The sequence below is a fragment of the Phyllobates terribilis genome, unplaced genomic scaffold (assembly GCF_046119375.1).
Source record: "Phyllobates terribilis strain yellow unplaced genomic scaffold, ASM4611937v1 Scaffold_7__3_contigs__length_470593459, whole genome shotgun sequence".
Classification (NCBI taxonomy): Eukaryota; Metazoa; Chordata; class Amphibia; order Anura; family Dendrobatidae; genus Phyllobates; species Phyllobates terribilis.
The window spans coordinates 335937629-336225986 of record NW_027362767.1 but is presented as its reverse complement, the minus strand read 5'-3'; positions in this window follow the sequence as shown (position 1 = coordinate 336225986).

Genomic DNA, 288358 nt, shown 5'->3' with positions numbered 1-288358 from the left:
GGGTTACCAAACTCCCCGAGTCTAACAGAGCAGTCACTTGTTCTCCATTTACTGATACAAGGCATGCCTGCAGTCCCTCGCTTGGTTGAGGAACAGCACTGCAGGCTGGATATGCAAAGTACGAACAGCGCCATCCTGCGCTGCAGTCCATTGGCTCGTTGGTCATGGGGCAACGGGCAGCTATGTGACCTGGGGTGTGACATCACCAACATAATATGCTATGGGGCGGGACCTTTGGCAGCAACTCAGACCTCTCCTGCGCTCTAGGACGCCTCCCAGGTGTGTCACTAGCTCCCCTCTTTTGGGTGTCCGTCCCCTTTTGGTAACCCCAGTATGGAGAGGCTACGACCCCTTGTTTCCCCAAGGAACTCTCAACCGCCTGGTACCTTTCCACCAACCCCACCAAGTCATCGGCATTATTGGGATCTCCCTGGGCAACCCAGGATTGCATCGACCTCGGAAGGGAGTGTATGAACCTGTCTATGACGACTCTCCACCATCTGTGCTGGGTATTTTGCAACTACTTTTGGACCAGGTGTAGGAGGTCGAACATTTGGGACTGGGGAGGTTTGTCACTGCAGTAGGACCAGTGGTGCATCCGACAATCAGAGTCACTCCCAAGAGCGGCAAGATCTTCGTTTTTAATTTGGCAGATTCTTTTGCATCCTGCAAGGCCAATTCATAATAGACTTTCTTCAACTCGCCTATTAAATATGGCGCCAAAACCTCCACCCACTGCTCCGGAAGCAATTTCTCCCACTCTGCCACCCTCTCAAACACCGTCAGGAACGGATCGACGTCATCACCCGGGGTCATCTTTTGTAATGCTCTTACTGTCTTCCTCACGTGAGAGTCATCACCTGGAGTTTGGGGCAGGGCAGTTGCTCTGCCACGGATTACCTCGGCTAGGAGCTCCATCTGCTGCTTGTGCTGCAGTTGTCGCATCTGCTGCTGTTGCCACTGCTGCTGCTGCTGTTGATGCTACTGCTGCTGCTGCTGTTGCCATTGCTGCTGCTGCTGTTGATGCTGCTGGAGATTAGCCTGCACGAGTTCCTTTATCACCTCCTCCATGCTGCCGGACGTCCCTGGCTGGTGGCCTTCACTCATGACATAAACGGTTTCCTGTAGCAGTCACAGTGCCCCTTGCCTGTGCTTCTAGCACCAATTGTCGGGTTTGGTACTCACTCAGCTACTTTTGAGGTAGGCAGAGGAGTCAGTTTCTTAGAAATGTCCAAGGCAGGTTTATTCAGGCCTCTTAAACCGCCCTTGCAAGGTAAACAAAAGACAGCCTTTTCCAGCACAAAGTAACAAAGCAGGAAAATAACTAGTCCATAAAATACTGCGGGTTTGCCCACTCACAGTCAGTGTCCTGTAGCACAGACACTCTGGAGGTCTCCACACCTCAAGCCACAGACACTGAATGAGACACTTGGTCTCCATTTTATACAAACACCCTGGGGTGGGGATATGCGAGCAGCCAATCCCACCCATCTCTTATGTCTGCTCGTATAAACTGGCCCTGCTATGCCCTATTAACCCTCTCAGCACTATGTGTGCGGGAGCATGCTTTCCCGGTTTTACATCACTGAAGCTACCAACCTCAGCGATCCATATCCCCCTCAAGGACATGTCCGGCGATATGTCCTTCAGGACCTTTTGACTTATGTACACATGCACTTGTGTGTGTATGAATACAATTCAAAGCTGTAATATAGTGGCAATTTCTTACCTACAAACTTTGGCATCCATGCATCTAGTTCCCTTTGCAAGTTCCAGTCCCGGGTGTTTGCTTGTCCAGAGTTCCCAGTGTTAATCTATTATCCAAAGGTTGATAAACACATTGAGCCAGTCTTAAAGAGGATATCTGTCACTTTTCTTATTTTTGTCTTTTAGTCTAAGTTAGCAACTACCTGCCTGTTCTACCTGGCGCCGATCTCTGCCAGCTCAGAGCCATCACAGATCAATCCTGCCTGCTATTCTGCTGCTTCATTTGACCTCACATCAATAGAGAAGCTCTTCCTTTGCCGAGGAATCACAGTGATTGACATTGGGCTTTCCGAAGTTAGGCAGCGTGGAGTCGGCTATCAGTCAACAGGACAGCGGCAGTGACACCCCATTAACAGAGCAGAGCAGAAGAGAAGTTGCTGGTCTGTCGACGTGACATAATCACCAGAGGATAAGCCATGATCACTCTGAGCCAACAGAGATTGGTCCCGGGAAGAACAGGCAGTTGCCAACTACTAGCCTGTAAATTCTTAGCCCCATTGAGAAAAATAAGCAAAGTCCCTGATAAAGAGAATATGTAGGTAGAAAATAATTAAAAACAAGACTGTATTGCCTTTTTATTTATGCTTGGTTGTCCTTAAGAAGGAGTCGGTGGACTCTGAAACGCCTTGACAATAAACCTACAATTTTATCATGCCGCTAATTGTGTCGTATTCTGAAGAGCGTTGAAACACTTCCAAACCTGCTACTCAAATCTACTGTTTCATCTGAGCTGCTGCATCTGGTTTTACAGGCTTTATAAGTGTTGTGTCTCACACAACCACATAAGGTGAGCGGTTCTAACTTTAATTATCAATCTTTTTAAGTGGATAAGATCATATTGCGCTTTTGCATTTCTTTACATTTCTTCCATTATTGCACATTTGAGAATCATGTTTCAAATACATTTAAAAGAATGTTAGAAACCGAAGTAAAAAGAAAAATAATAAGATGCTTATGATGCATAGCACTCACCATGAACTGGAATGACCACTACATGTTCAAGATCCTTTATTCTACATCTTTCTTTATTCTATATCTCTACCTATGTGATGCTTGGCTTTGATCAGTAGACTGACTCCACAAGCAGAAGAGACATCTTGAATGAATTAATACATTATAAAGCATTTAAACTCAAAGGAATAACAGAAGAAATAAGTGATAATTAGTGTATAGTTAGAAGATACAAATAATAGAGTGAAATTACTGGAGGCTTGGGATCTGCAGCTGTGAAACATGATTACTATGGGTTTAAACATCTTATTGTGAAAGAAAAATGTTTATTGGAATATGCTAATATTCCCACATTAATTCCCCATGAGTGTACAGTAGATTTCAAACACATATCAGTTACAATGACAAACATATGAATTGCAGTATTTTGAATATGTTTTTGTAAAGGTGATGGTAGTGCATCTATAAATGTCATGTTCTATTGTGCGAAAATGGACATATTACAATAAATAGAGCAATATATTCCTGAATGTACTCAGATAGCACTAGTGTGATATATTCTATTGCTTTCAGTGATATTTGTTCATTTACTCTTCGCCACTAAAGCTCCGGTCATAGACTACTCTTTTCAGTGATTGAAAAGATATTGTAAGAAGTTAGAGGTTGTAACGTGAGGAATCTTGCAAACCTTAATAGCACAGCAATGAAAAAGTATGATCCAGAGAAAATAAGGCACAAAACTACATGTATAGGGTACTGACTGTGAAATATGGTTTTATGTGGAATAAGCTTTTTTGGTATCTGCTCCTGTTGGCTCTCATCTATGACGCAATATCCACAGCAAGAAAATTCGAATTCTTTAGAGTAGCAGAACTGGAAGCAAAATTTTGTTCCTTTGTGACAGATTCCATCTCAATGCTAATGATTGTTTCCATTTAGTGCCACTTATTATTAATTGTTTAAATCTAGAGAATTATCAGGATTGTCTACTCTACCTACTCTTAGTTCTATCCTTGATTGATTACACAACAGTACAAGATTCAGGAAGTCACATTCAAAATAAATATCTAAAGCTATCTGAGAAGTACATTTATGACATCTGAACAGAATATGTCATAAATGTTCTATAGATAGATTGATGTAATATTTTGAAACTCAAATTCAACAGATTTGTCAAAACTTAAAAAAAAATATGATTTGCAGCAAATCACTTTGCCATAAACAACAATACTGCAAAGCCTCATATTGCCTGGAAAGTATTTGTATAACATTGTGTAGTCTTCTTGGACTGTATTGAATCCCGATCAAGCTCTTTAACACAACACAGTCTTAGTACTGTGAAATTGATCTCACCATAGAAGCAGATAGTAACTGTCACGGGTGTGTCAGATGTGACAGACAGTCGCCCTGCAGTTGGTTGCAGAATATCTCTTTGTTTGGCATTACAGACACCTTCTTAGATCTTTCTCACTCTAGGACCCAGCAGCTACTTCCCTCCTTCTAATTGACACCTAGGGATGGGTGTTTAAATACTTGCAACAGGGAGGCGTCAGTAATATTCACATGTTCCCTTGTGAAGGCTTGGAGCTATTGAAGTCTGCTTACTTCCTCTCAGGAGCTATGAGGACGTGTGGTGTAATCTCTCTGAAGTCGGTTCAAGCTAAGCTACTTTCCCCGGTGTTTGTCTCCCTTGTTGTCTTTAGTTGTTAGTGGGGACTGACTAGTGTTCACGCCCCCTTCCCTACCCAGGGCCAATCTCTAGGGAAATAGAGGGTTTAGGTTCCTGTGCAGCGATTGGTGAGGAACCAATATATGGAAGTTTTTTTGAGAGACGCTTTAACGTGGCTATCAGGTACACATGAATTGGCCAATTTATGCACTAAGATTTCTCATTTATTTCTATTTTCTACAGCAGTAATGCTATTCAAATTTCATATATTTCATATTCGCATACTTAGCGTTACAGTGTGCTGCTTTGTTAGTTTTGAGAGATGCCTTAACGTGGCTACCAGGTACACATGAATTGGCCAATTTGTGCACTAAGATTTCTCATTTATTTAATCTGGTAGAAACAAAAAGCCTGTTTACTAAAACAACACACTGACAGACTTTTCATGTTTTTCAAAATTAATAAATGGTCCAAAAATTATCCCTCATAGTAATTTGTGATCACGCAGATTGTTCTGTGCAGTATACTGACTCAAATGATAATGCTGTCACTGAGCTTAAGTGATGGGCCTTCTATTCTATAGTGCCTTCTACTTCCTCCTCATTAATACATTTACCACAAACAAAGGATCAAAATTGTGGCCTGTATTTGATAGTACTATTGCCAGGATCTCAGTGATGGCACTTCTGCTGCTGCATTCTTACCAATTATATATTTTTTTCCCTTTTACACTACCCAGTCAATTGCCAGAACGATTTTCTCTTTTATCATACATTTTTACAACATTACAATAAATTTTTGACAATTACCGTATTTTCGGACTATAAGACAAACCGGACCATAAGACGTACCCGAAACTTTGGGGTGGAAAATAGGATTAAAATATTTTTTATAACATGGCGGTCCATCTTATAGTCTGAATAGCAGGCAGGAGTCACAGGAGGCAAGGTCCTTCAGGAAGCCAGGCCTGACGCTGGTGTCCTAGACCTGGGGGCCTAGTGGCTGACACTAGGGGCCTGGTGCCTGGTGGCCTGGGTGCCTGGTGCTGGTGGCATGTAGCTGGGGCCTGGGTGCCTGGCAGTGGTGTTCTGGGGCTGGAGGCCTGGTGTCCTGGCACTGGTGGGCTGGGGGCCTGGCACTGGTGGGCTGGGGGCCTGGTGGCTGGCGCTGGTGGCCTGGGTGCTTGGTGCTGGGGGCATGAGACTGGGGGCCTGGAGGCTGGCGCTGGGGTCTTGGGTACCTGGCACTGGTTGCCTGAGGCTGGGGGCCCTGTGACTGGTGCTGGTGGCCTGGTGGCTGGTGCTGGGAGCCTGACACTGGTGGGCTAGGGGCCTGGTGGCTGGTGCTGGGGGCCTGGGGTTGGGGTTGAGGCTGGGGCCTGGTACAGGGGCCGGTGTCTTGCTGTGAGTGGCGTGGCAGAGCAGAGTGAGCGGCTTCCGGTACACGCAGCCATTTTCGGAAGCTGTGATCTACAGGAAAATGGCCGTTGGCATGGAAGAGCACATGCCCCTGCTCCGGCAGCCATTTTCCTGTAGATCACAGCTTCAGAAAGATGGCCACATGCACTGGAAGCCACTCATGCCGCTCACATCAAGACACCGGCCCCAGTAATCCCTAGGCAGATACCTGCCATCCTCACCTCCTCTTCTGCTGATGCCTGCTGCTGCTACCGCTACCTGCATCTGCTGCCGCAATCCCACTCCACCACTACCGGTAAGTTACTTTCGGACTATAAGACACACCCACCATTTTCCTCCCAAATTTAGGGGGGAAAAAGTGCATCTTATGGTCCAAAAAATACAGTATTTAAATCCCAAATATTCAACCTTTTCCAAAAAGGAGGTAATTAGAGATTCTGGATAGGTAAGTACATGTATAGAAAGCGAAATGTGGCAATAGGTTGTAGTATAGGTGTGATATGTAGAGTATATTTGTCAAATTGGATGAGTAAAATTGGTGTGCAAAACACCTTTTTTTCTACTTTTTTTTATAATAGAATTCAACCCCATTCCAAAACATGACAAAAAATGCTTGGTAATGTAGGTAAGCAATAGAGATGAGCGGTGTTCGATTCAAACTGTTCGCCAATCTCAAATTCGAGCTGTTTTGGGCGGTGTTCCAGCCGTTCGACGAACCCGAACGATTTGAAAAAAATTTGGCTGTTGGAGGTTATGTTCGATAACTGTTCGTGCACCAAATTCATAGCTGGATTTTTTCTCACTAATGCTGAAAATTAATGTTAATACACAGTTTGAGTGTACTGCGGGGCGGGCGGAGGGGCAGGGGATGGATCTCTGCATAAATAATGAAGATCTCCATTTTTTTTTTCTCTTTCCCGCATATACAGTGGGGAGGTGCAATCTGTCAGCCTATCAGCAGCGCACACACGGAGCGAAATGCTTTTTTTCACACAAGCAAGAGCATGTGTCATTGGCAGTGTATGTCACGTCCTTGCCCTATGAGACCCAGCCATTTTCCACGTAGCCACCATTTTATCACTGCTGCAGCAGCGTGTTAGACGGCACCGCTGTTGCTGTGTGCGCTATACTTTGAGTGTTAATTTCAAGCCAATTTTCTCTGAAATCTACAGATAGCTTGGGAATAGGGAATAGTTGTGATTGCAGTCCTTTTGAGGACTAGGTTACATCATTTCCTGCGACTTTTATCAGGCAGGTCTGTGCTCTTAAATAGATAGGTTGGGAGTAGGGACTAATTGCAATTGCAGTCCTTTTGAGGGCTAGGTTACATCAGTTCCTATCACTTTCTGCCAGCCAGGTCTGTGCCAGTGCTGTGCAAGTTTTTTTCACAGCATTTGGCTAAATCTAGCTAAGCAAATCCTTTTTGGCCTCTTGCAGTGTGTGTTAGTCAGTGGAGTAGCCTATCTGTGTTGCAAGCTACACCACCTGTGTATAGAATACAAATTTTTTTACTGCACATAGCCAAGTAAAATCTTTTGGGCATAGCATCATTCTATTAGTCCATCTATACTAACCTCCACCAGGTTGCAAATTCAAAATAATTTTTATCTGCATCTAGCTCTGAAAAAATATTTGGGCTCGTAGCAGTGTGTGGGACTGGTTCTATTAGTCCATCTATACTAACCACCACCAGGTTGCAAATTCAAAATAATTTTTATCTGCATCTAGCTCTGAAATAATATTTGGGCTTGTAGCAGTGTGTGGGACTTGTTCTATTAGTCCATCTATACTAACTGCCACCAGGTTGCAAATTCAAAATAATTTTTAACTGCATCTAGCTCTGAAAAAATATTTGGGCTTGTAGCATTGTGTGGGACTTGTTCTATTAGTCCATCTATACTTACGGCCACCAGGTTGCAAATTCAAAATATTTTTTATCTGCATCTAGCTCTGAAAAAATATTTGGGCTTGTAGCAGTGTGTGGGACTTGTTCTATTAGTCCATCTATACTAACCTCCACCAGGTTGCAAATTCAAAATAATTTTTATCTGCATCTTGCTCTGAAAAAATATTTGGGCTTGTAGCAGTGTGTGGGACTTGTTCTATTAGTCCATCTATACTAACCGCCACCACCAGTGCATGTAATAAAACTGTTTTACTGCATCTAACCCAGCCAATACTTTTGGGCTAATACCACAGTTTGGCCACTCAGCGCTGCTCGGTTCCCATCCATTGTTTTTTGTGCAAACAACTCCAGAGTTGTCAATTAGTTAACCACCAAAATGAGTGGAAAAAGGCCTGCTGCTGGTGGAAAGGGGAATAGGCATGTTGGGAAGGGAAAAAAAGGTTGTGTCCGTGGGTAGGTGTTAAAGCAACAGTAACATCAGCAGAAGAAAGACCATCTTCCAGCCAAACTAAGATGTCTACTTCTTTTAGCGGACAATGTGATAAGATCCCTTTCTCACGGCTACGCCAATCGCTACAAATTCCAGATGAGGCACAAAAACAGCAGGTGCTTCAACGGATATCAAGTGCTCCTTTAAGTGGGCTCTCATCCACCTCAACTTCAACATCACAAATACTCCAGTCCTCAGAGGTGTCACCCCAATCGCACTTGATTCCTCACAGCTCCCAAGTCTCCAGCTGCCCATCTAAGTATGGGGTAGAACAGACGGTTGAGTCTGCAGAGCTGTTTACTCATACTATAGCCTGGGAATCAGAGGATGCTCCAGAGCTTCTGTGAATCCAGATGAGGAAATGATCTGCACTGATGCCCAGATTCTTTATGAGTCGGATCCAGGACCAGACTCAGAAGTTTCTGACCATAATGGAGACCCTCGTTCCCAAACTGTAACTCCTGTTGGTGGAGACAATGAGGAAGACAATGATGAGACTCAAATACCTGATGGTAGCGACAACTTTAGTTTTTTGTCAGGGCAGGAAGAGGTTGGCTCTGAGGACGACGGGTGTGATAACACACAGGGTGATGATGATGAGGTTGGAGATCCCACTTACTGTCAACCCACAGTCAGCCAGTCGATGAGGTCAGCAGAGGAGGTGGAGGAGGATGCTAGTGACGATGAGGTCAGGTTGCGCCTTCCTGGACAGAGACGTAGTACTGGAAGCACGTCAACAACTGCATCCTCAAACACAACTCTGCCTCTCACCACAAGTCGTGGTGGCTCTTCAGGTCGCATGGGTGCTAAGCCTTGCATAGCCTGGGCATTTTTTCAGATCGATAAGGATGACCCAACTCGTGTTATCTGTAACATTTGCCAGCAAAAGCTAAGTAGAGGCCAAAAAATACATAGTTTGAGTTCTTCATGCATGAACCGGCACAAGGATATGAAGCATAAGTTGTAGTGGGAAGCTCACTGTGCTACAATGCGGCCTAGCCGGCCGGGCCAACCACCGTCTGCCACATCTTGTGCATCCGCGGCCTCTTCATCCTCTGTGTCTGGGGGGACAGCAGTCACACCTGTTTTGGTACAAAGACCTGCCACCTCTTTACCCGCAACAGCCAGCGTGATTGGCAGGTCATCATTTTCTTTGGAGCTGGAAACACGAGCTGGTGTTCAGCGCTCTCCGACATCGATAGCACCACCTTTGGATCAAGGCAACCTAACATATCCGCCTGCATCTTCCTCACAGACCGGCAGTTTGCCGCGGACACCCTTCTCAACCCCGTCTAAGCACAACAGCCAGCCCTCGGTCCTTCAGATGTGGACATGTAAAAGACCATTTCCTCCTAGCCATGAGAAAGCTAAGAGGTTGAATTTCACCATCTGCAAGCTCTTGGGTACAGAATTGCTGCCTTTCCGCCTTGCGGACACAGAGGATTTTCGAAACCTTATGTCCGTCGCAGTGCCCCAGTACCAGATGCCCAGTCGCCACTACTTCTCAAAGAAAGGTGTGCCTGCGCTCCACCAGCATGTCGCACACAACATCACCGCTTCTTTGAGAAACTCTGTGTGTGACAGGGTGCATTTCACCACAGACACTTGGACGAGTAGGCATGGACAGGGGCGTTACATGTCACTGACTGGGCACTGGGTGACTATGGTGACAGCAGGACAAGGGGCTGCTGTCCAAGTCTTACCGTCCCCACGAGTTGTGCGTCAATCCTCTTTATCTCGAAGTTCCTCCACTGATTCTGCCTCCTCAACCTCCTCTCGGTCCTCCACCTGCACCCAAAGCCTGTCTAGTCATGCCACAAGCTTTCTAACTGCGCAGAAGGGATCCTGCACACCTCCTTACTATGCTGGCAGCAGGGCTCAACGTCATCAGACGGTTTTTACATTGAAATGTCTGGGAGATGTGAGTCACACAGCTGAGGAGTTGTGGTTAGCTCTGGAGAACCAGTTTCATAAATGGTTGTCTCCACTGGACCTGAAACCAGGGAAGGCTGTGTGCGACAATGCTGCAAACCTGGGTGCGGCCCTTTGCCGGGGCAATGTCACACACGTGCCTTGTATGGCTCACGTGTTGAACCTGGTTGCCAGCAATTTTTAGCCAACTATACCGGACTAGATGGCCTTCTGCAGAGGACACGGTCGCTGTGTGCTCACTTCCGCCATTTGCATCCCGCAGCTCAGCGAGTTACATCTCTACAGAAGTCGTTGGGCCTGCCACTTCACCGGCTAAAATGCGATGTTCCTACCTGGTGGAATTCAGCTCTGCACATGTTTCAGCGACTGTGGCAGCACCAACAAGCCCTGGTGCAATATGTTCTGACGTATAGCCTGGGCCAACGAGATCCAGAGTTGGGGCAAATCACGCTGGAGGAGTGGTCTCAGATCAGGGACCTATGCACCCTACTGTACAGTTTTGAAATGGCGACGAAGATGTTTAGTGCTGACGATGCCATTATCAGCATGACTATTCCGGTGATTTACTTGCTGGAGCACATGTTAAACAGAATTCGGAGTCAGGTGGTGGCACAAGAGGAGGTGGAGGAAGTAGAGGAGGAGGAGTTGTATGCGGAAGGGCTAACATCTGCAAGGTCCAGACGATTGGCTGCACCAAGGCGGCAGGCATGTGAGGGTGGGGGAGATGGTTTTATCAGGGTGCATGGTAGCTGCCAAACTAGTGAGAAAGGTGCAGGAGCCCAGCAAGAAGTGGAGGGCGAACTGATGGAAGACTCATCAGATGAGGGAGACCTTGATCACATTTCTGTTGTGCGAGGTTGGGGGGAGAGGGTAGAGGAAGGAAGCATGATTGTTACCTCGCCACCAACACAACAGGGACTTGGTGCTCCTGGATGTGCAAGACACATGAGTGCCTTCTTGCTGCACTACCTGCAGCATGACCCTTGAATTGTGAGAATTAGAAATAATCCTGACTACTGGGTTGCCACACTGTTAGATCCCCGGTACAAAAGTAAATTTGCAGAAATTTTTCCTGCCATAGAAGGGGATGCACGCATGCAGGAGTATCAGCAGAGACTGTTGCAGAATCTTACATGTGTTTTTCCACAAAACACCAGTGGTGCACGTAGTGAATCTCACAGTTCCAACTTGCCAACCGTGGGACCGTCGAGTGTTCAGCACTCAAAACGTAACAGAAACACAGTATCTGCTGGTAACATCAATTTTGCGGAATCATTTCACCACTTTTTTAGCCCATTCTTTGCAAGGCCACAGGAGACAAGAAGTCTGACACATAGTCAACGCCTAGAGACGATGGTGCAGGAGTATCTCCAAGAAAACATTGAAGCCATGACTGTGTCAGTGGACCCTTGCTCTTTTTGGGCTTCCAATCTGGATAAAAGGCCGGAGCTCGCCACTTACGCCTTGGAGATCTTGTCATGCCCCGCAGCCAGCGTTCTGTCTGAACGTGTGTTCAGCGCTGCTGGTGGTGTGCTGACAGATAAGCGCACGCGGCTCTCCACTTATAATGTAGACAGACTCACGTTCATAAAGATGAACAAATCATAGATCCGTAAGGACTTTTCTACCCCTGTGTCATCCTGGGGAGAGTAAAAGCTTGATGATTTGCTAAAATCACCTCACCAACCGTTTTAAGCTTTCAAATTACTAATCATGTTTATCTGTATCTTGGCTGGAAAATAATTTGGGCCTTGTAGCAGTGTGCAGTACTGATTCTTTTAGACCATCTATACTAAACTCCACCAGATTTAAAATTACTAATCTTGTTTATCTGTATCTTGGCTGGAAAATAATTTGGGCCTTGCAGCAGTTTGCAGTACTGATTCTATTAGGCCATCTATACTAAACTCCACCAGATTTAAAATTACTAATCATGTTTATCTGTATCTTGGCTGGAAAATAATTTGGGCCTTGCAGCAGTTTGCAGTACTGATTCTATTAGGCCATCTATACTAAGCTCCACCAGATTTGAAATTAGACTGGTCAACGCAATTTTTCTGTCAAAAGGTTTTAAAACATATTTTAAGTCAATGTTGGCTGCTGATTACTAATATGAACTTCGTTTTTAGCTATCACATCAGGATTTCGAGATATTTTTGATGGAAATTACTCCTATCGAATGTTTTTTGATAAAAACCTCATGATTTTCGTTACTACATGTTGTATATTTTTAATCAAGTAATAACAAAAATTACAAAGGTTATGTACAGCAAATCAAATATACTTACAAAATTAAACTACAAAATATAAAAACACATATATATGGCACACAGATGAATGGCAAATGGCAGTTATTTGAACTTTCTTTTCTTGGCTGATCTGTGATGTACTGCTTCTGGGTTGTCTCTCATCAAGCTCCAGCAATAGTCAGCCATCATATGTGAGTCCCACCGGCCTTGATACCGTTCTTCCATTGTTTTAATGTCCTGATGAAAACGCTCCCCTTGTTCCTCGCTCACATCCCCAAAGTTCTCTGGAAAAAAGTCCAAATGGCTGTGTAAATAGTGAATCTTGATACTCATTCTACATCCAAGATTTTGCAGACTCATTAGTAGCTCTTCCACAATCTCTTCATAGTTGTCTGCTTTCTTATTCCCTAGAAAATTCTGCACCACATTACAAAATGCATTCCAAGCTCTTCTTCTGTCTCATTCATTTATGTGATAAAGTTTGGGTCTCTCATAAGTGTTCTTATTTGAGGTACATCAAATATACCAGCCTTTTTCTTCTCTTCACTAAGACAAGGAAAAGTTGAACATATATAGTTAAAGCATTCTCCACTGTGATTGAGTGCTTTGACAAACAGCTTCATCAATCCAAGTTTTATGTGCAAGGGAGGAAAGACAATGTTCATCCTATCCACTAGAGGATCATGGATGACATTCTTATCGCCAGATGCCAAACTCTGTCGCTGAGGCCATTCAGTTTTCACCCAATGCTCTGCTGTAGCTCTACTGTCCCAGTAGCACAGAAAACAAGGGTGTTTGAAAACTGTTTTTTTACTTTCTTATCATAACAAATGGGAATTATGCATGTTCAAAGAAAGCAAAGATATTCTCACATTTATTGGGAGACTAAATGAAAACTAAATTTACCTTAGTGAACCGTATAAACCGGAACTTTTCATACACTACTTATATTTTTCTTGGAATTATTGAAAATGGGCTATATACCTATAGCGCAAAAACGTGATGTGATAGAGAAATTATAAGATCAGATTTGAATTCAGCACCCTCAAATTAGTCTTAAACTGTTCTTAAAGTCCACGCCAGAAATTTTTTTTTTTTGTACACCAGTGTTATTAATAAAAAATCCTGTTTATCTGTATCTTGCCTGTAAAATAATTTTGGCCTTGTAGCAGTTTGCAGTACTGATTCTATTAGGCCATCTATACTAAACTCCACCAGCTTTCAAATTAATAATAATTTTTAGCTGCATCTAGCCCAGAAAAAAATGTTGGGGCTCCTAGATGCGCAAGACACATGAGTGACTTCTTACTGCACTACCTGCAACATGACCCTCAGATTGTCAGAATTCGAAATAATCCTGACTACTGGGTTGCCACACTCTTAGATCCCCCACACTCTTCGATCAACCTTTTCATTTTAATAAAGAACAAAAAAAATGGTCATTTTTGAAATTATAAGCATTAGCAGGTTATTAGAAACTGAAATCAAACAGTTTTCAACTCAAAACTTTATTCTAGATGATGTTACATTTGCACATAGGACCCCTTGTTCGAAAGGAGCTTCTGAACTCTCTCGTCCATTGAATTTGTCAGGTTTTTGATGGTTTCTGCTTCAATTGTTTTGCATGAGGACAGAATACCCTCCCAGAGCTGTGGCTTAGATGTGAACTGCCTCCTGCCATCATAGAAACTCCTTTTGATGATGCTCCAGAGGATCGGAATGGGGTTGAGGTCAGGGGAGCATGGGGGTCACACCATAAGTTTGTCCCCTTTTATGCCCATATCAGCCATAGATGCAGATGTGTTATGTGCAGCATGACACGGTGCATTATCATGCATGAAAATGATCTTTCTGCGGAATACACGGTTCTTCTTCTTGAACCATGGCAGGAAGTGCTGTTTGAGAAACTCCACATACATTATGGAGTTCATCTTTACCCCTTCAGGGATCCTAAAGGGGCTGACAATCTCTCTCCCCATGATTCCAGCCCAAAACATTACTCCACCTCCTCCTTGTTGGCGCCGTAGCCGTGTTTGCATGGGGTGTCCATCAACCAGCCATCCTCCACTCCATCCATCTGGACCATTGAGCGTTGCACGGCACTCATCGGTGAACAAAACAGTTTTGAAGTCAGTCTTCATGTATTGTTTGGCCCACAGGAGCCGTTTCTGCTTGTGTACAGTGGATAGAGGAGGTAGACAGGATGGCTTACGCACAGCTGCAAACCTCTGAAGGACCCTGCATCTTGTTGCTTGGGGGACGTTGGAGGCACCAGCAGCTTCAAATACTTGTCTGCTGCTATGACAAGGCTTTTTTGACACTGCTCTTTTAACCTGACGTATTTGCCTGTAGGAAAGAGTCCTCAATTTTCCCTTATCAGCACGCACACATGTGTACTGTGATTCAGCTACATACTTCTTGATTGTGCGATGATCAGGATAAAGTGTCTTGGCAATGTTGATTGTAGTCATGCTTTGACCTAAACACTCCACAATTTGTTGTTTCTCCGCAGCCGACACATCCTTTTTCTTTCCCATTTTGGCAGAAAATGTAGGCTGCTTAATAATGTGGGACAGCCTTCTTAAGTAGTCTTGCCTTTCATTGGACACACCTGCCAAACTAATTATCACAGGTGTCTGCAATTGCTTACAGTGATATAAAGAGCCCTGACACACCTCACCATCAATGAGTTTAACTGACAAACAAAAAAAATCTTACCTTATCACTCCTAAACACTTTTTGCATAATAATTTGGAACACAGTGTACATGTGCTTTTCCACAAAACACCAGTGGTTCACGTAGTGAATCTTACAGTTCTAACTTGCCAACCATGGTCTGTATGGAGTTGTTAAAAAAAGGGCCCAAAATTAAGATAACATAGACGGGAGAGGTCTCTATGAATATGAATTCCTAAGTATTTGATACCCTGTGAGGGCCAGGCAAAGGGAAAGTTGGACTGGATGGAATCCTGTATGGATTTGGGGAGGAATACATTGAGGGCCTCAGACTTCGCTGCATTGATTTTAAAATTTGACCATGTAACAAAGTGATCTATTTCAGCCATAACAGCATGGATGGATATATGTGATAGAGTGATATATACTAGGACATTATCAGCAAATAGAGAGCACTTGTACTCGGTGCCTCCCACCTCAATCCACCTAATATTGGGGTTATGGCGAATTGATGAGAGCAGGTGCTCCGTCACTAGGATGGATGTATAAGAGAGGGGACAGAGGACATCCCTGCCTTGTCCCATTGGTGATTATGAAAGGTGATGAAAATGCTCCATTTATCTTCAGCCTAGGTGACGTATTGCGATACAGGGCCATGATTTTGGCTATAAAAGGGTCCCCTAGACCCCTACCCCAAGCTTTTTAAGAGAATAATGTATGGCGTGCCAGGAGACTCTATGGAATGCTTTCTCAGCATCCAACGAGAGTATCTAATTACAAATTTTTAACTGCATCTAGCCCAGGAAATACCTTGTGCCTAGTAGCAGTGTCTGCTGGTCAGCGGATTATCCCAGATTTTAAGCAAGCTACACCACCTGCAGTTTGGACACTTAATTTTTTCAAAGGAAATGGTTCGGGCCCCCAGGACACTCAGTGAAGAGCATCAGGGAGGCACCCCAAGGCACAGGGCTGGGACTGGCGGTAGGACGCCTTGCGGTGGACCGCCAAGCTCAATCCTTATAAAAGCTTTTTTACTGCAGCAGCTTTAGTGGACGCTACTGGAGCTGGAATTACCGTGGCTGCTGGCATGAGACTTGCTCTCCAATAGATCCTTGTAAAAGGATTTAAAGTGTACTCATTCAAATTACAGAGACACTTTAAATTAAAAAGATTAGACCTGCCTCCACCGCAGGGGGGCTCGCTCGACCCACCAGCGGACAGGAAAGTGATCGTATCACATTGTCCATGAAAAGAAGAAGACATCTTAGTTTGGCTGGAAGATGGTCTTTCTTCTGCAGATGTTACTCCCCCACCACCACGGGGGGCTCGACCCACCAGTGGACAGGCCCCAGTATGGGGAGAGGGGGGCTGGCCATCAGGGTCCACCGCGGCTCTGGCATAAACCCTGCGACACGGAGGTCGCACGGGCAGGAACGGAGTGGCCGTGTCGGCTTTGCACTTTTTTGGTTTTAGAAGGGCATGACATGCCTATATCTGTGTCTCCCCCTCCTTTTACTCCTCCACCTCTTTTCTTTTCACATGACTATATGTACTTGTCACTTTTCCATGTGTTAGTTGTGTCTTCTGAGCAGTTTGTCACCTTTGATGTGTTTTCTATGTGTTTTCTATGTGTTTCTATGTGTTTTTGTTTGCCTGCTATTGGTTTTAACGGTGTTCGAAGGTGGTCGATGAACAGTTCGACGAATAGTTCGGCTAACATATGGGTGTTCGACGAACCGAACCTAACTCGAACACTACGGGGGTGGCTCAACACTAGTAAACAACCAAAAAGTCAGCACATTCAACGCGAGGCAGTATGGGTGTAGCATATATGGATGTAAATTTTAACTAGTAAAACAAGTGTTCAAAAGAAGCCCCAATTTTGTTTACAAGCATACTTTGTAAGGTAGACAATCACAGATAAATGTCTAGAATTTAGGGAACTTTCTTTTTTTGTATATTTTGCAACAAAAAAAACTATTATTCTAATCCTTTACAAAAATGATTGTGCAAGATATGCAGAAGCTCAATTTAGCTTGTAAAAGCAAGTTCATCCATGTGACACTGATTTCTGATATTTTTCAAATTAATATAATTGAGTTCTATTTAATCCCTTAACAACCATCGTAACTCATTTTCACGGCGGCAGTAAAAGTGCACCCGTCAGCAGGATTGTGCGCAGTAAACCACATACACTGCCAGGTGGGCGCCGTTATGCTGATTAATATGATACCTTGCTTGATGAAATCTGTCCTGTGGTTCTTTAATAATCTTTATTTTCATTTCTGACATGATGAGATGCTCATGCTTCAGGGCGGCCTTTGGGGAGGGGCTTTTACTGGTGCTCTGCTTATAAATTTCTATTTCTGCCTTTTGATAGGTCACAGTGCCTTCAGTGACCTGCCTACTATTTTAAATGTTACATGTGTAATTGTGTTCCAAACCTGAAATTTACTTGCAGCAAAACAGCCCCCCGCGCATGTGCAGTAGCATTATCAGTCATATACTGATGCAATAACATATTAAGACATATAAAGTATATATGATGTTACAAAAATTATTACTAGTATGGAGCTAAATAAAATGTATTAAATATTAAATAGTAAGCAAATAACATAACAGCAATATGCAACAAAGGAAACATGCATTCAATAAGAAGTCATATAATACCTGATAATGGCAGTGAAGCAGATAATGCCTGGGGCAATATATCCCCACACGTATCGCTACCGTGTGGTAGCTTCATCAAGGGTGCTATCTACAGTATAGCTAGCTGTGTATGTACAGGTGCTTTAGAGCGCTTCATGCTTCCCTCTGCCGATAAGCTTTTTGGAGATGGAAATGTCATTCTCCAGCAGGAATTGGCTCCGGTCCTCACTGCCAAAAGTACCAATACCTGGTTTAAAAACAACAGTATCACTGTGCTTGATTGGCCACCAAACTCGTCTGACCTTAACCCCATAGAGAATCCAAGGGGTATTGTCAAGAGGAAGATGAGAGACACCAAACCCAACAATGCAGACAAGCTGAAGGCTGCTATCAAAGCAACCTGGGCTTCGTTAACACCTCAGCAGTGCCACAGGCTGATCGCCTCCATGCCACATTGCCACATTGATGCAGTAATTCATGCAAAAGGAGCCCCGACCAAGTTTTGAGTGCATTTACTGAACATACATTTCAGTAGGACAACATTTCAGATTTTAAAAACATTTTTCAAGCAGTTGTTATAAAATATTCTAATTTACTGAGATAATGACTTTTGTGTTTTCATTGGCTGTAAGCCATAATCATCAACATTAACAGAAATAAACACTTGAAATAGATCACTCTGTTTGTAATGACTCTATATAATATATAAGTTTCACTTTTTTGTATTAAAGAACTGAAATAAATTAACTTTTTGATAGTATTCTAGCACCTGTATATTGGTCACATAGCATATTTGTGCACCTCTACATAAATGTAATACTAAAGGTGTGAGGGTCCTATTTTTTCTGTTTTGAAGACCATACCTGAAATTATGTGAGCCCTTTCGGGATAATCAGCCTTCAGAACTATCTTAACATCGCCCTGGATACTTATTTTAGAGACTTGTGCAAATTGAATGGAAAAATTGATTGATGCCGCTGTGACTTGCAAATTTCATTTTTATTGAAAAGATTAACTTATTTCTACTGGATTCTCATCCACTGTGAAAATAGAATCCATCGTGTGGCATACTTTCTTTTCTATGAGAGCTCTGAAAATTGGCACGCACAGTTGCTCTGCAATTTTAGGAGCTCCATTTTAAAGTTATGTTCCCATCTGGGACATTTTTGGACATTTTTTACATATCAACAGGATATACTTTAATTTTCTGATGGATATGGGTGATACCTTTTGAGGCCTTGTTGTCTTGTGTCAGATATAGAGAAATGAGTTCCAAAAACTGGAGAGCAAGTTCGCCTTTTTAAACATTTATAAATAGAAAACAAATAACATGTATAATCAATATATTAACATGTATGCTCTATTTATTTGTTTTATGAAGATAAAAATAATTCAATTTATTAAAAATTGGCAACAAATTCTAAGCTCATCTGAACCTACTAAGATATGTCTTCTGCGCACATCTTGACATGGCCTTGCAATTATAAACACAATAAAAATCAAGAAAAGAGAGAAAGAGGAAGAAGGTGGACCCAGGGAACTATAGGCCGGTGAGTCTGACTTCTATACCAGGAAAGATCTTTGAACAAATTATTAAACAACATGTATGTAAGTACATGGATAAGAATGAAGTGATTAACCAGAGTCAGCATGGGTTTGTAACTAACAAGTCATGTCAGACTAACTTAATTTCCTTCTATGACAGAATCACTGACTGGGTGGATCACGGAAATGCTGTAGATATAGTATATCTTGACTTCAGCAAAGCATTTGACAAAGTATCTCACACCATCCTTATTGAAAAAATGACCAAGTATGCAATGGACCAGGCAACTGTTAGGTGGATTCATAACTGGCTTAGTGATCGGACTCAAAGGGTGGTTGTAAATGGCTTCACATCCAGCTGGATGAATGTCTCAAGTAGGGTACCACAGGGCTCCGTCCTGGGACCTGTATTGTTCAACATCTTTATCAATGATTTAGATGAAGGAATTGAGGGTAAGCTGATTAAATTTGCTGATGACACAAAGCTAGGAGGGATAGCTAATACTAGAGAAGAGAGAGAGAGGATTCAAAAAGACCTAAATAAACTGGAGCAGTGGGCAGCAACCAACAGAATGGTTTTTAACAGGGAAAAATGCAAAGTACTACATCTGGGCAATAAAAATGAAAAAAGCATATACAGAATGGGAGGAATAGAGCTAAGCAACAGTACATGTGAAAAAGACTTAGGTATACTAATAGATCATAGACTGAACATGAGTCAACAGTGTGATGCAGCAGCAAAAAAGGCAAATACAATTCTGGGATGTATTAACAGAAGCATACAGTCTAGATCACGTGAAGTCATTATCGGTCTTTACTCCTCTTTGGTCAGACCTCATCTGGAATACTGTGTACAGTTTTGGGCACCACATTTTAAAAAAGACATAGACAAACTGGAGCAAGTTCAGAGAAGAGCGACCAGAATGGTGACTGGTCTGCAAACCATGTCCTATGAGGAACGGTTGCAGGATTTGGGAATGTTTAGCTTGCAAAAAAGAAGACTGAGAGGAGACTTAATAGCTGTCTACAAATATGTCAAGGGCTGTCACATTGTAGAAGGATCATCTTTATTCTCATTTGCACAAGGAAAGACTAGAAGCAATGGGATGAAACTAAATGGGAGGAGACACAGATTAGATATTCGAAAAAACTTTTTGACAGTTAGGGTGATTAATGAGTGGAACAGGCTGCCACGAGAGGTGGTGAGTTCCCCTTCAATGGACGTCTTCAAACAGAGGCTGGACAGACATCTGTCTGAGATGATCTAGTGAATCCTGCTTTGAGCAGGGGGTTGGACCAGATGACCCAGGAGGTCCCTTCCAACTCTACCATTCTATGATTCTATGATTCTATGATAATCTGCAAACAAGTTGACAGCTACTTAATATTAACATGTGGGCAAATCCAGAAAACAAAGTTGCTAAGCATCAGACAGCTAACAATAAGTATGGGGAAAAACAAATTAGATTTAAATGAGGTTCTATTATCTATCTTAAATGAAAATGATGGGAGATAAAAGATGGATGAAATTTCATTAGAAAAATGGTTTTGATTTTGGTTTACCTAGAATATCTGCAAACAAGTGACCTTTCCTTTTAACATTTTTATCTTTTAAAGGAATAATTCCTGTCACTCATATTTGTAATAATAAATTAAAATATTCCCTAACTATTATATAGTTATACTAGTCATTTTATTGGCTTAAAGTGTTGCCATGAATCCATTTACTTGAAATATCTGTTAATAACATATTACATATTACATAGTTTGAATTTAAAGAGTAGACACAGGAACGTTTTTTGTCAGCAGGTTTATTTAACATAGCATAAAGCACTGCAGGTTCAACAACATAAACACAGCCTTGCTGACATAATGGTAAAAAGATAAAGTATAGCACAGTCCTTAGATAGCAACCTCCGTGAAACATATCTCCCCTCACATACATCACCAGTGACTCTGTCACATATTCCCCCCATTTGCCCAAAGTCCGGGGTTTGGGCACCTTCAGACACCAAGCAGGGAATTCTAGAGAGGGCATCTGCGTTAAGGTGTAACTTTCCGGGTCTATGTTCTACGTGAATGCTAAAGTTCTGGAGGCCTAAAAACCACCTAGTCACCAGGGCATACTTACCCTTTTTCTCCATTAACCATTTTAGAGGGGTATAGTCTGATACTAGTTTAAACATCCGGCCTAGTAGGTAATACTTCAGCGTATCTACAGCCATTTTATGGCTAAGCATTCTTTCTTTTCGTCATCGTCGTTTTTCTCACAGGAAGAAAGCTTCCTGCTCAGATACAGGATGGGATGTTCCTCCCCATTTATCTCTTGAGACAGCACGGCTCCTTGGCCAACTTCTGAAGCATCTGTCTGGACCACAAGAGTTTGATGTGACCAGAACCGGTTGTTTATATAGTGCTAGATTCAGCTCTTGGAATGCCATCTCCGTTTTAGCCGACCATTTGGTCATTGTTGATTTGGTACCTTTAAGATCTTTAGGTGGTGCGACCATCATGACAAAATTTTGGATAAACCACAGGTAATGTCCCACAATTCCAAGGAACGCTCTAACCTGCTTCTTGGAGAGCGGTTGCTGCCATTTCTGGATTGCCTCGACCTTATTTACTTGCAGCTTAATTTTACCTCTCCCGACGATATAGCTTAAGTACTTGACCTCTCCCTTCCCAATGGAACATTTTTTTGAATTTATAGTAAACCCTGCCTTTCTCAGAGCATCCAGAATCACTTGTACCTTTTGGTAGATGACTACCCTAGTATGGGCTAAAGACCACAATGTCATCATGTTAGGCTGTATCATACTTCTTATGTAGAGTTAGGATCCGATCCATGGCCCTCTGGAAAGTAGATGGGGCCCCCTGCAGACCGAACTGCATTCTAGTGTGCTGGGAACACCCATCAGGTGTTGAGAATGCTGTCTTCTCCTTAGTAGTGTTGAGCCACCCCTGTAGTGTTCGGGTTTGGTTCGGTTCGTCGAACAATGGGATGTTCGTGGAACTGTTCGTGGAACACCTTAGAACACCGTCGAACACCGTTAAAACCAATGGCAGACAAACAAAAACACATAGAAACACATAGAAAACACCTTCAAAGGTGTCCAAAAGCTGACAAACTGCTCAGAAGACACTCTTTATAAAAGCCAGCCGGCAATTCAGCAGCGGCATACACCGGTACCCGACAATTTAGAACAGAAAGAATAGAGTATCACACATAGATTAGATAGATAGAAACATGTCAGTCACATATATAAGAAGTACAGTGACAGTGTTGCTTACTGTACTTGTCATTTAGTGTTAAAGGATTTATTAAAAAAAATAATAGTGTTTTCATGCACCGTCTCTTTAAAAAAGCCAGCCGGCAATTCAGCATCGGTACCCGACAATTTATAACAGAAAGAATAGAGCATCACACATAGATTAGATACATAGAAACATGTCAGTCACATATATAAGAAGTACAGTGATAGTGTTGATTACTGTACTTGTCATTAAGTGTTAAAATAAAGGATTTATTAAAAAAAAAAAATTGGCGTGGGGTTTCCCATAATTTTAGTCTTTAGCGGAGATTAAGCAGACGGCTGGGGCAGATGTTTGAAGCCTGGGAAGGGAAAATACTCACGGAGCTTCCCAGGCTACTAATATCAGCCCCCAGCTGAATGCCTAGCTTTTACTAGCTATTAAAATGGGGGACCCCCCAAAAAATGACGTGGGGTCCCCCCTATTTTAATAACTAGCAAAGGCTAGGCAGACAGCTGGGGACTGATATTAATAGCCCAGGAAGGGTGCCATGAATATTGGCCCCCTCCCAAGCTAGAAACACCAGGCGTCAGCCGCCCCAGAAATGGCGCATCCATCAAGCCCAGGTTAGTAATGGAGAGGCGTCTATAAGACACCCCCATTACTAACCCCATAGTCAAAGTTAAAAAAAAACACAACACCCAGAATAAAGTCCTTTAATTGAAATAAACACACAATTCTTTATTGTTCTAAATTAAACCATACTTACCATCACGCCCATTCCAGCTGAAGCCAATGTCTTCTGCAATAAAAGTAAAATAACAAAGCAACATCATCCTTACCTTTCCATGTTTCCCACGACAGCTTCAGCTCTGCTACACTGACATGACAGGCTGGATCGCAGCCGAAAGCTGCCATCCAGCTTGCCATGCTTCAGACACTGAGAAGCACAGGCATGCTTGTGCTCCTCAGTGTCTGGCTGTGACGGCATCCAGATGAGCCGAGGTCATGTCCAATGAACTCGGCTCGCCTCATGCACGTCACTGACAGCGTGGGAAAATTTTCCTGCGCTCAGTGCTTGAGCAGGAGAATTCTCCCACGCTGGGATGGCATTGGGATGACAGGCTGGATGGCTGCTGAGCGCTGCCATCCAGCATGCCATCCTTCATAGACACTGCAGAGCGCAGGCATGCTTGCGCTCTGCAGTGTCTCTAAAGTATGACAAGCTGGATGGCAGCGCTCAGCTGTGATCCAGCCTGTCATCTCAATGCCATCCCAGCGTGGGAGAATTCTCCTGCTCAAGCGCTGAGCGCAGGAGAAGTCTCCCACGCTGTCAGTGACGTGCATGAGGTGAGCTGAGATCATTGGACATGACCTCGACTCATCTTTATGCCGTCACAGCGAGACACTGAGGAGCACAAGCATGCCTACGCTTCTCAGTGTCTGCGGCATGACAAGCTGGATGGCAGCTTTCGGCTGCGATCCAGCCTGTCATGTGAATGTAGCAGAGCTGAAGCTGTCGTGGGAAACATAGAAAGGTAAGGATGATGTTGCTTTATTATTTTACTTTTATTGCAGAAGACATTGGCTTCAGATGGAATGGGCGTGATGGTAAATATGGTTTAATCTAGAACAATAAAGAATTGTGTGTTTATTTCAATTAAAGGACTTTATTCTGGGTGTTTGTGTTTTTTTTAACTTTGACTATGGGGTTAGTAATGGGGGTGTCTTATAGACGCTTCTCCACTACTAACCTGGGCTTGATGTCAGCTGGCATTATAAGCTGACATCAACCCCAGCCCTTTTGCCCCACTGCCACCGCTACAGGGCAGTAGGAAGAGCAAGGTTAAGTGCCAGAATTGGAGCATCCAACGGATGCGCCATTTCTGGGGCGGTTGACGGCTGGTGTTTCAAGCCTGGGAGGGGGCCAATATTCATGGCACCGTTCCTGGGCTATTAATATCAGCCCCCAGCTGTCTGCCTAGCCTTTGCTAGATATTAAAATAGGGGGGACCCCACGTCATTTTTTTGGGGGTCCCCCATTTTAATAGCTAGTAAAGGCTAGGTATTCAGCTGAGGGCTGATATTAGTAGCCTGGGAAGCTACGTGGGTATTACCCCGTTCCCAGGCTTCAAACATCTGCCCCAGCCGTCTGCTTAACCTCCGCTAAAGACTACAATTACGGGGAACCCCGCGCCAATTTTTTTTTTTAATAAATCCTTTATTTTAACACTTAATGACAAGTACAGTAATCAACACTATCACTGTACTTCTTATATATGTGACTGACATGTTTCTATCTATCTAATCTATGTGTGATGCTCTATTCTTTCTGTTGTAAATTGTCGGGTACCGATGCTGAATTGCCAGTTGGCTTTTTTAAAGAGACGGTGCATGAAAACACTAATACTTTTTTAAATAAATCCTTTAACACTAAATGACAAGTACAGTAAGCAACACTGTCACAGTACTTCTTATATATGTGACTGACATGTTTCTATCTATCTAATCTATATGTGATACTCTATTCTTTCTGTTCTAAATTGTCGGGTACCGGTGTATGCCGCTGCTGAATTGCCGGCTTTTCATGTTTCACTGTGAGCACTGTTCCCATCGATTTGGGCAACCACTGTAATGCCACAACCACCATGGCTGTGGCATTACAGTGAGTGGCAGACAATCCCTGCATGATAGGTGCTCTAAATAGCGCCAGACATGCAGGACACGCTTTTGGTGCACGAACAGTTATCGAACATAACCTCGAACAGCCGAATTTTTTGCAAATCGTTTGCGTTCGTCGAACGACTCGAACACCGCACAAAACAGCTAGTATTTGAGATTGGCGAACAGTTCTAGTCGAACACCGCTTATCTCTACTCCTTATCCCTCAGTACCAGTACCCCTTCATCAGTTCGAGGATGGTAATGTCCTTCACAGGTCCAAGTCTGTCAATGAGTCCATCGATGTGGGGCATCGGGTATACATAACACTTGGATACTTCACTCAATCTGCAGAAGTCATTGCAAAATCTCTAATTCTTATCATGCTTTGATACGAGAATTATGGGACTCGACCATCCACTCTTTGATCACACAAAGGTCTAGCATCCTCTTCACCTCGGTTGAGATCACCTCACAGCGTGCTTCAGGAATCCTATAGGGCTTAAGGTTCACCCTAATATGTGGATCTGTCAACACATCATGCTCCGCCACCTGCGAACGCCCCGGCAACTCCGACAATCAGACATAGTTCCATTGCAGCAGTTCTCGACAATGTTGCTTCTGGGTCAGCGATAGAGCCCCTGCTGTCATGATAACCTCCACGACGCCATCCATCTGCGGATGGTAAAGTGAGGTTCACAGTTGGGCAATCTGGAGGACCTTACTCACCTCCTTCATCACTTTATTCATGAAGGGGGCTCCCTGGTCTGTCAATATTTCCTTAGGCAGGCCCGTCCTGGAAAAAATATGGACAAGTTACCGGGCTATACTTTCGGCCGACGAGTTCCTTAGTGGCACAGCTTCAGGGTATCGGGTCACATTGTCCATGACCACTGAAATGTATTGATACCCCCGTGCAGATTTAACTAGGGGACCCACTAGGTCCATGGCCATCCTCTCAAATGGGACCTCTATCATGGGTAAAGGGAGTAGGGGACTGCAGACGTGAGAAGAGGGAGCGGTTATTTGGCAGGTAGGGCAGGATCTACAATAATTTTGGATCTCCCTGTAGCATCCGGGCCAGTAGAACCTCCACACTAACCTCTCCTGAGTTTTCTCTACCCCCAGTTGTCAGGAACTGCAAATTTTCTAGAATAATCCGCAAATTTGATTTACATCAAATTGATAAGCTCTTCTTTAATGTACATTCCTCAACATTGAAATTGCAAGACCAGGAAGGAAAATTCACAGAATTATGGAAATCACAGATTAAATAGACAATTTAATGAAATATAATTGCTGAAAAAATGGAAACAAAATTTTCAAAACATTTTGATTTGTTCAGTATCGAGTATAAGCACCATGTACAAAAATACATGCATGTAGACTCCTTGACATGCTATCGGTAAGTTTATTAATGTTTTGAGGTCTGTTCTGCCACAATGGACTTGGGAATACAAATAATCAAGATCCACTTTGTAATTGCCACCAATGACATTCCAGAAGTGTTCGATGGGAGACAAGTCTGGAGATGTTATGGGCCACAGTAGGACATTTAGGCCATGCAGGTTGTTCACAATTGAAGCATTATGCAATTTAGCATTGCCATGTTGAAAAATGGCTCCTGAGATACATTGTAGAAAAGGACATACCTCTGGTTCCTTGATTGATAAAATTGAATGTCACATTCAAGTGTAAGATCTCAAATAGTGATGAACGAGCATGCTTGCCACTATTTGTTGCTTGCTCAAGCAGCACAGTGTTCTGCTTGAGATGCTCGGTGCTCGGCGAGTAATTTTAAAATGCTCGGGGGGGAGCTCGAGTCCTCACCCCGCATGTTGGGCGCATTTTAGGTAGCTAATTAACCTGCAGCGATTCTGTGACAGTCACTGTAATGCCGTAGCCATGTTGGTTGTGGTATAACAGTGATTGGCTGGCCGCATAGCGTCATCGGGTCTATATAAGACCCTATGCTCGTCACAGTTTACCGGTCAAACAGGCAGAGTAGGGAGAGGTGCTGCTGAGTGAGGGAGAGAATTGGCGGTTATTTTAAACAGAGTTTCCACACCACATTTAGAAATCTACCCTAATAGTTCTTGTAAGGGCTCATTCTGAAGAAAATATTAATCCTGCTGATAGCACTAGTTAGACAGTCTGTGGAGACCTAGCATAGTACAGAATAGGGTATATTGCACTTTCTTTCTGCTGCTGGAACTCCTATTAATAGCCCTAGAAGCTGATAATATTCTTTATGCTCTTAATCCAGCTAATTTTAGTGAAAAGCAATATAATACACCATTTTTACTTCTCCATTTGCTTGTTAGCAGCATACTGCCAGATTTGGTTAATTTGAATAGCATTGCTGTATTGTGGAAGCAGAGAAACTTGTCCATCATCTCAGGCAGTCAAATATTACTTCAGTATTAATCTTGTTTATTTTTTTGCAATCTGCAAAATATTATAGTCCATTTAAAGTTTGCTACATGTGTGTCAAAAATATAATCACACTTGTTCGCTGACCAGTAGCATCGCTATGTCCCTCATTGGGCAAAATAATTGGTCATCAGATGTGATCAAATACTGCAGTTTTAATCCTGATTTTTTTGGCAAGCTGCAAAATATTATAGCCCATTTAAAGTTTGCTACTTGTGTGTCAAAAATATATTCACACTTGTTCGCTGACCAATAGCATTGCTATATCCCTCACTGGGCAAAAGAATTGGTCATCAGACTTGATCAAATAATGCGGTATTAATCCTGATTTTTTTTTGCAAGCTGCAAAATATTATAGCCCTTTTAAAATGGGCAAGGCGCGTGGCAAGGGACGGAGAAGTGGACGTGATGCTGATGGGGCATGCAGAGACCGAGTCAATGGGCAAGATAAAACTATGCCTGCTGAGGGAGCCCAACAAACACCCACATCATGTTGTCCTACCTTCCTATCCCAATTTCTAAGGGGACGCGGAACACAACTCTTGAAGCCACAGCAGTGTTAAAAGGTTGTTGGTTCGATAGCAGATAATGCTTTCAGTCAGTTTGCCACCACCACCACCCTGTCTTCCACACAGTCAAGTTTAAGTAGCCGTGAGTCTGGACCGCATATTCCTCAACCTGATCCTCCTTCCTCCCACCATACAGAGTGCCCGGAGACAAGTGATCCCACACTTGGACACTAAAAAAATTTGTTCATATTTCCATTTATAGATTCAGGCCTCTTTCTCGATCCGCCTTAAGCGGGGCAAGAGGAGATCGCATGTAGCGATGCCAAAATATTTTAGCAGCCACGGTCACACAAAGGCGATGGTGGGAAAGTGCATTTACTGTTGCAAAAGGAGGATGATGATGACACACAATTGCCAGCAAGTCAGGAGGAAGCCCAGGGTGCATATGTGGTGGTGGACGATGAAGTCACTGACCCAACCTGGCAAGGTGACATGCATAGCGAGGACAGCAGAACAGAGGGGGAGGGAGGCCTATCACCACAATAGGCAGGAAGAAGTAGTGTGATGGCCACAGACTCAATGTGGGCAACTGTTCCCCAAAACACCAATACGAGTGAAGTTGCCAGTCCAACAGCTATTTCATCCAGAGTCTGGCTCTTTTTTAAAGTCCATCCAGTTAACCCAAAAAAGGCCATTTGCAACATCTGACATGCAAGAATAAGTAGGGGCAGCAAAATTACCGGCCAGACCACTATTAGAATGTTCAGGCACATGACAGCAAAGCACCCGACTAGTTGGGCCGAATTCCAGGGTCCAGAAACAGTGTCTGCGGGTCACACATCTACCTCTTCCCTGTTGTATGTGCACACCAAGCCTCCACCTATAATGCAGGCAAAGATGCCTTCCACCTGTACCTGTCATTGCACACTTGTAACCATCAGAGTCAGCAACCACGTCCATGTCCTTTTACCAGCGCAGCGTCCAGTTGTCCCTACCCCATTCTTTTGAACGCAAGTGCAATACGCAGTCAATCACTCACCGTCTACAGCACTAAACTGCCACATTTCTCAACTGGTTGCACTGGAAATGTTGCCTTTTAGGCACGTGGAGACACAAGCTTTCCCCAACCTCATGGTGGCAGCCGTCCCTTGGTACTCTGTCCCCAGCCGCCACTATTTCTCTCGGTGTGCTGTCCCTGCCTTACAAGAGCAGGTGTCCCAGAACATTACCAATGCCCTCAACAATGCAGTCTCTGAGAAGGTCCACCACACCACAGACACGTGGACAAATGCTTGTGGCCATGGACGGTACAGCCCACAGATGGCACATTGGGTTAATACTGTGACAGCCGGAACCCAGTCGGACCCTGGTATGGAACATGTTCTCCCGATGCTAAAGATTGCGGGCCCTGGGTCAATCAGGGTTGCACCCACATTCTACAGCTCCTGCACCTCCTTCTCCTCCTCAGCCTCCATCTCCAAAATGAGCACATCAGTCGGAAGCTGGAAGCACTGCAGCACTGCCTCGGCCAAGCAGCAACTGGCAGTGCTGAAGCTAATAAGCTTTGGTGACAAACCACACACTGCTGAAAAGTTGTTGAATGCTGTAACAGATCAAGCAGATCTGTGGCTGTCAATGCTGAACCTACAGTCAGGCATGGTCATGTGTGGCAATAGCCGGAACCTGGTGGCGGCTCTGAAGTTTGGCAACCTTGCACACGTAACAAGTCTGGCCCATGTTCTTAACCTATAGGTTCAGCGGTTTCTCAAAACCTCCCCAGATCTGCCTGAGATGCTTGTAAAAGTATGCTGCATGTGTGCCAATTTCAGAAAGTCAGCTACAGCTTCCACTGCCCTCGCTGTGCTTCAGCATTGTTTGCAGCTTCCATCTCACTGACTGTTGTGCGATGTTACCACACGTTGGAACTCAAATTTGCATATGTTGGGAAGAATTTGTGAAAAGCAGAGGGCAGTTGTTGAGTACCAGCTTCAACACGCCCGTCGGTATCCAGGTCAGCCTCCGCACATAAGAACTGATGAGTGGGCTTGGATGTCCGACATCTGTGCAGTCCTCCAAAACTTTGAGGACTCCACCAATATGAGGAGCAGTGATGACACCATAATTAGCATCACCATCCCACTTCTCTGTCTACTGAAATGCTCACTGCTCGCAATTATAGAGGAGGCAATGCAGGGTGAGCACGATGAGATGGAGCAAGGAACTATATAGGGTGATGCTACATAGCCCAGCCTCATCTCATCTCAACATGGTTTAGGTGATAATGAGGAGGAGAAGGAAGAAAAGGAGGAACAGGAGCTGGTTTTCTGTGCTACTGTCACGGGTGTGTCAGGTTTGACAGACAGTCATACGGGGTAAGGCTGTAGAAGGTCGCTGCACTTGACCTTGCAAACATCCTCATGATCCCTCTCCGTTTACAGCAAAAAAATGTTATTTGAGAAGTGAAATACATAGAATAGACTTAGACATAAGTTCGATTCATGGAGGTCACAGTAACAAAACTGTAGTAAGCTTCCATATAAATACTTTTTATGGCTAAAAGAAAAGAGGGACCATAAAGGAAAATGGAGTAAAAAAGGAAGCTACAGAAGACATAAGAGTAGGAGGAGCGTACTTGTATGGCTGTGTGATAAGAGGAAAAAATGTGGGACTCAGTGCCTCACATACATGAAGTTGTTCTGCAAAATAATATAGTATCAAGTAAGTGTCCCAAGATGTTGTTGACAGCCCCAGAGAGGTGAGAGGTAAACACCTACCGGAAGGTTTAAGTTGAGGTGCCTCTTTGATGTCTGGCATCCTAACGCGGTATCCACCGCTTGTTAGCATGTGGCGCCCTCAGTGAGAAGCACCCGGAAGTCATAAAAGCAGGTCAGAGAGTGGGCATGCGCAGACTGGAGCCAATAGTAAAATCAGCACCCGCAGCATAAGTGACGCGGATAGTTGCTAGGTAGCTTTGGTTAAGTCATGTGATCACTGTATTGCGTTCCATACAAGAGGAAATGTGCGCTCCAAGGTTGTATGCGTGCCACCAATGCCAGTGCCTGCGTTTCAAGGCTGTATACAACTGAGGAAGTGGGTATAGGTGGATATAGAAGGCGGAGTGAGGTGAAAAAAAGGAGTTCCTTATCAATAGGACCAACAGGAGATATGTATGATGACCAAAGGTGAGAAATGGGGTGGATGACAATAGAATATTAATTCTGGGTCTATAAAAGAGAAGAGAACATATCACTATTTTTTTGAATAAATACATAATACACTGTTCATATAGGATACATTGCAATATGGATAAAGACAATATTTACAATGAGAATATCTCAAATTCCGCAGTAAGGTCAAACAGCAGACCCCCAAGTCAAACAAATGATAGCAGGTCATATTCCCTATTTAGGCCTTTTGGAGCCAGGATCTGTAACACATGGATCCAAAAGGCCTCATGGGAGGAAAGGATGTGAAAAACACTGGTGTATTCTGAGCACCGCATTCCCCCATATTAAGGAATTTTCACATCCTTTCCTCCCATGTTTCCAAGGGCTCCTAATCTTAGGGACAACCTGGTGCGGATTTTGGCACCACACAAAGTAGGAGACAGAGGGTCCTACAGACACAGAGGACGGGAACCTTTCCATATCTACAATGTAGACATTGTAATAAAGTACAAAGGGGCAACCAGATTTGTCATCCCCACACAGGCAAAAAATATTTGATTAGGGACTTTACCACATGCGACGCGTCCTACGTAGTATACCTTATTAAATGCCCATGCGGCCTCCTGTACGTAGGGGAAACTACGCTACCTGTGAAGGAAAGGATTTCAAAACATAAATCCACAATCAGGTGCAAGAAAACCCTGCTACTAGTCCCACACCACTTAATTTCATCAGGCCACAATGTGTCACAATTGAAATTTCAGGTGATAGAACATGTCCCCCCACTGAGAAGGGAGGGGATCGGGTCCGGTTTTTGAAATATAGGGAGGTCTTTTGGATCCATGAGTTACAGATCCTGGCTCCAAAAGGCCTAAATAGGGAATAGGACCTGCTATCATTTGTTTGACTTGGGGGTCAGCTGTTTGACCTTACTGCGGAATTTGAGATATTCTCATTGTAAATATTGTCTTTATCCATAATGCAATGTATCTTATATGCACTAACAGTGTATTATGTATTTATTCAAAAAAATAATGACATGTTCTCTTCTCTTTTATAGACCCAGAATTAATATTCTATTGTTATCCACCCCATTTCTCACCTTTGGGGATCATCATACATTTCTCCTGTTGGTCCTATTGATAAGGAACTCCTTTTTTCACCTCACTCCGCCTTCTATATCCACCTATATCCACTTGCTCAGTTGTATACAGCCTTGGAACGCAGGCACTGGCATTGGTGGCACGCATACAACCTTGGAGCGCACATTTCCTCTTGTATGGAACGCAATACAGTGATCACATGACTTAACCAAATCTACCTAGCAACTAACCGCGTCACTTATGCTGCGGGCGCTGATTTTACTATTGGCCGCGGTCTGCGCACACCCACTCTCTGACCGGCTTTTATGACTTCCGGGTGCTTCTCACTGATGGTGCCACATGCTAACAAGCGGTGGATACCGCGTTAGGACACCAGACATCAAAGAGGCACCTCAACTTAAACCTTCTGGTAGGTGTTTACCTCTCACCTCTCTGGGGCTGTCAACAACATCTTGGACACTTACTTGATACTATATTATTTTGCAGAATAACTTCATGTATGTGAGGCACTGAGTCCCACATTTTTCCTCTTATCACACAGCCATACAGGTACACTCCTCCTACTCCTATATCTCCTGTATCTTCCTTTTTTACTCCCTTTTCCTTTATGGTCCCTCCTTTCCTTTAGCCATAAAATGTATTTTTATGGAAGCTTACTACAGCTTTGTTACTGTGACCTCCATGAATTGAACTTATGTCTAAGTCTATTCTATGTACAGTATTTCACTCCTCAAACATACAATTTTTTTTGAGGTATCAGAAAATATGCATGACTGAAATGTAATTTTCGTACACAATTTATTTATTTTGTTTTCTTTTGATTCTATTATTGTACAGTGTACTGATGAAGGTCTATATGACCAAAACGTTGCTGTTTAAACACTCTTGATTTACTGGCTTATTACATTTTTGAAAATTTACCTTGAGTGCCGAGTTTTACATCATACGCCTACTGGCGTTGGACCCTGCTCGAGCACCATGTATAGGAAGTGCAGTGATTCATTACTTTATCTAAACCCTCTCCATTTAAGACCCAGGGGTGAGCCTCACCTTGCTTAATGATTCTACCTTTAGGACCCAGCGGTGATCCTCACCTTCTGCTGCTAATTAGCATGCCCTTGCTGTATCCTTCAATACACTCAGCTCTCCAGAGAGTTGCTGGTGATAGAGTGATTCTTATCTATTCAGGCCAGAAATTCTAGGAGTCGGCTAGATTTTTCTTTGAGTTCCCTTCTAGATTGTTGCCATGTGCTCTCAGGTGTCATCTTGAACCTAAGTGTAATCCCTTGTTCTTTTCCCTTCTGTGAACTTTAGTTTGCAGTGGGGCTGACTAGTGCTCACCCCTCCCCCTCCCTACCTAGGGCCTAGCTTTAGGGTTAGCAAGGGCCAGGTTTGCTCCTCGGCAATAGGGGCAGAACCTATATTAGGTCCATAGGGGAGACAGAGTTTGTAATTTGAGCTGTTTAGGGGTCTCCACTCCCCTTTCCCCTACTTTTAGGACACCCTTCCCTTTGCCTGCCATTATATGCTGGTTTCTCCCCATACCCAGCATGAAAAGTTTTGGAAGATGCTGAAGGAGTACCTTGCTATCAATACCAGCATCCTCCATGATTCCTTTGTGCCTTATAACTATTGAGTATCGAAGCTGGACACATGGCATACATTGACTCTCTACGCCTTGGAGGTCCTGGCCTGCCCTTTCGCTAGCGTTTTGTCGCAGCAGGTTTTTAGTGCCGCCAGGGGTATTATAACTGATAGGCACATCCGCCAATCAACTAAAAATGCTGACAGGCTGACTCTTATCAAAATGAACAAGGGCTGGATTGGGCCAGACTTCTTGGCACCACCGGATGATAGCAGCAGAACATAAAGTCAACTACAGTGGTTATTTTTGGGGGGTCTATTCCCATGCACCTCTTCACACCAAGACATGGGTATGCGACTCATTATTTTGTCTATTTTATGTCACCCTTCTCCTTCTCCTCATCCTCCACCACCATATCAACAGGATGACCATCATGCAACACACACATAATTTTTTATTAAGGGTGTTTTTATTATGCCCGTAGGAAATATTTTTCGAGGCCTACCTCTAACATTCTGTATGTTATACAGTATGTTCATCAATACATTTTGTTCATGTATACCCCCCAGGGGTAGATGTTTTTCAGCCCATGCACTTAGTTCATGGGCATTACCAATATATGAGACCCACTCCTTAATAATGGGAACAATTTTTTTAATGAGGCCCAACTCTACATATATTGAAAGGGTTATTGGAGTGTGTCCTAATTTTTATAGCCCTTGCAGTCACTGCATACGCAATAGCAGTGTAGGAGACCCACTCTTTTATAATGGGAACATTTTTTTTAATGAACCCTTCCTCTATGACTCTTCAAATGGGTATTTGAGTGTGTCCTAATTTTGAGCAGTCCTTGAAATGGCTACATATTCAATAACAGTACAGGAGACCACCTCCTATGTTTTATGTTGCAGTACCAGATGGCCCTTGTTGAAGAATTATTAAAAAAAATCCCATCTGACAACAATGGCGCCAGAGGTCACAGTGTTTTGGACAACCAAGGAGTACAGGGAAGGGAGAAACAAAGTAGATACAGAAGAGGCAAGGGAATGCTGTCAAAGGTCTGGGACAGTTTTCTCAGACCCTCCCAATGCCCAGGCCCTGCACAGGTTACTCTGACAAGGACGGAAAAGTTTTGGAAGATGTCGAAGGACTACCTTGGCGAATGTACCAGCGTCCTCTGTGATTCCTCTGTGCCTAGCATCTATTGGGTATCCAACCTGGACATGGGCAGGAACTGGCTCTCTACACCTTGGAGGTCCTGGCTGCAAGCGTTTTGTCAGAGATGGGTTTTTAGTGCCACTGGGGGTATTATAACATATATAAAGTACAGACCAAAAGTTTGGACACACCTCATTTAAAGATTTTTCTGTATTTTCATGACTATGAAAATTGTACAATCACACTGAAGGCATCAAAACTATGAATTACCACATGTGGAATTATACACTTACCAAATAAGAGTGAAACAACAGAAAATATGTCTTATATTCTAGGTTCTTCAAAGTAGCCACCTTTTGCTTTGATGACTGATTTGCACACTCTTGGCATTCTCTTGATGAGCTTCAAGAGGTAGTCAATGGAAATGGTCTTCCAACAATCTTGAAGGAGTTCCCAGAGTTGCTTAGCACTTGTTGGACCTTTTGCCTTCACTCTGCGGTCCAGCTCACCCCAAACCATCTCGATTGGGTTCTGGTCTGGTGACTGTGGAGGCCAGGTCATCTCGCGTAGCACCCCATCACTCTCCTTCTTGGTCAAATAGCCCTTACACAGCCTGAAGGTGTGTTTGAGGTCATTGTCCTGTAGAAAAATAAATGATGGTCCAACTAAACGCAAACCGGATGGAATAGCATGCCGCTGCAAGATGCTGTGGTAGCCATGCTGGTTCAGTATGCATTCAATTTTGAATAAATCCCCAACAGTGTCACCAGCAAAGAACCCCCACACCATCACACCTCCTCCTCCATGCTTCACAGTGGGAACCAGGCATGTAGAGTTCATCCGTTCACCTTTTCTGCGTCGCACAAAGACACGGTGGTTGGAACCGAAAATCTCAAATTTGGACTCATCAGACCAAAGCACAGATTTCCACTGGTCTAATGTCCATTCCTTGTGTTCTTTAGCCCAAACAAGTCTCTTCTGCTTGTTGCCTGTCCTTAGCAGTGGTTTCCAAGCAGCTATTTTACCACGAAGGCCTGCTGCACAAAGTCTCCTCTTAACAATTGTTGTAGAGATGTGTCTGCTGATAGAACTCTGTGTGGCATTGACCTGGTCTCTAATCTGAGCTGCTTTTAACCTGCGATTTCTGAGGCTGGTGACTCGGATAATCTTATCCTCAGAAGCAGAGGTGACTCTTGGTCTTCCTTTCCTGAGGCAATCCTCATGTGAGCCAGATTCTTTGTAGCGCTTGATGGTTTTTGCAACTGCACTTGGGGACACTTTCAAAGTTTTCCCAATTTTTTGGACTGATTGACCTTTATTTCTTTAAGTAATGATGGCCACTCATTTTTGTTTACTTAGCTGCTTTTTTCTTGCCATAATGCAAATTCTAACAGTCTATTCAGTAGGACTATCAGCCTTGTATCCACCAGACTTCTCCACAACACAACTGATGGTCCCAACCCCATTTATAAGGCAAGAAATCCCACTTATTAAACCTGACAGGCCACACCTATGAAGTGAAAACCATTTCCGATGACTACCTCTTGAAGCTCATAAAGAGAATGCCAAGAGTGTGCAAAGCAGTCATCAAAGCAAAAGGTGGCTACTTTGAAGAACCTAGAATATAAGACATATTTTCAACAGGACAATGAGACCAAACACACCTCCAGGCTGCGTAAGGGCTATTTGACCAGAAGCGAGAGTGATGGGGTGGACGCCAGATGACCTGTCCTCCACAGTCACCAGACCTGAACCCAATCGAGATGGTTTGGGGTGAGCTGGACCGCAGAGTCAAGGCAAAAGGGCCAACAAGTGCTAAGCATCTCTGGGAACTCCTTCAAGATTGTTGGAAGACCATTTCCGGTGACTACCTCTTGAAGCTCATCAAGAGAATGCCAAGAGTGTGTAAAGCAGTCATCAAAGCAAAAAGTTGCTACTTTGAAGAACCTCGACTATAAGACATAAGTTGTTTCACACTTTTTTGTTAAGTATATAATTCCACATGTGTTAATTCATAGTTTTGATGCCTTCAGTGTGAATGTACAATTTTCATAGTCATGAAAATACAGAAAAATCTTTAAATGAGAAGGTGTGTCCAAACTTTTGGTCTGTACCGTATGCAATAACAGTATAGGAGACCCACGCCTTAATAATGGGAAGGCCAATTCAAATTGATTCTATATTCTACAATATTCCCTCTCTTATCAGAAATTTGCTTACGGGTGAGCTATCGCAGTATGGATAGCGTATTACATCAATCCAGCCAGATATTATTGCCATATACTGGGTACAGCAAAAAAAAAACAACTATTCTATTCCCTATTGATACCGCTGTTAGCAGCATTTACAATAGGGACAGGTTCAAGGTATCATCAGCTGGAGATGAGTGTTAACTGTTGTCGAATACATTTCTTCCACAGTGGATTAATTGATATGTTCCATGCACTCATTGACTGATTCATAATTTTTAACAGTGATCTGTAATTAGAAAATGATGAAAGCAGAAAGGGTTGCTTGTGTTTCTTCACAGTTTGGTGGTGCAACGTAGCAAAAAAACCTCTTTGGAGCCTGTTAAATTCTATTTTCTATTGTACTATATTACCTCTCTTATCTGAGATTTGTGTACTGGTGACATATAGTAGTTGGGATACCGTCTTACAGGCATCTTATCAGGGATTATTGTATTATACTTCGTGCTGAAAAAAAAAATTCCCTATTGATAACACTGGATTGATGGTATTATGAGCTGGAAATGAATGTTCATTCTGGTTGTATACATCCCTACAACAAATCATAACTTGATAGATTTTTTCTATGCGCTCGTTGACTGATTCATAATATTTAACAGTGATCTGTAATTAGAAAATGATGAAAGCAGACATCGTTGCTTGCATTTCTTCACAGTTTGGTGGTGCAACGTAGCAAAAAAAAACCTTTTCGCATCCAGTTAAATTCTATTTTCTATTGTACTACATTATCTGACATTCATATATGGGTGACTTATAGCAGCTGGGATAGCGTCTTACAGGCATCTTGTTAGGGATTATTGTATTATACTCCGTGCTAAAAAAAAAATATTCTATTCCCTATTGACAACGCTGTTATCTGCTTTTAAAATAGGGACAGGTGCTAGATTGTATTATCAGCTGTAAATGAGTGTTCATTCTGGATGTGTCTGATCATGTCTCACACATCGCATGGCCAGATAAGGTAGTAAAATGTTAAAATTACATTTACTGGTGAATGTATTTACCACTGAAAGAAATGCAAAAGTGCAAAAAAGCATCAAAAACTCTACGTGTGAACATAGCCCAGGGCATGGAGGAGCATTTTTGTTTTTGAATATTTATTTTGCCCTATATATGTCATTACCCTGGAAAGAATATTTCTTAACATTTTTTCCAGGAAAATCCATTTTTGCTTAGTTTTTGTATGTTTTATTGTCAGTCTGTAAAAGTGGCGTAATACTCTGACAACATTGTTCACAGCAGTGACCTGGGAGTCTGACATGCTTAGAGGGGTCTTCCCCATGCTGATGTCATTTGAGCACTGTTTTCATTGACTTGACCAATTTTTAGGCCTCCTCCAGACCTCCGGGGGAGGCCGCTGGAAAAATGGTGGAGTTTCCCATTGACTTACATTGGATTCGTTATTCAGGTCGAGCACCAGAGAATTACGATTTGCTTGACCCGAGCAATGAGCACCCAAGCATTTTAATGCTCGCTCATCACTAATCTCAAACTAAACAATGTCTGCACAAACCATCAGATTAAATTCAGTTACAAGTGTTACACTAACCTCATGCCACCATTCTCAAAGAATCTATATTTCCAAAGATTGAACATTTTGCAATTCGATTTGAAAGGATTAGCCAAAAAAATGTCCAGCGACATTTTACTCACTTGTGAAGACTCAGAGAGCTAGTTAATGGAGTCAGGCCCGGTAAAACAGGTTTCCCAAAATGTGCTGCAGCTTTCACATCACGCTGTGTAGCACAGTCATTAATGAGGCTATCGCAGTCAGTATAAATGATGGAAGCCGGCAAAGGAATGCAATTTTATGCTTGCAAGTGTCCTGGGGATACTGCAACAGAGAAGGGCCAGAAGATCACAGCGTCTGGTTATCCGAACTCCTGTACTGGTTAGAAGTGCTTCACCATCATACTAAACACTGCAGGTTTTCTTTGCTCTGGCATTGATAGGAGTAATCAGGTCAGTTGGTCTCCTGGAGCTCTCCATCATGGATTTCCTCAGCAGTTCTGTGTTGGACACTCCCCTCTGGTATATATGTTTGTCACTGGCATTTGGGAATTGCCAGTTATAGTTAATTCTGTCTGGTTTGGAGTTGGAGGACTTGTTTGACCTTTGAAGTTGGAAGTTGGAGAGTTGTTCTGGAGATTTCTGCGTGGAGTTTGTTTTTATGTTTATCCTCATCCTCTCCTATTTGGTTTCACCTACCTTACCCACCCCTGTGTTCCACTTGGTTGTTTCGTGAGTGTATTTTCTGTGATTGCAGTTTTCATTTATCCCTGTCTGTCTTCCATTGTCTGTCTGGTTAATGTATTCCTATACACTTTGGTCTCACACCTTCCTAGGTGGGGGAGGGAACAGATAAAGATAAGTCAAGAGCATAGCAAGGCACGTGACCCTGTCGTCTCCACCTTCCAGGGAATCCGGGGAACAAGGATTCACTAGGGCGCCCCTAGTGTAAGGGATAAGGAAGGAGCCCCTTGCCCTGAGAGATCCTACAATAGTACTGTGACAGCAAGTATAAGAAGTCATAACACACAGTTCATTCCACTTATGGGTAGAAAAAGGCCTAAACTGATTATGTTGTACTATTGTCAGTGTGCAAGCTGATTGAGAATTGGAGTGATAGTCTCAGTCTGTGAATACTAATTTAAAGATTATATCAATATAGGAAAGTTTTGTATTTATATATCCACTTACTGTGACTGATTTAATTGATCTGAGATATATTACAGTAACAGAACCTTAATAATAGCCTCTATTTTATTCTTCACACACTGCAAACACTGCCTCGGGGTAACCCTGGACTCTAATCTCTCCTTCAAACCACATATCTATGCCCTTTCCACTTTCTGCCAACTCCAACTCAAAAATATCTACCGGATTAGCACATTCCTTAACCACGTATCTGCAAAAACACTAGTGTACACCCTCATCATCTCCCACCTCGATGCCTGTAACTTCCTGCTCTTCCTCCCCTGTAACACTCTTGCACCCCTCCAAGCTATCTTAAACTCTGCTGCCCGACTAATCCACCTGTCCCCCTGCTATTCTCCAGCCTCTCCTCTGTCAATCCCTTCACTGGCTCCCCATTACCCAGAGACTCCAGTTCAAAACCCTAACCATGGCATACAAAGCCATCCACAACCTGTCTCCTCCATACATCTGTGATCTAGACTCCTGGTACTTACCTGCACGCAGCCACCGATCCTCATAAGATCTCTTTCTCTACTCCCCTCTTATCTCCTCTTCCCACAATCATATACAAGATTTCTCCCGTGCATCCCCCTACTCTAGAACTCTCTAGCCCAACACATCAGACTCTCGTCTACCATGGATATCTTCAAAAGTAACCTAAAGACCCACCTCTTCCAACAAGCCTACAACATGCAGTAGCCCTCGCTCAACCATACCGCTACATGACCAGCTCTACCCTCACCTACCCTATCCTCATCCATCCCTTGTAGATTGTGAGCCCTCACGGGCAGGATCCTCTATCCTCCTGTACCAGTCTCTGACTTGTATTGTTCAAAATTATTGTAATTGTTTGTGCTTTGTATACCCCTTTCACATGTAAAGCGCCATGGAATAAATGGCGCTATAATAGTAAATAATAATAATAATTAATAATAATATAGACATAAGATTACCACAATCAGAAAGTGATGGCAGAACCTAGCGATATGCCTTTTCCATGATTGGGAAACACTTCTAATGTAATTTTCCTATTAGTGATTAGAAGACAGAAATCCTCCCCACCTGTTTTATCTCTTTGTTATCAATTTTTACTAAAAAAAATGCAGAAACGCAGAGTCGTCACAGAAATCATGATGACAGTGTTATTAAATGTGATGGAATCTTGGCTAGGCTAGAGCTACAATAATTACCATTATCATGTACACATTTACACATGGAATTTCAGACTTTTGGCAGGAAAACTTAATGCTGAGCTGAGGATTTTCAGTAATGCTTATAGTGCTCCTTTTAGCCAAGCACAAAGCATGTAAATAGGATTAGGCTTTATCTGTTAATATTGTGTACACTGGTACTAGCATGATACAGGCAATACGGGCATTGTTTTTTACATGATCATGACAGTTTTTATTTTCCAATGGAGCTTTATTTAGGGAATGAGGCAAGCAAAAAGTGTACTTTTGCAATTTTTGATACTCATTGTGAGACTAACAGGCATCCTTGTAAAAAATTGCTCTGGCCACCATAACAAATCATTGGCACCCAAGATTAAGTCACAAGGGTCAGTGGGGGATAGAAAGAGCACCTACCCTCTTTCTAACTATCTACAGTTGTGCTCAAAAGTTTACATACCCCGGTAGAATTTTTCCTTTCTTGGCTTTGTTTCAAAGAATATGAATGATAACAGAAAAACTTTTTCTCCACTCATGATTATTGGTTGGGTAAAGCCATTTATTGTCAAACTACTGTGTTTTCAGAAAGCCTTTACTGCGCAAATGCCACAACGTATCTTGCCTACAATATGCTAAACAGCACAGAGACAAGCCTCAAAACTTCTGGGTAATTTGGAGTGATGAGACCAAAATTGAACTTTTTGGACACCACCATAAGCGTTACATTTGGAGAGAGGTCAACAAGTCCTATGATGAAAGGAACACAATTCCTACAGTAAAGCACGGAGGTGGATTGCTGATGTTTTGGGGATTTGTGAGCTACAGAGGCACAGGAAACTTGGTAAAAGTTGAAGGAAAAATTAATGCAGCACGCTATCAGCAAATACTGAAGGCAAATTTGCACTCATCAGCCCAGAAACTACGCAAGGGACGTACTTAGACGTTCCAACATGACAACGATCCAAAACACAAGGCCAAGTCAACCTGTCATTGGCTAAAGCAGAACAAAGTGAAGTTTCTAGAGTGGCTATCTCAGTCTCCTGACCTCAATATCATTGAGCCACTCTGGGGAGATCTCAAGCGTGCAGTTCATGCTAGACAGCCAAGGAATTTACAGGAACTGGAGGCTTTTTGCCAAGAAGAATGGGCAGCTTTACCATCTGAGAAAATAAAGAACCTCATCCACAACTACCACAAAAGACTTCAAGCTATCACTGATGTTAGAGGGGGCAATACACGGTACTAAGAACTGGGGTATGTGAACTTTTGTTCAGGGTCATTTGGATGTTTTTGGTTGTCATTTAAGATTTAAAAAGAGAAAACACAGCAGTTTGACAATAATTGGCTTCACCCAACCAATAACCATGAGTGAAGAAAAAGGTTTTTTGTTATCATTCATATTCTCTGAAACAAGGCCAAGAAAGGAAAAACTCTGCCGAGGTATGCAAACTTTTGAGCACAACTGTATACAATGTTATTGACTGTGGCATGTAATGTTTCCTTAGATGCCTGTTGCATCTAAAATAAATGTAATCAGCACCTAAGAATATCAATACAGTTTTGTTAAGGCCAAATAACAGGAAGTTTTAAAAACAAAGCAGCTTTATTTAAAGCATGACACACCAAAAAGAAACAAAAAATGCAGCAAAAAAAACACGATAAAAAGCATGTTAAAAACTGCACATAAAAAGTATTGAAAAACTGCCAGTAACCTAATTTACATAATAGGTGTAGAAATTGTGCAGAAATTCTACAACGTCAGAAACTCACCAAAAGTTCATTGTGGGAACATAGCCTAAAATGTGTTTTAGGCACCATGCAATTGGGATATCTAAATTGATATGTGCCTGCATGCTTTTCATTTACGGTATAGATAAGTGTAGTCTGCTTTAATATTCTAAACAGTGTATTGCAGTAAAAAAAACAATTGTTGCACATTATACATCTTTTTGCCTAAAAGCCTACCCTTAATGTAAGACCCCATTTTTTATGTATTTTTATGGTTTAAAAAAATGTCATTTTATTTGAAAAAAAATAGATCAAAACTACAATGTTCATCTCAGAAATGCAGTGCACAGGAAATATTCTCTTCATAAAACAGCTCAGCAGTCAACACACTGGTAGTTTGTCAGACACTGTTCAGTCAGCAAGCTCAATGTCAATATAAAAGCATAAAACGTTTCCTACGGCGTGCAGAAGGATGGAAAAATATATCACCCATTAATTCATACATTAACACTTTCATGTCAATACTGTAAAAATTTATGTTATTCATGCATCTCAGTGTTGTACTTGCTCTATACATCTTACTAAGTGGAATGGTGTCTGGTCTTAGTTGAATAAAAACATTTGTACTCAAGGTTATTTCCATTTGTCACACAATGTCACTCTTCAAGCTTCCACTTAGTACAGAGAAAGAAAAAAAAACTTCTAATCTTACTTGCTTTGCCCTTTTTACATTTTCTTACATATTTACATATATTCTGAACATTTTTTTTATATTTCTGTCAACATAGCCGTATGAAGGCTTTTTTAAGAGTAGAGTTGAAGCATTGAATTACAGCGTTTAAGTTCAATTGAAATGTGTTGAGAAACTTAAAAAATAAATGAAGCGGCATAAAACGGCGTAAAAGATACAATTCTGTCTTTTTTGTTTTTCTTTGTGTTTTTTTTACAGCATTCATTGGATGGTAACAATGACCTGGACACATGATCTTCCATAGTTTTTTTTACACACCAATTAGTCATTAGGGCAAAGAACCTTATAGACACCAATAAGAGACAAAAATACCCTTAGCCCAAATGTGCCAAAGCTTTAATAAAGACATATACAGATAAATACACACAATAAAAAACAATCAAAGACACACCAAAGAAAGAAAAAGGTGGAGAGTCTAGACCAATAAAAGTATCAGGTATAATAGTGTCTACAGTTTTTTTTACTTAAATTGTGAAAACAAATTAGTTTGTTTGTAAAAATAATTTTGGATTTTGTCACGATTTTTCAAGACCCATAATGTTTTTAATTTTTCTTTCATATGAGGGCTTATATGGTGCAATATTGAGAGTAAATAATTGTCTCCTATGAAACCTGGCATGTTCCCGAGCTTTATAGATGTACCAAGATGGCAGCCATGGGGGCTTTCAGCAGGTCCCCAATGGCCATGTTAACCAATTAGTTACCCATTATCATGTGATTCATAAACATGGACCGAGACATCTCACTGTTGTTGGAGACAGTGTAACACAACCGTCATCTGCCACATATGGAGTGGACTAAATAATAAGTCCGGCAGGATGGATTAGCCCCTGAAGTACGGGCACAGGAACATTTTCAGCCTTCAAGAATCACAAAAGGAGGGAATTGTGGGAAATCAGAATCCATTTTGTCTTCTCAGCTCCCATTTTATGCTCTAAAATCTATCACGCAGAACTTTTGCACAGAAACATTCCCCCTACACATTCCAAGTCCCTGAAATTCTGGATCGAACCAGACACTTAGACACAACTATCTCTGAATCCCACAAACCAGTTCATGGTTGTTGGAAAAAAAGCCCTTTCAAACCAAGGGGCATATAAACCACTTCTACACTTAATTAAAGTGGAATCTTATGCTGGACACTACGTGTGTGTGTGTACTGTATTGATTCTCCGAGCTTGTTCTTTCCACCTCTAATCCAGCCTCACACATCAACTCTGGTGGGCCCATTGCACCCACAGTAAATTTGGTGCCCGAGAACAGGGACCGGACAACAACTACTCCCATTCGGATTACTTTTGATTGATGTCTCCTGGAATGGACAGATAAAGCCGCCGCTTACAAACAGCAAGGTAAGAAACTATTTCTTACAATTTATTTGTTCTTTCCTGGTGATGTTTTCCAAGACCAGGTGAGTTGTATACTAAGTCCAAGTCATTTATTGTATATAAAAAGATTTGATGTTTGAGTAAATTACGCTGTTCTCACAGGAAGTTGATAGCTGTTGTTTGAATGTGTTGTTTTTTCACTGCACTAGCAATGTTTTTTTGTGGCTGGTCTGTAAAGTATGTAAAAGAATAGTTGAGCTGGTGATTCCCACCCCATAGAAGTTCTGCATTAGTTGTGAGCAAAGGGTAAAAGCACCTCCTTCTGATCCCCATTGAACCAGATGGAATTAAAGAGTTAAATTCCTAGGTAGGACGTGAAAGGGGAGAGATAGGGGGCCATAGCCCGCAACTGTTTGCCTTGCTGTGAGAGCCTGGAATCAAAAGGTATTGTGCAATCAAGGTCAGAAGAGCACTTTGTGCTCAAGTAAAGAATCCAGAATAAAGTAGTACTTTTGCAATCAAAGTCAGAAGAGGATTTTGTGCATTATTAAATCAGAGCGAGCAAGATGGGAAACAACCTGCAGAAAGAAGAAGATGGGGAGGAGAAAAAAATTGTTGGAACCGCATATCAGATACTGTAGTTGAGAGCAGAGAAGGAAAATGTGCAGTGGAAAAATGTGGAAATTGGTTGAGAAGGGCAGGAATGCCATCGAGTGGTGTTTTAAGTGAAGTTAAATGGGAAAGGTTTATAAAGAATAATAGTGGTTGGTTGAAAGATCACGGTTTGGAAGGCACTGCCAAGGGTTGGTTGAAAGTTTCAAAGGATGTGATGAAGAGTGGTTACAAGGAAGTTAAGAAAGGCAATAAGTATTATCATGTGTATGACCCTCAAACAATTCAGCTGACTTCCACTCCCGAGTAGTCTTGTTGCCAGCCCTACTCCTCAGGTGCCTTCTTCGTTCAATGGACCTGTAGGATGGACATGTTGCAACTGTGGACAACAGATCCCAAACTGTAGAGACATTTGCTTTGCCTGTGGTGCTCCTCGACACAAGATGGCAAAAGGTGCATAACTGACAAATACTGGACGTACTGCCCACATGTACCCTCAAGACCCATGGCATAAAAAGATTCCCCACAGCGTGGACTAGACGTTTTCTCCCCCACTGCTGCAAAAATGACTACCCTGGATCAGACGGGACATCCGATAGATTACGGAGAGATAAAGGGTGAGACCTCGACCTCTTTTGAGACACCAAAACCGCTGTGGGGTAGGGGTGACACAAGAGAGGTTAGGGTGCCTGAATACTGACCATGGAGCCCAGGGGACCAGCTTGCCATGCTAAAATAGCTCCCTACAGGAGATACGAGTGACCTATAACTGTACCTGGAGAGATTTCAAAGCTTTGACTAAAGCAAAGGCAGGAGATGTGATGGGACACATCATTTTAAGTTATGTGACTGCCAACACTCGAACACTAACCTACGTCGGGCATGATCTGAAGAGAGAAAGTGGGGAAGACTTTTGCGAACTAATGGAGTGAGTGGAAGAAAAACAGATGGAACAATCCGTGACTTTGACTGACATTACACAAGGAAAGGACGAAACAGTTGAAAAATACTTTGCTAGACTGCAGTTGGATTGGTCGGACATGGGATTTTCAGCTCTTAATCTTTTAGAGATGAAAATACTGACTTCAGCGTTTGTTGATGGACTCAATGATAGGATCAGGACAGATCTATTATTGTCCCAACCAGAATGGAGGGGGATGACAGCAAAAGATCTTGTAAAAGTTGCAAAGGGAGTAGAATCCACCCACGCTAATGCCAGAGGAATAAGGTAAGGTGGACAAAGGATAGGAATCAATTTCCAGGCAGCCACGGATGGGAACTATAGACGTATGCCAGTAATCTACTTTAACTTTGGCAAACCAGGGCACATGAAAAGAAATTGTAGGCTGCCCTCACAACCAAAGCTGCACGCAGACACAGATGTGCCCCCTCCTCCTCACCCTTCATCTGCCCAGCAGCAGCTATAGGAAGTTGGCAATTTAGTATGCATGCACCCCCTAGTGGTCCCTGACAATCCAGGACCGACGCCTATGGTAACTTTTGCCTAGGAGGATGGTAAACCACTAGATTTTTTAATTGATACTGGAGCAGCCAAATCTATGGTGCATGCATAAAATGTTGATCCACTGGACATTTCTGATGACTATTTTGATGTAGTGGGCATAGAGGGGAAACCAGAAAATACTTATTTGATTAAGCCAATGACATTGCACATCTCACCCCAACACAAGCTTCTAACAATATTTTTAGTCAGCCACAACTCTCTCAAAAACATCATAGAGGCCGACATTTTAAAATCATTGAAAACCTCCCTTCAATTCTGACCCAATGGGTCATTGGGAATAGAAGTGTTCCAAAATTAAGAAAAAAATTGTCTTGTACAAGCCATGATTGCTTTCCCTGACTTAGATTCCATGACGTACAATGAAGAACAACTGACAGAAGTACCAGACAGTCTATGGGCTAGGGGAAAAGTAGAAATTGGCAGGATTCCAGTAGCCCCCGCTAGAGTGGAATTGAAGAATGGAGTCAAACCACCACGCTTCCCTCAGTAACCTCTCTCCCCAGCACAGGAGGATGTGATATATCACTCAGTTACTTCAGGCTGGTGCTTTGATCACTATGAAGTCTCCCTGTAACATGCCCCTTTATCCAATCAAGAAAAAAACACCCCTGGCCAGCCCTCCACTTATAGGATGGTCCATGATTTGAGAGAAGTGAATAAAGCTACAAAGTCAATCACGCCCATCGTCTAAAGGCCCTATAACATTTTGGCACAAATCCCAGCAAACACGCAAGTGTGCACAGTCATTGACCTTGCTAACTCTTATTTTCTCTGTACCATTACATTCAGACTGTCAATATCTTTTTGCTTTTACCTTTCAGGGAAAATAATATGCTTGGACAGTGGTACCACAGGGTGCACAAAATTCCCCAACACAATACTCAACAGCACTGCAGTCAGTCCTTCATAACTGGATCCCCACATAGTCCTCAGTTGTGCTGTTACAGTATGTGGATGATTTACTGATTTGTGCACCAGATGCTGAGAGCTATAGGACTGCTTCCCTAAGTCTCCTGCAGTTTCTAGCACAAAATGGATGTAATGCCTTAAAGGATAAACTTCAATTTTGTAAAGCAAAGGTTGTTTTTTTGGGTCACTGCCTGCATGGACCTACCAGGCACCTCACTCCTGATCGCATTCAGGCAATACAATCCATTTCTGTCCCGACAACTGTCAATCCGCTTCGTACCTTTCTGGGCCTAGTCTGCTTGTTGATAATGGATCCCTAATGCAGCTTCACACATGCAGCCTCTCTACAATTCAATTAAGTTACCCTTTCATTTGTCCAAAGATGTTCTTGATAGCTTTTACGCCCTTAAACATGCCATCATGTCTGCACCAGCACTGGGTATCCCCAATTATGAGATTCCTTTATTGTGCTGAGCCCCAAGGCTTTGCATCAGCAGTTTTGACCCAAAATCCATGGTTCCCAACCCCTCCCACACTTAATTATAGTGGAATCTTATGCTGGATACTATGTGTGCCTGTACTGTATTGATTCTCCATGCTTGTTCTTTCCACCTCTAATCCAACCTCACACATCAACTCTGCGCCCACAATGAGGGCTTATATGTTGCAGTATTGAGTGTAAATAATTGTCTCCTATGAAACCTAGCATGTTCCTGGGCTTCATAGACGTACCAAGATAGCAGCTATGGGGGCATTCAGCAGTCCCCCTATGGCCATATTAACCAATTAGTTCCCCATGATCATGTGATTAATAAACATGGACAGCGACATCTCACTGTTGTTAGAGACAGTGTAGCACAACTGTTATCTGCCACATATGGAGTGGACTCAACTTCTGAGTTCAGATAGGAAATTACTTTACATACTGTATACTCAAACAATGATCATTATTACAATTCATGTAGGCGTTGACCAATGTAAACTATTTTACATCTTTGAGAAAATTCTAAAAGAGAGTACCAAAAAGACATATAAATATTAATTTTGAACAGCTATGTTAAAATATTATACTGGGCCTACCCAGTCATCATGGTACTGTGAGGCTATATACTTACAGAACTAAAAATTGCCTAAAATTGCTTGGAAAATGCTTAAAAAACTCTTCTTATTCATTTCTAACGTAAAACCACTTTACTGGTAAAAAGTTCTAAGCACTTATTTTCCCATTTCAGATAAGAAAGAAAGAAAGAAAGAAAGAAAGAAGGAGAGAATGAAAGAAAGAAGTAAAAGAATGAGAGAAAGAAAGAAAATGAAAGAAAGAGAAAACGAGAGAAACAAATCAAGACAAGAAAGAAGAAACAGAGAAAGAAAGTCAGAAAGAAAGAAAAAAGAAAGGAAGAGAGAGAAAGAAAGGGAGAGAGAAAGAAAATGAATGAAAGAGGAAACGAGAAACAGAGAAAGAAAGAGAAAGAAAATGAAAAAAAGAAAGAAAGAAGAAACAGACAAAGAGAGAAAAAATAAATGAGAGAAACAGAGAAAGAAAGAAAATGAAATACGTAGGAAATGAGAGAAACAGAGAAAGAAAGAAAGAAAAAAGAAAGAAGGAACAAAGAAAGAGAGAATGAAAGAGAAAGAGAAAGAAAGGGAGAAAAAGAAATGCGGAAAGAAAGAAAGAAAGAAAGAAAAAGGAATGAAAGAAAGACAAAGAAAAAAAAGAAAGTAAGAAATAAACAAAAAGAGAGGGAGAAATGCTTAAAAAAACTCTTCCTATTCATTTCTATTGTAAAACCACTATATTGGAAAAAGTTCAGTGTTCTGAGCACTTTTTCTTTCCCACTTCAGGTTTTGAAAAATGAAAGAAAGAAAGGAAGAGAGAGAGAAAGAAAGACAGAAAGAAAGAGTATGTCACTTGTTTGAAGCAGTTCCTAGTGGAAATTAAGCACTGTCAAATTTAAAGGATACAGTGGCCAGTCCTCTTGACCAGGATTAAAATCTTAAATCTCACAGTTTAATCCTTTAATTGTTCATGAAATAGCCAATATTTCTATGGGGTGGTCCATCTTTTCAGAGGGTGGCCATACTATGCACAAGTATTAGGCAAGTGAGAATTTTGACCATGTTATGATTTTAGGCAGATTTTCCAGCTCCAAGCTGTAAAAACTTGAATGCCTATTGGATGAAGCAGATCAGGTGATGTACAGTATATTTGTGTAATGAGGGAGGGTGCGGCCTAAGAATAGTAATACCCTTTATCAAGGTGTGCAGAATTATTAGGCAGCTTGTTTTCCTCAGACAAAATGGGCAAACAGAGATGTAATTGTCTCTGAAAAGTCAACAATTGTTAGGAGTCCTACAGAGAGATGCAGCACGTTTGAATCGGCCAAAATATTAAGTTGTTGTCATAAAACCATCAAAGGTTTCATTTCAAATAGTCAACAGGATTGCCAAGAACGCGTTGAAAAAAAAAGATGCACATTAACTACCAAAGATTTGAGAAGCATAAAACATGATGCAACCAGGAACCCATTATCCTCCAGTGTTGTCATATTCCAGTACTTACCTGTAGGATATTATATGGAGGCCCATGCGGCAACACAAAATAACATTAGCCCACTCTCTGATGCTTTAGCAGAGTGGGAATTGGTACATGGAAAGGTTTTCCCAAAATGATTGACTTCACCTGAAATTGCTAATTTCAGGAATTTGACTCAAACTCGATCCTTCATAGATTAATGTGTTCATCTCTAGTTACTTGCATTTTTACATTGTGTTTTTGAGTGTTGTTTTACGTGTTCTATGAGGAAAATTCACTCATAAAGCTCACCATGCGCGCAAGAGAAATTTGAAATGTTACAGATTTTAGCAATACTACACGTCAGTTTACACTGTGTAAAAATAAGCGCAGTGAGATAAGCTTTCTATAAATCAAATCCACTTTGTTAGAATTGTAAGACATTGCATCTTTTGCATAGCAAAAATAAGCAGCATAAAAAACTCATCAAAAGCTCATCGTGGGAACTTTACATCAGTATGCCTATTGCTTGATACATTTGGACTTGACTCAAACTGTTAATCGACTTAATTTTAATTTTCTGTAGCATAAGTCATGAGGTCCGTTGCCTTAGAATAAAAAATCAATACAGCCTTGAGGAAAATGCCCACAAAGGCGAAAAAAAAAGAATTATAAGTATTGCCAAAGGATTCTATCTCTTCCTCGAGCAATGTGAAACTTTTATAAGCTTAAAGAATTTTCAGATAATGATGCAAGAGACTCATAAATATGGCATTTGGACCAAAAATACCATATTGTTTCCTTATACTTATGTCAGAATTTAGCAATAGGAAAACAATAATAAATCTACCATTAAGTGTGCAAAAAACTTCAAATTCTCCTGTTGACTAAAAGTAATTAGAGATGGCCAAATTTATTCGAGTGGAATTGAGTTTTACTCGAATTTTGCAAGAAGCTAGAGACTACAGATTTTTTGTAATTCATTCCATGCGAATCCTACAAAATGGCAGTCAGCTACGAACACCATCTTGCTGAAGAGTAAAGTGCTGGCAAAAGGTTTAAAAGAAAAAAACTTACCTCATGGCCCAACTCTCAAACCACTCCTGCTGCTTCCAGCCTGCTGATTGCTCCTCTGCACTTCTGTTGCATCTCTGGCACATAATTCATTCTAGGATGCTGGCAAGAAGCAGGTCCTAGAGTTTAATGTGCATGCTCCTGGTCCTACTAATGGCCGGGAGACCCAGCCTTGATTGAACATCATACTAGGGATACAACGTGAAGTTGGTACTGAAGACCAGACAATAGCCGAGGAGTAGCGGGGGCTGCCAAAGAGGTGGGCGGTTGAGGTGAATATGAGTATTTTTTTAATTTCTATACGTTTTACATTTATTATGCTCTGAAATCTGGAGACCACAGAGCATAATAAGGGACATTCAATTCACAGACAATAACTTCTCTACAAATTGGGTTTCCCGGTATAATTTGCGCAAACAGTCAAATATGAATCTTAAATCCAAAATTAGCCAGTAACATGACAGAAAGAGTGAGTCACGGCTCCAAAATGGGAGCCGCTTGAGTCACTAGTAAAACCAATTCTGATTGGGAAGTTATTGCATGATATTTAGGAGGAAGGACAGAGTGCAAAGGTTTAGGAATATACAAAAGTTTATTTATTAGATGACATTAAAATTTTAGAAATTGATAAACAGTATACCATATAGAAAGTAGACAGTAGTTCCACCCAACATACAGCATCACCGCCACAAGATGAATAATTTATAAGGCAAGTGCTCCAAAGAAGTCGAGAGTAAAATGGCAAGTGCAAAAATGGAATCCCAATTGGGAGTAAGGTATGGGGCATAGAGAGGGGGGTGGAGAGAAAGTCTTACCAGTGTCAGGCTGCAGTTGCTGGCAGTGGATAATTGAGGGGAGGGTGGAATGCCAGGAGATACAGCCTCACACTGGTAATACTCCCCCACCACACTCTGATATGATACCTTATCATAAGGGCTCAGGCAGATGACCATATTTTTCAGTGTAAGTATGATCTGACAAAACATCAGATCGCATTCAATGTTATTTTATGGGGCCGTGCACATGTCCGATTTTTTTTATCAGACAGACTCTGTCTAAAGAAAAAAATCACAGCATGCTTTATTTGCATCCAATATTCGGATCGCACTCAGCCATGCAAGTCAATGAGTCCATGGAAAAAAGTGGACTGCATTCGGATGATATCTGAGTGCAGTCTAATTTTCAAGGACTGACACAATGGAGAAGCTGTAGATTTTTTTTTCATCCTCTCCTCATCTGAGAATGTGGGTTCACACTATAATCACACTCTGATCAAACTCTGACCAGAGTTTGATTAGAGAGTCACTAGCATAATCAGCCTTATTCTCGCAGATGAGAAAAAATACAATGGTGACCCTAGCCTAACGCTGTGTTTGAATCGAGGCTAATACTGCTGTCAGTAATTTTTCCAGACTTAGTACATTTGGGTTTATCTGTGAATGGACAGAAGAACTAAAATATTATTATTAAATGCATTACAGTTATCAAACAGAAAAACACATAAAAGTATAAAAGCTATAATTATGATTTTGCAGATTGCTATTGTGTCTGAGTAATAACCTGAACATAATTCCATCAGATACATAATATTGTTTATCAATCCATTCTAGAGATAAAATGCAGATAGTAAAATAAGATGTTCACCCTTGTGTGCAGCATCTCCTGTTATTATTTGGAAAATTATGTAGAATTAAATCAAGAAAATCTTCTTATTCTTACAACTACAATCAATGGTTTAGAATTTACAGGTACACAGATTAATGTATATTCGATTGAACATCGGGGAATTGTCTGATTATAAAGCATTCCCGAACCATGGATGAGGATCTTTTTGGAAATCTCTTTTTCTGAAAGCCTCCTGGATATTTGAGAGTTATCATCTATGAAAGAAACCACCCCGTAATAAATTATACATTACAACCCCCATGAACATGTATTTACTAGTATATCTAACTAGTGTTCAAGGCATAAAGTGAACCTATAGAGAAGCGACAGTTACCGTATTTTTCAGACTAAAATAAGCACCGGACCTTAAGACGCACCCCAAATTTTGGGGTGGAAAACAGGAAAAAAATATTTTTTTATAAGATAGGGGTCTGTCCTGTAGTCTGAATAGGTATCTTACTTGGGGGGCGATGGAGCGGGGGTCACAGGAGGCATGGTCCCTCAGGAAGCTGGCGGCGGCAGAACTGGAGCAATGTTATGGGCCCACGGTTGGAGAAGGGGGTGCCCCAGCAGTGGAGGGTTGCAGTGATGGTCAAGCGGGATCGCAGGAAGCAGGGACCCTACCTCAGGAACCCGGTGGTGACAGAAGTGGTGAGATGAGGCGGGGCAGGTGTCGAAGAGAAGTGCATTGCTTTTCCGGCGGCCACAATCATCTTCCTGAAGCCGTGATCTACAGGTAAAGGGTTGCCTGAGCAGGCACATGTGCAGACTGTGAGCTCAGCAGCCATTTCCCTGAGGCCCACAGCTTCAGGAAGATGGCCATGGCCACGGAAAAGCAATGCACTGCGCTCTGCCTGACAGCTGACACCTGCCCCGTAGCACCTCACCAATACTGCCACTGCCAGGTTCCTGAGGGAGGGTCCCTGCTTCCTGCAATCCTGCTCAACTACCACTGCAACCCCCCGCTGCTGGGGCACCCCTTTCTCCAACTTAGGGCCCACAGAATTGCTCTACTTCTGCCGCCACCAGTTTCCTGAGGGACCATGCCTCCCGTGACCACCGCTCCACCGCCCCCCTGTGAAGCTGTGGGCCTGAGGGAAATGGCCATCAAGCTCCCAGACTGCACATGCACTGGCTCGGGAAACTATTTCCCTGTAGATCACGGCTTCAGGAAGAAGGCCGCAGCTGCCTAAAAAGCAATGCACTCCACTCTGCCTGACCGCTGACACTGGCCCCGCAGCACCTCACTGCTTCTGCTGCCACTGGGTTCCTGAGGGAGGGACCTTGCTTCCTGCGATACCACTCCACCATTGCCGCAACTCCACGGTAAGCTACGTTTGGACCATAACACGCACCCCCCATTTTCCTCCCAAGTTTAGGGGGAAAAAAGTGTTTTTATGGTCAGAAAAATGCGGTACTTAGTTTTTTTTTTGTCTGTCTGGTTGAAATTTCTTTGCTATGCATTTGAGGAAAACTTCTGTGATAATGCACCATTGAGTGAAGTGTGAATTGTTAATTTAAGGTATATGATTACATTTAAAAAGTGTTTCTTGTTAGAGATAGATATTAGTGTGTTCTGTTTTAAGTAAGAACGTGAACTAATTTCCCTGGGACATTTGCATAATTTTTTGCTGAACATGCATCCAGATGCCAGCAGCTGATGTTGGCGTGCCCATTACTGGCAGTACACTATTACAGGAAGGGTAAGATTATTCCAGAATGGCGAACATTGTATATATATATTGTATTTGGGACCCAGGACAGAAAACATTATTACTGGAAGGGGCCAGGGCAGGAGACATTATTACAGGAATGGGAAAGGACAGAGTACATTATGAAAAAAAAGGGGCTAGGATGGGGGACATTATTGCAGAAAGGGGGCCAGGTCAGTGAAAATTATTACAGTATGGGAGCCAGGATGGAAGATATTATTACAGGTTGGAGGCCAGAACAGAGGACACTATTACAGGATAGAGGCCTAGAAGAAGGACATTATTACTTCTGACCAACATGCTGGTGATCCAAATTTTGTACCATGACCTATAGGACTATAGTTACCTCACTGTGTGTGAACATTTAGTTTACAGTGTGATATAAAAGTGCCAGATTGAATCCATCTACAGTATTTGTGGATTGCAGTCTGCACACAGCACTTGAAGTTTATTAAAGGATCACATAATAAAATGTTCCTTATAGTTACTATACATTACCAATTGCATATTATTCATAAGTATCAGTTTGGCACAATATCACTCTGTTCACAATGATATGTGAAGATATGCTGTTCATAAAGATGACAGATCATCTAACCATAGAAGTCAATTCCTGACAGCCATGGCAATGTCACTAATGGACAAATGGCACAGTGATGGGCAGAATTTGAGCATCATGGTGATATAATGTGTCTGCATTATTGTCATACTGTGATTTTCTGGTATTTAATATTCAAAGTGGTGATAACTGGCAAAAGGACTTTTTGTTTATTTAATGTGTGCCTGGCCACAAAGAAAATTTCATATTACAGATCTAAGTAGAATAGTAATTCAATAACTGAATCATATATTTTTGCATGCCACAAAGGCCTCAGTATTTACGCAATGGTAGGAAAGCAACACCTATGAATATTGGATGCAAATTGAAAATTCTCCAACTTTTATTATTTGCTTTAGTATGGGAATTTCCCATGCTGCCTCATATCTCACTAGTAACACCAGCATCCTTAGCCTGCTGGGTGCAATTGAAAACAACAATTTTGTTAAATTATTCCATGTTGACTAAAAATACATATTCCTATGTATTTAATTTATCTCATTGTTCATAATTAGTGTTGAGCGAGCATGTTCGCTATTGCTCAGTGCTCGCCCGAGCATCTCACTGCTCGAGATGCTTGGCGCTCGCCGGGTATTTCCGGGTTGCTTGGGCGGGAACTCGGGTCCCCTCCCTGCATGTTTGGCGCTCTTTAGAGAGCCAATGAACATGCAGGGATTGCCTGCCATGCACTGTAATGCCGTAGCCATGTTGGTTGTGGGCATAACAGTGATTGTCTGGCCGCACAGCATCATCAGGTCTATATCAGACCTGGCGCCGCCATGCTCATCACAGTCACTCCGGATCAGACAGTGGAGGGAGAGGTGCTGCTGCTGTGTCAGGTAGAGATTTGATCGTGTATTAGGTAGTGTAGGGAGAAAAACCGTACATTACACATATCCATCTTAACAAACAGTCCTTCTGAGGTCTAATCTATCTGCAGAGATATCAGGCAGGCAGGATGCATAGGCAGGCAGTGTATATAGCAGACTGCAGTGCATTAAGCACAAGAGGCTCCATTCCAATTCTGCCTTCTGCTGCTGTTAGATATTTTTATACAAAGGCCCAGGTCTCAGGGGCCAGGAATACTTTTCTTTGGATCTTAATCCTCATTATTTGCTTAAAAAGCAATCCAGAGAACACCATTTTTTCTGCGCCATTTGTTTGTTGGCACTGCAGAATACAGACAGGTCCTTTCCATATTAGAGCACTAGAAATCCAGCTATTTAAAACTGTGTTTTCTCCATCAAACGGATCACATATACGTTGTCAGAAAATACTGCCATTTCTGGCCTCCATTAAAGATTTCCTTTAGTGTGTCATTGAAGCAATTCACCGCAGTTTCCTGGTCAAACTACTTACCTACAGGCCAGGTATTTAAATTAAAACTCTGTATTCTCTATCACACGGATCACGTATAAGTTCGCTCCAAACTCAGTCATTTGTAGTGAGCGTGGAATATACTATCCTCCATTTAAAATGGGCAAGGCACAAGGCAAGGGACGGGGAACTGGATGTGATGGTAATGGTGCATGCAGAGGCCGAGAACAAGGCCGTGGGTAAGCCGAAATTGTGCCACAACAAACACCCACATCTTCTCGCCTGATCTTCCTGTCCCAATTTCTAGGGGACAGCAGCACACCACTATTTAGCCCAGAGCAGTGTCAAAAGGTTGTTGGTTGGATATTGGATAATGCTTCCAGTCACTTAGCCACCACCACCACCCTGTCTTCCCAAGTCTCAGTAGCCGTGAGTCTGGACCGCATATTCCTCACCCTGATCCTCCATCCTCCTACCATACTGAGTACCCAGAGACAACTGATACCACACTTGGATATTCTGAAGAGCTGTTCACTTTTCCATTTATAAATTCGGGCCTCACGCCCGGTCCACTTAAAGCGGGGCAAGAGGAGATCGCGTGTAGCGATGCCCAAATATTTGAGCAGGCACGGTCACACGAAGGCGACGGTGGGAAAGTGTCACAAGAGTGGACGATTATGAGACACAATTGCCAGAAAGTCAAGAGGAGCACGAAGGCGCGGAAGTGGAAGACGAGGTGGTGGATGATATAGTAACTGACCCAACCTGGCAGGAGGACAAGCAGAGCGAGGACAGCAGTACACAGGGGGGAGGGAGACGTAGCACCTGCGCCCCAGCAGGCAGGAAGAAGCAGTGTGGTGGCCGTAGACAGAAGGCAGGCAACCATTCCCCATAACACCAACATGAAGGAAGTTGCCAGTACAACTATTAGGTCTTCCAGAGTCTGGTTGTTTTTTAAAGACTCTGCTGATAACCCCAAAAAGGCCATTGGCACCATCGGCCAGGCCAGCATCAGCAGGGATGGCAAAACGGCCAGCCAGACCATCATAAGCATGATCAGGCACATGGCAGCAAAGCACCCGACTTTGTGGAGCGAACCTCAGGGTCTAAGAACAATGTCTGAGAGTGGCACCATTGCTTCTTCTGCTATTGTGCATGCAAGCCAATCCCCTGTCCATGGTGCATGCAAAGATGCCTCCTGCCCTGCACCTGTCATTGCACACTCTCAAGTAGCAGCATCAGGAAGCACGTCCATTTCCTTGTCCCAATGCAGCGTTCAGTTGTCCATACCCCAGTCCTTGGAATGCAAACGCAAATATGCAGCCAATGCCCCACAGTCCACACTACTAAATTCTCACATTTCACGACTGCTTGCGCTCGAAATGATGCCTTTTAGGCTCGTGGAGACGGAAGAATTACGCAACCTGATGGGGGCAGACGTCCCTCGATACTTGGTCCCCAGCCACCACTTTTTCTCCCGGTGTGCCGTCCCCGCATTTCACAAGCACGTGTCCCAAAACATTAGCCGCGCTCTCAACAATGCAGTTACCGGTAAAGTCCACCTAACCACGGACACGTGGACAAATGCTTGTGGGCAGGGATGGTACATCTCGCTGATGGCACACTGGGTTAACAGAGTGGAAGCCAAGACCCAGTCGGACCTTGGGACGGAATACGTCCTCCCGACGCCAAGGATTGCGGGCCCTAGGTCAATCAGGGTTGCCCCCATGGTCTACACCTCCTGCACCTCATCCTCCTCAGCCTCCTCCTCCTCTTCATCCTCCATCTCCGAAATGACCACATCAGTCACAAGCTGGAAGCACTGCAGCACTGCCTCGGCCAAGCGGCAACAGACTGTGCTGAAGCTAAAATGCTTAGGTGAAAAAACGCACAATGCTGAAGAGTTGTGGACTGCTCTGAAAGAGCAGGCAGATCTGTGGCTCACACCGCTGAACCTACAGGCAGGCATGGTCGTGTGTGACAATGGCCGGAACCTGGTGGTGGCTCTGAGGCGAGGCGAGCTCACACATGTACTATGCCTTGCCCATGTGCTTAACCTCGTGGTTCAGCGGTTTCTCAAAACCTACCCGGAGCTGCCGCATCTGCTTGTTAAAGTACGCCGCCTGTGTGCCCATTTTAGAAAGTCAGCTACAGCTTCCGCCGCCCTTGCAGTGTTGCAGCAGCGTATGCAGCTTCCGGCTCACAGACTGGTGTGTGATGTCCCCACACGTTGGAACTCTACACTGCAGATGTTGGGAAGGATTTGTGAACAGAAGAGGGCAGTTGTTGAGTACCAGCATCAACAAGGCCATAGGTATTCAGTTCAGACTCCAGACATAAGACCTCAGGAGTGGACATGAATGTCAGACATATGTTCCATCCTCCAAAACTTTGAGGGCTCCACCAAGATGGTGAGTGGCGATGATGCCATAATTAGCGTCACCATCCCACTTCTCTGTCTTCTGAAATGCTCTCTGCTCATAATCAAAGAGGAAGCATTGCAGGCGGAGCACTATGAGATGGAGCAAGGAACCATACAGGGTGATAACACACAGCCTAGCCTGATCTCTTCCCAACGTGGATTGGGTGACAATGAGGAAGAGGAGGAGGAGGAGGAAGGACAGGAGCTAATTTCATGCACTATACACGGTACTACCTGCACAGCTGTCATACCGTCTGTTCAGCATGGATAGCCATGGGAAAGAGAGGAGGAGGAGGAGGAGAGCATGGTCAGTCATCCTCTTAGTGAGGGCACAGAAGTCTTTCCTGTTAGTAGTCTGGCACGCATGGCTGAGATTATGTTACGCTGCCTTTCCCATGACCCTTGCGTTCACAAAATTTTGGGTGACAGTCATTACTGGTTGGTGACACTTCTAGACCCACGCTGCAAGGAGAACTTTATATTTCTTATTCCTGACGTTGAGAGGTCTACAAAAATGGGGCAGTATCAGAAGGCCCTTGTTGCGGAACTATTAAAATAATTCCCATCTGAGGGCGGAGGGCACACTTCGTTGGACAACCAAGGAGTACAGGCGAAAGAGACACAACTTCAATCCAGCAGAGGCAGGGGAACACTGTCAAAGTTCTGGGAGAGTTTTCTCAGGCCCTGAGGCGCGGGGTACTCTCACAAGGAGTGCAAAGTTTGGGAAGAAGCTGACGGAGTACCTTGCCGACCGTACCAACATCCTCCGTGATACCTCTGTGCCTTATAAATATTGTGTATCCAATCTGGATAGTGGAATGAACTGGCTCTCTATGCCTTGGAAGTCCTGGCCTGCCCTGCCGCCAGCGTTTTATCAGAGCGGGTTTTTAGTGCAGCTGGTGGAATTATAACTGATAAGCGCATCCGCCTGTCAACTGAAAATGCTGAAAGGCTGACTCATATAAAAATGAACAAGGGCTTTATTGGGCCAGACTTCTCAACACAACCGAATGATAGCAGCGTAACATAAACTCAAATTCAGTGTCTTTTCTTGGTAGGTGTATTCCCATGCACCTTTTCACACCCACACATGGGTATACTCTTCCTGATTTTGTATATTTGCTCTTGTCCTCCTCCTTCTCCTCATCCTCCACCACTGTATCACCAGGGTGACCGTTGTCCTTGATGCAACACCCACATAATTTTTTTAAAGGGTGTTTATGATGCCCATGAAATTTTTTTTTTTATACATTATGTTCATGTACCCAGGGGTAAATGTTTGTCAGCCAATACACTTAGTGCATGGGCATTTCAAGTATAGGAGGCCAGCTCCTTTCTAATGGGAACATTTTTTTATGAGGCCCTCCTTCACGTCTCTTCCAAGGGGCATTAAAGTGCCTCCAAATTTTTGGCAGCCCTTGCATTCACTGCATAGGCCAGCACTATGGGAAACTCTCTCCTTTCTAATGGGAATTTGTCATTACTGTGGCCCTGCTCTGTGTGTCTTTAAATTCTTTGTGGGGTTTTTCCTAAAATTGGTCAGCCGTGGGACTCACTGCATACCCTATAACTGTATAGCAGACCCTCTCCTTTCTAATGGGAACATGTCGTACCTTGTTACTGTGGCCCTACTCCATGTGTCTAAATTCTTTGTGGGGTTTTTCATAAAATTGGTCAGCCGTTGGACTCACTGCATACCCTATAACTGTATAGGAGACCCTCTCCATTCTTATGGGAACATGTCGTACTTGTTACTGTGGCCCTGCTCTGTGTGTCTTTAAATACTTAGTGGGGTTTTTCTTAAAATTGGTCAGCCGTTGGACTCACTGCATACCCTATAACTGTATAGCAGACCCTCTCCTTTCTAATGGGAACATGTCGTACCTTGTTACTGTGGCCCTACTTCATGTGTCTTTAAATTCTTAGTGGGGTTTTTCCTAAAATTGGTCAGCCGTTGGACTCACTGCATACCCTATAACTGAATAGGAAACCCTCTCCTTTCTTATGGGAACATGTCGTACTTGTTACTGTGGCCCTGCTCTGTGTGTCTTTAAATTCTTAGTGGGGTTTTTCCTAAAATTGGTCAGCCGTTGGACTCACTGCATACCCTATAACTGTATAGCACACCCTCTCCTTTCTAATGGGAACATGTCGTACCTTGTTACTGTGGCCCTGCTCCATGTGTCTTTAAATTCTTAGTGGGGTTTTTCCTAAAATTGGTCAGCCGTTGGACTCACTGCATACCCTATAACTATATAGCAGAACCACTCCTTTATATTGGGAACATGTCGTACCTTTTTATTGTGACCCTGCTCTATGTGTCTTTAAATTCTTAGTGGGGTTTTTCCTAAAATTGGTCAGCCGTTGGACTCACTGCATACCCTATAACTGTATAGCAGACCCACTCCTTTTTAATATAAAGATGTCGTAACTTGTTACTGTGGCCCTGCTCCATGTGTCTTTAATTTCTTAGTGGGGTTTTTCCCAAATTTTGGCAGCCCTTGCAATCACAGCATAGTCATTACCACTATAGGAGACCCACTCCTTTATAATGGGAACATTTTTTTTACTGAGACCCTCCTCTGTGTCTCTTCAAAGGGGTATTGGGTTGCGTCCAAATTTTTGGCAGCCCTTGCAGTCACTGGATACGCAATAAAAGTATAGGAGACTCACTTGTTAATAATGGGAACAACAAAGCATAGCCTTCTGATGGCTCTCTAACAATAACTAGGGCCGACTGCTGGCCTTTTAAGAATAGCAAGGGCCATCTGATGTCCCTGTAAAAATAGGCTTTATGACTTTCAGAGTCCCTCCATCATAAATAAAAAATGTTGTGTCTGATGATGTGTCCACACCACATTGCCAGATAAGGTTGTAAAATGTTAAAATGACATTTCTCGGTGAATGCATTTGTCTTAAAAAATAATGTAAAAAAAACAAAACAATAGGATCTTTCTTTCATATAAAAAACAGTGTCACCAATTTAACCTCAATGTAATCACATTGTTCAGCTCATGCACCTCCTCCTCCATCTCCGAAATGATCACATCAGTCACAAGCTGACAGCACTGCAGCACTGCCTTGGCCAAGCGGCAACAGGCTGTGCTGAAGATAACATGCTTAATGCTTAATTGACAAACTACCCAGCGCTGCAGAGTTGTTTAAAGCTGTAACACAGCAGCCTGATCTGTGGATCTCACCGCTGAACATACAGCCGGTCATGGTTGTGTGTGACAATGGGCAGAACCTGGTGATGGAGAAATGACAGCTGGGGTAGATACGGTTTCCCTCTATGCCAGTCCTTTCACCGAGCTAAAGAATATGGCTGTGGTGAAATACTACTCCTACTGAGAAGCTGTTTCAGTTTGAAAAACATTGTGCCCACCAGAGGATTTGATTCTGAGGGCTAACCTTTCTCACCCGCTCAAGAGCCCCATAGCAGCTGCAAAGTTACCGCTATCATGAACTCTCCTGAGGTAGAAGCCAAGGCACACCAGAGGATTCTCTGGTGGGAAAGTCCAACCCTGCCGAGAAGCACTCCTGGCTAAGAAAAGTGTGTGGGAAGGTTCCCGGACACTCTATGGCTGCTTTTTTACTGAGGAGGAAACACACGCAAACACGGGGAGAACATACAAAGTTCTTGCAGATGTTGTCCTTGCAGGGATTTCAACCCAGGATCCCAGCGCTCCAAGGCTTCAGTGCTAACCACTAATCCAATATGCTGCCGTTCACCCTCTAATATCTAACAGGCTGGAGAAACTTGCACCTACTGCCACTCTATCTTCAGCTCGTTTGTGAGAAAATGTATTTGGGCAGCCACTCAGTCTATCAAATAAAATTCCTGAGAAGGAAATTGGGGATGGCTTCGCTACTAGTACTGGGGGCAGTGCTAATACCATGGCGTCGTACCATAGTTTGCTGGAAATATTCCAGACTGGTAAGAGCCAAGCAAATTCCCACAGAAAAGTAGCAGCAGTAATGTTCAGGCCACATTTCAAGCGCAAGCTGCTTTAGAGGACTTCCTGGGAGAAATGACACTCAGGGGAGATTCGGTTTCCCTCTATGCCAGTCCTTTCACGGAGCTAAATACAACTCTTAGCAAAAAAAGTTGTGGACTGGCTCCGTACCATCATGGCCATATTCACCTGTCCACGTGTTTGCGGTTAGGCGGTCCTTCCCAGTAAGTGCACTGGGGAGGGCACGGGTAATGTTGTGGGACCCGTGCTTGTGGAAGGCGGAGGCGATACCAGGAAATATAGCAGCGGCTGGGGACCGAGTAAGGACACCCGGCTGATGATGGCATGAGGTTGTCAAAAGCTTTCGCCTCCACGAGCTCAAAAGGCCATATTTCAAGTGCAAAGAGCTGCCCAGAAATCTGGCAGTTTAGTGTTGTGGCCTGTGGGTGGTTGGCTGGCTGGCTGCATTCTTGCACTTGCATTCCAAGTAACAGAAAACTAAGCAGATGGTGGCCTCGATCATCATTATGGCCTCACCTCAACACTATGAACTCTCCTGAAGGAGAAGCCAGGGCCCGCCGGAGGAGTCTCCGGTTCTCTTGTGGCCCCGTCCAACCCTGCCGAAAAGCAGCCCTGGCTAAGAAAAGTGTGGGGGAAGGTTCCCGGACACTCTATGGCTGCTTTTTTAATGTGGATCGGCCATGCTTATGCATGTTATTTCTCAAAACGCATTACAGATCAGGCCATTGTCCAACTCTGTATTCAAGAAATTAAATGCGCAAAGAAAGATGTGTGTGTGTGTGTCAAAGCATCACCGACAAGTGCGAGTTGATGTTGGATGGGCTGCCATTGCTTCTTCAACAAGCTCAGTTACAGGACTTCCTGGGAGAAATGACACGCAGTGTACTCACGGTTTCCCTCTATGCCAGTCCTTTCACCGAGCCAAATACAACTCTTAGCAAAAAAAGTTGTGGACTGTCTCCATACCATCGCTGGCCACAATCACCTGTGCACGTGTTTGTGGTTTGGCGGTTCTTCCCAGTAAGTGTACTGGGGAGGGCACGGGTGATGTTGTGGGACCCGTGCTTTTTGCAGGCGGAGGAGATACCGGGAAATATAGCGGCGAGTATGGACACCCGGCCGCCGCCGGCATGAGGTTGTGAAAAGCTTCCGCCTTTACAAGCTTAAAAGGCCATATTTCAAGTGCAAAGAGCTGCCCAGAAATCTGGCAGTTTAGTGTTGCGGCCTGTGGGTGGGTGGCTGACTGCATACTTGCACTTGCATTCCAAGTAACAGAAAACTAAGCAGATGGTGGCCTCTATCATCATCATGGCCTCACCTCGGCACTATGAACTCTCCTGAAGGAGAAGCCAGGGACTGCCAGAGTAGTCTCCGGATCTCTGGTGGGCCCGTCCAACCCTGCCGAAAAGCAGCCCTGGCTAAGAAAAGTGTGGGGGAAGGTTCCCGGACACTCTATGGCTGCTTTTTTAATGTGGATCGGCCATGCTTATACATGTTATTTCTCAAAACGCATTACAGATCAGGCCATTGTCCAACTCTGTATTCAAGAAATTTAATGCGCAAAGAAAGATGTGTGTGTGTCAAAGCACCACCGACAAGTGCGAGTTGATGTTGGACGGGCTGCCATTGCTTCTGTAACAAGCTCAATTACAGGACATCCTGGGAGAAATGACATGCAGGGTACATACGGTTTCCCTCTGTGCCAGTCCTTTCACCGAGCTAAATACAACTCTTAGCAAAAAAAGTTGTGGACTGGCTCCATACCATCCCTGGCCACTTTCATCTGTCCACGTGTTTGTGGTTAGGCGGTCCTTCCCAGTAAGTAAATATAGTGGCGGCTGGGGACCGAGTATGGACACCCGGCAGCCGCCAGCATGAGGTTGTGAAAAGCTTCCGCCTCCACGAGCCTAAGAGACCACATTTCAAGTGCAAGCAGCTGTCAAAAATTTGGCAGTATAGTATTGCAGCCTGTGTATGGGTGGGTGGCTGCCTGCATACTTGCGCTTGAATTCCAAGTAATGGGGTAGGGACAACTGAACGCTGCAGTTGGACAAGGACGTGGACGGTGATTGCTCCAAATCTGCAACGACAGATGCATGGCGGGAGGCATCCTTGCATGCGCCAAGGATCACTTATGAAGGGCACACTTTTAGGCAGTGACCTGGGAGTCAGAGATTCTTCCAGAGGTCTTCCCCATGCTGTTTCCAGGTCTTTTCAGCACTGCATGCATGTGTCTGATGATGTGTCACACACCACATGGCCAGATAAGGTTGTAAAATGTTAAAATGACATTTCTTGGTGAATGCATTTGCTTTGGTTGAAAGCAATTCAAAAGTGCAAAGACACATCAAAAACGCTACGTGTGAACATAGCCCAAGGTGTGGAAGAGTATTTTTGTTTTTGGTTATTTATTTTGCCTTATATACAAGTCATCACCCTGGATGTTCCTTAACATGTTTCCCAGGAAAACCCATTTTGGTTTCGTCTTTGTATGTTTTATTGTTAGTCCGTAAAAGTGGCGTAATACTCTGACCACGTTGCTGACAGCAGTGATCTGGGAGTCAGAGATGCTTCCAGGGGTCTTCCCCATGCTGTTCCCATGTCATTTGAGCACTGTTCTAATCGATTTGGGCAATATTTAGGCCCTCTGCAGACCGCCGGGGGGAGCCGCCTGAAAAATGCTCGAGTTTCCCATAGACTTACATTTGGCTCGTTGCTCGGGTCGAGCACGCGAGTATTCCAATTTGCTCGACCCGAGCAACGAGTACCCGAGCATTTTAGTGCTCGCTCATCACTGTTCATAATCTAAATAATTAGTTAGATTCAATAGGAAGTAACTAATATTTTTCACCTCTTTGGAACTAATGAACTCTTATCATTTGCTAAGGACTCCAATATTTTTTTGCTTGTTAAAAGTGAAATATATTGATAGCTTCAAATGAAACATTCTCTGAAGGACATTTATAAATCTACAGTCCTATTTAACCTATATATATATTCTAGTTTTCACAAAAAAAGTCTTCTGGACTAAAATCTACTTTTTACAAGGTAGCTAAAAAAGAACTATCAGGAACCATAATGTATTTCAGAAACTTTACCCTTTTGATTATTGGAGTGGGTAATAAGCCAAAAGTTTAGTGTGCTGTAAGACATTGGCCTGGTCCACAAAACCCTCTAGTGATAGTACCCATCACAGGAGTGACTGCAATCCATGTAGCCTGGCATTTGTATTTGCCTGCTGGAGAGGTTGTAACAGTAGGGTTATCTTATTTCATATCCTATAGCATTGCCCATAAATATTTGCCTATTGGAAAACAATGTTTCACTTGATCTACAATCTAACGCAGAATTAAAAAATTGAAGAATCTCCCCAACTAGCCATGATATTAATCATCAACTCCCATCCTATTCCCTGATAGCTTAAAAGATATTGAAGAGCCCTAAAATCCAAATCTAGGGGAGGTTATTCCCTGAATAGATAATACTTTTATGTAGGAAAGAATAATCACTTAAGGTGACTTTAATTTTTCATATTACGCAATCAGAAATATTTAGAGTCTGTAGTTCAAAAGCTTTTACTGCAAAATTTGATGGTTTCATAACGAGATGGATGTCAACATAATTCTAGTGACCACTGCCACCAGCTGGGTTTCTGGTTTCGTGGTTTTATGTTGTTATTTCTGCTATGTTGTTTGTTTTTAGAGATGAGCTTATCAGATGAGATTTGAATTTACCAAATCATGCAGATATTATCAGAAAGATTGAATGGCAGAGAATTTATCCTTTGCGAATTGAATGTCCCTTTTTATCCTCTGGGATCTGGCAATGCCCGAGAGCATAATAAACAGAATATCTAAAAAAAAACAACAAAAAAAAACCAATACTCACTCACTCTATTAGTCACCTTACCGCGTACCTCCACTGCTCACAGTCCCCAAAACAGTCCTCATTGCTGTGTCCTACCACCACCGTGTGCTGTAAACTTGGGCATCTTCATGTTAGGCAGTGATGTCTAGCCGCCACTAGCCTTGGGATGTCCATGCACAAGGCCACGTTACACGACATGACAGCATAATGTCGCAAGCTTACAACATGCATACACATGTCCCAATCTACTGTCACGCCAGGGCACGGAGATGTCTAGCGAGTGGCACAAGGCGAGAGGGGTAGTGATGAGCGAACATGCTCGCCACTGCTCGGTACTCACCTTAGCATCTCACTGCTCGAGATGCTCGGCGCTCTGCTAGTATTTCCTGGTTGCTCGGGCGGGAGCTCGGGTCCCCTCCCTGCATGTTTGGCGCTCTTTACAGAGCCAATGAACATGCAGGGATTGCCTGCTACACACTATAATGCGATAGCTATGTTGAATGTGGCATTACAGTGATAGGCTGGCCGCACAGCATCATCAGGTGTATATAAGACCGGGCGCCGCCATGCTCATCACAGTCTACCCCGGAATCAGGCAGAGTAGGGAGAGGTGCTGCTGCGTCAGGGAGAGATTTGCTTGTTTAGAGTTAGTATAGGTATTCCACAACATATATCTATAATATCCATCTGAACTAACAGTCCTTCTGAGGACTAATCCAGCTGCATATAATCAGTGGTGATAGCAGAAATTAGGCAGGCAGGGTATGGGGCAGACTGCAGTGCATATAGCAAGAGGGTCCATTGAACGTCCTGTTAGTCTAGGTATTCCACAACATATATATATATATATATATATATATATACTGTATATATGAGCTAGGCAGGAAGGCAATGTATGTGGCAGACAGCAGTGTATAATGCAGCACAAGAGGCTCCATTCCAGTTCTGTCTGCTGCTTCTGTTACAGATATTTCTACAAATAGCCCCAGGTATCGTGGGCCAGGGATAATTAATTTTTTGATCTTAATCCTGATTATTTGGTTAAAAAGCAATCCAGAGAACATTGTTTTTGCTCCATTTCCTTGTTGCCACAGTAGAATACAGCCAGCTTCTTTTTTACATATTACAGAGATAAAAATCCAGAAATTTGTAGTGAACGTAGAAAATATTGGCCTCCATGTAAATTTTGTTGCAGCGTGTCAGTGAAGTTATTGACACCAGGTCACTGTGAAAAATAGTAACCTACAGGCCAGCTATTTAAAACTGTGGTTTTCCATCACACGTATCACATACAAGTTCGCTCCATGTTCAGCCATTTCTGGTCTCCATGAAAATTTTGTTGCAGTGTGTCAGTGAAATTATTGACACCAGGTCGCTGTGAAAAATACTAACCAACAAGCCAGCTATTTAAAACTGTGATTTTCCGTCACACATATCACATATCACTTGCGGTTCAAATCCAGCCATTTGTAGTGAACGTGAAAAATATGGTCCTCCATTTAAAATGTGCAAGGCGCGTGGCAAGGTACAGGGAAGTGGACGTGATGGTGCATGCAGAGGACGAGGTCAAGGTCGTGGGCAAGCTGAAATTGTGCCATAATAAACACCCACATCTTCTCACTCGACCTTCCTGTCCCACTAAATAGGGGACCGCAGAACACCACTATTGAACACAGAGCAGTGATAAAAGGTTATTGGTTGAATAGCAGATAATGCTTACTGTCACTTAGCCACTACCTCCACCACCCTGTCTTCCACACGGCCAAGTCTCCGTAGCCGTGAGTCTGGACTGCATATTCCTCACCCTGATCCTCCTTCCTCCCACCATGCCGAGTGCCGGGAGACAACTCATCCCACCCTTGGACACTCCGAAGAGCTGTTCACTTTTCCATTTATAGATTCGGGCCCAGTTGACTTGAAGCGGGGCAAGAGGAGATCTCATGTAGCGATGCCCAAATATTTGGGCAGCCACGGTCACACGAAGGCGACGGTGGGAAACTGTCACAAGAGGTGGATGATGATGAGACACAATACAGTATAACTGTTAGGTCTTCCCGAGTCTGGTTGTTTTTAAAAGACTCTGCCGATAGCCCCAAAAAGGCCATTTGCACAACCTGCCAGGCCAGCAGCACCAGGTGTAGCAAAACTAGCAGCCTGACCACCATCTGCATGATCAGGCACATGGCAGCAAACCACCCGACTTTGTGGGCCGAACACCAGGGTCCAGCAACAGTGTCTGCGGGTGACACCACTGCTTGTTCCGCTATTGTGCGTGCATGCCAATCCCCGGTCCATGGCACATGTCAAGATGTCTCCCGCCCTGCACCTGCCATTAAACACTCTCAACTAGCACCATCAGCAAGCACGTCCACATCCTTGTCCCAGTGCAGCCTTCGGTTGTACCTACCCCAGTCCTTGGCACGCAAACGCAAATACGCAGCTAAAGCACCACAGACCACACTACTAAATTCCCACATTTCGCGAATGCTTGTGCTCGAAATGTTGCCTTCTAGGTTCGTGGAGACGGAAACTTTCTGCAAGCTGATGGCAGTGGCCGTCCCTTGGTACTCAGTCTCCAGCCGCCACTATTTCTCCCGGTGTGCGGTCCCCACATTGCACAAACATGTGTCCCACAACATTAGTTGTGCCCTCAACAATGCAGTTACTGGGAAAGTCCACCTAACCACGGACACGTGGACAAATGATTGTGGACAGGGAGGGTACATCTCACTGATGGCACACTGGGTTAACATAGTGGAAGCCAGGACCCAGTCGGACCTTGGGATGGAACACGTCCTCCCGATGCCAAGGATTGCAGGCCCTGGATCAATCAAGGTTCCCCCCATATTCTACAACTCCTGCACCTTCTCCTCGTCTTCAGCATCCATCTCTGAAATGACCACATCAGTCTGAAGCTGGAAGCAATGCAGCATTGCCTTGGCCAAGCGGCAACAGGCTGTGCTGAAGCTAATATGCTTAGGTGACAAACCACACAACGCTGAAGAGTTGTGCACAGCTCTGAAAGAGCAGGCAAATCTGTGGCTGACACCGCTGAACCTACAGGCAGGTGACTCGCCCCCTGGGCGGTGGGGCACTCGGAGCCAGGCAATCGGGAAACGATGGGGGCAGCAGTGTCAACCCGGCTCCGTGGCTCAGGGTGGTCAGACCAGTGGTAGTCTGCCATGCGCTGTTGGTAATGTCCGACTAAGCCACCCATGGATTGCAGTCAGTGCGAACCGCCGCTGCAAGGCAGACCGCTGGGGCTGGTGGTGTATGCAGCTGGGGTAGTGTGACTCCCCATGGGAAGAGTGCAGCCCCAGGGCAGTATAGTAGAAGATGGGGGTGATGGTGTACGGCGTCCCAGCGCCATTAGTGCTGGAGGAGCAAGGAGCACACAGACAACAGGTTGCAGTCCAGGGTCTTTATTAGAACAGGTGAACTGACCCACAAACAGGCCCGGCTAGGAGGGGGGGCCTGGACATCTGAGAGCAAACGGGAAATTGGCCCTGGTCAGGGTGAGGGTGTAGGGCTACCGTGCTCTCTGCGCTCCTTCTGGCTATTTCCTCCTTATAGGGTAACAGCCCACGTTCCCGAGCTCACCGTGTCTTCTCGCCCATATGGCCTGCAACTTGGGTCCCTTTCTATTCCCGGCCTGGTATGGCTTTGCTGGTCCCTTCTGGTGTGGTGGAACCTCCGGGCTTCTTAGGCCAAGGAACATACAGTCCGCTGCGGACTGGTTATCTGCTGTAGGACGTGGAATCCTCACAGCCTCAGACGCCAAAGTCTGGTAAATTGGGTACTTTGTCTGCCAGGACAGACGCACTTCACCTCTTGTCCCTGGCTTGTGGCTCTCCTACCGCCACACGTCCTCTTAGGGTGCAATACAACTGTCTCTCTCTGCTCTGGGACACCTCTCAATCCAGAGACAGGTCGTCCAGTTCTCCCTAACCCTGACCCCAGTTCCAGCTTTTATAGGGGCAGCCTGCTACCCCTACTGGTCTGAGACAGGAGGTATTGCATGCTAATGTTCCCCTGACCAGAGAACCCCCCCTTGCTCTCAGACACAGCTTTATTATATTTGTGGCATCCAGGCCAGGGAGACACATTCCTCCCTAGTAGAATTTAGTACTCCGGGACTAAACAGTAAACAAAGATAATATACATGACTATAAAACATTAGTAGACAAACGAAGCACAGATTGAGTTCTTAAGGTCACAGTGTGGTCTGTGACCTGGTGTCCATATCACCAACACAACAGGGAGCCTTAACCAGGTGGGGGTCTGTCCTACCCCAAGTCCTTTACAGTCTTAGTTCATTACTTTGTTAGGCTCCGAACGCAGTCCATACAAAGTCCGGGTCATTTAAAGTCCATAACCTTTGAGTCCGTACGGTAACTGTAAGAAACTGAAACACAGAATTACCAATCATGCATGTAACTTTGCAAACATTTCAACACTTGGCAACAGGGTTATTTACAGTTTTAGTGCACCCTATATTCTCCAGCGAGGGGGTATCTGCCCCTTTGTGCTCCTGGTTGACCTGCGCAGCACACTGTCTGGTGGTGGACCGACCTAGCTTTCCCCACTAGCGTTAGGGGTACAGCTACCAGCTGGACTTACAGGCAGGGCAGGCAGCTGTCTGCGGGTCCTTTGGCTTACCGCAGGCATGGCAGGCTCACTGTCAGCAGAGGGTTGATTCTCCTGGGCTGCAGGTACAGGCTCTTCCGCCTCTGGAACTGCTTGCTCTTCTTCATCTTCTGGCTCTGGTGTAGGTTGTTGCTGAGCCAGTTGCAGGAAATGCAGGATGGGTACCACTATGGCATCGTTTATTCGAGTCCAGGACTGAGGAAACTCTCCAAGAACGGTACTGATCATTTCTTCCTTGTCCTCTGTGGGTTCAAGGTCACTTTGATCCTCTTCTGCACTACGGAGTTGCTCGGGGCACCTTTTAGGTGGTCTCTGGAGACGGTACTAGAGGTTTCTCCTCCATCCCTGGTGATCACGCACACGTTCGAGTTATCGTGATCAGACTGCAGTATGGTGTAGGGCTCCCTTTCCCACTGGTCATCCAACTTGTGAAGCCTTCTCTTTCGCTTCAGGACCTGCTCACCAGGTTCTAGGGGACCAGCAGGGGCGTGTTGGTTGAAGAGTTTTTCTTGCCTCTCTCTCATGTGGGCCAGGCTCTTCTCCACACTCTCCTGTACCTTCTTGTACTGCAGTTGCCTTTCCGCATCCCAGTCTTCATCCGGGGAGGTGTCCTCAGGTGTTAGGACTCCCATCTCCAGGTCTATGGGCAGCTTACCTGGTCTAGCTCGCATCAGGTAAGCCGGGGTGCAGTTTGTAGCATTCACCGGGATATGGTTGTATAAGTCTATTAGATCCGGCAGTTTTTCTGGCCACAGGCTGCGTTCCTCCAGGGGCAACGTCTTCAGGAGATCAATGACTATATTGTTCATTTTCTCACACATCCCGTTGGTTTGAGGGTGGTAAGGCGTTGACCGAATCTTCTTACAGCCATAGAGGTTGCAGAACTCTTGGAAGACTTCAGCCTCGAACGCCGGACCCTGGTCTGTCAGGACCTGTTCCGGATACCCGTGTGGACTGCAGAAGTATTGCTGGAAGGCTCTGGCCTCTGTTTGGGCTGTCAAGTCTTTTACCGGGACCACCACTAGAAAACTGGAATAGTGGTCCACGATTGTCAGGGCATAGATGTATCCTGACCGGCTTGGAGCCAATTTGACGTGGTCCAGAGCTACCAGCTCAAGAGGCTGCGTGGTTATGATGGGCCTCAAGGGTGACTTCTGGCTGGCACGATCCTTCCTCCTTAGGTTACAAGGGCCACAGGCTCTGCACCACTTCTCTACAGCCCCTCTCATGCCGACCCAAAAGAACCGTCCTCTTAGCAGGAACTCCAGTTTCTTCCAACCGAAATGCCCCGCTCTGTCATGGTAAGCCCTCAGGACCATAGCTGCATCCCGCCTTGGGACCCCGACTTTCCAGGTCAGCTCGTGTGTCCGGTGGTTGACAAGCCTTCTGCACAGCTTGCCTTTGTAGAGGAACAGCTTGCTCTTCTCTTTCCATAGCTGCTTGGCTTCCTCTGGGGCATCCGGATCTAAGCGGGCGTCTTCCCGAGTCAGCAGATCTTTCACCAGGCGGATGGCAGGGTCACTATCTTGGGTCTCGGCCCAGCTGTGGTGAGGTAGGGGATTGATCATAACGGTTGTTAAATCTTCCTCCTTCACGCGGTGGGAGTATTGAGCGGCTCCGTACCAGTGAAACGCGGGGAGTTCTACCTCCTCCAGCTCTTCTGGGTCTTCGTCCCCTTCAGGTAAGTGAGGCATTCTCAATAGGGCATCAGCGTTGGCATTGGTTTTGCCTGCCCGGTACTTGATCAAGAAGTCATAATTGGAGAGACGGGCCATCCACCGCTGTTCTAGGGCACCAAGTCTTGCACTGTCTAGGTGTGTTAACAGGTTGTTGTCCGTGTACACAGTGAACTTTGCGGAGGCCAGGTAATGCTTGAAGCATTCCGTTACGGCCCACACCACAGCCAAGAATTCTACCTTGAAGGAGCTGTAATTCTCCGGGTTCCTCTCGGTAGGCCTCAGCTTCCGGCTGGCGTACTCGATCACTCTTTCTCTGCCCTGTTGGTTTTGTGACAGTACGGCTCCCAGTCCCACATTACTGGTGTCTGTGTGGAGAATAAATGGCTGGCCATAATCAGGGTAGGCCAGGATCTCATTCCCTGTGAGGGCCATCTTCAACTGGCGGAAGGACTCCTCTTCCGGTATATCCCACTTGAAGGGTGACTTTTGGCTTCTGGACTTAGACTGTCCTATCAGGAGGTCCTGCATTGGAGCTGCCATCTTAGTGAACCCGGGAATGAACCTTTGGTAGTAGCCTACCAACCTGAGGAACTGCCTCACTTCTTTGATGTTCGAGGGGCTTGGCCAGCTCTTGATTGCCGTGACCTTGTCAGGGTCGGGGGCTACTCCTTCCGCACTTACCACGTGCCCTAGGTACTGGAACTTCGGTTTCAACAGGTGACACTTCGATGGTTTCACCTTCAGGCCATAGCCTGCCAGGACTTTGAACACCTCGGCCAGGTGCTTTAGATGGTCCTCGTAAGTCTTCGAATAGATGATCACGTCGTCCAGGTAAAGGAGGACCGTCTCAAAGTTTTGGTGCCCTAGACAGCATTCCATCAGCCTCTGGAAGGTCCCTGGTGCGTTGCAGAGCCCGAAGGGCATACAGTTGATATCGCTCAGTCCCATCGGGGTGGTGAAGGCAGTCTTCTCCTTGTCAGCCTCTGCCACAGGAACCTACCAGTACCCGCTAGTAAGGTCCAAAGTAGAAAAGAAGTTAGCTGATTTTAGTGCGGCTAAAGACTCCTCTATTCAAGGCAGCGGATATGCGTCTTTGTGGGTGATACGGTTGATTTGTCTATAGTCCACGCACATTCTCATGGTGCCATCTTTCTTTTTTACCAGTGCCAGGGGGGCTGCCCAGAGGCTACAGTTATCTCTAATGACCCCAGCTTCTTTCATTTCCCTCAGCATACCCTTGGCGTTCTGATAATGTGCAGGGGGTACAGGCCTGTGTCTCTCTTTTATTCGTGGGTGGCTCCCTGTGGGGATATGGTGTTCTATCCCTTTTACTCTGCCGAAGTCTAGCGGGTGCTTACTAAAAATTCTCTCGTACTCCTGGACCACCCGGTAGACTCCTTGTTTTTGGTGCAGGGGAGTGGAGTCAGCACCCACATGGAGTTTCTTGCACCAGTCCTCCTTTTGTTTCTGGGAGCCATTACCCTCCGCCTGCGGAGATGGAGGCAAAGGCTCCACGGCACTGATAGCTTTGTGTTCGACAGCAAACAGTTTGGCAAGTGTAGCGTACCTGGGTAAGTGTACCTCCCTCTCCCCAATTTTGAGAATGCGAACAGGCACCCTCCCATGACGGACATCAACCACCCCCCGGGCTGTCAAAATGGTGGGCCTGCTGTCTGAGTACACGGGTTCTACCATGGCTTGGTAGTCTCTACCTCTCAACCCGATTGCAGTCCGACACCAGATCATCATTTCACTTTTGGGAGGCATGGAATTGGGGAATGGGTCACTCATTCTTACGCTACCGATCTCACCACCAGACAGTTCTACCTGCTTCCGTCTCATCAGGGCTTTTATCTCTTTGTTGAGGACTCTCTGTTGGCTGGAACTAGCATTCACCGCCACCTGTTGTAGAATTACAATTACCTCTGAAAGACAATTTTCAATCACGCTAGTACCCACAGTTATTTTAGGGTGACTTTCACGACGGTCAATGTCCACAATAATCACTCCCTGTGCCGGTAGTTCAACTTTACCAATTTTAATGGTCATCTCCTTGAACCCCATCTGCGGCACGGGCAAGCCATTACTGGCGATGATGCTCAAGTCACTGTCTGGATACCGTGTTATATCAGCATCAGTCCAATACTGCTTAAAAAGTACATAAGGAATAGTGGTTACTTGCGACCCGGTATCCAGCAAGGCGCTCATGGGGATACCGTCCAGCACCACGGGTAAAACCGGGTGCCCCCCAACGTACTTATTATGCCAATTGTAAGGGCCTGGTGATCTTATGCATGGGGGTTGGCCCTCTGTCCCAGGTTGGACCTGTTTAAATTACAGTACCTGGAATTGTGTCTGGGCTGGTTGCATCGACGGCAAATGGGCTGTCCATCCTCTGCGTAGCGGTCTGTGGGCCTCCCTCGGAACGACGGGATCCTCCTCTGTCGACGCCACGGGACATCCTCCGGACTTGAAGCCAGCTCGATGGGTCTTGACGGGTCCACTTGTAACGCCTGGACGGTCTTGGTCAACGCCGCGACGCTCCTGGTCAGCTCCTGGACTTGGTGAGGCAGATCTTTCGATGGGGCTTGGTTCAGGGCCTGTGCATCGGCCCCCACAGAGTCCATAGAGGAGGGCGCCGCCTCCTGGTCATAGGTGAGAGCAGGGCGCCGGGGGCTTATAGCGCCACTTGTTGCGGGTTCACGGAGCACCCTTATGGCCCTGTCCTTAAATTGCGCAGAGGTCAGATCAGGGTTCTGAAAGAACATGAGGCGCAGCTGGGTCCTGTGGGGGCTAGACAGCAGACCTTCTATAAACTGTTCTGTTAGTAGCTTATCCGTATCCTTCACGCTGCCAGGGTCAGCTTGTTTGATGGCTGTTAAGCTTCCTGCAAATTTAGGGCATAGTCTCTGATGCTGTCCTGTGCCCGCTGCTTACACCTGTAGAACCGCATTTTAATTTCAGCGGAGGTACGTGTGTCAAAGGTACCCCGCAGCCAGGCCAGAATGTCCTTTACAGTTCTTTTCTCCTCAGCGGGCCATGACTTTACCCCCCGCTGGGCTGTGCCAGTTAACTGCCCTGTCAGTATGCTAATCCTCTGTTCCTCCGTCAGGGGCTAAACTTGGAACAAACTGTACAGCCTTTCCTTAAAGTCAGTTAGGGCATGGGGCTCCCCTGAATACTAAGGCAGCCTGGCCGCTCCAGGGATGTAGGGCAGGGAAAATGGCATCACCGCTGCTGCATCTGCGCTGGTGGTAGTAGGCGCCTCGGTGTCCGACATCTTCCTCCCCCCTAGTTAAGCGTGGCCTACCTTCTGACGATCCTCTTCTGTAGGCCGCGGCTCCGCTGGTGCTGCTCTGGACGAGGACCTTCCGTCGCGTCCTGGTGACGTCAGCGTCGCTCTCTCTCCCTTCCAGGATCTTGCGCAGTGTCGGTGCGTGGGGCGGAGCTTTGGGTCTTGCACGGTTTGGATGTCCACGCCCCTCTTCTTCCCGCGCGGCATCCTGAAGATGGCGTCCGATGGCGGGAAAACGGCTGAAGATGGCGGGAACCGACAGAAGATGGAGGGAGACGGCTGAAAATGGCGGGAAACGGTTCCGGATGGTGGGAAAGCTCTTCTTCAGGTACGTGTACAGTCTTTTTCAGGCACGCAATACCAGTTTGTGGCGGGTTGGTTACTATCCTGCAGACTACGCCAATGCTGACTCACCCCCTGGGCCGTGGGGCACTCGGAGCCGGGCAATCGGGAAACGATGGGGGTAGAAGTGGCAACCCGGTTCCGTGGCTCAGGGTGGTCAGACCAGTGATAGTCTGCCATGCGCTGTTGGTAATGTCCGACTACGCCACCCGTGGATTGCGGTCAGTGCGAACCGCTGCTGCAAGGCAGACCACTGGGGCTGATGGTGTATGCAGCAGGGGTAGTGTGACTCCCCACGGGAAGAGTGCGGCCCCAGGGCAGTATAGTAGAAGATGGGGGTGAAGGTGTACGGCGTCCCAGTACCGTTAGTGCTGGAGGAGCAAGGAGCTCACAGACAACAGGTTGCAGTCCAGGGTCTTTATTAGAACAGGTGAACTGACCCACAAACAGGCCCGGCTAGGAGGGGGGGGCGTGGACGTCTGAGAGCAAACGGGAAATTGGCCCTGGTCAGGGTGAGGGTGTAGGCCTACCATGCTCTCTGCGCTCCTTCTGGCTATTTCCTCCTTATAGGGTAACAGCCCACATTACCGAGCTCACCGTGTCTTCTCACCCGTATGGCCTGCAACTTGGGTCCCTTTCTATTCCCGGCCTGGTACGGCTTTGCTGGTCCCTTCTGGTGTGGCGGAACCTCCGGGCTTCTTAGGCCAAGGAACATACAGTCCGCTGCGGACTGGTTATCTGCTGTAGGACGTGGAATCCTCACAGCCTCAGATGCCAAAGTCTGGTAAATTGGGTTCTTTGTCTGCCAGGACAGGCGCACTTAACATAGTAACATAGTTTGTAAAGCCGAAAAAAGACTTGCGTCCATCAAGTTCGACCTGTTAGTTCTGTAATTGCTAAAGTTGATCCAGAGGAGGGCAAAAACCCCAAATAATTTAGCCAATCTTCACCTGAGGAAAAATTCCCTCCCGACTCTGAAACCAGCAGTCAGAATAAATCCCTGTATCAACTTACTATTTTAACCAAGTCCCCGCTTGAACTGGTTTAGTGAATCCGACATTACCGTCTCCTCACTCAGTGAATTCCATATTCTCACTGCTCTTACCGTAAAGAACCCCTTCCTATGCTGGTGCTGAAACCTTTTCTCTTCCAGTCTTAGTGAATGCCCTCTTGTTACCGTAATATCCCTCCTTTTGAACAAATCCCGGGCAAGATCTCTATACTGTCCCCTAACATATTTGTACACATTTATTATGTCCCCCCTCAACCTTCTCTTTTACAGGCTGAATAGTCCTAGTTTTGCCAACCTCTCTGGGTATTGTAGTCCCTCCATTCCCTTTATTCATTTTGTTGCCCTCCTTTGTACCTTTTCAAGCTCGTTTATATCCTCTCTAAATATTGGGGCACCTCTGGTCCCTGGCTTGTGGCTCTCCTACCGCCACACGTCCTCTTAGGGTGCAATACAACTGTCTCTCTCTGCTCTGGGACACCTTTAAATCCAGAGACAGGTCGTCCAATTCTCCCTAACCCTGCCCCCAGTTCCAGCTTTTATAGGGGCAGCCTGCTCCCCCTACTGGCCTGAGAGAGGAGGTATTGCATGCTAATGTTCCCCTGACCAGAGAACGTCCCCCTTGCTCTCAGTCACAGCATTATTATATTTGTTTCATCCAGGCCAGGGTGACACACAGGCATGGTCGTGTGTGACAATGGCCGGAATCTGGTGGTGGCTCTGAGGCTAGGAGAGCTTACACATGTACCATGCGTGGCCCATGTGCTTAACCTCGTGGTTCAGCGGTTTCTCAAAACCTACCCGGACCTATCGGATCTGTTTGTCAAAGTACGCCACCTGTGTACCAATTTTAGAAAGTCACCTACAGCTTCCACCGATCTTGCCGTGCTTCAGCAGTGTTTGCAGCTTCCGGCTCACCGACTGGTATGTGATGTCCCCCCGCATTCAAACTCTTCATTGCAGATGTTGGGAAGGATTTGTGAGCAGAAGAGGGCAGTTGTTGACTACCTGCATCAACAAGGCCATCGGTATTCAGGTCAGTCTCCACACCTAAGACCTCAGGAGTTGACATGGATGTCAGACATCTGTATCATCCTCCAAAACTTTGAGGACTCCACCAAGATGGTGAGCGGCAATGATATTATTTAGCATCACCATCCTGCTTCTCTGTCTTCTGAAATGCTCTCTGCTCACAGTTAAAGAGGATGCATTGCTGGCGAAGCATGATGAGATGGAGCAATGAACCATACAGGGTGATTACACACAGCACAGCCTCATCTGTTCCCAATGTGGATTGGGTGACAATGAGAAAGAGGAGGAGGAGGAGGAAGAACTAGTTTCCTGTGCTGTAGATGGTACTAACTGCACAGCTGCCATACCATCTGTTCAGCGTGGATGGCCTGAGGACAGGGAGGAGGAGGAAGAGGAGGGGGATGAGGAGGAGAGCATAGTCAAACGTCCTCTTGGTGAGGACGCAGAAGTCTTGCCTCTTTGAAGTCTGGCACACATGGCTGAGTTTATGTTACGCTGCCTTTCCCCTGACCCTTGCGCTGTCCAAATTTTGGGGGACAGTCATTACTGGTTGGTGACGCTTCTAGACCCATGCTACAGGGTGAGCTAAATGTATCTTATTCTTTTGCAGGACAGGCCTAATAAAATGGGCAGTACGAGAAGGCCCTTGCTGCAGAATTAGTAAAAATATTCCCACCTGTAGACGCTGGCAGCAGAGGTCACAGTTCATTGGATAACCAAGAAGTACAGGTGAGAAAGCCACAAATGCAATCCAGTAGAGGCAGGGGAACACTGTCAAAGTTCTGGGTCAGTTTTCTCAGACCCTTTCATCGCACAGGCCCTGAAGCGGGGTGTACTCTCACAAGGAGTGCAAAGTTTCGGAAGATGGTGAGGGAGTACCTTGCCGACCGTACCAACATCGTCCGTGATTCCTTTTTGCCTTAATTATAGGGTATCCAAGCTGGATACATGGCATGAACAGGCTCTCTACACCTTGGAGGTCGTGGTCTGCCCTGCCGCTAGCATTTTATCAGAGCAGGTTTTTACTGCCGCCGGTGGAATTATAACCGATAGGCACATTCACCTATCAACTGAAAATACTGACAGGCTGACTCTTATAAAAATGAACAAGGGTTGGATTGGGTCAGACTTCTAAACACCACCGAATGATAGCAGCGTAACATAAGCTCAAATCCAGTGTCTTTTTTTGGAAGTTCTAACTCTATTCCCATGCACCTCAGTCTTCACATCCTGACATGGGTATATGCTTCCTGACCAATTTTGTCTATTTGCTCTTGTCCTCCTCCTTCTCTGCATCCTCATCCTCCACCACCATATCACCAAAATATGTACCATATCAACATATCTATGTCTCTTCAAAGGGCCATTGAAGTTCTTCCAAATTATTAGCAACCGTTGCTTCACTGCATAGGCAAATACTATGGTAGACCCACTTCCTAATAATAGGAACATTGTTTTTAGGAGATTCTCTGACCTCTACGTCTCTTGCAAGGGGCATTCGAGTTCCTCCAAATTTTTGGCAGCCGTTGCTACACTGCATAGGCAAACACTATGGTAGACCCACTTCCTAATAATGGGAACATTGTTTTTAGGAGGTTCTATGACCTTTACGTTTCTTGCAAGGGGCATTGGAGTGCCTCCAAATTTTTGGCAGCCCTTGCAGTCACATCATACGCAATAACAGTATAGGAGACCCACTCGTTAATAATTGGAACAGCAAAGCATAGCCGACTGCTGGCCCTTTAAGAATAGTAAGGGCCGCCTGATGGTGCTTTAAAAATAGGCTTTGTGACATTCAAAGTCCCTCCATCATAAATGAAACAGGATGTGAATGATTATGTGTCACACACCACATGGCCAGATAAGGTTGTAAAATGTTAAAATAACATTTCCCGGTGAATGCATTTGTCACGGTTGAAAGCAATGCAAAAGTGCAAAAACGCTTCAAAAACGCTACGTGAGAACATAGTCCAAGGTGTGGAGGAGCACTTTTGTTTTTGTTTATTTATTTTGCCTTATATACAAGTCATTACCCTGGAAAGGATGTTCTTTAACATATTTCCCAGTAAATTCCATTTTGGATTAGTTTTTGCATGTTTTATTGTGAGTCCGTAAAAGTGGCGTAATACCTCTGACAACTTTGTTGACTGCAGTGACTTGGGAGTCAGAAATGCTTCCAGGGGTCTTTCCCATGATGTTCCCATATCATTTGAGCGCTGTTCCGTCGATTTGGGCAATTTTTAGGCCCTCTGCATACCGCCGGGGGGAGCCGCCTGAAAAATGCTCGAGTTTCCTATAGACTTACATTGGGCTCGTTACTCAGACTGAGCACTCGAGCATTCTAATTTGTTCAACCCGAGCAATGAGTACTCGCTCATCACTAGAGAGGGGTAAAAAGGAAAAGGAAGGCCCTGACAATAGAGAGAGGGGGAGATAGTAACCCCTCAACACTTACCTAATGCTGAAAGCTGCTCTCCCTATCGCCCAAATGGGTCCTTCCCCATCTCGTGCCTAGGCCCTGGCTGAACCTGAACTTTGCCCTGGCTAGTGATATGGGCAGCAAGACATTGGTATTATTACTACCACAAGACAACACAGAGATTTAGACAAGCAGGGAATAAACACACAAACAAATAGAACTCCATGGCATCAATGGAAGACACAACAGCTTCTCTTAGGAACAGTCGATAGAAAAAAATGGGAAAAAAGAAAAGCCACACCGTGCCTTGTCACGGGATCATTCATCAGTACTGTGATCCATACCACTGACTAGCAGTGTAAAAATGAGCAAAAAAAGGAAAAAGGATCAGTACTTGAATAATAAAACTTCAATTTATTTCATCCATTAAAAACAAGCATATTCATGATTAAAAATATAAAGCGAGAATCACAGTTTTTAATGGATGAAATAAATGGAAGTTTTATTATTCAAGTACCAATACTCTCTCCTAGGAACATCTTCTCCAGAGAAATCAGGCTTAGTATAGAAACTCTATTACTGGCATGGGGAGGAATGGGTTTAAATAATGAAAGGGGAGTGGTCCCAATGAACAGCAGCTGAGACAAAAGCCAAATGGAATCTCAGCAGATTAATACAAGGAGCTCTTAACCCCTTCTGTACCATAAAAAACATCCAGCCTGCACCACTCAAGTGAATGGCCAGGTAGATTCCAAAGAGGACCTGTGATCATTTACTCTCTGTGATCTTCTGATCCCGGATGAACCCCAGGTCCCCGCAGGGTGCGACACATTCGTGACACCAAGGTTGCACATCAAAAGGTCATGGCACACATCAGGACATTGGAAATCCCAGCCTAGCACAGAAAGGCCTGAGAGTGTGGCAGCAAAAGAAAAGGTGCAGAGTATCATATTGGGGAGAGCGGGCAGTGAAGAAGATAGTCAGAAATGTGAATAGTGAGTAATATATATTTTTTTATTTTAACCTTTTGCAAGCCCTTTTGCTGAATTTGCATGGAGGAAATTACAAAAGCAGGCTTCATACATGTGCCATTACATAACTCGCATAATCCTCTCAGATCTCATCAGAGTCATAAGTCTTGACCTAGCATGAGAGGTTCAAAGATGTCATCATGAGCGGTGGTGATCAGAAGATGTGTTGAGGTCCAGATAGGTGATGGTGAGGAGTCGGGGGACTGAAGATGTAAGCGGTGAGCTGAGTATAATGATTTTTTTAAACCTTTTGATGGTCCTTTAAGGATCAGCAAAATGGTGGCTAGTGGACACCATTTTGCTGAGTCAGTGCATAAGTGACTAACAAAAAATTCACTTTATTGCAAATGCAGATTTTTTATTAAATTAAAGTAGAATTAAATTCCACTCAAATTTATTATATTCGCTCATCTCTATATAATATGCAAAAGTTACATTTACACCATCATATGTTACATATTCCAAAATTTCGCTATTTCAATAGTGACATCTGGTCCTATATGCCACAAGCTATACCAACCAAAATGTACATTTTAAAAATGAGCCCAATTAAGTTTTAACAACAGAAAGCATTGTATGTTCTATCGTTGTATTTCACAATAATATCATAAAGAAAATCTGCTCACATTTAGATCTGGCAGTTTTGAGGCGTTCTTCGGTAAAATCATAGAATGATGTCAAAGATAATTGAAATGTTTTGTTTTCCATTTAGGAAAAACAGTAACATTTTGGCAGTCAGGCAGTAATGACTGAACAAAAAAGATAATTTCAGTATTCATTTTTGGAAATGGTCCGACAATAAAAGACTTGCAGATTATGTCTGTTTGCTTGTGGTATACGCCAACCTTGCAGCTTATTCAGCTTATTTCTAACTCAGAAAAAAAGGCTACAAATCTGCTTTTCTTGAGCCATAAATATTGTCAAAGCTGCCAATTATGTTTTAATATAAAAAAAAAATATTAATGAATAAATAAAAGGTTGGGGCTTTAGAATACATCATTAACTCATTATCACTTTGTCCATAAAAAATACTACCTACAGAGTTTAAATACTTAGTGCAACTCTTCTTCTATCCAGTAAAATAAAAAATTCAAGCACTATATGCATACGTCTTTTTCTTTTTCTACATGCTCAAATGAATGAAAGGATGCATGTTTTTAGCATTTTTATTTACTTCAGGCATAAAAAGAAACCAAACAGTTAAAAGAGAGATGGTCATTTTTCCAGTATTTTACTTCAGGTGAAGACGTTCTAAGCTTTAGACTATAGGTCAATGAGACAGGTCAAAAGATGCCCAGAAGACACCAAGGTATCTATTTGAAGCTTTGGCCAGTGTTTTTGCTTAACCTCTTCACGACCATGGGATTTTTTGTTTTTGCGTTTTTGATTTTTGTTCCCTCTCTTCCCAGAGCCAAAACTTTTTTATTTTTCCAATAATGTGAGGTCTTGCTTTTTGTGGGACGAGTTGTGCTTTTGAATGACATCATTGATTTAACCATATAGTGTACTGGAATAAGGGAAAAAAATTCCAGGTACAGTGAAATTGAAAAAAAAAAGTGCAATTCCACAATAGTTTTTAGGGTCTTTTTTTTACTATGTTCACTAAATGCAAAAACTTAACAGTTCGCAGATACCAAACATGCATAGGTTCTGTTTTATTTAAGTAAGGAAAAAAATCCAAAGCACGTAAAAAAATGGCAATATATTCCAAGACCCATATTGTCTCATTTTTCAAATCTGGGGCTGAGTGAAGGCTTATTTTTTGTGCGCCGAGCTGACATTTTTATTGATATCATTTTGGGGTAGATACAATGTTTTGATCACCTGTTGTCACATTTTATTGCAATTTTGCGGCGAGCAACAAAAAGCAATTCTGGCGTTTTGATTTTTTTTCTCGTTACGCCTTTTATTAATCGGTTTCATTTAGTTTATATTTTGATAGATTGGGCATTTCTTACCCTAGCAATACCAAATTTGTGTATTTTTTTAATTGTTATATTTTGAATGGGACAAAAGGGAGGTGTTTTGAACTTTTATATTTTTTTAATTCTTTTAATATTTTTAAAGGCACTTTTTATACTTTTTACTTGCTTTGATAGTCTCTTTAGGAGACTTGAAGCTGCGATCGTCTGATTGTTTGTGCTACATATAGCAGGACTTCAGCCCTGCTTTGTGTAGCAAAAATCATCATCTTCTATGAACATCGGCCACGGGCTGGCGTTCATAGCAGGTCACCAGTGACAAGCACGGGGTCTCCTACAGACCCCCGGCTATCATGCCAACCCATTAGCACCCCGTGATCATGTGACAGTGGCACCGATGAGCGGGGTTTGTGATACATTTCGGCACGATCATTTTAAATGTTGCTGTCAAAGATTGACAGCGATTCTATCTCCGGCTGTTAGGTGTACATGACAGCTGATCAAATCAAAAGATGTGGGCTTTACGTTGGAGCCCGCATCAAAGAGAGAGGCATGACCTATGATGTATCTATACGTCATAGGTGGGGAAGAGGTTTTTAAAGAATATGAGCTGGAAAAGTGTATAATTTCTAACTAATTCAGTATTGTATAGCAAAATAGAGGATATTAAAAAGTAACTTTTATTAATAAATTCTAAAGGGTAACGATTCTCCTTGTGGATAGTGACATACCGGCTCTGGCATGTCAAGGTAAGGAGGCTTATTCTCCGTGCAATGCTCCTCTGGGAAATTTAATATGGAAGTTGCATCTTCAGAGAAAAAGAGGACTTGAACTCTATAGTGCCACCTATTGGAAGCAGCAATCCTACAAGTCACAATCAACTCGTAAAAGGGTTGATTGTGACTTGAAGGATTGCTGCTTCCAATAGGTGGCACTATAAAGTTCAAATCCTCTTTTTCTCTGAAGAGGCAATTTGCATAATTATAAATTCTAAAATTCTAAAATTAACCACATCTAAGGTGGGTATAGTAAAAACCCTGTGCAAGGTAAGTGGTATACATATATAAAAAAAAAATCACAGCACAAGCCCAAAAATTACAGTTAGGTACTTTAATAGTGATTCTCCAGCTTAATAACACCAACTTAGTAGTCTGCCACTGGGTAGAGTGACCAAATACTTAAAGGATGTACTCTAGGCATCATGTTTAAGCACTGCAATCAATGCCACTCGGAATACAGTTAAATATGCCAGAAATGCTCATTCCTCATTACCTTAATAAAAGAACTGCAGTAATCATCAATGTCCAACTGAACAAGTCAACCCCATGTGACCCACGTTACATCTAGGTAAGTTACCATATGTATGTGACACTTACAACAATAATCATGCATCCATTTGGAGAAATGGTTCAATTATGTATAGCCCAGGGAGATGAAGCTAGCTCAAATAAACAAGTGCATAGTATCCACACAATAAGTATACTATGCGAGGATTTTTGTCAGGGAAATATTGAGAAAAATTGAAAATCTTTACTTCTCCACTGTCATAGATATTAAGGACTCCTTCTTGCTTCCCCTCAAGCCCCTCTCATACCTCCCCTAGAGTATTTGCCCAGAGATGACAATCTACAGTGTCTCCCAGCAAATTATCACCCACACCACAGCCGAAATAGCTTACACAAACAAATGCCAGTCAAGAAGTGTTACAACCTAATTAAAATGCGAGCATTTTTTTCTCCCTGGCAGACACAGGGGGTAATTAGACACAGGCTTGCAATAATTTGCTTGTAACTGTTGACATTTGTTTCCTGAGCTTCAAAATGAAGTCTATAGTCTCGCAGGCACCGATACAGAATATGGAATATTGTAAGTTCCATAGCTCCGATAATAATGGGACCTATATTTTTAGTGGCAGGGTCAGCCAAGGAGCGATATGCTCATTTTTTCGTAGCCATAAACCACTCTGTGGAGCTGTAGCGCAAAAGCACCAGAATAGCAGATGTGTGTTCTGTAAATGAAGGTAAACCAGCAATAAGTTATCCCAAAAAAACAGATTTTTAATACAAACAAGAAGGGTGGAGCTCCAGCCCCTGTGACGTCGGCACAAGGGGGTGTAGACAGGTCTCTCCCTTTAGCGTAATATGGTTTACTGAGGTTAGAGCAGTACTCATTGCCAGGGGGATATAGATACTATAAGCAGCGGGTCACGTTCGATAACGTTCAAATCAAATCGGGGAGCTTCTCCTCCACCTATGCTGATTCATCCCTGCGAACTGTATAGAGTAAGTTTCTTCTTTAATCGTTATTATTTTGTTTAACTGCTTATGTATTGTATGCCTCCTTTGTAAAATCTTGTATATTTTTGCTAAATACTGCCTCCCTTTTGGATTAAATATAAAATGTAATAGTTTTGTTTCTTTTGTCCTGTAATCTTTCCCTCCCCCAAAGCCAAATATGCTACCAGAACGCAGGCGTCCGTCCGTGCAGGCCTGTATTATATTTCAAACTTGGACGGTGGTGGCAGAGAATAATAATAACTGAGCTACCGTGAAGCTGACAGTGACCATCCGGAGGGGTAAACACATATTCCATGCATTGGAATCCAGAGGTGTGACGCCTTATGCTCACTGGTCACTTGCCAATACCTAAGAAGTGAGTAGTCTGGATCGTGTGCTCGCGATTCCGGATGAAATTCGTGAAATAGTGACGGCAAGGTGAGATATTGCGTGATCTCCCCAGTGTCATCTCTATGGAATCCTTGACAATTACTATATCACATAAGCCATCAATTTATACAAAAAATATGTAAGGAACAATCTCACCCATTCTTGTGGTTTGTCTACATATCCACATTCCTGTCTGGGTGTATAGGTTTATCTTCTGCCCCATCTACCAGTTTTTAAAGAGTAACCATTGTATTATTTTTTATTTAATAAATCAATGGTATTCATGAAAATAAGAAACTTTGTAATATATCTTATTATAGAAATCTGCTTCTCTTTCCACTAAGACTGATGTTTCATGCTGAAAAATTTTCAGCGGTATAATCTGTAGTTCATGAAGACATTACTGAGATAGAAGAAGGCAGTTCCAACTGAAAAGATTTTATGTAGAATGGAGGTAGGATGAGCTTTGCCTCTAGCTACACCATATTCCTTTCTCCCCTCTACATACTTGTCTGCAACAACTGCCATTTCCTATTTCAGTATTGTTAATATCTGTCTTCATGGAATACTGATTTTACTCATCAAAAGAGAATTGTGAAAATGAATGACCAGTCTTGGACGAGAAAGAAACAGATATCTCTGATGAGATATATAGTTTCCTATTTTCATGTGTGCTAGTGATTTATAAAATAAAAATTAAAATGATGGTTACTCTTTAAAAAAAACACTTGCATCGTTTTCATTGTTAAATGGAGTTTAAAAAGTGATAAGGAAATGTCAGTAAAAAAGACACTTCAAAAAAGCTGGAAAATGCTCAAAAACACTCACATGTCTGATAAAAAACACTGTGTGTACATAGCCTTAATATGATGCACTAATATAACAAGTATACTTAAAGCTTATCTGTCAGGCGGGTGACATTACACTGATTAGAATGATACCTTGGTTGATGAAATCTGTCCTGTGGTTGTTGTGTAATCTTTACACAACTCATATTTCACATAATGCATCTAGTAGTGCAGAGCTAGGTAAAATAGGAGGCAGGTCAGTGAAGGCACAGTGAGCTTTCATAAGAGCATACAGATGAATTTGTAAGCTGAGCACCAGATGTAGCCCACCCCACAGGCTGCCCTGAAGCACGAGCATATAATTATCTCCAAAATTAAAGTAAAGATTACACAAGAACCACAGGATGGATTTCATCAATAAAGGTATCATTTTAATCAGTTTGACGGTGCCCACCTAAAAGTGTATGTAGTTTACTGAGCACAATCCTGCTGACAGGTGCGCTTTAAGGATATATTCCCATGTTGAATATTTAGTGACTTTTTGAAATTGCAGATTTTCTGCAGCATTTCTGTACCTATTAGGTATATCAGGCTACTTGAGTTTGTCATTATGCTGTAAGTGTGTTTTTTTATATGCGGATTTGCCGCTGCAGTTTTTGTCTTATTTTGATATGTCATGTTTTAAATTAAAGGGAATCTGTCACCCCCTGTGTAAAATTCATGCTTCTTTAGTGGGTTTCCACAGCAGAAAAGCACTGCAAACAAATATTCCTTTTTTACCTGCGGATTTTCTGCATCTTATATGTATAGGGAATATCTGCACAGAAAACTTACGAGAGAAATTGACAAGATGTGGATTGCTAAAACACACTGCAAATTAATCTACACTGAGTAAAAAATGCACACAGTAGGCATGAAATTTCTATAAATCTCATCCACTTATTTGGAACTGTAATATTCTGTGATTTTTTTCACAGCAAAAATATACAGCATCAAAAACTCATCAAAAGCTCATTGTGGTAACTTAAATAGGTCGTCCACTACATTGTATAATGCCTCTGTGGCACCCTGCTGTTCACAGGTACCACAGGACCCAGGGTGCATGGATGGACTTCGTCACAAGAGGCCCTCACTACATACAAACACCTCCACCCTTCCACCTCATACCAGCAGAGGGAGCCCATTAGGGATATATATATGGAGGGTGGAGTTAGGCAGTCAGTTAGTTGTTGGAGAGCGTGCTGACGCTGAGAGCGGCGAAGACGCAGCACGTCAGCTGCTGAGTTCTGAGGGCCCCGAGTGTGGCCGACGGCAAGGAGGAGAGGAGAGAAGAGTTGAAGGGGGCAGAGGAGCATCATAGGCTCACCACGAATATACAAACCGGACACTGCGTCCGCGCCTACAGGGTCCTCTATACCCAGTAGGGATCACCGGCATTCCACGAGGACTAGACGTCCCTGGCAGACCTGAAGCTAAACCCATCACAGGACCAGGAACCATGAAGGCCCCGGCGACCAGGAATAGTGGTTGCCAGCAGAAGGTCCTACTACCGAGCGACAGGTGAAGGAACAGCACGACACATAAGCTAGGCCCAGTTGCAGGCTAGCCAGGAGCATACACAGAGGCAGACATGGACCAGGAGGCCTTTTACCCGCTCACTGGGGAGAAGTCCTGAAGTGCACCCATCCTACTGAGTACCCTGGACCGTACCTGACATCCGCACCAGTAAAGGTATTGAAGCGAATTCCCTGTCTCTGTCAGTTACTCCTGCTGCGCCATTCCGCCTGCACTACAGGTCCCAGCATCATCACCCACCATCAAACTCTATCCTGCCCTGAGGCCCGCTCCTCCTGTGGGGAGCTGTTCCATCCCAGCTGCCTTATCATCTGCCTCAGAGGTCTGCAGCAGCGCTGGTACAAATTACCAGAAACCACAGGTGGCGTCACGATCGAACTATAAACCCCATATAAACTTTCCCCCCTTTTAGTTGACCGCCCTGGGCCACGGACCGGGCCAGCCACCATGACATATCCCTTTCCCCCAGCATCTATTGGCCCAGACTCCGAGCACTCCATTGCCCTGGGGGCACGACACCTCCATCCATTTACACCTTTTAACTAAGATTTTTTGTAAATACCTTCTGCTGCCATATGTGCCTCTGAGCGGCGCTATCGCTCCTTACTCCGTCCGCATCGCGAGACCCCGGCTGCAGCTACCATTGACATATGCCAATGTCACGTCAATTTCCGTATTTCCTAGATTCACCCAGGTGTGACCCAGTCACACATACTCCCCCTGATTGACTGGGCTATGGGTGATGTTTCACAACATGTCATAGCCCAGTATGCAGTGCGTACTTTCCCTCTCTCCTCTGCTTTCATTGGCCGTAAGCGTGCGCTGGGCACTGGGCTGTGACGTGCGGTGAAAAGCTGTCCACAGCCCAGTCAGTCGGGGGTTCCATGTGACGGGGTGAATCCAGGAAATCCAGAAGTTGATGTGTTATCAGCAGATGTCAATGGCGGCTGAAGCCGGGGTCACGTGATGCGGACTGAGGGAACAGCAATAGCTCCACTCACAGGCACATATGGTAGCAGAAGGTATTTACAAAAATACTTTTTCAAAGGTCTAAATCGATGGGCACATTATACAATAAAACCTGCAAGAAGCAAAATGAAAATAAACCCTGCTGTAAATAAAAAAAAGCAAGTGCATTTAAATAAAATAGGGTTCTTAGTAACACTGTTTTTGATCAAAAATAGTATGAAAGATATCCCACCAGCGACAAGGTGAACCCGTTCGGGATAGAACGTACTCTAATATTAAAAACCTTACCATGTGTCAAAGTTGACCTCTGAGTGAATAAGGGCAGACTGAGGCTCAGGTCCCGAACTGGGAACACCAGCCAAGGGAAGCTTTTAAATGTGTTATCCAGCTCTAGGAAGGGAGGCCACACCCAGGTTTGCACAGAATGCAAAATATACAAAGAAAAAAACACAAAATTTGAGCTTGGTTTAAAATGGTATACATGCAGCACATAAGTGCATGTTTCACAATGGCCATGATCAAAATAGTGTTACTAAGAGCCCTATTTTATTTAAATGCACTTGCTTTTTATTTATTTACAGCAGGGTTTATTTTCATTTTGCTTCTTGTAGGTTTTTCAGATTTATGGCCATTGTGAAACATGGACTTATGTGCTGCATGTATACCATTTTAAACCAAGCTCAAATTTTGTGTTTTTTTTTTTTTTTTTGCACATTACACAATGTAGTGGACCACCTCTTTAACCCTAAAGTAAAACTCAAGTTAAGGGGATGTCAAATGAAAATAACACAACCATTTTCCCCATTGCTTTGTCCAGCCTGATAATTCCTCTTCCATGGTCACGAGAGACTTGTAGGATATTTGTGGGGATTTTTGTTGTGCATTTTTTTTATTTATAAGCACGCATGTTGCAATGTTTTTTTATTAAAAATGCTGAACCATTTAGCTGTTACACCTTCTTTATATTACTGTACAAAACTAACTGTGGAAACAGTTACATGTGGATCTATCAGTAGGCTATTTTTTAAAGTAGGCGGGGTTTAATTTGATCGACACCAGGTTCGTCCAACCCAAGGGCCTCAAACCACAAGTATTATCTAAACCAATAACCATTATTGCTACTGACTCCGCACCTTTGAGCCAGGAGTATTTTACTCAGGTCATTCGGATGATGCATCTACAGATAGGGGCCATGCTTTCCAAACTTATTGACTGTCATGTGCTAGAGGGTCTGCCATCTCCTGTGATTGTAGGATTACCCTGGCTCACGCTACGCAACCCTCACTGGCAGACTCGGAAAGTGGTTAAATTGAGCGAGCATTGCCAGGAACACAGTTAGGGCACCTGGCTAGCCAGGGGGATACTCAATCTGTGCCATGAATACCTGCCTACTTTGAGGATGCATTTTCAGAACAGGGGTGTCAGGAGCTTCCTCTACATTGTCCTTATGATTGCGCCATTAACCTTATTCCCGGGGCTAGGTTGCCAAAAAACAGGTTATACAATATCTCTGGTCCAGAGAGGCAGGCCATGAAGGAATATATCGCTGAAAGTCTGGCAAAGGGTCATATTAGATGTTCTTCATTTATCATTGCTGAAGGGTTTTTCTTTGACAAGAAATAAGACGGGGAGTTACGCCCTTGCTTAAACCTTTGCAAACTCAATCGGATCACAGTCTGGGATCCATATCCTCTCCCTCTCCTCCTGGCCGTCTTTAGTCAGATTGTGGGAGTGAAATGGTTTTATAAACTATTCCTCAGGGGTTCTTATAATCTCATTCGCATCAAGGAGTGGGATGAGTGGAAGAGAGCCTTCAATACCCTTGAGGGACACTATGCTTACCTCGTAATGCCATTTGGGTTGACAAATGCTCCCGCCGTTTTTCAACACTTTGCAAATTACATTTTTATTCACCTGGCAGGCAGGTGACTGTTGCTTGGAGTTTTGTTTGTGCTTATAATCCCATCCTCTTCTATTTTAGTTTACCTTCCTAATTCCTTCGGTGTATCCCTCTGTTGTCTGTGAGTGCATATTTTGTGTGTTTGGTATTTTCATTAGTCCCTGTACATCCTCCCTTGTTTGTCTGTTTGCTGTATTTACATACACTATTCCTCAACACTTTCCTGGGTGGGGGAAGGGACAGATGAGGGTTGATTCAGGAGAATAGCAAGGCACTTGGGCCCAGCATCTTTGCCATCTGAAGTATCCTGGGGAACAGGGATATTTAGGGTACACCTAGCACTGGGGACAGGGTAGGAGCCCCTGGTCCTGACTTACCAGACAACAGCAACGTGACATTATGTCCTTACGTCTGCATTTTCATAAGATAGATAATGCATTGCATGGTTTCTAAAAATCTTTGTAAATGTATTTAGCTATCATCATTTAGAGTTTTTTTTTTAAAAATATGGAAAATGTATCGAAATGTAAAATTTAATCTTGACTTAAAAGGGTTGTCTACCAGCAGACACTTATACAATCAGCTCATTGCTGTAAATCTATGAGCTGGTAAATCCAGTGGTCAACTGTTATCACCAAGGAATGGAAGCTGTAACCATTCACAGTATTTTTCCTGTGGTGGACACTGTATATGGCACCGAACCAGACAAATGGTGAACTATTTAATACAAAGTGAGACCTCTAAGTCCTCTATTGTAGGAAGCACTCTTTGCTTTTGCTCTCCATTGTAGTTGGGCAGTCTAAAGAAGAGGATGTCCGTATACAGTTGTTGATTTACAATTTATTTTTACAACGGGCCATATATTGGTGCAAATCTAATTAATATGAAGTGAGATAAAACTTTCTTATTATTGTGATGATACAGCTTCTAATCATAATCAGCCGGACGTCTAGATTTGTTAAGGCAAGAGAAGTCCCTATTGTGTTTGTGGTGACTTGTGAACGTGTGTGTGTTTATATGGCTGGTCAAGAAGGACAGACCAGTATTTGTGTAACCCTGATTGTTGTCTTCTCTTGGTTCTGAAACGATGATGTTTGTTACTATGCTAATTCCATATTATACTAAAGCCAGATAGATGTTTATTTAAAGAGCCCCCTGCTATACCAACTATGTAAATTGATTAGCTTAAACAATGAGACCTGAGTGAGCCCTGCACCTTTACCTTTGACCTGTGACTGATGACCCTATCCACATATGTAAATATAAAAAATGTTTTTCTTTCCTGCTAAAAAGAGAATTGAAAGAGACTTTACAAGGGGAATCTAAGATCAGACTCTCTTCAGACAATCAAATCTTATTTTTACACAACTGAAGACTAATTTGTGTCATTTTAAAGGATAATATGACATACTGATCTACAGAAGCACAAAAGATAAAACACAAAAAAATCATAAATTTTGTGCAAAATTCAGTAATCATTGTATGCAATTTTGTTAAAGTTGGAAAAAATGGCCACAAATGCCACAAGACATAAAAGAAAGTCACTTAAAATATGCAAATGATAAATTGGGGTCATGATCTTTATTTTTTGATTTTTTGCACTTTCTACCATGGCATTATAATTTATATCTGTTGAAAGCCCCTGCCAAAACATTAAATGAAAAAATCAAACACTTACAAAACTTTGATGTCCCTTTGAACTAACTTTGTTCATGTAAAATAAAGAAAATAGAAAGTAAAATGTAAAAGTTCCATTTGGTTCTAAACATACTTAAAAGAAAATACACAAAATAAGAATTAAAACTGGATAGTCTGCTATTTAAAACCGTGGTTCTCTATCAGACATATCACATACAACAGTGTTCCAAAATCAGCCATTTCTGCCTTCCATTTCGCTGTAGTATGTCGGTCAAGTTATTCACACTAGGTCTCTGTGTAGAATAATATTAGTAAATGACAGGCCTGCTATTTAAAAACGTGGTTCTCTGTCAGACATATCACCTATAACAGTGTACCAAAATCAACAATTTCTTCTATTTTCATTTTGTTGCAGTGTGTCGGTCAAGCTATTCACACTAGGTCTCTGTAGAATACTATTAGCAAATTATAGGCCTGCTATTTAAAACCGTGTTTCTCTGTCAGACATATCACCTATAACAGTGTTCCAAAATCAGCCATTTCTTCCATTTTCAATTCGTTGCAGTGTCGGTCAAGCTATTCACACTAGGTCTCTGTGTAGAATAATATTATTAAATTATAGTCCTGATATTTAAAACCGTGGTTATCTGTCAGACGTATCACATATAACTGCGTTCCAAAATCAACCATTTCTCGTGAACGTGGAAAATATTGTCCTCCATTTAAAATGGGCAAGGTGCGTGGCAACGGATAGGGAAGTGGACGTGATGGTGATCGTGCATGCAGAGGCCGAGGACGTAGTCATGGGCAAGCTGAAATTGTGCCACAAAAAAACCCCACATCTTGTCGCTTGACCTTCCTGTCCCAATTAATAGGGTACCGCAGTACACCGCTGTTGAACCAAGAGCAGTGTCAAAAGGTTGTTGGTTGGATAGCAGATAATGCTTCCTGTCACTTAGCCACCACCGCCACCCTGTCTTCCACACGGTCAAGTCTCAGTAGCTGTGAGTCTGGATTGCATATTCCTCACCCTGATCCTCATTCCTTCCACTATGCCCAGTGCCCGAAGACAACTGATCCCACACTTGGACACTCAGAAGAGCTGTTCACCTTCCAATTGGAGATTCGGGCCTCTCGCCAAGCCAGCTTGAAGTGAGTCAAGAGGAGAACTCGTGTAGCGATGCCCAAATATTTGAGAAGCTACAGTCACACGAAGGCAATGGTGGGAAAGTGTAATTACTGCTGCAAGAGGTGGACGATGATGATGAGACACAATTGACAGAAAGTCAGTAGGAGGACCAGGGTGCAAAAGTGGAAGACGAGGTGGTGGATGATATAGTAACTTACCCAATTAGGCAGTAGGACATACAGAGCAAGGACAGCTGCACACAGGGGGAGGGAGGCATAGCACCACAACAGGCAGGAAGAAGCAGGGTTGTGGACAAAGACACATGGCAGGAAAGCGTTCCTCATAAAGCCAAAACGATGGAAGTTGCTAGTACAACTTTTAGGTCTTCCCGAGTCTGTTTGTTTTTTAAAGACTCCTCGGATAACCCCAAATAGGCCATTTGCAACAACTGCCAGGCCAGAATCAGCAGGGGTAGCAAAACTAGCAGCCTGAGCACCAAAAGCATGATCAGGCACATGGCACAAAGCACCCGACTAAGCTAGCTGAACCCCAGGTTCCAGAAACAGTGTCTGCGGATGACACCACTGCTTCTTCCGCTTTTGTGCATGCACGCCAATCCCCTGTCCATGGCGCATGCAGGATTGCCTCCCGCCGTGCACATCTCATTGCACACTCTTAACCAGCACCACCAGCAAGCATGCCCACATCCTTGTCCCAGCACAGCTTTCAGTTGTTTCTACCCTTGTCCTTGGAATGCAAGCGCAAACACAAAGCCAATGCCTTACAGGCCACTCTACTAAATGCACACATATTGTGAATGCTTGCGCTCAAAATGTTGCCTTTTTGGTTTGTGAAGACGGAAGCTTTCTGCAACCTGATGGCGGCAGCCGTCCCTCGGTACTTGTTCTCCAACCGCCACTATTTCTCCTGGTGTGCCGTCCCCGCAGTACACAAGCACGTGTCCCACAACATTAGCCGTGCCCTCAACAACGCAGTTACCGGGAAAGTCCACCTAACCACGGACACGTGGACAAGTGCTTGTGGCCAGGGACGGTACATCTCGCTGACGGCACACTGGGTTAATATAGTGGAAGCCGGGACCCAGTCGGACCTTGGGACGCAACACGTCCTCCCGATGCCGAGGATTGAGGGCCCTGAGTCAATCAGGGTTGCCCCCACATTCTACAGCTCTTGCACCTCCTCCTCCTCTTCAGCCTCCATCTCCAAAATAACCACATCAGTCTCAAGCTGGAAGCACTGCAGCACTGTCTCGGCCAAGCGGCAACAGGCTGTGCTGAAGCTAATATGCTTAGGTGACAAACCGCACAATGCTGAAGAGTTGTGGACAGCTCTGATAGAGCAGGCAGATCTGTGGCTGACACTGCTGACCCTATATACAGGCAAAGTCGTATATGACAATGCCTGCAACCTGGTGGCGGCTCTGAGGCAAGGCGAGTTCACACATGTACCATGCCTGGCAAATGTTCTTAACCTCGTGATTCAGCGGTTTCTCAAATCCTACCCGGATCTGCCGAATATGCTTGTCAAGGTACGCCGCCTATGTGCCCATTTTAGAAAAGTTAGCTACAGCTTCCGCCGCCCTTGCAGTGCTTCAGCAGCGTTTGCAGCTTCCAGCTCACCGACTGATCTGCGATGTCCCCACGCATTGGAACTCTACATTGTACATGTTGGGAAGGATTTGTGAGCAGACGAGGGTAGTTGTTGACTACCAGCATCAACAAGGCCGTCGGTATTCAAGTCAGACTCCACACATAAGACCTCAGGAGTGGACATGGATGTCAGACATATGAACCATTCTCCAAAACTTTGAGGACTCCACCAAGATGGTGAGCGATGATGACGCCATAATTAGCATCTCCATCCCGCTTCTCTGTCTTCTGAAATGCTCTCTGCTCATAATTAAAGAGGATGCATTGCAAGCGGAGCACGATGAGATGGAGCATGGAACCATACAGGGTGATTCCACACAGCTCAGCCTCATCTCATCCCAACGTGGATTGGGTGACAATGAGGAAGAGAAGGAGGAAGAACAGGAGCTAGTCTCCTGTGCTATAGATGGTACTACCTTCACAACTGTCATACCGTCTGTTTAGCATGGATGGCCTGAAGACAGGGACTAGGAGGAAGAGGAGGAGGAGGAGGAGAACATGGTTAGTCATCCTCTTGGGGAGGACACGGAAGTCTTGCCTCTCTGCAGTCTGGCACACATGGCTGAGTTAATGTTACGCTGCCTTTCCTGTGACCCTTCCGTTGTCAAAATTTTGGGTGACAGTCATTACTGGTTGGTGACACTTCTAGACCCACGCTACAAGGAGAACTTTCTGCCTCTTATTCCTTTGCAGTACAGGCCTAATAAAAAAGGGCAGTACGAGAAGGCCCTTGTTGCGGAATTGTCGGAATTGTCGTTGGACAACCAAGGAGTACAGGCGATAGAGACACAAATGCAATCCAGCAGAGGCAGGGGACCACTGTCAAAGTTCTGGGACAGTTTTCTCAGACCATCCCATTGAACAGGCCCTGAGACGCGGGATACTCTCACAAGCAGGGTTTCAGAAGATTGTGAGGGAGTACCTTGCCGTCTGTACCAACGTCCTCCGTGATTCCTCTGTGTCTTATAACTATTGGGTATCCAAACTGGACACGTGACATGAACTGGCTCTCTACGCCTTGGAGGTCCTGGCCTGCCCTGCTGCTATCGTTTTGTCAGAGCTGGTTTTTAGTGCCGCCGGTGGAATTATAACCGATAGGCGCATCCGCCTGTCAGCTGAAAATGCTGACAGGCTGACTTTTAAAAATGAACAAGAGCTGGATTGGGCCAGACTTCTCAACACCACCGAATGATAGCAGCATAACATAAACTCAAATACAGTGGTTTTTTTTGGGGAGGTACAACACTATTCCCATGCACCTCTGTCTTCATACCCAGACATGGGTATACGCTTCGTGAGTTTGTCTATTTGCTCTTGTCCTCCTCCTTCTCCTCATCATCCACAACCTCCTCCATATCACCACCATATTTACCATATCACCAAATCTATGTCTCTTGAAAGGGACATTGGAGTTCCTCCAAATTTTTTGCAGCCCTTGCTTTCACTGCATAGGCAAACAGTATTGGAGACCAACTTCCTAATAATGGCAACATTGTTTTCAGGAGGTTCTCTGACCTCTACGTCTTTTGCAAGGGACATTGGAGTTCCTCCACATTTTTGGCAGCTGTTGCATTCACTCCATAGGCAAACAGTATGGGAGACCAACTTCCTAATAATGGGAACATTGTTTTCAGGAGGCCCTCTGACCTCTACATCTCTTGCAAGAGGGATTAGAGTGCCTCCAAATTTTTGGCAGCCGTTGCATTCACTGCGTAGGCAAACAGTATGGGACACCCACTTCCTAATAATGGGATTATTGTTTTCAGGAAGCCCTTCAACCTCTACCTCTCTTTCAAGGGACATTGGAGTTCCCCCACATATTTGGCAGCTGTTGCATTCACTCTATAGGCAAACAGTATGGGAGACCAACTTCCTAATAATTAGAGATGAGCGTTGTTCTACTCGAACTGTTCGCCAATCTCAAATTCGAGCTGTTTTGGGCGGTGTTCGAGCCGTTCGGCGAACACGAACAATTTGAGAAAAATTCGGCTGTTCGAGGTTATGTTCGATAACTGTTCGTGCACCAAAATCATAACTGGATTTTTTTCTCAGTAATGATGAAAATTAATGTTAATACGCAGTTTGAGTGTACAGCGGGGTGGGGGGAGGGGCAGGGGATGGATCTCTGCAGGAACAATGAAGATCTCCATTTTTTTTTCTCTTTCCCGCATTTGCAGTGGGGAGGTGCAATCTGTCAGCCTATCAGCAGCGCACACACGGAGCGAAGTGCTTTTTTTCACACAAGCAAGGGCATGTGTCATTGGCAGTGTATGTCACATGTCCTTGCCCTATAAGACCAAGCCATTTTCCCCGTCGCCACCATTTTCTCACTGCTGCAGCTGCGTGTTAGACGGCACCGCTGTTGCTGTGTGCGCTATACCTTGTTAATTTCAAGCCAATTTTCGCACAAATCTACAGATAGCTTGGGAGTAGGGAATAGTTGTGATTGCAGTCCTTTTAAGGACTAGGTTACAGCATTTCCTACGACTTTTATCAGGCAGGTCTGTGCTCTTAAATAGATAGATTGTGGGAGTAAAGACTAATTGTAATTGGAGTCCTTTTCAGGACTAGGTTACATCAGTTCCTATCAGTTTTTGCCAGGCAGGTCTGTGCCAGTGCTGTGCAAGTTTTTTTCACAGCATTTGGCTGAATCTAGCAAAGCTAATCCTTTTTGGCCTATTGCAGAGTGTGTTAGTCAGTGGAGTAGCCTATCTGTGTTGGAAGATATACCACCTGTGTATAGAATACCAATTTTTTTACTGCACCTAGTGAAGTAAAATCTTTTGGGCATAGCATCATTCTATTAGTCCATCTATACTGACCTCCATCAGGTTGCAAATTGAATATAATTTTTTTCTGCATCTAGCTCTGAAAAAATATTGGGCTTCTAGCTGTGTGTGGGACTTGTTCTATTAATCCATCTATACAGACCTCCATCAGGTTGCAAATTGAATATAATTTTTTTCTGCATCTAGCTCTGAAAAAATATTGGGCTTCTAGCTGTGTGTGGGACTTGTTCTATTAATCCATCTATACAGACCTCCATCAGGTTGCAAACTGAATATATTTTTTTCTGCATCTACCTCTGAAAAAATATTTGGCCTTCTAGCAGTGTGTGGGACTTGTTCTATTAGTCATCTATACTGACCTCCATCAGGTTGCAAATTCAAAATAATTTTTTGTCTGCATCTACCTCTGAAAAAATATTTGGCCTTCTAGCAGTGTGTGGGACTTGTTCTATTAGTCCATCTATACAGACCTCCATCAGGTTGCAAACTGAATATAATTTTTTTCTGCATCTACCTCTGAAAAAATATTTGGGCTTCTAGCTGTGTGTGGGACTTGTTCTATTAGTCCATCTATGCTGACCTCCATAAGGTTGCAAACTGAATATAATTTTTTTCTGCATCTACCTCTGAAAAAATATTTGGCCTTCTAGCTGTGTGTGGGACTTGTTCTATTAGTCCATCTATACTGACCTCCATCAGGTTGCAAATTGAATATAATATTTTTCTGCATCTAGCTCTGAAAAAATGTTTGGCCTTCTAGCAGTGTGTGGGACTTGTTCTATTAGTCCATCTATACTGACCTCCATCAGGTTGCAAACTGAATATAATTTTTTCTGCATCTACCTCTGAAAAAATATTGGGCTTCTAGCTGTGTGTGGGACTTGTTCTATTAATCCATCTATACAGACCTCCATCAGGTTGCAAACTGAATATATTTTTTTCTGCATCTACCTCTGAAAAAATATTGGGCTTCTAGCTGTGTGTGGGACTTGTTCTATTAATCCATCTATACAGACCTCCATCAGGTTGCAAACTGAATATATTTTTTTCTGCATCTACCTCTGAAAAAATATTGGGCTTCTAGCTGTGTGTGGGACTTGTTCTATTAATCCATCTATACAGACCTCCATCAGGTTGCAAACTGAATATAATTTTTTTCTGCATCTACCTCTGAAAAAATATTTGGGCTTCTAGCTGTGTGTGGGACTTGTTCTATTAGTCCATCTATACTGACCTCCATAAGGTTGCAAACTGAATATAATTTTTTTCTGCATCTAGCACTGAAAAAATATTTGGCCTTCTAGCAGTGTGTGGGACTTGTTCTATTAGTCATCTATACTGACCTCCTCAGGTTGCAAATTCAAAATAATTTTTTGTCTGCATCTACCTCTGAAAAAATATTTGGCCTTCTAGCAGTGTGTGGGACTTGTTCTATTAGTCCATCTATACTGACCTCCATAAGGTTGCAAACTGAATATAATTTTTTTCTGCATCTAGCACTGAAAAAATATTTGGCCTTCTAGCAGTGTGTGGGACTTGTTCTATTAGTCATCTATACTGACCTCCATCAGGTTGCAAATTCAAAATAATTTTTTGTCTGCATCTACCTCTGAAAAAATATTTGGCCTTCTAGCAGTGTGTGGGACTTGTTCTATTAGTCCATCTATACTGACCTCCATCAGGTTGCAAACTGAATATAATTTTTTTCTGCATCTAACTCTGAAAAAATATTTGGCCTTCTAGCAGTGTGTGGGTCTCATTGTATTAGGCCATCTATACCAAGCTCCACCAGCTTTTCAATTAATAATAATTTTTCGCTGCATCTAGCCCTGAAAATAATTTTTCTTCCCAATAGTGGTAGCAATAGAAATATGGGGCGCGCTCCTGGCTTACAAAAATATACGCTTCATAACAAAAAACACCAGCTTAGCGCACTGCATTAATATGATGGCATCATCGTCTCTCCCAGTGCTAGGCCTACTACCCAGGCTAGCATTCCTGTGCCTAAAACACAATGTATGGGTCCGTGCTAGCCACTATGCTGAGGGGTCTAAAGCTGCTGCTAACGCTTTATAACAATTCAATTGGCAGATTTTCACAGAGCTCTTCCACAATGCCCACCCATCGGGACAACAGTTGTCCAACTTCCCTATGGGATCTAGTGGCGAATAGTTGATGCCATTAATCAGAGCATCAGTTGCCCCGTCGACGTGGCAAGCATACGGTAAGGCATGGGAAGAGTGGACACGACTAGTAGCAGGCAGACGGGTTGACCAATGTGAACAAGCCAGATCACAAGTCACCATAGAATTTCTCCACCAGCTAATGATGAGGGGCATATCAGGGGCGTCAGCGCAGCGGTGTCTGACCGGAGAAGCATTTCACTTCCAACTACTGAATTGGGGAGATGTGACAAAGATTCATCATCAGACAATCCATAAAAGGGTGGAAAAGGGGTCAGCCAAGTCAGGAGTGTAGACGTCCCGTCCCGTGTCACTAAAACTGATTTCTCACATCATATCCCTAACACCATTAACATGACACTCACAATTTGAAGCAACACTACTGTCTACTGCATTTGTGATCGCCTTCTTCGGGGCGCTATGCATAAGCGAATTAGTCCCTCAATCCAAAATTAGCACCAGTGGAGGCTTATTACACCAGGACGTAGTCATAGGCAATAATGCAATACGTCTATGCATACACAAATCGAAAATGGTTCCAGCGGGCAGGGGCACTTAGGTACTTCTACAACCCACAAACGGTACACTGAGTCGGGTAACAATAGTAAAACCATATCTAACCATCAGATCACAAAGTAATTTGTTCCTATCACACATTGATGGGACGCCATTATCAAGATACCAGTTCCAAGCTATATTTAAAAAATGCATAACATCGGCAGGGAACCACCCCAAAGATTACGGGACACACTCATTCCGCATAGGCGCGGCCACAGAAGCAGCAAGAGCAGGACTGTCAGAAACGGAAGTTCAGAGGATAGAGAGATGGTGATCCACGTGTTTGGCAAGATACATAAGACCGGACTTGTTATCCTAACGTGGTTTGTTTCTTTTACAGGTGACGCTAAGCCAACAGTGTGGGTGATAGGCCACTCGTATATATATTTGGCAGATTAAAGGGCGAAAGTCCGCCCAGGCGGGAGGAAATTAGAGTTTCATAACACATATTTCAACTGGAGAGGTATTAGAGGCCTGCTATGGCCACAGGTACTAATGGAGGTAATCAAGGTAGGGAGAGAGGCAAGATGTCTGGTCATCTTAGTTATACAGGCCGGGGGAAACAACCTAGGTCATCACAAGAGCGCATAACTAATGGCAATAATGAAACTAGACACTGAGCGCTTCAGAGAATTTTTCACAAAACTAGCTATAGTATGGTCAGAGATTGTGCCGATAGCGGTATGGCAAGGTGCGCGAGATATCACGGCCATCGAACGGACAAGGCGGGTAATAAATATTCGGATGGCAAAATTTAGAAGAGACAGAGGCGGTGTAGTGGTACGACACCGACAACTGGAAGGAGATAAAGCAGGCCTCATACGGCCCGACGGTATTCACTTAATGGATATTGGACTGGACATATTCCTGTCAGGACTCCAGGACGGAGTGGAACAAGCGTTAAGAGTGATGGGTGGGGGTCAGAGTCCTGCATACGAGTATGCAGGATCCTCCGTGGCCTGGAAATAGAAAGGACATGTTGGAGAGTTACACTTGTTGGCCAAGTTGCCGGAGTGGAGACCCAGGGCATGCTGCAACAAGCTGAATTATTTTAGAAATAAAATGTCTTTCTAATGGAATGAGTATAAAGAGTTAATAAAGCTGTGACCGATCCTCACCCATCCAGTTGTAAGAGTTACATTATTGTATTGTCAAGGAAAGGGGGGCGGTAGGGGGGCTGAGCGTCTGGGTTTGGTTGGGGGTCCCCACAGTCTGCCTAGGCTAGATGCATTTAAAAATTCTTATTAGATACACAGGCGGTGCAGCTTGCTTCGCAGCTGGGCTACTACGCCCAAAGTATTGCCTAGGCTAGATGCAGTTAAAAATTCTACGCTGACTAGCAGACACTGAAGATTTGGAGCAGACCTCTGAGTAAACAGCTCTTCAGACTCAATCATCTGTGTTACCCCAAGCCATAGTGTATGTAGTTTCTTACAGTTAAAAGGGGGGGGAGCGACCCAACCCACCTGGAATTGACGATGCCAACGTCACGTAAGACACAGCACGGGGACTCCAAAAAGAGTTTCCATTTTTTCCCAAAATTGTGGCACAGACACCACTTAACCCTAGAACGCATACCTGGGGCCTCGCAGTACCGCCCTGTTAATTGTTTTCTATTTTCTGCAAGATTACTTTAGTTAGAATTTTGAAACTCTAGGTATTCTTCATGTATATAGTTGTTTGTCATTTGAGTTTGAGTTATTCAATGTTATTTGCACACGGGCCTAAAAGGCCCCAGGTATATGAAAGTGTAGATTTTTATGGTCATGCGTTCTAGGGTTAAGTGGCATCAATTGCCCCACAGTTGCTTAAAACGGTTGGTGAGGTGATATTACCAAATCCTCAAGCTTTTAGCCTCCCAAGGATAACACAGGATTAGAAAAGTCCTTGCGAATCCATGATTTGTTCATCTTTATGAACGTGAGTCTGTCTACATTCTCAGTGGACAGCCGCGTGCGCTTATCTGTCAGCACACCATCAGCAGCGCTGAACACACGTTCAGAGAGAACACTGGCTGCAGGGCATGACAAGATCTCCAAGGCGAGAGTGGCGAGCTCCGGCCATTTTTCCAGATTGGAATACCAAAATGAGCAAGGGTCCAGTGACACAGTCATGGCTTCGATGTTCACTTGGAGATACTCCTGCACCATCCTCTCTAGGCATTGACTATGTGTCAGACTTCTTGTCTCCTCTGGCCTTGCAAAGGATGGTCTAAAAAAGTGGTGAAACGATTTCACAAAATTGCTGTTACCAGCAGATACTGTGTTACTGTTACGGTTTGAGTGATGAAGACTCGACAGTCCCGCGGTTGGCAAGTTAGAACTGTGAGATTCACTTCGTGCACCACTGGTGTTTTGTGGAAAAGCACATGTAAGATTCTGCAACAGCGTCTGCAGATACTCCTGCATGCGTCAATCCCTTTTTATGGCAGGAATTATTTCGGCAAATTTACTTTTGTACCGGGGATCTAAGAGTGTGGCAACCCAGTAGTCGAGATTACTTCGAATTCTGCAATCTGAGGGTCATGTTGCAGGTAGTGCAGCAAGAAGGCACTCATGTGTCTTGCGCAGCCAGGAGGACCAAGTCCTTGTTGTGTTGGTAGCGAGGTAAGAATCATGCTTCTTTCCTCTGCCCTCTCCCCCCAACCTCGCACAACAGAAATGTGATCAAGGTCTCCCTCATCTGATGAGTCTTCCATGCCCATCGCCAGTTCGTCCTCCACTTCTTCCTCGGCTCCTGCACCTTCCTCAACAGTTTGGCTGCTACCATGCGCCCTGTTTAATCCCTCTCCCCCACCCTCCCATGCCTGCCTCCTTGGTGCTGCCAACCGTCTGGACCTTGGAGATGTTATCCCTTCCGCATACGACTCCTCCTCTACTTCCTCCACCTCCTCTTGTCCGACCACCTGACTCTGAATTCTGTTTAATGTGTGCTCCAGCATGTAAATCACCGGAATAGTTATGCTGATAATGGCATCGTCGTCAGCACTAAACATCTTCGTCGCCATTTCAAAACTGTGCAGAAAGGTGTGTGGCGCCCCTGAGGGTGCAGTCACCACAGAGTTACTGCATCTCACCCAGAGGTGTGGTATCTCACCCTCAGGTAAGGAAGGCGTATGGCTCGGGACCCTAACACCTGCATCCAACACATACCCGCAGTGGGGTTAGGGCGAGATTGCTCCTAAGGGAGAGCACAGTCCCAGGTCCCTAGCTGGTGGGAGGATCCTATGTAGTGGGTGCTTAGGGGAGCAGCTTAGGGGAGCACATGACAGGGAGAGTATAAATAGGAAGCCATCTTAGAAAGAGCAAGCCAGTCAGAGGAGGAAAAGTGACAGGAGCAGAGGCTCGGCATGAGCTCTGCTCCGGAGGCGGGCCTAACCTGGGAGGCCCAGGACTGAAGGAGAGAAGAGAGGAGTGGGAGCAGGAAGACTCCAGGAACCGAAGGGACCCTAGGGCTACGGGCCGTGCAGAAGGCCACCTGTACTCCCGCTGCTACCAGGAGGTAGAGGGGTCAGGCCAGATAAGGGGAACCGGTCCCTCAACTAGAGGAGAAACAGCAAGGCTCAACTAGAAACCGGAGGCTGCAGCATTTCATGTACTGCAGGCAAAAGTCCACACCAGTCTCACTAAGAAGGTAGCCACATAGGACCCAGGGGACGGAACACAAGTCGCCCGCCAAGGCCCGAGGATACCGGATAGAAGTGTCACTGGGTGTGAGGTGCAGGGAGAAGGCCAGAGAAAGGACACACAGAAGGGGGTCCTGCTAAGTACTCCGGAGCTATCTGGGGGTGGACTGAGCCCCTCACTGAGTACGCACAGCACGACGGGTGAGATAGCTCTGGTACCTGTAATCTGGACTGCAACAACTGTGAGTAAACATCTTGGGACTGCATCACACGGACTCTGTGTTCATTACTGACTCCCTGCACTACAACCACCATCATCCATCCACACTGCCCTGAAGCTACACTCTTCCTGAGGTGAGTAATAATACCATTGCAGCAAAACCACCAGCTTCAGAGGACTGTTCCGCAGCGGCGGCCCCTTTGGCCGCACCCTACAGGTGGCGTAGTCGGACATTATAAAATCCATATATACAAATTACCGTTGGATTGACCGCTCTGGGTCATGGACCGGGTCACCGCCACAGTGACTACAACCCCCAGCGTCTACCGGCCCGGCTCCGGGTACCCCACGGCCCAGGGGGCGCATCAACTTCATAGGTCCCTGATCTGAGACCACTCCTGCTGTGTGATTTGCCCCACCTCTGGATCTCGTTGGCCCAGGCTATACATCAGAAACTATTGCACCAGGGCTTGTCAGTGCTGCCCCAGTCGCTGCAACATGTGCAGAGTTGAATTCCACACGGTCGGCACATCGCATTTCAGCCGGTGAACTGGCAGGCCCAACGACTTCTGTAGAGATGTAAGTCGTTGAGCTGCGGGATGCGAACGGCGGAAGTGAGCACACAGCGACCGTGCCCTCTGCAGAAGGCCATCTAGTCCGGGATAGTGGCCTAAAAATTTATGGACAATCAGGTTCAACACGTGAGCCATACAAGGCACATGTGTAACATTGCCCCGGCGAAGGGCCGCACCCAGGTTTGCAGCATTGTCGCACACGGCCTTCCCTGGTTGCAGGTCCAGTGGAGACAACCATTCATGAAACTGGGTCTCCAGAGCTGACCACAAGTCCTCAGCTGTGTGACTCACATTTCCCAGACATTTCAAAGTAAACACTGATGCCGTTGAGCCCTGCTGCCAGCATAGTAAGGAGGTGCGCAGTTAGAAAGCAGGTGGCATTACCAGACAGGCTTTGGGTGCAGGTGGAGGACCGAGAGGAGGTTGAGGAGGCAGAAGCAGTGGAGGAACTTCTAGATAAAGAGGATTGACGTACAACTCGCGGGGACGGCAAGACTTGGACAGCAGCCCCTTGTCCTGCTGTCACCATAGTTACCCAGTGCCCTGTCAGCGACATGTAACGCCCCTGTCCATGCCTACTCGTCCAAGTGTCTGTGGTGAAATGCACCCTGTCACACACAGAGTTTCTCAAAGAAGCGGTGATGTTGTGTGCGACATGCTGGTGGAGCGCAGGCACACCTTTCTTTGAGAAGTAGTGCCGACTGGGCATCTGGTACTGGGGCACTGCGACGGACATAAGGTCTCAAAAATTGACTGTGTCCTCCAGGCGGAAAGGCAGCATTTCTGTAGCCAACAGCTTGCAGATGGTGAAATTCAACCTCTTAGCTTTCTCATGGCTAGGAGGAAATGGTCTTTTACTTGTCCACATCTGAGGGACCGAGGGCTGGCTGTTGTGCTTTGACGGGGTTGAGTAGGGTGTCCCTGGCAAACTACCGGTCTGTGAGGAAGATGCAGGCGGACATGTTAGGTTGCCTTGATCCAAAGGTGGTGCTCTCGATGTCAGAGAGCTCTCAACACCAGCAGGTGTTTCCACTTCCCAATGAACTGACGACCTGCCAATCACACTGGCTGTTGCAGGTAAAGAGGTGGCAGGTCTGCGTCCAAAAACATGTGTGACTGCTGTCCCCCCAGTCACAGAGGATGAAGAGGCCGCGGATGCACAAGATGGGGAGACGGTGGTTGGCCCAGCCTGCTAGGCCGCATTGTAGCACAGTGAGCTTCCCACTGCAACTTATGCTTCATATCCATGTGACGGTACATGCATGAAGTACTCAAACTATGGATTTTTTGGCCTCTACTTAGCTTTTGGTGACAAATATTACAGATAACACGAGTTGGGTCATCCTTATCGATCTGAATAAATGCCCAGGCTATGCAAGGCTTAGAGCCCATGCGACCTGAAGAGCCACTACGACTTGTGGTCAGAGGCGGAGTTGCGGTTGAGGATGCAGTTGTTGATGTGCTTCCAGTACTCCGTCTCTGTCCAGGAAGGCGCAACCTAACCTCGTCGTCAATAGCATCTGTGACGCCCCGCTGCGCTTGGTATCACAGATCCTAGAAGAGTGTATTGATGGAATCCTCCACAAGAGGCCCCCATAAACATTCACACATCTCCACCTTCCACCTCAGACCAGCAGAGGGAGCCCGTTAGGGATATAAATAGGGAAGGTGGAGCTAGGCAGTTCAGTTCCTCTGAAGAGTTCCTGCAGTAGAGAAGCCTAAGAGAGGTCAGTATGCAGTGGAGCTCAGTCTAGTCTAGAGAACTCAGTTAATAGTTCAGCAGTGGAGCACGAGGCTCCTGCTAGCTAGATTCAGGGAGCCCAGATAGAGCTTAAGGTGTGCCGGCGTCATAAGATCGGTGAAGCGCCGCAAGCTGCCGTTAGTGTGTATAGCCTATTGAGGGCCCGAGTAGGCCGAAGGCGAGTGGCGAGTTAGTACATAAGGGGCAGAGGAGCTTAACCAGCTCACCCCAAAGCATTTACCGGACACCGGATCCGAGCTTACCGGGATCTCTATGACCCAGTAAGGCATAACCGGAATCCCTGGAGAACTACAAGTCCCAGGATCGCTAAGGTGCTGATACGTAACAGAGCCAGGAGACGCTTAGGCCCCGCATACTGGGAGCGTGAACTTCAAGAGAAGGCCCTACCACAAGGTCAGCCAGCGCAGGACAGAGACAAAGTTAGGCCTAGCTCCAGGCAGGTCAGAAACTTACTGCGCAGAGGCAAGAAACAGGAGGCCCTACACCCGCTCATTGGGGAGGATCCTGATATGCACCCTTCACCCTACAGTGCTCCAGGATGTGCCTGAATTTCCTCCAGTAAAAGGTACTGAAGTGACTACCGTGTCCGTTTCCGTTCTTGCTCTGACCCAGCTGGGTCTCGCCTGTCCTGCATTCCCCCTGCATACGCTGCCCTGAGACCTAGCTCCACCTGTGGGGAGCTATACCATCGAGCTGCCTTATCACGGGCCTCAGTGGACTGCTGCAGCGCTGGTGCTTCTCAACAGATACCACAGGTGGTGTCACAAACTCTTATAAAATTAACAATTATCCACCCTTTTAAAGAGTGACCCCAGGGTACGGGCCAGGGAGCCGACCACCGCGACATCCCAAAGGCCAGGCAAAGGCCCGGGTGACCTCATCGACTGGCTGACTGTGGGTTGACAGTAAGTGGGATCTCCAACCTTGTCATCATCACCCTGTGTTATCACACCCGTCGTCCTCAAAGCCAACCTCTTCCTGCCCTGACCGAAAAGTCAAATTGTCGCTCCAATCAGGTATTTGAGTCTCATCATCGTCTTCATCATTGTCTCCACCAACAGGAGTTACAGTTTGGGAACGAGGGTCTACATTATGCTCAGAACCTTCTTCATCTGGTCCTGGATCCGACTTATAAAGATTCTGGGCATCAGTGCAGATCATTTCCTCGTCTGGATTAACAGAAGCTCTGGAGCAGACCTCCGTTTCCCAGGCTATAGTATGAGTAAACAGCTGTGCAGACTCAACCATCTGTGTTACCCCATACTCAGACGGGCAGCTGGAGACTTGGGAGCTGTGAGGAAGCAAGTGTGATTGGGGTGACACCTCTGAGGACTGGAGTATTTGTGATGTTGAAGTTGAGGTGGAGGAGAGCCCACTTGAAGGAGCACTTGATATCCGCTGAAGCACCCGCTGTTTTTGTGCCTCATCTGGAATTTGTAGCGATGGGCGTGTCCGTAACACAGAGATCGTATCACATTGTCCACGAAAAGAAGTCGACATGTTAGTTTGGCTGGAAGATGGTCTTTCTTCTGCAGATGTTACTCCCCCCCCACCGCGGGGGGCTCGACCCACCAGCGGACAGGCACCAGTATTAGGTGAGGGGGGCTGGCCGTCAGGGTCATTTGTTTTCTATGTGTTTCTATGTGTTTTTGTTTGCCTGCCATTGGTTTTAACGGTGTTCGAAGGTGTTCGACGAACAGTTCGACGAACAGTTCGGCGAACACACGACGAACCGAACCGAACTCGAACACTACGGGGGTGGCTCAACACTACTAATAATAGGAACATTGTTTTCAGGAGGCCCTCTGACCTCGACATCTCTTGCAAGAGGGATTAGAGTGCCTCCAAATTTTTGGCAGCCATTGCATTTACTGCATAGGCAAACAGTATGGGACACCCACTTCCTAATAATGGGATTATTGTTTTCAGTAAGCCCTTCGACCTCTACCTCTCTTTCAAGGGACATTGGAGTTCCCCCACATTTTTGGCAGCTGTTGCATTCACTCCATTGGCAAACAGTATGGGAGACCTACTCCCACTTTAATGGGAACACGTCATACATGTGTCTTTAAATTGTTATTAGGGTTTTTCCTAAATTTTGGCAGCCGTTGTATTCACGGCATACCCTATAACTGTATAGCAGACCCTCCCCTTTCTAATGGGAACATGTCATTATTGTGGCCCTGCTCTGTGTGTCTTTAATAGTGTTGAGCCAAACCCGTAGTGTTCGAGTTTAGTTCGGTTCATCGAACACCCGTATGTTCGTCGAACTGTTCATCGAACACCTTCGAACACCGTAAAAACCAATGACAGGCAAACAAAAACACATAGAAACACATAGAAAACAAATAGAAAACACTTCAAAGGTGTCCAAAAGCTGACAAACTGCTCAGAAGACACAACTAACACATGGAAAAGTGACAAGTACATATAGTCATGGGAAAAGAAAAGAGGTGGAGGAGTAAAAGGAGGGGAGACACAGATATAGGCATGTCATGCCCTTCTAAAACCAAAAAAGTGCCAAGCCGACACGGCCAGTCCGTTCCTGCCCGTGCGACCTCCGTGTCGCAGGGTTTGTGCCAGAGCCGCGGTGGACCCTGACGGCAAGCCCCTCTCTCCCAATACTGGTGCCTGTCCGCTGGTGGGTCGAGCGAGCCCCCCTGCGGTGGAGGCAGGTCTAATCTTTTTAATTTAAATTGTCTCTCTAATTTGAATGAGTACACTTTAAATCCTTTTACAAGGATCTATTGGTGGGCAAGTCTCATGCCAGCAGCCGTGGTAATTCCAGCTCCAGTAGCGTCCACTAAAGCTGCTGTTAAAAAGCTTTTATAAGGATCGAGCTTGGCGGTCCACCGCAATGCGTCCTACTGCCAGTTCCTGCCCCTGTGCCTTGGGGTGCCTCCCCGATGCTCTTCACTGAGTGTCCTGGGGGCCCGAACCATTTCCTTTGAAAAAATTAAGTGTCCAAACTACAGGTGGTGTAGCTTGCTTAACAGCTGGGATAATCCGCTGACTAGCAGACACTGCTACTAGGCACAAAGTATTTCCTGGGCTAGATGCAGTTAAAAATTTGTAATTAGATATTCTCGTTGGATGCTGAGAAAGCATTCCATAGAATTTACTGGCACGCCATATATTATTCTCTTAAAAAGCTTGGGGTAGGGGTAGGGGACCCTTTTATAGGCAAAATCACGGCCCTGTATAGCAATACGTCACCTAGGCTGAAGAAAAATGGAACATTTTCATCACCTTTCATATTCACCAATGGGACAAGGCAGGGATGTCCTCTGTCCCCTCTCTTATACATCCTAGTGACGGAGCACCTGCTCACATCAATTCGCCATAACCCCAATATTAGGTGGATTGAGGTGGGAGGCACCGAGTACAAGAGCTCTGCATTTGCTGATGATGTCCTAGTATTTATCACTCAATCACATATATCCATCCCTGCTGTTATGGCTGACATAGATCACTTTGTTACATGGTCAAATTTTAAAATCAATGCAGCGAAGTCTGAGGCCCTCGATGTCTCCCTCCCCAAATCCATACAGGATTCCATCCAGTCCAACTTTCCCTTTGCCTGGCACTCACAGTGTATCAAATACTAATGAATTTGTATTCATAGAGACCTCTCCCGTCTAAGTTATCTTAATTTTGGGCCCTTTATTGAACAACTCCATACAGATCACGGTTGGCAAGTTAGAACTTTAAGATTCACTACGTGAACCACTGGTGTTTTGTGGAAAAGCACAAGTACACTGTGTTTTAAATTATTATGCAAAAAGGGTTTAGGAGTGATAAGGTAAGATTTTTTTTTGTTTGTCAGTTAAACTCATTGATGGTGATGTATGTCAGGGCTCTTTATATCACAGTAAGCAATTGCAGAAACCTGTGCTAATTAGTTTGGCTTGTGTGTCCAATGAAAGGCAAGACTACTTAAGAAGGCTGTCCCACATTATTAAGCAGCCTACATTTTCTGCCAAAATGGGAAAGAAAAAGGATGTGTCGGCTGCTGAGAAGCAACAAATTGTGGAGTGTTTAGGTCAAGGCATGACTGCAATCAACATTGCCAAGACACTTCATCCTGATCATCGCACAATCAAGAAGTATGTAGCTGATTCACAGTACACACGTGTGCGGGCTGATAAGGGAAAATTGAGGACTCTTTCCTACAGTCAATTACGTCAGGTTAAAAGAGCAGCGGCAAAAAAGCCTTGTCATAGCAGCAGACAAGTTTTTGAAGCTGCTAGTGCCTCCAACGTCCCCCGAACAAGAAGATGCAGGGTCCTTCAGAGGTTTGCAGCTGTGCGTAAGCCATCCTGTCGACCTACGCTATCCTCTGTACACAAGCAGAAACGGCTCCAGTGGGCCAAACAATACATGAAGACTGACTTCAAAACTCTTTTGTTCACCGATGAGTGTCGTGCAACGCTCGATGGTCCAGATAGATGGAGTGGAGGATGGCTGGTTGATGGACACCCCATGCAAACATGGCTACGGCGCCAACAAGGAGAAGGTGGAGTAATGTTTTGGGCTGGAATGATGGGGAGAGAGATTGTTGGCCCCTTTAGGATCCCTGAAGGAGTAAAGATGAACGCCATAATGTATGTGGAGTTTCTCAAACAGCACTTCCTGCCATGGTTCAAGAAGAAGAACCGTGTATTCCGCAGCAAGATCATTTTCATGCATGATAATGCACCGTCTCATGCTGCACATAACACATCTGCATCTATGACTGATATGGGCATAAAAGGGGACAAACTTATGGTGTGACCCCCATGCTCCCCTGACCTCAACCCCATTGAGAACCTCTGGAGCATCATCAAAAGGAGTGTCTATGATGGCAGGAGGCAGTTCACATCTAAGCAACAGCTCTGGGAGGGTATTCTGTCCTCATGCGAAACAATTGAAGCAGAAACCATCTAAAACCTGACAAATTCAATGGACGAGAGAGTTCAGAAGCTCCTTTCGAACAAGGGGCCCTATGTGCAAATGTAACATCACCTAGAATAAAGTTTTGAGTTGAAAACTGTTTGATTTCAGTTTCTAATAACCTGCTAATGCTTATAATTTCAAAAATGACCATTTTTTCGTTCTTTATTAAAGTGAAAAGGTTGATCGAAGAGTGTGGGGGATCTAAGAGTGTGGCAACCCAGTAGTCAGGATTATTTTGAATACTGACAATCTGAGGCTCATCTTGCAGGTAGTGCAGCAAGAAGGCACTCATGTGTCTTGCGCATCTAGGAGCCCCAAAATTATTTTCCGGGCTAGATGCAGCTAAAAATTATTATTAATTTGAAAGCTGGTGGAGCTTAGTATAGATGGCCTAATAGAATCAGTACTGCAAACTGCTACAAGGCCCAAAATATTTTCCAGCCAAGATACAGATAAACATGATTAGTAATTTTAAATCTGGTGGAGTTTAGTATACATGGCCTAATAGAATCAGTACTGCAAACTGCTACAAGGCCCAAATTATTTTCCAGCCAAGATACAGATAAACATGATTAGTAATTTTAAATCTGGTGAAGTTTAGTATAGATGGCCTAATAGAATAAGTACTGCACACTGCTGCAAGGCCCAAATTATTTTCCAGCCAAAATACAGATAAACATGATTAGTAATTTTAAATCTGGTGGAGTTTAGTATAGATGGCCTAATAGAATCAGTACTGCAAACTGCTACAAGGCCCAAATTATTTTCCAGCCAAGATACAGATAAACATGATTAGTAATTTTAAATCTGGTGGAGATTAGTATAGATGGCCTAATAGAATCAGTACTGCACACTGCTACAAGGCCCAAATTATTTTCCAGCCAAGATACAGATAAACATGATTAGTAATTTGAAAGCTTAAAATGGTTGGTGAGGTGATTTTAACAAATCATCAAGCTTTTACTCTCCTCAGGATGACACACGGGTAGAAAAGTCGTTTCGGATCCATGATTTGTTCATCTTTATGAACGTGAGTCTGTCTACATTATCAGTGGAGAGCTGCGTGCTCTTATCTGTCAGCACACCACCAGCAGCGCTGAACAAACGTTCAGACAGAACGCTGGCTGCGGGGCATGACAAGATCTCCAAGACGTTAGTGTCGAGCTCCGGCCATTTATCCAGATTGGAAGCCCAAAAAGAGCAAGGGTCCAGTGACACAGTCATGGCTTCAATGTTTACTTGGAGATACTCCTGTACTATCGTCTCTAGGCGTTGACTATGTGTCAGACTTCTTGTCTCCTGTGGCCTTGCAAAGGATGGGCTAAAAAAGTGGTGAAATGATTCCGCAAAATTGATGTTACCAGCAGATACTGTGTTTCTGTTATGTTTTGAGTGCTGAACACTCGACCATCCCACGGTTGGCAAGTTGGAACTGTGAGATTCACTATGTGCACCACTAGTGTTTTGTGGAAAGCACATGTAAGATTCTGCAACAGTCTCTGCTGATACTCCTGCATGCGTGCATCCCTTTCTATGGCAGGAATTATTTCAGCAAATTTACTTTTGTACCGGGGATCTAACAATGTGGCAACCCAGTAGTCAGGATTATTTCTAATTCTCCCAATTCGAGGGTCATGTTGCAGGTAGTGCAGCAAGAAGGCACTCATGTGTCTTGCGCATCCAGGAGCACCAAGTCCCTGTTGTGTTGGTGGCGTGGTAACAATCATGCTTCCTTCCTCTGCCCTCTCCCCCCAACCTCGCACAACAGAAATGTGATCAAGGTCTCCCTCATCTGAGGAGTCTTCCATCAGTTCGTCCTCCACTCCTTCCTGGGCTCCTGCACCTTCCTCACTAGTTTGGCTGCTAAAATGTGACCTGGTAAAACCATCTCCCCCACCCTCACATGCCTGCCGCCTTGGTGCTGCCAACCGTCTGGACCTTGCAGATGTTAGCCCTTCCGCATACAACTCCTCCTCCTCTACTTCCTCCACCTCCTCTTGTGCCACCACCTGACTCCGAATTCTGTTTAACATGTTTTACAGAATGTAAATCACCGGAATAGTCATGCTGATAATGGCATCGTCAGCACTAAACATCTTCGTCGCCATTTCAAAACTGTGCAGAAGGGTGCATAAGTCCCTGATCTGAGACCACTCCTCCAGCGTGATTTGCCCCACCTCTGGATCTTGTTGGCCCAGGCTATATGTCAGAACATATTGCACCAGGGCTTGTCGGTGCTGCCACAGTCACTGCAACATGTGCAGAGTTGAATTCCACCGGGTAGGCACATCGCATTTTAGCTGGTGAAGTGGCAGGCCCAACGACTTCTGTAGAGATGTAAGTCGCTGAGCGGCGGGATGCGAACGGCGGAAGTGAGCACACAGTGACTGTGCCCTCTGCAGAAAGCCACCTAGTCCGGGATAGTGGGCTAAAAATTGCTGGACAACCAGGTTCAACACGTGAGCCATACAAGGCACGTTTGAGACATTGCCCCGGCAAAGGGCCGCACCCAGGTTTGCAGCATTGTCACACACGGCCTTCCCTGGTTTCAAGTCCAGTGAAGACAACCATTCATGAAACTGGTTCTCCAGAGCTGACCACAACTCCTCAGCTGTGTGACTCACATTTCCCAGACATTTTAAAAGTAAAAACCGCCTGATGACTTTGAGCCCTGCTGCCAGCATAGTAAGGAGCGGTGCAGGATCCCTTCTGTGCAGTTAGAAACCTTGTGGCATGACCAGACAGGCTTTGGGTGCAGGTGGAGGACCAAGAGGAGGTTGCGAGGCAGAAGCAGTGGAGGAACTTCGAGATAAAGAGGATTGACGCACAACTCGTGGGGACGGCAAGACTTGGACAGCAGCCCCTTGTCCTGCTGTCACCATAGTTACCCAGTGCCCAGTCAGCGACATGTAACGCCCCTGTCCATGCCTACTCGTCCAAGTGTCTGTGGTGAAATGCACCCTGTCACACACAGAGTTTCTCAAAGAAGCGGTGATGTTGTGTGCGACATGCTGGTGGAGCGCAGGCACACCTTTCTTTGAGAAGTAGTGCCGACTGGGCATCTGGTACTGGGGCACTGCGACGGACATAAGGTCTCGAAAATCCTCTGTGTCCACCAGGCGGAAAGGCAGCATTTCTGTAGCCAAGAGCTTGCAGATGGTGAAATTCAACCTCTTAGCTTTCTCATGGCTAGGAGGAAATGGTCTTTTACTTGTCCACATCTGAGGGACCGAGGGCTGGCTGTTGTGCTTAGACGGGGTTGATAAGGGTGTCCCCAGCAAACTACCGGTCTGTGAGGAAGATGCAGGCGGACATGTTAGGTTGCCTTGAACCAAAGGTGGTGCTATCGATGTCGGACAGCACTGAACACCAGCTGGTGTTTCCACCTCCAATGAAAATTATGACCTGCCAATCAAGTTGTCTGTTGCGGGTAAAGAGCTGGCAGGTCTGCGTACCAAAACAGGTGTGACTGCTGTCCCCCCCAGTCACAGAGGATGAAGAGGCCGTGGATGCACAAGATGTGGCAGACGGTGGTTGGCCTGGCCGGCTAGGCCGCATTGTAGCACAGTGAGCTTCCCACTGCAACTTATGCTTCATTTCCATGTGCCGGTTCATGCATGAAGTACTCAAACTATGTATTTTTTGGCCTCTACTTAGCTTTTGCTGACAAATGTTACAGATAACACGAGTTGGGTCATCCTTATCGATCTGAAAAAATGCCCAGGCTATGCAAGGCTAAGAGCCACCACGATTTGTGGTCAGAGGCAGAGTTGTGTTTGATGATGCAGTTGTTGACGTGATTCCAGTACTACGTCTCTGTCCAGGAAGGCGCAACCTGACCTCATCGTCACTAGCATCCTCCTCCACCTCCACTGCTGACCTCATCGACTTGCTGACTGTGGGATGACAGTAAGTGGCATCTCCAACCACGTCATCATTAGAGATAAGCGTTGTTCGACTCGAACTGTTTGCCAATCTTAAATTCGAGCTGTTTTGGGCGGTGTTCGAGCCGTTCGGCGAACACGAACAATTTGAAAAAAATTTGGCTGTTCGAGGTTATGTTCGATAACTGTTCGTGCACCAAAATCATAACTGTATTTTTTCTCAGTAATGATGAAAATTAATGTTAATACGCAGTTTGAGTGTACAGCGGGGCGGGGGGAGGGGCAGGGGATGGATCTCTGCAGGAATAATGAAGATCTCCATTTTTTTTTTCTCTTTCCCGCATTTACAGTGGGGAGGTGCAATCTGTCAGCCTATCAGCAGCACACACACGGAGCGAAGTGCTTTTTTTCACACAAGCAAGGGCATGTGTCATTGGCAGTGTAAGTCACATGTCCTTAACCTATAAGACCCAGCCATTTTCCCCGTCGCCACCATTTTCTCACTGCTGCAGCTGCGTGTTAGATGGCACCGCTGTTGCTGTGTGCGCTATACCTTGTTAATTTCAAGCCAATTTTCGCACAAATCTACAGATAGCTTGGGAGTAGGGAATAGTTTTGATTGCAGTCCTTTTAAGGACTAGGTTACAGCATTTCCTACGACTTTTATCAGGCAGGTCTGTGCTCTTAAATAGATAGGTTGTGGGAGTAAAGACTAATTGTAATTGAAGTCCTTTTCAGGACTAAGTTACATCAGTTCCTATCAGTTTTTGCCAGGCAGGTCTGTGCCAGTGCTGTGCAAGTTTTTTTCACAGCATTTGGCTAAATCTAGCAAAGCTAATCCTTTTTGGCCTATTGCAGAGTGTGTTAGTCAGTGGAGTAGCCTAACTGTGTTGCAAGCTATACCACCTGTGTATAGAATACAAATTTTTTTACTGCAGGTAGTGAAGTAAAACCTTTTGGGCATAGCATCATTCTATTAGTCCATCTATACTGACCTCTATCAGGTTGCAAATTGAATATAATATTTTTCTGCATCTAGCTCTGAAAAAATATTTGGCCTTCTAGCAGTGTGTGGGACTTGTTCTATTAGTCCATCTATACTGACCTCCATCAGGTTGGAAACTGAATATAATTTTTTTCTGCATCTACCTCTGAAAAAATATTTGGGCATCTAGCAGTGTGTGGGACTTGTTCTATTAGTCCATCTATACTGACCTCCATCAGGTTGCAAATTGAATATAATTTTTTTCTGCATCTAGCTCTGAAAAAATATTTGGCCTTCTAGCAGTGTGTGGGACTTGTTCTATTAGTCCATCTATACTGACCTTCATCAGGTTGCAAATTGAATATAATTTTTTTCTGCATCTAGCTCTGAAAAAATATTTGGCCTTCTTGCAGTGTGTGGGACTTGTTCTATTAGTCCATCTATACTGACCTCCATCAGGTTGCAAATTGAATATAATTTTTTTCTGCATCTAGCTCTGAAAAATTATTTGGCCTTCTAGCAGTGTGTGGGACTTGTTCTATTAGTCCATCTATACTGACATCCATCAGGTTAAAAACTGAATATAATTTTTTTCTGCATCTACCTCTGAAAAAATATTTGGCCTTCTAGCAGTGTGTGGGACTTGTTCTATTAGTCCATCTATACTGACCTCCATCAGGTTGCAAATTGAATATAATTTATATCTGCATCTAGCTCTGAAAAAATATTTGGCCTTCTAGCAGTGTGTGGGACTTGTTCTATTAGTCCATCTATACTGACCTCCATCAGGTTGCAAATTGAATATAATTTTTTTCTGCATCTAGTTCTGAAAAAATATTTGGCCTTCTAGCTGTGTGTGGGACTTGTTCTATTAGTCCATCTATACTGACCTCCATCAGATTGCAAACTGAATATAAATTTTTTCTGCATCTAACCCAGACAATAGTATTGGCCTAATACCACAGTTTGGCCGCTCAGCTCTGCTCGGTTCCCATCCATTGTTTTTTTTTGCAAACAACTCCAGAGTTGTGAATTTGTTAACCACCAAAATGAGTGGAAAAAGGCCTGCTGCTGGTGGAAACGGGAATAGGCGTGTTGGGAAGGGGAAAAATGGTTGTGTCCGTGGAGTAGGTGTTAAAGCAACAGTAACATCTGCAGAAGAAAGACCATCTTCCAGCAAAACTAAAATGTCTACTTCTTTTAGCGGACAATGAGATAAGATCCCTTTCTTACGGCCACACCAATCGCTACAAATTCCAGATGAGGCACAAGAACAGCAGGTGCTTCAACGGATATCAAGTGCTCCTTTAAGTGGGCTCTCCTCCACATCAACTTCAACATCACAAATACTTCAGTCCTCAGAGGTGTCACCCCAATCGCACTTGCTTCCTCACAGCTCCCAAATCTCCAGCTGTCCGTCTGAGTATGAGGTAGAACAGATGGATGAGTCTGCACAGCTGTTTACTCATACTATAGCCTGGGAATCAGAGGTCGGCTCCAGCGCTTCTGTGAATCCAGACGAGGAAATGATCTGCACCGATGCCCAGAATCTTTATGAGTCGGATCCAGGACTAGACGCAGAATGTTCTGACCATAATGTAGACCCTCATTCCCAAACTGTAACTCCTATTGGTGGAGACAATGAGGAAGACGATGATGAGACTCAAATACCTGATTGGAGCGACAACTTTAGTTTTTTGTCAGGGCAGGAACAGGTTGGCTCTGAGGACGACGGGTGTGATAACACACAGGGTGATGATGATGAGGTTGGAGATCCCACTTACTGTCAACCCACAGTCAGCCAAGAGATGAGGTCAGCAGAGGAGGTGGAGGAGGATGCTAGTGAAGACGAGGTCAGGTTGCGCCTTCCTGGACAGAGAAGTAGTACTGGAAGCACGTCAACAACTGCATCCTCAAACACAACTCTGCCTCTGACCACAAGTCGTGGTGGCTCTTCAGGTCGCATGGGTGCTAAGCCTTGTATAGCCTGGGCATTTTGTCAGATCGATAAAGATGACCTAACTCGTGTTTTCTGTAATATTTGTCAACAAAAGCTAAGTAGAGGCCAAAAAATACATAGTTTGAGTACTTCATGCATGAACCGGCACATGAACATGAAGCATAAGTTGCAGTGGGAAGCTCACTGTGCTACAATGCGGCCTAGCCGGCCGGGCCACCCACCGTCTGCCCCATCTTGTGCATCTGCGGCCTCTTCATCCTCTGTGACTGGGGGGATAGCAGTCACACCTGTTTTGGGATGCAGACCTGCCACCTCTTTACCTGCAACAGCCAGCGAGATTGGCAGGTCATCATTTTCTTTGGAGGTGGTAACACCAGCTGGTGTTGAGCGCTTTCCGACATCGATAGCACCACCTTTGGATCAAGGCAACCTAACATGTCCGCCTGCATCTTCCTCACAGACCGGCAGTTTGCCGGGGACACCCTTATCAACCCTGTCTAAGCACAACAGCCAGCCCTCAGTCCCTCAGATGTGGACAAGTAAAAGACCATTTCCTCCTAGCCATGAGAAAGCTAAGAGGTTGAATTTCACCATCTGCAAGCTCTTCGCTACAGAAATGCTGCCTTTCCGCCTGGTGGACACAGAGGATTTTCAAGACCTTATGTCCGTCGCAGTGCCCCAGTACCAGATGCCCAGTCGGCACTACTTCTCAAAGAAAGGTGTGCCTGCGCTCCACCAGCATGTCGCAAACAACATCACCGCTTCTTTGAGAAACTCTGTGTGTGACAGGGTGCATTTCACCACAGACACTTGGACGAGTAGGCATGGACAGGGGCGTTACATGTCACTGACTGGGCACTGGGTAACTATGGTGACAGGAGGACAAGGGGCTGCTGCCCAAGTCTTGCCGTCCCCACGAGTTGTGCGTCAATCCTCTTTATGTCAAAGTTCCTCCACTGCTTCTGCCTCCTCAACCTCCTTCGGTCCTCCACCTGCACCCAAAGCCTGTCTGGTCATGCCACAAGCTTTCTAACTGCGCAGAAGGGATCCTGCACACCTCCTTACTATGCTGGCAGTAGGGCTCATAGTCATCAGGTGGTTTTAACTTTGAAATGTCTGGGAAATGTGAGTCACACAGCTGAGGAGTTGTGGTCAGCTCTGAAGAACCAATTTCATGAATGGTTGTCTCCACTGGACCTGAAACCTGGGAAGGCCGTGTATGACAATGCTGCAAACCTGGGTGCGGCCCTTTGCCGGGGCAATGTCACACACGTGCCTTGTATGGCTCACGTGTTGAACCTGGTTGTCCAGCAATTTTTAGCCCACTATCCCGGACTAGATGGCCTTCTGCAGAGGGCACGGTCGCTGTCTGCTCACTTCCGCCGTTCGCATCCCGCAGCTCAGTGACTTACATCTCTACAGAAGTCGTTTCGGTAGGCACATCGCATTTTAGCCTGTGAAGTGGCAGGCCCGTGGAATTCAACTCTGCACATGTTGCAGCGACTGTGGCAGCACCGACAAGCCCTGGTGCAATACGTTCTGACGTATAGCCTGGGCCAACGGGATCCAGAGGTGGGGCAAATCACGCTGGAGGAGTGGTCTCAGATCAGGGACCTATGCACCCTTCTGCACAGTTTTGAAATGGCGACGAAGATGTTTAGTGCTGACGATGCCATTACATGCTGGAGCACATGTTAAACAAAATTCGGAGTCAGTTTTTGGCACAAGAGGAGGTGGAGGAAGTAGAGGAGGAGGAGTTGTATGCGGAAGGGCTAACATCTGCAAGGTCCAGACGGTCGGCAGCACCAAGGCAGCAGGCATGTGAGGGTGGGGGAGATGGTCTTACCAGGGCGCATGGTAGCAGCCAAACTAGTGAGGAAGGTGCAGGAGCCCAGGAAGAAGTGGAGGACGAACTGATGGAAGACTCATCAGATGAGGGAGACCTTGATCACATTTCTGTTGTGCGAGGTTGGGGGGAGAGGACAGAGGAAGGAAGCATGATTGTTACCACGCCACCAACACAACAGGGACTTGGTGCTCCTGGATGCGCAAGACACATGAGTGCCTTCTTGCTGCACAACCTGCAACATGACCCTCGAATTGGGAGAATTAGAAATAATCCTGACTACTGGGTTGCCACATTGTTAGATCCCCGGTACAAAAGTAAATTTGCAGAAATAATTCCTGCCATAGAAAAGGATGCACGCATGCAGGAGTATCAGCAGACACTGTTGCAGAATCTTACATGTGCTTTTCCACAAAACACCAGTGGTGCACGTAGTGAATCTCACAGTTCCAACTTGCCAACCGTAGGACCGTCGAGTGTTCAGCACTCAAACCGTAACAGAAACACAGTATCTGCTGGTAACATCCATTTTGCGGAATCATTTCACCACTTTTTTAGCCCATCCTTTGCAAGGCCAGAGGAGACAAGAAGTCTGACACATAGTCAACGCCTAGAGACGATGGTACAGGAGTATCTCCAAGTAAACATTGAAGCCATGACTGTGTCACTGGACCCTTGCTCTTTTTGGGCTTCCAATCTGGATAAATGGCCGGAGCTCGCCACTTATGCCTTGGAGATCTTGTCATGCCCTGCAGCCAGCGTTCTGTCTGAACGTGTGTTCAGCGCTGCTGGTGGTGTGCTGACAGATAAGCGCACGCGGCTCACCACTGATAATGTAGACAGACTCACGTTCATAAAGATGAACAAATCATGGATCCGAAATGACTTTTCAACCCCTGTGTCATCCTGGGGAGAGTAAAAGCTTGATGATTGGTTAAAATCACCTTACCAACCGTTTTAAGCTTTCAAATTACTAATCATGTTTATCTGTATCTTGGCTGGAAAATTATTTGGGCTTTGTAGCAGTGTGCAGTAATGATTCTATTAGGCCATCTATACTAAGCTCCACCAGATTTAAAATTACTAATCATGTTTATCTGTATCTTGGCTGGAAAATAATTTGGGCTTTGTAGCATTGTGCAGTACTGATTCTATTAGGCCATCTATACTAAGCTCCACCAGATTTAAAAGTAATAATAATTTTTAGCTGCATCTAGCCCGGAAAATAATTTTAGGGCTCCGAGATGCGCAGGACGCATAAGTGCCTTCTTGCTGCACTACCAGCCACATGACCCTCAGTTTGTCAGAACTTGAAGTAATCCTGACTACTGGGTTGCCACACTCTTAGATCCCCCACACTCTTCGATCAACCTTTTCATTTTAATAAAGACCAAAAAAATGGTCATTTTTGAAATTATAAGCATTAGCAGGTTATTAGAAACTGAAATCAAACAGTTTTCCACTCAAAACTTTATTCTAGGTGATGTTACATTTGCACATAGGACCCATTGTTCTAAAGGAGCTTCTGAACTCTCTCGTCCATTGAATTTGTCAGGTTTTGGAAGGTTTCTGCTTCAATTATTTTGCATGAGGACAGAATACCCTCCCAGAGCTGTTGCTTAGATGTGAACTGCCTACCGCCATCATAGACACTCATTTTGATGATGCCCCAGAGGTTCTGAATGGGGTAGAGGTCAGGGGAGCATTGGGGTCACACCATAAGTTTGTCCCCTTTTATGCGCATATCAGCCAGAGATGCAGATATGTTATGTGCACCATGAGACGGTGCATTATCATGCATGAAAATGATCTTGCTGTGGAATACACGGTTCTTCTTCTTGAACCATGGCAGGAAGTGCGGTTTGAGAAACTCCACATACATTATGGAGTTCATCTTTAGCGCCTTCAGGGATCCTAAAGGGGCCGACAATCTCTTTCCCCATGATTCCAGCCCAAAACATTACTCCACCTTCTCCTTGTTGGCGCTGTAGCCGTGTTTGCGCGGGGTGTCCATCAACCAGCCATCCTCCACTCCATCCATCTGGACCATCAAGCGTTGCACTGCACTGATCCGTGAACAAAACAGTTTTGAAATCAGTCTTCATTTAATGTGTGGCCCACTGGAGCCGTTTCTGCTTGTGTGCAGTGGATAGAGGAGGTCGACAGGATGGCGTACGCACAGCTGCAAACCTCTGAAGGACCCTGCATCTTGTTGTTCGGGGGACGTTGGAGCCGCAAGCAGCTTCAAAAACTTGTTTGCTGCTATGACAAGGCTTTTTTGCCGCTGCTCTTTTAACCTGACGTAATTGCCTGCAGGAAAGAGTCCTCAATTTGCCCTTATCAGCACGCACACGTGTGTATTGTGATTCAGCTACATACTTCTTGATTGCCAAGACACTTCATCCTGATCATCGCACAATGTTGATTGTAGTCATGCCTTGACCTAAACACTCCACAATTTGTTGCTTCTCAGCAGCCGACACATCCTTTTTCTTTCCCATTTTTGGCAGAAAATGTAGGCTGCTTAATAATGTGGGACAGCCTTCTTAAGTAGTCTTGCCGCTCATTGGACACACCTGCCAAACTAATTAGCACAGGTGTCTGCAATTTCTTACAGTGATTTAAAGAGCCCTGACACACATCACCATCAATGAGTTTAACTGACAAACAAACAAATTCTTCCCTTATCACTCCTAAACACTTTTTGCATAATAATTTGGAACACAGTGTACATGTGATTTTCCACAAAACACCAGTGGTTCACGTAGTGAATCATACAGTTCTAACTTGCCAACCGTGGTCTGTATGGAGTTGTTCAATAAAGGGCCCAAAATTAAGATAACATAGATGGGAGAGGTCTCTATGAATAGGAATTCCTAAGAATTTGATACCCTGTGAGGGCCAGGCAAAGGGAAAGCTGGACTGGATGGAATCCTGTATGGATTTGGGGAGGGAGACATCGAGGGCCTCAGACTTCGCTGTATTGATTTTAAAATTTGACCATGTAACAAAGTGATCTATTTCAGCCATAACAGCCAGCTGATTGATATATGTGATTGACATCATCAGCAAATGAAGAGCACTTGTACTCGGTGCCTCCCACCTCAATCCACCTAATAGTGGGTTTATGGCGAATTGATGAGAGCAGGTGCTCCGTCACTAGGATGTATAAGAGAGGGGACAGAGGACATCCCTGCCTTGTCCCATTGGTGATTATGAAAGGTGATGAAAATGTTCTGACGCGCCCCCTGGGCCTTGGGACATCCGGAGCCGGACCCTTTTTGGTGGATGCTGGTGGTTGTAGTCTCCGTGGCGGCGACCCGGTTCCTTGGCTCAGGGCGGTCAAAGCAGTGGCGGAACTATTTATGTGGTTTTGATGTTTAAATGTCCGACTACGCCACCCGTGGATTGCGGTCAGAGTGAACCGCCGCTGCAGAGCAGACCACTGAGGCTGGTGTTGTGGGTGAAGCAGAGCGTAGCATAACTCCCCATGGGAGGAGTATAGCCTCAGGGCAGTGTATGCGGAGGATGGGGGTGATGGTGAATGGCAGCAGCAGTAACGACACGGAATCAGTGATGCAGTCCAGGGCCTTTACTCACAGTTCTTATTATCCAGACCACTTCTGCAGGTAACGGCTGCCCACGTCGTACTGTGCTCACCAGGTGAGGGGCTCAGACAACTCCCAGATAACTTTGGAGTGCTTCACAGGACCCCCTTTGTGTGTCCTTTGTCTGGCCTTTCTTACCAACCCTTCTGTCTGGCTGCCTCGGGCCTCCTCTTGGTAAACTTGGCGCCAGTTTCCCTGACCGTATGTGCTGCCCTCCTAGCGGGTGTAGCGAGGGGCTGCGCCACATAAAATGTCACAGCCTCCGATTTCTAGCTGAGGGTCGTTTCCCGCCTCCACTAGTTTCGGGGACCGGTCTCCCCCTTTGGCCTGACCCCTCCACGCAGGTGGATTCGGGCGTGCGGTGGCGACTCGCCCGTTCACACCCCTGGGATCCCTTCATTCCTCGTTCCTGGAGCCTTCTCCGCTCCTCTTCCTTCCTTCTCCCTCTTCCAGGCCTGGGCCTCTGTTACTAGGCCCGCCTCTGGAGCAGAGCTCATGCAGAGCCCCTGCTCCCTGTCACTTCTGCTCAGACTTCTCTGCACTGAACTAAGATGGTGCCCACCTTTTATACTCCCTTCTCAATGCACCAAGGAACTGCTTCCTCCCTGCTCCTGCACTACAGGGTTCCCCTTCCTCAGTGTTCCCTCCCCCCACTCGAGCCAGGGACAGGGACTGTCGTGCCCATCTCAGGGGCATATTGGTCGCCCTGCCCCACGGCAATGTGGTGTAATGCATGCAGGTGTCGGGGTCCTGATCCACACTTCATCCTTACCTGAGAGTGAGATATCACACCTCTGGGTGAGGTGCAATACCTCTGCAGCAACCGAGCCCTCGGGGTGCTACAGTTCCATTTATCTTCAGCCTAGGTGACGCATTGCGATACAGGGCCGTGAAATTGGCTATAAAAGGGTCCCCTAGACCCCTATCCCATGCTTTTTAAGAGAATAATATATGGCGTGCCAGGAGACTCTATGGAATGCTTTCTCAGCATCCAACGAGAGTATCTAATTACAAATTTTTAACTGTATCTAGCCCAGGAAATACTTTGTGCCTAGTAGCAGTGTCTGCTAGTCAGCGGATTATCCCGGCTGTTAAGCAAGCTACACCACCTGTAGTTTGGACACTTAATTTTTTCAAAGTAAATGCTTCGGGACTACGAGATACTCAGTGAAGAGCATCAGGAGGCACCCCAAGGCATAGGGGCTGGGATTGGCGATAGGACGCCTTGCAGTGGACAGCCGAGCTCGATCCTTATAAAAGCTTTTTAACTGCAGCAGCTTTAGTGGACGCTACTGGAGCTGGAATTACGCGGCTGCTGGCATGAGACTTGCCCTTCAATAGATCCTTGTAAAAGGATTTAAAGTGTATTCATTCAAATTAGAGCGACAATTTAAATTAAAAAGCTTAGAGCTGCCTCCACCACAGGGGGGCTCGCTCGACCCACCAGCGGACAGGCACCAGTATTGGGAGAGTGGGGCTAGCCATCAGCGTCCACCGTGGCTCTGGCACAAACGGAGGTGGCACGGGCAGGAACGGACTGGCAGTGTAGGCTTCTCACTTTTTGGATTTTAAAAGGGCATGACATGCCTATATCTGTGTCTCCCCCTCCTTTTACTCCTCCACCTCTTTTCTTTTCGCATGACTATATGTACTTGTCACTTTTCCATGTGTTAGTTATGTGTTCTGAGCAGTTTGTCAGCTTTTGGACACCTTTGAAGGTGTTTTCTATGTGTTTTTGTTTGCCTGCCATTGGTTTTAATGGTGTTCGAAGGTGTTCGATGAACAGCTCAACGAACAGTTCGGCGAACACACGGGTGTTCGACGAACCGAACCGAACTTGAACACTACGGGGGTGGCTCAACACTAGTAATCATCACCCTGTGTGTTATCACACCCGTCGTCCTCAGAGCCAACCTCTTCCTGCCCTGACAAAAAACTCAAGTTGTCGCTCTAATCAGGTATTTGAGTCTCATCATCGTCTTCATCATTGTCTCCACCAATAGGAGTTACAGTTTGGGAACGAGGGTCTACAATATGGTCAGAACCTTCTGCGTCTGGTCCTGGATGCGACTCATAAAGATTCTGGGCATCAGTGCAGATCAGTTCCTCGTCTGGATTCACAGAAGCTCTGGAGCCGACTTCTGTTTCCCAGGCTATAGTATGAGTTAACAGCTCTGCAGACTCAACCATCTGTTCTACCCCATACTCAGACGGGCAGCTGGAGACTTGGGAGCTGTGAGGAAACAAGTGCGATTGGGGTGACACCTCTGAGGACTGGAGAATTTGTGATGTTGAAGTTGAGGTGAAGGAGAGCCCACTTAAAGGAGCACTTGATATCCATTGAAGCACCTGCACTTTTTGTGCCTCATCTGGAATTTGCAGCGATTGGCGTGGCCGTAAGAATGGGATCTTATCACATTGTCCGCTAAAAGAAGTAGACATCTTAGTTTGGCTGGAAGTTGGTCTTTCTTCTGCAGATGTTACTGTTGCTTTCACACCTACCCCAAGGACACAACCTTTTTTTTCCTTTCCAACACACCTATTCCCCTTTCCACCAGCAGCAGGCCTTTTTCCACTCATTTTGGTGGTTAACTAATTGATAACTCTGGAGTTGTTTGCACAAAAAACAATGGATGGGAACCGAGCAGAGCTGAGTGACCAAACTGTGGTATTAGCCCAAAAGAATTGGCTGGGTTAGATGCAGTAAATCAATTTTATTACATACACAGGTGGTGGAGGTTAGTATAGATGGACTAATAGAACAAGTCCCACACATTGCTACAAGCCCAAATATTTTTTCAGAGCTACATGCAGATAAAAATTATTTTGAATTTGCAACCTGGTGGAGGTTAGTATAGATGGACTAATAGAACAAGTCCCACACACTGCTACAAGCCTAAGCCCAAATATTTTTTCAGAGCTATATGCAGATAAAAATTATTTTGAATTTTCAACCTGGTGGAGGTTAGTATAGATGGACTAATAGAACAAGTCCCACACACTGCTACAAGCCCAAGCCCAAATATTTTTTTAGAGCTAGATGCAGATAAAAATTATTTTGAATTTGCAACCTGGTGGAGCTTAATATAGATGGACTAATAGAACAAGTCCCACACACTGCTACAAGCCCAAGCCCAAATATTTTTTCAGAGCTAGATGCAGATAAAATTTATTTTGAATTTGAAACCTGGTGGAGGTTAGTATAGATGGACTAATAGAATGATGCTATGCCAAAAAGGTTTTACTTGGCTAGTTGCAGTAAAAAAAATTGTATTCTATACACAGGTGGTGTAGCTTGCAACACAGATAGGCTACTCCACTGACTAACACACACTGCAAGAGGCCAAAAAGGATTTGCTTAGCTAGATTTAGCCAAATGCTGTGAAAAAAACTTGCACAGCATTGGCCTAGACCTGCCTGGCAAAAAGTGATAGGAACTGATGTAACCTTGCCCTCAAAAAGACTGCAATTACAATTAGTCTTTACTCCCAACCTATCTATTTAAGAGCACAGACCTGCCTGATGAAAGTGATAGGAACTGATGTAACCTAGCCCTCAAAAGGACTGCAATTACAATTAGTCTTTACTCCCAACCTATCTATTTAAGAGCACAGACCTGCCTGATAAAAGTGATAGGAACTGATGTAACCTAGCCCTCAAAAGGACTGCAATTACAAGTAGTCTTTTCTCCCAACCTATCTATTAAAGAGCACAGACCTGCCTGATAATAGTCATAGGAAATGATGTAACATAGTCCTCAAAAGGACTGCAATCACAACTATTCCCTACTCCCAAGCTATCTGTAGATTTGTGCAAAAATTGGCTTGAAATTAACACTGAAAGTATAGCGCACACAGCAACAGCGGTGACGTCTAACACACAGCTGCAGCAGTGAGAAAATGGTGGCTACGTGGAAAATGGCTGGGTCTTATAGGGCAAGGGCATGTGACATACACTGCCAATGACACATGCCCTTGCTTGTGTGAAAAAAAGCACTTCGCTCCGTGTGTGCGCAGCTGATAGGCTGACAGATTGCACCTCCCCACTGTAAATGCGGGAAGGAGAAAAAAAAATGGAGATCTTCATTATTTATGCAGAGATCCGTCCCCTGCCCCTCCTCCCGCCCCGCTGTACACTCAAACTGCGTATTAACATTAATTTTCAGCATTACTGAGAAAAAATCCAGTTACGAACAGTTATCGAACATAACCTCGAACAGCCGAAATTTTTTCAAATTGTTCATGTTCGCCGAACGGCTCGAACACCGCCCAAAACAACTCGAATTTGAGATTGGCGAACAGTTCGAGTCGAACACCGCTCATCTCTAGTCTTTGAATTCTTAGTGGGGCTTTTCCTAAATTTTGGCAGCCATTGGACTCACTGCATACCCTATAACTGGCTAGCAGACCCTCTCCTTCCCAATGGGAACATGACATTACCGTGGCCCAGCTCTATGTGTCTTTATATTGTTAGTGGAGTTTTTTCTAAATTTTGGCAGCTCTTGGACTCACTGCATACCCTATAACTGACTAGCAGACCCGCTCCTTTCTAATGAGAACATGTCATTACTGTGGCCCAGCTCTACTTGTCTTTAAATTGTTAGTGGGGTTTTTCCCAAATTTTGGCAGCCATTTCAGTCAGAACATGGGAATTACCACTATAGGAAACCCGATTCTTTATAATGGGAACATTTTTTTACTGAGACCCTTCTCTATGTCTCTTCAAAGGGGTATTGGGGTGCGTATACATTTTTGGCAGCCCTTGCATTCACTGCATATGCAATAACAGTATAGGAGACCCACTCAATAATAATGGGAACAACAAAGCATAGCCGACTGCTGGCCCTTTACGAATACACTGTGTTCCAAATTATTCTGTAAATAATATTTTCTCAGATTTTCCCAAATTACCTATATGAATTGCAGTCATTGTAATTTTCCAGTCAAATAACTATTAGAGTACAATTGAAAAGTTTTTGTACTGCCTATGATAACAGTATACTTTTAAAAAAATAAAAAACTCAAACTGCACTCAAAGTGCATGTTCCAAATTATTATGCACAGCAGAGTTTTCAACCTTTTCATTTTAATAAAGAACAAAAAAATGGTCATTTTTGAAATTATAAGCATTAGCAGGTTATTACAAACTGAAATCAAACAGTTTTCAACTCAAAACTTTATTCTAGGTGATGTTACATTTGCACATAGGACCGCTTGTTCGAAAGGAGCTTCTGAACTCGCTCGTCCATTGAATTTGTCAGGTTTTGGATGGTTTCTGCTTCAATTGTTTTGCATGAGGACAGAATACCCTCCCAGAGCTGTTGCTTAGATGTGAACTGCCTCCCGCCATCATAGACACTCCTTTTGATGATGCTCCAGAGGTTCTCAATGGGGTTGAGGTCAGGGAAGCATGGGTGCCACACCATAAGTTTGTCCCCTTTTAAGCCCATAGCAGCCAGAGATGCAGATGTGTTATGTGCAGCATGAGACCGGGCATTATCATGCATGAAATGATCTTGATAGTCCAGATGGATGGAGTGGAGGATGGCTGGTTGATGGACACCCCATGCAAACACGGTTACGGCGCTAACAAGGATGAGGTGGAGTAATCTTTTGGGCTGGAATCATGGGGAGAGAGATTGTCAGCCCTTTTAGGATCCCTGAAGGGGTAAAGAAGAACTCCATAATGTATGTTGAGTTTCTCAAACAGCACTTCCTTCCTTCGTTCAAGAAGAAGAACCATGCTTTCCGCAGCAAGATCATTTTCATGCATGATAATGCCCGGTCTCATGCTGCACATAACACATCTGCATCTCTGGCTGCTATGGGCATAAAAGGGGACAAACTTGTGGTGTGGCACCCATGCTCCCCTGACCTCAACCCCATTGAGAACCTCTGGAGCATCATCAAAAGGAGTGTCCATGATGGCGGGAGGCAGTTCACATCTAAGCAACAGCTCTGGGAGGGTATTCTGTCCTCATGCAAAACAATTGAAGCAGAAACCATCCAAAACCTGACAAATTCAATGGAAGAGCGAGTTCAGAAGCTCCTTTCGAACAAGCGGTCCTATGTGCAAATGTAACATCACCTAGAATAAAGTTTTGAGTTGAAAACTGTTTGATTTCAGTTTGTAATAACCTGCTAATGCTTATAATTTCAAAAATGACCATTTTTTTGTTCTTTATTAAAATGAAAAGGTTGAAAACTCTGCTGTGCATAATAATTTGGAACATGCATTTTGAGTGCAGTTTGAGTTTTTTATTTTTTAAAAAATATACTGTTATCATAGGCAGTTTGTACAAAAACCTTTCAGTTGTACTCTAATAGTTATTTGACTGGAAAATTACAATGACTGCAATTCATATAGGTAATTTGGGAAAATCTGAGAAAATATTATTTGCATAATAATTTGGAACACAGTGTAGTAAGTTTGCGACTTTCACAATCCCTCCTTCATAAATGAAACAGGATGTGTCTAATGATGTTTCACACACCACATGGCCAGATAAGGTGGTAAAATATTAAAATGACATTTCCCGATGTATGCATTTGTCTTAGTCGAAAGCAATGCAAAAGTGCAAAAACGCATCAAAAACGCTACGTGTGAACATAGCCCAAGGTGTGGAGGAGCATTTTTGTTTCTGTATATTTATTTTGCATTATATACAAGTCATTATCCTCGAAAGGATGTTCCTTAACATATTTCCCAGGAAAATCCATTTTGGTTTCGTTTTTGTATGTTTTATTGTGAGTCCGTAAAAGTGGTGTAATACTCTGACAACGTTGTTGACAGAAGTGACCTGGGAGTCAGAAATGCTTCCAGGGGTCTTCCCAATGCTTTTTCCCATGTCATTTGAGCACTGTTCCCATCGCGTTGAACAATTTTTAGGCCCTCTCTAGACCACCGGGGGGAGTCTCCGGAAAAATGTCCGAGTTTCCCATAGACTTACATTGGGCTCATTACTTCGATCGAGCACTCGAGCATTCCAATTTGCTCGACCTGAGCAATGAGTACTCGAGCATTTTAGTGCTCACTCATCACTAATAGATATGCATTGAGCTACTAATTTGCATATTATTTCTAAATATTTTTAAAAGCCCCAACATTTTGGAACTTCGTGTTTGGATCTATTCAAGAAAGGCTGCCCTACTCAGATATTTGCCTTTTTAATAATAAAATGTTGTCAGGTATTTTGGAGCAGGGTCAGAAGCAAAGCCAGCTCCTAACAGGGCACATGTCAGCTATGCTTCATAGCTGACATCTGACCTTAATAGCAGTGATTGACACTTTTTACTAAATACAACAACACTAATAGTATTGCTATACATAACACAAGTGGTCAAACAATCACAGGACGAAGTCCCTGAGTCCATGATATGGCTAAAAAAGTACGTCAAAATTAAAAAAAGATAAAAATATTAATAAATAAAAAAGCATACAAATTCAAATCAATACTTTTTCCCCAGTTAAAATTAAAGAAATGTAAAGCATACATGTACAATTCAGATCAAATTAATGAAATTAATGAGATTAAAATTACTGAACCCAATCGATAAACAAGGTACAGAATAAAAAAAATCAAATCTCAAGAATTACAGTTTTTTGGTTGACACAACATCTCAAAAAAATGAGAGAAAAAGATATGGAACATTGAAAATTCGTTATCACTGCAAAATAGTTGCAATAAAAACACCATCTCACTATGCAAAAAACAAGCCCTCACATTTAGTATCTTCATTTATGGTTCTTCCTTTCTTTGTGTTGCTGCCTGTTTATAATTGGTCATTGAGAAGACAAAAACACCCCAGTGAAAATTGGGATAACACCCATTTGGACTTAAGTGCCAAACACTTTGATTGGTAATATATCTGCAATAGATAGGTAAAGTGAAAAAAAAGTTATATTGCATATATATATATACTATATATATATATATACACTGCTCAAAAAAATAAAGAGAACACTTAAACAACAGAATATAACTCCAAGTAAATCAAACTTCAGTGAAATCAAACTGTCCACTTAGGAAGCAACTCTGATTGACAATCAATTTCACATGCTGTTGTGCAAATGGAATAGACAATAGATGGAAATTATTGGCAATTATCAAGACACACTCAATAATGAAGTGGTTCTGCAGGTGGGGACCACAGACTACATCTCAGTAGCAATGCTTTCTGGCTGATGTTTTGGTCACTTTTGAATGTTGGTTGTGCTTTCACACTCATGGTAGCATGAGACGGACTCTACATCCCACAGAAGTTGCTCAGGTAGTGCAGCTCATCCAGGATGGCACATCAATGCAAGCTGTGGCAAAAAGGTTAGCTGTGTCTGTCAGCGTAGTGTCCAGAGGCTGGAGGCGCTATCAGGAGACAGTCCAGTACACCAGGAGATGTGGAGGGGGCCATAGGAGGGCAACAACCCAGCAGCAGGACTGCTACCTCCGCCTTTGTGCAAGGAGGAACTGGAGGAGCACTGCCAGAGCCCTGGAAAATGACCTCCAGAAGGCCACAAATGTGCATGTGTCTGAACAAATGGTTAGAAACCGACTCCATGAGGGTGGTATGAGGGCCCGGCATCCACAGATTGGGATTGTGCTCACAGCCCAACACCGTGCAGGACGCTTGGCATTTGCCACAGAACACCAGGATTGTCAAAGTCACCACTGGCACCATGTGTTCTTCACAGATGAAAACAGGTTCACACTGAGCACATTTGATAGACATGACACAGTCTGGAGATGTCGTGGAGAGTGATCTGCTGCCTGCAACATCCTTCAACATGACTGGTTTGGCAGTGGATCAGTAATGGTGTGGGGTGGCATTTCTTTGGAGGGCCGCACAGCCCTCCATGTGCTCGCCAGAGGTAGCCTGACTGCCATTAGGTACCGAGATGAGATCCTCAGACCCCTTGTGAGACCATATGCTGGTGCGGTTGGCCCTGGGTTCCTCCTAATGCAGGACAATGCCAGACCTCATGTGGCTGGAGTGTGTCAGCAGTTCCTGCAAGATGAAGGCATTAAAGCTATGGACTAGCCCACCCGTTCCCCAGACCTGAATCCAATTGAGCACATCTGGGACATCATGTCTTGCTGCATCCACCAACGTCACGTTGCACCACAGACTGTTCAGGAGTTGGCGGATGCTTTAGTCCAGGTCTGGGAGGAGATCCCACAGGAGACCATCAACACCCTCATCAGGAGCATGCCCAGGCATTGTAGGGAGTTCATACAGGCACGTGGAGGCCACACACAATACTGAGCCTCATTTTTACTTGTTTTAAGGACATTACATCAAAGTTGGATCAGCCTATAGTGTGTTTTTCCACTTTAATTTTAGGGGTGACTCCAAATCCAGGCCTTTGTTGGTTAATAAATTTGATTTCTATTGATGATTTTTGTGTGATTTTGTTGTCAGCACATTCAACTTTGTACAGAACAAAGTATTCAATGAGAATATTTCATTCATTCAGATCTAGGATGTGTTATTTGAGTGTTCCCTTTATTTTTTTTTAGCAGTGTATATACTATATATATACAGTACAGACCAAACGTTTGGACACACCTTCTCATTTAAAGATTTTTCTGTATTTTCATGACTTTGAAAATATTACATTCACACTGAAGGCATCAAAACTATGAATTAACACATGTGGAATTATATACTTAACAAAAAAGTGTGAAACAACTGAAAATATGTCTTATATTCTAGGTTCTTCAAAGTAGCCATCTTTTGCTTTGATGACTGCTTTGCACACTCTTGGCATTCTCTTGATGAGCTTCAAGATGTAGTCACCGGAAATGGTTTTCACTTCACAGGTATGCCCTGTCAGGTTTAATAAGTGGGATTTCTTGCCTTATAAATGGGGTTGGGACCATCAGTTGTGTTGTGCAGGAGTCAGGTGGATACACAGCTGATAGTCCTACTGAATAGACTGTTAGAATTTGTATTATGGCAAGAAAAAAGCAGCTAAGTAAAGAAAAACTAGTGGCCATCATTACTTTAAGAAATGAAGGTCAGTCAGTCTGAAAAATTGGGAAAACTTTGAAAGTGTCCCCAAGTGCAGTTGCAAAAACCATCAAGCGCCACAAAGAAACTGGCTCACATGAGGACCGCCCCAGGAAAGGAAGACCAAGAGTCACCTCTGCTTCTGAGGATAAGTTTATCCGAGTCACCAGCCTCAGAAATCGCAGGTTAACAGCAGCTCAGATTAGAGACCAGGTCAATGCCACACAGAGTTCTAGCAGCAGACACATCTCATCAACAACTGTTAAGAGGAGACTTTGTGCAGCAGGCCTTCATGGTAAAGTAGCTGCTAGGAAACCACTGCTAAGGATAGGCAACAAGCAGAAGAAACTTGTTTGGGCTAAAGAACACAAGGAATGGATATTAGACCAGTGGAAATCTCTGCTTTGGTCTGATGAGTCCAAATTTGAGATCTTTAGTTCAAACCACCGTGTCTTTGTGTGACGCAGAAAAGGTGAACGGATGGACTCTACGTGCCTGGTTCTCACCGTGAAGCATGGAGGAGGAGGTGTGATGGTGCTTTGCTGGTGACACTGTTGGGGATTTATTCAAAATTGAAGGCATACTGAACCATGGCTACCACAGCATCTTGCAGCGGCATGCTATTCCATCCGGCTTGCGTTTAGTTGGACCATCATTTATTTTTCAACAGGACAATGACCCCAAACACACCTCCAGGCTGTGTAAGGGCTATTTGACCAAGAACGAGAGTGATGGGGTGCTACGCCAGATTGCCTGGCCTCCACAGTCACCAGACCTGAATCCAATCGAGATGGTTTGGGCTGAGCTTGACCGCAGAGTGAAGGCAAAAGGGCCAACAAGTGCTAAGCATCTCTGGCAACTCCTTCAAGATTGTTGGAAGACCATTTCCGGTGACTACGTCTTGAAGCTCATCAAGAGAATGCCAAAAGTGTGCAAAGCATTCACCAAAGTAAAAGGTGGCTACTTTGAAGAACCTAGAATATAAGACATATTTTCAGTTGTTTCACAGTTTTTTGTTAAGTATATAATTCCACATGTGTTAATTCATAGTTTTGATGCATCCAGTGTGAATGTACAATTTTCATAGTCATGAAAATACAGAAAAATCTTTAAATGAGAAGGTGTGTCCAAACTTTTGGTCTGTACTGTATATTTATATATATATATATATATATATATATATATATGTAAATATATATTTGAGGATCCTTTGCCATTCCTCCTTGCAGATCCTCTCCAGTTCTGTCAGGTTGGATGGTGAACGTTCGTGGACAGACATTTTCAGGTCTCTCCAGTGATGCTCAATTGGGTTTAGGCCAGGGCTCTGGCTGGGCCAGTCAAGAATGATCACAGAGTTGCTCTGAAACCACTCCTTTGTTATTTTAGCTGTGTGCTTAGGGTCATTGTTTTGTTGGAAGGTGAACCTTTGGCCAAGTCTGAAGTCCAGAGCACTCTGGAAGAGGTTTTCATCCAGGATATCTCTGTACTTGGCCGCATTCATGGGCAGGTGATGAGCAGTGCCTGGTTTTCTCCACACATACCATTTAGAATTATCACCAAAAGCTCTATATTCATCTCATCAGACCAGAGAATCTTATTTCTCATAGTCTGGGAGTCTTTCGTGTGTTTCTAAGCAAACTCAATGTGGGCTTTCATATGTGTTGCACTGAGGAGAGGCTTCCCTCTGGCCACTCTGCCATAAAGGCCCGACTGGTGGAGGGCTGCAGTGATAGTTGACTTTGTGGAACTTTCTCTTATCTCCCTACTGCATCTCAAGAGCTCAGCCTCAGTGATCTTGGGGTTCTTCTTTACCTCTCTCACCAAGGCTCTTCTCCCACGATTGCTCAGTTTGGCTGGATGGCCAGGTCTAGGAAGACTTCTAGTGGTCACAAACTTCTTTCATTTCAGGATTATGGAGGCCACTGTGCTCTTAGGAACCTTGAGTAATGCAGAAATTCTTTTGTAACCTTGGCCAGATCTGTACCTTGCCATAATTCTGTCTCTAAGCTCATTGGGCAGTTTCTTTGAACTCATGATTGTCATTTGGTCTTACATGGACTGTGAGCTGTGAGGTCTTATATAGACAGGGGTGTGCCTTTCCAAATCAAGTCCTATCAGTTTAATTAAACACAGCTGGACTCCAATGAAGGAGTAGAACCATCTCAAGGAGAAGCACAAGGAAATAGACAGCATGTGACTTAAATATGTGTGTCTGAGTAAAGGGTCCGAATACTTATGACCATGTGATATTTCAGTTTTTCTTTTTAAATAAATTTGCAAAAATGTCTACATTTCTGTTTTTATTTCAGTCAAGATGGGGTGCAAAGTGTACTTTAATAAGAAAAAAATTGAACTTTTTAGAATTTACCAAATGGCTGCAATGAAACAAAGAGTGAAAAATTTAAAGGGGTCTGAACACTTTCCATACCCACTGTATATATGTATATATATATATATATATATATATACAGGGTGGTCCAAAAGTAGGTGGACTGAAAGTGTAATGAGGCTATGAAGGGGGAGATTAATCAAACACTAAATTACATCCGCCTGTCTGGATCATCCTCCAATAAAACATGAATTAGATGTGGACAATAAGCTTTCCACCCAATAGATTTCAGGATTCGCATGATAGAAGCTCGTGAAATTCCCAATTCCAAAGAGGCTCTTCTGGTGGACTTTTTTGGACTCTGAACAAATGTTTCAGCAACAAGTTGTTTATTATCTTCTGTACAGACTGTTTTGGGTCGACCAGTTTTTGGAGCATTAAGGATTGAGCCAGTGGCATTGAATTTGTCACGAATGCGGTAAATGGTTTGTCTCTTTGGGGCTTGAGTAGTAAATGTTTCAACCCAATTTGCTCTAACGGTTTCAGCATTTTGAGATTTCCAATACTCTGTTAAAATCCATTTTCTTTCATCTTTATTTAAATTATTTGGCATTATGTGTTATCTGAATTATCTGAAAAGAAAACAGATTTGGGGGAGATCTATCTGTGAAAACTAGATCTGTGAAACTGGCTCATTTGCCCTTAGCAACCAATCAGATTCCACCTTTCATTTTCCAAAGAGTCTGTGAAGAATGAAAAGTGGAATCTGATTGGTTGCTAAGGGCAACTCAGCCAGTTTCACTTTACACCATGTTTGACAAATCTCCCCCTTCATAAACTTATTACAATTTCTGTCCACCTACTTTTGGACCACCCTGTATATATATATATATATATATATATATACTAGCTATTGAACACGTTCTATGCCCGGGTGGCGAACATTTTTATTGGTATATGGTCTCCCATGCTGGTATGTGCTGCCCCCCTCCTTGTATTTGTGCTGCCCCCATCCTGTCCCCACCATCCAATCCTGGTAAACGTGGCACCCCTCACCCCCAATCCTGGTATGCGTAGCACCGCTCACCCCCAATCCTGGTATGCGTGGCACCCCTCACCCCCAATCCTGGTATGCGAGGCATCCCTCACCCCCTATCCTGGTATGTGTGGCACCCCTCATCCTTATCCTGGTGTGTATGGTATCCCTCATCCTGGTATGCATGGTACCCCATCCCTCATCCCTATCCCGGTATGCATGGCACCCCTCATCCCCAATCCTGGTATGCCTGGCACCCCTCATCTCCAATACTGGTATGCATGGCACCCCTCATCCCCAATCCCGGGATGCGTGGCACCCCTCACCCTCAATCCTGATATGCATGGAACCCCTCACCCCCAATCCTGGTATGTGTGGCACCCCTCACCGCCAATCCCGGTATGCTTGGCACCCCTCACCCCAATCCCGGTATGCTTGGCACCCCTCATCACTATCCTGGTATGTGTGGCACCCCTCATCCCTATCCTGGTATGTGTGGCACCCCTCATCACTATCCTGGTGTGCATGGTATCCCTCATCCTGGTATGCATGGTACCCCATCCCTCATTCTGGTATGCAAGGCACTCCATCCCTCATCCCCAATCCCGGTATGCGTGGCACCCCTCATCCCCAATCCCAGTATGCGTGGCAACCCTCATCCCCAAACCCGGTATGCGTGGCACCCCTCATCCCCAATCCCGGTATGTGTAGCACCCCTCATCCCCAATCCCGGTATGCGTGGCACCCCTCACCCTAAATCCTGGTATGCATGGTCCCCTCACCCCCCAATCCTGGTATGCATGGTACCCCTCACCCCCCAATCCTGGTATGCGTGGTAACTCTCACCCCACAATCCTGGTATGCATGGTGCCCCACCCCCCAATCCTGGTATGCATGGTACCCCTCACCCCCCAATCCTGGTATGCATGATACCCCTCACCCCCCAATCCTGGTATGCGTGGTACCCCTCACCCCCAATCCTGGTATGTGTGGTACCCCTCACCCCACAATCCCGGTATGCATGGTCCCCTCACCCACAATCCTGGTATGTGTGGTACCCCTCACCCCACAATCCTGGTATGCATGGTCCCCTCACCCCACAATCCTTGTGTGCATGGTCCCCTCACCCCCAATCCTGGTATGTGTGGTACCCCATCACCCCCAATCCTGGTATGTGTGGTACCACTCACCCCCCAATCCAGGTATGCGTGGTACCCCTCACCCCCAATCCTGGTATGCGTGGTACCCCTCAACCCCAATCCTGGTTTGCATGGTCCCCTCACCCCACAATCCTGGTATGTGTGGTACCCATCACCCCACAATCCTGGTATGCATGGTCTCCTCACCCCATAATCCTGGTATGCATGGTCCCCCCACCCCCCAATCCTGGTATGCATGGTACCCCTCACCCCCCAATCCTGGTATGCGTGGTACCCCTCACCCCCAATCCTGGTATGCATGGTACCCCTCACCCCCAATCCTGGTATGTGTGGTACCCCTCACCCCACAATCCTGGTATGCATGGTCCCCTCACCCCACAATCCTGGTATGCGTGGTACCCCTCACCCCACAATCCTGGTATGCATGGTCTCCTCACCCCACAATCCTGGTATGCATGGTCCCCTCACCCCACAATCCTGGTATGCATGGTACCCCCCACCCCCAATCCTGGTATGTGTGGTACCCCTCACCCCAAAAATCCATGTATGCCTGGTACCCCTCAACCCACAATCCTGGTATGCATGGTCCCCTCACCCCCCAATCCTGGTATGCATGGTACCCCTCACCCCCCAATCCTGGTATGCGTGGTAACTCTCACCCCACAATCCTGGTATGCATGGTGCCCCACCCCCCAATCCTGGTATGCATGGTACCCCTCACCCCCCAATCCTGGTATGCATGATACCCCTCACCCCCCAATCCTGGTATGCGTGGTACCCCTCACCCCCAATCCTGGTATGTGTGGTACCCCTCACCCCACAATCCCGGTATGCATGGTCCCCTCACCCACAATCCTGGTATGTGTGGTACCCCTCACCCCACAATCCTGGTATGCATGGTCCCCTCACCCCACAATCCTTGTGTGCATGGTCCCCTCACCCCCAATCCTGGTATGTCTGGTACCCCATCACCCCCAATCCTGGTATGTGTGGTACCACTCACCCCCCAATCCAGGTATGCGTGGTACCCCTCACCCCCAATCCTGGTATGCGTGGTACCCCTCAACCCCAATCCTGGTTTGCATGGTCCCCTCACCCCCCAATCCTGGTATGCATGGTACCCCTCACCCCCAATCCTGGTATGTGTGGTACCCCTCACCCCACAATCCTGGTATGCATGGTCCCCTCACCTCACAATCCTGGTATGCATGGTCCCCTCACCCCACAATCCTGGTATGCATGGTACCCCCCACCCCCAATCCTGGTATGTGTGGTACCCCTCACCCCAAAAATCCAGGTATGCCTGGTACCCCTCAACCCACAATCCTGGTATGCGTAGTACCCCTCACCCCACAATCCTAGTATATACATGGTCCCCTCACCCCACAATCCAGGTATGTGTGGCTCCCTCATCCCTTTCACACTGTACACACATGCAAAAAAATAAAAACTTAAACTCACCTTTCTTCTCTGCTTCTCTGTACTCCAGCGCTGCTGGGTCCTGTTCTGCCGGAGGCCGGGGGAGAAGTGCGGCGCCGCAGCATCGCGCTGTCTGGTGCCATTTTGCTGAAGACACACTGTAAATGTGTCTTCAGTAAAATGGCGCCGGATAGCGCTATGCGCATGCGCCGATCCGACTCCTTCACTCCGCCCCCGGTCTCCAGCAAAGAGAGGCATCGCGGCAACGCTCCTCCCGGTTAGGTAAGTATGCAAGTATGGCGCCGGAGATCGCGGTTTGCGTTCAGTGTCTACACATACCGCGATCTCCGGCGCCATACACTCCTCTTACCTGTAACGGCTGGATGCGGTCTTCTGTCTCGAGCCAGACAGCGCGTCACGCATGCGCAGTCTATCGAGTCATCAGACAGAGGGACGCATCCCCGGTTATATTATAGATATATATATATATATATATATATACTGTATATATACACACACATTTTAAATGTGCAGAATAATACTGGGCTCATGAACAAATTCGATTGATGTTACTTTACATGACACATTACTACAGTTTAATACATCTATGGTATATGGATTGTTCTGTTTTTTTCTCTTTTTAGTAAAATATAATATTTTGTGCTATTACAGGGCTTTAAAAAGTTGAGTCCATGCTATCATAACTCATTATGTTCTTTGCAAAAACTACACAGAGAAGAACACTTAAATGTACCAATTTCTACACAATGCATAATTCATGAAAGACTGCAAGGTCAAGTCCATTTTCACTGACTTCTAAAGAAAAAATTACTTTAAGCAGAACTCATTGAAAATAATGCATCATTGAGGTAGTAATGGCCATCTCAGACCTAAATTAGCTTATTTTGGTGCTGTTTTAATGATTTGGGGGAATAATTGTAGTCAGGGCTAATGAGATTTTATATTTTTCAAAATAAAACAAAAATGGTAATTTAACTGTTAATAGAATGTTATTGTTACAGTTTATTATAATTGGAAAACCAAGCTTTGGAATAAAACATATTTTGTGTATTTTTATGCATTTTACAACTTTTTTAAGTAGCCATTAGCAATGTAAAGAGTCAACAAGAAAAAAATTCTCAATTCAATTAACCCATTATTGCAGTGTGACGTACTTATTCGTCATGAGCACATGTCGCTTTTTGCTCTATGACGGATATATACACCATACTGATCACACGGTACAGCTTCTATACTTGTGTGACCAGTCTCAGGAGCCTGTCTGATACACACAGCTTGCTACTACTGTAATTGCTAGGATTAATATGCTCCTCGATTCTTTCATATGCCTCTATCAACAGTGATAGCAGCATATGAGGAGTTTGACACAGGGAGAGTGCTCGCATTGTCATCCCTGCAGTATGATTGTTGGTTGCCGATGGCATACTGTGACAGCTGGAAGTCTGATAATAGCCTCAATAGTCAAGAAAATTGATTGTGTAAGGGTCATCAGAAGTGGAAAAATCATAAGGAATCCTTAAAAATGAAATATTTATTAAATATGCCTCAACGTGCTTCACTATGAATGTTTCCATGAAATGTCCAGTTTTTTTGACATTTCATATGTTCCTCCACTTACCATCTGGCCTCTGGATGAGCCTTCATGGGGAAATGCCATCGAGTAATACTGATGAAATGATAAGTAACTATGATCTATCTCATTTTTTGAATTAACAGAGGAACTGTTTCATTGCTACCATTAACCTTGGCTGTTCATAACTTTACTTGCTTCTGCTCCCTGTAGCTTTGATGTATTAGTGAACCCTCACACACGCACTTTTTGCTAAATTTATAGAGAACCAGGGTTATTTAGGGAGAGCCACTGTTGAGAAGGGGCCCCATTTATTGTTCATATTTTAGGGTACAAGGTAGCAATAACCATAGGGCATCTTGGTAGGTATATCAACAGACTGTGAGGCCTTCAGGCTTTATTGTGATCACACCCTATCTATGGTTACCCTCCTACTGGTATTTATTTATTGTCTGTTTTTTGTCACACAATGATTTTAATGCATATCTAATAAATTTTTAGTTTTTAAGGGTTCCTTTCGATTTTCATACAATAGAGCCTAACAGATCCCGCTGGAGGCAAGATCTGACAGACTACCTGTCAATCAAACACTGACAGACTGGGTAGTGCATGGCACTATATAAGAAGTGCAGTGTATTATTTGTGTGATCATCAGATCGTAAGTTTAAGTCCCCTTGGGGGACTAAAAAATATTGTAAAAAATGTTTTTAAGAGATTAAAAAAAATAAAAAAAATAACACCCTCCACAAAATCCCAAATTTCCCGGTACAAAAATTATTTAGAAAAAAGAAACATTCTTCAAAAACTTTAAATATTTAATATTTCTACATCCAAAATAGTGTATATCACAACACTATAGTATTATTTATCCCTCATGATGAACGCCACAGAAACTTTCAGAACTGTTGTTTTTGTTCATCTTGTGTTACAAATAAATGAAATAAAAAGTGATCAAAAATTTTGTGCATCCAAAACTAGAATCCTCTAAAGCTAAAGCTTGTATACAAAAACAAGCCTCATAGAGCTCTGTAAACAAAAAATATCTAAAGGATAGGACTCTCAGAACGTGATGGCATAAAAAAAACTTTTTAAGTAAAAAGTGCTATCTTGTGCAAAAGTAGCAAAATATGCATTGGGTATATACAGTGCCTACAAGTAGTATTCTACCCCCTGCAGATTTAGCTGGTTTGATAAGATGCAAATAAGTTAGAGCCTTCAAACTGCAAACGAGAGTAGGTTTTATGAACAGAAGCAAAAGGTTATGTTGCTCAGTTGAATTTTATTAAATTTTAAACATAAAAGTGTGGGTCAATTATTATACAACCCCTATGTTTAATATTTTGTGGAATAACCCTTGTTTGCAATTACAGCTAATAATCGTCTTTTATAAGACCTGATCAGGCCGGCACAGGTCTGTGGAGTTATCTTGGCCCACTCCTCCATGCAGATCTTCTCCAAGTTATCTAGGTTCTTTTGGTGTCTCATGTGGACTTTATTCTTGAGCTCCTTCCACAAGTTTTCAATTGGGTTAAGGTCAGGAGACTGACTAGGCCACTCCAACACCTTGACTTTTTCCCTCTTGAACCAGGCCTTGGTTTTCTTGGCTGTGTGCTTTGGGTCGTTGTCTTGTTGGAAGATGAAATTACGACCCATCTTAAGATCCTTGATGGAGGAGCGGAGGTTCTTGGCCAAAATCTCCAGGTAGGCCGTGCTATCCATCTTCCCATGGATGCGGACCAGATGGCCAGGCCCCTTGGCAGAGAAACAGCCCCACAGCATGATGCTGCCACCACCATGCTTGACTGTAGGGATGGTATTCTTGGGGTCGTATGCAGTGCCATCCAGTCTCCAAACGTCACGTGTGTGGTTGGCACCAAAGATCTCGATCTTGGTCTCATCAGACCATAGAACCTTGAACCAGTCTGTCTCAGAGTCCTCCAAGTGATCATGAGCAAACTGTAGACGAGCCTTGACATGACGCTTTGAAAGTAAAGGTACCTTACGGGCTCGTCTGGAACGGAGACCATTGCGGTGGAGTACCTTACTTATGGTATAGACGGAAACCAATGTCCCCACTGCCATGAGATCTTCCCGGAGCTCCTTCCTTGTTGTCCTTGGGTTAGCCTTGACTCTTCGGACAAGCCTGGCCTCGGCACGGGAGGACACTTTCAAAGGCTGTCCTGGCCGTGGAAGGCTAACAGTAGTTCCATAAGCCTTCCACTTACGGATGATGCTCCCAACAGTGGAGACAGGTAGGCCCAACTCCTTGGAAAGGGTTTTGTACCCCTTGCCAGCCTTGTGACCCTCCACGATCTTGTCTCTGATGGCCTTGGAATGCTCCTTTGTCTTTCCCATGTTGACCATGTCTGAGTGCTGTTCACAAGTTTGGGGAGGGTCTTAAATAGTCAGAAAAGGCTGGCAAAAGAGATCTTTAATCCACACATGTGAAGCTCATTATTCTTGGTGCCTGAACTACTTCTTAATACTTTTGGGGGACCAAACAGAATTCTTGTGGTTTGAGGGGTTGAATAACAAATGACACTCTGAATTAACTTTTAACGTTTTTAAAAAAAAAAAAAAAAAAAAAAAAAAAAAAAAAATTTGCTGCAATGCATTTCCCACTTCCAGACTGATCTACAGTACAAATGTCACAATGCCAAGTTAATTCCGCATGTGTCAACCAGCTAAATCTGCAGGGGGTTGAATACTACTTGTAGGCACTGTATATCTATAACCATATCAAAATGCACTATAAAATATTACAATTTTTTATTCTGCGCTGAGAATGCCATTAGAAAAAAAGTACAAAAAATAATTCTAGAATTGCTGATTTTTTTTCATCAAGCCTCAAGCAAAGTGAAATAAAAAGTGAACAAAAAGTTGTATGTTCCCAAATATAATACCAGAGGAAAACCCAGCCTGTCATTCAAAAATAAAACCCTCAAACAACAGTTTATTGAAAAATAAAACAGTGAAAGTAAAAAAATTTAAAGTTATGGGTTTTGGAATTTGGTGAGTCCCCGCAAAAAATGACTTCTTTTATAACAAAAAAATTGTGCAAAAAATAGTCTATATAAATTGGTTGATGTCATTGTCATGTTGACCTGCCAAAAAAGTTAACACATCAATTAAAGTGAAAATTCAGCAGCGTTTAAAAAACAAAAAAAAATCCAGAATTACTATTTCTTTTGTAAATCCTATCTCCCAAAAAGTGTAATAAGAAATGATTAAAAAGAGATATGTGCCTGAAAATTGTGTTGGCATATACAACAGATTAGGATTTATTATAAGTGAAGGGAGGACTTTATACTAACCAGACAGCAGATGGCAATAGTGTGTAAAGTTATATGCTTGCTGTAATGTGGGGAGGAAAGCTCTCAATTGTTGGTTGTTTTTACTTCCTGTGTTTTTTCTTCAGCAGCACACGGACTGTATGACACTGACTTGTATCTCATGTTTAACCAGTATGAAGTAAATACTGTTTACTCAAGATATCTTGCTGATTGAAGCTCTCGTAAGTACAGTGGTGACTGTAAGAAGATGCACTCTGCGACAGGTTATGGGCCCAGGCTGGAACCTAGACACTAAAGCCCAGACACTACAGGCCCGCACTACAAGAAGATCCTGGTTTATATCCCCAGATAATGGAGCACACAGATAAGCTCTGTAAACAGAAGGAAATAAATCCAGATACAGAGTGACAAAGGAATTCATGATCCCAGGAGCTGGATATAATTACAGAGAATTCAACACAGGCAAGACATACAGGAACTGTCAGCAAGAAGAAAAAACAGGAGAATATCTTCAGTACAACTCTCTAAACAAGTAAGACTATATAAAGATGATTATTAACACAGAACTGAAATTCACAGTAGCTAAACTGAATAGTGAAAATTATCAGTTATGGAAATTCAAAGTAGAGATGCTGTTATCTAAGGATGATTTATGGGAAGCAATTGTTACAGAAAGACCAGATCAAGATAATCAGACATGGGATAAGAAGAATAGACAAGCGAGAGCCACCATTAGCTTATTAGTGAATGATGCTCAATTAATACATATAAGAAATGAAGAAACAGCTAAAGGAATGAGGGAATGATTATGAAAACTGTATGAAAGACCTAGCTTGAATCACAAGTTATTTTTATTAAGAAAGCTTTAAAGTATGAGATTGAGTGCAAATGACGACATGCAGAAGCACATATTCTCAATGATGGAAGTGATATCACGGCTAAGATCTATTGGTGAAGACATTAAAGATAGTCAGGTAGCAGCTATATTATTGTGCAGTTTGCCAGATTCGTATACAGCCTTGATAAATGCCCTTGAGACAAGACCAGAAACTGACATTACATTAGATTTTGTGAAACAAGACTAATAGATGAATATCAGAGAAGAAAAGAACAAAGAAATGATTCTTCTACTGAAAAGGACAGTGAAAACGCTCTTAAAGCTACAGAATTTAAAAAAACCTATAATAAAGAGACAAGAGAATGCTTCAGATGTAAGAAAAAAGGTCATTTAAAGAAAGACTGTACCACATGGAAAGCAGAACAACAAAAATTACAACATAAAAAGCATACACAGAAAGTAAAAAACACAATTTCCGATTCATGTGAGAATAATTGGAATGGCACATTTAAAGTAACAGACAAGAAATCATCACTTGGTTGGTTTATTGATTCAGGAGCAACGAGTCATATGACAAGTGACAAGAATTTCTTTACTGATCTTGATTTAGATAAGAAAGAAGCCATTTATCTTGCAGATGGAAGCAAAATAACCGCAGAAGGTATCGGACAAGGTATGCTAAATTGTTCAAACAAGTTCGGACAAGATTCAAAGATACTTGTACAGGATGTGTTGTATGTTCCAAAATTGGAAGGCGGATTATTATCTGTGAAACGTTTAACAGCAAAAGGACTTACAGTAAAATTCAAAGACAATGAGTGTGCAATTATTGCAGGAAACAAGGTGATAACCAAAGTCAAGGCAGATGAACAATTATATCATTTTGACACAACAAAGGAACAGATGAAGGTATGCACACATGATCACAAAAACTGTATTCACATGTGGCATAGACGTCTAGGACATAGACACCCTGACAGTATAAGGGAACTAAAGAGAAAAGAATTGACAAAAGACTTAAAGATATCAGATTGCTCAATTACCGTAAGATGTGAATGTTGTATAAATTCCAAAGCCCCAAGGATATCTATTCCAAAAGAAAGTGAGATGAAAAGCGAAAGACCACTTGATTTGTTGCATACTGACGTATGTGGACCCATGAAAGTGACTACATCAGGAGGCAATAGATACATGTTGACTTTTATAGACGACTACTCAAGATACACAGTCACATACTTAATTAAGAACAAAAGTGAAGTTTTTGATAAACTTGTAGACTATGTAACAAGATCAAGTAACAAATTTCAAAGGAAGCCAATTCTCATCAGAAGTGATAATGGAGGTGAATTTACAGGTCACAGAATAGAAGACTACTTAAGACAAAATGGAATAGAACACCAGAAAACTGTTTCATACCTGAACAAAATGGAGTAGCAGAAAGGAAAAACAGAACTCTAACAGAAATGATAATATGAAACAAGAGGGGATTGTAGGGAGAGAAAATAGGAAGCACAGGCTTCTAAGTGTAGTAGTTAGATTCCAAGGGTATATACTCAGTATAAATCCACTCACCTATTTGGTATCTTGAGGTAAAGCATGTAAATCCAATCAGTGGATCACTCCATTCCTCCTTCCATTCAGTTTGCTGCAACACCTGAACAAAATGGAGTAGCAGAAAGGAAAAACAGAACTCTAACAGAAATGATAATATGTATGCTGATGGATTCCAAACTACCAGAGAAATGTTGGGATGAGGCAGCAATGATAGCTACATATCTAAAGAACCAACTTTTTTTCCAGAAAACTGACAAAAACTCCATATGAACTGTGGCAAGGTATGAAACCAAGTGTCAATCATTTGAAAGATTTTGGATGTAAAGTTTTTATATTCATTCCAACAGAAAAACGTTCCAAACTTCAAAACAGATCCATGGAAGGAATATTCATTGGATATAGTGAAAATTGCAAAGGATATAGAATCCTAGATCCCAAAACAGACAGAGTTACGGTGAGTAACAGTGTGACATTCATTGAAGATTTAAATGAAGACATTATGATTTCAGTTGAAACAAAAAATGAGAAAAACAATAGTGACATAACTGAAGAAATATCTGATGAGAAAGAAGTAGAAATCAATGAAGAACAAAATACTGAAAGTGAAGAATCACAACTACAAACAGACACAGAACCAAGACGTTCAATGAGAGAGAACAAAGGAAAACCACCAAAACGTCTCTCATACAAGACAAGCATAAGAAAAATCTATGAGCCTACCTCTTGGGAAGACATATCTAAACTTCCTGAAGAAGAAGCTAATAAATGGATAGAAGCAACAGAAACAGAAATTAAATCCATGAACGATTCAAATACATGGACACTAACAGATTTGCCAGAAGGAAGAAAAGCCATAGGATGTAAATGGATTTTTAAAGTAAAATACCAAAAAGATGGCACAGCTGAAAGATACCGAGCAAGACTCGTAGCTAAAGGTTATTCTCAAAAATATGGAGAAGACTATGATGAGACATTTGCTCCAGTTGTCAAACACACTACAATAAGAACTTTACTTACAGTTGCAGCAATGAAACAGATGGAACTGAGACATGTAAAGACAGCTTTTTTGAATGGAGATTTAACAGAAGACATTTACATGGAACAACCTCCAGGATTAAAAGATGAAAGAAATCCAAACAAAGTTTGCAAACTACAGAAAAGCATATATGGTTTAAAGCAAGCAGCTAAAGCGTGGAATGACAAAATCACGGAAGTACTGACAAATGAAAAATTTCAAAGAAGAAAAGCTGATCCATGCTTATACACAAAAAGGCTGATTAATAGATGGATTCATGTACTCATATATGTAGACGACATTTTGATTTGCTTTAAACAAGAAAGGGATAAAGAAAATCCTGAAGCAACATTTCAAAATCAAAGACATGGGAAATGTGAAACAGTACCTAGGAATACAGGTAGAAAGAGAAGAAGACAGAAGTTTCCTACTGAATCAAAATCACATGATTCAAGACATAGCAGAAAAATTTGGATTTAAGGATGCAAAAACAGTAAAGTCTCCAATGGAAACTAATTATCTCAAAGAGATGAACGGTGAAAAAAATATGCTACCAAATAATGAAGAATACAGAACAGCAATAGGAAAACTACTGTATCTAGCGACCGTTACAAGACCAGACATCGCAGCAGCAGTCGGAATCCTGAGTAGAAAGGTATCAAAACTAAATAAAGCTGATTGGAATGCCGTGAAGAGAGTAATGCGTTATTTGAAAGGAACTAGCAATGTTAAGCTGAAATTACCCACAAGTGATAATTGCATTTTAACAGGATATGTTGATGCAGATTGGGCTGGAGATCCAACTGACAGAAGATCTACCAGTGGACATATTTTTTTTCTCTCAGGTGGACCAATAAGTTGGACAAGTCAGAAACAGTCAATTGTGACACTGTCTTCAACAGAAGCAGAATATGTTGCTGCAGCACATGCGAGTCAAGAAGTACTGTGGTTAAGACAATTGTTGACAGAATTAGGACAATCACAGTTGGAACCAACAAAACTGAAAGAGGACAATCAAGGATGTCTTGCTCTTGCTCAGATGGAAAGAGTTAATCCAAGAACCAAGCATATTGATGTGAAATGTCATTTCTTGAGAGATCATCAGGAACAAGAAGTATTGAAGTTAGAGTATTGTCCTACTGAAGAAATGACAGTAGACATCTTCACGAAGGCGTTGAATGCTGATAAACACCAGAGACTAATAAAAAAGTTGGGTTTGATTGAATAAGTCCTTATTGTTGAGAAAGGATGTTGGCATATACAACAGATTAGGACTTATTATAAGTGAAAGGAGGACTTTATACTAACCAGACAGCAGATGGCGATAGTGTGTAAAGTTATATGCTTGCTGTAATGTGGGGAGAAAAGCTCTCAATTGTTGGTTGTTTTTACTTCCTGTGTTTTTTCTTTTTTCCTGAATGTGTTATGTCAGCAGCACACGGACTGTGTGACACTGAATTGTATCTCATGTTTACCCAGTATGAAGTAAATACTATTTACTCAAGATATCTTGCTGACTGAAGCTCTCGTAAGTACAGTGGTGACTGTAAGAAGATGCACTCTGCGACAAATTGTTCCTTCAAAAACTTCAGATTGTCACAGAAAATAATCCCTCACAAAGATGATTTGAAAGTAAATTTAAATGTATGGTTCTCTGAATATGGTGACACAAAAACAAATATATTTTTCTGTTTAGCTATTGCACAGGGTGGGCCATTTATGTGGATACACCTAAATAAAATTGAAATGGTTGGTGATATCAACTTCCTGTTTGTGGCACATTAGTATATGGGAGGGGGAAAACTTTTCCAGATGGGTAGTGACCATGCTGGCCATTTTGAAGTCGGCCATTTTGGATCCAACTTTATTTTTTTCAATGGGAAGAGGGTCATGTGACACATGAAACTTATTGAGAATTTCATAAGAAAATCAATGGTGTGCTTGGTTTTAACGTAACTTTATTCTTTCAACAGTTATTTACAAGTTTCTCTTTGTTTACAGCCATTGACATGTCGCAGAGGTTAACACATGAGGAGCGGATAGAAATTGTGTTGATGTCTGGTGAACGCAGTAACCGGGTCATTGCAGCATATTTCTATGCAAGACACCCTATGAGACCACCCATCTCCCATGCTACAGTTAGCAAACTGCTTGCTAAATTTTGTGAAACAGGTTCAGTGTTGGATTTGCTAAAATGTGGATGTAAGAAAACTGTCACAAATGAAGTAACATCAGTGTCTGTCTTAGCTTCATTCAGCAAGAGCCGGAGCGTAGCTCTCACCGCAAGTCACTGGAGAGTGGCATCAGTCGAACATCCCTTCAGCGGATATTAGCTACTCACAAATGGCACCCTTACAAAATCCAGCTGCTGCAGCATCTCAACGAGGATGACTCAGATCGGCGCACTGAATTTGCAGAATGGGCAAAACAAAAATTGGAACAGGACCCTCAGTTTACACAGAACATTATGTTCAGTGATGAGGCAAACTTTTTTGTGAATGGTGAAGTTAACAAACAAAACCACCGCTATTGGTCTGACACTACCCCACAGTGGATAGATCCCTCCAAAACTGTTGGAACACAAAAATTGATGGTATGGTGTGGTATATGGGTACAAAGATAGTGAGGCCATTCTTCATCAATGGAAAACTCAATGCCACTGGATATCTGAAATTGCTACATGATGATGTGTTGCCCTCTTTATGCAGTGAAGATGGCACGTTCCCTGAGTTTTTCCAACAAGATGGTGCACCACCACATTATGGGTGTCAGGTCCGAGCATTTCTACATGAACAGCTTCCTGGAAAGTGGATTGGTCATCGTGGGCCAGTTGAATGGCCACCAAGATCTCCCGATCTGACCCCCTAAGACTTTAATCTTTGTGGTCCTCTGAAGGCAATTGTCTATGCTGTGAAGATAAGAGATGTGCAGCATCTGAAACAACGGATACTGGAAGCCTGTGCTAGCATTTCTTCTGCGGTGTTGCTATCAGTGTGTTAAGAGTGGGAGAAGAGGGCTGCAATGACAATCCAACACAATGGACAGCACTTTGAACACATTTTATAAGTGGTCATAAACTTGTAAATAACTCATGAAAGAATAAAGTTATGTTAAAACCAAACACACCATTATTTTTCTTATGAAATTCCCAATAGGTTTGATGTGTCACATGACCCTCTTCCCATTGAAAAAAATAAAGTTGGATCCAAAATGGCCAACTTCAAAATGGCCGCCATGGTCACCACCCATCTGGAAAAGTTTTCCCCCTCCCAAATACTAATGTGCTACAAAAAGGAATTTGATATCACCAACCATTCCCATTTTATTTAGGTGTATCCATATAAATGACCCACCCTGTACAAGTCATTGAACATGACTTTTTTTGCAGCACAAAAAAGTGTAAAATTTACAGTGTCAAATATAACAGCAAAATTGCTGTTTTTCTTTTTTTTGGAATGTTAGATTATGGTCTTTTTTTCATCAAAGTATTTAGTCCAGAATTCTTGCATTGAAAGCTTTGAAAAGTCACAAAAATTTAGCGCAATGCGAGGCTGTGCTAAAATGTTTTGGCTTTCGACATTTTTCCCTGCTCCAACAAAGTTGGCAGAGCTGAGGCAGGACAATGGCATGGAATGCCTGCAAATCAAAGTTGCCTGGCAGCTGGTATTAGAGATGAGCAGATCAAGCAAAATTCTAATTTTTCATGTTTTCGCAGATTTTCCCAGGAAATTCAATGGATTCACTCTATACTGGGGCTTCTGGCAGGAAACAGGCCCTAAAGATCACTGTGCACTGAACTCCAGGGTTGCAATTGGAAGCCCCAGCCTAAAGTGATCTGAGATGCAATGCAACAGAAGTGTGGAGGACCATACAGCAGGCATTGAACATTGGTGAACAGTAAGGTGAGAATAAGTATTTTTTCATTACTTACAGCTTAAGCTTATTATGTTCTGGGGTCTGGAGCATAAGACGAAACATTGAATTTGCAGAGAATAATTTATCTGTGAATTTAGTTTCCTGGTAAAATCCTCACAAACTGTCAAATTATAATTTTGCCTCCTCTACTCATATCTAGCTATCCCATTTGCTATAGTCATGTTACCACTACTGCAGCCTGGTAGCAAAAACTAGAGATGTTGCAAAGAGGCATTGCTGAACTTGGTAAGGGTGAGCAACACTGTTTTGTATCATCTTTAGCTAGTGCAAGACAATAGGCAGAAACAAAATTGAAAATGGAAAATCCCTTTAATATGATTTCCAGTCCAGATAGCCAATAGGATGTTAGTCAAACTGACCAATACGTGTTCCTAAGGAGTCAAGAAAAACTGTTTTCATTCTACAGTCAGTTGAGCAACTGCACATGTCCAGAGTGCATGATTATGTTGTTCAAGGCATATATCAGTAACTTTCCAATATGTTCCAATGAAAATGTCAGGTGATTCCAGCCAAATACATTATTGCACTTGTATCTTTTTTAGTCAATTTTTTTTTTTTCAGCTGATCATTCTGTTTTTTAATTTGAATCTATAATATATGGGTTTGTCTATTATTATTATTATTATGTTTATCATTGTGGGATTCTGATTCACTAATTACAAATGTTCTAAAAGTCATAAATTGTTTGAGCAAATATATTCCAGTGTCCCATCCCAGAGTGATTTTATGTATGTCTGAATATTTTGCTAAAATTTAGAACCATTTTAGCAGAACATATGACTTTTATTGGATAAGATTAAAGATAAATATAAAGACTGCATTTTTTTGTGTGCAAAATTCATGAACCACATGCACTATTCTAAAGAATTTTGTGTAAATACACCAAAAAATATCACAAGGCAAAAAAAGCAAATCCTGAGAAGCCTGAAGACTTCAGTGCTCATTGGGATCCATGCCCGCAGAGTTGGTGACTTCGATAGACTAAATATCCTGGTGAACTCCAGTGATCTGATGTTATGTGACGTCACAATTGCTGAATGGACCAATTCCTACTAGCTTTGGAAGCAATTGGCTTCCTTAATCAGTCAATAAAAGTCTCCAACACAGCCAGGCATGGATCTCAACGAGCACTGTAGTCTCCAGGCTTCTCAGGCGTGCACCACTGGCTGGGTACCGCCCAAAAATTGAAGTAACATCCTTGGAGTACTTCAACATTTTAACACAGTTTATCATGAACTATAGAGAGCATCTATTTAATGCAAGATGCTCAGATACTGAGACTGTAACAGTTAGCATAATCAGATCTATATCTGGTGTGTCACGCCTTATGTGACAAAACTCTCTACTAACTGGATCCCTCTATGTGGCACTTGATAGTGTTGGGCAGCAAGGATTGGGTGGTGCCATATATACTAGGATGGGGATGGGGGATGCCATAAATACCAAGATGGGGACGGGGGACCATGTATAACAGGATGGGAATGGGAGCCATGTATACAAGGATGGGGATGGGAGCCACGTATATCAGGATGGGGGGGCATATACATACTAGGATGGGGGATAATAGTTCAGAAATGGGGGACATTATTCCTATAACAATGTCAGCAGCAAACTTCCCCTCATAACAGTGCATCATGACCACATTTTTTTGGTTCAATTTTTTTTTTATTTTCCTCCCCTAAAACCTAGGTTCACCTTATGGTCCGGTGCATCTTATAGTCCAAAAATTACAGTATATATTATCTTGTAAATGCTTATGAAATGAACATTCTTGATGCGTGTTTTAAAAGTACTTTTTGAAGAGACCTAACAGGCATTGGAAATGATAGCAAAATGTGAATTTGTCAAGTTTGATTCTCCTTAGGTCTCATTCAGTTTTCTTTTTATGTCTTGGTGTAATCTTTTACATTTTTTATACTAAATAGCTCAAAATGGTGAAAGTGATTCATGAATTTTGTGCAATGTCAAAATTGTTCCTGTTTCATGTCATAAACATTTCTTTGTGACCCTTTAGCATAAAAAGGAGCATATTCCTCTAAATTGTTCCACATTTGTGTAAAACGTTAGGTTTTTTCATGTACGAGAAAAATGTCCCGAGTTTCATCAGATTTTTATCGGAGTGTCATCAGAGTTTTTTCAACATTTCTCTCATGAGGAAAAAAAGACTTGCACTGCCTATTTTGATCTGACACTTGGATCAATATTGGACAAGTCCCTTCAATTTTGCATGAGCCATTTGTTCCAAGGAGAAAATCGAACATGTGAACTACCGCATAGATAATCCTAGGTGCGAGTGCTATCTGTGAAAAGCGCGGATATCACAAGTACAACAAAAACTGACTTCTGAATGATGCCTTAGCGCTATCACAAGTTCTTCCATTTCCAGGGTCAATTAAGAAGACATTTGTGTGCTAATAACATTTTAATAGGGCAATCAAAATAAAGTTTAGTTTTACTACTATGTGAGAAAGGAACAAGAAAAAACATGTCGTTAAAATCTTTTACTTAAAAATGTTGCCCTGAAAATTAAATACACGGCAGGAAGAAGCAGTCCAGCAGTGTACTAAAGCATTTACATATAAATGATGGTGTTTATATTATCTTTTTTCATAATCGTATAGTTGTACAATTTTGACCTTGAAATCTTTTTAAAATACAAGGAAAAGCTTAAATATTCCCTAGTTTCTTCTTGGGCATGGTTTAATAGTTTGCAATCACCATGGCTGTTTGACACTAACAGCCAGCCAAGAGAATTTTTAGTGAGAATGTCCAATTTATCACATACACATTGACCCAGCTGAGTGTCAATTAAATGATAGTCACCCACGGTGCAAAAGAAATGCGTGTGCTTTTGCAGAAGTAAATTTGTAAGCTCTTGATATGAAGCCATGGCCATTAGCTAACTCTGCAAAGGAAAATAAAATAGCTGTAGAATTTATATGGAAAACATAAAATACGCGCCCTTGCATTTTTTATTGTTGCAAATAGTATACTTTGCAGTGAAGTACTATGTCAAATCAATATAAGAAACTAAAATTATTACAAACCTTCTAATTTCTATAAGAAAGATCCATCATAAGAAGGACATTTCTGTAAGCATATGGAAAAGTGTTACGTTACAAGTTAACTCTTTTCTTTCCAGATTTCAAAGACTTAGAAAGAACACTGACCAGGGCATTCAGCATTCAGAGATTATGAAATCTTTGTGATATGATTCATTTGGAACTCATAAATAATGTATGGGCAGACAGCCATGGTTGTGTATATCAAACCATATTTGCTAGTTGTCAGGATATACTCAGGTATAATCTAACATTAATAGTCTATTGTAAGCCTACACCAACAATTACCATTGAATAACATTATTCAACTGTATCATACTTATTTGTCTTGGGCCTGTAACATCCTTCCATTCAGGTTGAAGCTAATAATTAAATTACATTTTTGTAACAATATTCAAGTAAATCCTCATAAATAGTGTTGAGCCACCCCCGTAGTGTTCGGGTTTGGATCGGTTCATCGAACACCGGGATGTTCGTGGAACTGTTCGTCGAACACCTTAGAACACTGTCGAACACCGTCGAACACCGTTAAAACCAATGGCAGGCAAACACAAATACATAGAAAACACATTCAAAGGTTACCAAAAGCTGACAAACTGCTCAGAAGACACTCTCTTTAAAAAAGCCGGCCGGCAATTCAGCATCAGTACCCGACAATTTAGAACAGAAAGAATAGAGCATCACACATAGATTAGATAGATAGAAACATGTCAGTCACATATACAATAAGTAAAGAGATAGTGCTGATTACTGTACTTGTCATTTAGTGTTAAAATAAAGAATTTATTAAAAAAAAAAATTGGCGTGGAGTTCCCCGTAATTTTAGTCTTTAGCGGAGGTTAAGCAGATGGCTGGGGCAGATGTTTGAAGCCTGAGAAGGGGGTAATACCCACGGAGCTTCTCAGGCTACTAATATCAGCCCCCAGCTGAATACCTAGAATTTAGTAGCTATTAAAATGGGGGACCCCCACAAAAAATGGGTCCTTCCTATTTTAATAGCTATCAAAGGCTTGGCAGACAGCAGGGGGCTGACATTAATAGCCCAGGAAGGAAGGGTGCCATGAATATTGGCCCCCTCCCAGGCTAGAAACACCAGTTGTCAGCCGCCCCAGAAATGGCGCATCCATAGGATGCGCCAATTCTGGCACTTAGCCTCGCTCTTCCCACTGCCCTGTAGCGGTGGCAGTGGGGTAATAGGGCTGGGGTTGATGTCAGCTTATAATGCCAGCTGACATCAAGTCCAGGTTAGTAATGGAGAGGCGTCTATAAGACAGCCCCATTACTAACCGCATAGTCAAAGTTAAAAAAACACAAACACCCAGAATAAAGTCTTTAATTGAAATAAACACACAATTCTTCAATGTTCTAAATTAAACCATACTTACCGTCACGCCCATTCCAGCTGAAGCCAACGATCTCCTGCAATAAAAGTAAAATAAAAAACCAACCTCATCCTTACCTTTCCATGGTTCCCAGGACTGTATCAGCTCTGCTGCATTCACATGACAGGCTGGATCGCAGCCGAAAGCTGCCATCCAGCTTGCCATGCCGCAGACAGTGAGAAGCGCAAGCATGCTTGCGCTCCTCAGTGTCTCGCTGTGACAGCATCCAGATGAGCCGAGTTCATGTCCAATGAACTCAGCTCACCTCATGCACGTCACTGACAGCATGGCAGAATTCTCCTGTGCATGTGGTGAGTGTGAGAGAATTCTCCTGCGCTCACGGCAAGCGCAGGAGAATTCTCCCACGCTGTCAGTGACGTGCATGTGGTGAGCAGGGTTCATTGGGCATGCCTGCGGCCAGCTTTTTTAAAGAGAAAACACTAATATTTATTTTTAATAAATCCTTTAACACTAAATGACAAGTACAGTAAGCAACACTGTCACTGTACTTTTTATATATGTGACTGACATGTTTATATCTATCTAATCTATGTGTGATGCTCTATGCTTTCTGTTTTAAATTGTCGGATACCGGTGTATGCCGCTGCTGAATTGCCGGCTTTTCATGTTTCACTGTGAGCACTGTTCCCATTGATTTGGGCAACCACTGTAATGCCACAACCAATGGCTGTGGCATTACAGTGAGTGGCAGACAATCCCTGCATGATGTGAAAAAATCCAGTTACGCTTTTGGTGCTCGAACAGTTATCGAACATAACCTCGAACAGCCAAATTTTTGGAAAATCGTTCGCGTTTGGCGAACGACTCGAACACCGCCTAAACAGCTCGAATTTGAGATTGGCGAACAGTTCTAGTCGAACACCGCTCATCTCTACTTATAAATTAATAAATAATTTAAAGGGAATCTGTCACTATCCCAAGCACTATAAATTTGTAGAAATGGGGGTTATCAGCAAGTTAATAGTGTTTTAAAGCTTTGCGATCATCTCTATGAAAACTCTGAGGAAATTAACTTTTTTCCTCCTGGCAGCCTCCAGCTTTCAGACATAGAGGTGCGGCCAATGCTATTTCAGTCACTATTCAACACACAGTGAGTGGTGACTGCAATCACACTTCGGCACTGACTGACAGCTGGCTCAGTATTGATGCATTGCTGTGCCGGCTGTTAGTCAGTTTCGGGGCATGATAACCGCTGTTGCTTACTGTATACTAAGTTGGCCGCGCCTCTATAACTGAAAGCTAGAGGCTGCCTGGAGGAATAAAGTTATTTTCCATCCGCAAAGATTGAGAAAACATTTACAAGCAGATTTAACCCATTTCTGAAGGTAAAAAGTGTTTGGGGAGATGAAAGGTCCCCTTTAAAAATAGATATACTGACAAACCAAGAAAAAAGAAAATCAATGTTCTATGCCGTTTTTTTATATAAAAATCAACCATAGAAGTAAGTTTACAACTTTTTCCAGAGGGAGTGTAGCTTCACAGGTACCCAAACCAGGGATTTCAGGATGCACCTTTCCCACCTTAGCTCCCCAAAATGTACCATGAATGCTACTCAACAAACAATAGTTTCCCTCCTTCCCTATGTCCTCAACACTCATGCAATACAATTCACATTGCAGCATCAGGTAATTATTATACGTACCTGTAATATGATCTGCTGAATCCTGTTTCCTTTCCCATGGATCTTATATCCTTCACGCACATAGCTTAGGTTTTATATGTCTTTGAAAGATCTTAAATGAATAAATTGTGCCCCTTTGCAGATGCCTACTGTGTCTAAATTCATCCTAATTTTGGGTCTAAATTTTTATTTACTTTCGATATCAGATTAAATAACTATGATTTCCTTAATTTTAGAAAGCTGAAATTACTGCTCCAAAAAATAGTCAGCTTTTGCAAAGATGTTATCATAAAATAATGTCGCTTCATTTATACTTAATTATGGCTGTTTACGCTTACTTGTTGTTAAGCATTTTTATGTAACTCTTTTGCCATTTTAATTTCAATTAACATTTCCAAAATTACTACCTGTCAAATACAAGTTAACATGAATAATTTATACTCTTAATGATCACACATTCTTTTCTGAAAGGCAAATTAGTTATTGTTACATATTATCAACTAAAATGTCACTAGAACATAATCTATCAACTTTACACCGAATGCCTAAAGTGAAAAAATAGCAATATATTTCTTATGGGGCTCACAAATCAATGGTCTGGTGAAATTGTAATTACAAAATGGTGTCAGCCATAATACTATTTGTATGTGGGTTCAATATCTTTTTACTCACATAAACAACATTTTCACTAAATTGAGATGATTTATTAAACAGCCTTTGCCATATTTCTTTTGTTTGATTTGTACAGTAGTGTGGGCTGTATTAGGTAAGAGCCATGCACAATATAGAATTTTGTAAGTAAGCTTTGCTATATGACTATAATGAGTGTGTGTTTAAAATGTCTTTTTTATTTATACATTCTGTGTTTTAGAGTCCTCATAAATATGAAGTAGGTTTAAAAACTTTTCACATGTGTAATTTCCAAGGATTTTTGAGTTTGTGCCACTTTTATAAATACTGAACCTATATAAGATGAATCATCATGAAGCAAGGGAAATATTGTATCTTTAAAAAATCCTGGCAAGTGAATGCTAAGAAGCAGTAATAGAGACCAGTGATGAGTGAGCATACTCGCGACAATTCATTACTCGCCCAAGCATCAAAGTGCTCGAGATGCTCGTTACTCAGCGACTACTTTTTGATTGTTCGGGTGGGAGCTCAATTTCCTGCCCCGCATGTTTGGAGCATATTAGGCAGCAAATTACCATGAAGGGATTGCGTGACAGTCACTGTAATGCCATAGCCATGTTGGTTGTGATATTACAGTGATTGGCTGGCCGCATAGCGACATCGTGTCTATATAAGACCTGGGACCCTATGCTTGTCACAATCTACCTGTCAAAGAGGCCGAGTAGGGAGAGTTGCCATTGATGAGAGAGAGGATTGGCAGTTATTTTAAACAGAGATTCCACACGACAATTATTAATCTACTCTAACAGTCCTTGTTAGGGCTCATTCTAAAGAATATTAATCCTGCTGATAGCAATAGTTTGGCAGAGTTTGTGGAGGCCTAGTATAGTACAGAATAGGGTCCATCCATTGCACATTCTTTCTGCTGCTGGAACTCCTATCATTAGCCCTAGATATCAGGGCTAATAAAATTCCTTTTGCTCTTAAGCCTGCTAATTTTGGTGAAAAGCAATATAATACACAATTTTTACTGCTCCATTTGCTTGTTACCACCATACAGCCCGACTGGGTTGATTTGAACAGAATTCCTGTATTGTATAAGCAAACTTGTCCATTATCTCAGGTGGTCAAATATTGCTGCAGTATTAATCCTGAATTTTTTTGGAAACTGAAAAATATTATACTTCATTTAAAGTGTGCCAGTTGTGTGTTCAAAACATATCCACGCTTGTTCACTGACCAATGACATCAATATACCGGCACTGCCGAAAAGAATTGGTCATCAGACGAGGTCAAATACTGCAGTATTAATCCTGACATGTTTTTGCAAGCTTCAAAAATATATCCACACTTGTTCGCTGACTAATAGCATCGCTATACCGGCACTGCCAAAAAGAATTGGTCATTAGACGTGATCAAATACTGTGGTATTAATCCTGACATTTTTTTTGCAAGCTGCAAAATATTATACTGCATTTAAAATTTGCTATTATGTGTCCAAAATATATCCACACTTGTTCGCTAACCAATAGCATCTCTATACCGGTGCTGCCAAAAAAAATTGGTCATCAGACATGATCAAATGTTACTGCGGTAATAACTGTGACATGTTTTGCAAGCTGCAAAATATTAAACTCCATTTAAAATGGGCAAGGAACGTGGTAAGGGATGGGGAAGTGGACGTGATGCTGATGGTGCACGCAGAGGCCGAGGCTGTGGGCAAGATGAAACTGTGCCTGCTGAGGGAGCACAACAAGCACCCATATAATGTTGACCTAGCTTGCTGTCCCACTTTCTAGGGGGCCGCAGAGCACTAATCTTGAAGCCAGAGCAGTGTGAAAAGGTTGTTGGTTGGATAGCAGATAATGCTTCCAGTCTCTTTGCCACCACCCCCACCACCGTGTCTTCCACACGGTCCAGTCTCAGTAGCCTTGAGTCTGGACCACATATTTCTCACCCTGATCCTACTTCCTCCCACCATGTCGAGTGCCCATAGACAAGTGATACCACACTTGGACGCTCCGAAGGATTGTTCCCATTCCATTTATAGATTCTGGCCTCTCGCTCGGTTCGCTTCAGGAGCAAGAACAAGAAGTGATGGTGGGAAAGTGCAATTACTGTTGCAATAGGTGGATGATGATGATGATGAGACACAATTTACAGCAAGCCAGGGAAATACGTGGAAAACGAGTGTAGCGTCGGCGTCCCTGCCTCCTGCTAGGCAGGGACGCTGTTCCCCTCACCTCTCTGCTCCGTGCCCGGCGGCTTCCTTCCGCTCTGCTTGCAGCGCCCGCTCTCCCCCGGTCACTGTGCTTAGGGCGCGCACGCGCGCTCCCCCTCTCTTAAAGGGGCCGCGCGCGTCGCCCTAAGGAGTCCCCGGCCAATGGCCGGAGGATCCCTCCATATATAAGGCACCTCCTCCAAAATGGAGGTGCCTGAGCAATGTTGTTGCACTGTTCACTACTCTGCTTCAGCCCTCAGGTCCCGTTTCCAGTTACCTGCCAGTTTCCTGCCAGTTTGCTGTCTGATTCCTGCCTGTTATCCGCTTACCTGTTTGCTAGCCTGAGGTCCGACGGTCTGCCTTCCGACTCCTGTCAGTCTGTCTATGGACCAGCTAACCCGCTCACCTGGGAGTGCTCATCTGCTACCTGCCTGTTAGCCTACCTGGAGGCTCCGCCGTCACATGCTGTGACCACCTGCCAGTCCAGAGACTCTTGCCCGCTCACCTGGGAGCGCTCATCTGCTACCTGCCTGTTAGCCTACCTGGAGGCTCCGCCGTCACGTGCTGTGACCACCTGCCAGTCCAGAGACTCTTGCCCGCTCACCTGGGAGCGCTCATCTGCTACCTGCCTGTTAGCCTACCTGGAGGCTCCGCCGTCACGTGCTGTGACCACCTGCCAGTCCAGAGACTCTTGCCCGCTCACCTGGGAGCGCTCATCTGCTACCTGCCTGTTAGCCTACCTGGAGGCTCCGCCGTCACGTGCCGTGACCACCTGCCAGTCCAGAGACTCTTGCCCGCTCACCTGGGAGCGCTCATCTGCTACCTGCCTGTTAGCCTACCTGGAGGCTCCGCCGTCACATGCTGTGACCACCTGCTTATCCAGAGACTCTCGCCTGCTCACCTGGGAGCACTCATCTGCCATCTGCCTGCTAGCCTACCTGGAGGCTAAGCCGTCACAGGTCGTACCTGCCCATTTACCCAGAGACTGTCCCGGTCACTTGCTGTGACCTCCTGCCCATTTACCCAGAGACTGTCCCGGTCACTTGCCGTGACCTCCTGCCCGTTCACCCATAGACTGTCCCGGTCACTTGCCGTGACCTCCTGCCCGTTTACCCAGAGACTGTCCCGGTCACCTGCTGTGACTGCCTGCCTGTCTTCCCTGGTCACCACCCGCTTCCTTACAAGGACCGCCCCCTTGTATAAGTTGCTCAGAGGTTCCGCCTCCCAGACCCGTTACAACGAGGTGGTGGATGATGAAGTCACTGATCCAACCTGGCAAGGTGACATGCATAGCAAGGACAGCAGCGCAGAGGGGGATGGAGGTGAAGCACCACAACAGGCAGGAAGAAGCAGTGGGGTGGCCACAGACACAAGGTGGTCAACTGTTCCCCAAAACACCAATACAAGGGAAGTTGGCAGTCCAACTGTTAGAACTTCCCTAGTCTGGTTCTTTTTTAGAGGCTGTCCAGTTAACCAAAAAAAGGCCATTTGCAATATCTGCCATGCCAACATCAGCAGGGCCAGCAAAACTACCAGGCTGACCACCACCATGCTCAGACACATGACATCAAAGCACTCAACTAGTTGGGCCGAACGCCAGGGTCCAGAAATAGTGTCTGCGGGTGGCAACACTGCTTCTTCCGCTGTTGTATATGTATGCCAAGCCTCTGTCCATGATGCAGGCAAAGATGCCTCCCACCCTGCACCTGTCATTGCACACTTGCAACCATCACTGTCTGCAACCACGTCCATGTACTTGTTCCAGTGCAGCATTCAGTTGTCCCTACCCCAGTCCTTGGAACGCAAACACAAATATGCAGCCACCCACCCACAGGCCACAATACTAAACTGCCACATTTCTCGACTGCTTGCACTGGAAATGCTGCCTTTTAGGCTCATGGAGTCGAAAGCTTTCCTCAACCTCATGGCGGTGGCTGTCCCTTGGTACTCAGTCCCCAGCAGCCACTATTTCTCCTTGTGTGCCTTTCCCGCCTTACACAAGCACGTGTCCCAGAACATTACCTGTGCCCTCACCAACACAGTTACTGGAAAGGTCCACCTAAACATGGACACGTGGACAAGTGCTTGTGGCCAGGGACGGTACATTTCATTGATGGCACACTAGGTTAATATTGCGAAAGCCGGGACCCAGTTGGATCCTGGGATGGACGCCGAGGATTGCGGGCCCTGGGTCAAGCAGGGTTGCTTCCGCATTCTACACCTCCTACACCTCATCCTCCTACTCTTCAGCCTCCATCTCCAAAATGACCATATCAGTCGGAAGCTGGAAGCACTGCAGCACTGCCTCGGTCAATTTGTGAGTAGCAGAGGGCAGTTGTTGAGTACCAGCTTCAACACGCCCTTCGGTATACAGATCAACTTCCGCACATAAGAGCTAACGAGTGGGCATGGATGTCTGACATCTGTGCCATCCTCTAAAACTTTGAGGACTCGACCAAGATAGTTAGCGGCGATGACCCCATAATTAGCATCACATCCCGCTTTTCTGTCTACTAAAACTCTCGCTGCTCACAATTAAAGACAAGGCATTGCACGATAAGATGAAGCAAGGAACTATTCAGGGTGATGCTACACAGCCCAGCCTCATCTCTTCTCAAAGTGGATTGGGTGATAAGGAAGAGGAGAAGGAGCTGGTTTCCTGCTCTACAGACGGTATTATACACACCACATTCATGCCGTCTGCTCAGCGTGGATGGCCTGAGGAGAGGGAGAATGAGGAGGAGGACCAGAAGGAGAATGAGAAAGAGAACATGGACAGTTGTCCTCTTGTAGGAGACAGGATGTCTTGGCTGTTGGCAGTCTGGCACACATGACTGACTTTATGTTCCACTGCCTTTCCCATGACCCTCGAATTGTATGCAATTTGGATGACAGTAATTACCGGTTGCTCACACTTCTAGACCCGTCCTTCAAGAAGAACTTTGTATCTCTCCTTCCTGTGGTGGACAGGTCTAATAAAAGGGCGCAGTACCTGAAGTCCTTTGTTGAGGAATTAATAAAAATATTCCAATTTGAAAACGCTGGTGGCAGAGGTCACAGTTCGATGGACAACAAAGGAATACAGGTGAGGGAGACACAAATACAATGCAGCAGAGGCAGAGAAACACTGTCAAAGGTGTGGGAGAGTTTTTTCAGACCCTCCCAGCGCACAGACCCTGAAAAAAAGTTTTGGAAGATGACGAAGGAGTTCCTTGCCGACCGTACCAACGTCCTCCATGATTCCTCTGTGCCTTATAACTATTGGGTATCAAAGCTGGACACGTGGCATAAACTGTCTCTCTATGCCTTGGAGGTCCTGGCCTGCCTTGCCGCTAGCGTTTTGTCAGAGCTTTTTTGTGCCGCCAAGGGCATTATAACTGATAGGCGCATCCGCCTGTCAAATTAAAATGCTGACAGGCTGACTCTTATGAAAATTAACAAGGGCTGGATTGGGCCAGAATTCTCAACGCCACCGGATTATAGCAGCGGAACATAAAGTCAAATCTATTGTTTTTTTGGGGGGGTCTATTCCCGTGCACCTCTTCACACCCAGACATGGGTTTATGCTTCATGATTTTGTCTATTTTCTGTTGTCCTCCTTCTTTTCCTTCTCCTCATCCTCCACCACCATATCACCAGGGTAGCCATGATGCAACACCCACAGAATTTTTTAAGGGTGTTTATGATCCCCATAGGAATCTTTTTTTAGAGGTGTACCTCTAACATTCTGTATGTTATACAGTATGTTCATGTGTACCCCCCAGGGATAAATGCATTTAGTGCATGGGCATTAACAGTATACAGTGGATATGGAAAGCATTTAGACCCCTTTAAATTTTTCACTCTTTCTTTCAATGCAGCCATTTGGTAAATTCTAAAAAGTTCATTTTTTTTCTCTTTAAAGTATACTCTGCACCCCATCTTGACTGAAAAAAAAACATAAATGTTAAAATGTTTGCAAATTTTTAAAAAAAGAAAAACTGAAATATCACATGGTCATAAGTATTCAGACCCTTTGCTCAGACACTCATATTTAAGTCACATGCTGTCCATTTCCTTGTGCTCCTCCTTGAGATGGTTCTACACCTTCATTGGAGTCCAGCTGTGTTTAATTAAACTGATAGGACTTGATTTGGAAAGGCACACACCTGTCTATATAAGACATCACTGTTATGTTCTGCTACCAAAGCTAAGGAAAGAGAGGAGATCTGTCCCTACTATAAGACTCAGCTGAATCCCTACGATGTAACAGGGAACCTGATCCTGCGATCAGACCTGCTAAAGTCCTAATCTAGTCTGTACGGAGACCTATAGATTTGGGGAGGGAATCCCTACAAGTACTAAGGACTGGGAGGAATATGGGACACCTCCTAACAGAAATAGTAGCAGACAGACGAACAAACAAAATAGATAGAACATAGAGGTCCGTAGACCAAGCAAACTAACAGAGTTAGATACAGAGCACAGGCTAGCTAGAAAGTAGATATACAATGAAGTCCAGCAAAGCCAGAAGGGCGGAGCAGGATTAAATAGGCCAACAAGGTCATGTGACCAGCAAAGGAAAAAAAACCTAACAGCAAGGTTCTAACAGTACCCCCCCTTCTAAGAGGATCCTCCGGATCCCCTAGGACCAGGCTTATCAGGAAATCTCCTGTGAAACGCTCTGATAAGTCTGGACGCGGAAAAATCATCTGACCTCACCCAAGAGTTATCCTCGGGTCCGAAACCTTTCCAGACCACAAGATACTGCAAACTACCTCTATACCGTCTAGAGTCAAGGATGCGAGAAATTTCATATTCCCCATCCTCCACCACCGGAGGAACAGAGGCAGAGGCGTCACCATCCGACACAACAGCTTTTTTTAACAGAGAGACATGAAAGACCGGATTAATTCTCCAGGAGGTAGGAACCTCCAACCTAACAGCAGATTGGTTGACAACCTGAAGCACCTTAAAGGGCCCTACAAACTTGGGACCCAATTTCTTAGAAGGAATCCTCAACCGCAGATTCCTAGAGGACAACCAAACCATGTCACCAACAGCGAACAAAACCTCCTGTCGTTTCCTATCAAAGTAGTCTTTAGATTTTCTGTTGGCCTCCTGAAGATTACCACGCACATCCGTCCAAACTCTTTCCAAATCACCGGAAAAATTCTCCTCCTCAGGCACGGCAGATCCCAACTTGGAGAACGACCCAAACGACGGATGTCTCCCAGAACAACAAAAAAAAGGCGAACAACCAGCAGAAGAAGATGTATGATTGTTCAGAGCAAATTCGGCAAGTGGCAGAAACTCAGACCACCCCTCTTGATTGTCTGCCACAAAACAACGCAAGAACTGCTCAACATCCTGGTTTTTCCTTTCTGTCTGGCCATTAGATTCAGGATGATATCCGGACGAAAATGACAAATGAATTCCCAACCTGTCACAAAAGGCACGCCAAAAACGAGCCACGAACTGAGGACCCCTATCAGAAACAATGTCAGTAGGAACGCCATGAAGTCTGACAATTTCCTTGACAAAGGCCTTAGCGAGAATTTTAGCGCAGGGCAGTTTGACGAAGGGAACCAAGTGACACATCTTGCTAAAACGGTCCACGACCACCCAGATGACAGTAAAACCCTCAGAGGGGGGAAGGTCAGTTATAAAGTCCATAGCCAAATGTGTCCAAGGAGCACTGGGGACCTCCAAAGGACAAAGCAACCCCGCAGCAGGAGTATGAGAGGACTTAGATCTAGCACATATAGTACATTGGCGCACCCACTTAATGACTTCCTTCTGCCATCCAGGCCACCAAAAACTGCGACCCACCAGTCTCTTGGTCTCAGAGATTCCGGGATGACCTGCCAACCGAGATTCGTGACACTCAACAAACAAATCTCTCCTAAAGGTCCCAGGCACAAACAACCTCCCATGAGGAGTGTTAGATGGGGCATTCTCCTGAGCTTTAAGAATCTCATCTTCCAAAACGGAGTCTAAAGCAGCTATCACAACACCTTCTTGTAAAATGTTTTCCTCTTTCTCAGCACCGACTATGGGATAAAAACTGCGAGACAAGGCATCCGCCTTAACATTCTTAGTACCGGGGATGTAAGTAACGGAGAAATTAAACCGCGAGAAAAACAGTGCCCACCTAGCCTGACGGGCATTCAGGCGCTTGGCAGCGTCAAGATATATCAGATTTTTATGATCCGTAAGAACCTGAACGGGAAATTCCGCACCTTCCAAGAAGTGGCGCCAGTGTTCAAATGCGAGTTTAATAGCCAATAATTCCCGATTACCAATATCGTAATTCAATTCAGTCTCCGAAATTTTTTTTGAAAAAAATGCACAGGGATGTAATCCATCCCCGTTATCCTGAGACAATACTGCGCCAACCCTAACAGAGGAAGCATCAACCTCAACCAAAAACGGCCTAGTAACATCAGGCTGCATAAGGATGGGAGCAGAGGTGAACCTCTCCTTGAGATACACAAAAGCTTCAATGGCCTCAGAAGACCACTGAACAGCATCAGCACCTTTCCTGGTGAGATCAGTCAGAGGTTTGACAATACTAGAAAAATTTTTTATGAATTTTCTATAGTAATTGGCGAAACCCAAAAACCTCTGTATCGATTTCAAACCAATAGGCCTAGGCCATTCCTGCACAGCCTGAACCTTAACCGGATCCATCTCAAAACCTTTGCTGGAGATAATGTAGCCCAAAAAACTAATTCTCTGTACAGCGAACTCACATTTCTCCAGCTTAGCAAAAAGCGAATTGTCCATTAATAACTGTAATACCTCACGCACGCTCCGCCAATGAGACTCCAGATCTGGCGAATAAATCAAAATGTCATCCAAATACACAACCACATTTTTACCGATCAAAGGTCTAAGGATGTCATTAATCAGATTCTGAAAAAATGCAGGAGCATTAGTAAGACCAAAAGGCATAACCAGATTCTCAAAATGACCCACAGGAGTGTTAAAAGCAGTCTTCCATTCATCACCCTCCTTCATGCGCAACAGATTGTATGCCCCCTTAAGGTCAATTTTAGAGAACCACTTGGCCCCCAATAACTGGTTAAACAGATCAGGAATCAATGGCAGTGGGTAAGGATTGCGTACCGTAATTTTGTTAATCTCACGAAAATCCAGACAAGGACGTAAACCGCCGTCCTTTTTTTTTACAAAAAAAAATCCAACCGCCACAGGAGACTTAGAGGGCCTAATGTGACCGGCGGCCAAACTTGTCTGTATGTATTCCTCCAAAGCCTTCCTCTCAGGAATAGTAAGGTTAAATAAACGACTTTTAGGAATAGTCGCTCCAGGGACAAATTCAATAGAACAATCATAGTCTCTATGGGGAGGCAAAACCTGCGATTCTTTCTCAGAAAAAACTCTCCAAAAATCCTGAATAGGAACAGGCAATTCTCCCCTATCCAAAGCTGCAATACGCCCGTTACAACACTTGTCATAACATTTATGGCTCCAGGATTTAATTTCACTGGTAGACCAATCCAGTACAGGATTGTGAAATTTTAACCAGTGCAAACCCAATATTACTGGAGAAGGCAAGTTATTCAACACTACCAAATCCAATTTCTCATGGTGAACACCATTAATAGTGAGAGGAAATTCACTGACCTTGAGAGTAATATTCTTCAAAGGGGAGCCATCCACAGAAACCACAGCAATGGGGGATGATAAAGGTTCAGGTTTTAAATTGAGTTTTTCCACGAATCCCCCATCAATAACATTCAGTGTAGACCCGCAATCAACAAACACCCGAAATTCCATTAATTTTTCCTGAGCAATCGTGGAAGCAGCTAAAAATATACCCTTGGAATTTAAACAGGCAATACGGGCGTGACTGACCATTTTTTTTTCTTTCTTCATACGAAGCTCACGGCCTTTAATCAAATGACCAGATTTCCCGCAATAGAAACACAAGCCTTCTGAAAAACGACGGTGTTTTTCTTGAGAGCGAGGTGCCACCGATCCAATCTCCATCGGTTCACCACTGTTAGTACACACATTATCATAACCAGAAACTGACATAGCAGAGGATTTGCTCTCATTAACCCTAGCACGCAGTCTTCTATCCACCCGTATAGCTAATTGCATAGCCTGTTGCAAATCCTCAGGTGTAGGATAAGCAATTAGCAGGTCTTTAACCTTTTCACTGAGCCCAGCAAGAAATAGACTTTTCAGAGCAGAATCGTTCCACCCTGTTTGAGTGGACCAACGACGAAAATGTGTACAATATTTTTCCATATTACCTGATCCTTGTTTTAAACGTCTCAACTCAGTCTCAGCTGATGCCACACGGTCAGGATCATCATATAATAGTCCTAAAGCAGAAAAAAAACTATCCACTGATCTGAAGCATGTATCACTAGGTTGCAAAGAAAAGGCCCACTCCTGAGGCTCTTTGCGCAAAAGTGACATTATGAACCCTACGCGCTGGGATTCATCCCCAGAGGACTTGGGTCTCAAACGAAAATACAATAAGCAAGCATTTTTAAATGAAAAAAATTCTCGATGTTCACCAAAAAATAAATCCGGCAAACATACCTTAGGCTCCAAGAAATATGCTCCAGGACAGTTACTCACGTGCTGACGGAGCTCGGCCACTTCCAGAGAGAGTCCCTGCAGGTGTTTAGCCAAATCCTGAACCGACACCATGATGGAACAAAAAAAATCTTTCCTTAGAGAATTTACAGGCTGGACTTACTGTTATGTTCTGCTACCAAAGCTAAGGAAAGAGAGGAGATCTGTCCCTACTATAAGACTCAGCTGAATCCCTACGATGTAACAGGGAACCTGATCCTGCGATCAGACCTGCTAAAGTCCTAATCTAGTCTGTACGGAGACCTATAGATTTGGGGAGGGAATCCCTACAAGTACTAAGGACTGGGAGGAATATGGGACACCTCCTAACAGAAATAGTAGCAGACAGACGAACAAACAAAATAGATAGAACATAGAGGTCCGTAGACCAAGCAAACTAACAGAGTTAGATACAGAGCACAGGCTAGCTAGAAAGTAGATATACAATGAAGTCCAGCAAAGCCAGAAGGGCGGAGCAGGATTAAATAGGCCAACAAGGTCATGTGACCAGCAAAGGAAAAAAAACCTAACAGCAAGGTTCTAACAATCACAGCTCACAGTGCATGTCAAACCAAATGAGAATCATGAGCTCAAAGGAACTGCCCAAGGAGCTCAGAGACAGAATTGTGGCAAGGCACAGATCTGGCCAAAGTTACAAAAGAATTTCTGCATTACTCAAGGTTCCTAAGAGCTCAGTGGCCTCCATAATCCTTTAATGGAAGAAGTTTGGGACCACCAGAAGTCTTCCTAAACCTGGCCATCCAGCCAAACTGAGCAATCATGGGGGAAGAGCCTTGGTGACAGAGGTACAGAAGAACCCCAAGATCACTGTGGCTGAACTCTAGAGATGCAGTAGGGAGATGGGAGAAAGTTCCACAAAGTCAACGATCACTGCAGCCCTTCACCAGTCGGGTTTTTATGACAGAGTGGCAAGACAAAAGCCTCTCCTCAGTGCAAGACATATGAAAGCCCGCATAGAATTTGCTCAAAAACACATGAAGGACTCCCAGGCTATGAGAAATAATATACTCTGGCCTGATGAGACGAAGATAGAATTATCACAAAAAAGATCTAAGCAGTAAGTGTGGAGAAAACCAGGCACTGCTCATCACCTGCCCAAAACAATCCCAACAGTGAAACATGGTGGTGGAAGCATCATGCTATGGGGGTGTTTTTTCAGTTGCAGGGACAGGACAACTGGTTGCAATTGAAGGAAACATGAATGCGGCCAAGTACAGAGATATCCTGGATGAAAACCTCTTCCAGAGTGCTTTGGACCTCAGACTTGGATTAAGGTTCACCTTCCAACAAGACAATGACCCTAAGCACACAGCTAAAATAACAAAGGAGTGGCTTCAGAACAACTCTGTGACCATTCTTGACTGGCCCAGCCAAAGCCCTGACCTAAACCCAATTGAGCATCTCTGCAGTGACCTGAAAATGGCTGTCCACCAACATTCACTATCCAACTTGTTGGAACTGGAGATAATCTGCAAGGAAGAATGGCAGAGGATCCCCAAATTCAGGTGTGAAAAATTTGTTGCATCATTCCCAAGAAGACTCATGGCTGTAATAACTCAACAGGGTGCTTCTGCTCAATACTGAGCAAAGGGTCTGAATACTTATGACCATATGTTATTTAAGTTTTTCTTTTTTTAATAAATTTGCAAAAATTTCTACATTTCTGTTAATTCAGTCAAGATGGAGTGCAGAGTGTACTTTAATGAGAAAAAAAAATGAACTTTTTAGAATTTACCAAATGGCTGCAATGAAACAAAGGGTGAAAAAATTAAAGGGGTCTGAATACTTTCTGTATCCACTGTAGGAGGGATACTCCTTAATAATGGTGACAATTTTTCCTTCTCTACATCTTTTCAAAGGGGTATTGGAGTGCGTCCAATATTTTGGGAGTCCTTGCAGTAACTGCATGGGCATTTCCACTATAGGAGACCTAATCTTTAATAATGGGAACAATTTTTTTTAATGAGGACCTTCTCTACATCTCTTCAAAGGGGGTAATGAAGTGGGTCCTAATTTTTGTCAGCCCATGAACTTGCTGCATATGCAGTAACAGTATAGGAGACCAAATCCTTTATGATGAGAGCATTTTTTTTTAATGAGGCCCTCCTTGACGTCTCTTCAAAGGCGTATTGGAGTGCGTCTAAATTTTTATCAGCCCTTGCATATGCACTAATAGTATAGGAGACCCACTACTTAATAATGGTAACAACAAAGCATAGTCGGCTGATGGCCCTCTAGCAATAGTGAGGGACAACTGCTTGCCTTCTATCAATAGTAAGGGCCACCTGATGGCCTTGTAAAAATAGGCTTTGTGACTTTCAGAGTCCCTCCTTCATAAATGAAACAGGATGTGTCTGATCATGTCTCACACACTACATGGCCAGATAAGGTAGTAAAATGTTAAAATTACATTTACTGGTGAATGTATTTTTCACCGTTGAAAGCAATAAAAAAGTGCAAAAATGCATCAAAAATGCTACGTGTGAACATAGCCCAAGGTGTGGAGGAGCATTTTTGCTTTTGGTTATTTATTTTGCCTTATATACAAGTCTTTACCCTAGAAAGAATGTTCCTTAGCATTTTTTTCCAGGAAAATGATCTTTAAAAGGCCTAAAGTTAAAGATGACACATTTCCTTTGTATTTTAGGCAAAAAAATATATTGTAATTTTTTTACATTTTAAAAATGATAAAAAGACAAATGGGCCAATGCAAAAGTTTGGGAACCCTATGAGATTTGTGTGCTTAGATAACTTTGTCCAAGGTTTCATATCTTAATTAGCCTGTTATAGTTATGGCTTGTTCACTATCATTGTTAGGAAAGTCCAAAAGATGCAAATTTCCCAGCTTTATAAAAACTCAGCCTCCTCTAATCTTGTTCCAAAAAACAGCAGACATGGGTTTTTCTAAGCAGCTGTCTAGCACTAGACATATGAAAATGGTGGAGGCTCATAAAGCAGTAGAAGTCTATAAGAATATAGCAAAGTGTTTTCAAGTTGCCCTTTCCTCAGTTTGAAATGTAATTAAGAAATGACAGTTAACAGGAACAGTGAAGGTCAAGATAAGGCCTGGAAGACCAAGCAAAATTTCAGTGAGAGATGCTCATATTATTGCTAGAGAGGCAAATCAGATCCCCTGCTTGACTGTAAGAGACCTTCAGAAAGATTTAGCAGACTCTGGAGTTGTGGTACATTGTTCTACTGTACAGAGACACCTGCACAAATATGGTCTTCATGGAAGAGTCATCAGAAGAAAACCTCTCCTGCATCCTCACCATAAAATTCAGCAACAGAAGTATGCAAAAAACTCTAAACAAGCCTCATGAATTTTGGAAACAAGTCCTTTAGACTGATGAGGTAAAATTAGAACTCTTTGGCCACGATGATTAACGGTATGTGTGGAGAAAAAAGTGCACAGAATTTCAGGAGAAGAACATCTCGCCAACCATTAAGCATGGGGATGGATCAATCATGCTTTGGCATTGTGTTGCAGCCAATGGCATGGGGAACATTTCACAGGTAGAGGGAAGAATGGATTCAATGAAATTGAACAAGAGACTCCTGTTTTTACATAGAACAGAGAAAAAATTACTGGGTAAAAAGGCAAAATGAGCAATTGTAGGTGCACAGTGCTATACAATATGATGACTGCAATATACAGTACTCAGTGCCCATGTGACATGAATTAGCCAATGAATAATGACTCAAGTGTTTTAAAAAGCCACATGGGAGGCCCTGTTCTTTGTCACAATAGTGAAGACAAAGGATCTGTCTGAAGACATCAGAAGTGCTATTATTAGCAAACACAAGACTTCCAAAGGGTAAAAGGCTATCTCTAAAGTCCTTGATATCCTAGTTTCAATGGTGTGCAATGTTATTAAGAATTTTGCCAAGCACGGAACCATCATGAACCTCCCTGGACCTGGGGGAAAGAGGAAAAATGCAAGAGATGTCTTTGAAGGTTGGTGCAAATGATGGAAAAACACCACGTCAAACATCCAAAGACCTGAAGGCCAACCTGGAACAGTCTGGGGTCAAGATTTCAACAAGTATCATATGCCACACACTAACCTAATAAAGCTTTATGGGCAAAGGCCAAGGAAGAAACCATTGATAAAGAAAAGACATAAAAAGGAACGACTGATCTTTGCCAAAGAGCACCTTGACAAATCACAATCCTTCTGGGAAAATGTTCTGTGGACAGATGAAACAAAAATAGAGCTTTTTGGCAATGCAAAGCAACAGTTTGGTTACCGCCGGCACAAAGAAGCTTATAAGAAAAAGAACACCTTACCAACAGTTAAGCATGGTGGAGGATCCATAATGCTATCATTGCTTTGCTGCGCCAGGTACTGGAGGCCTTGACTGTATCACAGGAATCATGAAATCAGAGAATCATCACAAGATTTTAGAGCCTAAGCTCCTACCCATTGTAAGAAAACTTGGTTTGAGTCGAAGATCATGGGTCCTCCAGCAAGAAAATGACCCAAAGCACACATCAAAAAGTACACAGAAATGGTTGCAAAAGAAAAAAATGGACTGCTTTAAAATGACCAGCAATGAGTCCTAACCTCAATCCCATTGAAAATATTTGGGGTGAGTTGAAAACTGCCATTGGGAAAAAGAACCCTGCAAACATTCAATAGCTTGAACAAACTGCAAAAGAGGAGTGGGAGAAAATTCCAGCTGAGAAATTTAAGAAGCTTTTAGATGACTACAAGAAATGTTTGGCTGCTGTCATCCATGCCAAAGGGTGTGCAAGCAAGTATTAATTACAGGTGCCTTTATTGCATCACATGCTGTTTATTCTGTTTATTCTTTGAAATTTCAAATTGTAAGTTGAAAAACAATGCTGTTTTGTTGCATTACTTTGGACCACTAATTAAAAAACTCTGAGAATATATGTAACTTTGGTACATTTCCATTTATTTCTGAAGATATTGTACAGTATATGAAAAAAATGTAGGGGTGGCAATAATGGTGACCAGCACTGTATTAAGAGGATAAAAATTTTGATGTGAGTGCTTCTTTAAAACATGTGAAGCATGACACAAGCTGACTATTTTCCTCAGTGTAGTGTTAATTATTTAAATAGAAATTTACAAATGTAATTTTACTATTTTGTTCAATAAAAAACTGCAAATCTTTCTACATTTCTTTCTATGCTTGTGCAATTCCTATCTCAAACTAAATAAATGCCTGATCAGCAAATATTAATATCTCTTATATACCATGTATTTTCTACTGATTTGTTCCCCTGTCAATTAACTCACACTCTTCTCTATCCTATAAATTCTTAATTGGATTTCTGAATAAAATCCACCAGTCTCGTTAGCCCTTATTATGGTAGTCTTTAAACTTTTAAAGTAACATCGCAAACATAAAAAAAAAAAATTGTTTTATATTCTCTGCTGTTTTAGAAAAGGAAACTGCTACTGTATACCTAACTTTAGGTAGCTATACAATAAGTTATGAAACATATTTTGTGCCCTGACCTCTCTCATTTATTTCTGGCTTTCATTCATCTCTTTGTATCATCTTGATAAAAATTGACATAAAATATTAATATTAAAGGCAATAGTTATTTATAGAGTCAATTTACAGCAATAATTATATTTTATTTGCCCAGTCTGGAGTTCATTTTCTCTTAAATTCCTTAAAAAAAATAATCTGCCAGCATTTTCCAAAATTAAAGATAGAATTCATATAATCGTGTTACAGTTACAGGGACCAAATATTTTCCATGAAAAATCTCTGCCATCTACATGAAGCATAAGACTGTCCCTCAAAGTTCAGGTACTTTTACTTTTCTGTACAGCATCTGCCTTTACAATGGGTGGGTAGGAGTCCTGCTGTGCAAGGGAATACTTAAAGTGGGTATGTCAGTAGGATTAAACCTCCTGAGCCATCTATATGGGCATGTAGGTCATATCTTGATATCTGCTACCTGATTTCTTTTTCCAGAGAAATCCACATTTTTTATATGTAAATGAGCCGTTCAAGGCTATGGACTCATATAGATCTCCCTCCAGAGTTTATTTTACATTAAAGGTGGAGTTACCAGTGTGATGTGTAATGGCCGCTCTCTGCTCTCCTGATCTCACTGCAGAGCTGTGTGTGATTATACCTCACACATCTGCAGGTTCCACTCACTGCAGAGCTGTGTGCGATTATACCTGACACATCTGCAGGCTCCTCTCACTGCAGAGCTGTGTGAGATTATACCTGACACATCTGCAGGTTCCTCTCACAGCAGAACTGTGTGGGATTATACCTGACAAATCTGCAGGCTCCTCTCAGCTTCAGCTTCCATCTCACAGGCAGACAGGGTTACAACTTGCAATACAGCAGAGCCCAGAGAACTGCAAAATATGTTTGTAAGAAGGCAAAGTTCAGTTCTCCTGTCCTGTGTTAGTTACTTGTCTCACACTGGTAATGCCTCCTTTTATTTATAATATCTCTGGAGGTAGATTCTCAGGGAGATCTATGTCTGGCCCATAGTCCTGAACAGCAAGTTTGCATATAAAAAAATGAGTATTTCTCTGGAATACGACATAAGATTTCAGATAGCATGGTATCATTTTATTCAGCTTCCTATGAACTATATACGGATATAAACAGCTTAGGAGGGTTGATCCTACTGACAGATTCCCTTTAAAATAAATCTATCACCATATTTTACAAAACGAACTGCATACATCATAAATAGATCCCATACCTGATGAGTCTGATGTACCTATATGAATGGTTGTATAATCTTTTTCAAAAGTTTAAACTCAATGTCTGCCCACCCAGACTAATAGACAGCTTCTCAGTGTCATCCCTCTTGCTGAGATCTCACACTGCTTATTATAATATGTAGCTGTCAGTCAGGCTGGGTGGGTAGAGAATGAATACAGTTGGATTCATGATGTCTCTCAATCTTTAACTGGCCTTATAAAATGCTCACTTCAATATCAGGGTTATAAAGCCGTTCTGAAATGGAATTCCAAAGTAAGTATACAAGCTTCAACAAGTCTAATAGCTTTAATTAATAATGTATGAGGATTCTTTATGAAGATTAAAGTGGGTCTCAGCAGCTAGTTCCACATTGATCAAGAATGGACAAAATTTCCAAGACAAGTATAGGTAATTTATACAGTGGCAAAATGCCCTCAATTACATTTTATATCAACTGACACTTGCAAAGTTTTCCTTGAAAAAAAAATACTGACTACTGACTAGTATCAGTATTTTCTTTTGGAGTTACAAATTATTTTTTGTTGTCCCTAGGAAGGTGTGTCATTATTTTTTATGCTCATTAAGTTGTGCCGAGCTGTATGCTACGAGCCATACTTGTCCTTTTGTGAATGTCTTATAAATTAAGGTTTGTTGAAGGACAGAATTTACTACACCATAAAAATGTTATATAGTCATTTTGGGAGTAATTTTAAATTACTTTATAGCAGAATACAATGATATGAAGTGATGTCTATTTAATGAACAATACTTAATGTCTGTGATACCTCACACATAATAGTTTTGCAGAAGAGAATAACACTGACAGGGGAAAAGGTGTCAGTAGTGGTATGTTTGGCAATTTTACAAATGAGGAGCAGTAAACATAGTTTAATTTTCTACAACCACACTGTACATGATCAACTACAACTGCAATTTTGCACAAATATAACCTGTAGATCATTTTCCATAACATTCATTGCTGCTATTAAAAGGAATCTGTCAGCAATATTTTGTTTCAAAAACTATTTACAGTGGGAGAAATAAGTATTGAACACATCACCAATTTTCTAAGAAAATATACTTCTAAAAGTGCTATTGACAAGAAGTTCTCATCAGATGTCGGTAACAACCCATCCAATCCACACATGCAACAAAATCAAACCATAAATGTCCATAAATTAAGTTATGTGTAATAAGAACTGACACAGAGAAAAAGTATTGAACACACTTACTGACATTTATTTAATACTTCGTACAAAAAGCCTTTGTTGGTGATGACAACTTCAATGACGCGTCCTGTATGGAGAAACTAGATGCATGCATTGCTCAGGTGTGACTTTCTCCCATTCTTCCATATAAACACTCTTCAAATCCTGAAGGTTCCATTGGCTCCTTCTATGAACACTGAGCTTTAGTTCCTTCCTTTATTTTCTATTGGATTCGGGTCAAGTGATTGGCGAGGCCATTTTAGAAGCTTTATCTTTTTTTCTGAAACCAATTGAGAATTTCCTTGGTTGAAAGTTTAGCATAATTTTCTTGCTGAAATGTTTACCCTCATTTCATATTCATCATCCTGGTAGATTGCAGAAGATTTTTATCAAGAATGTCTAGGTACATTTGTCCATTAATCTTTTCTTCAATCATATGAAACTTTCCTGTGCCGCATGCTGAAAAAAAGCTCCTCACCATGATGTTCCCACCTCCAAACTTCACTGTTGGTATGGTGTTTTTGGGGTGATATGCAGTGACTTTTGGCATACAAACATAGTGTATATTATGGCATTAAAAGAGTTAAATTTTGGCCTCATCTGACCAGATTATATTCTCCCAGTATTTCCCAGGCTTTTCTAAATCTTGTTCAGCAAACTTTAAACGCGGGTGAATATGCTTTGGTTCACCAATGGAGTCTTGCATGTTGAGCATGTAAACTGGCTATGGAGGTTGAGTGCAAGCTTTTTGGCTATGGGCACTTCCACAGCCATCACAACCATGCCGAGTATGGGCATGGCTGTGATTGACCACATGACCCGGCCTGTATAAATGCTAGATCACAGGTGGCGACGCCATTCTGCTATGACTAGTGCTAGGTTCTGTGGATGCACTATGCAAAAGAGCCTCTGTGGGTGTACTCTGCAAAACATCCTCTGTCGGCGTACTCTGCCAAACAGCTTTGTAGATGTACTCTGCAAAACAGCCTGTGTGTGTGTACTGTGCAAAACAGCCTGTGTGGGGGTACTCTGTAAAACAGACTGTTTGGAGGTACTCTGAAAACAGCCTCTGTGGGGGTAATTTGCAAAACTGCCTTGTTGTTTACTTATTTATTTTTTAATTTGGGGAGGCCCCAAAAAATTAGGAATAGCAAATAGAACAAACAAACAGCAGTGGACTATAACAATGGCTGGCTGTGGCTGGTATACTTCTTTATTCAAAAAAAGGTGTGAACAAGTCTTGTGGGATGCAGGACTGCTTCATTTTAATGAATGAAAACTTGCCCATGTTGGCTGTGGACAGGAGGATGCGCCTGTCTGTGATCACACCACCTGCAGTGTTAAACACATATTCCAACAGTACACTTGCCATAGGCCAGGCCAGCACATCCAAGGTGTAAAGGAAAGCTCAGGCCATTTGTCCAATTTGGAGACTCAGAATGTAAAAGGGTCAAACCCATCACTCAGTATGTGGAGACATGTGGACACATACTCCTCCATCATGTTGTTGAAATGCTGTCTCCTGGTAATACGGACCATACCAGATTGTGGTATGGACTGTTGTGGCGTGCTGAGGAAAGTTTTCCACATATTGGCCATGCTAATCCTCCCTTCTGTGGTTGTGACGGTGCCCCAGCGGTGTTAGTGACTTACTCCTACTACTCTGTCTTATTCTTCCACTGAGCCCCAGCTGTCAGGTGGGGATGCCATCAGTAGTGCATCTACCAGCGTGTGCTTGTATTCGTGCATTTTTTCTAGCAGCCATAGAAGTGGGATATTAACGCTGATGATGGTGACATACTTTCTGCAGCAGTTCTGGCATCTCTGGGGTAATTTTTCAGGAAGCTGTGCACCACAAAATTCAGCACAAGCGCCTAGCAAGGGATGTGTGTCAAACCAGCTAGGCCCAGAGCTGCTATGAGATTTCACCCATTATCGCTCACCACCAGGCCGAGTTTGAAGTTCAGCGACACCATCCTCTCATCAGTCTGTTGTTTGATCCCCATCCACAGCTCCTGCGCAGTATGGGATTTTTCTCCCAAACAGATGAGTTGCAGGACAGCCTGCTGTTATTTCCTCCTGGCTTTTCTGAAGTTGGTAGTGCAGGTGTTATGCTGACTGGATGAGGAGGTGGTGAATGAAGTGGAGAGTAGGAGGAGAAGGCAACATGGACAGAGAAACATCTAGCAATCCTCGGTAGTGGAAGGACTTGCGCTAAAATGCTTTAATCCTCAGTCCCAGCTGCCACTACATTTACGCAGTGGGTAGTTAGGGAGATATCATGTCCCTGACCGTGCTTACTGATCCACAAATCGGTGGTTATGTGGACCTTGCCACTGATGGCGTTGCGCAGTGCACACATGATTTTGTCTGCCACATGTTCATGCAGGGCAGGGATGGCCAGCCTAGAAAAGTAGTGGCGACTGGGAACCATGCACTATGGGACAGCCACCTTCATACGTTTTTTAAAAGTGTCCATCTCCTGCAGCCAGAATGGCAGCATTTCAAAGTACAGGAATTTTGAAATGCTGTCATTCAGGAACAGGGCTAGTTGGTGGGTAAAAGGGTACTTCCTCTTTCTCTCCAGTGTTTGGAGGATGGACAGCTGAACGCTTCCATGGGATGGTGTGGAGATGCTCGGTGTCACTGCTGATGGTGGTGCTGTCACATACTAGAGAAGCCCGAGGCCAAGACCACAGCCGAAAAATGAGCAGGAGTAGCCTCAGATCTTTCCTGCTTTTTCAGGTGTGTAATCCACTTAAGCTAGTGCATTCCATTCAGATGCCTCGTCATGCTAGTGGTGCTCAGGTTAAGAACATTTATGCCTCGCTTCAGTCTCTGATGACACAGCGTGCAAACAACCCGTGTTTTGTCATCAGCTCATTACCTGAAGAAATGCCACACCAGGGAGCTGGTGTGCACAGTTTGTCGGTGCAGTGGGCAGCAGCAGCTGTCATACTGGCTAGGGGCCAGTGGTGGGCTTTTGCATCCTACTCCCTCTTTTGCTGTGCAGCTGGGGAAGCATGACAACCACCCCTTCCTCCGAAATGCCCATGTCACTCACATGGCCTTTACTCTATGTGGGGTCTGGGACCTCATCATCCGCATCATGATCTTCCACCCAATACTCACCCCTGACCTCCTTGCCAGTCTAAGGACAGCAGAAAGTTGCAGGATTTGGCACCTGTGTGTTTTTAGTGCTGGATTCTATCTGTCCTTTAAATTTGTTGGCTTTTAGCCTTAGAGAGGTACGTCTGGTAAATATTAGGTTTAGGTTACTAGTTCCTACAAAACAAAGATTGCCTAGTCATGGCTGAATGACAGCTATGAATTGGACAATTTGTGCACTAAGTGCTATAATTTTATAAGTTTATTCTGTTGAGCAGTTATGCAGTTACATTTCATATATTCATATACAGTATACACAGCTCAAAAAAATAAAGGGAACACTTAAACAACAGAATATAACTCCAGGTAAATCAACCTTCTGTGAAATCAAACTGTCCACTTAGGAAGCAACACTGACTGACAATCAATTTCACATGCTGTTGTGCAAATGGCATAGACAATAGATGGAAATTATTGGCAATTATCAAGACACCTTCAATAAAGGAGTGGTTCTGCAGGTGGGGACCACAGACCACATCTTAGTACCAATGCTTTCTGGCTGATGTTTTGGTCTCTTTTGAATGTTGGTTGTGCTTTCACACTCATGGTAGCATGAGGCGGTCTCTACAACCCACAGAAGTTGTTCAGGTAGTTCAGCTCATCCAGGACGGCACATCAATGTGAGCTGTGGCAACAATGTTTGCTGTGTTTGTCAGCGTAGTGTCCAGAGGCTGGAGGCGCTACCAGGAGACAGGCCAGTACACCAAGAGATGTGGAGGGGGCCGTAGGAAAGCAACAACCCAACAGCAGAACCGCTACCTCCGCCTTTGTTCAAGGAGTAACAGGAGGAGAACTGCCAGAGCCCTGCAAAATGACATCCAGCAGGCCACAAATGTGCATGTGTCTGCACAAACGGATTTGCTTTGATGACTGCTTTGCACACTCTTGGCATTCTCTAGATGAGCTTCAAGAGGTAGTCACCGGAAATGGTCTTCCAACAATCTTGATTGAGTTCCCTGAGATGCATAGCATTTGTTGACCCTTTTGCCTTCACTCTGCGGTCCAGCTCACCCCAAACCATATCGATTGGGTTCGGGTCTGGTGACTGTGGAGGCCAGGTCATCTGCCGTAGCACCCCATCACTCTCTTTCTTAGTCAAATAGCCCTTACACAGCCTGGAGGTGTGTTATGGGTCATTGCCCTGTTGAAAAATAAATGATGGTCCAACTAAACGCAAACAGGATGTAATAGCATGCCGCTGCAAGATGCTGTGGTATCCATGCTGGTTCAGTATGCCTTCAATTTTGAATAAATCCCCAACAGTGTCACCAGCAAAGCACCCCCACACCATCACACCTCCTCCTCCATGTTTCACGGTGGGAACCAGGCATGTAGAGTCCATCCGTTCACCTTTTCTGCGTCGCACAAAGCACCGGGGGTTGGAACCAAAGATCTCAAATTTGGACTCATCAGACCAAAGCACAGATTTCCACTGGTCTAATGTCCATTCCTTGTGTTCTTTAGCCCAAACAAGTCTCTTCTGCTTGTTGCCTGTCCTTAGCAGTGGTTTCCTAGCAGCTATTTTACCATGAAGGCCTGCTGCACAAAGTCTCCTCTTAACAGTTGTTGTATAGCTGTGTCTGCTGCTAGAACTCTGTGTGGCATTGACCTGGTCTCTAATCTGAGCTGCTTTTAACCTGCGATTTCTGAGGCTGGTGACTCAGATAAACTTATCCTCAGAAGCAGAGGTGACTCTTGGTCTTCCTTTCCTGGGGCGGTCCTCATGTGAGCCAGTTTCTTTGTAGCGCTTGATGGTTTTTGAAACTGCACTTGGGGACACTTTCAAAGTTTTCCCAATTTTTTGCACTGACTGACCATCATTTCTTAAAGTAATGATGGCCACTCGTTTTTCTTTGATTAGCTGCTTTTTTCTTGCCATAATACAAATTCTAACAGTCTATTCAGTAGGACTATCAGCTGTGTATCCACCAAACTTCTGCACAACACAACTGATGGTCTCAACCCCATTTATAAGGCAAGAAATATTACTTATTGAACCTGACAGGGCACAACTGTGAAGTGAAAACCATTCCAGTGACTACATCTTGAAGCTCATCAAGAGAATGCCAAGAGTGTGCAAAGCAGTCATCAATGCAAAAGGTGGCTACTTTGAAGAACCTAGAATATAAGACATATTTTCAGTTGTTTCACACTTTTTTGTTAAGTATATAATTCCACATGTGATAATTCACAGTTTTGATGCCTTCAGTGTGAATGTACAATTTTCATAGTCATGAAAATACAGAAAAATCTTTAAATGAGAAGGTGTGCCCAAACTTTTGGTCTATACTGTATATATATATGTATATATGTATATATATATATATATATATATATATATATATGTATGTTTGCATACATCTTAGCATGTATAGAGTGCTGCTGTATTCTTCGGTTTGTATATTATATCGTCATAGCAGCTTGCTTCTGTTCACACTTGCTTTATTCTGATAGGGGGTGCCTGTCAGTTTTTTCTTTGTTGTGTTCTATAGCTGTATTCTATGATGACTAAATTTAAAAAAACAAACAAAAAAAAGGCCAGCTTGTTTGGCTCCTGGTTATAAAATGTCTCCATATATGCTGAGAAACGTATGGTTTTAAAAGTTATATTAAAATCTGTTTCGATTTGTTTGTAAACAAATTAGAATATGGATCAGATATCCTTTGTTTTCCTAATAGCACACATTCAAGCACCACTGAAATGTTGCAGTCGCTCAAAACAAATTAATAATTTAGCATTTATCTGAAGTAAAATTGTTCCTCATTGCCTTAAGCAGCATCAGTTTATAAAAGAGTTTCTATTCCAAGCTAAATAAATGTTACCAAATGTTTCCCTTAGGCTGGTGGAGACCTTATATAGTTTTCATGTTGTTTGCACAATACAATAACTTAATTTTTTTATATTACAGAGTAAACGATGTGAGCTTACTTAATAAGCTATGAATATTTTCTGCTCTTCTTAAAGAAGTTGTCAAGGATTAAAAAAACATGACTGCTTTTATCAGGCCATGTTCCCATATAACGTCAATGCAGCATTTTATCCGCTGAGGTTTTTTTTTTTACAGAACATCTGCTGCATCCAACAGTTAAAGCAAAGTGGATGTGATTTCATAAAAAAGTTTTGCCTTTGTGCATTTAAAGATACTGTAGAAATATGTATTTTTAATATGATTTTTTCCCTGTAGTCTTTTATGAGGCGCCTGACAAAAATAATGGTAAAAGCACATTTGTATTTTTAAATGCAGATATACAACATACCTGCACTAAAAAGTTGTTTAAAACTGCACCAAAGCACATAAAAAAGGGAGACAAAGCAAAAAAGCACTGCAAACAATGCAATATGCAGAGGAGATTGCTAATGCATATTTTGGTACAAATGCCTGTAGAAAACGTGCAGCAGAGAAAAATAATGCAGTGTTTATTCATGTAGGAACATTGAGTCAGGAAAATTATATAGATCAAAAATATAAAAAGGAAACGCCAGCTCACTCATTGTTGAATCAAAGACAAGTATGTTCGGAACCATGATCCAAACAGTTCTGTGAATAATGGAACTTTTCAAATAAAGTAAAGTGATTTTTAGCCAGGAACTACTACTTTTTTCTTCACATGAGATCTTAATACATCCTAGAAAATGTGCTGGTATATGGAGCAAGCCCTGGAGCTGTGCCCACTCCATACAAGGCACATCAAGCTGTGCTATACAACCTCTACCTGTCTCTAACAGTATTGTTCTGATCTATCTCCAATTGGTGCTATTTAACCCCTTAAATTCTGTTGTCAATTGCAGATAGTGGCATCCATGGCGAGGCATCCATTTTGACACTCATAAGCCCCTCACTTTTTTGTGTCCCGAATGGGGGAGGTTGGTGCCAATGATTTCCATGGTATTCAAAGACCTTAAAGGCACTCTTTCAGCACAGAATGACTGTTCAATCCAAGTACAGGCTCTCCGTACTTCAAGGCGGGGCCAAATATTTAAATACACCTTCCTACCTGCTTCATTTCAATCTATCTCCTCCCTTTTCTCCCTCTATGAAGCCAATGAAGTCAATCAAAGTAGAGGTGGGGATGAGATAGATGGAAAACAAGCAGGTGGAAAGGTGTTTTTAAATGATTTGCCCCTTCGTGAAGCCTCAAGTGGCGGGACTTAGTTTGAACAGTCATCCTGTGCTGACAGTGTCCCTTTAAATGGACTCTGTCAGCACAGGATGACTGCTCAAACCAAGTACAGGCGTTCAGTGCATCACGGCATGGCCAATTATTTAAATACACCTTCCCACATACTTTTTATCCCTCAATATCCATACCCTTCTTTTTGGTTAACAGTAGTGTTGAGCGAGCACTAAAATGCTCGGGTGCTCGAAGTTCGGGCCGAGCTCACCGTGATACTCGGGTGCTCGACCCGAGCAACGAGCCCAATGTTAGTCTATGGGAGACCCGAGCATTTTTGCGGCGGCACCCCCGGCAGTCTGTAGAAAGCCTAAAAAGTGCCCAAAACGATAGTGACAGTGCTCAAATGACATGGGGACAGCATGGGGATAGCCCCAGGAAGCATTTCTGACCTCCAGATCACTGCTGTCAACAACGTGGTCAGAGGTATTAAGCCACTTTTACAGACTCAAAATAAAACGTTCAAAAACGAAACTGAAACTGTTTTCCTGTGAAATATGTTAAGGAACATCATTTCCAGGGTAAAGACTTGTGTATAAGGTAAAATAAATAACCAAAAACAAAAATACTCCTCCACACCTTGGGCTATGTTCACAAGTAGCATTTTTCATGCGTTTTTGCACTTTTGTATTGCTTTCAACCATGACAAATGCATTCACCGGGAAATGTAATTTTAACATTTTACAACCGTATCTGGCCATGTGCTGTGTGACACATGCATACAGTGCTGAAAAGACATGGGAACAGCATGGGGAAGACCCCTGGATGCATCTCTGACATCCAGGTCACTGCCTAAAAGTGTGTCCATCAGAAGTGATCCTTGCCGCGTCAGAAGATGCAGACTTGCAACTATCCCCGTGCAAGTCCTTGTCCCAGGGCAGTGTTCAATTGTACTTCCCCCATTCCTTGCAATGCAAGCGCAAATATGCAGCCAACCACCCACCCACCCGCCCGCAGGCTGCAATACTATACTGCTAGCTTGCACTTAAAATGGGGCCTTTTAGTTTGGAGGAGGCCGAAGCTGGCTGCTACCTCATGGCTGCATCGGCGGCGAGGTCTCCATACTCAGTCCCCAGCCGCCACTATTTGTCCCGGGAACCTTCCCCACACTTTTCTTAGCCTGGCCTGCTTTAGGGCAGTATTGGACGAGCCCACCAGGCAACCAGAGACTCCTCTGGTGGGCCCTGGCTTCTCCATCAGGGGAGTTGAGAGTGCCAAGGTGAGGAGCATGATGATGATGATAGAAGTTAGCATCTGCTTTGTTTTCTTGGAATGCAAGCGTAATTGTGCAGCTTGCCACCCACCCACCCGCAGGCTGCAAAACCATACTGCTAGCTTGCACTTGAAATGGGGCCTTTTAGTTTGGAGGAGGCTGAAGCTGGCCACTACCTTATGGCTGCTTTGGCAGCGAGATCTCCATACTCTGTCCCCAGCCGCCACTATTTGTCCCGGTAACCTTCCCCACACTTTTCTTAGCCTGGCCTGCTTTAGGGCCGCATTGGACGAGCCCACCAGACAACCAGACTCCTCTGGAGGGCCCTGGCTTCTCCATCCGGGGAGTTGAGAGTGCCAAGGTGAGGAGCATAATGATGATGATAGAAGTTAGCATCTGCTTTGTTTTCTAGGAACGCCAGCGCAAGTGTGCAGCCTGCTACCCACCCACCCCCAGGCTGCAATACCATACTGCTAGCTTGCTTTCACTGAGGCATTTTAGGCTTGTGGAGGCAAACGCTGGCCACCATTTCATGGCCGCGTCGGAGGCCTGGTATCCATACTCAGTCCCCAGCCGCCTCTATTTGTCCTGGTGCGCCTTATACACAAGCGCGCATACCAAAACATTACCTTCCCAGGACAGCCTAACCACAAACACGTGGACAAGTGAATGTGGCCAGGGATGGTCCATCTCACTGACGCCTTCACACTGGGTTAATATTGTGGAAGCCGGGACACAGTTGGACACTGGGATGCAACACGTCCTCCAGACATAGAGGATTGCGGGTCCTGGGTCAATCAGGCTTCAACACAAAGTTCAGAAGGTAGACAGCAGCAGTAGTCGGCCTCCTACACAACGAGTAAATTATTCATGATCATGAGGCCATCCATCTCCTAAGCGTTCTGTTCCTGGAATGCAAGCTCATGTATGTAGTAGCGGCTAGGCCTGAGGTGGTAAGCATTTTGGTGCATATCCTACCTCCTCCGAGGATCCGAGGATTGCTGGATGTTTTCCTGCTACTATCCCAGTTCTATGACTCCCATTAAAACATAGCTTCAGGTGATGAATGATGGATGAGGTGGTGGCAAAGGAGAAAGAGCAGGAGGAACAGGGACCATTCACATCAATATCAGGCCAGTCAACCACACATGTCTTTTAGGATATGTTTCTGTACCAAATGGACCGTTTCCTCTACACAGTTATAGGGCATAAAGTGAGTGCAATGCCTACTAAAAATTTCGAGGCCCTCCAATGCTCCTTGGAAGTGACATGGAGGTCCTTAAATAAACCGTTTTTTCTATTTATAGCAACTGGGTCTCCTATACACTGTTGGCCTAAGCAGCGAATGGAAGGCTTTCCAAAAATTAAGAGGAACTGCAATGCCCCTTGAAACAGACGTGGATTACAGTGTACTAAAAACCTTCTACCCATTATTGGGGAGTGGATCTCCCTTAGTGTTCACCTATGCATTGAAAAGCAAAACCTGACTAAAATTAGGAGGAAATGCAATGCCCGTTGGAAGAGTCGTGGAGGTTAGAGGTAATTAAAAACAACATTTCAATGCCCCTTGGAAGTGCTGTGGAGTTCTGAGTGGTTTAACAAGACGGTTTTATTGCCCCTTGGAAGAGACGTGGAGGTCACAGTAGCTTAACAAGATGGTTTTAATGCCCCTTGGAAGAGACGTGGAGTTCAGAGTGGTTTAACAAGACGGTTTTAATGCACGTTGGAAGAGAAGTGGAGGTCCCAGTGGAATAAATAAAAAGACAATATTGATGCCCCTTGGAAGAGTGGTGGAGGTCACAGTGAAATAAAAAGACAATATCAATGCCCCTTGGAAGAGTGGTGGAGGTTGCAGTGGAATAAAAAGACAATATCAATGCCCCTTGTAAGAGTGGTGGAGGTCGCAGAGGAATAAAAAGACAATATCAATGCCCCTTGGAAGAGTGGTGGAGGTCCCAGTGGAATAAAAAGACAATATCAATGACCCTTGGAAGAGACGTGGAGGTCACAGCAGCATAACAAGACGATTTTAATGCACCTTGGAAGAGACGTGGAGGTCACAGTAGCTTAACAAGACGGTTTTAATCCCCCTTGGAAGAAACATGGAGTTCAAATTGGTTTAACAAGATAGTTTTAATGCCCCTTGGTAGAGACGTGGATGTCCCAGTGGAATAAAAAGACAATATCAATGACCCTTGGAAGAGACGTGGAGGTCACAGCAGCATGACAAGACGATTTTAATGCACCTTGGAAGAGACGTGGAGGTCAAAGTAGCTTAACAAGACGGTTTTAATCCCCCTTGGAAGAAACATGGAGTTCAAATTGGTTTAACAAGATAGTTTTAATGCCCCTTGGTAGAGACGTGGAGGTCCCAGTGGAATAAAAAGACAATATCAATGCCCCTTGGAAGAGTGGTGGAGGTCCCAGTGGAATAAAAAGAAAATATCAATGCCGCTTGGAAGAGTGGTGGAGGTCGCAGTGGAATAAAAAGACAATATCAATGCCCCTTGGAAGAGTGGTGGAGGTCGCAGTGGAATAAAAAGACAATATCAATGCCCCTTGGAAGAGACCTGGAGATCACAGTAGCTTAACAAGACGATTTTAATGCCCCTTACAAGAGCCATGCAGTACAGCATATTAAAAACATTATTCCCATTATTGGGGAGTTGGTCTCCCATAGTCTTTACCTATGCCTTCCAAGCAAAACCTGCCAAAAATTAGGACGTAGGAACTTGCAATGCCCCTTACAAGAGCCATGCAGAACAGCATATTAAAAACATTTTTCCCATTATTGGGGAGTGGGTCTCCCATAGTCTTTGCGTATGCCTTCCAAGCAAATGCTGCCAAAAATTAGGACGGAGGAACTTGCAATGCTGGCAACATGGACCACGGTCACCCTGGTGGTATAGTGGTGGTGGAGGCTGAGGATAAGGAGAAGAGCAAAAAACAGCCGAAATGAGGAAGCGTATACCCATGTATGGGTGTGAAGCGGTGCATGGGAATACACCTCCCTAAATAACACAGTGGATTTGACTTTATGTTACTCTGCTGTCATTTGGTGGTGATGAGAAGTCTGGCCCAATCCAGCCCAATCAGGGTCAACTTGTCAGCATTGTCAGTTGACAGGCGAGTGCACTTAACAGTTATAATTCCCCCAGCGGCACTAAAAACTCGCTCCAGTAACACGCTAGCAGCAGGGCAGGCCAGTACCTCCAAGGCATACAGAGCAAGTTCATTCCAAGTGTCCAGCTTGGATGCCCAATAATTAAAAGGCACAGAGGAATCACGGAGAACGCTGGTATGGTCTTCAAGGTAATCCCTCACCATTAGAGATGAGTTGTTTTGGGCGGTGTTCGAGCCGTTCGGCGAACACGAACAATTTGAGAAAAATTCGGCTGTTCGAGGCTATGTTCGATAACTGTTCGTGCACCAAAATCATAACTGGATATTTTCTCAGTAATGATGAAAATTAATGTTAATACGCAGTTTGAGTGTACAGCGGGGTGGGGGGAGGGGCAGGGGATGGATCTCTGCAGGAACAATGAAGATCTCCATTTGTTTTTTCTCGTTCCCGCATTTACAGTGGGGAGGTGCAATCTGTCAGCCTATCAGCAGCGCACACACGGAGCGAAGTGCTTTTTTTCACACAAGCAAGGGCATGTGTCATTGGCAGTGTATGTCACATGTCCTTGCCCTATAAGACCAAGCCATTTTCCCCATCGCCACCATTTTCTCACTGCTGCAGCTGCGTGTTAGACGGCACCGCTGTTGCTGTGTGCGCTATACCTTGTTAATTTCAAGCCAATTTTCGCACAAATCTACAGATAGCTTGGGAGTAGGGAATAGTTGTGATTGCAGTCCTTTTAAGGACTAGGTTACAGCATTTCCTATGACTTTTATCAGGCAGGTCTGTGCTCTTAAATAGATAGATTGTGGGAGTAAAGACTAATTGTAATTGGAGTCCTTTTCAGGACTAGGTTACATCAGTTCCTATCAGTTTTTGCCAGGCAGGTCTGTGCCAGTTCTGTGCAAGTTTTTTTCACAGCATTTGGCTGAATCTAGCAAAGCTATTCCTTTTTGGCCTATTGCAGAGTGTGTTAGTCAGTGGAGTAGCCTATCTGTGTTGCAAGATATACCACCTGTGTATAGAATACCAATTTTTTTACTGCACCTAGTGAAGTAAAATCTTTTGGGCATAGCATCATTCTATTAGTCCATCTATACTGACCTCCATCAGGTTGCAAATTGAATATAATTTTTTTCTGCATCTAGCTCTGAAAAAATATTGGGCTTCTAGCTGTGTGTGGGACTTGTTGTATTAGTCCATCTATACTGACCTCCATCAGGTTGCAAATTGAATATATTTTTTTCTGCATCTACCTCTGAAAAAATATTGGGCTTCTAGCTGTGTGTGGGACTTGTTCTATTAATCCATCTATACAGACCTCCATCAGGTTGCAAACTGAATATATTTTTTTCTGCATCTAGCTCTGAAAAAATATTGGGCTTCTAGCTATGTGTGGGACTTGTTGTATTACTCCATCTATACTGACCTCCATCAGGTTGCAAACTGAATATGTTTTTTTCTGCATCTACCTCTGAAAAAATATTGGGCTTCTAGCTGTGTGTGGGACTTGTTGTATTAGCCCATCTATACTGACCTCCATCAGGTTGCAAACTGAATATATTTTTTTCTGCATCTACCTCTGAAAAAATATTGGGCTTCTAGCTGTGTGTGGGACTTGTTCTATTAATCCATCTATACAGACCTCCATCAGGTTGCAAACTGAATATATTTTTTTCTGCGTCTACCTCTGAAAAAATATTGGGCTTCTAGCTGTGTGTGGGACTTGTTGTATTAGTCCATCTATACTGACCTCCATCAGGTTGCAAACTGAATATATTTTTTTCTGCATCTAGCTCTGAAAAAATATTTGGCCTTCTAGCAGTGTGTGGGACTTTCTCTATTAGTCCATCTATACTGACCTCCATCAGGTTGCAAATTGAATATAATTTTTATCTGCATCTAGCTCTGAAAAAATATTTGGCCTTCTAGCAGTGTGTGGGACTTTCTCTCTTAGTCCATCTATACTGACCTCCATCAGGTTGCAAACTGAATATATTTTTTTCTGCATCTACCTCTGAAAAAATATTGGGCTTCTAGCTGTGTGTGGGACTTGTTGTATTAGTCCATCTATACTGACCTCCATCAGGTTGCAAATTAAAAATAATTTTTATCTGCATCTACAGTACCTCTGAAAAAATATTTGGGCTTCTAGCTGTGTGTGGGACTTGTTCTATTAGTCCATCTATACTGACCTCCATCAGGTTGCAAATTGAATATAATTTTTATCTGCATCTAGCTCTGAAAAAATATTTGGCCTTCTAGCATTGTGTGGGACTTTCTCTATTAGTCCATCTATACTGACCTCCATCAGGTTGCAAATTGAATATAATTTTTATCTGCATCTAGCTCTGAAAAAATATTTGGCCTTCTAGCAGTGTGTGGGACTTTCTCTATTAGTCCATCTATACTGACCTCCATCAGGTTGCAAATTAAAAATAATTTTTATCTGCATCTACCTCTGAAAAAATATTTGGGCTTCTAGCTGTGTGTGGGACTTGTTCTATTACTCCATCTATACTGACCTCCATCAGGTTGCAAACTGAATCTATTTTTTTCTGCATCTACCTCTGAAAAAATATTGGGCTTCTAGCTGTGTGTGGGACTTGTTGTATTAGTCCATCTATACTGACCTCCATCAGGTTGCAAATTAAAAATAATATTTATCTGCATCTACAGTACCTCTGAAAAAATATTTGGGCTTCTAGCTGTGTGTGGGACTTGTTCTATTAGTCCATCTATACTGACCTCCATCAGGTTGCAAATTGAATATAATTTTTATCTGCATCTAGCTCTGAAAAAATATTTGGCCTTCTAGCAGCGTGTGGGACTTTCTCTCTTAGTCCATCTATACTGACCTCCATCAGGTTGCAAATTAAAAATAATTTTTATCTGCATCTACCTCTGCAAAAATATTTGGGCTTCTAGCTGTGTGTGGGACTTGTTCTATTACTCCATCTATACTGACCTCCATCAGGTTGCAAACTGAATATATTTTTTTCTGCATCTACCTCTGAAAAAATATTGGGCTTCTAGCTGTGTGTGGGACTTGTTGTATTAGTCCATCTATACTGAAATCCATCAGGTTGCAAATTAAAAATAATTTTTATCTGCATCTACAGTACCTCTGAAAAAATATTTGGGCTTCTAGCTGTGTGTGGGACTTGTTGTATTAGTCCATCTATACTGACCTCCATCAGGTTGCAAATTGAATATAATTTTTATCTGCATCTAGCTCTGAAAAAATATTTGGCCTTCTAGCAGTGTGTGGGACTTTCTCTATTAGTCCATCTATACTGACCTCCATCAGGTTGCAAATTAAAAATAATTTTTATCTGCATCTAGCTCTGAAAAAATATTTGGCCTTCTAGCAGTGTGTGGGACTTTCTCTATTAGTCCATCTATACTGACCTCCATCAGGTTGCAAATTAAAAATAATTTTTATCTGCATCTACCTCTGAAAAAATATTTGGGCTTCTAGCTGTGTGTGAGACTTGTTCTATTAATCCATCTATACAGACCTCCATCAGGTTGCAAACTGAATATAATTTTTTTCTGCATCTAGCTCTGAAAAAATATTTGGCCTTCTAGCAGTGTGTGGGGCTTTCTCTATTAGTCCATCTATACTGACCTCCATCAGGTTGCAAACTGAATATAATTTTTTTCTGCATCTAGCTCTGAAAAAATATTTGGCCTTCTAGCAGTGTGTGGGGCTTTCTCTATTAGTCCATCTATACTGACCTCCATCAGGTTGCAAACTGAATATATTTTTTTTCTGCATCTACCTCTGAAAAAATATTGGGCTTGTAGCTGTGTGTGGGACTTGTTCTATTAATCCATGTATACAGACCTCCATCAGGTTGCAAACTGAATAAAATTTTTTTCTGCATCTACCTCTGAAAAAATATTTGGGCTTCTAGCTGTGTGTGGGGCTTGTTCTATTAGTCCATCTATACTGACCTCCATCAGGTTGCAAATTGAATATAATTTTTTTCTGCATCTAACCCAGCCAATAGTTTTGGCCTAATACCACAGTTTGGCCACTCAGCTCTGCTCGGTTCCCGTCCATTGTTTTTTTGTGCAAACAACTCCAAAGTTGTGAATTAGTTAACCACCAAAATGAGTGGAAAAAGGCCTGCTGCTGGTGGAAAGGGGAATAGGCGTGTTGGGAAGGGGAAAAAAGGTTGTGTCCGTGGGGTAGGTGTTGAACAACAGTAACATCTGCAGAAGAAAGACCATCTTCCAGCCAAACTAAAATGTCTACTTCTTTTAGCGGACAATGTGATAAGATCCCTTTCTTACGGCAACGCCAATCGCTACGAATTCCAGATGAGGCACAAAAACAGCAGCTGCTTCAACGGATATCAAGTGCTCCTTTAAGTGGGCTCTCCTCCACATCAACTTCAACATCACAAATACTCCAGTCCTCAAAGGTGTCACCCCAATCGCACTTGCTTCCTCACAGCTCCCAAATCTCCAGCTGCCCGTCTGAGTATGAGGTAGAACAGATGGTTGAGTCTGCAGAGCTGTTTACTCATACTATAGACTGGGAATCAGAGGTCGACTCCAGCGCTTCTGTGAATCCAGATGAGGAAATGATCTGCACTGATGTCCAGAATCTTTATTAGTCGGATCCAGGACCAGACGCAGAAGGTTCTGACCATAATGTAGACGCTCATTCCCAAACTGTAACTCCTGTTGGTGGAGACAATGAGGAAGACGATGATAAGACTCAAATACCTGATTGGAGCGACAACTTTAGTTTTTTGTCAGGGCAGGAACAGGTTGGCTCTGAGGACGACGGGTGTGATAACGCACAGGGTGATGATGATGAGGTTGGAGATCCAACTTACTGTCAACCCACAGTCAGCCAAGAGATGAGGTCAGCAGAGGAGGTGGAGGAAGATGCTAGTGACGACGAGGTCAGGTTGCGCCTTCCTGGACAGAGACGTAGTACTGGAAGCACGTCAACAACTGCATCCTCAAACACAACTCTGCCTCTCACCACAAGTCGTGGTGGCTCTTCAGGTCGCATGGGTGTTAAGCCTTGCATAGCCTGGGCATTTTTTCAGATCGATAAAGATGACCCAACTCGTGTTATCTGTAACATTTGTCAGCAAAAGCTAAGTAGAGGCCAAAAAATACATAGTTTGAGTACTTCATGCATGAACCGGCACATGGACATGAAGCATAAGTTGCAGTGGGAAGCTCAGTGTGCTACAATGCGGCCTAGCCGGCCGGGCCAGCCACCGTCTGCCATATCTTGTGCATTCGCGGCCTCTTCATCCTCTGTGACTGGGGGGACAGCAGTCACACCTGTTTTGGGGCGTAGACCTGCCACCTCTTTACCCGCAACAGCCAGCGTGATTGGCAGGTCTTCATTTTCTTTGGAGGTGGTAACACCAGCTGGTGTTGAGCGCTGTCCGACATCGATAGCACCACCTTTGGATCAAGGCAACCTAACATGTCCGCCTGCATCTTCCTCACAGACCGGCAGTTTTCCGGGGACACCCTTATCAACCCCGTTTAAGCACAATAGCCAGCCCTCGGTCCCTCAGATGTGGACAAGTAAAAGACCATTTCCTCCTAGCCATGAGAAAGCTAAGAGGTTGAATTTCACCATCTGCAAGCTCTTGGCTACAGAAATGCTGCCTTTCCGCCTGGTGGACACAGAGGATTTTCGAGACCTTATGTCCGTCGCAGTGTCCCAGTACAAGATGCCCAGTCGGCACTACTTCTCAAAGAAAGGTGTGCCTGCGCTCCACCAGCATGTCGCACACAACATCACCGCTTCTTTGAGAAACTCTGTGTGTGACAGGGTGCATTTCACCACAGACACTTGGACGAGTAGGCATGGACAGGGGCGTTACATGTCGCTGACTGGGCACTGGGTAACTATGGTGACAGCAGGACAAGGGGCTGCTGTCCAAGTCTTGCCGTCCCCACGAGTTGTGCGTCAATCCTCTTTATGTCAAAGTTCCTCCACTGCTTCTGCCTCCTCAACCTCCTCTCGGTCTTCCACTTGCACCCAAAGCCTGTCTGGTCATGCCACAAGCTTTCTAACTGCGCAGAAGGGATCCTGCACACCTCCTTACTATGCTGGCAGTAGGGCTCAACGTCATCAGGCGGTTTTTACATTGAAATGTCTGGGAAATGTGAGTCACACAGCTGAGGAGTTGTGGTCAGCTCTGGAGAACCAATTTCATGAATGGCTGTCTCCACTGGACCTGAAACCAGGGAAGGCCGTGTGCGACAATGCTGAAAACCTGGGTGCGGCCCTTCGCCGGGGCAATGTCACACACGTGCCTTGTATGGCTCACGTGTTGAACCTGGTTGTCCAGCAATTTTTAGCCCACTATCCCAGACTAGATGACCTTCTGCAGAGGGCACGGTCGCTGTGTGCTCACTTCCGCCATTCGCATCCCGCAGCTCAGCGACTTACATCTCTACAGAAGTCATTGGGCCAGCCACTTCACCGGCTAAAATGCGATGTGCCTACCTGGTGGAATTCAACTCTGCACATGTTGCAGCGACTGTGGCAGCACCGACAAGCCCTGGTGCAATACGTTCTGACGTATAGCCTGGGCCAACGAGATCCAGAGGTGGGGCAAATCACGCTGGAGGAGTGGTCTCAGATCAGGGACCTATGCACCCTTCTGCACAGTTTTGAAATGGCGACGAAGATGTTTAGTGCTGACGATGCCATTATCAGCATGACTATTCCGGTGATATACATGCTGGAGCACATGTTAAACAGAATTCGGAGTCAGGTGGTGGCACAAGAGGAGGTGGAGGAAGTAGAGGAGGAGGAGTTGTATGCGTAAGGGCTAACATCTGCAAGGTCCAAACGGTCGGCAGCACCAAGGCGGCAGGCATGTGAGGGTGGGGGAGATGGTTTTACCAGGGCGCATGGTAGCAGCCAAACTAGTGAGGAAGGTGCAGTAGCCCAGGAAGAAGTGGAGGACGAACTGATGGAAGACTTATCAGATGAGGGAGACCTTGATCACATTTCTGTTGTGCGAGGTTGGGGGGAGAGGACAGAGGAAGGAAGCATGATTGTTACCACGCCACCAACACAACAGGAACTTGGTGCTCCTGGATGCGCAACACACATGAGTGCCTTCTTGCTGCACTACCTGCAACATGACCCTCGAATTGTGAGAATTAATAATAATCATCACTACTGGGTTGCCACACTGTTAGATCCCCGGTACAAAAGTAAATTTGCAGAAATTATTCCTGCCATAGAAAGGGATGCACGCATGAAGGAGTATCAGCAGAGACTGTTGCAGAATCTTACATGTGCTTTTCCACAAAATACCAGTGGTGCACGTAGTGAATCTCACAGTTCCAACTTGCCAACCGTGGGACCGTCAAGTGTTCAGCACTCAAACCGTAACAGAACCACAGTATCTGCTGGTAACATCAATTTTGCGGAATCATTTCACCACTTTTTTAGCCCATCCTTTGCAAGGCCACAGGAGACAAGAAGTCTGACACATAGTCAACGCCTAGAGACGATGGTACAGGAGTATCTCCAAGTAAACATTGAAGCCATGACTGTGTCACTGGACCCTTGCTCTTTTTGGGCTTCCAATCTGGATAAATGGCCGGAGCTAGCCACTTACGCCTTGGAGATCTTGTCATGCCCCGCAGCCAGCGTTCTGTCTGAACGTGTGTTCAGCGCTGCTGGTGGTGTGCTGACAGATAAGCGCACGCGGCTCTCCACTGATAATGTAGACAGACTCACGTTCATAAAGATGAACAAATCATGGATCCAAAACGACTTTTCTACCCCTGTGTCATCCTGGGGAGAGTAAAAGCTTGATGATTGGTTAAAATCACCCTACCAACCGTTTTAAGCTTTCAAATTACTAATCATGTTTATCTGTATCTTGGCTGGAAAATAATTTGGGCTTTGTAGCAGTGTGCAGCACTGATTCTATTAGGCCATCTATAATAAGCTCCACCAGATTTAAAATTACTAATCATGTTTATCTGTATCTTGACTGGAAAAAAATTTGGGCTTTGTAGCAGTGTGCAGCACTGATCCTATTAGGCCATCTATACTAAAGCTTCACCAGATTTAAAATTAATAATAATTTTTAGCTGCATCTAGCCCGGAAAATAATTTTGGTGCTCCGAGATGCGCAAGACACATAAGTGCCTTCTTGCTGCACTACCTGCAGCATGACCCTCATATTGTCAGAATTCGAAGTAATCATGACTACTGGGTTGCCACACTCTTAGATCCCCCAAACTTTTCGATCAACCTTTTCATTTTAATAAAGACCAAAAAAATGGTCATTTTTGAAATTATAAGCATTAGCAGGTTGTTAGAAACTGAAATCAAACAGTTTTCAACTCAAAAATTTATTCTAGGTGATGTTACATTTTCACATAGGACCCCTTGTTCGAAAGGAGCTTCTGAACTCTCTCGTCCATTGAATTTGTCAGGTTTTGGATGGTTTCTGCTTCAATTGTTTTGCATGAGGACAGAATACCCTCCCAGAGCTGTTGCTTAGATGTGAACTGCCTCCCGCCATCATAGACACTCCTTTTAATGATGCTCCAAAGGTTCTGAATGGGGTAGAGGTCAGGGGAGCATGGGGGTCACACCATAAGTTTGTCACCTTTTATGCCCATATCAGCCAGAGATGCAAATGTTTTATGTGCAGCATGAGATGGTGCATTATCATGCAAAAAAATGATCTTGCTGTGAAATACAAGGTTCTTCTTCTTGAACCATGGTAGGAAGTGCTGTTTGAGAAAATCCACATACATTATGGAGTTCATCTTTAGCACCTTCAGGGATCCTAAAGGGGCCGACAATCTCTTTCCCCATGATTCCAGCCCAAAACATTACTCCACCTTCTCCTTGTTGGCGCTGTAGCCGTGTTTGCGTGGGGTGTCCATCAACCAGCCATCCTCCACTCCATCCATCTGGACCATCGAGCGCTGCACGGCACTCATCCGTGAACAAAACAGTTTTGAAATCAGTCTTCATGTAATGTTTGGCCCACTGGAGCCGTTTCTGCTTGTGTGAAGTGGATAGAGGAGATCGACAGGATGGCGTATGCACAGCTGCAAACCTCTGAAGGACCCTGCATCTTGTTGTTCGGGGGACGTTGGAGGCACCAGCAGCTTCAAAAACTTGTCTGCTGCTATGACAAGGCTTTTTTGCCGCTGCTCTATCAACCTGACGTAATTGCCTGTAGGAAAGAGTCCTCAATTTGCCCTTATCAGCACGCACACGTGTGTACTGTGAATCAGCTACATACTTCTTGATTGCCAAGACACTTCATCCTGATCATCGCACAATGTTGATTGTAGTCATGCCTTGACCTAAACACTCCACAATTTGTTGCTTCTCAGCAGCTGACACATCCTTTTTCTTTCCCATTTTGGCAGAAAATGTAGGCTGCTTAATAATGTGAGACAGCCTTCTTAAGTAGTCTTGCCTTTCATTGGACACACCTGCCAAACTAATTAGCACAGGTGTCTGCAATTGCTTACAGTGATATAAAGAGCCCTGACACACATCACCATCAATGAGTTTAACTGACAAACAAACAAATTCTTCCCTTATCACTCCTAAACACTTTTTGCATAATAATTTGGAACACAGTGTACATGTGCTTTTCCACAAAACACCAGTGGTTCACGTAGTGAATCTTACAGTTCTAACTTGCCAACCGTGGTCTGTATGGAGTTGTTCAATTAAGGGCCCAAAATTAAGATAACATAGATAGGAGAGGTCTCTATGAATAGGAATTCCTAAGTATTTGATACCCTGTGAGGGCCAGGCAAAGGGAAAGTTGGACTGGATGGAATCCTATATGGATTTGGGGAGGGAGACATCGAGGGCCTCAGACTTCGCTGCATTGATTTTAAAATTTGACCATGTAACAAAGTGATCTATTTCAGCCATAACAGCATGGATGGATATATGTGATTGAGTGATATATACTAGGACATCATCAGCAAATAGAGAGCACTTGTACTCGGTGCCTCCCACCTCAATCCACCTAATATTGGGGTTATGGCGAATTGATGAGAGCAGGTGCTCCGTCACTAGGATGTATAAGAGAGGGGACAGAGAACATCCCTGCCTTGTCCCATTGGTGATTGTGAAAGGTGATGAAAATGTTCTGACGCGCCCCCTGGACCTTGGGACACCAGGAGCCGGACCCTTTTTGGTGGATGCTGGTGGTTGTAGTCTCCGTGGCGGCGACCCGGTTCCGTGGCTCAGGGCGGTCAAACCAGTGGCGTAACTATTTATGTGGTTTTGATGTTTAAATGTCCGACTACGCCACCCGTGGATTGCGGTCAGAGTGAACCGCCGCTCCAGGGCAGACCGCTGAGGCTGGTGTTGTGGGTGCAGCAGAGCGTAGAATAACTCCCCACGGGAGGAGTATAGCCTCAGGGCAGTGTATGCGGAGGATGGGGGTGATGGTGCAGGGCAGCAGCAGTAACGACACGGAGTCAGTGATGCAGTCCAGGGCCTTTACTCACAGTTCATATTATCCAGACCACGTCTGCAGGTAACGGCTGTCCACGTCGTACTGTGCTCACCAGGTGAGGGGCTCAGACAACTCCCAGATAACTTTGGAGCGCTTCACAGGACCCCCTTTGTGTGTCCTTTGTCTGGCCTTTCTTACCAACCCTTCTGTCCGGCTGCCTCGGGCCTCCTCTTGGTAAACTTGGCGCCAGTTTCCCTGAACCTATGTGGTGCCTTCCTAGCGGGTGTAGCGAGGGGCTGCGCCACATAAAATGTCACAGCCTCCTGTTTCTAGCTGAGGGTCGTTTCCTGCCTCCACTAGTTTCGGGGACCAGTCTCCCCCTTTGGCCTGACCCCTCCACGCAGGTGGATTCGGGCGTGCGGTGGCGACTCGCCCGTCCGCACCCCTGGGATCCCTTCGTTCCTTGTTCCTGGAGCCTTCTCCGCTCCTCTTCCTTCCTTTTCCCTCTTCCAGGCCTGGGCCTCTGTTACTAGGCCCGCCTCCGGAGCAGAGCTGATGCAGAGCCCCTGCTCCCTGCCACTTCTGCTCAGACTTCTCTGCACTGAACTAAGATGGTGCCCACCTTTTATACTCCCTTCTCAATGCACCCAGGAACTGCTTCCTCCCTGATCCTGCACTACAGGGTTCCCCTTCCTCAGTGTTCCCTCCCCCCACTCCAGCCAGGGACAGGGACTGTCGTGCCCATCTCAGGGGCATATTGGTCGCCCTGCCCCACGGCAATGTGGTGTAATGCATGCAGGTGTCGGGTCCTGATCCACACTACATCCTTACCTGAGAGTGAGATATCACACCTCTGGGTGAGGTGCAATACCTCTGTAGCAACCGAGCCCTCAGGGTGCTACAGTTCCATTTATCTTCAGCCTAGGTGATGTATTGCGATACAGGGCCGTGATTTTGGCTATAAAAGGGTCCCCTAGACCCCTACCCCAAGCTTTTTAAGAGAATCATATATGGCGTGCCAGGAGACTCTATGGAATGCTTTCTCAGCATCCAACGAGAGTATCTAATTACAAATTTTTAACTGCATCCAGCCCAGGAAATACTTTGTGCCTAGTAGCAGTGTCTGCTAGTCAGCGGATTATCCCGGCTGTTAAGCAAGCTACACCACCTGTAGTTTGGACACTTAATTTTTTCAAAGGAAATGCTTCGGGACCACGGGATAATCAGTGAAGAGCATCAGGAGGCACCCCAAGGCATAGGGGCTGGGACTGGCAGTAGGATGCCTTGCGGTGGACAGCCGAGCTCGATCCTTATAAAAGCTTTTAAACTGCAGCAGCTTTAGTGAACGCTACTGGAGCTGGAATTACGCGGCTGCTGGCATGAGACTTGCCCTCCAATAGATCCTTGTAAATGGATTTAAAGTGTATTCATTCAAATTAGCGAGACAATTTAAATTTAAAAGCTTAGAGCTGCCTCCACCACAGGGGGGCTCGCTCGACCCACCAGCGGACAGGCACCAGTATTGGGAGAGGGGGGCTGGCCGTCAGGGTTCACCGCGGCTCTGGCACAAACCCGGCGACGCGGAGGTGGCACGGGCAGGAGCGGACTGAACGTGTCGGCTTCTCACTTTTTGGATTTTAGAAGGGCATGACATGCCTATATCTGTGTCTCCCCCTCCTTTTACTCCTCCACCTCTTTTCTTTTCGCATGACTATATGTACTTGTCACTTTTCCATGTGTTAGTTGTGTCTTCTGAGCAGTTTGTCAGCTTTTGGACACCTTTGAAGGTGTTTTCTATGTGTTTCTATGTGTTTTTGTTTGCCTGCCATTGGTTTTAATGGTGTTCGAAGGTGTTCGACGAACAGTTCGACGAACAGTTCGGCGAACACACGGGTGTTCGACGAACCGAACCGAACTCGAACACTACGGGGGTGGCTCAACACTGCTCACCATCTTTTGAAATTTTCCACTCCTTGTGAGAGTACCCCATGTCTCAGGGCCGGTAAGCTGGGCGGGTCTCAGAAAACTGTTCCAGAATGTTGACAGTGTTCCCCTGCCTCTGCTGGATTGGAGTTGCGTCTTTCTCGCCTGAATGCCTTGGTTGGGCAACGAACTGTGACCTCTGCCGCTAGCGTGTTCAGATGGGAATTTTTTAACAGTTCTGCAGCAATGGCCTTCTGGTACTGCCCCATTTTTGTAGACCTTTCCACCTCAGGAATAAGAGAGTGAAAGTTCTCCTTGTAGCGGGGTTCTAAATGTATGACCAACCAGTAATGACTGTCACCCAACATTTTGACAACGCGAGGGTCACGGTTAAGGCAGTGTAACATAAAGTCAGCCATGCGTGCCAGACTGGTAATGGGAAAGACTTCCGTGTCCTCACCAAGATGACGACTGAGCATGCTCTCCTCCTCCCACGTGTCCTCAGGCCACCCACGCTGAACCGACGGTATGACAGTTGTACAGGTACTACCGTCTACAGCGCATGATACCAGCTCCTGTTCTTCCTCCTCCTCCTCCTCCTCATTGTCCCTTATGCACGTTGGGATGAGATGAGGCTGGGCTGTGTGTAATCACCCGCTACGGCTTCATGATCCATCTCATCATACTCTGGCTGCAATGCCTCCTCTTTAACTCTCTGCAGAGAGCGTTGCAAAAGACAGACAAGTGGGATGCTGACGCTAATGATGGCGTCATCGCCACTCAACATCTTTGTGGACTCCTCAAAGTTTGTCAGAATGGTACATATGTCAGACATCCTGGTCCACTCCTGAGGTCTTATGTGTGGAGTCTGACCTGAATATCGACGGCCTTGTTGCAGCTGGTACTCTACAACTGCTCTCTTCTGCTCACAAATCCTTTGCAACATGTGGAGGGTAGAGTGCCAACATGTGGCGACATCACACACCAGTTGGTGTGCCGGAAGCTGCAATTTCTGCTGCAACACAGCAAGGGCGGCGGAGGCTGTAGCCGACTTCCGAAAATGAGCTGACAGGCGGCTTACTTTGACGAGCAGATCTGGCAACTCGGGGTACGATTTAAGAAACCGCTGAAACCACGAGGTTAAGCACATGAGCCAGGCATGGTACGTGTGTGATCTCGCCTCGCCTCAGATCCGCCACCAGGTTACGGCCATTGTCACACACGACCATGCCTGGATGTAGGTTCAGCGGTCTCAGCCACAGATCTGCCTGCTCTTCCACAGCTGTCCACAACTCACAAGCAGTGTGAGGTTTATCACCTAAGCTTATGAGTTTCAGCACAGCCCGTTGTCGCTTGGCTGAGGCAGTACTGCAATGCTTCCAGCTTGTAACTGATGTGGTGATATCTGAGATGGAGGCTGAACAGGAGGAGGAGGAGTAGGAGGATGATGCGCAGGAGCTGTACACTGTGGGGGCAACTCTGACTGACATAGGGCTCGCATTCCTCGGTGTGGGGAGGATGTGTTCCGTCCCATTGTCCGACTGGGTCTCGGCTTCCACTATGTTTACCCAGTGTGCCATCAGGGAGATGTACCATCCATGGCTACAAGCACTTGTCCACGTGTCCGTTGTCAGGTGGACTCTCCCAGTAACTACGTTGTTGAGGGCACCGCAGATGTTTTGGGACACGTGCTTGTGTAGTGCGGGGATGGCACACCAGGCAAAATAGTGTCAGCTGGGGACCGAGTACCGAGGGACGGCCATCACCATAAGGTTGCGGAAGGATTCCGTCTCCACCAGTCTAAAAGGCAGCATTTCCAACACAAGCAGTCGTGAAATGTGCGAATTAAGGACTGTGGCCTTTGGGGCGTTGGCTGCGAATTTGCGCTTTCATTCAAATGTCTGGGATATGGACAATTGAACGCTGCGGTGTCACGTGGACGTGGACGTTGATGCTGTTTCTTGAGAAACTGCCATAACAAGTGAAGACTGAGAGGAGGGGGCATCTTTGCAAGCAGTATGGACAGGGGATTGCCTTGCACGCAAAACAGGGGGTTTTCTTACATGCACAACAGTGGAAGAAGCAGTGTTGACACACACTGACACTGGTCGTGGACCCTGGGGTTCGCCCCACAAAGTCGGGTGCTTTGCTGACATGTGCCTGATCATGCTGGTGGTGGTCAGGCTGGCAGTTTTGTCACACCTGCTGATGCTGGCCTGGCAGATGGTACAAATGGCCTTTTTGGGGTTATCAGCAGAGTCTTAAAAAATTTCCAGACTCTGGAAGACCTACCGGTTGTATTGGCAATGTCCCTCGTGTTGGTGTTACGGGAAACGGTTGCCTCCCTTCTGTCTGTGGCCACCACACTGCTTCTTCCTGCTTGTTGGGGTACTCTGCCTCCCTCCCCCTGTGTGCTGCTGGCCTCGCTCTGCATGTCCTCCTGCCACGTTGTGTCAGTTACTGGATCATCCACCACCTTCTCCTCTTCCACTTCCGCACCACGGTCCTCCTCCTCACTTCGTGGCAATTGTGTCTTGTCATCGTCCACCTCTTGTGAAAAATTGCCAGCGTCGCCTTCCTGTGGCCGTGGCTGTTCAAATATTTGGCCATCGCTACATGGGATCTCCTCTTCCACCACTTCAAGCGGAGCAGGCGAGGGGCCCAAATATGGAAATGGACCAGAGAACAGCTCTTCAGAGTGTCCAACTGTGGGATCAGTTTCTGTCTGAAAACACTCGGCATGGTGGGAGGAAGGAGCATCAGGGTGAGGAGGAGTATGCGGTTGAGACTCACGGCTACTAACACGTGACCTTGTGGAAGACAGACCGGAGTTGGTGGTGCCCAGGTGACTGGAAGTATTATCTGCTATCCAATTAATAACCTGTTCACACTGATCAGTTGGCAATAGTGGTGTTGTTGTGTGCTTCCCTAGTAATTCGGTCAAGTACTGGAAGAGAGAAGATGTGGCTGTTGGTTGAGGCACATTTTCACCTTGGCCACAGCCCCGTCCTCTTCACGCACCATCACCAGAACGTCCAGTTCCACGTCCCTTGCCACGCGCCTTGCCCATTGTAAATTAAGTTAAATAGCTTACACGCTCACTATCAATGGCAAAAGGGTAACAAAAAGGAGATTAGAATTGTGGAAGAGGAAAACCACAGTTCTATTTCTCTGGCCTACACCAGAATCTTTTAAACAGATATATTTGTGTCTGAACAGTCAGCGAGACACTCAAACTGTTTTTTTATGTAAAAAAGGCAAAAAGGTGGATTACACCCAGATTTGAACTGTGGAAGAGGAAAACCACAGTTCTATTTCTCAGGCCTACACCAAAATCTTTTGAACAGATAAATTTGTGTTTGAACAATCAGCGAGACACTCAAACTGTTTATTTTTATTGAAAATAGACAAAAAGGTGGATTACACCCAAATTTGAACCGTGGAAGAGGAAAACCACAGTTCGAATTTCCTGGCCTATACCAGACTTTTTTAAATAGATATATTTGTGTCTGAACAGTTAGCGAGACACTCAAACTGTTTTTTTTATGGAAAAAAAGGCAAAAAAGGTGTATAATGCAGAGATTTGAACCGTGGAACTGCAAAACCACAGTTATATTTTTCTGGCCTACACCAGACTCTTTTAAACAGATCTATTTGTGTCTGAACACTCACAGACACACTCAATTTTTTTTTTTTTGGGGGGGGGGATACCAAAAGGTTAATAAGATGGGTATTTGTACAGTCTGACTGAGGGAAAAAAAAAAAAGAGGATTTAGATGAAAAAAAAAGGAATTTTTCCTGGCCCCTGAGACCTGGGGCTAAGTCTAGCAATTTGAGCAGCAGCATCACACAGGACTGTAATGTAGTGTTTGTTGGTATAACCACTGCGTCTCCGATACAGCCTGCCTGCCTGCCTTATATCTGGGATGGATATTAGTCCTCAGAAGGACTGTTTGTTTGATTTTGCAGGCTTTAGAGACCCTACACTACCTATATCGCAGTATAAATCTCTCCCTAGCTCAGCAGCACTCTCCCTACACTGTGTGATCCGGAGCGACTGTGTCCAAGATGGAGGCGCCCGGTTTTAAATACTCGAGGTGACGCTGTGCGGCCAGCCAATCACTGTAATGCCCACTACCAACATGGCTGCGGCATTACAGTGACTGGCTGGCAATCCCTGCATGTTCATTGGCTCTGTAAAGAGCTCCAAACATGCAGGGCGGAGACCCGAGCTCTCACCCGAGTAACCCGCAAATGCTCGGTGCTCGCCGAACATCACGAGTAGTGAGATGCTCGGGCGAGTACCGAGCAGCATCGAGCATGCTCACTCAACACTAGTTAACAGCTCAGGCTTCAGAGGAGATAGATAAAAACCAAGCAGGTGGGAATGTGTAGTTAAATAATTGGCAACGCTATGATGCACCGAGTACATACACTTGGTTTGAACAGTCATTCTGTGCTGACAGAGTCCCTTTAACCCCTTAATGATTTATTACACACTATGTCAATGATAAGTTGTCTCCCTGTCTTTGATGACGACTTGCAAGCCGAGCCCACATCTTTCCCGGCAGATAATGGCGGAAGTATTCAGCCATCATCTGCCTCTAATAGCCACGGGAAATCTGTGACAGTGGCATTAACTGCTTGGTGGCATAGGGGCATACAGTTTTATCCCCTCATTGGCACGCCCGTGATTTGATCACAAGATGCCAATTTTTTGCCATGACAGCCAAGGGTCTACTGAAGACCTCTGTCTCTATCTAAAAAAATACACGTATTTGTTATTGCTATAATAGTAAAAGTCCGAACTAACACCAGAATTGCAGTTTTTCAGTTGCTGAAAAAATAGAAAAAAATGTAACAACAGGCAATCAAATCATCACGTTTAATCCAAAATTACATTAATAAAATCATTGGCTCAGGGTGCAAAAACAAGCCCTAACACAGGTCCATATCCCAAAAACTGAAAACGTTATGACTCTCAGACAGTGGTGACACAAGCAACATTTTTTTTTTACAAATGTCTGAATTTTTTTTCACCACTTAAATAAAACAAAAACTATATATGTTTGGGATCTGTGCACTCATATTGACCTGTAGAATCATATTGCTAGTTCAGTTTTACTGTAAAATCAAAGCTGTTAATAAAAAAACAATAAAAATTGCAGAATTGCAATTTTTTTGATATTTCCTCACACTTTGAATTTTTTTTCCGCTTTGCGGTACATCATAGGATAAAATGAATAGAGTCATTTGAAATACAACTTGTCTCACAAAAAACAAGCCTTAATATGGCTTTATCAAAGGAAAAATATAAACGTTATGGCTCTTGGAATAAGGTGAGGAAAAGACGAAAATGAAAAAACAGAAAATCTCCCATTACTTAAGGAGTTAAAGCCCTCATCACTGCAATGTTAGTACACCTTTGAAGCCCAACAATAATTTTTTTATAATTCAAGTGGTAAATCAAATTCAGGATTAATAAAAATAAATCAATGTCTGTTCAGTATCAACGTATTTGTACTAACTTGGAAAATCACATTGTGGTGGGCCACAGGGGAGGCACCAGTTGTTGCAGAAGGGCCAGCTGGGGTATGTAGTCTCATTGACAGCAGATAATGATGTCACAATAGCTGAATTGTGTCGCTTGACCCCTCAACACTTCCCTCCTGTCCACAACTATTGTCAAAAGCGGGAGGTGGCACTTGTTGATGGTATGGGGCACCCTTGGGGCACTCCTGTAGCGGTGATGTCTGGGTGCAGGTTTTGGGAGTGCCCGTGATGTTTGTGCAATCTCAAGCAGCCAGACACGCAGGTGAACTTGTAAGCATAAAACTTTTACTGAAGGAAGTAACGAGGTACAGTCTCTCTTAAAGGCAAAGTTCACAGTATATTGTGCATATGAAAGTAATGGTTCTCTCTTCTTGAAACAAGTGAGGTTATGGCCACTCAGGGTGGTTTTAGCAGAGTTCTCTTCACTTAGTAGTAGAAGAAATGCTATTGGCAGTTCAAGAAATAATACACTGATATAGGGACCTTCACAGATTGGCTCTCCGTGGAAACACACTAAAGTGTGGATGTACTCACAGTTTTTAGAACACCGTTCCCCTTTGCAGGGGGTAAGTTTAAACAAAGTCAGTGGCGTGGCAGCCACGTGGATCTGGTCCTGGCTAGTGATGAGCGAGCATGCTCGCTACTGCTCGGTGCTCACCCGAGCATTTCCCTACTCCAGATGCTCGGCGCTCGCTGAGTTTTTCCGGGGTTGCTTTGCGGGAGCTCGGGTCCCCTCCCTGCATGTTTGGTGCTCTTTAGAGAGCCTATCAACATGCAGGGATTGCCTGCCACTCACTGTAATTCCATAGCCATGTTGATTGTGGCATTACAGTGATTGGCTGGTCGCATAGCTTCATCAGGTCTACATCAGACCTGGCGCCGCCATGTTTGTCACAGTCACTCCGGAATTAGACACTGTAGGGAGGGGTGCTGCTGCGTCAGGGAGAGATTTGATTGTGTATTAGGTAGTGTAGGGAGAAAAAACGGACATTACACATATCCATATTAACAAACAGTCCTTTTGAGGACTAACTAATCCATCTGCAGAGATATCAGGCAGGCAGTGTATATAGCAGACTGCAGTCGATATAGCACAGGAGGCTCCATTCCAGTTCTGCCTTCTGCTGCTGTTAGATATTTCTATACAAAGGCCCACGTCTCAGGGGCCAGGAATACTTTTCTTTGGATCTTAATCCTCATTATTTGCTTAAAAAGCAATCCAGAGAACACAGTTTTTCGGCGCCATTTGCTTGTTGGCATTGCAGAATACAGCCAGGTCCTTTCCATATTACAGCGCTAAAAATCCAGCTATTTAAAACTGTGTTTTCTCCATCAAACGAATCACATATATGTTGTCAGAAAATACTGTCATTTCTGGTCTCCATTAAAAATTTCCTTTAGTGTGTCAGTGAAGCAATTCACAGCAGTTTGCTGTTCAAACTACTTACCTACAGGCCAGGTATTTAAAACTCTGCTTTCTCCGTCGCACGGATCACATATACGTTGTCTGAAAATACTGCCATTTCTGGCCTCCATTAAAAATTTCTTTCAGTGCGTCAGTGAAGCAATTCACAGCAGTTTGCGGTTCAAACTACTTACCTATAGGCCAGGTATGCAAAACTCTGTTTTCTCCGTCACACGGATCACATATACATTGTCAGAAAATACTGCCATTTCTGGCCTCCATTAAAAATTTCCTTTAGTGTGTAAGAGAAGCAATTCACAGCAGTTTGCTGTTCAAACTACTTACCTACAGGCCAGGTATTAAAAACTCTATTTTCTCCGTCACACAGATCATATATAAGTTCGCTCCAAACTCAGTCATTTGAAGTGAGCGTGGAATATACTGTCCTCCATTTAAAATGGGCAAGGCACGAGGCAAGGGACGGGGAACTGGATGTGATGGTAATGGTGCATGCAGAGGCCGAGGACAAGGCCGTAGGCAAGCTGAAATTGTGCCACAGCAAACAACCACATCTTCTCGCTTGACCTTCCTGTCCGAATTTCTAGGGGACCGCAGCAAACCACTATTGAACTCTGAGCAGAGTCAAAAGGTTGTTGGTTGGATAGCGGATAATGCTTCCAGTCACTTAGCCACCACCACCCCCACCACCCTGTCTTCCACACGGTCAAGTCTCAGTAGCCGTGAGTCTGGACCGCATATTCCTCACCCTGATCCTCCTTCCTCCCACCATGCCGAGTGCCCAGAGAAAACTGATCCCACACTTGGACACTCTGAAGAGCTGTTCTCTTTTACATTTATAGATTCGGGCCCCTCGTCCGGTCCACTTGAAGCGGGGCAAGAGGAGGTTGCATGTAGCGATGCCCACATATTTGAGCAGCCACGGTCACACGAAGGCGACGGTGGGAAAGTGTCACGAGAGGTGGACGATGATGAGACACAATTGCCAGAAAGTCAGGAGGAGGACCAGGGTGCGGAAGTGGAAGACGAGGTGGTGGATGATACAGTAACTGACCCAACCTGGCAGGAGGACATGAAGAGCGAGGACAGCAGCACACAGGGGGAGGGAGGCAGAGCTTCCCAACAGGCAGGAAGAAGCAGTGTGGTGGCCGCAGACAGAAGGGAGGCAACCGTTTCCCGTAACATCAACATGAAGGAAGTTGCCAGTACAACTGTTAGGTTTTCCTGAGTCTTGTTGCTTTTTAAAGACTCTGCCGATAACCTCAAAAAGGCCATTAGCACCACCTGCCAGGCCAGCATCAGCAGGGGTGGCAAAACGACCAGCCTGACCACCACCAGCATGATCTGGCATATGGCAGCAAAGCACCCGATTTTGTGGGCCAAACCCCAGGGTCCTGGAACAGTGTCTGCCGGTGGCACCATTGCTTCTTCCGCTGTTGTGCATGCAAGACAATCTCATGGTGAATGTGAAGATGCACCTGTCGTTGCGCACTCTCAAGTAGCAGAATCAGGAAGCATGTCCATGTCCTTGTCCCAGCGCAGCATTCATTGTCCATACCCCAGTCCTTAGAACGCAAGCGCAAATATGCAGCCAATGCCCCACAGGCCACTCTACTAAATTCTCACATTTCACGACTGCTTGCGCTCGAAATGTTGCCTTTTAGGCTCGTGGAGACAGAAGCATTCCGCAACCTGATGGCGGATGCCATCCATCGGTACTCATTCTCCCAGCCTCCACTATTTCTCAAGGTGTGCCATCCCCGCATTACACAAGCATGTGTCCCACAACATTAGCCATGCCCTAAACAACACAGCTACCGGGAAAGTCCACGTAACCACGGACACGTGGACAAGTGCTTGTGGGCAGGGACGGTACATCTCGCTGACGGCACACTGGGTTAACATACTGGAAGCCGGGACCCAGTCGGACCTTGGGACGGAACACGTCCTCCCGACGCCAAGGATTGCGGGCCCTAGGTCAATCAAGGTTGCCCCCATGGTCTACAGCTCCTGCACCTCATCCTCTTCAGCCTCCACCTCCTCTTCAGCCTCCATCTCTGAAATGACCACATTAGTCTCAAGCTGGAAGCACTGCAGCACTGCCTCGGCCAAGCGGCAACAGGCTGTGCTGAAGCTAATATGCTTAGGTGAAAAACCGCACAATGCTGAAGAGTTGTGGACAGCTCTGAAAGAGCAGACAGATCTGTGGCTCACACCGCTGAACCAACAGCAAGGCATGGTCGTGTGTGACAATGGCCGGATCCTGGTGGCGACTCTGAGGCGAGGCGAGCTCACACACGTGGGTTTGCAGCTTCCGGCTCACAGACTGGTGTGTGATGTCCCCACGCATTGGAACTATACTCTGCAGATGTTGGGTAGGATTTGTGTGCAGAAGAGGGCAGTTGTTGAGTACCAGCATCAACAAGGCCATCGGTATTCAGTTCAGACTCCACACATAAGACCTCAGGAGTGGATATGGATGTCAGACATATGTACGATCCTCTAAAACGTTGAGGACTTCACCAAGATGGTGAGCGGCGATGACGCCATAATTAGCATCACCATCCCGCTTCTCTGTCTTCAGAAATGCTCTCTGCTCACAATTAAAGAGGATGCATTGCAGGTAGTGTTGAGCGAGCATGCTCGACACTGCTCGGTACTCGCCCGAGCATCTCACTACTTAGGATGTTCGGCGAGCACTGAGCATTTCCAGGTTGCTCGGGCGGGAGCTCGGGTCTCCGCCCTGCACGTTTCGTGCTCTTTACAGAGCCAATGAACATGCAGGGATTGCCAGCCAGTCACTGTAATGCTGCAGCCATGTTGTTTGTGGGCATTACAGTGATTGGCTGGCCGCACAGCGTCACCTTGAGTATTTAAAACTGGGCGCCGCCATCTTGAACACAGTCGCTGCAGATCAGACAGTGTAGGGTCAGTGCTGCTGAACTAGGGAGAGATTTATACTCCAAAACAGTTTGTGTAGGGTCTCTAAAGCCTGCCAAATCAAACAAATAGTCTTTCTCAGGACTAATATCCATCCCAGATATCAGGTAGGCAGGAAGGCTGTATAGGAGACGCAGTGGTTATACCAGCAAATGCTGCATTACAGTCCTGTGTGCTCCTGTTGGTCAAATTGCTAGACTTATCACCCCGGTCTCAAGGGCCAGGAAAAATGTTTTTTTTTTCATCTAAATCCTGTATTTTTTTTCCCTCAGTCAGACTGTCCAAATACGCGTCTTATTAACCTTTAGGTATTTCCCCCCCCCCAAAAAAAAAAAAAATTGAGTGTGTCTGTGACTGTTCAGACACCAATATATCTGTTTAAAAGAGTCTGGTGTAGGCCAGAAAAATATAACTGTGGTTTTGCAGTTCCACGCGTGAAATCTCTGTATTATCCTGTTTTTGCCATTTTTTGTGGTAAAAAAAAACTGTAATAGTGTCTCCCTGACTGGTCAGACACCATTATATCTGTTTAAAAGAGTCTGGTGTAGGCCAGAAAAATATAACTGTGGTTTTGCAGTTCCACGCGTGAAATCTCTGTATTATCCTGTTTTTGCCATTTTTTGTGGTAAAAAAAAAACCTGTAATAGTGTCTCCCTGACTGGTCAGACACCAATATATCTGTTTAAAAGAGTCTGGTGTACACCACATAACTATAACTGTGGTTTTGCAGTTCCACAGGTCAAATATCTGTATTATCCTTTCTTTGGCATTTTTTGCCGTAAAAAAAAACTGTAATAGTGTCTCCTTGACTGGTCAGACACCAATACATCAATTTAAAAGAGTCTTGTGTAGAAAAGAAAAATATAACTGTGGTTTTGCAGTTGCACTGGTCAAATCTCTGTATTATCCACTTTTGGGCCTTTTTTACATAAAAAAACAGTTTGAGTGTGTCGCTGACTGTTCAGCCCCAAATATATTTATTAAAAAAGTTTGGTATACGCCAGTTAATTAGAACTGTGGTTTTGCAGTTCAAATCTCTGTATTATCCAGCTTTTTGACTGTTTTCCATAAAATAAAGAAAAAATAGTGTCTCCCTTTCTGTTAAGTTAAAAATATATCTGTTTAAAAGATTCTGGTGTAGGCCAGAGAAATAAAAGTGTGGTTTTCCTCTTCCACAGTTCTAATCTCCTTTTTATTACCCTTTTTCCATTGATAGTGTGAGTGTAAGCTATTTTACTTAATTTACAATGGGCAAGGCGCGTGGCAAGGGACGTGGAACTGGACGTTCTGGTGATGGTGCGTGTAGAGGATGGGGCCGTGGCCAAGGTTAAAATGTGCCACAACTAACAGCCACATCTTCTCGCTCCCACTTCTTGACCAAATTACTAGGAAACCACACTACAACACCAGTATTGCCAACTGATCAGTGTGAACAGTTTATTAATTGGATAGCAGATAATACTTCCAGTTACCTGGGCACCACCACCTCCGGTCTGTCTTCCACACGGTCAAGTTTTAGTAGCCGTGTGCTTCGACCACATACTCTTCCTCACCCTGATGCTCCTTCCTCCCACCATGCCGAGTGTCGTCAGACAGCAATTGATCCCACACTTGGAAACTGAAGAGCTGTTCTCTGGTCCATTTCCATATTTGTACCCCTTGCCTGCTCCGCTTGAAGTGGTGGAAGAGGAGATCCCATGTAGCGATGCCCAAATATTTGTACAGCCACGGCCAGAGGAAGTTGACGCTGGCACTTTGTCACAAGAGGTGGACGATGATGAGTCACAATTGCCACGAAATGAGGAGGAGGATCATGGTGCACAAGTGGAAGAGGAGGAGGTGGTGGATGATCTAGTAACTGACCCAACGTGGGAGTAGGACACGCAGAGCGAGGCCAGCAGCACACAGGGGAGGGAAGCAGAGTACCCCAACAGGCAGGAAAAAGCAGTGTGGTGGCCGCACACAGAAGACGGGCAACAGTTCCCTGTAACACCAACACGAGGGACATAGCCAGTACAACCGGTAGGTCTTCCAGAGTGTGGAATTTTTTTAAAGACTCTGCTGATAACCCCAAAAGGCCATTTGTACCACCTGCCATGCCAGCATCAGCAGGGGTGACAAAACTACCAGCCTGACCACCACCAGCATGATCAGGCACATGTCAGCAAAGCACCCGTCTTTGTGGGGCGAGCCCCAGGGTCCACAACCAGTCTCAGCTAGTGTCACCACTGCTTCTTCCGCTATTGTGCATGTAATAGAACCCCCTGTTGTGCATGCAAGGCAATCCCCTGTCCATACTGCATGCAAAGATGCCCCCTCCTCTCAGTCTTCACTTGTTATGGCAGTTTCTCAAGAAACAGCATCAACGTCCACGTCCACGTCCCACCGCAGCGTTCAATTGTACATATCCCAGAGTCCTAAATTCACACATTTCAAGACTGCTTGCATTTAAATGCTGACTTTTAGGCTGGTGGAGACAGAGTCTTTCAGCAACCTTATGGCGGTGGCCATCACACAGTACTCGGTCACCAGCCGACACTATTTTGCCCGGTGTGCCATTCCCGCACTACACAAGCACGTGTCCCAAAACATCTGCCGTTCCCTCAGCAATGAAGTTACTGGGAGAGTCAACCTGACAATGGATACGTGGACAAGTGCTTGTGGCCAGGGATGGTACATCTCCCTGACCGCACACTGGGTAAACATAGTGGAAACCGGTAAACAGTCGGACCTTGGGATGGAACACATCCTCCCCACACTGAGGATTGCGGGCCCTATGTTAGTCAGGGTGGCCCCCACAGTGTACAGCTCCTGCATCTCATCCTCCTCCTCCTCCTCATGTTCAGCCTCCATCTCAGATATCAGCACATCAGTTACAAGCTGGAAGCACTGCAGTACGACCTCTGCCAAGCGGCAACAGGCTGTGCTGAAACTCATAAGCTTAGGTGATAAACCTCACACTGCTTGCGAGTTGTGGACAGCTCTGAAAGAGCAGGCTGATCTGTGGCTGTGACTGCTGAACCTACATCCAGGCATGGTCGTGTGTGACAATGGCCGTAACCTGGTGGCGGCTCTGAGGCGAGGCGAGATCACACACGTACCATGCCTGGCTCATGTGCAGATCTACTCGTCAAAGTACGCCGCCTGTCAGCTCATTTTCTCAAGTTGGCTACAGCTTCAGCCGCCCTTGCTGTGTTGCAGCAGCGTTTGCGCTTCCGGCACACCGACTGGTGTGTGACGTCACCACACGTTGGAACTCTACCCTCCTCATGTTGCAAAGGATTGGTGAGCAGAAAAGAGCAGTTGTGGAGTACCAGCTGCAACAAGGCCTTCGATATTCAGATCAGACACCACACATAAGACCTCAGGAGTGGACCTGGATGTCTGACATATGTACGATCCTGACAAACTTTGAGGAGTCCACCAAGATTGTGAGTGGCGATGACGCCATCATTAGCGTCAGCATCCCACTTGTCTGTCTTTTGCAACGTTCTCTGCAGAGAATTAAAGAGGAGGCATTGCAGCCAGAGTATGATGAGATGGATCAAGATGCCGTAGAGGGCGATTACACACAGCCCAGCCTCATCTCATCCCAATGTGCATAAGGGACAATGAGGGAGAGGAGGAGGAGGAAGAACAGGAGCTGGTATCATGCGCTGTAGACGGTAGTACCTGTACAACTGTCATACCGTCGGTTCAGCGTGGGTGGCCTGAGGACAGGGGGGAGGAGGAGGAGGAGGAGAGCATGGTCAGTCGTCATCTTGGTGAGGACACGGAAGTCTTGCCCATTACCAGTCTGGAACGCATGGCTGACTTTATGTTACGCTGCCTTAACCGTGACCCTCGCGTTGTAAAAATGTTGGGTGACAGTCATTACTGGATGGTGACACTTTTAGACCCCCGCTGCAAGGAAAACTTTCACTCTCTTATTCCTGAGGTGGAGAGGTCTACAAAAATGGGGCAGTACCAGAAGGCCCTTGCTGCAGAACTGTTAAAAAAATTCCCATCTGAACACGCTAGCGGCAGAGGTCACAGTTTTTGACCAACCAAGGCGTACAGGCGAGAGAGATGCAACTCCAATCCAGCAGAGGCAGGGGAAAACTGTCAACATTCTGGGACAGTTTTCTGAGACCCACCCAGCTTACAGGCCCTGAGGCGCGGGGTACTCTCACAAGGAGTGGAAAGTTTCAAAAGATGGTGAGGGAGTACCTTGCTGACTGTACCAGCATCCTCCGTGATTCCTCTGTGCCTTTTAATTATTGGGTATCCAAGCTGGACACTTGGAATGAACTCGCTCTGTACGCCTTGGAGGTCCTGGCCTGCCCTGTAGCTAGCGTGTTATCGGAGCGTGTTTTTAGTGCCGCTGGGGGAATTATAACTGATAAGCGCACTCGCCTGTCAACTGACAATGCTGACAAGCTGACCCTTATCAAAATGAACAAGGGCTGGATTGGGCCAGACTTCTCATCACCACCAAATGAGAGCAGAGTAACATAAAGTCAAATCCACTGTGTTATTTCGGGAGGTGTATTCCCATGCACCGCTTCAAACCCACACATGGGTATACGTTTCCTCATTTCGGCTGTATTTTTCTTTTCTCCTTATCCTCAGCCTCCACCACACTATACCACCAGGGTGACCTGGGTCCGTGTTGCCAGCATTGCAAGTTCCTCCCTCCTAATTTTTGGCAGCATTTGCTTGGAATGCATAGGCAAAGACTATGGGAGACCCACTCCCCAATAATGGGAATAATGTTTTTAATATGCTGTACTGCATGGCTCTTGTTAGGGGCATTAAAAACATCTTGTTAAGCTACTGGTACCTCCACCATTCTTCCAAGGGGCATTGAAACCTTCTTGTTAAGCTACTGCAACCTCCACGACTCTTCCAAGGGGCATTAAAACCGTCTTGTTAAGCAACTGCGACCTCCACGTCTCTTCCAAGGGGCATTAAAACCATCTTGTTAAGCTACTGCGACCTCCACTTCTCTTCCAAGGGGCATTAAAACCATCTTGTTAAGCTACTGCAACCCCCACGTCTCTTCCAAGGGGCATTAAAACTGTCTTGTTAAGCTACTGCAACCTCCACGTCTCTTCCAAGGGGCATTAAAACAGTCTTGTTAAGCTTCTGCAACCTCCACGTCTCTTCCAAGGGGCATTAAAACCATCTTGTTAAGCTACAGCGACCTCCACGTCTCTTCCAAGGGTCATTAAAACCGTCTTGTTAAGCTACAGCGACCTCCACGTCTCTTCCAAGGGGCATTAAAACCGTCTTATTATTCTACTGCGACCTCCACCACTTTTCCAAGGGGCATTAAAACCATCTTGTTAAGCTACTGCAACCTCCACTTCTCTTCCAAGGGGCATTAAAACCGTCTTGTTAAGCTACTGCAACAACCAAGCCTCTTCTAAGGGGCATTAAACCGTCTCATTAAGTACTGCAACCGCCACGTCTCTTCCAAGGGGCATTAAAACTATCTTATTAAGCTACTGCGACCTCCACGTCTCTTTCAATGGGCATTAAAACCATCTTGTTAAGCTACTGCGACCTCCATGTCTCTTCCAAGGGGCATTAAAACCGTTTTGTTAAGCTTCTACGACCTCCATGTCTCATCCAAGGGGCATTAAAACCGTCTTGTTAAGCTACTGCAACCTCCACGTCTCTTCCAGAGGCATTAAAACCGTCTTGTTAAGCTGCTGCGACCTCCATTACTTTTCCAAGGGGCATTAAAACCGTCTTATTAAGCTACTGCGACCTCCACGTCTCTTCCAAGGGGCATTAAAATCGTTTTGTTAAGCTACTGCAACATCCCCGTCTCTTCTAAGGGGCATTGAAACCGTCTTGTTAAGCTACTGCAACCTCCATGACTTTTCCAAGGGGCATTAAAACCATCTTGTTAAGATACTGCGACCTCCACCACTATTCCAAGGGGCATTAATACAATCTTGTTATGCTTCTGCGACCTCCACCACTTTTCCAAGGGGCATTAAAACCGTCTTGTTAAGCTACTGCGACTTCCATGTCTCTTCCAAGGGGCATTAAAACCATCCTGTTAAGCTTCTGCGACCTAGACGTTTCTTCCAAGGGGCATTAAAACCGTCTTGTTAAGCTACTGGAACCTCGACGCCTCTTCCAAGGGGCATTAAAACCGTCTTGTTAAGCTACTACGACCTCCATGTTTCTTCCAAGGGGCATTAAAACCATCTTGTTAAGCTACTGCGACCTCCATTACTTTTCCAAGGGGCATTAAAACCGTCTTGTTAAGCTACTGCGACCTCCACCACTTTTCCAAGGGGCATTAAAACCATCTTGTTAAGCTACTGCGACCTCCACGTCTCTTCCAAGGGGCAATTAAAACCGTCTTGTTAAGCTACTGCGACCTTCACGACTCTTCCAAGGGGCATTAAAACCATCTTGTTAAGCTACTGCAACTTCCACGTCTCTTCCAAGGGGCATTAAAACCGTCTTGTTAAGCTACTGCAACCTCCATGTCTCTTCCAAGGGGCATTAGAACTGTCTTGTTAAGCTACTGCGACCTCCACCACTTTTCCATGGGGCATTAATACAGTCTTGTTATGCTTCTGCGACCTCCACCACTTTTCCAAGGGGCATTAAAACCGTCTTGTTAAGCTACTGCGACTTCCAAGTCTCTTCCAAGGGGCATTAAAACCATCTTGTTAAGCTTCTGCTACCTAGACGTTTCTTCCAAGGGGCATTAAAACCGTCTTGTTAAGCTACTGCAACCTCGACGTCTCTTCCAAGGGGCATTAAAACCATCTTGTTAAGCTACTGCGACCTGCACCACTTTTCCAAGGGGCATTAAAACCGTCTTGTTAAGCTGCTGCGCCCTCCACCACTTTTCCAAGGGTCATTAAAACCATCTTGTTAAGCTACTGCGACCTCCACGTCTCTTCCAAGGGGTATTAAAACCGTCTTGTTAAGCTACTGCGACCTCCACGTCTCTTCCAAGGGGCATTAAAACTGTCTTGTTAAGCTACTGTGACCTCCACGTCTCTTCCAAGGGGCACTAAAACTGTCTTGGTAAGCTACTGCGACCTCCATGTCTCTTCCAAGAGGCATTAAAACCGTTTTGTTAAACCATTCTCAACTCCACAGCTCTTCCAAGGGGCATTGAAATGTTTTAATTAACTTTAACCTCCATGACTCTTCCAACGGGCATTGCATTTCCTCTTAATTATAGTCAGCTTTTGCTTTTCAATGCATAGGCGAACACTAAGGGAGACACACTCCCCAATAATGGGTAGAAGGTTTTCAGTATGCTGTAATCCACGTCTGTTTCAAGGGCCATTGCAGTTCCTCATGATTTTTGGAAAGCCTTCCATTCACTGCTTAGGTCTTTAGTGCACAGGAGACCCAGTTGCTATAAATGGAAAGAACGGTTTAGTTAAGGCCCTGTAACTGTGTAGCCGAACTGCTCCTTTTGGTACAGAAACATTTCCTACAAGACATGTGTGGTTGACTGGCCTGATATTGATGTGAATGGTCCCTGTTCCTCCTGCTCTTTCTCCTTTGCCACCACCTCATCAATCATTCATCACCTGAAGCTTTGTTTTAACTGGAGTCATAGAACTGGGATAGTAGCAGGAAAACATCCAGCAAACCTCGGAGGAGGTAGGATATGCGACAAAACGCTGACCACCTCAGGCCTAGCCGCTACTACATACATTAGCTTGCTGTTAGAACTCTCCTGTTAGGTTTTTTCTATCTTGCTGGTCACATGACCTTTTTTGCCTAGTTTAATCCTGCTCCGCCCTCCTGGCCTTGCTGGACTTCATTGTAATTTCTACTCTTAAGTTAGCCTGGTGCTTAGTTACCTTTCTCAGTCAGTTTAGCTAGTTCTTCGGACCTTTATGTTCTATGTTGTGTGTTTGTCTTTTACTGCTACAATTTATGCTAGGAGGTGTCCAACTTTTTCTCAGTCCCTAGTTCTTGTAGGGATCCCTTCCTTGCATCTATAGGTCTTCGTACAGACTAGCCGAGGACTTTAGCGGGTCTGATCGCAGGATCAGGTTCCCCGTTACATCGTAGGGATCTAGCTTAGTTCTATTGTAGGGACAGATCTCCTTTCTTTCCTTAGTGCTTGTAGCAGATCATAACAGTAAGTCCAGCCCAAAAATATCTCTAAGGAAAGACTTCCAGTTTCCATCATGGTGTCGGTTCAGGATTTGGCTCAACGCCTGCAGGGACTCTCTCTGGAGGTGGCCGAGCTCCAACAACATGTGAGTAGCTGTTCTGGAGCACATTTTGTGGAGCCAATGGTACGTTTGCCTGATTTATTTTTTGGTGATCAAGAAGAATTTTTTTCCTTTAAAAATGCTTGTTTGCTGTATTTTCATTTGAGACCCAGATCCTCTGGTGATGAATCACAGCACATAGGGTTCATAATGTCACTTTTGCGCAAAGAACCAAAGGGATAGGCCTTTTCTCTCCAACCTAGTGATCCATGCTTTAGATCAGTGGATAGTTTTTTTTCTGCTTTGGGTTTGTTGTATGATGATCCTGATCATGTCTTATCAGCTGAGACTGAATTGAGACGTTTGAGGCAGGGATCAGGTAATGTGGAAAAATATTGTTCTCACTTCCGTCGGTGGTCTGCCCAGGTGGGGTGGAACGATTCAGCTTTGAAAAGTTTGTTTCTTGCGGGGCTAGGTGAAAGGGTTAAGGATTTGCTGATTGCTTATCCCTCACCTGGAAACTTGCAGGAGGCAATGCAATTAGCTATACGGGTGGACAGGAGACTGTGTGCAAGGGTTAATGAGAGTAAATCCCCTGCCATGTCAGCTCCGAGTCTTGAGAGGGTCTGTACTGACATTGGAGAGCCGATGGAGATTGGGGCGAAGGCACCCCACTCTCAGGTAAAAGACCGCAGATCTTCTGAAGGTTTGTGCTTTTATTGCAGGAAATTCTGGTCATTTGATTAAGAGCTGTGTGCTTCGTATGAAGAAAGAAAAAAAAAATATGGTCAGTCATGCCCGTATTGCCTGTTTAAATTCTAAGGGAGTATTCCTATCTGCCACTACTGCTGCTCAGGATGAATTAATTGAATTTCGGGTATTTGTGGATTGTGGATCTACTCTGAATGTGATTGATGGGGGATTCTTGGAAAAACTTAGATTAGAACCTAAAACTTTGTCATCCCCTATTGCTGTGGTTTCTGTCGATGGCTCTCCCTTGAAGAGTGTTACTCACAAGGACAGTGAATTTCCCCTCACTATTAATGGTATTCATCAAGAGAATTTGGATTTGGAGGTATTGGATAATTTGCCTTCTCCAGTAATATTGATGTTACCCTGGTTAAAATTGCACAATACTGTACTGGATTGGTCTACCAATGAAATTAAGTCCTGGAGCCCTAAGTGTTATGACAAGTGTTGTAACGGGCGCATTGCTGCTGTGGATAGAGGGGAATTGCCTGTACCTATTCAGGATTTTTGGATGTTTTTTTCTGAGGAGGAGTCGCAGGTTTTGCCTCCCTATAGAGACTATGATTGTACCATTGAATTTGTCCCTGGAGCGACTCTTCCTAAGAGTCGTTTATTTAATCTTACTATTCCTGAGAGAAAGGCTTTGGAGGAATACATACAGACAAGCTTGGCCGCTGGTCACATTAGGCCTTCCAAGTCTCCTGTGGCTGTTGGATTTTTTTTTGTAAAAAAAAAAGATGGCGGTTTACGTCCTTGTCTGGACTTTCGTGAGATTAATAAAATTACTGTACGCAATCCTTACCCACTGCCATTGATTCCTGATTTATTTAACCAGTTAGTGGGGGCCAAGTGGTTCTCTAAAATTGATCTCCGGGGGGCATACAATTTGTTGCGCATGAAGGAGGGTGATGAATGGAAGACTGCTTTTAACACTCCTGTGGGTCATTTTGAGAATCTGGTTATGCCTTTTGGTCTCACCAATGCTCCAGCATTTTTTCAGAATCTTATTAATGATATCCTTAGACCTTTAATCGGCAAAAATGAAAATGTGGTTGTGTATTTGGATGACATTTTGATTTATTCGCCTGATCTGGAGTCTCATTGGCGGAGCGTACGTGAGGTATTACAGTTATTAATGGACAATTCGCTTTTTGCTAAGCTGGAGAAATGTGAGTTCGCTGAACAGAGAATTAGTTTTTTGGGCTACATTATCTCCAGTGAAGGTTTTGAGATGGACCCGGTGAAGGTTCAGGCTGTACAGGAATGGCCTAGGCCTATTGGTTTGAAATCGATACAGAGGTTTTTGGGTTTCGCCAATTATTACAGAAAATTCATAAAATATTTTTCTATTATTGTCAAACCGCTGACCGATCTCACCAGGAAAGGTGCTAATGCGGTTCAGTGGACTTCTGAGGCCATTGAAGCTTTTGTGTTTTTAAAGGAGAGGTTCACCTCTGCTCCCATCCTTATGCAGCCTGATGTGACTAAGCCGTTTTTGGTTGAGGTTGATGCTTCTTCGGTGGGGGTTGGTGCGGTGTTGTCTCAGGAAAACAAGGATGGAGTACATCCCTGTGCCTTTTTTTCAAAAAAATTTTCCGAGACTGAACTTAATTACGATATTGGTAATCGGGAATTGCTGGCGATTAAACTCGCATTTGAACACTGGCGTCACCTCTTGGAAGGTGCTGATTTTCCCATTCAGGTTTTCACTGATCATAAAAACCTGATCTATCTTGATGCTGCCAAGCGCTTGAATGCCCATCAGGCTAGGTGGGCACTTTTTTTCTCGCGGTTTAATTTTTCCTTTACTTACATCCCGGGTACCAAGAATGTTAAAGCGGATGCTTTGTCTCGCAGCTTTTCTCCCATGGTCGGTGTTGAGGAGGAAGAGGAGACCATTTTACAAGAAGGTGTTGTGATTGCTGCTTTGGACTCCGTTTTGGAGGATGAGATTCTTAAAGCACAGGAGAATGCCCCATCTAACACTCCCCATGGGAGGTTGTTTGTGCCTAGGACCTTTAGGAGAGATTTGTTTGTTGAGTGTCATGAGTCTCGGTTGGCAGGTCATCCAGGAATTTCTGAGACCAAGAGACTTGTGGGTCGCAGTTTTTGGTGGCCTGGATGGCAGAAGGAAGTCATTAAGTGGGTGCGCCAATGTACTGTGTGTGCTAGATCCAAGTCTTCGCATGCTCCTGCTGCGGGGTTGCTTTGCCCTCTGGAGGTTCCTAGTGCACCTTGGACACATCTAGCTATGGACTTTATTACTGACCTTCCTTCCTCTGAAGGTTTCACGGTCATCTGGGTGGTCGTGGACCGTTTTAGCAAGATGTGTCACTTGGTTCCCTTTATCAAACTGCCTTGCGCTAAGACACTCGCTAAGGCCTTTGTCAAGGAGATTGTCAGAATACATGGTGTTCCTCCTGACATTGTTTCTGATAGGGGACCTCAGTTCGTGGCTCATTTTTGGCGTGCCTTTTCTGACAGGTTGGGAGTCCATTTGTCGTTTTCATCCAGATATCATCCTGAGTCTAATGGCCAGACAGAAAGGAAGAACCAGGATGTTGAGCAGTTCTTGCGTTGTTTTGTGGCAGACAATCAAGAGGGGTGGTCTGAGTTTCTGCCACTTGCTGAACTTGCTCTTAACAACCATACATCCTCTTCTGCTGGGTGTTCGCCTTTTTTTTGTTGTTCTGGGAGATATCCGTCTTTTGGGTCATTCTCCAAATTGGTTTTGGCTGTGCCTGAGGAGGAGAGCTTTTCCGGTGATTTGGAGAGAGTTTGGACGGATGTGCGTGGTAATCTTCAGGAGGCTAACAAAAAATCTAAGAGGTACTTTGATAGGAAACGGCAAGAGGTTTTGTTTGCTGTTGGTGACGTGGTTTGGTTGTCCTCTCAGAATCTGCGATTGAGGATTCCTTCTAAAAAATTGGGTCCCAAGTTCATAGGGCCCTTTAAGGTGCTTCAGATAGTTAACCAATCTGCTGTTAGGCTGGAGGTTCCTACGTCCTGGAGGATTAATCCGGTGTTTCATGTTTCTCTGTTGAAAAAAGCTGATGTGTCGGATGGTGACGCCTCTGCCACTGTTCCTCCGGTGGTGGAGGACGGGGAATATGAAATTTCCCACATCCTAAATTCTAGACGGTATAGAGGGAGTTTGCAGTATCTCGTCGCTTGGAAGGGTTTCGGACCTGAGGATAACTCATGGGTGAGGGCTGATGATGTTTCTGCTTCCAGACTTGTCCGAGCATTTCACAGGAGGTTTCCTGGTAAGCCTGGGCCAAGGGATCCGGAGGATCCTCTTAGAAAAGGATACAACTGTTACAACTCTCCTGTTAGGTTTTTTTTAGCTTGCTGGTCACATGACCAGTTTTGCCTATTTAATCTGGCTCCGCCCTCCTGGCATTGCTGGACTTCATTTGTATTTACTACTGTTGAGCTAGCTTGGTGCTCTGTTGCTGTTCTCTGTTAGTTTTGCTAGGTCTTCTGACCTCTTTACTTTTTGTTGTGTGTTTGTCTTTGACTGCTGTGATTTCTGCTAGGAGGTGTCCAACTTTTCCCAGTCCCTAGTTCTTGTAGGGATTCCGCCCTCACATCTATAGGTCTTCGTACAGACTAGCCGAGGACTTTAGCGGGTCTGATCGCAGGATCAGGTTCCCCGTTACATCGTAGGGATCTAGTTTAGTTCTATTGTAGGGACAGATCTCCTGTCTTTCCTTAGTCTCTGTAGCAGATCATAACATTGTGATTGCTGCATTGGACTCCGTTTTGGAAGATGAGATTCTTAAAGCACAGGAGAATGCCCCATCTAACACTCCCCATGGGAGGTTGTTTGTGCCTAGGACCTTTAGGAGAGATTTGTTTGTTGAGTGTCATGAGTCTCGGTTGGCAGGTCATCCGGGAATTTCTGAGACCAAGAGACTTGTGGGTCGCAGTTTTTGGTGGCCTGGATGGCAGAAGGAAGTCATTAAGTGGGTGAGTCAATGTACGGTGTGTGCTAGATCTAAGTCTTCACATGCTCCTGCAGCGGGGTTGCTTTGCCCTCTGGAGGTTCCTAGTGCACCTTGGACACATCTGGCTATGGACTTTATTACTGACCTTCCCCCCTCTGAGGGTTTCACTGTCATCTGGGTGGTCATGGACCATTTTAGCAAGATGTGTCACTTGGTTCCTTTCATCAAACTGCCCTGCGCTAAGACACTCGCTAAGGCCTTTGTCAAGGAAATTGTCAGACTACATGGCGTTTCTACTGACATTGTTTCGGATAGGGGACCTCAGTTCGTGGCTCGTTTTTGGCGTGCTTTTTGTGACAGGTTGGGAGTTCATTTGTCGTTTTCATCCGGATATCATCCTGAGTGTAATGGCCAGACAGAAAGGAAGAATCAGGATGTTGAGCAGTTCATGTGTTGTTTTGAGGCAGACAATCAGGAGGGGTGGTCTGAGTTTCTGCCACTTGCTGAGTTTGCTCTTAACAACCATACATCCTCTTCTGCTGGTTGTTCGCCTTTTTTTGTTGTTCTGGGAGACATCCGTCTTTTGGGTCATTCTCCAAATTGGTATTGGCTGTGCCTGAGGAGGAGAGCTTTTCCGGTGATTTGGAGAGAGTTTGGATGATGTGCGTGGTAATCTTCAGGAGGCTAACAAAAAATCTAAGAGGTACTTTGATAGGAAACGGCAAGAGGTTTTGTTTGCTTTTGGTGACATGGTTTGATTGTCCTCTAAGAATCTGCGGTTGAGGATTCCTTCTAAAAAATTGGGTCCCAAGTTTGTAGGGCCCTTTAAGGTGCTTCAGGTAGTTAACCAATCTGCTGTTAGGTTGGAGGTTCCTACTTCCTGGAAGATTAATCCAGTGGTTCATGTTTCTCTGTTGAAAAGAGCTTATGTGTCGGATGGAGACGCCTCTGCCACTGTTCCTCCGGTGGTGGAGGAAGGGGAATACGAAATTTCCAGCATCCTAAATTCTAAAAGGTATAGAGGGAGTTTGCAGTATCCCGTCGCTTGGAAGGGATTCGGACCCGAGGATAACTCATGGGTGAGGGCGGATGATGTTTCTGCTTCCAGACTTGTCAGAGCATTTCACAAGAGGTTTCCTGATAAGCCTGGGCCTAGGGGATCCGGAGGATCCTCATAGAAGAGGGGGTACTGTTAGAACTCTCCTGTTAGGTTTTTTCTATCTTGCTGGTCACATGACCTTTTTTGCCTATTTAATCCTGCTCCGCCCTCCTGGCCTTGCTGAACTTCATTGTAATTTCTACTCTTAAGTTAGCCTGGTGCTTAGTTACCTTTCTTAGTCAGTTTAGCTAGTTCTTCGGACCTTTATGTTCTATGTTGTGTGTTTGTCTTTTACTGCTACAATTTCTGCTACGAGGTGTCCAACTTTATCCCAGTCCCTAGTTCTTGTAGGGATCCCTTCCTTGCATCTATAGGTCTTCGTACAGACAAGCCGAGGACTTTAGCGGGTCTGATCGCAGGATCAGGTTCCCCGTTACACCGTAGGGATCTAGCTTAGTTCTATTGTAGGGACTAGAGATGAGCGTTGTTGGACTCGAACTGTTCGAAAATCTCAAATTCAAGCTGTTTTGGGCGGTGTTCGAGCCGTTCGGCGAACGCGAACGATTTGAGAAAAATTCGGCTGTTCGAGGTTATGTTCGATAACTATTCATGCACCAAAATCATAACTGGATTTTTTTCTCAGTAATGATAAAAATTAATGTTAATACGCAGTTTGAGTGTACAGCGGGGCGGGGGGAGGGGCAGGGGATGGATCTCTGCAGGAATAATGAAGATCTCCATTTTTTTTTCTCTTTCCCGCATTTACAGTGGGGAGGTGCAATCTGTCAGCCTATCAGCAGCGAACACACGGAGCAAAGTGCTTTTTTTCACACAAGCAAGGGCATGTGTCATTGGCAGTGTATGTCACATGTCCTTGCCCTATAAGACCAAGCCATTTTCGCCGTTGCCACCATTTTCTCACTGCTGCAGCTGCGTGTTAGACGGCACCGCTGTTGCTGTGTGCGCTATACCTTGTTAATTTCAAGCCAATTTTCGCACAAATCTACAGATAGCTTGGGAGTAGGGAATAGTTGTGATTGCAGTCCTTTTAAGGACTAGGTTACAGCATTTCCTACGACTTTTATCAGGCAGGTCTGTGCTCTTAAATAGATAGGTTGTGGGAGTAAAGACTAATTGTAATTGCAGTCCTTTTCAGGACTAGGTTACATCAGTTCCTATCGGTTTTTGCCAGGCAGGTCTGTGCCAGTGCTGTGCAAGTTTTTTTCACAGCATTTGGCTGAATCTAGCAAAGATAATCCTTTTTGGTCTATTGCAGAGTGTGTTATTCAGTGGAGTAGCCTATCTGTGTTGCAAGAAATACCAACTGTGTATAGAAAACCAATTTTTTTACTGCACCTAGTGAAGTAAAATCTTTTGGTCATAGCATCATTCTATTAGTCCATCTATACTGACCTCCATCAGGTTGCAAATTGAATATAATTTTTTTCTGCATCTAGCTCTGAAAAAATATTTTGGGCTTCTAGCAGTGTGTGGGACTTGTTCTATTAGTCCATCTATACTGACCTCCATCAAGTTGCAAATTCAAAATAATTTTTTGTCTGCATCTAGCTCTGAAAAAATATTTGGCCTTCTAGCAGTGTGTGGGACTTTCTCTATTAGTCCATCTATACTGACCTCCATCAGGTTGCAAATTGAATATAATTTTTTTATGCATCTAGCTCTGAAAAAATATTTGGGCTTCTAGCAGTGTGTGGGACTTGTTCTATTAGTCCATCTATACTGACCTCCATCAGGTTGCAAACTGAATATAACTTTTTTCTGCATCTAGCTCTGAAAAAATATTTGGCCTTCTAGCAGTGTGTGGGACTTGTTCTATTAGTCCATCTATACTGACCTCCATCACGTTGCAAATTCAAAATAATTTTTTGTCTGCATCTAGCTCTGAAAAAATATTTGGGCTTCTAGCTGTGTGTGGGACTTGTTCTATTAGTCCATCTATACTGACGTCCATCAGGTTGCAAACTGAATATAATTTTTTTCTGCATCTAGCTCTGAAAAAATATTTGTCCTTCTAGCAGTGTGTGGGACTTTCTCTATTAGTCCATCTAAACTGACCTCCATCAGGTTGCAAATTAAAAATAATTTTTATCTGCATCAAGCTCTGAAAAAATATTTGGCCTTCTAGCAGTGTTTGGGACTTTCTCTATTGGTCCATCTATACTGACCTCCATCAGGTTGCAAACTGAATATATATTTTTTCTGCATCTACCTCTGAAAAAATATTTGGGCTTCTAGCTGTGTGTGGGACTTGTTCTATTAGTCCATCTATACTGACCTCCATCAGGTTGCAAACTCAATATAATTTTTTTCTGCATCTACCTCTGAAAAAATATTTTGGCTTCTAGCTGTGTGTGGGACTTGTTCTATTAGTCCATCTATACTGACCTCCATCAGGTTGCAAACTGAATATAATTTTATTCTGCATCTAGCTCTGAAAAAATATTTGGCCATCTAGCAGTGTGTGGGACTTGTTCTATTAGTCCACCTATACTGACCTCCATCAGGTTGCAAATTCAAAATAATTTTTTTCTGCATCTAGCTCTGAAAAAATATTTGGCCTTCTAGCAGTGTGTGGGACTTTCTCTATTAGTCGATCTATACTGACCTCCATCAGGCTGCAAATTAAAAATAATTTTTATCTGCATCTAGCTCTGAAAAAATATTTGGGCTTCTAGCAGTGTGTGGGACTTGTTCTATTAGTCCATCTATACTGACCTCCATCAGGTTTGCAAACTGAATATAATTTTTTTCTGCATCTAGCTCTGAAAAAATATTTAGCCCTCTAGCAGTGTGTGGGACTTTCTCTATTAGTCCATCTATACTGACCTCCATCAGGTTGCAAATTAAAAATAATTTTTATCTGCATCTAGCTCTGAAAATATATTTGGCCTTCTAGCAGTGTGTGGGACTTGTTCTATTAGTCCATCTATACTGACCTCCATCACGTTGCAAATTCAAAATAATTTTTTGTCTGCATCTAGCTCTGAAAAAATATTTGGCCTTCTAGCAGTGTGTGGGACTTTCTCTATTAGTCCATCTATACTGACCTCCATCAGGTTGCAAACTGAATATATATTTTTTCTGCATCTACCTCTGAAAAAATATTTGGGCTTCTAGCTGTGTGTGGGACTTGTTCTATTAGTCCATCTATACTGACCTCCATCAGGTTGCAAACTGAATATAATTTTTTTCTGCATCTACCTCTGAAAAAATATTTGGGCTTCTAGCTGTGTGTGGGACTTGTTCTATTAGTCCATCTATACTGACCTCCATCAGGTTGCAAACTGAATATTATTTTTTTCTGCATCTAGCTCTGAAAAAATATTTGGCCTTCTAGCTGTGTGTGGGACTTGTTCTATTAGTCCATCTATACTGACCTCCATCAGGTTGCAAACTGAATATAATTTTTTTCGGCATCTAGCTCTGAAAAAATATTTGGACTTCTAGCAGTGTGTGGGACTTGTTCTATTAGTCCACCTATACTGACCTCCATCAGGTTGCAAATTCAAAATAATTTTTTGTCTGCATCTAGCTCTGAAAAAATATTTGGGCTTCTAGCTGTGTGTGGGACTTTCTCTATTAGTCCATCTATACTGACCTCCATCAGGTTGCAAATTAAAAATATTTTTTATCTGCATCTAGCTCTGAAAAAATATTTGGCCTTCTAGCAGTGTGTGGTACTTTCTCTATTAGTCCATCTATACTGACCTCCATCAGGTTGCAAATTAAAAATAATTTTTATATGCATCTACCTCTGAAAAAATATTTGGGCTTCTAGCTGTGTGTGGGACTTGTTCTATTAGTCCATCTATACTGACCTCCATCAGGTTGCAAACTGAATATAATTTTTTTCTGCATCTAGCTCTGAAAAAATATTTGGCCTTCTAGCAGTGTGTGGGACTTTCTCTATTAGTCCATCTATACTGACCTCCATCAGGCTGCAAATTAAAAATAATTTTTATCTGCATCTAGCTCTGAAAAACTATTTGGCCTTCTAGCAGTGTGTGGGACTTTCTCTATTGGTCCATCTATACTGACCTCCATCAGGTTGCAAATTAAAAATAATTTTTTGTCTGCATCTAGCTCTGAAAAAAATATTTGGCCTTCTAGCAGTGTGTGGGGCTTTCTCTATTAGTCCATCTATACTGACCTCCATCAGGTTGCAAACTGAATATATTTTTTTACTGCATCCACCTCTGAAAAAATATTTGGGCTTCTAGCTGTGTGTGGGACTTGTTCCATTAGTCCATCTATACTGACCTCCATCAGGTTGCAAATTGAATATAATTTTTTTCTGCATCTAACCCAGCCAATAGTTTTGGCCTAATACCACAGTTTGGCCACTCAGCTCTGCTCGGTTCCCATCCATTGTTTTTTTGTGCAAACAACTCCAGAGTTGTGAATTAGTTAACCACCAAAATGAGTGGAAAAAGGCCTGCTGCTGGTGGAAAGGGGAATAGGCGTGTTGAGAAGGGGAAAAAAGGTTGTGTCCGTGGGGTAGGTGTTAAAGCAACAGTAACATCTGCAGAAGAAAGACCATCTTCCAGCCAAACTAAAATGTCTACTTCTTTTAGCGGACAATGTGATAAGATCCCTTTCTTACGGCCACGCCAATCGCTACAAATTCCAGATGAGGCACAAAAACAGCAGGTGCTTCAACGGATATCAAGTGCTCCTTTAAGTGGGCTCTCCTCCACATCAACTTCAACATCACAAATACTCCAGTCCTCAAAGGTGTCACCCCAACCGCACTTGCTTCCACACAGCTCCCAAATCTCCAGCTGCCCGTCTGAGTATGAGGTAGAACAGATGGTTGAGTCTGCAGAGCTGTTTACTCATACTATAGCCTGGGAATCAGAGGTCGACTCCAGCGCTTCTGTGAATCCAGACGAGGAAATGATCTGCACTGATGCCCAGAATCTTTATGAGTCGGATCCAGGACCAGACGCAGAAGGTCCTGACCATAATGTAGACCCTTATTCCCAAACTGTAACTCCTGTTGGTGGAGACAATGAGGAAGACGATGATGAGACTCAAATACCTGATTGGAGCGACAACTTTAGTTTTTTGTCAGGGCAGAAACAGGTTGGCTCTGAGGACGACGGGTGTGATAATGCACAGGGTGATGATGATGAGGTTGGAGATCCCACTTACTGTCAACCCACAGTCAGCCAAGAGATGAGGTCAGCAGAGGAGGTGGAGGAGGATGCTAGTGACGACGAGGTCAGGTTGCGCTTTCCTGGACAGATACGTAGTACTGGAAGCACGTCAACAACTGCATCCTCAAACACAACTTTGCCTCTCACCACAAGTCGTGGTGGCTCTTCAGGTCGCATGGGTGCTAAGCCTTGCATAGCCTGGGCATTTTTTCAGATCGATAAAGATGACCCAACTCGTGTTATTTGTAACATTTGTCAGCAAAAGCTAAGTAGAGGCCAAAAAATACATAGTTTGAGTACTTCATGCATGAACCGGCACATGGACATGAAGCATAAGTTGCAGTGGGAAGCTCACTGTGCTACAATGCGGCCTAGCCGGCCGGGCCAACCACCGTCTGCCATATCTTGTGCATCCGCGGCCTCTTCATCCTCTGTGACTGGGGGGACAGCGGTCACACCTGTTTTGGGGCGCAGACCTGCCACCTCTTTACCCGCAACAGCCAGCGTGATTGGCAGGTCATCATTTTCTTTGGAGGTGGTAACACCAGCTGGTGTTGAGCGCTGTCCGACATCGATAGCACCACCTTTGAATCAAGGCAACCTAACATGTCTGCCTGCATCTTCCTCACAGACCGGCAGTTTGCCGGGGACACCCTTATCAACCCCGTCTAAGCACAATAGCCAGCCCTCGGTCCCTCAGATGTGGACAAGTAAAAGACCATTTCCTCCTAGCCATGAGAAAGCTAAGAGGTTGAATTTCACCATCTGCAAGCTCTTGGCTACAGAAATGCTGCCTTTCCGCCTGGTGGACACAGGATTTTCGAGACCTTATGTCCGTCGCAGTGCCCCAGTACCAGATGCCCAGTCGGCACTACTTCTCAAAGAAAGGTGTGCCTGCGCTCCACCAGCATGTCGCACACAACATCACCGCTTCTTTGAGAAACTCTGTGTGTGACAGGTTGCATTTCACCACAGACACTTGGACGAGTAGGCATGGACAGGGGCGTTACATGTCGCTGACTGGGCACTGGGTAACTTTGGTGACAGCAGGACAAGGGGCTGCTGTCCAAGTCTTGCCGTCCCCATGAGTTGTGCGTCAATCCTCTTTATCTCAAAGTTCCTCCACTGCTTCTGCCTCCTCAACCTCCTCTCTGTCCTCCACCTGCACCCAAAGCCTCTCTGGTCATGCCACAAGCTTTCTAACTGCGCAGAAGGGATCCTGCACACCTCCTTACTATGCTGGCAGTAGGGCTCAACGTCATCAGGCGGTTTTTACATTGAAATGTCTGGGAAATGTGAGTCACACAGCTGAGGAGTTGTGGTCAGCTCTGGAGAACCAATTTCATGAATGGTTGTCTCCACTGGACCTGAAACCAGGGAAGGCAGTGTGCGACAATGCTGCAAACCTGGGTGCGGCCCTTCACCGGGGCAATGTCACACACGTGCCTTGTATGGCTCACGTGTTGAACCTGGTTGTCCAGCAATTTTTAGCCCACTATCCCGGACTAGATGGCCTTCTGCAGAGGGCACGGTCGCTGTGTGCTCACTTCCGCCGTTCGCATCCCGCAGCTCAGCGACTTACATCTCTACAGAAGTCGTTGGGCCTGCCACTTCACCGGCTAAAATGCGATGTGCCTACCCGGTGGAATTCAACTCTGCACATGTTGCAGCGACTGTGGCAGCACCGACAAGCCCTGGTGCAATACGTTCTGACGTATAGCCTGGGCCAACGAGATCCAGAGGTGGGGCAAATCACGCTGGAGGAGTGGTCTCAGATCAGGGACCTATGCACCCTTCTGCACAGTTTTGAAATGGCGACGAAGATGTTTAGTGCTGACGATGCCATTATCAGCATGACTATTCCGATGATTTACATGCTGGAGCACATGTTAAACAGAATTCGGAGTCAGGTGGTGGCACAAGATGAGGTGGAGGAAGTAGAGGAGGAGGAGTTGTATGCGGAAGGGCTAACATCTGCAAGGTCCAGACGGTCGGCAGCACCAAGGCGGCAGATATGTGAGGGTGGGGGAGATGGTTTTACCAGGGCGCATGGTAGCAGCCAAACTAGTGAGGAAGATGCAGGAGCCCAGGAAGAAGAGGAGGACGAACTGATGGAAGACTCATCAGATGAGGGAGACCTTGATCACATTTCTGTTGTGCAAGGTTGGGGGGAGAGGACAGAGGAAGGAAGCATGATTGTTACCTCGCCACCAACACAACAGGGACTTGGTGCTCCTGGATGCGCAACACACATGAGTGCCTTCTTGCTGCACTACCTGCAACATGACCCTCGAAATGTGAGAATTAGAAATAATCCTGACTACTGGGTTGCCACACTGTTAGATCCTCGGTACAAAAGTAAATTTGCAGAAATTATTCCTGCCATAGAAAGGGATGCACGCATGCAGGAGTATCAGCAGAGACTGTTGCAGAATCTTACATGTGCTTTTCCACAAAACACCAGTGGTGCACGTAGTGAATCTCACAGTTCCAACTTGCCAACCGTGGGACCGTCGAGTGTTCAGCACTCAAACCGTAACAGAACCACAGTATCTGCTGGTAACATCAATTTTGCGGAATCATTTCACCACATTTTTAGCCCATCCTTTGCAAGGCCACAGGAGACAAGAAGTCTGACACATAGTAAACGCCTAGAGACGATGGTACAGGAGTATCTCCAAGTAAACATTGAAGCCATGACTGTGTCACTGGACCCTTGCTCTTTTTGGGCTTCCAATCTGGATAAATGGCCGGAGCTCGCCACTTACGCCTTGGAGATCTTGTCATGCCCCGCAGCCAGCTTTCTGTCTGAACGTGTGTTCAGCTCTGCTGGTGGTGTGCTGACAGATAAGCGCACGCGGCTCTCCACTGATAATGTAGACAGACTCACGTTCATAAAGATGAACAAATCATGGACCCAAAACGACTTTTCTACACCTGTGTCATCCTGGGGAGAGTAAAAGCTTGATGATTGGTTAAAATCACCTCACCAACCATTTTAAGCTTTCAAATTACTAATCATGTTTATCTGTTTCTTGGCTGGAAAATAATTTGGGCTTTGTAGCAGTGTGCAGTACTGATTCTATTAGGCCATCTATACTAAGCACCACCAGATTTAAAATTATTAATCATGTTTATCTGTACCTTGGCTGGAAAATAATTTGGGCTTTGTAGCAGTGTGCAGCACTGATCCTATTAGGCCATCTATACTAAGCTCCACCAGATTTAAAATTAATAATAATTTTTAGCTGCATCTAGCTCGGAAAATAATTTTGGGGCTCCGAGATGCACAAGACACATAAGTGCCTTCTTGCTGCACTACCTGCAACATGACCCTCATATTGCCAGAATTCGAAGTAATCCTGACTTCTGGGTTGCCACACTCTTAGATCCCCCAAACTTTTCGATCAACCTTTTCATTTTAATAAAGACCAAAAAAATGGTCATTTTTTAAATTATAAGCATTAGCAGGTTATTAGAAACTGAAATCAAACAGTTTTCAACTCAAAACTTTATTCTAGGTGATGTTACCTTTTCACATAGGACCCCTTGTTCGAAAGGAGCTTCTGAACTCTCTCGTCCATTGAATTTGTCAGGTTTTGGATGGTTTCTGCTTCAATTGTTTTGCATGAGGACAGAATACCCTCCCAGGTCTGTTGCTTAGATGTGAACTGCCTCCCGCCATCATAGACACTCCTTTTGATGATGCTCCAGAGGTTCTGAATGGGGTAGAGGTCAGGGGAGCATGGGGGTCACACCATACGTTTGTCCCCTTTTATGCCCATATCAGCCAGAGATGCAGATGTTTTATGTGCTGCATGAGATGGTGCATTATCATGCATAAAAATGATCTTGCTGTGGAAAACACGGTTCTTCTTCTTGAACCATGGCAGGAAGTGCTGTTTGAGAAACTCGACATACAATATGGAGTTCATCTTTACCCCTTCAGGGATCCTAAAGGGGCCGACAATCTCTCTCCCCATGATTCCAGCCCAAAACATTACTCCACCTCCTCCTTGTTGGCGCTGTAGCCGTGTTTGCTTGGGGTGTCCATCAACCAGCCATCCTCCACTCCATCCATCAGGACCATCGAGCGTTGCACGGCACTCATCCGTGAACAAAACAGTTTTGAAATCAGTCTTCATGTAATGTTTGGCCCACTGGAGCCGTTTCTGCTTGTGTGAAGTGGATAGAGGAGGTCGACAGGATGGAGTATGCACAGCTGCAAACCTCTGAAGGACCCTGCATCTTGTTGTTCGGGGGACGTTGGAGGCACCAGCAGCTTCAAAAACTTGTCTGCTGCTATGACAAGGCTTTTTTGCCGCTGCTCTTTTACCCTGACGTAATTGCCTGTAGGAAAGAGTCCTCAATTTGCCCTTATCAGCACGCACACGTGTGTACTGTGAATCAGCTACATACTTCTTGATTGCCAAGACACTTCATCCTGATCATCGCACAATGTTGATTGTAGTCATGCCTTGACCTAAACACTCCACAATTTGTTGCTTCTCAGCAGCCGACACATCCTTTTTCTTTCCCATTTTGGCAGAAAATGTAGGCTGCTTAATAATGTGGGACAGCCTTCTTAAGTAGTCTTGCCTTTCATTGGACACACCTGCCAAACTAATTAGCACAGGTGTCTGCAATTGCTTACAGTGATATAAAGAGCCCTGACACATATCACCATCAATGAGTTTAACTGAAAAACAAACAAATTCTTCCCTTATCACTCCTAAACACTTTTTGCATAATAATTTGGAACACAGTGTACATGTGCTTTTCCACAAAACACCAGTGGTTCACGTAGTGAATCTTACAGTTCTAACTTGCCAACCGTGGTCTGTATGGAGTTGTTCAATAAAGGGCCCAAAATTAAGATAACATAGATGGGAGAGGTCTCTATGAATAGGAATTCCTAAGTATTTGATACCCTGTGAGGGCCAGACAAAGGGAAAGTTGGACTGGATGGAATCCTGTATGGATTTGGGGAGGGAGACATCGAGGGCTTCAGACTTCGCTGCATTGATTTTAAAATTTGACCATGTAACAAAGTGATCTATTTCAGCCATAACAGCATGGATGGATATATGTGATTGAGTGATATATACTAGGACATCATCAGCAAATAGAGAGCACTTGTACTCGGTGCCTCCCACCTCAATCCACCTAATATTGGGGTTATGGCGAATTGATGAGAGCAGGTGCTCCGTCACTAGGATGTATAAGAGAGGGGACAGAGGACATCCCTGCCTTGTCCCATTGGTGATTGTGAAAGGTGATGAAAATGTTCTGATGCACCCCCTGGGCCTTGGGACAACCGGAGCCGGACCCTTTTTGGTGGATGCTGGTGGTTGTAGTCTCCGTGGCGTCGACCCGGTTCCGTGGCTCAGGGCGGTCAAACCAGTGGCGGAACTATTTATGTGGTTTTGATGTTTAAATGTCCGACTACGCCACCCGTGGATTGCGGTCAGAGTGAACCACCGCTGCAGGGCAGACCGCTGAGGCTGGTGTTGTCTGTGCAGCAGAGCGTAGCCTAACTCCCCAGGGGAGGAGTATAGTCTCAGGGCAGTGTATGCGGAGGATGGGGGTGATGGTGCAGGGCAGCAGCAGTAACGACACGGAGTCAGTGATGCAGTCCAGGGCCTTTACTCACAGTTCTTATTATCCAGACCACTTCTGCAGGTAACGGCTGCCCACGTCGTACTGTGCTCACCAGGTGAGGGGCTCAGACAACTCCCAGATAACTTTGGAGCGCTTCACAGGACCCACTTTGTGTGTCCTTTGTCTGGCCTTTCTTACCAACCCTTCTGTCCGGCTTCCTCGGGCCTCCTCTTGGTAAACTTGGCGCCAGTTTCCCTGACCCTATGTGGTGCCTTCCTAGCGGGTGTAGCGAGGGGCTGCGCCACATAAAATGTCACAGCCTCCGGTTTCTAGCTCAGGGTCGTTTCCTGCCTCCACTAGTTTCGGGTACCGGTCTCCCCCTTTGGCCTGACCCCTCCACGCAGGTGGATTCGGGCGTGCGGTGGCGGCTCGCCCGTCCGCACCCCTGGAATCCCTTCTTTCCTCGTTCCTGGAGCCTTCTCCGCTCCTCTTCCTTCCTTCTCCCTCTTCCAGGCCTGGGCCTCTGTTACTAGGCCCGCCTCCGGAGCAGAGCTCATGCAGAGCCCCTGCTCCCTGTCACTTCTGCTCAGACTTCTCTGCACTGAACTAAGATGGTGCCCACCTTTTATACTCCCTTCTCAATGCACCCAGGAACTGCTTCCTCCCTGCTTCTGCACTACAGGGTTCCCCTTCCTCAGTGTTCCCTCCCCCCACTCCAGCCAGGGACAGGGACTGTCGTGCCCATCTCAGGGGCATATTGGTCTCCCTGCCCCACGGCAATGTGGTGTAATGCATGCAGGTGTCGGGTCCTGATCCACACTCCATCCTTACCTGAGAGTGAGATATCACACCTCTGGGTGAGGTGCAAGACCTCTGTAGCAACTGAGCCCTCAGGGTGCTACAGTTCCATTTATCTTCAGCCTAGGTGACGTATTGCGATTCAGGGCCATGATTTTGGCTATAAAAGGGTCCCCTAGACCCCTACCCAAAGCTTTTGAAGAGAATCATATATGGCGTACCAGGAGACTCTATGGAATGCTTTCTCAGCATCCAACGAGAGTATCTAATTACAAATTTTTAACTGCATCTAGCCCAGGAAATACTTTGTGCCTAGTAGCAGTGTCTGCTAGTCAGCGGATTATCCTGGCTGTTAAGCAAGCTATACCACCTGTAGTTTGGACACTTAATTTTTTCAAAGGAATTGCTTCGGGACCACGGGATACTCAGTGAAGAGCATCAGGAGGCACCTAAGGCATAGGGGCTGGGACTGGCAGTAGGATGCCTTGCGGTGGACAGCCGAGCTCGATCCTTATAAAAGCTTTTTAACTGCAGCAGCTTTAGTGGACGCTACTGGAGCTGGAATTACGCGGCTGCTGGCATGAGACTTGCCCTCCAATAGATCCTTGTAAAAGGATTTAAAGTGTATTCATTCAAATTAGAGAGACAATTTAAATTAAAAAGCTTAGAGCTGCCTCCACCACAGGGGGGCTCGCTCGACCCACCAGCGGACAGGCACCAGTATTGTGAGAGGGGGGCTGGCCGTCAGGGTTCACCGCGGCTCTGGCGACACGGAGGTGGCACGGGCAGGAGCGGACTGGCCGTGTCGGCTTCTCACTTTTTGGATTTTAGAAGGGCATGACATGCCTATATCTGTGTCTTCCCCTCCTTTTACTCCTCCACCTCTTTTCTTTTCGCATGACTATATGTACTTGTCACTTTTCCATGTGTTAGTTGTGTCTTCTGAGCAGTTTGTCAGCTTTTGGACACCTTTGAAGGTGTTTTCTATGTGTTTCTATGTGTTTTTGTTTGCCTGCCATTGGTTTTAACGGTGTTCGAAGGTGTTCGACGAACAGTTCGACGAACAGTTCGGCGAACACACGGGTGTTCGACGAACCGAACCGAATTCGAACACTACGGGGTAGGCTCAACACTAGTAGAGACAGATCTCCTTTCTTTCCTTAGTGCTTTTAGCAGATCATAACACTTTCATTCCAAGGAACAGAAAGCTAAGTAGATGGATGGCCTCATGATCATGAATAATTTACTCGTTGTGTAGGAGGCCGACCACTGCTGCAGTCTACCTTTTGAACTGTGTGTTGAAGCCTGATTGACCCAGGACCCTCAATCCTCTATGTCTGGGGGACGTGTTGCATCCCAGTGTCCAACTGTGTCCCGGCTTCCACTATATTAACCCAGTGTGAAGGCGTGAGATGGACCATCCCTGGACACATTCACTTGTCCACGTGTTTGTGGTTAGGCTGTCCTTCAAATAGGGGTGGCAGGGGACCGTTAATGGACACCCGGCCGCCCCCTGGCGGCTGGGGACCAAGCTGGGGACTAAGTATGGATACCAGGCCGCCGACGCAGCCATGACATGGTGGCCAGATTCCGCCTCCACATGCCTAAAAGGCCCAATTTGAAGTGCAAGCAAGCTAGCAGTATGGTATTGCAGCCTGGCGGTGGGTGGGTGGCAGTATGCACACTTACGCTTCCATTCCAAGAAAACAAAGCAAATGCTAACTTCTATCATTATCATGCTCCTCATCTTGGCACTCTAAACACCCCTGATGGAGAATCCAGGGCCCACCGAAGGAGTCTGGTTCTCTGGTGGGCTCGTCCAATGCTGCCCTAAAGCTAGTCGGGCTAAGAAAAGTGTGTGGGGGGAAGTTGACAGGAGAAATAGGGGATGCTGGGGACCGTTTATGGACACCCGGCTGCCCCCAGGCAGCTGGGTACCGTGTGTGGACACCCGGCCGCGGGGCGGCTGGGGACCGAGTATGGACACCCGGCCATCCCCTGGCGGCTGGGGACCGAGCGTGGACACCCGGCCTCCGGGCGGCTGGGGCCTGAGTATGGATACCAGGCCGCCAACACAGCCATGATGTGGTGGCCAGATTCCGCCTCCACATTACTAAAAGGCCCAATTTGAAGTGCAAGCAAGCTAGCAGTTTGGTATTGCAGCCAGGGGGTGGGTGGGTGGCAGGCTGCACACTTACGCTTGCATTCCAAGAAAACAAGCAGATGCTAACTTCTATCATCATCATGCTCCTCACGTTGGCACTCTCAACTCCCCTGATGGAGAAGCCAGGTCACACCGGAGGAGTCTGGTTCTCTGTTGGGCTCATCCAATGCTGCCCTAAAGCAGGCCGGGCTAAGAAAAGTGTGTGGGGGGAAGTTGACAGGAGTAATAGGGGCAGCTGGGGACCGCTCATGGACACCCGGCCGCCCCCAGGCGGCTCGGGACCGTGTGTGGACACCCGGCCTCGGGGCGGCTGGGGACCGAATATGGACACCCGGCCGCCCCCTGGCTCCTGGGGACCGAGCGTGGACACCCGGCCGTCAAGTGGCTGGGGACCGAGCTTGGACACCCGGCCACCGGGCGGCTGGGGACTGAGTATGGATACCAGGCCGCCGATGCAGCCATGACGTGGTGGCCAGATTCCGCCTCCACATGCCTAAAAGGCCCAATTTCAAGTGCAAGCAAGCTAGCAGTATGGTATTGCACCCTGGGGGTGGGTGGGTGGCAGGCTGCATACTTGCGCTTGCATTGCAAGGAATGAGGGAGGTACAATTGAACACTGCCCTGGGACAAAGACTTGCACGGGGATAGTTGCAAGTCTGCATCTTCTGATGTGGCCATGATCAATTCTGATGGGCACACTTTTAGGCAGTAACCTGCGTGTCAGAGATGCTTCCAGGGGTCTTCCCCATGCTGTTCCCATGTCTTTTCAGCACTGTATGTATGTGTCACACAGCACATGGCCAGATAAGATTGTAAAATGTTAAAATGACATTTCACGGTGAATGCATTTGTCACGGTTGAAAGCAATACAAAAGTGCAAAAACGCATAAATAATGCTATTTGTGAACATAGCCCCAGGTGTGGAGGAGTATTTTTTTTGGGCTATTTATTTTACCTTATATACAAGTCTTTACCCTGGAAAGGAAGTTCCTTAACATATTTCAAAGGAAAACCGTATCAGTTTCGTTTTTGATCGTTTTATTGTGAGCCCGTAAAAGTGGCTTAATACCTCTGACCACGTTTGGTGACAGCAGTGACCTGGGGGTCAAAAATGCTTCCTGGGGTGATGCCCATGCTTTCCCCATGTCTTTTGAGCACTGCCACTATCGTTTTGGGCACTTTTTAGGCTTTCTACAGACTGCCGGGGGTGCCGCCGCAAAAATCCTCGGGTCTCCCATAGACTAACATTGGGCTCGTTGCTCGGGTCGAGTACCCGAGTATCACGGCAAGCTCGGCCGGAGCTTCGAGCACCCCAGCATTTTAGTCCACGCTCAATACTAATTGCAGGTGAAGCACGATGAGATGGAGCAAGGAACCATACAGGGTGATTACACACAGCCAAGCCTCATCTCATCCCAACGTGGATTGGGTGACAATGAGGAAGAGGAGGAGGAGGGGGAAAGACAGGAACTAGTTTCATGCACTATAGACGGTACTACCTGCACAGCTGTCATACCGCCTGTTCAGCATGGATGGCCAGAGGACAGAGAGGAGGAGGAGGAGGAGAGCATGGTCAGTCATCCTCTTTGTGAGGACACGGAAGTTTTGCCTGTTAGTAGTCTGGCACGCATGGCTGAGTTTATGTTACGCTGCCTTTCCCATGAACCTCGCATTCACAAAATTTTGGGTGACAGACATTACTGGTTGGTGACACTTCTAGACCCACGGTACAAGGATAACTTTATATCTCTTATTCCTGAGGCGGAAAGGTCTACAAAAATGGGGCTGTTCCAGAAGGCCCTTGTTGCGGAACTATTAAAAAAATTCCAATCTGAAAACGCTGGCGGCAGAGGGCAAAGTTCGTTGGACAACCAAGGAGTACAGGCGAGAGAGACACAACTTCAATACAGCAGAGGCAGGGGAACACTGTCAGAGTACTGGGAGAGTTTTCTCAGACCCTCCAATTGCACAGGCACTGAGGCGCAGGGTACCCTCAAAGGAGTGCAAAGTTTTGGAAGATGCTGAGGCAGTACCTTGCCAACCGTACCAACGTGATTCCTCTGTGGCTTATAATTATTGGGTATCTAAGCTGGATACGTGGAATGAACTGGCTCTCCATGCCTTGGAGGTCCTGGCCTGCCCTGCCACCAGCGTTTTATCAGAGCGGGTTTTTAGTGCCGCTGGTGGAATTATAGCTGATAAGCACTTCCGCCGGTCAACTGAAAATGATGACTGGCCCAATCCAGCCCTTGTTCATTTCTATAAGAGTCAGCCTGACTTCTCAACACCACCGAATGATAGCAGCGTAACATAAACTCCAATCCAGTGTCTTTTCTTGGGAGGTGTATTCCCATGCACCTTTTCACACCCTGACATGGTTATACGCTTCCTGATTTTGGCTATTTTGCTTGTCCTTCTCCATCTCCTCATCCTCTACCACCATATCACCAGGGTGACCGTGGTCCAAAAATTTTTTTATACAGTATGTTCATGTATAGCCCCAGGGGTAAATGTTTGTCAGCCCATACACTTAGCGCATGGGCATTACAAGTATAGGAGTCCCGCTCCTTTCTAATGGGAACATTTTTTTATGAGGCCTTCCACCACGTCTCTTCCAAGGGGCATTGAAGTGCCTCCAAATTTTTGGCAGCCCTTGCATTCACTGCATAGGCCAACACTATGGGAGACTCTCTCCTTTCTAATGGGTATTTGTCGTTACTGTGGCCCTGCTCTATGTGTCTTTAAATTGTTAGTAGGGTTTTTCCTAAAATTGTTCAGCCGTTGGACTCACTGCATACCCTATAACTGTATAGCAGACCCTCTCCTTTCTAATGGGAACATGTCATACTTGTTACTGTGGCCCTGCTCTTTGTGTCTTTAACCGCTACCCGACCGCCCACCGTACATAAACGTCGGCGCTGCCTGGGCTCTGTGCAGTGCCGACGTTTATGAACGGTCGGTGGTCCCGCAGCCCTCAGGAACCCCAGGGTCCTGCAAGTGCTGCGGTTGCGGTTCAGAGCGACAGCTCTGACAGGGGACATCATCGGGACCTGATTGGGTCGGGTCCCAATGATGTTAACCCTTTGCTTTCTTCTATATGCCGCGATCTATAGTGATCGCGGCATATAGAAGATACTGAGAGGAGAGGGGGTCGTCCACTTACCTCTCCGACGGCCCTCTGATGCCTTCCAGGACCTGCCGTTGTTATGGCAGCTGGAGGTCACATGACCGCCTCCAGATCTGCCATATATGGTGTCCTGCTGAGCTCAGGCTGCAGCTGAGTCCAGCAGGAGACAGACAATGTAAAACTGTCAGCAAACTTCTCATGCAATGTAATACATGTCTATTGCATTGCATGAGAACAGTGATTAGAAAAATAAAAATTAATGTCCCATACAGGAACTAAGTAAAAATGTAATAAAAAAGTCTAAAAAATGTTTTCAAACTGTTAAAAAAAATGACAAAATAAATAAAAATAAATAAATAAAATATTAAACTAATAAATCCGTATATTTATGCAAAAACAAAAAGAGTACACCTATTTGGTATTGCTGCGTCCGAAACAACCCCATCTATAAATCTGTCACACTAATTAACTCCTTCTGTGCACACCGTAATAAAAATAAATAAAAAACGGAGCAAAAAACTATGCTTTTTCATCATATTGCCAAACAAAAAGTGGAAAAAATGTGATCAAAAAGCAAAATGAAATAAAAATGGTACCGCTGAAAATGTCATCTTATTCCGCAAAAAAAAGCCGCCATACAGCTCCATCAGCCAAAAAATAAAAAAGTTATAGCTCTCAGAATAAAGCGATGCAAAAAAAACATTTTTTCTATAAAATTGTTTTATTCTGCAAAAGCGCCAAAACATAAAAAAATATACAGTAAGTGTAGTATCGCTGTAAACGTACTGACCCGAAGAATAATGCTGCCTTATCACTTTTACCACATGCAGAACGGCATAAAAGAAACCCTCAAAAAACAATTCCTGAATTGTTGGTTTTTGTTAATTTTACCTCCCAAAAAATGGAATAGAAAGCGATCAAAAATTGTCACGTACCCAAAAATGGTGCCAATAAAAATGTCAACTCGTCCCGCAAAAAACAAGCTGTCACATGACTCTGTCGGCCGAAATATGGAAAAATTATAGCTCTCAAAATATGGCGATGCAAAAACTAGATTTTGCAAAAAAAAGCGTCTCTTAGTGTGTGACATCTGTCAGTCATAAAAACCCAATATAAATCTGGTATCTCTAATCGCAACGACCCGAAAAATAAAGTAATCTCATCACTTATACCGCACGAGGAACAGCGTAAAAAATAAATAAAACCAATTCTTCACCTGCTACTGATTTGTTTATTATGTCGCCCAAAGATCGCAGTAAGGCTCTGCTCACATTTATCCTGCGCTCTGCGCTGAGCACATACACCAGAGTTTCCGTGTAAATCTCTGAAATACGTGATTCAGATGGAACCCATGATGGAAGATTCCCTGTAATGACGCAAATATAGGCCACTGTGGATGCCATCTGGCCTGTGATCCCACGGTGTCATTTTTTTTAGGCGTGCATAAAAGTGCGGTTGGCCACAGCTTTGTGCACTTCTGAAAAAAAGGACACCGCTAAACAGAGGCCAGACGGAGTCCAGAGTAACTCTGCTGCCTCATTATAGTGAATGGATCCTGCAGGGGTTTCATCTGAATTACATCACTTGGAAATTTAGATGGAAACTCCGATGTAAGGGCTCAGCCTAGAGCGCCGGATAAATGTTACGTAAAATGTTCCCAATAAAAGCTTCAACTCGGTCCTCAAAAAAAGCTAGTCCCCACTCAGGTCCGTTATCTGTTAAGAATATAAGGGACTTCCAAGTTACTGGTAGCAGAAAGGCTCTGGAAAAGTGAAATGGCCCTTGCCCCCCAAAAGAAATTCAGAAAATTTTGTGCTCCCAAATCCAAATGCTTAATCTACAATAATTTGTTCTCCAATTGTCAAATAGAGCTCCATCCCTCCCAGATCTCGCCATATGGCTAAGCGGTACAATACAGCCACATATGGGGTATTGCCACTTTTAGAAGAAATTGTGTGACACATTTCGGCACCATTTTTACCCATTGCCCTGTGTGAAAATGTAAAATCTGAGGGTAAAACATTTTTTTGTGGTAAAAATTCAATTATGTTTTCTTCACTGCCCAATGGTATAAATTTAAAAATTAAAAAATACTCACTACTTCCCTAGATGAATTCTTTGAGAGGTGTAGTTTTCAAAATGGGGTCACTTGTGGGGGTTTCTGCTGCTTCTGCATGTCAGCGACTCTTCAAATGTGACATGGTGTCTGCAACCTATCCCAGCCAAAATAGAGCTCCTTTCTCTTCCGAACCCTGCCGTACACCAAAGCAGTGGTTTTACCCCACATATAGGGTATCAGCGTACTCAGGAGAAATTGCACAACAAATTTCATGGTGCAATTTCTCCTGTTATCCTAACAATAATGCAAAATTAGGGGATGAAAAACATTTTTTGTGGGAAAAATGTGAAAATTTTATTTTTACGGCTCAATATTATAAACTTCTGTGAAGCACCTGGGGGTGCAAGGTGCTCATCACACATCTAGATAAGTTCGCTAAGGGGTCTAGTTTCCAAAATGGTGTCACTTGTGGGGGGTTTCCACTGTTTAGGCACATCAGGGGCTCCCCAAATGCAACATGGTGTCCACTAATTATTCAAGCAAATTTTACATTCAAAAAGTCAAATGGCGCTCCTTCCCTTACAAACCCTGCCGTGCACCCAAACAGTGGTTTTCCTCCACATATGGGGTATCGGCGTGTTGAGGACAAATTTCAAAACAAATTTCATGGTGCAATTTATCCTATTACCCTTATGTTAATGCAAAATTAAGGGATGAAAAATGTTTTTGGGGGAAAAATGTGAAAATTTTATTTTTACAGCTCAATATTATAAACTTCTGTGAAGCACCTTGGGTTTCAAGGTCCTCACCACACATCTAGATAAGTTCCCTAAGGGGTCTAGTTTCCAAAATGGTGTCACTTGTGGGGGTTTCCACTGTTTAGGCAAATCAGGAGCTCTCCAAACGCAACATGGCGTCTGCTAATTATTCAAACAAATTTTACATTCAAAAAGTCTAATGGCGCTCCTTCCCTTCCGAACCCTGCAGTGCACCCAAACAGTGGTTTTCCCTCACATATGGGGTATCAGCGCACTAATGAGAAATTGCACTACAAACTGTGTATTCCATTTTTTCCTGTTACCCTTGTGAAAATAAAAAAATTGGGTCTAAAGTAACATTTTTGTGAAAAAAAGTTAAATGTTCATTGTTTTCTTCCCCATTCCAAAAATTCCCGTGAAACTTCTGAAGGGTTAATAAACTTCTTGAATGTGGTTTTGATCACCTTGAGGGGAGCAGTTTTTAGAATGGTGTCATTTTGGGTATTTTATGTCATAAAGGCCCCTCAAAGTCCCTTCAAATAAGATGTGGTCCCTAAAAAAATGTTTTTGTAAATTTTGTTGGAAAAATGAGAAATCGCTGGTCAACTTTTAACCCTTATAGCTTCCTAACAAAAAAAAATTTTATTTCCGAAATTGTGCTGATATAAAGTAGACATGTGGGAAATGTTATTTACTAACTATTTTGTATGACATATCTCTCTGATTTAAGGGCATGAAAATTCAAATATTGAAAATTGCAAAATTTTTAAAATTTTCGCCAAATTTCCAATTTTTTCACAAATAAACGCAAGTAATATTGAAGAAATTTTACCACTATCATGAAGTACAATATGTCACGAAAAAACAGTATCAGAATCAGGGGAATCTGTTGAAGCATTCCAGAGTAATTACTTCATAAAGTGACAATGGTCAGAATTGAAAAAATTGGCCTGGTCGCGAAGGCAAAAACAGGCTCTGGCGCGAACTGGTTAAATTCTTAGTGGGGTTTTTCCTAAAATTGGTCAGCCTTTGGACTCACTGCATACCCTATACCTGTATAGCAGACCCTCTCCTTTCTAATAGGAATTTGTCGTTGCTGTGGCCCTGCTCTATGTGTCTTTAAATTCTTAGTGGGGTTTTTCCTAAAATTGGTCAGCCTTTGGACTCACTGCATACCCTATAACTGTATAGCAGACTCTCTCCTTTCTAATGGGAATTTGTCATCACTGTGGCCCTGCTCTGTGTCTTTAAATTCTTAGTGGGGTTATTCCTAAAATTGGTCAGCCGTTCGACTCACTGCATACCCTCTAACTGTATAGCAGACCCTCTCCTTTCTAATAGGAACATGTCATACTTGTTACTGTGGCCCTGCTCTATGTGTCTTTAAATTCTTAGTGGGGTTTTTCCCAAATTTTGGCTGCCCTTGCAGTCACAGCATGGGTATTACCACTATAGGAGACCCACTCCTTTATAATGGGAACATTTTTTTTACTGAGACCCTCCTCTATGTCTCTTCAAAGGGGTATTGGGTTGCGTCCAAATTTTTGGCAGCCGTTGTAGTCATTGGATACGCAATAGCAGTATAGAAGACCCACTTGTTAATAATGGGAACAACAAAGCATGGCCTTTTAAGAATAGTAAGGGCCGTCTGATGGCCCTATAAAATTAGGCTTTATGACTTTCAGAGTCCCTCCATCATAAATAAAACAGGATGTGTCTGATAATGTGTCACACACCACATTGGCAGATAAGGTTGTAAAATGTTAAAATTACATTTCCCGGTGAATGCATTTGTCTTAAAAAAAAATGTAAAAAAAACAAAACAATAGGATCTTTCTTTAGTTTAAAAAACAGCGTCACCAATTTAACCTCAATGTAATCACATTTTTCAACTCCTGCATCTCCTCCTCCATCTCCGAAGTGACCACATCAGTCACAAGCTGACAGCACTGCAGCACTGCCTTGGCCAAGCTGCAACAGGCTGTGCTGAAGATAACATACTTAAAGCTTAATAGACAAACCGCCCAGCGCTGCAGAGTTGTTGAAAGCTGTAACACAGCAGCTTGATCTGTGGCTCTCACCGCTGAACATACAGCCAGGCATGGTCGTGTGTGACAATGGGCGGAACCTGGTGTTGGAGAAATGACACCCAGAGTATATACGGTTTCCCTCTATGCCAGTCCTTTCACCGATCTACATATAACTCTCATCAAAAAAAGCTGTGGACTGGCTCAGTACGGTCCCTGGCCACATTCACCTGTCCATGTGTTTTTGGGTCTGCGGTCCTTCCCAGTAAGTGCACTGGGGAGGGCACGGGTAATGTTGTGGGACCCGTGCTTGTGGAAGGCGGAGACGATACCAGGAAAAATAATGGCGGCTGGGGACCGAGTATGGATACCCGGTCGTCGCCGCCATAAGATTGTGGACAGCTTCCGCCTCCACGTGCCTAAAAGGCAATATTTCAAGTGCAAGCAGCTGCCCAGAAATCTGGCAGTTTAGTATTGCGGCCTGTGGGTGGGTGGGTGGCTGGCTGCATACTTGCACTTGCATTCCAAGTAACAGAAAACTAAGCAGATGGTGGCCTCTATCATCATCATGGCCTCACCTCGGCACTATGAACTCTCCTGAAGGAGAAGCCAGGGCCCACCAGAGGAGTCTCCAGTTCCCTGGTGGTCCCGTCCAACTCTGCCGAGATGCAGCCCTGGCTAAGAAAAGTGTGTGGGAAGGTTCCCGGAAACTCTATGGCTGCTTTTTTAATGTGGATCGGACATGCTTATGCATGTTATTTCTTAAACTGCATTGCAGATCAGGCCATTGTCCAACTCTGTATTCATGAAATTAAATGCGCAAAGAAAGATGTTTCTGTGTCAAAGCACCACCGACAAGTGCTAGTTGATGTTGGACGGGCTGCCATTTCTACTGCAACAAGCTGCATTAGAGGACTTCCCGGGAGAAATGACACGCAGGGTAGATACGGTATCCTTCTATGCCAGTCCTTTCACCGAGCTAAATACAACTCAGCAAAAAAAAGCTGTGGACTGGCTCCGCACCATCCCTGGCCACATTCACCTGTCCACGTGTTTGTGGTTAGGCGGTCCTTCCCAGTAAGTGCACTGGGGAGGGCACGGGTAATGTTGTGGGACCCGTGCTTGTGGAAGGCGGAGACGATACCGGAAGAAATAGTGAGGGCTGGGGACTGAGTATGGACACCTGGCCGCCTCCGGCATGATGTTATGAAAAGCTTCCTCCTCCATGAGCCTAAAAAGCCACATTTCAAGTGAAAGCAGCTTTAGAGGACTTCCTGGGAGAAATGACAGCTGGGTAGATATGGTTTCCCAAGTCCTTTCACCCAGCTAAAGAGTATGGCTGTGGTGAAATACAACTCAGCAAAAAAAGCTGTGGGCTGGCTCCGTACCGTCCCTGGCCACATTCACCTGTCCACGTGTTTGTGGTTAGGCGGTCCTTCCCAGTAAGTGCACTGGGGAGGGCATGGGTAATGTTGTGGGACCAGTGCTTTTGGAAGGCAGATACGACACCGGGAGAAACAGTGGGGGCTGGGGACCGAGTATGGACACCCAGCCCCGTGCCTCCACGAGCCTAAAAGGCCACATTTCAAGTGCAAGCAGCTGTCAAAAATTTGGCAGTATAGTATTGCAGCCTGTGGGTGGGTGGGTGGCTGGCTGCATACTTGTGCTTGCATTCCAAGGAATGGGGTAGAGACAACTGAATGCTGCACTGGGACAAGGACGTGGACGGTGATTGTTGCAAGTTTGCAAAGACAGGTTCATGGTGGGAGGCATCTTTGCATTCGCCAAGGATCACTTATGATGGGCACACTTTTAGGCAGTGACCTGGGAGTCATAAATGCTTCCAGAGGTCTTCCCCATGCTGTTCCCATGTCTTTTCATCACTGTATGCATATGTCTGATGATGTGTCACACACCACATGGCAAGATAATGTTGTAAAATGTTAAAATGACATTTCCCAGTGAATACATTTGTCACAGTTGAAAGCAGTGGCAAAAGTGAAAAAACGCATCAAGAACGCTACGTGTGAACATAGCCCAAGGTGTGGAGGAGTATTTTTGGTTTTGGTTATTTATTTTGCCTTATATAAACGTCATTACCCTGAAAAGGATGTTCCTTAATATATTTCCCAGGAAAATCCATTTTGATTTTGCTTTTGTATGTTTTATTGTGAGTCCGTAAAATGTGGCGTAATACCCTGACAACGTTGTTGACAGCAGTGACCTGGGAGTCAGAAATGCTTCCAGGGGTCTTCCCTATGCTGTTCCCATGTCATTTGAGCACTGTTCCCATCGATTTGGGCAATTTTTAGGCCCTCTGCAGACCGCCGTTGGGAGCCGCCTGAAAAATACTCGAGTTTCCCATAGACTTACATTGGGCACGTTGCTCAGGTCGAGCACCCGAGTATTCCAATTTGCTCGACCTGAGCAATGAGTATCCGAGCATTTTAGTGCTCGCTCATCACTAGTCCTGGCTAGAAGAAGCAAACAGGATACCAGTGTGCAGGAGAGTACATGTACAGCATTATCTCTCCTGAGTCGAAGAGGCTTCTTTCTTTTTGTGAAGGATATTATGTGAAGAAACATGTCCCCCCAGCATGGACTGGCATGGAAACTCTTCTGTGAGAAATAGTGTCTGTTCCTTATATCTTCCTTAGGTGGTTTTAACCACCCACAACTGGTTTGTACCAGTAATCAGTAAGTGTGGAGCCCTGAGCTGAGAGGCGACCCCCAGCTGTTTCTATGGCAGCTTGTTGTGAGAATAATCACTGTTTGTACCAGTGATCAGTAAGTGTGGAGCCCTGAGCAGAGAGGCGACCCCCAGCCGTTTCTATGGCAGCTTGTTGTGAGAATAATCACTTAACTTTCATATACACACATTGGCCAGTAGATGGCAGGAAACTACAATTTACAGTGCAATGTATTATATCCCCTAATTCACAGTGCCCACACTGAAACAAATCTACTGGCACTTGACAACTGGTTCATTTAGCTGCAGTAGAATGGGTACCGAGATGCCACATACTCCCCTTCTTAAAAAAAGCCATTCTCAGCGTACAGTTGGAGGGTGAAGCCTTGTACAAATAACAAAGTTAGGGATACAGAGGAAAAAGTGCTAGACACAAGTGCATAGCAAAATGGAATAATTAATAGTAAAACCAATGTAGGATGTGAACATGAGAAATATTCAGAAACATTGTTGGGATAGAGTCTCTAGGCATTTGATGTAAATGTCCATACCTAGGAAAAATGCAATAGTAGATAAACATGAGCATAAACAACATTATTAGTAATAACTATAGTACTGTTGCATGTTAATGGGGTTAATGAAGTTTAAGATTTCTTGGCTTTGTGAGCCAGGCACAGTCCTTGACCTGATATATTAACTAGGAAAATAACACATATTAATCTGGCAAATCTGGGTATGTAAATGCCAAGAGGGAATATCATTAAAGAAGTATATATGGTGAAGTACCTAGTCCCTGTACCGAGCAGGTAGGATACCTTTTGTACTCTGCTCAGAGTGCTTTAAAGGTACTGTCCATTGACTGGATATCAGTTCAGGTTCTGTGGTCTCTTCAGGTGGAAGAAAAGTATTCTCTATTGAGGTAGGAATGAACTGACGATGGCCAGGAAACACAAATTGTGGAGCAAAGATAAGTTCAGCAAGGCTACGCAGTCTTTCTGATGAATCGGAAGGATTCTGTGTTCCAATAAAAGTTGACTTGGGTAGTGGTGACTCTCTCTGGAGTTCTTCCTTGAGACACAGTTTTAGGCAGTTTCTGTGTACCGTCTGGAGTTGCCAACCAATTTTGGATATCTCATACACATCAGACGATGGAAAGGGTATAGCAGTTATTGTGTACGGTTCAACTTCCCAATGTGGATCCAATTTTCTAGTCCGATGGTTTTTTGGAGCCAGACTCGGTCGCCAATTTGCAGGGGCTTCGCATCGGAACGTTGATTATAGTCTTCTTCTGGTCTTCTTTGTGATTTTTCCATGCGAGAATCAACAATTTTCTTGGCTTCCGCCATGCATCTGCGCTGTTCAATCACCCAGTCCATTTGTGTAAAAGGATTAATGGTGTCAGGTACTTGTACAGCTAGAGCCAAGTCTGAAGGCAACAGGCCTTGATGGCAGAACATCAGATAAAATGGAGTATGACCAGTTGAGCAATGGGTGGTGTTATTGTAGATGTGGACAAGATCTTTCAGAATCTCAGGCCACTCAATGCCCTTGGAGACAGAAGCAGTGCGCAGCATACCGATGATGAATTGGTTCACTCTTTCACATAGTCCATTACCTTGTGGATGGTAAGCATTGGTAGGCAGTTTCTTGTAATCTCTGTACTTGCACAGCTCGTGGAAAAGTTGAGATTCAAGGGCAGGTCCGCGATCAGTGAGGATGTGGTTTGGACATCCGTAATGTTGGACGAACTTGGTATAGAAGACTTCAGCTGCAGTTTCAGCTGTAAGATCTTTGGCAGGAGCAATAGGGGCAAGCTTTGTGTAATGTGTGTAATGATCCATTATTATGAGGGTATATATATAGCCAGAGTGAGTTGGGTCCAATTTACATGATCAAGAGCAACAATTTCTCCTGGATTTTGTGACTTGATAGGGTGTAGGGGCACTTTTTGATCTCTGCATCCATCTTTTATGATGTTACATGCGGGACATTCTCAGCACCAACTTTCAATGTCGCCTCTCATACTGACCCAGTAGAAACTTTGGCGGATGGTAGCTTCAGTTTTCTGGATACCAAAATGGCTTCAAGGATGACCCGTGCATCTCTCAGGGGAATGAGTATTTGGTGAAGTCTGTCGCCTGACACAGGGTCCAAAGTGTTTCTCATTATGAGCCCTTTCTGGACAAATAGGCCTTTTTCTCTGTGTCCAGAGGCGGGTAAGTTTCACATCAGGATGAACTTGTCGTAGCCAGGTTGGAATTCTTACTGTACTACGGAAGTCATGGAGTTCTCCAAGGACTCTGCTCTCTTCTTGTAATTTCTTCCACAGGGAAGATTATTGAAGAGGTTCAGCGTGTGGCTTGGAATGATATTCTCCCTTTTCAGCAGAGGCAGTGATGGCACTCTGTTGGGCAAACCTTGAGTAGAAAGGAGGCATTTCTACCTCTTACTAGATGTCATCTCGGGGTCGTTCTTCTCCAACAGGCAGCCGGGACAGCGCATTAGCATTAACATTTGAATTGCCACTGCGATATTTGACTGTGAATTTGTAGTTCGCTAGGCGTGAAGCCCACCATTGTTCCATGGCTCCTAGCCAGGCAGTATCCAGGTGTGCTAGTGGATTATTACCTGTGTAGACATTAAAGTGCGTGGCAGCCAGGTAATCCTAGAACTTTTCTGTAACAGCCCAGACAAGTGCAAGCAGTTCAAGCTTGAACGAACTGTAGTTGCTGTCATTCTTCTCAGCTCCTCTGAGGCTGCATCTAGCATAAGCAATTACAAACTCCTTGTTGTCCTGGACCTGAGACAAAACAGCACCTAGCCCTTGGAGGCTAGCATCTGTATACAAAAGGTATGGCTGGGTGTAATCAGGATAGGCCAGGATAGGTGGTAGGGTAAGAAGAGCTTTCAATATTTGGAATGCTTGTTCTTGACGATTTGTTCAGTCTATTGGAAGTCTTCGGTTGTAGTTTTCCTTGGGAAAATCCCGTAGCAACTCAGTAAGTGGTTCAGGCCCTTGAGCAAAGTGAGGAATAAAGTGGCAATAGTAGCCTGCAAATCTCAAAAAGCTTTGGACTATTATGACGGTAGTGGGCATTCTCCAGTTTTGAACTGCAGCAATTTTGTTGGGGTCAGGTTGTACCCCTTCCACGCTTACCACATGTCCAAGGTAGTTGACTCGCGGTTTTAGCAAGTGGCATATGGAGGGCTTGATTTTGAGGCCATGTTGGCTTCGTACCTTGAAGACTTCAGACAGATAATAAATGTGGTCTTCATATGTCCGGGAATAGACAATGACATCATCAAGGTAAAGGAGGACACTCAGGAAATTTTCATGGCTAAGACATCTCTCCATTAGCCATTTGAACGTAGCAGGGGCATTGCAAAGCCCGAAAGGCATAAAGTTAAATTCAAAAAGCCCCATTGATGTGGTAAACGCAGTCTTATCTCTTCTGTCTTCTGGCGCCAAGGGAACTTGCCAGTATCCACAGGGTAAGTCAAGAGTAGAGAAGTAGGAGGCAAATCCGAGAGCAGTCAAGGATTCTTCAATTCGTGGCAAGGGGTCAGCATCCTTGCGTGTAATGTTGTTCAATTTGCGGTAATCCACGCAGAAACGGATGGAGCCATCTTTTTTTTTCACAAGGACCAGCGGTGCAGCCCAAGTGCTTTGACTTTCACGAATGACATCAGCCTCTTTCATGTCTTGAAGCATTTTCTTGACAGGCTGGTACTTCGCAGGTGGCATGAGATGATGTCGTTCCTTATTGGGAGGATGATCACCAGTGAGGATTCGAAGCTGAATCAGAGTAGTCTTACCAAAATCCAATGGGTGCTTATTGAATGCTTGATGATGACATTTGCCAATTTTCAGAACTCAATTGATTCTCTTTACTGGTGCAGTGGCATCTCCCACATTCAGCTCAGTACACCAGGGGTCTGAAGTAACCTTCTTACTGTCTTGGGCAGCTTGGGTAGTATGTTGATTAGCTGTTACTTCACTTGAGATGATGTCTTCTGGTGAGAGTTGAGATAACTGCGCTACTGGATGAAATTTCTGAAGCTTAACAGGTGTGTCACTTAAGTTAATCAGTCGAACTGTCAGTCTTCCGTTGGAGACAGTTACAATGCTGCGAGCAGCTTTCACTAATGGTTGTCCTTCTAGCAGGATTGGTTCAAGGAGAGCCTGATACTCTTGATTTTCAATATCTTGTCGGACACGGCACCATATCTTGGTTTCTGAACTAGGCTGTAGAATCACCAGTCAGGTGTCTCAGATGCGGAAACAACAAATTTCACCCTTGCTATTTGCAAACTTCTGCTGGGTGACAAGCATACGGATGGCATACTGAATGGTCTGCTGATCAGAAGATGTAGCTGTTAGGGAGAACGGCATGAAAGGCAGACAACACTTCCGGAAAACAACTTCTCAGAACATTCGTGCCTACAACCATTACAGCAAAACTCTCAACCTCTACATCAGTTACAATGACACCCTGTCCTTGGAGCTTAATATTCCCAATTCAAATAGTGGGCTCCCAGTAACCCTGGTGAGTTATGGTTTGACCATTACTGGCTATAATGTTCATCAAGACATCTGGAGGGCTATTTAAGTCGCTAAAGTCCCAATGTTCAAGATATGCCCGCTTTTGCAAAATAGTTACCTGAGAGTTGGTGTCGACGAGAGCTTCCAGAGGGACACCATTTACCAGGACAGTTATGTGTGGGCAGGGAGAGACGAAGTGAGGCACCCACATGGATGGACCTTTTCTTTTTCTTTCCAGGGGCGGTCCTCAGCCTTAGGGGTGACCCGTAAAACTGATAGCACTTGGCCTTGGTATGTCCATTTCTGTGGCAGTGCTGACAGAAAGGTCTCTTACAGCAAGCTGCTTTGCCTGCAGGTAGACATCTGGGTGGAGGCTCAGGAGAGAGAGTTCTGCCCTTGGTTTTCTTTTGTTTGGAGCACAAAATTGGAATGATCAGATTTTTGATCTGCTGAGAGACTTGTTCGAGTCCTCTGGCAATGTCATCTACATAGGCCTCAAGGGATGCCTTGAAGTCCACCACAGGAGTCTGCAAAGCTTGTGTAGCTTGCATGGTATCTGGCGATGCCAGCTGAAAATATGGAGGGGCAGCAGGAATAGACCCAGCTAGAGGAGCAAAGGTGACAGTTTCCCTGTATATATTCATTGCCGAGGACACGGATGGCTAGAGTCTTAAAGTCTGCAAAGTTAAAGCTGGGATGTTGTGCAGCAAGCATGTGGAGTTGGCTCTGCGACAGTTCAGAACCCGTCCCCTCTATGAAGCGGCCTATCAATATTTTATCGGTGTTCACACTTTCACAGGGGTCAACCTGTAGAATAGTGGAGAAAGCCTCTTGGAGGGATAGAGCATAGTCCCGTAGGATCTCCCCTGGCTGTTGTCTTGCAAAGAATCTCATCTTGAACTCAAAGATGGAATGTAACTTCAAAGGCATCCTTCAGTTTCACAAGGATTTGCTCAGGCATTTTCTTCTCTGTTGGGGGCCAGGATCAAACTTCCCTGAAAGCAGCACCCTCAAGCTGACCCAGCAGGATCTACACATGTTGTTCTTGAGAGGGGGTAAAACAGAAAGAGAGCCAGCAACTTGTCACCGAGGTCCCTGAAGGTGTGCGGCTCCCCCTTGTAGCGTGGCAACCAGGGTGCCCCAGGATAAAATGGGACAGAGAACGGCATGTTGCATGCGATGGGCACAGAAGGGCTGCTAGCACCAGCTTGGCTGTTGTCGCTGGGTTCACTCATGATGTTGATGCTGAGGTGACTGCTCACAATCGGACAGAGTCTCTGATACAGGCACAAAGATGAATCCTGTCTGTGACGCCACAAAGTTGGCCAGTAGATGGCAGGAAAGTACAATTTACAATGCAATGTATTATATCCCCTAACTCACAGTGCCCACACTTAAACAAATCTACTGCCACACGACAACTGTCTCATTTAGCAGCAGTAGAACGGGTACTGGGATGCCACAATATTGTCAGGTCATTTTTACCACATAATGAACATTCTTGCAATTTTGCCACATTTGGGCTTTAGTCAAAATTTTTTAGTATATATCATAGCAAAATGACTGGTGTCATTAAAAAAGTACAACTTTCCATACTACAAAAACCAAGCCCTCGTTATGCCTATATTAATGGAAAAATCAAAAAGTTATGGACTTTTGAAGAAAGGGAGGAAAAAATAAAGTGCAAATGCAAAAAATTGCCATGTCAGGAAGGGGTTAACAAAATTCCACCCCTTTTCCTAAAAAAATCCAAAATAATAAATGGTTTTGTACAAGTCCAAAAGCCAGCACCTACAACAGGGCACTGTTTTCATTTGCAGCTTTTACGGATGTAAAGAAAACAGAAGAGCAAAAAAGAAAAATGTTTGCGACACGCGCACTTTGTGAGATATACAGTACCAGTTAAATATCTGGATTTTTGTAAATATTAATTTGTATTTAAAAAAAAATATCCCCTTCACAAATTGGATTGTACAAGGTATTAGAAAACTCAGTAAAATCGCTTATGCCTAGCAAGAACATTGTCACTGACTCACACTGAGCTCCGATTTTTTTCTTTTACTGTGACTTGCTGCTATTATTCAATTAAAAATGAAGAAAAAAATGCATAATTGCAATTAAAATGCAACAATATAAATGTCAATGCAATCCATTTAAAGAGATCAGTTGTGTAAGAGACTTGTTGGCAATGCTCAAAGGAGAAATAAGCCCCCCCAGTTTTTTTTCCCATTCAGCGCATTTTCAAGTATTAGTCACACTCACTAAGTTTAGAAAGTCTTATCAAACACACCAAGCCAGGTAGTTTATGCTGAACAGGAACCATCTAAAAAATCATTTTCCCCATGTCAGACTTTTTTAAAAACATATTTTCTTTTAAATGATGTCATATTTCAGAGTAAAATAAAGCTATTCTTGATAAGGAATCATGTTGGCTTTTCATGGTGTCTATGGATGTTGCAACATGAATATCCTGACAAGTTCCATTTACATGCATTATTGAGAAAAATAATTATGGCCATAAGCTTGTTTGCAAAAAGGTACATCAAGGACATAAAAAGTGATATTTTATGCTGGAAACAATACATGATTCTGTGTACTTTTAAATAAAAATTTCTCTGATTTATCCCAATTTGCATTTTTAAGTGCATTTCAAATTGAAAATCAGGAATTAGTTTTGTAAAATCCCACTTCATAAAATATTTTAAATGTAAAAAAATAGCAAAAAAAGATCCTCTTACAATGTATAACCTGCAGAGAGGTATACAGATGCCATCTACCTGAACACTTAGCAAGCTCTGAAGTGGAAAACGTATTATGTTTTAATGTCATTATGTGCCTTATTATAATTGCAGCTCGTATCAAAAATAACCAACATTATGTTCACAGATAATTTCAATCACCATAGTCCTCCTCTAATTATTTTTGACAAATGAAGCAAGAAAAAAGAATGATGACGGTGATGAAAGAAATTTCTTTGCTCTTTCATAAAGATCCTGAATACTAATTTCTTTCCGAAATGTGAATGTGTAAAAGGTGTATGAATTAAAGGAAAACTGTATACATAGTTACATAAGACCCTTGTCCATCAAGTTCATCCATGGAATAGGAAAATATAAAGGAAATGGGGTTAAAGCACATCTATAAAGCATGACCAAATAAGCCCTATAGAGTATTTCCTTCCTCATCCTTAGCGTTAATCAACTGGATTAACAACAAAAACTTTATACATGCACATAAAAGTATTAATGTTATGGAATTGAATTACACTCCAATATGACCAAAATTCACATTTTACATCTTGTAATTTGCTTTTTTGTAATTTGCTTCCATGCGGATTCAGCAAAATGGTGGCCATTACTTTGCTGTAACATAAAGAGACATGAAAAGGTTGAAAAAAAACATTTTATACTTAGCTTAGCGCTCACCTCTACAGCCCCTCTGCTTCTCACTGTCACCCGCCTGGTCCTCTCCACATCCTATGATCTCTGGCACATGTGCTGAATCCATGCACGCCATGCTGTTATGGTGTGACCACCCCAGACCTCATCAGAGTTGGAAGTCCCAGCCCACTATGAGGAGGCCTGGAAATTCAGTGCTCATGGTGATCAGAAGATGCAAGAGAACTGGAGAGGTGATGATAAGGAGTGGCAGAACCAGAGAAATGAGAGGTAAGGTGAACATAAAGATTTTTTTTTTATTTTTACATGTTTATTATGCTAGTTAACACAAATTCAAACTTTATATGTGTGTCGTGTATCCACCAGAACTAATAAACCTATAAATAATAATACACAACAAAAATATATTTAAATTAATAAAGATTTTATTTCAACAAATACAAATTAATAGAAGTAAGGGGAAAGGAAAACCCACAAGTGAAATATAGTGCAGAGGGTGTGGATAATAGTAAATATATGACTATATGAACATGAAATTAATCTTTGGGTATGTTAAACCTAGAGATGCAAGCTATAATATATTCTATTCTATATATACAGTACAGACCAAAAGTTTGGACACACCTTCTCATTTAAAGATTTTTCTGTATTTTCATGACTATGAAAATTGTACATTCACCCTGAAGGCATCAAAACTATGAATTAACACATGTGGAATTATATATTTAACAAAAAAGTGTGAAACAACTGAAAAAATTTCTTATATTCTAGGTTCTTCTAAGTAGCTACCTTTTGCTTTGATGACTGCTTTGCACACTCTTGGCATTTTACTGATGAGCTTCAAGAGGTAGTCACCGGAAATGGTCTTCCAACAATCTTGAAGGAGTTCCCAGAGATGCTTAGCATTTGCTGGCCCTTTTGCCTTCACTCTGTGGACTATCTCGATTGGGTTTAGGTCTGGTGACTGTGGAGGCCAGGTCAACTGGCGTAGCACCCCGTCACTCTACTTCTTGGTCAAATAGCCCTTAGACAGCCTGGAGGTGTGTTTGGGGTCATTGTCCTGTTGAAAAATAAATGATGGTTCAACTAAACTCAAACCGGATGGAATAGCATGCCGCTGCAAGATCCTGAGTTAGCCATGTTGGTTCAGCATGCCTTCAATTTTGAATAAATCCCCAAAAGTGTCACCAGCAAAGCACCCTCACACTATTACACCTCCCCCTCCATGCTTCACAGTGGGAGCCAGGCATGTAGAGTCCATCCGTTCACCTTTTCTGCGTCACACAAACCCGTGGTTGGAACCAAAGAACTCAGACTTGGACTCATCAGACCAAAGCACAGATTTCCACTGGTCTAATATCCATTCCTTCTGTTCTTTAGACCAAACAAGTCTCTTCTGCTTGTTGCCTGTCCTTAGCAGTGGTTTCCTAGCAGCTATTTTACCATGAAGGCCTGCTGCACAAAGTCTCCTCTTAACAGTTGTTGTAGAGATGTGTCTGCTGCTAGAACTCTGTGTGGCATTGACCTGGTCTCTAATCTGAGCTGCTGTTAACCTGCGATTTCTGAGGCTGGTGACTCGGAAAAACTTATCCTCAGAAGCAGAGGTGACTCTTGGTCTTCCTTTCCTGGGGTGGTCCTCATGTGAGCCAGTTTCTTTGTAGCGCTTGATGGTTTATGCAAGTGCACTTGGGGACACTTTCAAAGTTTGGCCAATTTTTTGGACTGACTGACCTTCATTTCATAAAGTAATGATGGCCACTCGTTTTTCTTTACTTAGCTGCTTTTTTCTTGCCATAATACAAATTGTAACAGTCTATTCAGTAGGACTATCAGCTGTGTATCCACCTGACTTCTGCACAACACAACTGATGGTCCCAACCCCATTTATAAGGCAAGAAATTCCACTTATTAAACCTGACAGGGCACACCTGTGAAGTGAAAACCATTTCCGGTGACTACCTCTTGAACCTCATCAAGAGAATGCCAAGAGTGTGCAAAGCAGTCATCAAAGCAAAAGGTGGCTACTTTGAAGAACCTAGAATATAAGACATATTTTCAGTTGTTTCACACTTTTTTAAGTATATAATTCCACATGTGTTAATTCATAGTTTTGATGCCTTCAGTGTGAATGTACAATTTTCATAGTCATGAAAATACAGAAAAATCTTTAAATGGGAAGGTGTGTCCAAACTTTTGGTCGGTACTGTATATATAAATACAAATGCTTGAGTAATTATAGGTACATCTTCAGTAAATATGGTCAGTTAATTAATAAAATTCCATAGATATCATTGCATAAAATAAATTGTGCATAATAAGATTATAATGCATTCACATATACATGTTAGATCTCATAAATAATGTAGCTAGTAAAGTAACAGTGCAGCATAAAAGGACTACATATCCTATATTGTTCAATGCATGAAGAAGAATTTTGCACAATAAAATGAGTATTTCAAAGTAACAGGACAAAGTAGGTCAGAGTACATCAGATCAAAGTAAATAGCAAAGTGTATAGAAGAGATTGATTAACTTATCAGACTGTAATGACATCAAACGCACACACCACCGCTCCCAACGCACGTTTCACCTGGGCTTTAATGAGGGAATGAATTGATGACTAAGAGAACGAATGTTCATGTCTTTGTTATGTTTATTATTCTCTAATGTCTGGAAAAACCCTAGAGTATAATCAGTGACGTTACATTTGAGGGGAATAAGTCTTCCTTGAATTTAATTCCCTGGAAACATTTGTGTAAACAGGTGAATTTAAATTTTGACTCATCAGCTCATCTCTACTTCTAAGCTCTTTTTGAAACTATCTACACTTCTCACTTTGACCCACTACTGAGGTAGACTGTTTCTCATATTAATATTTTGAATGGTAAAGAATAGTGTTGAGCGAACATGCTCGACACTGCTCGGTACACGCCCGAGCATCACACTACTCGGGATGTTCGGTGAGCACCGAGCATTTCCGGGTTACTCGGGCGTGAGCTCGGGTCTCCGCCCTGCATGTTTGGCGCTCTTTACAGAGCCAATGAGCATGCAGGGATTGCCAGCCAGTCACTGTAAAGCCGCAGCCATGTTGTTTGTGGGCATTACAGTGATTGGCTGGCCGCACAGCATCACCTCGAGTATTTAAAACCGGGCGCCGCCATCTTGGACACAGTCGCTCCGGATCAGACAGTGTAGGGACAGCGCTGCTGATTTAGGGAGAGATATATCCTGCAAAATAGTTAGTGTAGGGTCTGTAAAGGCTGCCAGATCAAACAAACAGTCCTTCTCAGGACTAATATCCATCCCAGGTATATCAGGCAGGCAGGCTGTATAGGAGACACAGTGGTTATACCAGCAAACACTGCATTATAGTCCTGTGTGCTGCTCCTGTTGCTGAAATTGCTGGACTTAGCTCCAGATCCCGGGGGCCAGGAAAAATCCTTTTTTTTTATCTAAATCCTCTTTTTTTATTCCTCCTTCACAATGTACAAATACCCATCTTATTAACCTTTTGGTGCCCCCCCCCCAAAAAAAAAAAAGTGTGCCTCTGATTTTTCAGACACAAATATATCTGTTGAAAATAGTCTGGTGTAGACCAGAGAAATAGAAGTGTGGTTTTGCAGTTCTATGGGCCATTTGTATCTAAAAAAAACAGTTTGAGTGTGTCGCTCACTGTTCAGCCGCAAATATATATATATTTTAAAAAGCCTGGTATACACCAGTAAATTATTACTGTGCTTTTGATGTTCCACGGTAAAACATCTCTATTATCCTGCTTTTTGCATTTTTTGCTGTAAAAAAAAAAAAATAGTGTCTCCCTGATTTTTCAGACACAAATATATCTGTTGAAAATAGTCTGGTGTAGGCCCGAGAAATACAAGTGTGGTTTTGCAGTTCCACGGTACAAACCTCTGTATTATCCACTTTTGGGCCATTTGTATCTAAAAAACAAAGTTTGAGTGTGTCGCTCACTGTTCAGCCGCATATATATATATATTTTAAAAAGCCTGGTATACACCAGTAAATTATTACTGTGGTTTTGATGTTCCACGGTAAAACATCTCTATTATCCTGTTTTTTGCATTTTTTGCTGTATAAAAATAATAATAGTGTCTCCCTGATTTTTCAGACACAAATATATCTGTTGAAAATAGTCTGGTGTAGGCCAGAGAGACAGAAGTGTGCTTTTGCTGTTCCACGGTAAAAAATCTCTATTATCCTGCTTTTTGCATTTTTTGCTGTAAAAAAAAAAAACATAGTGTCTCCCTGATTTTTCAGACACAAATATATCTGTTGAAAATAGTCTGGTGTAGGCCCGAGAAATACAAGTGTGGTTTTGCAGTTCCACGGTACAAACCTCTGTATTATCCACTTTTGGGCCATTTGTATCTAAAAAAACAGTTTGAGTGTGTCGCTCACTGTTCAGCCGCATATATATATATATTTTAAAAAGCCTGGTATACACCAGTAAATTATTACTGTGGTTTTGATGTTCCACGGTAAAACATCTCTATTATCCTGTTTTTTGCATTTTTTGCTGTATAAAAATAATAATAGTGTCTCCCTGATTTTTCAGACACAAATATATCTGTTGAAAATAGTCTGGTGTAGGCCAGAGAGACAGAAGTGTGCTTTTGCTGTTCCACGGTAAAAAATCTCTATTATCCTGCTTTTTGCATTTTTTGCTGTAAAAAAAAAAAACATAGTTTCTCCCTGATTTTTCAGACACAAATATATCTGTTGAAAATAGTCTGGTGTAGGCCCGAGAAATACAAGTGTGGTTTTGCAGTTCCACGGTACAAACCTCTGTATTATCCACTTTTGGGCCATTTGTATCTAAAAAAAACAGTTTGAGTGTGTCGCTCACTGTTCAGCCGCAAATATATATATATTTTAAAAAGCCTGGTATACACCAGTAAATTATAACTGTGGTTTTGCTATTCCACGGTAAAAAATCTCTATTATTCAGGTTTTGGTAGTTTTTTCCGTAAAGAAAAACAGTAGTGTCTCCTGACTGTTGTGACACAAAAATATATCTGTTGAAAATAGTCTTGTGTAGGCCCGACATCCCAGTGTGGTTTCGCAGTTCCACGGGTCAAATCGCTGTACTATCCAGTTTTGGGCCTTTGGTATCTAAAAAAAAAAGCAGTTTGAGTGTGTCGCTCACTGTTCAGCCGCAAATATCTCTATTTAAAAAAGTGTGGTATACCCCAGTAAACAATAACTGTGGTTTTCCTCTTCCACGGTTCTAATCTACTCTTTATTACCCTTTTTCCATTGATAGTGCAAGTGTAAGCTATTTTACTTCATTTACAATGGGCAAGGCGCGGGGCAAGGGACGTGGAAGTGGACTCTCTGGTGATGGTTTGTGCGGAGGACGGGGCCGTGGCCAAGGTGAAAATGTGCCACAACCAACAGCCACATCTTCTCGCTCCCACTTCTTGACCGAATTACTAGGGAAGCATAGAACAACACCAGTATTGAGAACTGATCAGTGTGAACAGGTTATTAATTGGATAGCAGACAATACTTCCAGTTACCTGGGCACCACCACCTCTGGTCTGTCTTCCACACGGTCAACTCTTAGTAGCCGTGAGTCTCGACCGCATACTCCTCCTCACCCTGATGCTCCTTCCTCCCACCATGCCGAGTGTCGTCAGACAGCAAGTGATCCCACACTTGGACACTCGGAAGAGCTGTTCACTGGTCCATTTCCATATTTGGGCCCCTCGCCTGATACGCTTGAAGTGTTGGGAGAGGAGATCCCATGTTGCGATGCCCAAATATTTGAACAGCCACGGCCATAGGAAGTCGACGTTGGCAATCTGTCACAAGAGGTGGACGATGAAGAGACACAATTGCCAGGAAGTGAGGAGGAGGATCGTGGTGCGCAAGTGGAAGAGGAGGAGGTGGTGGATGATCTAGTAACTGACCCAACGTGGAAGGAGGACTTGCAGAGTGAGGACAGCAGCACACAGGGGGAGGGAGGCAGAGTACCCCAACAGGCAGGAAGAAGCAGTGTGGTGGCCGCAGACAGAAGGCAGGCAACCGTTCCCCGTAACACCAACACGAGGGACGTTGCCAGTACAAGCGGTAGGTCTTCCAGAGTCTGGAATTTTTTTAAAGACTCAGCTGATAACTAGAGATGAGCGTTGCTCTACTCGAACTGTTCGCCAATCTCAAATTCGAGCTGTTTTGGGCGGTGTTCGAGCCGTTCGGCGAACACGAACGATTTGAGAAAAATTCGGCTGTTAGAGGTTATGTTCGATAACTGTTCGTGCACCAAAATCATAACTGGATTTTTTCTCAGTAATGACGAAAATTAATGTTAATACACAGTTTGAGTGTACAGCGGGGTGGGGGGAAGGGCAGGGGATGGATCTCTGCAGGAATAATGAAGATCTCCATTTTTTTTCTCTTTCCCGCATTTATAGAGGGGAGGTGCAATCTGTCAGCCTATCAGCAGCGCACACACGGAGCGAAGTGCTTTTTTTCACACAAGCAAGGGCATGTGTCATTGGCAGTGTATGTCACATGTCCTTGCCCTATAAGACCAAGCCATTTTCCCCGTCGCCACCATTTTCTCACTGCTGCAGCTGCGTGTTAGACGGCACCGCTGTTGCTGTGTGCGCTATACCTTGTTAATTTCAAGCCAATTTTCGCACAAATCTACAGATAGCTTGGGAGTAGGGAATAGTTGTGATTGCAGTCCTTTTAAGGACTAGGTTACAGCATTTCCTACGACTTTTATCAGGCAGGTCTGTGCTCTTAAATAGATAGATTGTGGGAGTAAAGACTAATTGTAATTGGAGTCCTTTTCAGGACTAGGTTACATCAGTTTCTATCAGTTTTTGCCAGGCAGGTCTGTGCCAGTGCTGTGCAAGTTTTTTTCACAGCATTTGGCTGAATCTAGCAAAGCTAATCCTTTTTGGCCTATTGCAGAGTGTGTTAGTCAGTGGAGTAGCCTATCTGTGTTGCAAGATATACCACCTGTGTATAGAATACCAATTTTTTTACTGCACCTAGTGAAGTAAAATCTTTTGGGCATAGCATCATTCTATTAGTCCATCTATACTGACCTCCATCAGTTTGCAAACTGAATAAAAAAATTTTCTGCATCTAGCTCTGAAAAAATATTTGGCCTTCTAGCAGTGTGTGGGACTTTCTCTATTAGTCCATCTATACTGACCTCCATCAGGTTGCAAACTGAATATATTTTTTTTCTGCATCTACCTCTGAAAAAATATTGGGCTTCTAGCTGTGTGTGGGACTTGTTCTATTAATCCATCTATACAGACCTCCATCAGGTTGCAAACTGAATATAATTTTTTTCTGCATCTACCTCTGAAAAAATATTTGGCCTTCTAGCAGTGTGTGGGACTTGTTCTATTAGTCCATCTATACTGACCTCTATCAGGTTGCAAACTGAATATATTTTTTATCTGCATCTACCTCTGAAAAAATATTGGGCTTCTAGCTGTGTGTGGGACTTGTTCTATTAATCCATCTATACAGGCCTCCATCAGGTTGCAAACTGAATATAATTTTTTTTCTGCATCTACGTCTGAAAAAATATTTGGGCTTCTAGCTGTGTGTGGGACTTGTTCTATTAGTCCATCTATACTGACCTCCATCAGGTTGTAAACTGAAAATAATTTTTTGTCTGCATCTAGCTCTGAAAAAAATTTGGCCTTCTAGCAGTGTGTCGGACTTTTTCTATTAGTCCATGTATACTGACCTCCATCAGGTTGCAAATTAAAAATAATTTTTATCTGCATCTACCTCTGAAAAAATATTTGGGCTTCTAGATGTGTGTGGGACTTGTTCTCTTAGTCCATCTATACTGACCTCCATCAGGTTGCAAACTGAAAATAATTTTTTTCTGCATCTAGCTCTGAAAAAATATTTGGCCTTCTAGCAGTGTGTGGGACTTTCTTTATTAGTCCATCTATACTGACCTCCATCAGGTTGCAAATTAAAAATAATTTTTATCTGCATCTACCTCTGAAAAAATATTTGGGCTTCTAGCTGTGTGTGGGACTTGTTCTATTAGTCCATCTATACTGACCTCCATCAGGTTGCAAACTGAAAATAATTTTTTTCTGCATCTAGCTCTGAAAAAATATTTGGCCTTCTAGCAGTGTGTGGGACTTTCTTTATTAGTCCATCTATACTGACCTCCATCAGGTTGCAAATTAAAAATAATTTTTATCTGCATCTACCTCTGAAAAAATATTTGGGCTTCTAGCTGTGTGTGGGACTTGTTCTATTAGTCCATCTATACTGACCTCCATCAGGTTGCAAACTGAATATAATTTTTTTCTGCATCTAGCTCTGAAAAAATATTTGGCCTTCTAGCAGTGTGTGGGACTTTCTCTATTAGTCCATCTATACTGACTAGTGTTGAGCCACCCCCGTAGTGTTCGAGTTCGGTTCGGTTCGTCGAACACCCGTGTGTTCGCCGAACTGTTCGTCGAACTGTTCGTCGAACACCTTCGAACACCGTTAAAACCAATGGCAGGCAAACAAAAACACATAGAAACACATAGAAAACACCTTCAAAGGTGTCCAAAAGCTGACAAACTGCTCAGAAGACACAACTAACACATGGAAAAGTGACAAGTACATATAGTCATGCGAAAAGAAAAGAGGGGGAGGAGTAAAAGGAGGGGGAGACACAGATATAGGCATGTCATGCCCTTCTAAAATCCAAAAAGTGAGAAGCCGAGACGGCCAGTCCGCTCCTGCCCGTGCCACCTCCGTGTCGCCGGGTTTGTGCCAGAGCCGCGGTGAACCCTGACGGCCAGCCCCCCTCTCCCAATACTGGTGCCTGTCCGCTGGTGGGTCGAGAGAGCCCCCCTGTGGTGGAGGCAGCTCTAAGCTTTTTAATTTAAATTGTCCCTCTAATTTGAATGAATACACTTTAAATCCATTTACAAGGATCTATTGGAGGGCAAGTCTCATGCCAGCAGCCGCGTAATTCCAGCTCCAGTAGCGTCCACTAAAGCTGCTGCAGTTAAAAAGCTTTTATAAGGATCGAGCTCGGCTGTCCACCGCAAGGCATCCTACTGCCAGTCCCAGCCCCTATGCCTTGGGGTGCCTCCTGATGCCCTTCACTAAGTATCCCGTGGTCCCGAAGCATTTCCTTTGAAAAAATTAAGTGTCCAAACTACAGGTGGTGTAGCTTGCTTAACAGCCGGGATAATCCGCTGACTAGCAGACACTGCTACTAGGCACAAAGTATTTCCTGGGCTAGATGCAGTTAAAAATTTGTAAGTAGATACTCTCGTTGGATGCTGAGAAAGCATTCCATAGAGTCTCCTGGCACGCCATATATGATTCTCTTAAAAAGCTTGGGGTAGGGGTCTAGGGGACCCTTTTATAGCCAAAATCACGGCCCTGTATCACAATACGTCACCTAGGCTGAAGATAAATGGAACTGTAGCACCGAGGGCTCGGTTGCTACAGACGTATTGCACCTCACCCAGAGGTGTGATATCTCACTCTCAGATAAGGATGGAGTGTGGATCAGGACCCGACACCTGCATGCATTACACCACATTGCCGTGGGGCAGGGCGACCAATATGCCCCTGAGATGGGCACGACAGTCCCTGTCCCTGGCTGGAGTGGGGGGAGGGAACACTGAGGAAGGGGAACCCTGCAGTGCAGGAGCAGGGAGGAAGCAGTTCCTGGGTGCATTGAGAAGGGAGTATGAAAGGTGGGCACCATCTTAGTTCAGTGCAGAGAAGTCTGAGCAGAAGTGGCAGGGAGCAGGGGCTCTGCATGAGCTCTGCTCCGGAGGCGGGCCTAGTAACAGAGGCCCAGGCCTGCAAGAGGGAGAAGGAAGGAAGAGGAGCGGAGAAGGCTCCAGGAACGAGGAATGAAGGGATCCCAGGGGTGCGGACGGGCGAGTCGCCACCGCACGCCCGAATCCACCTGCGTGGAGGGGTCAGGCCAAAGGGGGAGACCGGTCCCCGAACTAGTGGAGGCAGGAAACGACCCTCAGCTAGAAACCGGAGGCTCTGACATTTTATGTGGCGCAGCCCCTTGCTCAACCCGCTAGGAAGGCACCACATAGGGTCAGGGAAACTGGCGCCAAGTTTACCAAGAGGAGGCCCGAGGCAGCCGGACAGAAGTGTTGGTAAGAAAGGCCAGACAAAGGACACACAAAGGGGGTCCTGTGAAGCGCTCCAAAGTTATCTGGGAGTTGTCTGAGCCCCTCACCTGGTGAGCACAGTACGACGTGGGCAGCCGTTACCTGCAGACGTGGTCTGGATAATAAGAACTGTGAGTAAAGGCCCTGAACTGCATCACTGACTCCGTGTCGTTACTGCTGCTGCCCTGCACCATCACCCCCATCCTCCGCATACACTGCCCTGAGGCTATACTCCTCCCGTGGGGAGTTATGCTACGCTCTGCTGCACCCACAACACCAGCCTTAGCGGTCTGCCCTGTAGCGGCGGTTCACTCTGACCGCAATCCACGGGTGGCGTAGTCGGACATTTAAACATCAAAACCACATAAATAGTTCCGCCACTGGTTTGACCGCCCTGAGCCACGGAACCGGATCGCCGCCACGAAGACTACAACCACCAGCATCCACCAAAAAGGGTCCGGCACCGGGTGTCCCAAGGCCCAGGGGGTGCGTCAGAACATTTTCATCACCTTTCACAATCACCAATGGGACAAGGCAGGGATGTCCTCTGTCCCCTCTCTTATACATCCTAGTGACGGAGCACCTGCTCTCATCAATTCGCCATAACCCCAATATTAGGTGGATTGAGGTGGGAGGCACCGAGTACAAGTGCTCTCTATTTGCTGATGATGTCCTAGTATATATCACTCAATCACATATATCCATCCCTGCTGTTATGGCTGAAATAGATCACTTTGTTACATGGTAAAATTTTAAAATCAATGCAGCGAAGTCTGAGGCCCTCGATGTCTCCCTCCCTAAATCCATATAGGATTCCATCCAGTCCAACTTTCCCTTTGCCTGGCCCTCACAGGGTATCAAATACTTAGGAATTCCTATTCATAGAGACCTCTCCCATCTATGTTATCTTAATTTTGGGCCCTTTATTGAACAATTCCATACAGACCACGGTTGGCAAGTTAGAACTGTAAGATTCACTACGTGAACCACTGGTGTTTTGTGGAAAAGCACATGTACACCGCGTTCCAAATTATTATGCAAAAAGTGTTTAGGAGTGATAAGGGAAGAATTTGTTTGTTTGTCAGTTAAACTCATTGATGGTGATGTGTGTCAGGGCTCTTTATATCACTGTAAGCAATTGCAGACACCTGTGCTAATTAGTTTGGCAGGTGTGTCCAATGAAAGGCAAGACTACTTAAGAAGGCTCTCTCACATTATTAAGCAGCCTACATTTTCTGCCAAAATGGGAAAGAAAAAGGATGTGTCGGCTGCTGAGAAGCAACAAATTGTGGAGTGTTTAGGTCAAGGCATGACTACAATCAACATTGTGCGATGATCAGGATGAAGTGTCTTGGCAATCAAGAAGTATGTAGCTGATTCACAGTACACACGTGTGCGTGCTGATAAGGGCAAATTGAGGACTCTTTCCTACAGGCAATTACGTCAGGTTGAAACAGCAGCGGCAAAAAAGCCTTGTCATAGCAGCAGACAAGTTTTTGAAGCTGCTTGTGCCTCCAACGTCCCCCGAACAACAAGATGCAGGGTCTTTCAGAGGTTTGCAGCTGTGCATATGCCATCCTGTCGACCTCCTCTATCCACTTCACACAAGCAGAAACGGCTCCAGTGGGCCAAACATTACATGAAGACTGATTTCAAAACTGTTTTGTTCACGGATGAGTGCCGTGCAGCGCTCGATGGTCCAGATGAATGGAGTGGAGGATGGCTGGTTGATGGACACCCCACGCAAACACGGCTACAGCGCCAACAAGGAGGAGGTGGAGTAATGTTTTGGGCTGGAATCATGGGGAGAGAGATTGTCGGCCCCTTTAGGATCCCTGAAGGCGCTAAAGATGAACTCCATAATGTATGTGGATTTTCTCAAACAGCACTTCCTGCCATGGTTCAAGAAGAAGAACCGTGTATTTCACAGCAAGATCATTTTTCTGCATGATAATGCACCATCTCATGCTGCACATAAAACATCTGCATCTCTGGCTGATATGGGCATAAAAGGGGACAAACTTATGGTGTGACCCCCATGCTCCCCTGACCTCTACCCCATTCAGAACCTTTGGAGCATCATTAAAAGGAGTGTCTATGATGGCGGGAGGCAGTTCACATCTAAGCAACAGCTCTGGGAGGGTATTCTGTCCTCATGCAAAACAATTGAAGCAGAAACCATCCAAAACCTGACAAATTCAATGGACGAGAGAGTTCAGAAGCTCCTTTCGAACAAGGGGTCCTATGTGAAAATGTAACATCACCTAGAATAAAGTTTTGAGTTGAAAACTGTTTGATTTCAGTTTCTAACAACCTGCTAATGCTTATAATTTCAAAAATGACCATTTTTTTGGTCTTTATTAAAATGAAAAGGTTGATCGAAAAGTTTGGGGGATCTAAGAGTGTGGCAACCCAGTAGTCATGATTACTTCGAATTCTGACAATATGAGGGTCATGCTGCAGGTAGTGCAGCAAGAAGGCACTTATGTGTCTTGCGCATCTCGGAGCCCCAAAATTATTTTCCGGGCTAGATGCAGCTAAAAATTATTTTTAATTTTAAATCTGGTGAAGCTTATTATAGATGGCCTAATAGGATCAGTGCTGCACACTGCTACAAAGCCCAAATTATTTTCCAGTCAAGATACAGATAAACATGATTAGTAATTTGAAAGCTTAAAACGGTTGGTAGGGTGATTTTAACCAATCATCAAGCTTTTACTCTCCCCAGGATGACACAGGGGTAGAAAAGTCGTTTCGGATCCATGATTTGTTCATCTTTATGAACGTGAGTCTGTCTACATTATCAGTGGAGAGCCGCGTGCGCTTATCTGTCAGCACACCACCAGCAGCGCTGAACACACGTTCAGACAGAACGCTGGCTGCGGGGCATGACAAGATCTCCAAGGCGTAAGTGGCTAGCTCCGGCTATTTATCCAGATTGGAAGCCCAAAAAGAGCAAGGGTCCAGTGACACAGTCGTGGCTTCAATGTTTACTTGGAGATACTCCTGTACCATCGTCTCTAGGCGTTGACTATGTGTCAGACTTCTTGTCTCCTGCGGCCTTGCAAAGGATGGGTTAAAAAAGTGATGAAATGATTCCGCAAAATTGATGTTACCAGCAGATACTGTGGTTCTGTTACGGTTTGAGTGCTGAACACTTGACGGTCCCACGGTTGGCAAGTTGGAACTGTGAGATTCACTACGTGCACCACTGGTATTTTGTGGAAAAGCACATGTAAGATTCTGCAACAGTCTCTGCTGATACTCCTGCATGCGTGCATCCCTTTCTATGGCAGGAATAATTTCTGCAAATTTACTTTTGTACCGGGGATCTAACAGTGTGGCAACCCAGTAGTCAGGATTATTTCTAATTCTCACAATTCGAGGGTCATGTTGCAGGTAGTGCAGCAAGAAGGCACTCATGTGTGTTGCGCATCCAGGAGCACCAAGTCCCTGTTGTGTTGGTGGCGAGGTAGCAATCATGCTTCCTTCCTCTGTCCTCTCCCCCCAACCTCGCACAACAGAAATGTGATCAAGGTCTCCCTCATCTGATGAGTCTTCCATCAGTTCGTCCTCCACTTCTTCCTGGGCTCCTGCACCTTCCTCACTAGTTTGGCTGCTACCATGCGCCCTGGTAAAATCATCTCCCCCACCCTCACATGCCTGCCGCCTTGGTGCTGCCGACCGTCTGGACCTTGCAGATGTTAGCCCTTCTGCATACAACTCCTCCTCCTCTACTTCCTCCACCTCCTCTTGTGCCACCACCTGACTCCGAATTCTGTTTAACATGTGCTCCAGCATGTAAATCACCGGAATAGTCATGCTGATAATGGCATCGTCAGCACTAAACATCTTCGTCGCCATTTCAAAACTGTGCAGAAGGGTGCATAGGTCCCTGATCTGAGACCACTCCTCCAGCGTGATTTGCCCCACCTCCTGATCTCGTTGGCCCAGGCTATACGTCAGAACGTATTGCACCAGGGCTTGTCGGTGCTGCCACAGTCGCTGCAACATGTGCAGAGTTGAATTCCACCGGGTAGGCACATCGCATTTTAGCCGGTGAAGTGGCAGGCCCAACGACTTCTGTAGAGATGTAAGTCGCTGAGCTGCGGGATGCGAACGGCGGAAGTGAGCACACAGCGACCGTGCCCTCTACAGAAGGCCATCTAGTCTGGGATAGTGGGCTAAAAATTGCTGGACAACCAGGTTCAACACGTGAGCCATACAAGGCACGTGTGTGACATTGCCCCGGCGAAGGGCCGCACCCAGGTTTGCAGCATTGTCGCACACGGCCTTCCCTGGTTTCAGGTCCAGTGGAGACAACCATTCATGAAATTGGTTCTCCAGAGCTGACCACAACTCCTCAGCTGTGTGACTCACATTTCCCAGACATTTCAATGTAAAAACCGCCTGATGACGTTGAGCCCTACTGCCAGCATAGTAAGGAGGTGTGCAGGATCCCTTCTGCGCAGTTAGAAAGCTTGTGGCATGACCAGACAGGCTTTGGGTGCAGGTGGAAGACCGAGAGGAGGTTGAGGAGGCAGAAGCAGTGGAGGAAAAATGACATAAAGAGGATTGACGCACAACTCGTGGGGACGGCAAGACTTGGACAGCAGCCCCTTGTCCTGCTGTCACCATAGTTACCCAGTGCCCAGTCAGCGACATGTAACGCCCCTGTCCATGCCTACTCGTCCAAGTGTCTGTGGTGAAATGCACCCTGTCACACACAGAGTTTCTCAAAGAAGCGGTGATGTTGTGTGCGACATGCTGGTGGAGCGCAGGCACACCTTTCTTTGAGAAGTAGTGCCGACTGGGCATCTAGTACTGGGGCACTGCGACGGACATAAGGTCTCGAAAATCCTCTGTGTCCACCAGGCGGAAAGGCAGCATTTCTGTAGCCAAGAGCTTGCAGATGGTGAAATTCAACCTCTTAGCTTTCTCATGGCTAGGAGGAAATGGTCTTTTACTTGTCCACATCTGAGGGACCGAGGGCTGGCTATTGTGCTTAGACGGGGTTGATAAGGGTGTCCCCGGCAAACTGCCGGTCTGTGAGGAAGATGCAGGCGGACATGTTAGGTTGCCTTGATCCAAAGGTGGTGCTATCGATGTCGGACAGCGCTCAAGACCAGCTGGTGTTACCACCTCCAAAGAAAATGATGACCTGCCAATGACGCTGGCTGTTGCGGGTAAAGAGGTGGCAGGTCTGCGCCCCAAAACAGGTGTGACTGCTGTCCCCCCAGTCACAGAGGATGAAGAGGTCGCGGATGCACAAGATATGGCAGACGGTGGTTGGCCCGGCCGGCTAGACCGCATTGTAGCACACTGAGCTTCCCACTGCAACTTATGCTTCATGTCCATGTGCCGGTTCATGCATGAAGTACTCAAACTATGTATTTTTTGGCCTCTACTTAGCTTTTGCTGACAAATGTTACAGATAACACGAGTTGGGTCATCTTTATCGATCTGAAAAAATGCCCAGGCTATGCAAGGCTTAGCACCCATGCGACCTGAAGAGCCACCACGACTTGTGGTGAGAGGCAGAGTTGTGTTTGAGGATGCAGTTGTTGACGTGCTTCCAGTACTACGTCTCTGTCCAGGAAGGCGCAACCTGACCTCGTCGTCACTAGCATCTTCCTCCACCTCCTCTGCTGACCTCATCTCTTGGCTGACTGTGGGTTGACAGTAAGTGGGATCTCCGACCTCATCATCATCACCCTGTGCGTTATCACACCCGTCGTCCTCAGAGCCAACCTGTTCCTGCCCTGACAAAAAACTAAAGTTGTCGCTCCAATCAGGTATTTGAGTCTTATCATCGTCTTCCTCATTGTCTCCACCAACAGGAGTTACAGTTTGGGAATGAGGGTCTACATTATGGTCAGAACCTTCTGCGTCTGGTCCTGGATCCGACTCATAAAGATTCTGGGCATCAGTGCAGATCATTTCCTCGTCTGGATTCACAGAAGCGCTGGAGTCGACCTCTGATTCCCAGGCTATAGTATGAGTAAACAGCTCTGCAGACTCAACCATCTGTTCTACCTCATACTCAGACGGGCAGCTGGAGATTTGGGAGCTGTGAGGAAGCAAGTGCGATTTGGGTGACACCTTTGAGGACTGGAGTATTTGTGATGTTGAAGTTGATGTGGAGGAGAGCCCACTTAAAGGAGCACTTGATATCCGTTGAAGCACCTGCTGTTTTTGTGCCTCATCTGGAATTTGTAGCGATTGGCGTGGCCGTAAGAAAGGGATCTTATCACATTGTCCGCTAAAAGAAGTAGACATTTTAGTTTGGCTGGAAGATGGTCTTTCTTCTGCACCTACCCCACGGACACAACCTTTTTTCCCCTTCCCAACACGCCTATTCCCCTTTCCACCAGAAGCAGGCCTTTTTCCACTCATTTTGGTGGTTAACTAATTCACAACTCTGGAGTTGTTTGCACAAAAAAACAATGGATGGTAACCGAGCAGAGCTGAGTGGCCAAACTGTGGTATTAGGCCAAAACTATTGGCTGGGTTAGATGCAGAAAAAAATTATTTTTAATTTGCAACCTGATGGAGGTCAGTATAGATGGACTAATAGACCAAGTCCCACACACCGCTAGAAGCCCAAATATTTTTTCAGAGCTAGATGCAGAAATTTTTTTTATTCAATTTGCAACCTGATGGAGGTCAGTATAGATGGACTAATAGACCAAGTCCCACACACTGCTAGAAGCCCAAATATTTTTTCAGAGTTAGATGCAGAAAAAAATTATTTTTAATTTGCAACCTGATGGAGGTCAGTATAGATGGACTAATAGACCAAGTCCCACACACTGCTAGAAGCCCAAATATTTTTTCAGAGCTAGATGCAGAAAAAAATTATTTTTAATTTGCAACCTGATGGAGGTCAGTATAGATGGACTAATAGACCAAGTCCCACACACCGCTAGAAGCCCAAATATTTTTTCAGAGCTAGATGCAGAAAAAAATTATATTCAATTTGCAACCTGCTGGACGTCAGTATAGAAGGACTAATAGAACAAGTCCCACACACTGCTAGAAGCCCAAATATTTTTTCAGAGCTAAATGAAGAAAAAAATTATTTTTAATTTGCAACCTGATGGAGGTCAGTATAGATGGACTAATAGACCAAGTCCCACACACTGCTAGAAGCCCAAATATTTTTTCAGAGCTAGATGCAGAAAAAAATTATTTTTAATTTGCAACCTGATGGAGGTCAGTATAGATGGACTAATAGACCAAGTCCCACCCACCGCTAGAAGCCCAAATATTTTTTCAGAGCTAGATGCAGAAAATTTTTTTATTCAATTTGCAACCTGATGGAGGTCAGTATAGATTGACTAATAGACCAAGTCCCACACACTGCTAGAAGCCCAAATATTTTTTCAGAGCTAGATGCAGAAAAAAATTATTTTTAATTTGCAACCTGATGGAGGTCAGTATAGATGGACTAATAGACCAAGTCCCACACACTGCTAGAAGCCCAAATATTTTTTCAGAGCTTGATGCAGAAAAAAATTATTTTTAATTTGCAACCTGATGGAGGTCAGTATAGATGGACTAATAGAACAAGTCCCACACGCTGCTAGAAGCCCAAATATTTTTTCAGAGATAAATGAAGAAAAAAATTATTTTTAATTTGCAACCTGATGGAGGTCAGTATAGATGGACTAATAGACCAAGTCCCACACACTGCTAGAAGCCCAAATATTTTTTCAGAGATAAATGAAGAAAAAAATTATTTTTAATTTGCAACCTGATGGAGGTCAGTATAGATGGACTAATAGACCAAGTCCCACACACCGCTAGAAGCCCAAATATTTTTTCAGAGCTAGATGCAGAAAAAAATTATATTCAATTTGCAACCTGCTGGAGGTCAGTATAGAAGGACTAATAGAACAAGTCCCACACACTGCTAGAAGCCCAAATATTTTTTCAGAGCTAAATGAAGAAAAAAATTATTTTTTATTTGCAACCTTATGGAGGTCAGTGTAGATGGACTAATAGGCCAAGTCCCACACACTGCTAGAAGCCCAAATATTTTTTCAGAGCTAGATGCAGAAAAAAATTATATTCAGTTTGCAACCTGATGGAGGTCAGTATAGATGGACTAATAGAATGATGCTATGCCCAAAAGATTTTACTTCACTAGGTGCAGTAAAAAAATTGGTATTCTATACACAGGTGGTATATCTTGCAACACAGATAGGCTACTCCACTGACTAACACACTCTGCAATAGGCCAAAAAGGATTAGCTTTGCTAGATTCAGCCAAATGCTGTGAAAAAAAACTTGCACAGCACTGGCACAGACCTGCCTGGCAAAAACTGATAGGAACTGATGTAACCTAGTCCTGAAAAGGACTCCAATTACAATTAGTCTTTACTCCCACAATCTATCTATTTAAGAGCACAGACCTGCCTGATAAAAGTCGTAGGAAATGCTGTAACCTAGTCCTTAAAAGGACTGCAATCACAACTATTCCCTACTCCCAAGCTATCTGTATATTTGTGCGAAAATTGGCTTGAAATTAACAAGGTATAGCGCACACAGCAACAGCGGTGCCGTCTAACACGCAGCTGCAGCAGTGAGAAAATGGTGGCGACGGGGAAAATGGCTTGGTCTTATAGGGCAAGGACATGTGACATACACTGCCAATCACACATGCCCTTGCTTGTGTGAAAAAAAGCACTTCGCTCCGTGTGTGCGCTGCTGATAGGCTGACAGATTGCACCTCCCCACTGCAAATGCGGGAAAGAGAAAAAAAAATGGAGATCTTCATTGTTCCTGCAGAGATCCATCCCCTGCCCCTCCCCCCGCCCCGCTGTACACTCAAACTGCGTATTAACATTAATTTTCATCATTACTGAGAAAAAATCCAGTTATGATATTGGTGCACGAACAGTTATCGAACATAACCTCAAACAGCCGAATTTTTCTCAAATTGTTCGTGTTCGCCGACCGGCTCGAACACCGCCCAAAACAGCTCGAATTTGAGATTGGCGAACAGTTCGAGTAGAACAACGCTCATCTCTAATACTGACCTCCATCAGGTTGCAAATTAAAAATAATTTTTATCTGCATCCAGCTCTGAAAAAATATTTGGCCTTCTAGCAGTGTGTGGGACTTTCTCTATTAGTCCATCTATACTGACCTCCATCAGGTTGCAAATTAAAAATAATTTTTTGTCTGCATCTACCTCTGAAAAAATATTTGGCCTTCTAGCAGTGTGTGGGACTTTCTCTATTAGTCCATCTATACTGACCTCCATCAGGTTGCAAACTGAATATATTTTTTTCTGCATCTACCTATGAAAAAATATTTGGGCTTCTAGCTGTGTGTGGGACTTTCTCTATTAGTCTATCTATACTGACCTCCATCAGGTTGCAAATTGAATATAATTTTTTTCTGCATCTAACCCAGCCAATAGTTTTGGCCTAATACCACAGTTTGGCCACTCAGCTCTGCTCGGTTCCCATCCATTGTTTTTTTGTGCAAACAACTCCAGAGTTGTGAATTAGTTAACCACCAAAATGAGTGGAAAAAGGCCTGCTGCTGGTGGAAAGGGGAATAGGCGTGTTGGGAAGGGGAAAAAAGGTTGTGTCCGTGGGGTAGGTGTTAAAGCAACAGTAACATCTGCAGAAGAAAGACCATCTTCCAGCCAAACTAAAATGTCTACTTCTTTTAGCAGACAATGTGATAAGATCCCTTTCTTACGGCCACGCCAATCGCTACAAATTCCAGATGAGGCACAAAAACAGCAGGTGCTTCAACGGATATCAAGTGCTCCTTTAAGTGGGCTCTCCTCCACATCAACTTCAACATCACAAATGCTCCAGTCCTCAAAGGTGTCACCCCAATCGCACTTGCTTCCTCACAGCTCCCAAATCTCCAGCTGCCCGTCTGAGTATGAGGTAGAACAGATGGTTGAGTCTGCAGAGCTGTTTACTCATACTATAGCCTGGGAATCAGAGGTCGACTCCAGCGCTTCTGTGAATCCAGACGAGGAAATGATCTGCACTGATGCCCAGAATCTTTATGAATCTGATCCAGGACCAGACGCAGAAGGTTCTGACCATAATGTAGACCCTCATTCCCAAACTGTAACTCCTGTTGGTGGAGACAATGAGGAAGACGATGATGAGACTCAAATACCTGATTGGAGCGACAACTTTAGTTTTTTGTCAGGGCAGGAACAGGTTGGCTCTGAGGACGACGGGTGTGATAACGCACAGGGTGATGATGATGAGGTTGGAGATCCCACTTACTGTCAACCCACAGTCAGCCAAGAGATGAGGTCAGCAGAGGAGGTGGAGGAAGATGCTAGTGACGACGAGGTCAGGTTGCGCCTTCCTGGACAGAGACGTAGTACTGGAAGCACGTCAACAACTGCATCCTCAAACACAACTCTGCCTCTCACCACAAGTCGTGGTGGCTCTTCAGGTCGCATGGGTGCTAAGCCTTGCATAGCCTGGGCATTTTTTCAGATCGATAAAGATGACCCAACTCGTGTTATCTGTAACATTTGTCAGCAAAAGCTAAGTAGAGGCCAAAAAATATATAGTTTGAGTACTTCATGCATGAACCGGCACATGGACATGAAGCATAAGTTGCAGTGGGAAGCTCAGTGTGCTACAAGGCGGCCTAGCCGGCCGGGCCAACCGCCGTCTGCATATCTTGTGCATCCGCGGCCTCTTCATCCTCTGTGACTGGGGGGACAGCAGTCACACCTGTTTTGGGGCGCAGACCTGCCACCTCTTTACCCGCAACAGCCAGCGTCATTGGCAGGTCATCATTTTCTTTGGAGGTGGTAACACCAGCTGGTGTTGAGCGCTGTCCGACATCGATAGCACCACCTTTGGATCAAGGCAACCTAACATGTCCGCCTGCATCTTCCTCACAGACCGTCAGTTTGCCGGGGACACCCTTATCAACCCCGTCTAAGCACAATAGCCAGCCCTCGGTCCCTCAGATGTGGACAAGTAAAAGACCATTTCCTCCTAGCCATGAGAAAGCTAAGAGGTTGAATTTCACCATCTGCAAGCTCTTGGCTACAGAAATGCTGCCTTTCCGCCTGGTGGACACAGAGGATTTTCGAGACCTTATGTCCGTCGCAGTGCCCCAGTACCAGATGCCCAGTCGGCACTACTTCTCAAAGAAAGGTGTGCCTGCGCTCCACCAGCATGTCGCACACAACATCACCGCTTCTTTGAGAAACTCTGTGTGTGACAGGGTGCATTTCACCACAGACACTTGGATGAGTAGGCATGGACAGGGGCGTTACATGTCGCTGACTGGGCACTGGGTAACTATGGTGACAGCAGGACAAGGGGCTGCTGTCCAAGTCTTGCCGTCCCCACGAGTTGTGCGTCAATCCTCTTTATGTCAAAGTTCCTCCACTGCTTCTGCCTCCTCAACCTCCTCTCGGTCTTCCACCTGCACCCAAAGCCTGTCTGGTCATGCCACAAGCTTTCTAACTGCGCAGAAGTGATCCTGCACACCTCCTTACTATGCTGGCAGTAGGGCTCAACGTCATCAGGCGGTTTTTACATTGAAATGTCTGGGAAATGTGAGTCACACAGCTGAGGAGTTGTGGTCAGCTCTGGAGAACCAATTTCATGAATGGTTGTCTCCACTGGACCTGAAACCAGGGAATGCCGTATGTGACAATGCTGCAAACCTGGGTGCGGCCCTTCGCCGGGGCAATGTCACACACGTGCCTTGTATGGCTCACGTGTTGAACCTGGTTGTCCAGCAATTTTTAGACCACTATCCCAGACTAGATGGCCTTCTGCAGAGGGCACGGTCGTTGTGTGCTCACTTCCGCCATTCGCATCCCGCAGCTCAGCGACTTACATCTCTACAGAAGTCGTTGGGCCTGCCACTTCACCGGCTAAAATGCGATGTGCCTACCCGGTGGAATTCAACTCTGCACATGTTGCAGCGACTGTGGCAGCACCGACAAGCCCTGGTGCAATACGTTCTGACGTATAGCCTGGGCCAACGAGATCAGGAGGTGGGGCAAATCACGCTGGAGGAGTGGTCTCAGATCAGGGACCTATGCACCCTTCTGCACAGATTTGAAATGGCGACGAAGATGTTTAGTGCTGACGATGCCATTATCAGCATGACTATTCCGGTGATTTACATGCTGGAGCACATGTTAAACAGAATTCGGAGTCAGGTGGTGGCACAAGAGGAGGTGGAGGAAGTAGAGGAGGAGGAGTTGTATGCGGAAGGGCTAACATCTGCAAGGTCCAGACGGTCGGCAGCACCAAGGCGGCAGGCATGTGAGGGTGGGGGAGATGGTTTTACCAGGGCGCATGGTAGCTGCCAAGCTAGTGAGGAAGGTGCAGGAGCCCAGGAAGAAGTGGAGGACGAACTGATGGAAGACTCATCAGATGAGGGAGACCTTGATCACATTTCTGTTGTGCGAGGTTGGGGGGAGAGGACAGAGGAAGGAAGCATGATTGTTACCTCGCCACCAACACAACAGGGACTTGGTGCTCCTGGATGCGCAACACACATGAGTGCCTTCTTGCTGCACTACCTGCAACATGACTCTCAAATTGTGAGTATTAGAAATAATCCTGACTACTGGGTTGCCACACTGTTAGATCCCCGGTACAAAAGTAAATTTGCAGAAATTATTCCTGCCATAGAAAGGGATGCACGCATGCAGGAGTATCAGCAGAGACTGTTGCAGAATCTTACATGTGCTTTTCCACAAAACACCAGTGGTGCACGTAGTGAATCTCACAGTTCCAACTTGCCAACCGTGGGACCGTCAAGTGTTCAGCACTCAAACCGTAACAGAACCACAGTATCTGCTGGTAACATCAATTTTGCGGAATCATTTCACCACTTCTTTAGCCCATCCTTTGCAAGGCCACAGGAGACAAGAAGTCTGACACATAGTCAACTCCTAGAGACGATGGTACAGGAGTATCTCCAAGTAAACATTGAAGCCATGACTGTGTCACTGGACCCTTGCTCTTTTTGGGCTTCCAATCTGGATAAATAGCCGGAGCTAGCCACTTACGCCTTGGAGATCTTGTCATGCCCCGCAGCCAGCTTTCTGTCTGAACATGTGTTCAGCGCTGCTGGTGGTGTGCTGACAGATAAGCGCACGCGGCTCTCCACTGATAATGTAGACAGACTCACGTTCATAAAGATGAACAAATCATGGATCCGAAAAGACTTTTCTACCCCTGTGTCATCCTGGGGAGAGTAAAAGCTTGATGATTGGTTAAAATCACCCTTCCAACCGTTTTAAGCTTTCAAATTACTAATCATGTTTATCTGTATCTTGACTGGAAGATAATTTGGGCTTTGCAGCAGTGTGCAGCACTGATCCTATTAGCCCATCTATACTAAGCTCCACCAGATTTAAAATGAATAATAATTTTTAGCTGCATCTAGCCCGGAAAATAATTTTGCGGCTCCGAGATGCGCAAGACACATAAGTGCCTTCTTGCTGCACTACCTGCAACATGACCCTCATATTGTCAGAATTCGAAGTAATCATGACTACTGGGTTGCCACACTCTTAGATCCCCAAAACTTTTCGATCAACCTTTTCATTTTAATAAAGACCAAAAAAATGGTCATTTTTGAAATTATAAGCATTAGCAGGTTATTAGAAACTGAAATCAAACAGTTTTCAATTCAAAACTTTATTCTAGGTGATGTTACATTTTCATATAGGACCCCTTGTTCGAAAGGAGCTTCTGAACTCTCTCGTCCATTGAATTTGTCAGGTTTTGAATGGTTTCTGCTTCATTTGTTTTGCATGAGGACAGAATACCCTCCCAGAGGTGTTGCTTATATGTGAACTGCCTCCCGCCATCATAGACACTCCTTTTGATGATGCTCCAGAGGTTCTGAATGGGGTAGAGGTCAGGGGAGCATGGGGGTCACACCATAAGTTTGTCCCCTTTTATGCCCATATCAGCCAGAGATGCAGATGTTTTATGTGCAGCATGAGATGGTGCATTATCATGCAAAAAAATGATCTTGCTGTGAAATACATGGTTCTTCTTCTTGAACCATGGCAGGAAGTGCTGTTTGAGAAAATCCACATACATTATGGAGTTCATCTTTAGCGCCTTCAGGGATCCTAAAGGGGCCGACAATCTCTCTCCCCATGATTCCAGCCCAAAACATTACTCCACCTCCTCCTTGTTGGCGCTGTAGCCGTGTTTGCGTGGGGTGTCCATCAACCAGCCATCCTCCACTCCATCCATCTGGACCATCGAGCGCTGCATGGCACTCATCCGTGAACAAAACAGTTTTGAAATCAGTCTTCATGTAATGTTTGGCCCACTGGAGCCGTTTCTGCTTGTGTGAAGTGAATAGAGGAGGTCGACAGGATGGCATATGCACAGCTGTAAACCTCTGAAGGACCCTGCATCTTGTTGTTCGGGGGACGTTGGAGGCACCAGCAGCTACAAAAACTTGTCTGCTGCTATGACAAGGCTTTTTTGCCGCTGCTCTTTTAACCTGACGTAATTGCCTGTAGGAAAGAGTCCTCAATTTGCCCTTATCAGCACGCACACGTGTGTACTGTGAATCAGCTACATACTTCTTGATTGCCAAGACACTTCATCCTGATCATCGCACAATGTTGATTGTAGTCATGCCTTGACCTAAACACTCCACAATTTGTTGCTTCTCAGCAGCCGACACATCCTTTTTCTTTCCCATTTTGGCAGAAAATGTAGGCTGCTTAATAATGTGAGACAGCCTTCTTAAGTAGTCTTGCCTTTCATTGGACACACCTGCCAAACTAATTAGCACAGGTGTCTGCAATTGCTTACAGTGATATAAAGAGACCTGACACACATCACCATCAATGAGTTTAACTGACAAACAAACAAATTCTTCCCTTATCACTCCTAAACACTTTTTGCATAATAATTTGGAACACAGTGTACATGTGCTTTTCCACAAAACACCAGTGGTTCACGTAGTGAATCTTACAGTTCTAACTTGCCAACCGTGGTCTGTATGGAGTTGTTCAATAAAGGGCCCAAAATGAAGATAACATAGATGGGAGAGGTCTCTATGAATAGGAATTCCTAAGTATTTGATACCCTGTGAGGGCCAGGCAAAGGGAAAGTTGGACTGGATGGAATCCTATATGGATTTGGGGAGGGAGACATCGAGGGCCTCAGATTTCGCTGCATTGATTTTAAAATTTGACCTTGTAACAAAGTGATCTATTTCAGCCATAACAGCATGGATGGATATATGTGATTGAGTGATATATACTAGTACATCATCTGCAAATAGAGAGCACTTGTACTCAGTGCCTCCCACCTCAATCCACCTAATATTGGGGTTATGTCGAATTGATGAGAGCAGGTGCTCCGTCACTAGGATGTATAAGAGAGGGGACAGAGGACATCCCTGCCTTGTCCCATTGGTGATTGTGAAAGGTGATGAAAATGTTCTGATGCACCCCCTGGGCCTTGGGACACCCGGAGCCGGACCCTTTTTGGTTTATGCTGGTGGTTGTAGTCTTCGTGGCGGCGACCCGATTCCGTGGCTCAGGGTGGTCAAACCAGTGGCGGAACTATTTATGTGGTTTTGATGTTTAAATGTCCGACTACGCCACCCGTGGATTGCGGGCAGAGTGAACCGCCGCTGCAGGGCAGACCGCTGAGGCTGGTGTTGTGGGTGCAGCAGAGCGTAGCATAACTCCCCACCGGAGGAGTATAGCCTCAGGGCAGTATATGCGGAGGATGGGGGTGATGGTGCAGGGCAGCAGCAGTAACGACACCGAGTCAGTGATGCAGTCCAGGGCCTTTACTCATAGTTCTTATTATCCAGACCACGTCTGCAGGTAACGGCTGCCCACGTCGTACTGTGCTCACCAGGTGAGGGGCTCAGACAACTCCCAGAAAACTTTGGAGCGCTTCACAGGACCCCCTTTGTGTGTCCTTTGTCTGGCCTTTCTTACCAACCCTTCTGTCCGGCTGCCTCGGGCCTCCTCTTGGTAAACTTGGCGCCAGTTTCCCTGACCCTATGTGCTGCCCTCCTAGCGGGTGTAGCGAGGGGCTGCGCCACATAAAATGTCACAGCCTCCGGTTTCTAGCTGAGGGTCGTTTCCTGCCTCCACTAGTTTCGGGGACCGGTTTCCCCCTTTGGCCTGACCCCTCCATGCAGGTGGATTCGGGTGTGCGGTGGCGACTCGCCCGTCCGCACCCCTGGGATCCCTTCGTTCCTCGTTCCTGAAGCCTTCTCCGCTCCTCTTCATTCCTTCTCCCTCTTCCAGGCCTGGGCCTCTGTTACTAGGCCCGCCTCCGGAGCAGAGCTCATGCAGAGCCCCTGCTCCCTGCCACTTCTGCTCAGTCTTCTCTGCACTGAACTAAGATGGTGCCCACCTTTTATACTCCCTTCTCAATGCACCCAGGAACTGCTTCCTCCCTGCTCCTGCACTACAGGGTTCCCCTTCCTCAGTGTTCCCTCACCCACTCCAGCCAGGGACAGGGACTGTCGTGCCCATCTCAGGGCATATTGGTCGCCCTGCCCCACGGCAATGTGGTGTAATGCATGCAGGTGTCGGGTCCTGATCCACACTCCATCCTTACCTGAGAGTGAGATATCACACCTCTGGGTGAGGTGCAATACCTCTGTAGAAACCGAGCCCTCAGGGTGCTACAGTTCCATTTATCTTCAGCCTATGTGACGTATTGCGATACAGGGCCGTGATTTTGGCTATAAAAGGGTCCCCTAGACCCCTACCCCAAGCTTTTTAAGAGAATCATATATGGCGTACCAGGAGACTCTATGGAATGCTTTCTCAGCATCCAACGAGAGTATCTAATTACAAATTTTTAACTGCATCTAGCCCAGGAAATACTTTGTGCCTAGTAGCAGTGTCTGCTAGTCAGCGGATTATCCCGGCTGTTAAGCAAGCTACACCACCTGTAGTTTGTACACTTAATTTTTTCAAAGGAAATGCTTCGGGACCACGGGATACTCAGTGAAGAGCATCAGGAGGCACCCCAAGGCATAGGGGCTGGGACTGGCAGTAGGATGCCTTGCGGTGGACAGCCGAGCTCGATCCTTATAAAAGCTTTTTAACTGCAGCAGCTTTAGTGGACGCTACTGGAGCTGGAATTACACGGTTGCTGGCATGAGACTTGCCCTCCAATAGATCCTTGTAAATGGATTTAAAGTGTATTCATTCAAATTAGAGAGACAATTTAAATTAAAAAGCTTAGAGCTGCCTTCACCACAGGGGGGCTCGCTTGACACACCAGCGGACAGGCACCAGTATTGGGAGAGGGGAGCTGGCCGTCAGGGTTCACCGCGGCTCTGGCACAAACCCGGCGACACGGAGGTGGCACGGGCAGGAGCGGACTGAACGTGTCAGCTTCTCACTTTTTGGATTTTAGAAGGGCATGACATGCCTATATCTGTGTCTCCCCCTCCTTTTACTCCTCCACCTCTTTTCTTTTCTCATGACTATATGTACTTGTCACTTTTCCATGTGTTAGTTGTGTCTTCTGAGCAGTTTGTCAGCTTTTGGACACCTTTGAAGGTGTTTTCTATGTGTTTCTATGTGTTTTTGTTTGCCTGCCATTGGTTTTAACGGTGTTCGAAGGTGTTCGACGAACAGTTCGACGAACAGTTCGGCGAACACACGGGTGTTCGACCAACCGAACCGTACTCGAACACTACGGGGGTGGCTCAACACTACTGATAACCCCAAAAAGGCTATATGTTCCACCTGCCATGTCATCATCAGCAGGGGTGACAAAACTACCAGCCTGACCACCACCAGCATGATCAGGCACATGGCAGCAAAGCATCCGACTTTGTGGGGCGAACCCCAGGGTCCACGACCAGTGTCAGCGGGTGTCACCACTGCTTCTTCCACTGTTGTGCGTGCAATAGAACCCCCTGTTGTGTGTGCAAGGCAATCCCCTGTCCATACTGCATGTAAAGATGCCCCCTCCTCTCAGTCTTCACTTGTTTTTGCAGTTTCTCAAGAAACAGCATCAACGTCCATGTCCACGTCCCACCGCAGCATTCAATTGTCCGTATCCCAGACCTTTGAACGAAAGCGGAAATTCGCAGCTAACGCCCCACAGGCCACAGTCCTAAATTCGCACATTTCACGACTGCTTGCATTGGAAATGCTGCCTTTTAGGCTGGTGGAGACAGAATCCTTCCGCAATCTTATGGCGGTGGCCGTCCCTCGGTACTCTGTCCCCAGCCGACACTATTTTGCCCGGTGTGCCATCCCCGCACTACACAAGCACGTTTCCCAAAGCATCTGCCGTGCCCTCAACAACGTAGTTACTGGGAGAGTCCACCTGACAACGGACACGTGGACAAGTGC